At 40.0% G+C, this 288358-nt stretch overlaps 1 protein-coding gene across 1 annotated transcript; it reads left to right on the top strand.

Annotated features, from left to right (window-relative positions):
• Nucleotides 1-104264: 104264 nt before the first annotated feature.
• Man1a1 (mannosidase alpha class 1A member 1) lies at nucleotides 104265-277119 on the top strand. Its single transcript, XM_036168983.1, has 13 exons — nucleotides 104265-104484; nucleotides 105643-106497; nucleotides 149013-149109; nucleotides 153921-154036; nucleotides 167316-167396; nucleotides 207765-207859; nucleotides 248591-248714; nucleotides 249851-249944; nucleotides 257563-257678; nucleotides 262250-262469; nucleotides 263353-263525; nucleotides 273822-273937; nucleotides 274293-277119. The coding sequence occupies exons 1-13, from the start codon at nucleotides 104458-104460 to the stop codon at nucleotides 274417-274419; spliced, it is 2241 nt and encodes a 746-aa protein (XP_036024876.1). The 5' UTR covers nucleotides 104265-104457; the 3' UTR covers nucleotides 274420-277119.
• Nucleotides 277120-288358: the final 11239 nt, after the last annotated feature.

Here is a 288358-nt window from a genome sequence, read left to right as displayed (position 1 = left end):
AGAAAGGACTTTAATTCACACATAACCTACATATTCCTGTGCATAGGGTACAAGATGCTGCATCTCAAGTGATACTCCTCAATCTGGGAAAATGTCTCTAGGAGGTTGCTCCAGGGTGCTAGCATTTTTCAACGCTTGTTCCAAACCACTAAAATTTAGAACTTAGAAGCAAATGATAATGTATTTTTAAAACTTCTCCTTTAAAAAAATATATGACATTTACTTGTTTACAGAATACACTCCCTTTCAGCAGCACAGAAACCAAGGAGCTCAGCACCTCACTGCAAAAATAACTAGTAACAATAGGCAGCGACCAGATGGCGCAGACTGGTAATAGCGCTGTCTGTAAGCCGCAGCATCAGTCACACAGGTGATGAGTGTGTTGTGCTCTGCTTGCTCTGGGTCCTGAAACTGCTCCACTCCGAACTCTTGGGTCATAAGGTTATGTTTTTCCACACAAACCGTGTCAGCAGCGAGACTTCAATTAATAGCGGCAGGACCTCTGAACAGCAACGCTAAGCCTTGGAGCATCCTCATTGCGTACCCACCTCTAACCTTAGTTCAATCAGACTGAAGTGTTCAGTTTAATTGAATGCTGACTTGACTTCTATTCCTGCGTATGCTTCCTGGACTATTATTTCCGCTCCCACACAAACAGGGAACCCAGTTCCTGAATGGGAGAGCAAGCTGTGGCCTCGTTTAGAATTATTTTCATGGATTTTAGTAGGTCATTTTTAGGATGGAGTTAGAAACATTGCTCATAAAGTCACAAGGTCTCACATATGACCGTCTACCAAGGACCCCCCTCTAAGGACACTGTATGGGACAAATTGTTCTATCTCAGAACAGAAGTGTAACATTAAAGTATAAATCTTTCCACAAACTGTAATTTCCTCTGGTTTAGCCACTAAAAAAAAAAATCCAAATTCAATTTGCAACCCAGTTCTAGAAATGTTCCATAAACTTATTACATGACTTATTTTTATCTGTTTCTCTTATATATTTGAGACAGTTTGGTCTCTGCTCCTTCATGAAATCTTGCCTGGAAGAAATAAGGTTATAAAAATTAAATTTAAAAATTCATCAAGCATCTTTTTTTGTTTATTTATATCTATGTCTACTTCCAATGCTCTGTCAGATGTATCTAAAGATAAAATAGAATTCATATTGAATTTACCCATTTCATTCTTGTTTCATGGACATATTACATGTATACCAGACATCTGGATAAATACTTGATGAGATAACTAGAAGAATGAAATTCAGGGAAATCATAAATTAATATACTGGAATAGTTTACAATGTTAATTGGCTCCTTGGGATAACTTATAGTAGAAATAAGGGAGATCTTTTTCATGTCTTTTTGAATGGAAAGACAGCATTTAGGACCAGATAAGCTATATTACATTATCTTAGTATAGTAGAGACCTCCAGTCTCTAGTCATGGCCCTGAAGAGAACATAAGAAACTACAGACTGATAAGAAGAAACTGACACCACTCCAGCAAGCGAAGTGATTGAAATGGAAATCACAACGAGGCTAAGAACATGAGGCAGGATGACATGGGTTGTTTTTTTTTTTTTTTTTCTACATACATGTATACCAGAGTTCCAGGAATGTAAGGAATAATACCAGTGCTTCAATACATGCATGAGTTTTTCTGTGTATAGTCTTTCATTGAACAAATACTACAAGGTAAATGCAAAGAATCTGGTATCTAAAGACCTACATGCTGCAAAGAAAACCTTCTTTTCTTTTTCTGATGAAATGAAAGTTGTCATTCTTTTGTTTTTAATCTAAATGGTAAGTTGGTTTGTTTTGATAATGTAGTATTATAAAATAAGCATTAGGAAAATCAGTTGGAACACTTTAAATAATTCATATAGTATCTTTCCAAATGGAAAAAGGGTTTTGCATAGCTTTGAAACATTTGGAAAAGATGTTTTTCCTCCTAATCAATCTAGGCCTCATGTAAGTCAAGGATAGAAATTTTCATTTTCAGGTGAAAGAATTACAGCCTAAATATTTAAATGACAAATATGTATTGAAGTTGGCACAGTGGGTCTCTGATAATGGGATGAGCAAAATGGTCTTCATAGCATTTGACCTTGGAGATTTACATATATTGATTAATATAAGCCATAATTTTATCACAATGGGCCATTTTTTTCTTTACCCTTCTTATGCTGTCAACCTTTCTTCTATAAATCTGACTCACTTTTGAATCTCATGTATGGAACAGATAAATTCCTTATTGTAGTTCTTAGAGGGAAAGCTTAAAGCACAAGGCTGCTAAAGAATACAAAGTGATGGGCAGGAACTGATGGTCACCTGTGGTTTTTCAAGACCCAGAATCCTAAGAACCAAAACTAGAGCTATAATCTAAAACCATGTTCACATCCCATGGTCAAGTTCCTGGCTTCCTGTGCCTCCTGAGAGTAGGCTTGGACATTGCTCCATCTAAACTTATGGCTTACTGCTTATATGATCTCCTTTCTTGGACAGTAAGCTCAGTGATGGAAGTAACGGAGTCACATGTGTTATCTTTATATGCCCCACAGAACCCAGCATGGGTTTTTGTAAAACTGGCCTTTAAAAATGGTGTGCTGCTTTAAAACAATACAATCACTGATCTAAAGGAAAATTCCATTTACACATGGTTTCATTTATAGTCATTTGTTTAGGAGGATAATGAAGAGTCAAGCCAAGAACTGAGTCCAACCTTAGATGTGTGGAAAACATCATCAGCCTATTCATGTTTCTTCTCTGCTGCCTGATGTGACTGCCGTGCCAAAGCTTGATGGAGTGCCCTTGCCATTAGCTTATGGCCATCTGTCGTACTAGACTGTGAGTGGCAGCAGGTCAGGGGAACCAGGCAAGGAGCCAGAACCAAGAAACTGGAATACAGATCAAACAGGGTCACAACAGCAACAGGGCTAGTCAGAAGTCATTAAACAAAGAAAAAGTTTAAAGGACACTAACAGCAAAGGTCAGAGAATAATGAAAATATCCAACAATAAGCAATAGGAAATCAAGAGGTCAGTGAGCCCAAAGCAGAGGGTTATTATGCCTAAATAAGGCTACATATACATAAACAGAGAGTAAGCCAGGACTGGAAGAAGACACTTACCATACAGCTCTGAATAGTCCCATGTTTGAACCTACTACTGAAAATGCATCTGACACTATCTTTAATCACTCTAAAACATCCTATAAAAAGCAAAATTGTGTTATTGTTCAATAAAAGCATGAATTTACTTCATGTAAATGTCTTAAAAGAAGTATTTACTAGCTGGTTTGGGAGTTTCTTCTGCTTCATAATACACCAGGACCATCACAACAGTTCTCAAAGGGAACCAAGTATATTTACTGCATGGATTATCTTTATCGTGCTGGTAGGCAGATGTGTGTCTATCTATCAGGGGTAGTGGTGGATGCCTGCAATCCCAACACACCAAAGACTACACCAGACCCTGTCTCAAAACAGAAAAATAAGGGCGACAACACAAACAGAACACAAGTCAAACACCTCTTGTCTCCTTGATCCGTTATTAAGGTCTTTAACAGCATGGCTCTAAACCCATAGTTCTAGCCTATAGAACTACTCCTATAGTTCATAAGAGTAAAGTCACTACCCCTCCTACAGGAGCTTGGGATGAGTCTGAGCCTTTCTCACCCACAAATGGCAAGAAGAGAAGGGATCTTGATCACTGCATTATCTTGTCAATGCCCCCTTCATGTCCTCTCCAGGAAACAAGCCATGCAAACCCCAAAGTTGAAACTTTCCCCTTGCAATCATAACACCTCATCATTCTGTCTCACCCCTTTTGGTGAGGTTCCTCTACGATATTTGACATCAGAATGTTATCCTTACTTGTATTTCGCTTATCTACCGTCCTCTACTAGAGCACACTTTCTACGAGAACAGGAATTTTGATCAACAACAGATGGGAATAAAAACCTAGCTGAACAGTGAGCAAGCACTCTATCCTGCATCCAAGCAAATGTCATGCTGCTCCCCACACACTATTCCAGTCACTCCAGAATGCTGTGACATGGGCCCTCCCTCACTCTTGTCTGCCTGTGCAGAGCCTTCCTGTCAAGCCCATCTAGAATCTTTCCCCTTCTCGAAAGATTTCTCAGCCTGTTCCTGCTCCCAGGTATCCGCCCTCCTCTGAAATCCTCTGTTGTTGTTATCCTCCACCATTAGTCAGCATCCTGCGATGAGAGTTCTGCACTGTTGTGAGGAGTCACTGCTCATGTCCTCAATGGTTCTTTAACTTATAACTTTCTTTTGTATCCTAACAGTTCAAATAAGAAGGTTATTTTTATCCTTACTTATGTCCCAGGCAAGGCCTTCCACAGAATGGGCATATTAGCAGATTGTTGTTGAAGGCATGATTGGGGTCATTTAGAACCCTGTCTTGAGAGAGGAATAAGTTCAAGTTGTATTTTATCATTCTAAGGAAAAGATTGGGGTTTCTTTTGCTGTATACTGATTTTGGGGTGAAAATGGCATGTAAATGTGAAAATGTTTAGTAAAGTGGCATCCACACAGAGTAAGCATGTAGCAGGTTTCCTCCATCCCTCCAGGCAACCCCCTACTGTGCTCAGGTGTAGAATGATTCATCCCTAACAGGCCTGAGGACCAGGTGGCCCAAACCAGTAATAAGACACTTTCTAAGAGCCAACCTAGGTCTGCCTAAGGGCCTTAGCAACAGCAGCTGAAACATGAGCTGGAGATGATCCGGATCAATGAGAGGCAGCCATGTCACATCAGCAGATGCATATTCATCAGACCTTCTCCAGAGTTGAGGAGAGGGTATATAAGGCTTGCCTCTTCATGAATAAAGCTGAGCTTATTGTTTCAACATTATCCCAGAGTCTGTGTTGTTGACTCAGTGCCTACTTGGACCCCTCCCACAAAGGGAATAACTGCACAGGACCCTGCCATTCTCAGGTGGCCACCTTTCTCTGAACTATCATGGGCTTTAGGGGAAATTGCACAAGGCTCACCTCAAAAGGGCAGGTTCTGAATGTTTCAACCAGGTTTGCAGCTGTCTTTAAATATCAGCTGCTTCAGTCAGTTGACAAAGTCTAGGCATTGGATTGAATTCTAAGCAGTATGGAGTCAGATAACAAAATCTGTTGGGGAGATTTCTAGGAAAGAGTCCTTGACATTAGGAGGAGAAAAAAGAAGCATGCAGACAAAGTTCTGTATTAGCCAACTTCATTACTGTAACAAAATAATGGAGGTAATCAACCTAGAAAAGGGAAACCCTGGATACCAGCTTGGCTCAAACCATGGTCCATTGACCTCATGATATGAAATTATAGAAAGAGAACATTTCATGGTAGGAGCACATGAAGGAACAACTGCACACCTAACAGACAGATGGAAAGGAAGAGAGAGAGAGAGAAAGACTGCCTTCCAACAATACTTTCAAGGCCAACAGCAGGGAAACTAGCCTCACCCACTAAAGATTCCACCATGTCCACATTATCCCTCAGGCTGGGAACCAAGCCTCCAACACATGAGCCTTTGGAATTATTCCAGTTCCAAACTAGACACAGCCTCATCTTCTCTCTCTGATGTGACATCTGTATGGAATGTGATTTTTCACAGCTGTTTTGTGATCAGAAATGAAACTAGCCTAGGAGAGCAAACAATACAGAGTATTGAAGTCTGAGAGAGAGAGGAAGGGGAGAGGGAGAGAGAGAGAGAGAGAGAGAGAGAGAGAGAATGTCTAGGTCTCTACTGGTTTTTCAGTTGAATAATTACCCCAAGATTCATACCTGAAATAATATATTTCTTTCTGTTAAAACTGTTTTTCTGTTAGTTGAAGCCATAAGGATGTTATATAATACAGTGATTTAAATGTATCCTCAAGACAAATTAATATTATAGCCCCTAGACACATCTGTTTTTAAACATAAATATGAGTACTGAATTGAGATATACTATAAGTATCAAAGACACACCAGATGTTGAAGATGTATAAAAAGATGTAAAATATTTCTACAATTTAGTTGATTACATTATTTCTATATATCCGGTTAAATAATATATATTATTAAAATAAACTTTGCCTCTTTGTTTTTATTTTTCATGTAGATCTTAAAAATTAAAAAGTATATAATGGTTTCTACACCGGGCAGTGGTGGTGCACACCTTTAATCCCAGCACTCGGGAAGCAGAGACAGGCGGATCTCTATGAGTTCAAGGCCAGCCTGGGCTACAGAGTGAGTTCCAGGAAAGGCACAAAACTACACAGAGAAACCTTATCTTGAAAAACTAAAATAAATAAATAAATAGATAGATAGATAGATAGATAGATAGATAAATGGTTTTTATTATATTTCTGTTGAGCCATAATGTTCTGCATCTTTATTTTATTATTTTTTATTTTATTTTTGAGCTTAAGATAAAATTAAGTTATTCCTCCCTTTCTTTTCCTTGCTTCAAACAGTTCCATATACCCTACCTTGCTCTATTTCAAATTCCTGGCCTCTTTTTTGTTTTTTATTATTTGTTGCTACATTTATATATGCTGCATCTTCATTTTTATACTGAACACATGACTTCATAACAACAAACGTCAAGTCTCACCCTAAAAGACTGAATTTTATTTCATGTAAATTAGATCTCAATAAAATTAATTTTAAAGCAATGGACTGGGGCGGGGCGGGGAGTGGGGAGAGAGCATGGCTAGGAATGTAGCCCAGTGGTAAAGTACTTGCCTAGCACATCCAAGCTCTTGGATTTGACCCCCAGAACAAAGAAAATTGAAAGAACTGGAAAGATTAGAAATAAATTTGTTATGCCAAAAGATATTATTGCACTCTTCTTCAGCTCATCTTCCCTGTTGGGTCTTTGCTCATGTACTTCCCAGGGTCTGAAAACTGTACCTTTTTCATCTGGTGAGGGCTGCCCCAGTTGCTCACACAACAGCCCCCTGCCAACCCTTCCGTTTCATGTCTCTAACCTGTCCTCTCTAAATTCTCATTGCATAGATGTCACAGTCTTTGTTACATGGAATTGCAGCTTGCTGGCTCAGTCCCAGGCAGAGACAATGAAGGACTTAGGCATTGTGTTCAAGGGTGATGAGTCGGGAAGCTGAGAGCTGGCTGGACTGGATCTAACAAAAGCTAAAGCTTAGCATCTAAATATTGGGAGATTGTTTTGTATATCCTGGTTTGGGTTCCTCACTGGCATAACTTACCTAAAGCTAGTGACTTCTTATTATCCCAATGTAATGTAGAAAGATGTATATGGTTCCACAGTTTCCAAGGTTCTGTCCATGGTCAGTTGGCCCGAGTGTCTGGAACATGAAGTTCTCATGGGGACATAAAAAGAGGTATTTTCACTGTGTACAGGAACCAGATCAAGAGGAATGAACAAGAACCAGGAATAACTTTCCAAAGCATGAATTCAGTGACCTGCTCTGTCCATGAGGGCCCCACATCCTGAAGTTTTCAGAGCCACCTAAAATAGCATCACCCGCTGAAGAGCAAGAGTTCAAATATGAGCCTATGCAATATATATATGATATTGAAACCGCACTAGCCAAGAACTATGTATGCTTTATCATTTTGGAAACTTTTTCCTCAGGAATAACACCCCATGAGTAAGGCGAAGGTCTGAAATACCTGGGATACTGACCTCCACTTATCCTTGAGATGCATAATTACTGTGATCTGTTAACAACAACATCCACCCCTAAGTGAAACTCAACTGCCCCTGGGACTCATAGACTGCTGGTACTCCCATGGGATACCTTTCATTCTCTGTATTATGTGCATCTCAGAATCCATAGACTGATAATTGGTATCTGTCTTGCTCCATGTTGCTGTCTTGGGAAGCATGCTCTTCATTCTCATGAAGAACAAAAAATGTGTTCTTCTACAAAACACTAGATTCTGCTCTTCCATCCTCTCTCCCTCTGCTCCCTTCTGTACCTAAGAACTACATCGTGCATGCTCATTTGCCAACATCTTTGGAGATTGGTTCATAGCCTCTTCTCCTCTGTGAACCTTACTATCCCAAAAGACATGTCATCCAGCCCAAACACAGACTACTAGGGCTTGAAGTGAGCATCTAAAATTGTAATTTTGATGGAGTTAAGTTTCCTAGACATCTATCCTCTCTCTTCATGATCCTGCAAGATTCTTGAGGCTCCACCTTGGGAAAGAAAAGAATACTGGGAATGCTGCAAAGCCACACTGAACCAGGGTCTAATTTCATTCTTCTGCATGTGGCAAGTGAATTGAACAAACAGTTCTCGAAAGAAGTACAAATGGCCAATAAATATGTGAAAAAAAATATTCAGCATCCTTAGCCAACAGGGAAATGCAAATGAGAAATACATTGAAACTCCATCTCACCCCAGTCAGAACGGCTATTATCAAGAAAAACAACAAGCAAAAAACAAAAACAAAAAAAAACACTGTTGAGGACACAGGAAGAAAGGGAGCCTTTATACACTCTTGGTAGGAATGTAAATTAGTACAGCCACTGCAGAAATCAGTCTAGAGGATTCCCAAAAAGCTGAAAATAAGATTACCATATAATCCAGCTCTAGCCATACCTCTCCTGGGTGTACATCCCCAAAATTTAAATCACCATAAAACACAGATATTTGTACATTCTTGTTTCTTGTAACACAATTCACAAATTAAAAAAAAAAAAACAAGGAGATAATCTAGATGCTCATGAACAGATTAACAGATGAAATGGAGGTATATATTACAGTTTCATTCAGCCATACTTTTAATCAACCATAACAGCAAAATTCTCATTTGAAGGAAAATGGGTGGAACTTGAGTATAGTATACTACACAGAATAAGTCAGACTTAGAAATAAATATAGCACATGCATTTTCTCTCTCTCTCTCTCTCTCTCTCTCTCTCTCTCTCTCTCTCTCTGGAGAAGTGGGAGGAGGGGGGAGAACATGGTAATGAGGGTAAGTATGAGCAAAGTATATGATGTACATATATGAAAATATCACAATGAAAACCCTATTTTACATATTGGCAACAAAATACATACATACACACATGCATTTTATGAAGATTTATAGACGTCTTAAAAGGAGTGTTTTATTTTGAAGATGCTTATTGTTCCTGTTCCAATTTAGAGTTTATTTCATAGTTCAGCATGAAACCACTAAACACAATTACCAGACATTAAGCAAAGATACCAGAAATTCAAATAACACACAATTTCATCAAGCAGAAGAAAATCTCTAATCATTACAGTGTACATCTCTTCCAAGACCTTCCCTTATAAGCATCTTATATTTTTTTCCTTTTTAATAAATTGACAGCTTGGTAAATATTGTACTTAGTAACCTGCTTCTTATATTTGACACCACATAAATATCTTTATACATTAATAAACACACTTTATATCATAGTTCTACCATAATTTAAGTAATCCACAACTGTTAACCACTTTGCTCATGTACAAGTCTTGCTATTATAAACTTAAAATGGTTATCTTTGTGTCCATTCTTAATAACCTTAGAGTTACCCTTTAAAGAGGTTGTTGTGGTTCAACAATTTGAAATGTTGTATCCACATTAATATCTAAACGTATTTTAGTTATAACCTCTTCTTTCTGTGAATGGCTCTTCTTCATGTTCTTAGAAGATGATCTAGCAAGATTCTCTTGCTGAAAGACAGAGAAAGTAATTAAGCTTCTGTGGGTTTTTCTATGAAGTTTCATTTCCTTCCTCATTCTTAAAATTGATGACCTTTCTCATATCCACCTCATCATTTATTGAGAACCTAGTATGTGTCAGGCAAAGTACCATGTGCCTGGGATAGGAAATGAATAAGCCACACCCTGGAGCCCAGGCTTTCACAGTCTCAGATGTGAGCTAAGCAGTCAAGGGATGAAGACAGCATGGTGCTTTTCCTGCCTACATGAAGTTTAAGGACAAGGTGACACAACTGGTTGAATTGGTCAGTAATGGCATCATACTGTCTGACCCATGACACCTGATTTCTTTAAGGCAACCATTAGATAGTTTGGGTGACCTCAGTGGGTTGGAAAAGGAATAACACTCCAAGAAAATACTTGCAATGGAACCAAGGCATAAATGTATGTGTCATTTTCTTTGACTGGGCCATGGGCCAGCAGCCTCATCTGAAACCCAAGAAGTGAGGGAAATACTTGTTAGTAGTGAGAAAAACAGCACATGGAGAAAATATCACCAGACTGCTATCATCACTAACTAATTACCGTTCTGTGTTTATTTTTCATTAATCTTCTATGGTTCTGTTCATCCTGAATAAAACTGACTTCTATTTTTCTGTTTGTAGCAAGGAATTAATGCCTGTCCTAGCTAGGAGGCATTCTGTCCCCTCCAGCTTTATTTGTGTTTTGTAACTGAACTATTGCATGAACACATTTCCGACACAGATGAGTGAAGTCCAGAGCCCACCCCTGGATAATGCATTTTCTGAGACCTTCCCACAGGGGCTGGATTTCATCAAGGGGCTGGATTTCATCAATACGCTGGACTTATTTTCCATTGTTAGACTCTTCTGCCATAAGAGGGCAAAATTCTTTCGATCTCATGTTTAATCAAAAGAAAGAGCCCCTCTTAGATCACTTTCTCTTGCTAAAGAATATTTAAAATGCATCAATATACCAAGGAATACATTTTCCTACATTCTGCAAATTGAGAAGTAAAATTTTCTACCCTTGTATAGCTTTGAACATTCAAGACACTTTTACATACATTTAAGGCTCAAAGCAACTTCGGCGGGTCTTAAGGTTTGAAACAACCTTGCAACGTTCTGCCTGTTTTTGCAGACAAAGCACAATGCAAGTGGCTTGCCTCGCCTTCACAGAGTCACGTGTGTACAACTCATTGTACAGAAGTCAGCATGGCGCTCCTGTCATCTCAGCAGCCTCTTGGATCTGGACTGAATACCTTCCCTTTGAAGGAACTCACAGCCCCGGTGCATCATGGCCTTCACTTTATCCATGCTTCCCAAACTTTACTGTTCGTATCTTCTCAGATTTGCTACAGCTGTCACGATTCCATTGATTTGAGAGTCGGGCCTGAGGTACTGTATCTCTAGCTTGCTCCCAAGTGTAGCTCATCCCGCTCATCTAAAGCCCACACTTTGGAAAATGAGGCATTCCAATCCATTAGCATAGCCTGGTGTTGTTTCATCCTCCTCCCTTCGGCTCTAAGCTCCATAGGGCCATGATCTATGCATTATTAATCACAGCATTTCCAGCATTTAGATCAAGCTATGACAGGGTGTAAAACTCTCAGTAAATATGAAATGAATGAATGAGCAAATGCGCAAAAAGGCAAATAAATGAATAAATGAGGCCCATGCCTTCCAGTCCAGAGTCCTTCTCCTACATCATGCTGTCATTCACACACATGAGCCCCATCTACCTTCTACTTGTAATTGTCAGGTTCATTAAGGTAAACGCCATCCATCTTAAGAAGGCCAAATCTCAGTGGCTTGACATACTAAAAGGCATCTTATCTACCTACTCAGGGGCAGGTTAAAAAAAGTGCTCTGAGTTCCTTAACATCCTAAATCCAACCCATATCCACTCCATATGAGACTTTAAAGGTACATCCAAGGTCAGCTAAGCAATCAATACGGAACTCAAGAAAGAGCTGGAAATGACACCCTCCCCATCCACCTATATTCCCTGGGAAAAATCTCTGATTGAGGCTCAGTCCCCAGTAGCAGCAGCATGCTCACAAGAGAGAAGAGCCATGGATATAAGTGAGGGAAATCCTTCTACTCCTCCATAAGCCCCCAGTGCCTGCCATGACTTCCTGTCACATTGACTCTCTACTGAATTTGTGGTTTTCTTTCTTGCCCCTGGAACTTCTGGGATTTGAGCTAAATTTTTTTCATCTGTTGAGATCCTGTTCATCTTTTAGTTCATATTTCAAAAGGTATATTTCCCCTAGATTTCTTTCAGGTCTCCCCAACACATGTATTTCTCTTTTCTTGGACCTTCCTTATGCTTGTGCTTTTCTGATCATCTCTAACACATTCTTCCAGGGGTTTTCAGGGGTGTCACTTAGAAGATACCATCAACCAGGGGTCACAAGCCCTCTGGACAGTTTACAGGAACCCTCATGTACAATAACTCAGTCAGCTATGGCATGTTTCGGATTGATTTAAAATGCATCCAATCAATCTAAAGGACTTATCTGAAAAACCTTGCTCTATGTTTCTGGACAGAAAGGGTAGCTATAACTCCAAAAGTGAAAGAAAATGGAAGAACTGCCAGTACTCAAAAGCTGCAAACATAACGAGACCCATGGCATAAAATGAAATACTTCTGGTTCATATACTTCCACTGAGTATTTTATACACTTCTTCTTTAGTGGTTCAGACGTATCATTCTTAACATCACATGGAGACTCATAACCTTCAGAATCCAGCATGAATCAGTTGGCTGCACTTCACAGAGAATATAAAACGCTATCAAGAATGTCCTAACTGGAACAGTAAACTTTTAAAGTACAAACAACTCATCTGTTAGCAGCCTGGCATTTTGCTGTCTGGAAAGTAAATAACATTAGAGAGAATCTTTAAAGTGATTCTATTACCTGTGTAGGGCAACAATTTTCCATCTTAAGTCTGAAGCAGATGCAGGTAAGAGGCACCATGACCTGTCCTTTTAGCAGTAGCAGTAAGTATATACAAACCCTTGGCCCTGATATAAAAAGATCCTGTGAACTAGTCCTTGAATTCAAAATAACTGCCTTGTATTGGCCTAGAATTGTCCTCACTTACCCAGGTTCTGAGGCATGGGTTCTTGGCTAGGCTGTCTATAGAAAAACATCAGCAGACATCTAACTCAGAAACAAATCTACCCTTGTGAGCTAAGCTTTCTGGTTTTTCAGAATCTTGCCTAAGGTGACCTGGCCTACTTAGGGGAGGGAGAGCTCTGAAGACCCCTGCGTCTGAAATGCATGCCATCCCTACTTTGTGTTGAAGAGGTGTGCTGCTGTTTGTCTGAAGCCTGGAACCAGCAGCTCTCTGCAGCTGTCATGCTTGCAGAGTGCAGAAGGCTACTGGAGAAGGGAGCATCTGAGAAAGAGGAATCAGGAAATGTAGGCTTGAGAGAGACTTGCCATGAGAAGATCCTCCTCGCTCCTTAAACTCCCCACCATCATGCCACAAGGAAGTAGAAGATAGGTGGGTACAGGCTAAGGAAAATAAAAGCAAACTTGAGAACAGTTCCCTGCTGTTGAAGAGGAAAAGGAAGAATCCTGCCGAAGGGAAGGAGGAAGGATTGTAGGAGCCAGAGGGGTCAAAGACATCAAAGGAAACCCCCAGATTCAACTAACCTGGGCTCTTGGGGGGCTCACAGAGACTGAACCAACAACCAAGGCACCTACATGGAGCTGACCTAGGCCCTCTGCATGTGTGTTACAGTTGTATAGCTTGGTCTTCTTATGGGACTCCGAACAGACACTCCTAAAAGTGTCTCTAACTCTTCTGCCAGACTTTGGGACCTTTGTCCTCATACTGAGTGGCCTTGTCCATAACACATGGGGAGCTGCTCAGTCTTACTGCAACTCGATAGTTTTGTTGAGATCCATGGGAGGCCTCCCCTTTTCTGAATAGAAATGGAGGAGGAGAGCAGGGGGGGGCGGGCAGTGAGGGGAAGGTGGGGAGGGACTGGGAAGAGCAGAAGGAGGAGAAACTGTAGTCAGGATGTAAAATAAATTAATTTAAAGAAAAAGAACCTACCAGCACTCACTACTGAAAACATTACTGTGTGACTCAGTTTCCCTGCCTCTTGTTTGTGTGAACAAGTGGAAATAGTTGCCTTGGCCTCAAGTTCTTAACAGTAACATATCAAATATAAACCTTTTTCTAAAATTTTTGGCAACACGGTTGTACAGTTGTCCTAAAGACATTCCTATAAAGCAGTCCTCTCTAGAAAGTTGTGGACAGTAGGAAGTAGCTAACATCTAATTCCGTGGTAGTACTCTCAGAATTCCTGAGATATAACAGTTAAACCAACAAAGTAGACTTATCAATTAAACTTAATGATTAATCCATCCATTAAATTTATATTCCCAATTAAAAAGACATTAAGGAATTTCCATATAGCCTCACAGCAGATAATGCGAAGATGGGTGAAGGGGCAGTCCGTTCCTTCAGGGGTTGCCTATTTAAGAATTTGGGGGGCTGGCAAAATGGTTCAACAGGTAAAGGTGCCACCAAGCCTGATGACATGAGTTCAACCTTCAGAACTAACGCGGCAGGAAGAGACAACTAACTTCACCATAAATCACCCTCTGTCTTCCACATATGTGTGCTGTTTGTGCATGCAAGTATGTGGGGGAGGGGTGGTCAAAACAGCTTAACCACACTGCTGCCATGACAGGCTTAGAGGCCCAGACACAGCTTCTATGACAGGCTTACTGGCAGGCAACACCCAGATCCAGGAAAAGCCATAAACCGACCCCACCCAGGGAGGGCCTGCATCTAAGGGGAAGTACCTGACATTCCAAACATTTCCAGCACATATACCTGAAGCCGAAGTTTTCCTGTGTCCCACCTGGCCCAGACAGGACAAATATCTCTCACCTGCTAGTCCTGGAGTCGCTCGGACCCAAATAAACACACACAGCCTAATGTTATTTTTAAACTATGGCCATGGCAGGCTTCTCACTAGCTAGCTCTTTTATCTTAAATTAGCCCATAACTATTAATCTATGTATCGCCACATGTTCTGTGGCTTTACCTGCATCCCATTACATGTTACTCCTTGGGGCGGCTCACTGGCATCTCCTCTGCCTCTTCTTTCTCTTCCTGTCTATCTGTTTGGATTTCCCTCCTGCATCTAATCTATCTTGCCATAGGCCAAACGGCTTTATTTATCAACCAATCAGAGCACCATATATTCACAGCATACAGGAACACATTCCCCCAACACATACCTATACCCCTAGACAAACGTCAGCCAATTAGGGTCCTGAATCCTAGAAATCCCACCCCAACCTCTGCTACTATAAAAACCCCACCCTGCCTGGGTTCGGGGCTCTCTGCTCTCACCACTGTAATGGACAAACAGAGAGACCAAGCTCCAAGCTTGAAATAAAGGCTCTTTGCTTTTATGTATGGGATTCAGTCTCCATGATGGTCTTTTGGGGGTCCCCCCTATCTGGGCATCATACATACATACATACATACATACATACATACATACATACATACACAGAAAGAGACACTAAATACATAAATGGTTTTTTAAAACATTTTTATTAAGTTTTTAAACAAAGATGGTTGCAGGAAAAATGTTTTCACTGTAGGTGTATAGGGGTGTCGTTTACAGATGTGAGGGAAGCACATGAGGGTTCATAGGAGAAAGAGAAGGCATCTGGTTGGGTAGAATGAGAGAAGACTGTTGATGGGTTTGAAGAATGGCTGCTTCTTGTCAAATGGAAAAAGATACAGAAAGATTTCATTTAAGAGATTGCACACACCATAACTGGCATTACTAAGATCTTACTTCATGCTAAGCACTAAATTCTCCACATGTATCAACTCCTGTTATCACCACACCCCTACAAGGAGAGCCTGTGTGTCTACATTCTGCAAACAACAAACCTGAAACTGTTGATGGACAGAACCACATAGCTAAAAATAGAGCACTCTATCGGAAACTGGCAAGCTTCCAGTGCCTGCAAGATGCAGAATTTGAGGATTCAGTGCATATCAATAAATAAAAAGGGCTAAGTCTAGAAATGCAGGTCAGGATTTCCCAAGGCTCCTGGAGCTGGCTTCCAGGCCATGTGCTAGTTGGCAGGCAATGGACAGTCACTAACGTGTTTGCAGGGGTTTGCACATTACCCAAGATGACAGCGCTGTGGAGACTTCAGAGAGTGGGGAAATAGGGGGTCCCAAGGAACAAGAAGTCCTTGCCAGCTTTCAGATAAGAAGCAAACTCACAATGAAGCTTTTGAAAATCAAACAGGATAAGAGACGTTAGACACCTAAGAAGTCCAGTCCACAAACGCTGTTAACTAATCAGTTGGAGGCCAGAAATCCTAACAGAAATGAGAAACCAACAATGACTCAGAGAGTTAGGGATCTAAAGCTGAAAACAGGAGTTTAAGAAACAGAAAGCAATGCAAGCACAAGGCCCTGGGTTCGGTCCTCAGCTCTGAAAAAAAAAAAAAGAAAGAAAGAAAGAAAAAAGAAACAGAAATCAATAAATAAAGGACATTAAAGAGGACACAGTGACTATGAAGGCCTCCTCATTCTGAGGCCTCCCTCTCCTCATCATCACAGTAACATTAGTAGTTTGCAAAGAGAGGGCATTTAGGCTGTCCGGGACATCATCCTAGGCCTTTTGTACATATCCCAGTTTCATGAGTAAGGGGAGAATGACACAGTGGACATGTGACCTGCCAGAAGTCAGAAGACAGAAGTAAGCGGTGGACTGAAGTGCAAACCTAGGGTATCTGAGGTTCAGAGACCACCTTTCAATATGTTAAACTGTGTCAGCGACAGCAGGACTGTGATGCTTCACACCTGCAGTCCCAGCTTCTAGAAGAAGGTACAGATAGCAAGATTGAAAGTTCTAGGCAGACCTGAGGTACATGGCAAAACTGTCAGAGAGAGAGAGACAGAGACAGAGAGACAGAGACAGAGAGACAGAGAGAGAAAGAGACAGAGAGGCAGAGAGACGAGAAGAAAACAATAGGGGACACATGTCAAAATGTTTTTGTCATATTTAGTGGTACACAAAGGGGAAGTTGGAACTGAAGAAGCTGCTGTGCTTGCACAGCAGATTTCCAGCCTCACTCCACGATGTCTATACAGAAGCCATCCTCTGTCTCTTCCTCTTTTGCATGAGGCAGGAGCCTTTCTGCTTGCTCTCCAGAGCGTTCCCTTCATTTCCCAGGAGAAGCCCATCAATATCCATCTCATACATGCACAGAAGCCTCACGCTGCCCTTCATCCTCTAGGGAAGAGCTCGGACCATTTTGACCACAGGAATCTGGATGAGGAAGGACTCGGCATAGCTTCCCTCTTCCCTTTAACGAGGCAATCTGAAAATATTTACACACCGAGTTGTTGGCACGCATTAGAAAGACGAGCTCCTGCTGAGGTGCTGGTTGCAGAGAAATTGTTTTCATTTTGTTCAATTAGATCCTCTTCCAGTGAATTGAGGTGATGTATTTGTTTGATTTCCTTGTTTCTCTTCATCTTCTTTCAAGAGAGGAGAGTTGAACTGCTTGGTGCCTTAAGGAGGGAAAGAGGACAAAGACCAAAAGGAGAAGGGAAATGGAGAGGGTACCAAGGGAGAAGACCTCCAACGGCAGCCAGTGGCATCAGTGGCAGCAGCCTGCCTGGGCCTGACTCCTGACTCCAGGGACTGTGCATGAGCCAAGGAGGTCTTCAAGGAGACAGGCAAAGCGATGTTCCAGCCATCCTGGATGGCCCATGTTGTGTGGTGCTCCAGGAAACTAAACACATACTGTAATGCTTTGGAAGTTGCCCCAATTCTCTATACCGCATATTTTTTTTATCCACTCTAAGTCCTGACTGCAATAAGAAGCACAGTAGTTAGCACTGTCTCATATTTGCTGCATCAGTGTTTATACTAAGTAACTACATATTTCTATATGGGCATCTTTGTTTCACTGAGTCACTTCGAGACTATGTTGCCAGCATCATAACAGTTTTCTCATAATCGCTCCAGTCACCCTCTACTAAAAATAAAAGCACTGTCCTTGATGTCAACAAAACCATCCTATCTCAAAGCATGTTAATGTCTAGGTTCAACTCTGTGTTGGGGTTTTATAATTTCACGTTTTATCAAAAATTCACATATGCAGAGAAAAATACTGCCAATTATGTTTCTAGTAGAAATGCCTCATTTGAATGTGTGTGTGTGTGTGTGTGTGTGTGTGTGTGTGTGTGTGTGTGTGTGTGCAACTAACCAATCCAAGAAATGAGTGTTGCTGGAAACTCAGAATCCTGCCCTATGTTTGCTCCTCATCTGGACAACTGCACAAAAGAACCTTTGTTCTGATGTCACTTAGCAATTTCTGTATCTGTTTAGAATGTTTCTGAATGATCTCATGAGTTACCCCTATTCTGTCTGGCTGCTTCTGAGCAACATTGTGTTTATGAAACACATCAGTATTATTGCATGTAGCAATTACTCCTGTATTCTCATGGCTACAAACACTTCATTGTAAAACTCTTCTGTTGATCGGCTGTTTGGATAACCCCTTTTCCCCTTGAAGTGCATGTTCATGTCTATACACATTTCTGAGTGTGTTGTCCATCATTTTCTTATTAATTTGGGAATTGGTTTTCACTGAGGCTGTGAGCCTGGGAAACACAATCACACACTCCCACAGAGGCTTGTCTCTTCACTCTCCTCACTGCATACTGTTCTCATTTTAATGAATTCCAATTTATCAATCTCCCCACTTACAAGCGAATGCCTTGGTATCCTCCTTACAATTTCTGCCTAATCCAAAGTCATGATGTCCACTGCTCTCTCCTGGGAGCCCTGTGGCTTTATTGTTTTACTGTTTACACAGATATTATAATCCACCTGGACTTGATGGTTCTGTGTCTCATAACATAAGAGTCAAATCTACTTTTTCCCATAGACATATCCAGTTGAAACATCCCCTACGATGACTGTTCTTTGTGCACTGTTCAGTTTGTCTTCTATCAGATGGCCACACATTTCTGAACTTACCCAGGTACCACTTACTTACCTGTCCTCAACCACTACAACACACTGGATTATACTCAGAGTGTTTTGGAATATGTGTTAAAGTTTGATGTAGTTAGAGTTTTCCTGCCTGGCCCAGTCAGGACAAATCTCTCTCACCCGCCAGTCCCACAGTCACTCAGACCCAACCAAGAAAGCACACAGAGACTTACATTTGTTTAGAAACTGTATGGCCATGGCAGGCTTCTTGTTATCTACTTCTTCTATCTTAAATTAACCCATTTCTGCTTATCTATACTTTGCCACATGGCTTGTGGCTTACCAGTGTCTTTACATGTTGCTTCTCATGGCGGCGGCTGGCGGTGTCCCTCCCCAGCCTTCTACTTCCCAGAATTCTCTTCTCTCTTGTCCCGCCTATACTTCCTGCCTGGCCACTGGCCAATCAGAATTTTATTTACACAGAGCCATATCCACAGCACTTCCCCTTTTCTTTTTTTTTTTTTTAAGGAAGGTTTTAACTTTTACATAGTACAATTACATATAACAAAACAATTATCTAGCAAGAATTACAGTTACAATATTAAAGAAGATATCCTATCTATCTTATATTTGTGAGTCTAAGGTTTTATATCTAACTTATCTTGTATCATAACTGAGGAAATTATAACTATCTAGTCTTCAACCACATCAAAGACCTCAGAAGGATATAATATTACCTGAGAACCGGGAGAAGGATGCAAGCATTTTTCGGGAGTCTTGTAAGAGTAGACAGAGACAGCTGGCAGCCTGGACAGTCACCTAAGGTTTCTCCACAGTGTTGGGGCATCATCTTCAGCCTACAGGCTTAGCGTGTCTGACAGACTCTTTTGGTGAACTAAGATGTATACAAGGTCAACAGTTTGACCTCACTTTTGGTGAGAGCAGTCCATGTACCAGAAACACCTGAATTCCATTAGTGTCATGTCATGATTCAGGATTTTAAATTCTGGAAATTATTGATGTCTTTTCAATTCAGCTGTCCATTTTTCTTGGCTGTGTATATGTGGCTTCATCTTGGCATCCTGTTCTTCTCCACATCTCTCTATTAAACGCCAGTCTACTATTGAGAGAGGTGAGCTTAGTTATTCTTGAAGAATAACTGTTTCATCTGCTGTACCATTGCATATCAGAAGCCATTGGCCCACTCCCTGTTCAGCTGCCTTCGAAGAAAAGGGCACGGTACCTTTTACAGATTGCAAAGGTCACTCACTTCAGGGATGGTGCCATATTGTCCTGGCTTCAGAAGATGCCTTTTGTTAAAGCCACAACCACACTTGTTTTGGCAAGAATTGGTAGTCCTTGGTTTCATGTCCTGTCTGTCCTGTTTGTCAGCAGTTGATTCGAGGATACTTTGTTGTCCAGTGGCTGACTTTTGTCACAATGAAAGTTAGCTCCATATGCAGTTTCTTCAATGCCCATATTTTCTCTGAAGTAGATTGGTACTGCCAGGAGCCGTCATGTCTCATAGTCATAGCAAAAAAGAAAAAATTCGTAAGTTATTAAAACATTTTAAATGACATATTCTGTAGATCTCTGAAGGGTTTGAAGATTACCCGTGTATCTGAAATATCTCTGTGTATACCTAGAAGACTTAACTAACATGGCTATGAGTATGATTATCATAGATGACCAGTTATTAATCTATTTTTAATTATCCATTACAATTTAAATGAGCTATACAAACGTAATACCTTAAACATGATTAGAAATATACACACAGTATAACAAAATTAACTTTAAGTTTGTATCAATAGACTAAAATCTATACCAATGTAAAACATTTTAAACAAGTTGTTGCTCTTTAGAAGTAAGTTCCTTAATCTATCCTTTCATCCTATTATATCTGTATCATATCCCCTTTCTTCTTTAGAAAGAGATCACATTTATAATCAACCTGCTTTAAAGAAAAATATTGGTTTTTCTCTGTCCCACACCAGAGGGCTCTTCTGATTTGGGACACAAGAATCTCTTAACCCTTTCTTTTAGCAATATGTCTGGGTTTAGAGAAGGAGTGAGCCAATTCCATCTCCAAAGCCAACTTGATAATTTTGGGAATGTGGGCGTAGTTTCTCTTACTACTTCCTGCTGGAGGGGGCGCTGTATCTTATGGGGACATAAAGAAAAATTTTAGGATTATGAAGTAGTCCATGAGGGTAAACCTCTGAGCCAGTTGCCTTGAAACCATTCTGGATGTTGGATCATCTGGGCCATGGTGTCATCTGAGACCTTTCAGGTGGTCTTGGCTGATCAAACCTGATGTATCTTAATCTGGAACAAATCCACAGCCTCTGGCTTTCTGTGGAAACAAAAGCAGAGACTCTTCCAAAGCAACATATCCTTATATCCAAATTTTGAAGTCAAGGTACCATTAAAATTTACATACTTGTTTAACTCAACAGCTTTTACGAACAAATCTTTTTCTGCAGTTAAAAATCCCAAAGACAAGACAAACCAGATTCTCTGTGTAAAATCTATCTTTGTAAGACTGAAACGCTGCTGTGGCTGCTGGCTCCGCCCACCTCAGCTTCCCAACATGGTGGTGGTACAGTTTACCGCCAGCTCTGGGTCTGGAGCCATGTGCACCATCAACTATCAGAAGCAGTTCTATCAAAGCAGTGCATAGCCCAGAACATCCCCCCCCTTTTTTTTTTAAACTAGCAAAGGCGAAATATACCACACAGCAGAGTAAAGTGTCGCTTGTAGACTCCTCATTCCCGCAACACTGCAGGTCAGACGCACAGGCCAGGAACCCGCCATAGTAGCTCAAACCGGCAGGCTGCTGCTAACTTGAGAGAAACAATTAGGAAGCTGTTTTTAGCTCCGCCTTAGAATCTTTTTTCTCAGGTTTTAGGTGGAAACTCTTGCCAACACGTTGGGCGCCATTTGTAGTTGGAGTTTTCCTGCCTGGCCCAGTCAGGACAAATCTCTCTCACCCGCCAGTCCCACAGTCACTCAGACCCAACCAAGAAAGCACACAGAGACTTACATTTGTTTAGAAACTGTATGGCCATGGCAGGCTTCTTGTTATCTACTTCTTCTATCTTAAATTAACCCATTTCTGCTTATCTATACTTTGCCACATGGCTTGTGGCTTACCAGTGTCTTTACATGTTGCTTCTCATGGCGGCGGCTGGCGGTGTCCCTCCCCAGCCTTCTACTTCCCAGAATTCTCTTCTCTCTTGTCCCGCCTATACTTCCTGCCTGGCCACTGGCCAATCAGAATTTTATTTACACAGAGCCATATCCACAGCAGTTTGATAGTAATTAGAAAACTGACATATTTGAACTAGTCTTGGCTCTTTGTTTTTTCATTCATAATTAAGGCTCAACTTGTTGATTTTGAGGGGGAAAACATCTTGAATTTATAGACTGAGTGTGTTGTACTAACATCTTTTAACACGAAGTAGGAATGACTCTCTACTTGTGAAAGTCTGCTTTTGATTTTCTCAAAATAGTTTTGCATACTTCTGGATAAAATCTCTATGCACTTCGTTGGCTTTAATTCTAGGTAGTTGATACTTTCTGGTACCAATAAAAATTATATTTTATTTCAATGTGTTTGTTGGTAATATAAAGAAGTTTAATCTATATATGATCACTTTGAATCTAAATACTCATTTAAAGCTTTTCTATTTATTCAAATAGTTTGATTGTGGATTCTTTTATGTTTTCTATAGGCTTTATATTTCTACACCATCTTTCCAATCTTAGTGCCTTTTTTTTTTGCTTCTTTATTGCCTTTGCTATGCCCTCTTTTACGATGTTGAATGACAGTATTTGCATCATTCCAATCTCACAGAAATATTTGGCACTTCACCAGAGAGTGGGGCAGTTCTGCAGTGTCTTATCATATACCTTTTAGCAAGTTAAAGAAGTTCCTGTCCCATACTCACCTGCTGAGAATTGGTTTTGTTACTAACCATGAAGCAAGAGCTGAATTTGATCTGATACACTTCTAAATCTACTAAGCTAACATGTTTTGACATTATTTTTATTTTTTAAAAAATGCTTCAACTTTTTTGACAAGCCCCTCAGATGAGGAGACTTTTCTTTGGGAAGGTGCTTATTAACAAATAATTGTATGGCCACCTGTCTCTTCTCGTCTCTTTATGTAACTTTAAGGTCATGAATGTCAAATGTATCTATAGTTTCAAATATATTGGCAATGTTGTCCATTTTACATATTTTCTTATATTCTAGTATTTATGATAAAAAGTAGTTATATCTTCTCATGCTGTGTTTTTGTAATTTCTCATCTTTTTTCCTTTATTGGTCTTCTTAATAATTTTTGTTTTTTGAAATTTTCCTGTATTTATACAATGTATTTTGATTGTCTCCATTCACCACTGCATCTCTGCAACTCCCCTGACTCCTTCCTGTCTCCCTCGCCCCTGCTGTCCTTGTTCCCTGCTTGTAGCCTGTCCCACCAAAGTCCTTCTCCTCTTCCATGACATACATGTCCTTCTATGCTCTCCCTGCCCTTCTACATCTCCTCACCTAATACTACTTGCTGTGGATGGTCTTTCTGTATGCTGTGTATATGTGTTGCTGTGACTGCTTAATAAAGAGGTTGCTATGGCCTATGGCAAGTCAAGTTACAACTAGGCATGAAATCCAATAGAGAGACAGGAAGAAGAAAGGCAGAGGCCGGAGAGATGCCAGCCACCACCCAAGGAGCAGCAAGATGCCAGCAGACCATTGACGCCAGGGCCACGTGGCAACATACAGATTAATAGAAATGGGTTAAACTATAAGAGCTAGCTAGCAAGAGGCCTGCCATAGGCCATACAGTTGATAATTAATATTAAGCTTCTGAACTATTATTTTACAAGCAGCTGAGGGACCACAGGGCCAGGAGAGACTGGAGGAACATGGGACTGTAGGGCCAGGTGGGACTGGAGAAAACTTCCAGCCACAACTACTCTCTGTGGTCTGCTTTCTAGAGTTTTATACTTCACACACATGCATACACGTGTGTGTGCATGTGCTCATGCGCACGCACGTGTGCGTGTGTGTGTGTGTGTGTGTGTGTGTGTGTGTGTGTGTGTGTGTGTGTGTGTGTGTGTGTGTGTGTATTAAGGACAGGGTCCACATAGGGAATAACATGCTGCTTTTGCCTTTTTGAGTTTAGGTCACAATGATTAACACTGTACTTCCAGCGTCATTCATTTTAGAATGATACTATTCTTTAGAGTTGAATAATGTTCTCTGTGTGTGTGTGTGTGTGTGTGTGTGTGTGTGTGTGTGATATTTTTCTTATCTATTGATAGACATTTAGGCTGATACCATTTCCTTGTTATCATAAGTAAATAGAAAGAAGCATGTATGTACAAGTGTCTACCTGGGAGAAAATACACTTTTTTGAGTATATGCCCAGGAGTGGTAAAGCTGGGTCACTGGTAGTTCAGTTTGTAATTTTTTGAATAGCCTCTGTATTTACTTCCATTATGGCTGTACTAACTTCAGCAGTCAGCAAGGTCACATCTTATTAGGAGAATATCAAATCTACTAATATTTCAAAGACAATTCTCCCTGATGATTTCTCTCTACATTTTAAAAATCTGTAATCTTTCCTTTATTTTACTTTGTACTTATTGCTTGTTATTTACAATGAGTGCTTATAACTGACTTTCAGTTTTTCTTCTCCTGTAATAAAGCACTTAAGAAATAAAGCTGCCCTCCACACACATTTTTACATCCCATAATTTCATTGTTGGCATATTTCAATTTTATTCAATTTGAAGTAGTTCTAATTGGCACTGTTATCAAGTCTCTGGGTTATTTCTAAGAAATTTCTTAACAGTAGCTTCAATATTGACTTCACATCGAATTGCAGGGTGACTGGTCCTTGTATTCTCAGTGACTGCTATTCTTGGAAATATGTAAAGATTTCCTTTAAAGCACATTATATGCTCAATTTTCATAAGTGTTTAATATGCATTTAAAACTAGTGTGTATGACACCATTGTTGTGAGCATCATTCCATCTATGGTGAGTGGGAGTGTTAGAAAATGAAGCGTGAGAGAAGCAGAGATGGAAATAATGGGATTGCTAATGAGACCATCAACCAAGGAATGTTGGAAGCCTATAAAAGTGCAAAGGCAAGGAAAAAAATTATCTCTAAGAATGCCCAGAAGAAACTCTATGGACTTCTGCTTTAGTCTATAAAATTGCATACATGCATACACACCCACCCACCCAACACACACACACACACACACACACACACACACACACACACACCTACTCACAGTGATAGACAAACCAATCCTGAATGAAAAAAAATACAACAGAAGGCATCATCATACTTGATTTCAAATTACATTACATAGTAATAAAAACAGTGTGGTATTGGCAACAACACCACAAACAACATAAACATGGACATACAGATCAGTGGACTAGAACGAAGGATTCACGGGTTTGGAGAGAGGGCTCAGCAGTTGGAAGCCTTGGCTGCTTTCCAGAGGACACTGGTTCAAGTTCCAGTACCTACATGGTAACTCAAAATTGTCTATAAGTTTCAGGGAATCCAACATAGTTTTCTGGCTTTACAGGCACTGTACACACATAATGCATAGCTATACCTGCAGCCAAAATACCTATCACTTAGAGATAAGTAGTTAAATACACATTTTAAAAAAAAACCCAGATATAATTCCATATAACTAGAAGTACCTGATTTTTTACAAAGACATAAAAATATGCAATGGAGAAAAGACATCATTTTCTGCCAACAGCGCTAGGAAACTAGATTTCCAGAAGCAGAAAAATGAACTAGATCTTTACCTCTCACCCTTCACAAAACTCAATTCCAGATAGATCAAGGACATCAACACAACCTGAAGCTGCTAGAGGGAAAAGCAGGGTGCATACTACAACTTACAGGCACAAGTAAGGCCTTTCTAAATAGGGTTCGGGTGGCCCAGGAAATATGAGCAACAATTGTAAGTGCAATCCACAAAACTAAAAAGCTTCTTACAGCAAACTAAACAGTTAATTAAGTGAAGACTAAAACTACAGAATGGAAGAAAATGTTTACTACCTATACATCTGACCAAGAATTCAGTCTAGACTATATTAAGAACTCAAAAAACTGCACACCAAGAAAACAAAGAACCCAATTTAAAAATGGGCTAAATTACTGAACAGAAAGTTCTCAAAAGAAGAAATATAAATGGCTGGTAAGTACTTTAAAAGTGTTCAATATCCTTAGTCATCAGAGAAACACAGATTAAAACTATATCGATATTCTAGGTCATCCCAGCCCCAATGACCATCATCAAAACCGAATGACAGCAAATGCTGGCAAGAATGTGAGGAAAGGGGAACCCTTATACGTTATTTGGGGGAATGTAAACTAAGGCAGCCACTCTGAAATTCAGTCTAGAGGTCGCTCAAAAAAACTAGAATAGTTTTACCATGTGACCAGCTAGACCACTCCTGGGCATATGCCTAAAGGACTTCTGTCTTACAACAGAGACACTTACACATCCATGCTAATTACTGCTGTGTTCACAATAGTTAGGAAATGGACCCAGCCTAAATGCCCAAGGATTGACAAGTGCATAATAACAGTGTGGCATACATACACAATGGAATATTACATAGTTGAATAGAAAACTGAAATCATAAAATTTTTAGGTAAATGGCAAAACTAGATAGGAAAATGGATAAAATCACCTAGACACCAAAAGACAAAATGCACATGTTCTCATTTATATGTAGATCCTAGCTGCAAGTTTTTTTTTTTTGTTTTGTGTCTTTAATATTAACTGCACGTGGAAGCTGGAAAACTAGGAACAGGTCATTGGTGAGAGGAATAAATTCATGGAGTGGGTAGTAGACTATAGGTGAGATGAAAATAGAAAAAGGGAATACCAGGGGAAAACTGGTTCAAGAGGATAGTAGAATGGTAAGAGAGGGGATGTGAGGGTCCATGGTAATGTTTCTTAACCTATGAGTCATGATTCCTTTGAGAGCCAAATGACCTTTTCACAGGGGTTGCCTAAGACCATCAGAAAACACAATTATCTAGATTATGATTCATAACAGTAGCAAAATTACAGTTGTAAAGTAGCAATGAAAATAGTTTTATGACTGAAGGTCACTACAACATGCAGAACTGTATTAAAGGGTCACAGCATTAGGAAAGTTGAGAACCACTGGTCTATAGTGCAAGGGTTCAGCAAAACAAAGTGTGCATGAAAAAGCTACCTGAGAACCTACGATTAGCAATCAGTAAAATATAAGAATCTACTAGAACTTGAGTGATAGGAAAGAACAAGGGGAGATTACTGGGAGCTAAAACTTAAGTGAGGGTGGAGACAGGAGCATGAACAAGGAATAGGTAGATGGTGGGTTCATCAGCACTAAGGATGCATAAAGAAGACTTATGAATCCTCACAAAGTTTTAAACTAATTAGAAATACGCTTTTAAAGGTTTGAACAGAAGTACCTCACTCTAGTGAACAATGCGGCTCTCAGAAGACAAGGGTTACTAAGTGAAAATTAGTGTGCCAGACATAGGTTACCTCTTTACAAGCCATTGGTCAGGGAGGCTCCAGAGGCACCCAAAACAATGCTAGCTATTTAGATTTATCTTGTTCTTGGCCACACACAATAAACTATGTGGTAAGACCCTGTGTTAGTTAGGGTTTTCTATTACTGTGAAGAGACACTATGACCATGGCAATTCTTACAAGGAAGACATTTAATTAAAGGGGCCTGCTTATAGTTTCAGAGGTTCAGTCCATTATCATCATGGTAGCATGCAGGCAGACATAGTGCTGAAGGAGTAGCTGAGAGTCCTACATCTTAAAGGCAACAGGAAGTTGACTGAGACACTGGACAGTATCCTGAGCATAGGAAACCTCAAAGCCCATACCCACAGTGACACACTTCCTCCAACAAAGCCACACTTCCTAATAGTGTTACTCCCTATGAGATTGTGGAGACCAATTACATTCAAACTATTACAGGTATGAAGACACTATACACTTGGAATTCAGGACTTAGAGAATCAACCTCTTGCACTGACCAGACCAGGTCAGAAAATTCATTCTGTTCACTAGTTTTCACAGTGCTGAAAGGTGCTAGGCAGGATATTGGGGGAAGTAGGGGTTAGATATGTGGACTTTTCCTACTGGGCCCTGCTTATACCACTACTGACCTGCCAGGCAAGATGAAAAGCCAAACTAATTTTCATCTTGTAACATATTGTTACCCTGCTGACTGTAGAGCCTGTAGGGACCCTCCACATAACCCCACCCTCAACCTGCAGATGGCTCAGAGAACCTTAATGAAGAGGAGGCAGAAAGAACGTGGGAGCTATAGGATGGAAATGGGTATTATGAAATACCATCCTCTGGACATCATTTTTTTTTCACCTTTCACCTAGTGGCAAGGCTGTTTATGGTGATAATTAACTGCTGTCTTCATTGGGTTTGAAGCCTGCTTCACAAAAGAAATCCATGCCTTGTACTATCAACATGGTCAAAACACATCTAGAGAAGTCATAGGCTCTGGTGGAGAACCTGTTGGTATTATTTTTCTAATGGTCATGTTGTTAAACTGCCTTTCTAAATATTTATGCATACTTAGTTTTGGGCTACTACCAACCTTGGTCAGAGATGCTTCTTATACCAGTGGGTAGAGTTTAATGCATAAACACATAACTGTTCAAAGTACTGAGAAACGCATCTGTGAGTGCTCAGTTATAGGTGGGACATCTGTATCACCCCTGTAGAGGACAAAAAGTGCTTGTGCACACAAAAAAGCACTGGAGAAGCCAGGAAAGTTAAACTGGTAATCATCCTTCCAAGGAAAGTGATGTTTAACCTCTCTTCCTCCTGGAATGTTGAGAATTGATATAGGTTACAACCTGGTGATCCTTTGCTATCTGATGAGTGAGGTTCTGCCTGTATCTTCCAGAATTTGTGTTTTACTTATCCCAGACCCTTTCACCCTAAATCCTTGAACATTACTTCCAGGCCATAAAACTCATCCTTGTGAGAGAGGCCATTTGTACTTTACATCAGCCTAAGTGACTTCTATGTGATCTTTTTTGTTTTGTTTTGTTTTGTTTTGTTTTGTTTTGTTTTGTTTTTGTTTTCCGAGACAGGGTTTCTCTGTGTAGTTTTGTGCCTTTCCTGGAACTCACTTGGTAGCCCAGGCTGGTCTCGAACTCCTGGCTCTGCCTCCCAAGTGCTGGGATTAAAGGCATGTGCCATCACCGCCCGGCAACTTCTATGTTATCATAGGGCCAGGACAAACCCATGTTTACCTCAGTCATTCTCCCTAAACCCTTGAACATTGTTTAAAAGCCAACAAGAACCTGTCTTCTGGATGAAGCCATGCATACTTTGTAAAGAGCTTCAGTGTAAACATGTCTTAAGATTTGTTCTACTCATGAGGCTGAGTTAACTGTTACCTGAAAGCATTTTTCCCAAAATTGTGCTGTGCTTAAATATGGCAAAAATATATGAGCTGATGTTAGACTCTAGAAGTTCTGGAACAGCACCGGGTACCCAAATCAGGCTGAACCAAGTTTCATCTCATATATTCACGGATTGTTTCCCTGCTGACGATAAAGCCTGCAGGGACCCTCCACAGAACCCTACTATCAACCTACAGATGGCTCAGAGAACATCAATGAAAGGCAGAAGGAAGTGGGAACTGGAGGATGGGGAAAAGTGTTATGAAATGCTGTTCTCTGGATGTGACATGACTATTGTACAGATGAACTCACACAGCTGTGGCTACCTCTGCAAGATCTGCACAAGATCCATCCACTTAAAAACTTTCAGCATGGAGGAAGGAGGAGTTCTCGAGGCCCCACTCCTGGGTGAGGAGCTATTGGCAGTGGATGGCTGCCAGGGGAAGAAGAGGCACCTTCCTTTAGAAATGGATCCCCATGCATACATGCATATGGCTAGCATTGATTGGGCTCAGTGGGTTTAATAAATAAACAACTATAAAAGGAAGGCATGAAGCTGGAGAGATGTGATGGAAGGTCCTGGAGAGAGCTGGAGTTGGGAATGGAGAGGTAGATATGGTCAAGATACACTCCATGTTTGCATGAAGTTTTCAAAGAATACATAAATTTTAATTAATTCTGTGTTTCTTGCATAAAATACTATGAGAGTATATTTGTGTGTGCTGTTTGAAGGCATTTTGATCATCACAGGCAAAACAGCAAACACATATTTATTACTTTGCTGAGTACATTTCATTTTCAGTATCTTTTCATTCTTATTCCTAAGTTTTGTTTCTCATAACATGGAGACTTTTTACAGCACTGTACAGTAATCTCTATCTTTTGGTTGGAGTGTGTTGGTATAGATATGATAGGATGAAAGGGTAGATTATTGAATCTACTTTTAAAGAATAATTTGTTTAAAAATGTTGTACATTGCTATGGATTTTAGTTTATTGATACAAATTTAGAGTTAATTTTCTTATACTGTATATATATATATATATATATATATATATATATATATATATATATATTCCTACTCTCATTTAAGGTATTATGTTTATATAACTCATTTAAATTGTAATGGATAATTAAGAAGTACAGATTAGTAATTAGTCTCCTATGATAATCAAACTTTTAGTCATGTTAGTTTTCTAGATATACATAGATATATTTCAATTAGGTAGGTAATCTTCAAACACTTCAAAGAATATGGCATTTAAAATGTTTTAAGAACTTTGACTTTCTGGACATTGAGACATGTCTACTCCTGGCAGCACCAATCTACTTTAAAGAACATAATGGGCACTGAAGAAACTCATTATGGAGTTTGCTTTCTTTGTGGCAAAAGTTAGCCACAAAGTGCCCTCACATCGACTGCTGACAGTATGTTATCCAAAATGGACAAACAGAACACAAAATAAAGGACTACTGATCCTTGCCAAGACAAGTGTGGTTGCAGCTTTGGCAACAGGTATCCTCTGAGGCCAGTACAATATAGCACCATTGCTGAAAATGGCTTTGCAATCTGGAAAAGGTACAGTGCCCCTTTCTTCGAAGGTAGCTGAGCAGGCAATGGACCGATGGCTTCTGGTGTGCAGTGGAACAGGAGCTGGAACAGTTATTCTTGAAGGAGTAACAAGGCTGATGAAGTCTAACCTCTCAATGGTAGACTGGGCATTTCATAAAGGAGATGAAGCCACCCACAAGTTGAGAAGAATGGGCAGCCAAATTCCAAAATCACCAGCAATTTCCAGAATTTAAAATCCTGAATCATGGCAGGACACTGGCAGAATTCAAGTTTATCTAGTACATTGAATACACGCACTGCATATGAGGTCAAGCTGTAAGCCTTGTGTAATTCCTATTTCAAAATGAGTCTGTCAGATACACTAAGCCTGTAGGCTGAAGGAGATGCCCCATGTGCAGAGAAACCTCAGGTGACTGTCCAGGCAGCTGGATGTTTCTGTCAGAACTCATTTTTTTAGAAGTCACTTATTTACACTTCCTGTTTTACTAGGTAATATTATTTCCTTCTCGTGTCTCTGAGGGAGTTGAAGATTAGATAGTTATAGTTACAGTTTTCCTTATTAAGAAATTCAGAAAAGAAACTCACTAAGAGGTGTTAGGTGTATAAGATGGAAAAACATTATAAGATAGTTTTCTGTTGGTAATGTAAGTTAGGACAGAAAGTGAATTAGGTACATTTTGGGCTCACCAAAATGGGATGAATAATGAAATTTTTTGTCTGAATTTGTCAAATGTTAATGGTCTGGACATTGTTAATTTATATAATGGAGTTTTTGTCTGAATCTGTCAAATGTTAATGAAGTAGACATTGTTAATATAATTATTGTATATACTTTTTCTTATATTAGTTATAACTTCTTTATTTTAAACAAGAAAAGGGGAAATGTGGTTGATATAGTGTACACCCCAATAAATTTATCTGGGGGGTCAGAGAACAGAACAGCCACTATATTAAACATAGAGATTAGGCAGTGGTAGCACACGCCTTTAATCCTCGCATTCTGGAGGCAGAGATCCATCCAGATCTCTGTGAGTTCAAGGCCACACTGGAAACAGCCAGGCATGGTAACACACACCTTTAATCCCAGGAAGTGATGGCAGGAAGCAGAAAGGTATATAAGGCGTGAAAACCAGAAACTAGAGGCTTTTTAAGCTTTTAGGCGTTTAGTAGCAGTTCAGCTGAGATCCATTCAGATGAAGACTCAGAGGATTCCAATTTGAGGAAATAGGATTGGCTGAAAAGTTGGCAAGGTGAGGTTCGCTGTAGCGTGTTCTGTCTCTCTGATCTTTCAGCATTCACCCAAACATCTGGCCCCAGGTTTGTTTTTTATTAATAAGACCATTTAGCAATTTGTCTTACAGTATGCCGAGTTCTTTCTGTAATTACAATTTGTAATATAATTGTTTGTAAGTGTTGCTTTACTATTTGTTTTTAAATTTATTCCACATTTTCGTGCTTTTTGATTCTTGCTTACCTTTGCATTTAAACAGTACTTTCTTTATATCCATCTACTGCTTTCTGTTAACAACTCAAACATCATTTCTTATATTCTAAAGATCCCAGCTGATACCTTGAATTATCAGCTACAATAAACTGCTACTATTTCCACTTCCTAGACCATAATAGGATCACACACACACACACACACACACACACACACACACACACACACACACACACACAAATAGCATTATTTCTGCTTCTGGTCTCTTATGACATAATTGTCACAATTTTTATATATTTTATTATTTTTGTATAGTCTATATTCACTTAGATTTTCTATTTTTTGGAGAGGGAATGTTGAGGCAGGATCTCCGTATAGATCCCTGGGTGTCCTGGAACTCTCTCCATAGACCAGGTTGGCCTTGAACTTACAGAGATCTACCTGCCTCTGCCTACCAAGTGCTGGGATAAAAAGCATGGGTGCCATTACACCTGACCTCATTTAGATTTTCTTATATTCAATTCTTTAATCCTCATTAAAGTGTGGATTTAATACTTAGAAATGAGAATAATATAATAATATAATAATATAAATTTTCATTTCCTATTACTCAATTTTACTTAGAGAAACATAGGCAAATACAAAAGAATCTGTGTTCCCATTAACTAAACATACTAGGAAGATGAATGCACACATGGATTTAGTCCAAACACCTGCCAGTGCACGTGTGTAACCCCAGCCACATGAACAGACATCTAATGTTATAGTTTTCTCTCCAATTTCTGCCTCTACCTTATAATAACATACAGGCTGCAACTATCCTCAGATTGACTTACATTTTTAAAACATCAGACCTTTTGCAAGGTAAAGGGCCACATTTACTGTTGATTTTGTGGAGTTTTAACCACTTCGTGGGCAAACCTGTGCTTAATGCAGTTTTTTACTAGGTTTATGTCTACATATTTTGTGTGCGCAATGACATTTTGCATGCTGTGCACTTACATACATTTTGCTCCAAGGCTTGTTTTCTCTTTGTGGATTTGCAAACTTTGTTCTTAGGAATGTAGACTCAGGAAGCTGTGTTCTGTTCTTCCTTTTCTGGTTTTGTGTTTATTCTGTGTCCGCTGAGATACCTTTCGCCTGAAACATTCTCTGTAGTTATGAAATGCTTAGTTTGGTTTATTTTTATGTTGTGCTTCTCTTTGTCTAGAAAACCTTTATTTCATCTTCACTTAGGAAGGCAATCTCTGTTAATTATAGAATTCTAAATTAGCAGATATTCTCTGCTCCTATCACTTCTGCCAAGAAACCAGGTAATAGTCCTGATTTTACTCCTTTGAAAATGTAAACCTGTTTCCCTCTGTACAGTAGTATTTGGGAGGCAGTTTTTCAATAATGTATCTGTGGTTTCCTTGCATATACCCATCTTTGGGTTGAAAATCTATTTCTGATTGTGTGAGTTGATATCTTTTATTGGTCTCTGAACAATGGTCTTCTATAAAGTTAACATTGGACATCTGTTAGAGTTGATATCATGTCTACTCTACCCTTCTAGGTCTCTAATTATGCAGATTCTACATCACAATTCATAAATCTCTCACATTATTTCCTAAAAATTTATATTGGTTTTACTTTTAATCTTCCAATCTAAATACTTCCTAATACTTCCTTTTTGATCATCTTCCAGCTTATAAGGCCTCTCTTTTGCTTTACCCAATACCCTGTTATATTCAAGTTATTAATTATAGTATTTTGTTATTATATGTCCTTATCTGGGTTTTCCATCTGATCTTTAATAATTTCGATACTCAGATAATTTTTTCTGTTTGCTCACTTATTTTTATTGAATATATTTATCTCAGTTCTTTGAAACTGCATCAATAAGCCTCAAACTTAGCATTGTTTCTCAGGACCTTTGTTACTAACCCCAGAACCCCATTCTTTTATCTCTCCAGCACAAAAAGTCACATGAAACTTCTTCCAGGGATTTTTTTTTCTTTTATTCTTGGTCTCTTGCCTTGCATGTCATAATAAGCTAATGTTTTTAAAGTTTGGCTCACTTCTTTGCACCTCACTGACTTCTGAAGTCCTGAATTTCCAAGCTCTGGATGCCATAGTAACACAAAATCCCAGGATTTTATTTGCCATCTTATTACACAAGTGTCTAAAGTTCTGATAGCTTCATTAGCTGTTAGCTGTCACCTTTCCAGTTCCTAATGTTTATCAAAATCCCCATATCATCTCTTCTCTCTGTGATCTAATCTGCAAACCTTGATTACTAAACAACTACCCAGTGCCTTGCAACTGCACACTTACATATTTTACAGGGCTGTGCCCAGGGCTGCACTCATCAGAAGCATTTGTTTGCTTCACGTTCTCCTGGATACTTAAACTCAGTGTCGGTTCAATTTCCTGCAACTTCTGATCTGTTGGTATTGTCACTGGCCCCATCGCTGTCCAATTAACAAAGCCTAGCCAGCTCCTGTACAAAGATTGTACCTACTCCTCTTGTACAGAGGGAAGAAGAAGGAGCTGAGATGCTGCGCTCAGGGAATTTTAAGGCTTAGATTTACATTTCCGCTTGCTGTGGATAATACTTCTGTGAATTTTGGATATTCTGTCATCTAAATTGTGATAAGCATATTTTAATCACACACAGAAAATAAAGCCATTAAGCACAAGACTCCCCCCAGAGACTTGTGCATCTTATTTTATTCTTTCAAAAGCAGAAGTATGCCATCACACTCTGTGAAATAGGGATGGTCACCCCTGAGACTCCAACAACTAACAACCAGCTCCTGACACTTCAAACATCAGGAATGAGTAAGGTGAAATCTTTTATTATTATTATTATTATTATTATTATTATTATTATTATTACTATTATTACTATTACTAATACTACTATTTTATGTTTTGCTTTTTGAGTGTATGACCATGAGCTACCATCCTTGTATGTGACATCCAATAAAGAAGAATATGGAGTTTAATGACCAGAGCATAAGAGATCATCTGGGACCAGTGTCTGATTTTATGATTTTATGTTCTTGAGCAAGTCAAACTTGAAGCCTAGCAGAAGTTGAAATAATAGTGTTTTCCTCCTTTGTTTGTTGTAGATGTTAAATGAGACAAAAGGGAAAACACTTAGCACAGTGTCTGACATGTTATGCACACTCAATAAATGTCAGCTGTTTCCATTTCAATCCCAGACCAATGACACTCTAGTAGTGACAGGTACAGATGCACCAGCAGATCGGGGAGGGGGGGCGGGGGGGGGGGGGTTGGCCATGCCCAAACACACTTGATTTCCTTTACTCATTAGCCCTCAGAGTGGAAGGAAAAACATAAGATTCACTTACGAAGCTTTCCTACTTCTGCCCCTAAAACACCCATAGTCTAAAAACCCAGATGGTGGGAAAGGAAGAAAGCAGGTCTGTTGCATTCACATTAAATGGAACATTTGTATTAACTCTACGTAAGTCATCTTCTGTGGTGTCTCCGTGGGTGCCTGTTTCTACATCTATCACTGTCGGTAATAATTTACAAATATGATTAAACTCTCTCGCATTCCGATCTGAGAAGGCAGCAGGCATGTGAGTTAAGGCCCATAGCAGGGCTGTTAGTGCCCTTCCTCTGGATGCTTCCATCAGGCACGCTTCACCAGTGCCTCTGGGATTTGTAGTTCTGTCATCACAATTTCATAGATTAGGAAAGGCAGATACAAAGAAATTAAGTAACTTATCGAAGTCACGCAGATAAAAACCAATGACTCATCCTCTGGGTGCTCACAATCTGTGAAATAGACAGTTTTCCTAACAGAGCATTTTAAAAATTCCATTAAGTGTGCCCTTACCCAAAAGCTAGTAAGCATAAGGGACAATTGGAAACTGACTTGTTGTTCAATGTTCATTTAGGCGTTGGGAACTGTGTCTCACAACCTGCATCCTAGTACGTGACGTCTTCCTGGCATCTCATGACTCATCCGCATAATGAACACAGCCAGCTTCCTTGTCTGCAAAATTGTAACAGCCTTTAATAAGGTAAATGGGAATCTCTTAAAATGCTATTAGGAAAACCATTTCTGTGACTCTTTAAAGAAACTTGTAAAGCGTGTGAATGGCAAGTGTGAGTGAGTTAGGGGACAACCTCGCTAGAAACAGTGCCAAGAAAACTGAAATATCTCCTCTTGGGCTAGCAACATTGCCAGCATGATCAAAGCTTGTCTAAGGCAGGGCTGGCAAGATGGCTCAGAGGGTAAGGGCACTTGATGCCAAGCCTGACAACCAGAGTTCGATCCTAGGAACTTACATGGGAGAAAAAGAGAATCCGTTCTCAAAAACTGTTCTCTGATCTCCATGTGTGCAATGTGACATGTGTGCCCCCATACACACTAAGTAAATAACTCAATAAATAAATAAGTAGACAGAGTGTCTATGATATAAAACATTTGAGAATATTTACCACTTTAAAAAACTTAAAATTAAGCACAATTCCTAGGAACATATGACTCAGAACATTGATAATTGGTTTTCAGTCCAGAAGATTATTCCCTAGACATATATATGATACGCTCTCCATGCTTGGATTTATCTCTGTTGATATAATAGATGAGCCTCATAAGAATACATCTGTCTCTGGGTTTCAATATGCCAATGCCACAATTTTTAAAATATAATGTAAATAGTTGTTAAAGAAATCATTCCTAGAAAACCACCATCCATTAAAGAAATGTTATTAGCTGGAACTGTGGGAGACAGCTTCCTAGAACGGAAATGATCTTGCCTTTTCCTTAGAACTCTTGGTGCAGTAGGAAAGCATTTAAACAACGAATATCAACAAACATCTGAGATTTCCTCTAAGTGGTAGCTTTGCCTGAGGGTTAGATGACTTCATCACCCGTGAAAAAACAATTTTATGTGCTTTCTCATAGTCCTCTTGCTGTTCCGTGCATAGACATAAAAATAACTATAAATTTTTTAAAATTTAATAACTTTAGTACCAAGAAGCTTACACAGAGTTTAAGGTCAATGTCTAACTGGTTGGTGAATAAATGAAACAGCACTATGTGAGGCCCTTGCATGGTTCTTGTTGGAAGGCAGGGCAGGGTGCAAAAACCACTACCTGGAAGCACAGGACCTGGGAGTCACCCAGTGGCCAGGACTTGGTCAACTCCCAACAGAGGACCTTCATTTCCTCATATGAAAACCAACGAACATATCTCAAATATCACCTTTTATTTCAAAATCCTTTCATTCTGCACCAGTCTTTAGAGGAGGAAAAAACAATCACTGTCCTGGGGGAGGGAGGGCCAAGACAAAGGAAATGGAAACGGAAGTGCAGGAAGTACACAGGCATTCACTGCAAGCTGTTCTGAGAGGCGGCTCTCTAGACAGATTTGAGCACTGCATTAGTTTCCTGCCCTCTGTAAGAAACACATTCATCTCTCCACAGTGCTGGGGCCACAAGGCTGAGATCAAGACATCATACAGGCCCACAGTCCCTCTAGGGTTCACATGGAGGCCATGCTTCTCACCGCCTGAAATTCAAGGCAGTCCTTGACCTGCACCCCTCTGATGTATGCACCCCCTTCACTGTGTATCTCCCATGTCTGCCCCTCCTGTAGATACCTGTCATTGAGTGTAGGCCCACCTAGACAATCCATAATGATATCCTCACCATAGTCGGGTTAGGATCCTTAACCTAACAACATCTGCAAAAACCCTTACACAAATAAACTAGGGCATGCAGGTTCTAGAATGAAGATATGTTCCCTTAGGCACAAAAGACAGAGTGTGTATCTCCACATTTAATTCCCATGTAGTAACCTAAACACTCGGAGCTGCTTTTGGATCCCTTTGTTTCCCACAACTTTATTTCTATTTTGAACTCCCCATTTTCCTAATCAATGGCTTTCAGATTTCAATGAGAGCAGGGCTTCTCCTCTTAGGAGTCTGTCTTTCCATACGATTATCAGCTGAGTCCCCAGTTTGCTTTCACACAAGTCATCTCTGTCCCTTTCACATATGGAATAAAGACACTGTAAGATTTCAATTGTAAGTGGAGTGGGGATCTGTTTGTATGTGTATGAATGTTTATGGGAGGGTGCACATTTATTACACATGTGGACATATGTGCACATACTTGCATAGGCCAACTTTAATAATAATAAGCTGATGCAGAAAGAGCATTATTTGAAGTTTATTAAAATTATGACTTCAGAGACTGAGAGATAATTTAGGTGTCACTCTTCAGGAAGACATTATTATTTTTAAATGTATCTATCTAACATCTACTTTTCTCCTCCTTTCCCTCTCTCCTCCTCCTCCTCCTCCTCCTCCTCTTCTTCTTTCTTCTTTCTCTCTCTTTCTCTCTCTTTCTCTCTCTCTCTCTCTCTCTCTCTCTCTCTCTCTCTCTCTCTCTCTTAGGATAGGCAGACTCAGCAATGAGCCCCACGGTCCATCTCTCTCTCTCTAGCTCTGGGATTATAAGCACATGCCCTGTGCCTAGATTTTTATGTGAATGCAGAAGAGCAAACTCATCTGCATGCTTTTACAGCAAGCCATTCTACTTACTGAGTTATTGCTCAACGCCTAAAGTTATACCTTAATAAATTTTAAACAATACCCTTTCTGATTATTATTAAAGTTGTCTTATTCTCCCAATCTGTGGTCTTTTCAAGGAATCTTTGTCAGTTCAGGATTAAGACATTGCCTTGGCAGCAACCTTACTCACTGTAAGTAAATAGGATGGTTTTAGTGGCTACTCCAGGGGTTCATAAGTTGGAAGTCTGGTCCCTCATGAATATCTAAGTATTTAAGATGTGGAACCTGGCTGAAACTCCTTAGATCATGAAGGGCTCTGTATTTGGCAGAAATTAAGACGCTTCTTATGGAACAAATTGATGAGTTCTCATGTTATAAGAGCAAGCCTGGCCCTACACTTTACTTCTAGCCTCCTATTTCTGGATGGCATCTCTTCCACCTCTACTAGCTTCTGCCAGTGCATGCCATCCACCACAAGCAGTGGCCAAGACACTGGGACTGCTGTGTCTTAGGCTGTCAGCCTCTAAAACTGTGAACTGATGAACGTCGTCTCTGTAGCATATCCACACAGTATCGTTCTAGTGATGAAAAGACTCCTACACGTGGCAAAGACTCTCCCTAGCTAAATCCACCGGTTTAATACGATTCACTCAAATACGCAAGCCTGAGCAGAGCATGCTGCCTACAGCAGAAACTAAAATTGTGTAAAGCTGATGCAATCCGGCGAGTTCAGGGAACTCGGACTAAGCAGTTATGGATAAAATAGAAGGAGAACACGGCTCTGTGCTAAGAAATCACTTGGCCAGATAAGTATAGTCAATCTTGGAAGGGCACTGAGACACAGACATGGTGTTTAAGCTTTAATGCTACAGGCAAGGAGAAGCCAATAAAAGCCTTTGATCCAAAGTGTAGCAATAATAAAAGTGATATTGAGTCACTTCATAGCGTGATACAGGATGGAGTGAGAGCTGGGGACAAAATGAAGCAGGTGCACCAGCAAACCACTGATACAGAAACTCAAGCATGGTCTAGGATGCATGCACATAAAGATCATAGAAGCAGAAAGGCTGACTCAACACTGGAATGAGCTCCATTTCTGATATATCCTTAAGATAATAATAACCTATTTAACCAGTGATGTGTTTGTTGATGTGTAATAATTTAAAAATCTGATGGGTCACACCTAACAAAATCACTGTCTGTGCAGGGTTTGGACTGGGTTCTACCTACAGCAAGACCTGTACAAGATGGGGCTATCAACTTTCCACCATGGTTGGAAGGGCTCATAAGGTACCACCTCTCCTGAGGAGATACAGAATTCAATATTTTGCTAGGGAGTGGAGAGTCACTTTCTTTTGCAATGTAATCACCAGCATGTCAACATGCTCCCATAAAGAACTCCTACCCACCCATGTTAAGATGAACTCAGTGGGTCACAATTTTAAATTTTAAAACATCAAAATCTGTGGAGGGGGGCCTGTTGGGAAGAAGAAGTGGTTAGCAAGTGGTTGGTGGTGAGAAACGGAAATGGAGGGGGTGAAAATACCAAGAAACATTCATACTTGCAGGAACAGGTCAGGAAAGAATGGAGTTAGCTTTTAAGGGCTGTGCAGCCCTGTAAATCAATGGAACCCTTGTCCACCACATACTCTCATTATGTATCTTTGAGAGAAGCCCATGTGCGAGAGAAAACTTGAGTTCTTGTACAAGAGGGTTAAAAAAACAGGTGTGAGGTATACGGCCAGTATCAGAAGGCCTGAAATTTCATCTCAGTTTTACCAATAACAGCTGTATGGAGTTTTAGGCTTATTATTTCACCACCCTGGACTTCCATTTCCCCACCTGTAAAACAGAAAATTGAAAAGCCTAAGTATAGCATCATGGTCAAATTTAAACAAACAAGAAAAAAAAACATGAAAGTATTCATTATTTCACAAGGCGGTATGAGTGCAAGGTTTGAGTTTTGTGAGCAAGTGTGTAGAAGGTGAAACTGGAGCCCTCGTGTGTCTAAAGTGAAACCTCTGTCAAATGCTCTACAGTGATTCATTCCTGCCACACTGAGTCAGATCCGACAATGGAAAACAAATCAGAGGGGCCTTCCACCTGAATGCTAGCTGCTTAGTTCTCAAGATCAGATGCATTCAGAGTGGTAAAATAAGAGAAAGAACCAAAGGGGATAGAAATCAGAAGGGAAGAAATCTTTTTTGCAGGTGGCATGAGCCTATCCTTGAAAGGCCACATTGACTTCACCAAAAAATTCTTACATCTTCCAAGCATGTTCAGCTAAGTAGTTAAAATACAAAACCAACATGTGAAAGAGCAGATTTGTTTCTATATAAGAAAGATGATATTACTGAGAATGAAATAGAAAGAAAATCTTCACTCATATTATTGTCAAATAAATAATAAAGTGCCTAGGAATAAACCCAACCCAGGAGATGAAAGGGCTCTATAATGAAAACGTTAAAACACTGAAAAGAGAAATTGAAGAAGACATCAGAAGATGGTAAGGCCTCCATGCACCTGGATTGGCAGAATTAATATTGTTAAGATGACTGCATTACCAAGAGAGATTTACAAATTCAATGCAGTCTCATGTATATTCCAATGACATTCCTCATAAGAAATAGAAAATAAACTACAAAATTTGTGTGAAGCACAGAATCTCTGAAACAGCCTAAACAGAAAGAGCGGTACTGGAAGATATCACAATGCCTGATCTCAAGTCATACAACAGAGCCATAGTAAGGGAAGCTATACAAGATTAGTACAAAATCGAACATTGGGGTCAACTAAATAAAATAAAGGACCCAGAAATAAACCTACTAGCCACAAAGGTGCCTAAAACACATTCTGGGAGGAAATTCCTCTTCAGTGAATGGTATCACCAAAGGGAATTTCCTACAGGTATTAGGAAAACTGGCACCCATAGAAGAATGAAATGAGAAACATCACTTTCATCCTGCACAAAAATTAGCTCAAAAAATAGATCAAAGAATATAGTGTAAGATCAGAAATTTCAAAACTACTGGTGGAAAACACTTCTAGATACAGCCATATTCAAGAGCTTTGTGTAAAAGACTCCCATAACCCAGGCAATAATCCCAGGAGTTGACAAATAGGATGACTTTGAAGCATTTCTGTACAGCAAAAAGACAGTCTACAGACTGTGAATAAGTCTTTGCCCACCACATCTCAGACAGAGGACTAATAGCTAAGATATATAAAGAACTACAAAATTAAGCACCAAAGAATTCTAAATCATTCAAATAGTGAATGACCTGATGAACTGAATAGACAGTTCTCACTAGAATAAATATAAGTTGCCGAAAATTTCTAAAATTATGTTCAAACTAATGATTCTTTGAAGTCCCAATTCACCCCAGTCAAAATGGCTAATGTCAAGCATCAAGTAAATAAGGACTACAGAGGGAGAGGGTGAACTCTTACAGAGTGTTGGTGGAAATGTAAACAAATGTAGCCACTAGGGAGATGAGTATAGGGATTATGCAAAAAGTAAAACTAGAACTCTATATAAGCCAGATATCCTACTTCTGGAAATATACCCTAAGGACTCTTCAGCCAGCGTTATCAGGAATATTGTACATTCATGTTCATTGTTGCACTGTTGACAATAGCTAAGAAACAGAAGCAACATTAATGTCCATAAACAGAGGAATAGATAAAGGAAATGTTGCACATCCACACAATGCAATATTAATCGGTTGTGAGGGACAATGATATCATAACATTTACAGAAGAATAGATGTGATGGACCATTATGTTAAGTGAAATAAGCCAGACCCTGAAACACAGATATCTCATTCTTTCAACTATATCTGAAATACAAACATTTGTGTGTGTGTGTGTGTGTGTGTGTGTGTGTGTGAGAGAGAGAGAGAGAGAGAGAGAGAGAGAGAGAGAGAGAGAAAGGAGATCATGAAAACAGACAAAGAGAAAAGAAGAGTTATAGGAAAGTGAAGACAATGTAATGCATGTGACATCAAAGCAGAAGGGGGCTCTATTAGGGGCAAGAAATGAGACCAGCAAAAGAGAGTCTGGGAAAAGGGCAAAGGGCAGCAGGTCTGAGAGATAGATCCATTGGCTTTTATGCATAAGAATTCCATAAGGGAGCATAAAGTCTGTGACCCATTTTGAATTAATTTTTGTGCAGGATGGAAGTGACAGCCATGGCATATCACAGACAGATAAGACATTAAGTCCCAGAGAGGTGTGGTGGGGACCCCTCTGAGGCCAGGTGCTGAGTGTTAGACCATCAAGGCATTCACATGCAAGCCAAGGATGGACTTCACTGAGTATCACCTTGCTTCTAGGTACACAGAGACAAAAACACTAAGTCAAAAGCCAAGGCACAAGACAAGAGACAAAGGCCTGTTACCAGAGGTCAGGTACAAGGAAGCAAGTACTATGATGAATATGGAAAGAGTTTTGACATTGAACAATGATTTAAAGGTACCTCAGGCAACCTTGAGCAAATACTGCTCCAAGCTGCATGCACTACTAGCTTGGAACACTGAACTCTCCTTCTGGTACAGTTGTCTTTCCTAATCTTAGGTACCAGAGGTTATGTTTTTATGTACTCAATATCATCTTGTTTGGGGGAGGACAATCAATCCAGCCTGTCAGTATCTCTTTGAGTCCTGAGTCTCTCATCCAATTAATTAGTCATTGCCCCCAGCTCCATGTCACCCTCAGGTTTGATGAGTGTGCTTTTTAAGCTTTGCTACCGGGTGATTCAAATTTCCTCAGAACCCCCAGGCACATGCCTAAAATGTGCTTCTTGGAGACAACTTGCTTCAAAGCCACTTCATACGTCCTCAGGGTGTCCTTCTTCTACAAGGGCAGCAAGAAAAGTACTGCCATCAAATCAGATGTCTTTGCCAAAAGTAGGAACATACTTAAAGGCACAGTACTGCTCCTTGTTGTTGGGGGATTCTACTCTTTTGAGGGGCCCACCACCCAGCTCCCCAGTAAATCATACACGAAGGCTTGTTCTTAATTATGAATGCCTGGTCTAGCTTAGTTTCTAGCCAGCTTTTCTTAAATTATCCTAACTATCTTTTGCCTCTGGGCTTTTCCTGTTCTCTTACTTTTGTAAATCTTACTTTTACTCTGTGACTTGCTGTGTAGCTGGGTGGCTGGTCCCTGGAGTCCTCCTCCTTCTTTGACTGCTAGATCTCTTCTCTTAGATTTCTCCTTCTATATATTCTCTCTGTCTGCCAGCCCCACCTATCCTTTCTCCTTCCTTGCTATTGGCCAACAGGTGTTTTAGAAAGGCAAAGAAACACGGCTTCACAGAGTTAAACACAACATAAAGAATGGTAACACACCTTAAAATAATATTCTACTACAGCCCCTTTTCCACTGCATTCGCCTTTCTTACATGCTTGCAAATATTTGCCTCCTCCTCTCCCCTCCAAGATGTAAATACAACCTCCTGGGTCCATTTAGTGTCACTCATATGTATATGCTCTTAGGGTTGCCCACTTGGTATTAGACAATCAGTTTAGGAGGTTTATGGCTGGAGAAGACCAATTGCCCCTCTCTTTACAATCATTAGTTGCCTATAACTCTCTGTCTAGAGGAGAGGCCCAGTGAGCCTTCCCCTATCCATGTTAGTATTCTCATTTTGCATATTTCTCAACAATATTCTTGAAAGTTCATGAATGCAACTTCCCCACCATATATAGAAGAAACAATCTCACAGAAGACACCCTGGTCCTCTGGCTCTCACAGTCTTTTTAACACTCCCCCCAACAATGTTTTGTGAGCCTTAGGTATAGGGGTTGTGTTTAGATGTATCAATTAGGGTTAGGCACTCCAAAGTCAGTTGTCTTCTGTATTTTGACCAGTGGTGGCTTTCTCTACTGGCTTGTATCTATTACAAAAGTAAGCTTCTTTGATTAGGTACAAAAGATACATGTATTTGTGAGTATAATCATGAGTATTGAGACTAGAGTTAGAGATTATACTGGTTTGGGAAAGGGGCAATGGTGGGTTCTCCTCTAGATTCCACAGCCTCACCAGCCATGGGGAGTTGGCTAGACTTACAGCTCCAGGCATGAATTCTGTTGAGCTGGCCTTAAGTTGGATTAGATAGCTGTTGATTACCTAAATCCATAGTGGTGCAGATGTCATTTCCCTTTCCAAATCATACCTTCAAATTTATGTCTCTGAAGTATACTTTCTCTCTTGACTACTAATTGGGACATTTACCTGCCCCACGCTTTCTGCATCTCTCTTTATAAATCCTCCAAAGCCCAAAGTAGCTTGCCTATGATACTACGAAGTACTAAGATCCTCTGGAATATGTTTTGACCAACTCTAGGGACAGCTTGGTGTTTTCTCACTGTGATTTCTCTACCTGGGCTCTGGTACCTTCTTAACTGTGTTTGTGTCACACTTGATCATTTGAAGATCATTCTTCCTGATGGAAATACCAAGGTGAATCCAAAGCTGGGTGTTTGCTTTCTGTCATAGAGGATATATGCCACTGCTCCATCAAGTCTTATCCTCACATTGTCCTTTCCACTTATTGCAAGCATTTTGAGGTTTAGAGTTTCTGTTTCCATCTCTCACCACTATAATATCCCCAGCCCTGCTAACAAGCCCCTCGTCAGTCTTGTATCTTGGCCCACAGAGAAGCAGTGAAGGTACAGAAGAATGGAGAAAGCTAGGCTGTCCTGTCCTTGTGCAGTCCAAACAGAAGAAGCAAGACCAGTATCAGAACCCAAAATCTGAGCACAAGGTCTCAGTTGATGGAGCAGGCAAGGCCCAAGGTTGTTGACTGTCCCTTGTTGAACCACAGAGTTGAGTATTTTAACTACTTGCCTGATACAGGAGCACTTGGATTTTATTTTATTTCCATTTTAGAGTTGTGTTATCTTAATTCCCAATTGTTACTTAATCAACAGTGGTTTGGAACACTTCCGCTTCTAGCTACTCAGTAAGTTAAATATTTAATGAACTATAAACAAACACTTGAGAAGATGCTATGGAAAGAAACTCATCCTTCTGTCCTTTATAATGTGAATGAACGCACCCTTGAGTTTTTATTGCAATTTTCAGCTAAGATCTCTGCTAATGTGGAGAAACAGGAGTAAGAGAAGGAGGCATCACTACAGATCACACTGGAGATTTTAACTAGGGCCTCTACTGGAGCACAGGCTCTCTGGCCATTGTAACTGGGATGCACAGTCAGAGAACAGGAAAAAGAAATCGATGAGCTGGCTATGTGGGAGAAAAGAACCAAACCATCTGCAAATGTGGACTGAAATAGGTTGGAATCCAGCCAGAGAAAAGCCAGGGTAGGAGGGAGCCAGACACGTAAGGGAATTTGTAAGAAGAAGATCACAAATAGAGCAAGCACTAAAGGCAAGCGAGAGAAACAGGACAAGACTGAGTTAAACACCTGCACACCCTTGTGGCATTCCAGATTCCACAGCCATGCTTGCTTTCTGAGTGTTGCCATGTTGGAGTGCATCCTTTGAAATGAGGTTTCCCTGGGGAGTTCACTGTTTGATTAGATGACTACCTTTTCTCCCTCATTGGGAAGTCCCTCTCCAGCATGCCAGAACCTCCTTCTTGTCTCTTTAGGTTTTGGTTGGTTGGTTGGTTGGTTTTGATTGCCACCTTTGCTTCTTACATATTTTTTGGAATATTGGCTCTAGGAATTATGTTACTGAGAAATCTACCTCTTCTAGGTGTTAGTGTTCTTTTCCCTGGCCCTGAATATACTGTCAAATGTGACTTCCACTTCAGCAATTCCATGGCCTACATTCATTGGAAATGGTTTCAAAGTGGCAGCTCCCACTGTGACAAAGACAAATCAAATAGTTCTCCAGTGTCCTTCTTTCAATTTGTTATCTTGGATTATTATCTCATCATGTTTGAATAAATCTTAAAATCAAGTTTCACATCCTCTCCCTTGACTATTCTTCCAGGTCATTCTCACCTGGAGATCAGGAAGGTAACCACAGATTCTGTGGTCACCAAAACCATCTCCACATCTGCACAGACAGTACCATGAATTTCCAGGCTTCTCTATACTTGTCAGGGAACCAGAAGGTAGAAACTGGTAGGTGAAGCTGGGGAGATGATTTAGCAGTTAAGAGGACCTGAATTTTGTTCCCAGATCACAATCACTTGCAACTCTAGCCTCCAGGGGAATCCAAAAATGATTTTCTGTTCTCCAAGGGCACCAGCATGGATACACACATACACACGTAAACATACTTTTAAAACATAACAAAACAAATTCTGGGTTTTTTTAATGAAAGAGAGAAACAAGCAGACCTCTTGTGGCTGAGGTCACTGGGAAGCAGTCCAAACCCAAAGTGACGATAGAAGGAGAGACAAATGATGAAAGGTAGAGCAAAGTCAACAGTGCTGATGTGCAAAGATCCAGATGCCTACAGCAGAGACTGGAAAAGCATGAAGTAGGGTGTGGTTCCCAAATGGTGGTAGTGGGGGGGAGCAGGGATGTTTATACAGGGAACTAGCAATTCATGGAGGTAGGATGTACAAAAATATTTGGAGCAAGCCAAAAGAGTTTGCTTTGAGACTCAGCTTTGATCCTTCTCGGTCTGTCATTTTTACATTCATGAGAGCAAGTTTTTCTCTTTGTTCACTGTTCTATCCCTAAGGGCTTTACACAGTCCCTGAATGTAGGAAATTAATTACTAGAAATTAGTATGGAATCACTCATACATTAGTGTGTTCCTGAATCTTTAACAGATCAGCATGGGTGTGGTACACCATAATAAGAAATGGTTTGAAAAAGCTAACACCAGAGCACGAGTTATAATGCAATACTGAGTCAGCCCTTTGTGGAGGAGGCTGTCCTTCATCAATTACATCAATTGATAACTTGCCTTCTCATTCAATATTGCTCACTGACACAAACAAAAGAACTGGGTATAACTATGGCTTTAACATTGAACACCTCCCGTTAGAAGGAAGACACGGTTCAATGGCACAGTGCTTGCCTAGCGTACATGTGGCCCTGTGTTAGGTGCCCAACACCACAAAACAAAACTAAAACTAAAAACTAACATTTACTACAGTGTATGGGAGTAGGAATACTAATCAGATGTGGTCTTACCAAGGTAATAACTTTAGAAGTTAAAATAAGTTTTGAATCAACCAGAAGCTTCCAAAGAATACTTTTCTAAAAGGTTTTTCCAAAGCAAATCAATCTGAAAGCTTAGATGACACAATTAAGCACATTTTTCCTTGGTTAAAACTGTTATTAGTGATAATGTTTAGGAAGGCGATAATGGATTCTTTTTGGTTCCCATTCTGCAAAAATGAATGGATTCCATTTCTATGTACACTATGTGACAACAGTTGCTAGATTTTTTTTTAAGCCCAAACTATCAGGCAATGGTTACATTGTCAGTGTTTGTGTTGAAATTCTCCCAGTGAATACAAAAGATTACAGCTTATTGTAACATTGCCAAAAGCAACAAGTTTTGTTGCTTCATCTTTGAAGAAATAGAATGCTAAAAGTCAAATCCTCAGTGACAATGGCACATGCCGCCTGAATCCCCACTTTCATAGCAACCTGTGGGCATTTTCTGTGCTTCTTTGCCTATCCTGAACTCCACGAATATAGGACTCAAGAGAGCATGGTGGAGGCACTTTGTAAATATCCAGAGGATGTGGCATGCAACCTGACCTATCTGCACATCTCCATTGAACAGCTTATCTAAGCTCTGCTCTTAGCTCTTAACTTCAGAGAGCTTTAGAGTTGATAATCAGGTGACTAAGCCCAGAGGAGGTCAGTGAGGGTCAAGGGCATGATCTTAGATCACCAGTCTTTCACATATTATCTGCAGGGATGCTGAAGCCACAGACACATGGAGGAGTGGGTGAAAGGTCAGTGCACGGATACCATCATGGAGAGTTCTAATTTCATGGGGTGCGAGGCAAAGGCCTTCAAGTGGGTCTTCAGACACTGTCCCCTCTAAATTTTTCTTTTTAAGCCCATACAAACTGCTGGGATTCCATGTGTAGCTCACAGATGCTCATGGCCATGATGAGAACAAAGGCAGGAAGGAAGTATTGATTTCTTCCACAGCCTCCCTTTCTAGATCTCTGAGCTGCCATGGTCTCCTGAAGATGTGGCTGGTTATTGGTGTAGCAGCAGTTAGCTAGCTGTTACATGAGGAGCACCGAGGAGTGAGACTGAAGCCTTGCAAAGGGGAAGACAAGAGTGCGAACCGAAGGGACAGTCACCTTCAACCTGAGCAGGCAGGAAAGTAGGCCGGCTTTGAATGTTCCAAGGCCAACGCTGGGAAGACACATGAGCACTGCAGCTCAGGTCCTAAAGACTGTGAATAGGAAAAACCCAAAAAGAGAGCTGAGGATATCCAGACCAAATTGTCCCTTGACATAAGTCCTCAGGGAAAGACTATGATAATCCATGTCTCCATTTCCATAGGAAGGAGATTAAGTGGGAGCACATAAGGACACCATGATTCCGAGGGAGATTCAAGGACTTCATGTTTGTTCTCTGTGTATAGGACCATCATCAACTACTCTCTGCCTGCGTGCCTACCTGTTTGCCTGCTTGTCTGTCTCTTCTTTCTCTCTCTCTTCTCTCCTTCTGTCTGTCTCTCTGTCTGTGTGTAGATGTTTTGTGCCAGGACCTTTAGGCCTCAGAAATACAATCAACACTTGTAGAGTGGGCAAGTCACTCACTCTACTACCTTAAGCATATGTAGGATCTAGAATTTGGGCGGAATAAATGCTGCACTTTAGTGTCTCTGATCTGTGTTCAAAGAAGTTTTTTTCTAAGCAAGAACAGAGAAGTGAGCTAAATGAAGAATTTTTATATCTCTGTGGAGTTTATGGCATTTGAAGACTTATGTAGGTTATTGCTAATGCGGCAGCACAAGCACTCTGAGAAAAATGCCCCGAAGAGAGCTGCATTTCATGTGCATGAAGACTCCCAACTTCTGCTTTACAGATCTGAGTCATGGGGAAAGGATAATTGTGGAAGCAGAGCAGGAAACAGGAGAAAGCACTTACGACATTGGAGAGTGTCAGAGCTGGAAGGTTTCTGAGCATGGGAAATAGCCAAACAAAGGTAGATTAGTGTCTAAAACTTGCAGTGAATTGTTCAAAAACCACTTCAGCCTTGGAGATGTTCTGTCAAGGTTCCTGTCTCATGGGTTATATGCCAAGTGATTGTCCAGTTGCAAGTTAACAGTGCTAAAGGCTATTGAGAAGATGAGTGAGGATATAAAATATATTCTGTCCTTTTCTCCACTTTGAATATGTCTCTGGAACAAAACGTGTACTTGAAATGAAATGGAGAAATATGATTTTATATGAGTTATAGTTTGGTTTTTTTTCTCCTTCACACCACTCACAGAACAAAAGCATTTAGAGAAAGATAGCTCGATGTCATGTGCATACTTGCATTTGTTTTCACGGTGGTACATAAGAGACATAACTAAGCCCCTCCCTGACTAAAAGCAGAACATTATTTAAGCTCCGCCAACACACTCCAATGCTTTTGAATGGCTAAAAGAATTTTGCATTCCTTCCCACAGGACCTGTAAACTCAAAAGGAAGGATTCTCCCGCAACATGCTCTATCCATAAATTATGTCCACTTTGCTTCTGAAGTACTACCCTTTAAAATATGTATGCTTAGAAAAAGTGAGAGAATGGAAGGAGGGCCCCCATTCATAAACTGTGCTCTTTTTATTCATACGATTTCTGAGACCAGGAAAATTATCATAATCTTCCTGACAGAGATTCACAATTCCACCTAAGAATTGCCATTTCCCCAAACAACTGAAAAGCAAAGTTTCCGTTAGATGTTGAGATGAACCATTTGTATGTGCTCACGTGTGCTCCTAGGCCATTCCTTGTGAATCAAGGTTATAAATCATTCCCAAATTCAAGTTTGTGACGGCATTCTAATACAGATTATTTGTACTCTTTGGCTGGTGTCTGTCCTTTAATTTAATCATTACCCCATATAGGCTGGCATTAGTCCATTCGGAGCATTGGGAGGTCCAAGCCATCATCCCAGCAAAGAATATTAATTATGTTTTGAAAGCAGACAATTTGATTGGTATACAGACCACTGGTGTTTTCATACAGCCTCTCTTATTTACTCTAAACAATGTCATGCCTTTTGATGTAAGGTCTGTCAGGAAATATTTAACCCTTTAAAGCCTTTTCTAGAAACATTAAAGAAGAAAAGAGAAATTTGGCTTCAAAATGTGTTTCTATTAAAAAGAAAACCTCAGCTCCTCTATGAAGATAAACTGAGGCAAAGCTTCAGTATTGTTCTGAAGGAAATAAGTACTGTGCTATGTCAGAATCAGAAATAACTTTCCACCAGCTGAGTGGATGCTTCCCAAGATTTCCTTTGTGCAAGTCTGAAAATGACGTTAGACTAGAATTTTCTTACCTGAGGCCTGTTTGCGAAAATGTACCCCAATGTTAGCTGGGTCCTTGCTCAGTTCTCCTCTTCAACTCACTCCGAACCCTGAAGGGCTAGCTCTGGGCCCATGGGACTCCTTATGCTGCCTGATTTCTGGATGTTCACAGAGGCTTAAACATATCCATCATTAGCTCCACCTCCAAGGACAAAGCAGCCTGCCTTTGTTACCTATTATGTTTAAGCCATTTGATCCTGAACCAAACCATTACAATTTATTTACTCAGACCTCTGAATGCACCCGTGAAACCAACTTTACCCAGAGACCAAGTCTCTGCACACACACAAGGAGAGATTCCTGTCCTAGCCACAGTGATGCTGAGAAGGGCCACCCTTCCTTCCATATGTCCAAATACCATGTGACAAAGACAGCAGCAAGGAAAAATATTCACCCACCTCCCTAAATTAATCCTTATCTCTCCCTCCAGTGAAAATGACGTGTGCTTTTGCCCTGGGGATTTCCACATGTAAACCCAGAGACCCGCTTTCCCCAGATACACACCCATCTGCAAATAATGAGCCAACTGTACAGTGGAGAAGACAGACAGTCAAAGTGCAATAGAAAACAGTGAATGCCATGAGAACTCATCCCCCACAGGGTACCAGGCTCTGCCAGGCTCAGTGGAGCTGAGGGCTGGCTTGCCTGTTGCCAGTTTCCCAAGATCAGTAGTGTCAATAAACACAGAAAATTCCTCATCATATATAACCAAAAGCAGAAACTGATACACCCATGAGAGAAGACAGAAAATGTTCATTCATGTAGCCATCCCTAGGAGTCCCACATGGGGAGATTATACACAGTTTCTTCCTGTCCGCTTAGGGTGGATTTGAATCATTTTCAAATGGTATGAGCCACTTCCCCTCACTTGTACTCTTCAAAGTAAATAACTATCTATCTTTATAAACCTTTCTGCAAAATTGTATAGGCCTGTGCTTCTTTTAAAATTAAGATCGAAATATTTATGCTTTTACAATTTTTTTCACTTGAATATTTTATGATTCTATGAAATACATTTTAGCCAGAATTTCCTTAAATATTTTGACAATTTTTCTCACATTTATTAATTTAAACATTAAACACGATCGTGCAGCCTGGAGACAAAGTTACATCTAGTGTGAATCTGGTCAAGTTTGTATGAGTCTAGTCCCCAACCAGCACCTGGGAGACTCGTCTTTCTCAGTTTTACAAACCATGCTTAATATATGTTTTGTTTTTCTCATTAATGGTTTTCAATTCTTGAAACGTATTAATTGGTATTCATTAAATCTAGGTGTGATTCTAGCAGACTGGGCATGAAGGATTGACCTCATTCTTAAAGAGAATAGACCTTTACTTTTTAAGAATTACAGTCACATTTTTATATAACCTTTATGAGCACTTTGTTCTATGAATGTTACATCAAAAGGCATGAATAGAGCTCGCCTATTTCACTGTTAAACTCTCGCCCTCTTGCAAAACATCCTTCATGACAAAAGGAGAAACATTACCCACAGTCACTCTGTTTTGACTACTTTTCCTTGGCCAGGGGTCATCCATTAAGTGGCACGTCCCCAAGCTGGACATTCTCGTACAACACCATCTCTTTCACATCACCATGAGAATTGAGATAATTATAAAGTTTTCTATAAGACTGAGCCACACACACTTTAAACTTCTCTTATACATATGCAGTGATGAAGTAAAACCATGCTAGGACATCTGAAAGCATACTCTCCTATAAGAGGAAAACTGTTCCTGCCATGTACAGACAGTAGTTTTATCACCATGAACTAATAGCAGAAATAGACAAGGCATTGGTTAGGCCATTTAGGTATTAGGAAGAATGAATTAAAACCAGTCTTTCTAAAGATAAAAAGTCTTTTTTTTTCAGCTTGTATCTAGTTCAATCGGTCTATGTTTAATCATTGTATCTAATAAACCATTTATGTGGGTGCTTAAGACCTTAGGAATTTTACTTGGAAGTTCTGCTGGTCAATTTCACCAAGCCAGGTTTTTCTTAAAATAAATAAATAAATAAATAAATAAAGTACAAATGACTCACTATAACTATGACAAGCAGATAGCAACTTTTCCTTGAAAACAATATAGAGGTCACCGTGTGTGCGTGTGTGCATGTGCGCGTGCGTGTGTGAATGAACCATTCCATAATATAAAGTTGAGATAGTGATAATTCTTCTGTTGTTGTTCATAGCCCAGATATATAGTGATCTACAGAAAATTCTACACCTCACTCACATATCATCTCAGTATAAAGGTTTTTTTAGCAGCCATCCATTGAGTTTTAAGTTTTAGAAGAATCATAAATAAGGCTGGCTGATGATAGGGTAGAAGCATGAGGCAGGGAGACACCAGGAGAGAAGGATTCCTTACATCCTGAAGGTCACGCAAGATGGAGCTTTCTGGGAGAAAGAGACAAACAGTATCCCAGGCAAAGGGGGCAGTGTGTGGAAATGGCACAAGGGTTAATTAATGGAGAGACAACCTTTTGTTGTTGAGAGGAGGGTAATGAGGGAAAGAAGGTAAGGACGGCAGGAAAAGGGCTTGAGACAGTAGAGGAATAAGTCCTAAAGACATCTGATTTGTAATCTCGAGAACAGACAAGCTTATCTAAGGATTGCAAAACAGGGTCATGCCTTCATATGATTCACCTAGTTGAAAGGTTACTCTAGAAAGCATGTGGACAGTGCAGCTGGCTGAACAGGAAGCAGGGAGAAAAGAGTTGAAGCTCTTAAAGCAATACCAACAAGGAAAGACATGAAAGACATGGTAAACTGGGATAATGGGAGAAAGGATGCAATGAGAGTCGAAGGGTGGAATTACCAGAACCAACTGAAGAGAGAGAAACAACAAAATCAGGGGCAAATTCTAGCTTCGGATGATACATGGGTAGTGTTACCAGTATCTAAAATAGGGAATAGGGTTAAAATCAGATTCTTAAATTTATATGAGAAGTCAAACTTGGCCATGATTAATTTGAGATACAAGCAGGATTTATGGATAGAGCTATGCTATAGACTAATGGATTATATTAATACGGTGCCTGTAAGAGAGGGCTAGGGTATAGACATAGACCTAAGAATTGTCCACAAAAAAAAAAAAAAAGACAGATAAAGACATAGGTTGAAATAAGGGATGGAAATTATGATTGATTAGAAAATCCCCAGGGACAATAAAGGCTACATTGGGATACTTAGAATTAGGAGCCCCGTGGTAGTAAGTTGAGAGGTAAATGGCAGATAAGATTACCTGGCTTGGGACATGCGTTGGTACAAACAAGCAATGCAGAAATGGGGCATCTGCATCTTAGCAGGTTCTTAATTATTGATACAGAAACTAGACATCTAGAAAATGACTAAGGAAAATAAGTGCCATTGTAGATTATAGCTTGAAAAGTGGAAATTATCACATTGCCATTATTGAACTCAGTATTGGGTACGGTACCTTAAAGAATAGCTTATGGGCCTTTAAATTTTGAATTCATTTTCCCTCACTGGAATAAAGAACAAAGACTTGAAGACTTAAGATAAACAGGGAATCAAAGAATCAGTTGCATTTTTATAACATGTTTACCATTAACATGTTGGGCTCTCTGAAAACTGAAGAACATGGTTGAATACTTTGCCACCTACAATTTTTGTAATTTTAAATTTTTACTTTTTAAAATTAAAATATTGTTACAGTTACGTCATTTTCTTCCCCTTCTCTTTCCTCCCTTTACCCCTCTCACATTCCCTTCCCCTTGCTCTTTCTCAAATTCATGGCCTTTTTTTCTTTACTTGTTATACACACACACACACACACACACACACACACACACACACACACATCACATTCCTAAACATGTAAATACAACCTGCTCAGCCTGTATAATGTTACTTTTATGTATATAATTTCAGAACTGATCTCTTATGACCTTAGACAAAGAACTACAGGCATCTGAGAACAGGAGAAATAGTCTTCTCTAAGGAAGACGCCCCCAGTTGGTTATCCATTGCCACCACTTTTAATTTAAAACAGGCAGGCTTGCAAGACAAGGCTGATCTGGTCTACTCTTCATGAAACATAGTAATCTGAAACTGAAAATAATCAAAACATGGAACTGTCTCTAGAAGCAGGTCCTTCTAGAACCTAGGCTTTTTCTTGCCTGGGATGTGCTTGCTGCCCTGAAGCAGAAAGAAAGAATGAAGTAACCAAGTCCTTTGTGTATACCCATGAGGCAAAGCTGGCAATGAAAAGGACAGTACATAGCTGTTCATCACCTTTGAAAGCAATGGCCAATGCCACTGTGAGAACTTTTACCCAAAGGTTGTTGGATTCCCAACCATTTGGTCAGCTGTAGCTTTTCATTCCAGTGGAAAGACAGAAAAAGAAATATGGATTGGAAGCAAAGTGCTCAAACTTATCATCCTCTCCATGAGAAAGAAATAGAGAGGCCCATTTCTAGAAATAAGTCAATAGCAATTGGGAGCTCCACCCCTAAACAGTCTGCACTTTTTCAGCAGATTATGTGAACAATAAGCATTCTAAGGCTATGTCATGGAGTAAGAGGAATGTGCCTTAAGTGTGTCAATATGGGTGCCATTTGGAAGACAAAAATAGCATATCTTTGTGTAACCCAAGATGGAGAGCAAAGCCAGAGAACAAAATTGCAATCAGTGATAAACTACACTGACTCGCTCTGGGATCAGATTCGTCCCAGGTTGCAGATTTTTCACAGTTAAAACAGGACAGTCCTGGGCAAAGCAGAGTGGTCACTTGTTATGACAGATTTCAGGGCAATTGAAGAAGGCAGGAGTCAGAAATCTCTGCAGAGACAGGCAACAATTTCACTAACGATGGAGATGCTCAAAAATAGGTGGTCCTCAGTGAAGGTGCCAGGAGGAAGGCCGTGGAGAGCCTTAACTTTCAAAGCCCATCTTGCCTGTGGATGCCAGTCCTTCTTACATGTATGAGCAGTTTTGAAATGATGAGATACGTTTCATGAGCCACCTCAGAAATGAGATTTCTTCCAAGCATCCTCAAACTGTCAGTATTCATAGCTTTTTTTTCTCACAGTTGACTGCTCACAACTTAAAGCCATTACAGAAAGTAATACTGACATTCCTGCCCAGGGCCAGCCTCAGGAATGACTTAAAGGGTCATAAACAGGGTCAACTCACAGAATCTGCCCCAAAGAAGTGAGAGTCACCTGCTGTCCTGCTCTTTAAAAAAAAAAAATCTTATCAGAAATAAGGGAGTGAATATAATGTAAGTTATATAAACATATGAAAATATCACAGTGAAACCCATTATTGTGCACAACTGATATATGTTAACAAAAAAAAAGCAAAAATCTCATATCCAAATAGAAAGATTATCAGATTGATTATGGGTCTGCTTCACCTGCCTCCTATAAATGTATTGGTTCATGTGTTTCTTCCGTTGTGTATCTGCTATAGATGAAAGACAGAGAGACTGATAGACGATCAATGAGATACATAGATGTGAGAACGTATGGTTAGCATGCATGAGATACATATCACAGATGGGAGAATACACTTTTAGCCCTTCTTTCAACCCAATTTCTTTCCCACTCTGTGCACCCCACCATGGGGTGCACAAATTTACATTCTTCTCATAGAAACTACAAATACATTTCAAGCGAGATGCCCTCTGAGGGTGACTTGATTATTACTTGCAAGTGCAGACCGTGGGTTGAATTGAACTGTGGTTGGACTGACTAAAGAGAAGTATGCTCACGCAAGTCTCTCTCAGTTCCTAGTAAGAGTGGTGTAGTCACACACTTGTGAGAAGATGGCTAAAATACATTTTACAGAAATTAGGTAAATCTTACTTGGTGGCTAATAATTTCATCTGTTATTAAGCCTGTGCACCAGAGGTTTGCTGGCTAGTTTTTTACATCAGCTTGACACAGTTAGAGTCACTTGAGAAGAAGGAACCTCACTTGGGAAATTGTTCCCACCAAATTGTCCTGTATGTAGGCCTGTGATGTGTTTTCTTTGTTTCTGATTGATGTGGGCGGGCCCATCCCATTGAGGGTGGTTTCACCCCTTGGCTGGTGACCATGGGTGCTATAGAAAGCAGGCTGAGCAAGCCATAAGGAGCAAGCCGGTAAACAGCACCTATCTATGGCCTGTTCATCAGCTCTGTTCTGCGTGAGTTCCTGACCTGACTTCCCTCAGTGATGGATCATGATGTGGAAGTGAAAGAGGAAGTAATGCCTTTCCTTCCCACATTGCTTATGGCCATGGTGTTTTATCACAGCAACAGAAATCCTAACTAAGACAAAAGGCAGGTCTTTTTTTAATTTTTTTTTCCCCTGAAGAAGGTGATGTGTTCCCACTTATCAGCCACATTCTGGTTAGAATGACCACATGCTTCCCTTTACTCGGAATGGCCTAGCTTACTCACAGTATCCCGGCATAATTACCGATAGTGCCCCAGTTGCAATGATAAATTACTCCATCACCCAGATATGGTGGTGGACATTGGCAGACTAGGGGCTAAAACTGGACATCCAGCAATACTTAATTACCCCTCAGGACCTTTCCTCTCTATTAGATTTCTTGGGTATAGACATGACTAATCCAAGTCTCAAGGAGGCGTGTATGCCTCTGTGTGTACTGGAATATTTTCATTATCACTCAATCACAGTTAAAAGAAATGTATGACTGCTTAAAGGGAGATTCTTAAAATATAATTCAGACTCCTTTATTCCATTATGCCTTTCTGGGCCTTTTTCATTGTTATGTTTGTTTATCAACAGTAAGACTGAACAAAATGCTGCATGGCTGCAGCTAGTGACTTCTGAAATTGAATGTGCCTTTTGGCTCTGATGCTGCCTGGCCCTGCCAGACTGGCCAAACAGACCTCAGAAATTCCTGCAGGTTGGGCTTCTTACAGAGACTCTCCTCATTTTCACTGTCAGTGTGGTTCACAGGGTAATGAGGATAGTTTAGTGGCTAGATAACAGAAGTCAGGAATACAAGTAACTTTGACCCAGATCTCAGAAGACAAGAGACAAGCTCTGGAGCTTGGCCAGTTGGCCCCACAGCAAGGATGTTTGTGCAAACCAGAGAGCAACTGTAAAGCTGCTACTTGAGGTGCTAGTAGAAGTGTGTACCAATCAGCATCAAGCCACCAGCTTGCATTTAGCATTTATGACAGCTTTATAACTCAGACTCTTGAAATGCATGGCCTTAATGGCTTAGGTGTGGGAGCAGGATAACAGGAGAGGAACCTCAAACCAAAATTGTGGTTTGTCCGACATGAGATTGGGCCTAGCCAATCATGAGCATACCTGGATGTCTCCTTTATAAGAAAAGGGGAGAGCTTTGAGAGAGCAAGCTCATCCTGATGTTACAGAGAGGCAAGCAGATGAACATCATCCAGTTAACAAACCTAGTTGTAACAGAGGAGACTATTCTAAATATAGCTTTGTCCCTGACACTCAACAGATCCTTATTGAGAAAGTTAGTAAGTGAGCAAATGCATGAACAAGATAAATTCACACAACAGATCCTATGAACAAAATAGATGTAGATGTAACCATCTTGTTAAATAAGAAACACAGAGCTAATTGCAGAGTTAAAAGCCAAGAGGTCAGAGCAATAGTTAAGAGCTATAAACCTTACCCTTCACTGCCGCTCCTGTCCTTCCCACAGCAAGAGACCTACTTCCTGTGTTTTTCTCTTTTTAAAGACTTTCTGTTCTGCCTTCTCATTGGTTGTAAACCCAACCACATGACCTCCTCATCACTGCCTGTCTATACAGACCTCCAGGTCTTCTATGGTTGGTATTGAGATTAAAGGTGTGTATCTCCATGCTGACTGTATCCTTGAACACACAGAAATCTGCCTAGCTCTGCCTCCCAAGTGCTGGGATTAAAGGCATGCACCACCACTGCCCAGCTTCTGCTATAGTTTGTTCTGACCCCAAGGCAACTTTATTAACATACAAATAAAATCACATTTAAGTACAAATAAAATATCACCATAGCATAGTGCCACTGTCAGGGAAGGGAGGAGCTGCTTAGATTGAGTCAGAAAGATGGTCTCTGCAAAGCAACATGATGCTGAGTGAGAAGGTACGACCATCACACTGGAGACTGGATAGCATCCTTTGAGAGAGGCAGAACAGAGCACATCAGCTACTTTAGCAACAAAAGCAGTTTTGTAGAGTAGTGACAGAGAAACCAAATAAAAATGGGTTGTTGATGTGGAGACAGAGTGGAGGGAAGAAGCAGGGAACAGAAGCAAGCTGGTCCTTTCAGATCCAAGGTCCTTGGAATTGGAATGGGTGGCCTCAGAGGCAGGGGTTGGCCAGTTTGGTGATGGACTACCCAAGAACTCTGCCCAATGCTTACAGAAGGACCCCATTAAAAAGGAGTGTTAGATACGCACCACAAGCCTTGGGGCAGTGAGGACTCACATTTAGATCACAAGCAAAACCTGGCTTTAATGTGAAAAGGGGCACTTCTCTGCAGAGACAGAAAGCAAGGGTCATCTTTGACAAAACAAACGGTTCCTCCCCAAGAGCAGGAATCAGAAGAGGGGCAGGAGCAAAATACAGGGTAGCTCTGTCAGCCTAACAGTGGAGAGATGGAGTTCCCATCTGTTCTTAATGATACAACAAACAAGGTCATCAGCAAGAGTGTACAAGACAAGATCGGAGAGAGGAAATATCAAATAGTTCTCTTGAGAATGGCTAAGTTTAGTAATGGAAACACTGTCAGGCAGTGCCAAGAATCTGTTTAAAAACATTAAATAGGATGATCAATTTATTTGATGGAACAATTAAACAGTCTGGGTTTCAGCTTTTCTCCATCCATCCACCATTGTCCAGTTTCAGGCTAGCTCCAACAGAGCTAATGTTCCAATCAGGGAGGGTAAGAAAATATTGGAGGGCTGAATAAAGGAACCAAGAGTGTTTACAAGGGTGACTTGAATATAAATGCAAACTGCCAAAATGTGAGCTGATGGAGCTGGTAGATTTAAAAAAAATGTTGATGGCATTGATGGAACTGGCGTCTCAGTGAAGATGGTGATTGTGGCAAGGAGTGTTAGGCTGCACTTTGAGAGTGAAATGGGACTCTGAAATTTTAGGGTTAGTGAGTTAACAGCATAAAAGGAAGAAGTTGCCACAAATGGGACGAAGAAAGAGCAAGAGACACTGTGGAATAAAATCATTCAGGAGAACTTAAAAGGAGTTCGCTTCTGGGCTGTGATTCAGAGACCTCTTATCTGATATCAGAGGAATGTCATCTGGCCATGCTTCGTGACTAAAGGTAGGCATTCCATAGCCAGACCTCCAGAGTTTAAATCCAAAGTTCCTACTTTGCACAAGGCCCTCAGGAGCAACAGTAACAGTAAACACTAGGTGTGTTTAGTAAGCACTTCCCATGTACCGATAGCTCACAACAACTCAAGTAGTTACACTCTCTTCTGTTCATGTTACACAGACAAAAACAAGTTTCTTGGCCTCTATAAACCTCATAAGGGTGTGATAATAATAGTTACTGTCTTACAGGGTTATTGAGAATTTTCAAAGAAACAGCCTGTTAAAAATGATTAGCACATTGCCCGGCTCAGCAGAAGTGTTCAATAAATGCGAGCTAAGGTTATTAGATTAGAAGGGAAGGTCAGCCTCCAAGGAACAGGATTTTTTCATGAGTAGGAGTGATGGTGTGCAAGCAACATTTGGAGGCTCAGGGGAGTCTCACTCCACTTAGAAAGAATGGAATGAAAAATAAATAAATGAATGATTAAAAACTATCACGTTTTAAAAATAAAACATTGTGTCTGAAACCCACTGTGGTTTCTAAGAAAGAAACTGGAGAAACCATGGGGTGTTTGCTGATCTAGAGCCAGGAGCAGAGGAACAGGGTGAGGGGAAGGAGGCTGAGGATAGCAGGCTAGGCGGAGAGTCCCCTGGGTCTGCTCACACCCACACGTACCTGACAGGCTGACTGTGCATGCTCACCCTCAAGGAAGTGTGACTCACTGAATGGTCATGACTACAGCAGTTGCTTAGAGAGGAAGAGCAACTCAGAGAAACAGGAAACAGATGGCCCAGTTTCAGAAACAACATAAGTGTTCATCTGACCAGGCAAGATTTGCCTCTACTAAAGAGGCAACGGCTGGAGCATCTACCATTGATGTATGGTGATGCCTAAGCTTGCCATACTCATGGAGCATTACCTCATTAATTCTTATGAGCATAAATCAAACCATATAGGTACTCAGATTGAAAAAAGCTTAATATTAAAACAGTGAAGTAATCAGCAGTCAGACTGAAATACTTCAAGCTGCTTATTACTGGAAACATAATGGTTATGTTGGAGAGAGGACACACACACATACATACGCACCCATTCCTGTCTCTCATTTGTTTCTTTCATAAGTCCACATCCGGGTTTTCCAGAATTGCTGAACAGAGGCATGTCTTCAAAACTATACCCACTATGCTTTATGGATAAATGAGAGAATTTTCTTAAGCAAAGAGTAACCACATTACCAAACACTCGTGTAAGATGTGATTTTTCTACGCAAGAATCTGTGAGCTGTAGCAGTGGCTCAGAAGTTAAGGGTACTTTGTTGCTGTTGCAGAGGACCCAGGTTCAGTCCCCAGGACTCACATGATGGCTCACTACTATCTCTAACTCTCCTTCCATTGGATTTACTGTCTTCCTCTCACCTCTGTGGGCACCAGGTACATACGTGTTGCACATAATAAATGCGGACAAAGCACTCACACACATGAAATAAAGTAAACTTAAAAATTAAGTTATGAATGCATAGGGAAACCTTCCAATATTAAATTGGGACTAAAGGCCAGCAGCATATGTCTTATAAACCATCTTATAATGTTAAATAACATTAAACATTAGTGCACGAATCAGTGGTGCTTTGACAGCTTTTTGACTGTAACACACTAGAGGGTCTATTTCCTCAGACTGGCTCAGATAGCACAAACCTGGCATAAGTTTGAGCTAAGGACGGTGGGGCAGGGGAGGGGCAGGAAGTGGAGGAGGAGCTGAGTTGGCAAATGATGAGACTTGTTTGTGAGTGTAGCTGTGAGGATTTCCAGAAATTCCTGTGGAGAAGGGCTGGAGAAATGGCCCAGTCCCGAAGAGTGCACACTGCTCTTGCAGAGGGAGAGGAACTGGGTTTGTTTCTAACCTCATGTGGTGGCTCATGATCATCTGTAACCCAGTTCGAAGGAATTGGATGGCCTCTTCCCTCCGCCATGGTCCCTGCATGTGTGGGTGCACCTTCATGCTTGCAGGCTAAATACTCATATGGGTAAAATAATAAGAATCAATCTGAATAAAAGTCAAGAGATTCACTACAAAGAGTCAATATTTAGATACATTACTTCCTAAAAACACATTCATAAGCAATATTGCTTCATGAGTAACTATCAGCTTTTGCATCACATCTGTTAATGATGTTGACAGGCTTACATGGTAGGCATTATAAAATCTGAAATGCGTGTGGCGGACAAATACAGCCTTAATTTATAAAGTGTCTTCTGATCCTAAAATTCTGTACTTAGGAAACTCTACTTTCAAAACCTGCCAGGAGGGAAATTACAAATCATTTTCACAATTGATTCTGTCTTCTGGCTAACAAAATTGAATGCTTTACTAACTCACAATATGAGGAGAATGGGATGTCAGAGTTCTTTCTTTGACTCTAACACAACAGCTAATTTTCTCACCGTCTTTATTTATTCTTTTTTCCATTTATTGAGCAGCAACCCCCCTATCAGTTATTGTGTTTCCAGTCACAGGAATCGGAGATAAAGGTCTCTGTGCTCTAGGGGTTGAAGGAAGGAAATCCTTTCAACACAAAATGAAAAAGCACTGCACACTAAGCCCAGGTTTTAAAATATACTCATAAGAACAACAACAAACCAACTCGACTATTTCTCTGAGGAGCTGACGCACAGGCTAGGGTCTGCAGGAGGCACAGATGTACCACCAGGTAGTGAACAGAATGTGCAGAGACACAGAGAGAGGTCAGGACTGACCCTTCCACCAGCTCCATTGTTTTAATGCAGTCTGAGTGAAGTCTTAAGGGAAAAAATTCCAGAATACAGTGAGAATGGACTACAACTCTATGAACTTTTCCTGAATACCAAATGACTAAGAGTAGGTTTGTTCCCTCCTTTTTAGATTCCTTTTTTTTAATTATGTGTATGAATAGTTTATCTACATGTATGTATATGCACTACATGTGTATCTAGTGCCCAAAGAAATAAAGAGGTGTCTGATTCTCTGGAACTGGAAGTATAGATGGTTCTGACCTACAATGTGGGTGCTGGGAACTAAATGCAAGTGCTCCACAAGAGCAACAAGTGCTCTTAACTGCTGCTAAGTCATCTCTCCAGCCCCAGGTTAAGGTTTATCTTAAAAGATAATGGATATATATTGACAGTGTTCACTGGAAACTTAACAGTATTACCAGAAAAGTATCATAGAATTTGTGTGTGTGTGTGTGTGTGTGTGTGTGTGTGTTCAGGGTGTGGAGTGCATGTGTGATGGTTAGCTTTAAATGTCAAGGTTAGCATAATCTAGAGTCATCTGGGAAGAGTGTCTCCATGAGAGAATGTCTACACTGGCTTGGCCTGAAGGGTTGCCTTGATTCCTTTGAGGTGGAAGATAAGCTCATTGTGGGCAGCACCATTCCCTAGCAAGGGTTTCTGAACTATATGAAGCTGGAGCAATCGAGCTGAGCACAAGCAACTAAGTGAGCATCTATACATTAATTTCACTCTGCTCTTAATTGTGGTTGTGGTGTGATTACCTGCAGAAACTCTTGCCTTGGCATCTTCGTGATAATGAGCTACAGCCTGGAATTGTATGCTTATGTAGTAAACTCTTTTGTCCTCTAAGTGGCTTTTTATCATGGTATTTTATCACAGCAACAGGAATGAGATAAGATAGTATAGGGAAGGGGGAGCATATATGTCTTTCTGTGTGTTGGTCCACATAGAGGCCAGGGGTCCATCACAGGTGTCATTTCTCAGGTGCCCTCTGTGTTGAATTTTGAGGCAGGATCTCTCACCAGCCTACAGTTGACCAAATAGGGAGACTGACTGGCCAGCAAGTTTCAAGGATCCATCTGTCTCTGCCTTTCCAGTTCTGGAATTACAAGTGTAGGTCCCCACACCCATCTTCTCTACATAAGTTCTGGGGAGCAAACTCAAGTCCTCACACTTTTAAGGCCAGGACTTAACTTACTAAGCTCTTTCTTTAGCCACAATTATGACCTTTCAAGGTGAAGAATGTGTTAGGAGATCAGGTCTGGTCAAAACAGTAATAGAGTGACTGCTTATAATTGAGCAAATGACAAGAGAAGGGAATGAATTGACAAGTTATTAAAGATATAAGGAGTCATGACCAGGCATTGACTGGACCAAATGTGAAAGGAGAAAGGGAAGTTCAGGACTGACATGTACATTGAACTGGAGAGCACACAGAAGATAGTCAGGATCACTGAAGACTCCAATCTTGGGCAAGGTGGGCCTGACATGCCTGAGATGTAGTCAAGGGCAGCCTGAGAGGCGCAGCTGAGATGTAAATGTACATTTGAGTTGTGCAAGCATGTGGAGCTCACCTGAAGCCATCAAAATAAATTAGGCTGTTCACAGGAAGTTGAACATTGCAAGTAGAGGGTTTAGTACAGACTGCCAATCATTCAGAAGACAGGGGAAGGAGGAATGAGCCAAACACTCTGACATCCACAATGCTTACCCCATGAAATACAGAAAACAATGTTTCCTAGACAAAATGGTCAAGAATGCCACACATGGAGAAAATGCCGGAAGAACAAAAGCCGAAGACTAATCTTGCTTAGCCTAGATGACCTTAATGGTTTGAGAAAAGATTTTACTGTGTTAAAGAACAAAAGTATGATGACTAAGTTTATAGATTTCAGTCCGAAGTGTAGAATGACAGCCTTTCAACTGGGCATAGTAATGCATGGCTGTAATCCCAGCAATGAGAAAACTGAGGAGGCAGAGGGAGCCTATGTTCCAGAACAGCCTGAGCTGTGTAGCCGATCCGAAATCTCAAGGAGATTAGAAAGAGAGATAGACAAAGTGAGAGAATGATAGATAAGGGACAGAGGGAGAGAAAGGAAGAGCTCCAATGATAGTACAGACAAGTGAAGGCTTCCAGAAAGTGGAAACAAACACAAAACACAATTGGTCACTTCAACGTGTGCCAAGCACCTAGTGGCGCACATTTATAGTCTCAGTCACCTGGGAAGCTTGAGGTCAGGAGTTTGAGAAAACCAGAACAACAGTATGTGCAATGTAACCCTGTCATAAAGAGGAGAACAATTATTCTCTCAGGGACATGGGGAAACAGACAAGGTAACAGGGAAGTAACTTAGCAGGCAACAAGGATTTCTGGTTACCTTTTCTGTGTAAGGATTAATGCTTGTAGAGCATCCTTGTCACGTCAATTAAAACAAGTCCGCTGGTTGATACTGGACCTCGGCAGTTGATTTCTCAGGTCAGGTCAATAGGCTGGTGAGCTTTAGCAGAGTTAGCTCTGTTTTGATGCTTAGCCTGGTCATCTGGGATGCAATGGTGGATCTTAGCCCAAAACAATGATTTCTGTCATTTCAACCTATCAAGTTATGTGATGACAGCAGATTTCATTAAGGTTCAGATGGTGAAGTGGTACAGAGAAATGTCTCCTTGGCAGGATTTCCAGTTTAAATGAGTGAGAAAAACAGAGTAGTGGGCAGAAAGGACTGAAGTCCGTGGAGTCTACGGGGTATGTGTCTTTCCTTGACATATTTACATGCATTGGAGGAGTAAACTGAGAAGACAGAGGTCCCAGACGCAGAGGCTGATGTGTGGTACACAATATTCAGACACACACCTCACATATCTCCCTGTTTTACCACACATGGCATTATTTTCCAATGGGATTCTTTTAAAATATTAGAGGTGGAAGACAGATCCAAGACTGTGAACAAGAAAATGATCCATTTGATTTTTATATTGAAGGCAGTACAACATAACCAATCACAGCGCCCAAGGCCTTAGGAAAGACCTGCATTACAACACACTTCCACTTGTCCTTTCTCTCTTAATCTTTTACTTTGTTTAATTCTCCTTTCATTGAATTTTGGTTGCATAAAAAGGAAGAGAAATAAAAGACAATGATTTAGATACGGCAGTAATATAGCCCAGATTCAAGATAGATGATACACAACTGAGGTGACTGTAGTATGCTACATGGTGATATGTTTTTAAAGAGGAAAAAAAACTGCTTTGTACTTCCTGCATGTCTGTTGTTGGGTTCCTAGGGAACCACATTCCTCTGTGAAAACAATGATCTAAATCAGAGAAAAAAAAATTTGGGGTGAAACTTTCCCAAGAATTCATTGACAATATAATGTAATAAACTGCAGATTAATTTTTGCCTACAAAAAAATTGAAACTGGACATCTCACCAAGAGATAAATTTTCTCAATATATTTCTAATGTTTCATTCCATAAATTACATGTGGCTACTTCAACTGGGCAAAAGATTAGTCAGAGTAATACTGGTACAAAATAATAGAAGCATGCCAATAGGACCTGCTGTTAAGTATACCATCTTGAGATTGGTACTTTTTCTTCAAAGCACTTCTACAACTGCACTATTTCAAGCTTGGATCCAAACCATTCTCTTTTTCACAACAGGCAAGAATTAGTCATGGAGAAAAATTTCTAAACATTTAACCTAATACCTCTTTCTAGTGTTTACAAGAACTGCACCAGATTCACGAACAGAAAGCCTACACATATAATCTCCTAATTATAGTGTAGTCCCTGGTAATAGAAAAATAACCAGTAATTGTAAAATGGGCAGTCTATTGATGAACTTTACCCTCTAAAAACTAATGCCCGTTTTAAGCAAAATATTTAGTTACACCTAAAATTCTCTTTTAATTACATTGCATTGGTATTTATAAGTGCAATGCGTTTTTTTAAATGAAAAATTATCTTGAAACTTTGAAAGTAAGCATGAAAGGAGAATGGGGTATTTGTTATCTGATGTTTTCTTAAAATCATTGAATAGTTGTGCTTCTGTGACATGAAGCACTAATTGTGTGCGCTTTGGTAAAAATGAGTTGTCCTTTGTAAGCGCATGCTGGCTACACTCTCAGCACAGTAACAGCGTCATGAAACACTGGACAAGGGGAGAACTGGTCAGCCTAAGGGATGAAGTAACAGACCATGTCACAGAGGAAAACAAAGGGCCTTAAAGAAAAACAATTGATAGTAGCTGTGTTATTAAAATTGAAGTTGGCTCTCTCTCTCTCTCTCCTCTCTCTCTCTCTCTCTCTCTCTCTCTCTCTCTCTCTCTCTCGAACCTCTCTCTGGCCTCCATACATACACATGAGCTATGGCACTCTTGTGGAAGACAAAGGACAATCTTGATTTCCATATTTTTTAAAAGGGGACTCTGTGCTGGCTATATGTACCAGAACAGCAGGGATGCAAGCTTCAAGGACTCTCCTATCACTGTCTCCCATCTTGCCACGGGAATACTGGATTGCGAAGGTGTGCTATAGCATCTGCCTGTACTTGGGTTCTCATGTTTATGCAGCAAGCACTTTCCCTCCTGAGTCACCTCCTCAGTCTGGGACTTCACTTTCATTGGCTTCTCTAAATCAACAAGCTAAATGGCTAAGTAAATACTAATCATATAGTATTTACTTTTTAAGTGTTGAATTATAGCAAAAAGTATAAGCATTACCCCTAGCACCTCAACCATCTTTAGATATATAGTATTGGTGAAATTATTAAGGCCACTCCACGTAGTTAAAAGGGAGGTTTATTTTGTGGGGTAACTTACAAATGAAGGGGTAGGTTGCAGGGTCTGGCAAAGGTATAGGGCAGTCCGGCGGTATTCTCTGGAGAACTCTGCTCTGTCTACCTCCAGCGTCCAGCGTCCCGGAACCAAGAGAGCCCCCTCCTCTTGCTCCTCGGTCTTCTGCTCCCTCCTCTGCCCCGCCTTGTGGGCGTGATCATTACTGAAGCCTCAATGGGGGTTGGAACTTCCAGGCCAATGCTGGGATGGCTATCCACTACATCTCCCCCTTTTGTCTAAATAAGAAAGTTCTAAACTAATACAAGACTATACACAAAGAGATGGTTATCAAATATTGTCCAGGAGTAATGAGGGATAATGACTTAGATAAGTTGGAATTACAATAAGTGCAAACAATATCAAGCAAAAAACACATAGTAAAATCCAGGGAAGTCTAGAGCGTGGGTAGGTGGCATGTTATAAAGATCATTCCAAAAGGTATCCTATCCTAAAGAACCTGAGTCTAATACATAATATAATCTATCTAAAATATTATATATGTATATATACTAAATTGTAACTATAACTGCTAATCTCCAACCTCATCAAAGACCTGAGAAGGAATACAATAATACCTGAGAAATGGGAGAAGGACGCAAGCAACTTTTGGGAGTCTTGCAAGAGTAGACAGAGACAGCTAGCAGCCTGGACAGTCACCTAACGTTTTTCAGTATTGTTGGTGCATTTAAATTGGCTACAGGCCTAGAGTATCTGACAGACCATTTTCAGAAGCAGGAATTCTGAAAGACCATCTTACCCTGTCTTGGCAAAGTATGGTGGTCGCTTTCATTGTGTCCCGCTTGTCCAGAAAGGACAGCATTTGTACTGTCAGCAGTTGAGGCAAGGGCAGTTCTTTGCCCAGTAGGCCATTTCGTGCCAAGAAGACAAACTTCCAAATGGAAATGTCTTAGAAGCCCAACATTCTCTCGGGATCAAATTGGTGCTGCCAGGAGCAATTGTGTCTCACATCAACAGAATTCTAAATTATTTAAATGCCATATTCTCTAGGTCCATGAAGTGTTTGAAGATTACCTGTCCATCTGACCTATGTATTTATAAATCTGGATAACCTAACTAACATAATTATAAAGGTGACAAGCATAGGTGACAATAACTCTGTAAGTCTCATCTACCTAAAGAACCTAAGGACTAAGGCTTCCTATAAATAAGGCAAACAGTCTGTAAGCAATTGTACAGTAAAAGGACAATGACTTCAAATTGTGACAATACACAAAATATCTTTAACAGAGGTAGGAATGTATAGTGCAATATGCAATATGATAATAATCCTAAATATATATCAGTATACAGACTATCTTAAACAGAAGTAGAACATACATACAGTATGACAGACATATATTCACATTTGTATCAATATACAAATATTTTAAATAAGAGTAAAAATATGTGTACAATATAACAAACATAGTTCTGTATTTGTATCAATATACAAATTATCTTAAATAGAGTGCTGTGGATATCGCTCTGTGTAAATAAAGTTCTGATTGGCCAGTGGCCAGGCAGGAAGTATAGGCAGGACAAGAGAGTAGAGAATTCTGGGAAGTAGAAGACTGGAGGGAGACACCGCCAGCTGCCGCCATGAGAAACAACATGTAAAGACACTGGTAAGCCACGAGCCATGTGGCAAAGTATAGACTAACAGAAATGGGTTAATTTAAGATAAAAAAAAAAAAAGTAGATAACAAAAAGCCTGCCACAGCCATACAGTTTGTAAACAATGTAAGTTTCTGTGTGCTTTCTTGGTTGGGTCTGAGCGACTGTGGGACTGGTGGGTAAGAGAGATTTGTCCTGACTGGGCCAGACAGGAAAACTCTAACTACAAATGGTGCCCCACATTGGGCGCCAGATATTGGTGAAATTATTAAGGCGACTCCATGTAGTTAAAAGGGAGGTTTATTTTGTGGGGTAACTTACAAATGAAGGGGTAGGTTGCAGGGTCTGGCAAAGGTATAGGGCAGTCTGGCGGTGTTCTCTGGAGAACTCTGCTCGGTCTACCTCCAGTGTCCAGCGTCCCGGAACCAAGAGAGCCCCCTCCTCTTGCTCCTCAGTCTTCCGCTCCCTCCTCTGCCCCGCCTTGTGGGCGTGATCATTACTGAAGCCTCAATGGGGGTTGGAACTTCCAGGCCAATGCTGGGATGGCTATCCACTACAATACAGTTTAGAAGCATCAACTATACTTTCATTGCTCTACCACAGCCCTGTAGAACCTTCTTCGTCTTGCAAAATTACAACTACGTACCTAGTAAATAACTCTTCCCTTTTCTGAGCCTTCCAGTCCCTGAAAACAGCTATTCTACCTTCTGTTTTACAAGTACATCTCACTTGAGTGGAACTCTACAGCATTTGGTTTTCATATCATTTAATAACATGTCCTAAAGTTCACCCATATTGCACCATGTAGCCTCTTTAAAGCTGAATATTATTCCATTGCATGGAGCCTACTGTGGAGGCGCAAGCCTATATTCCCAAGCATAGGAGGTAACAGCAGAAGAGCCAGGGATTTAAGATCAGCCTTGCTACATAGTGAGTTTAAGGCCAGATTGGACTACATCAGATCACATCTCAAAAACAAACAAATGTGTGAGTTGGTGGGGAGGGTTGACATCATGCTCTTGATCCTTTCAACCATGAATGGATCTGCCACTCCTTCTCACTGCCCTGAACAATGCTCAAGTGCCTATGGTTGGGCAGACACCTCTTCATACCCAACACGCAATGACATTTTTTTCGCCAAATAATTACTAACAACATCAAATCTGTTTACAGGGAATGTCAAATGGACTCTATAATCATCCAACAGATGTTTCATAGAGAATAAGACGTAAACTAAATTAGGAATGAGTATATGTACATACCATTTTATGACTACTGTTCGATGACAACGAAAACAAATGAAAAGCACAACCTAGACATCGGTGAGGTTTTGCTTCATTTGTATCTTTTTCAGCCCTTTCAGTGCTGCTTAACTCAATTTGACAATTAAGGAAATTATTACAGTTTCATTTATTAGCCCAAGGCAGAACATTTGCCTGAAGCCCACTCTGGGAGAGGCTGGGTTAAGTTCAGGCTCAAGCTGATTAGCTACACCAGAACTGAGCAGCTGAATTATGAAGCCTGGAGGCAAAGGAACCAGAAGAAGAACACAGAGGGATGAGAAGCAGCATGCAGGAAGTTAGTTAGGTTGTTTATCTCTTGAGTCAGACTTAGGTGTTTCTCATCACTCTAAAAACTTACTAATTTTATTTAGTTATCAAAGGCAATCGAATTTTCAGATTAAAAAGAGCTTATTTAATAAACCCAAATTTCATCTAAAAATATTTTAATTTTAAACTGAGACTCGTAGAATGAAAGGAAATAGACAGAAGCAAATATTCTGAGCTGCAGTATTGTTAATTAACTTCCAAGAAACTATATTGAATTCAATGAAGACAACTATTCACTCTGAGTCAGAAAAAAAAAAAAAAAAAAAAGGTGTGTATTTGTCCAATCATACAGGCTTCCCTCCACCTACAATTTCAGAAGGAGGAAATTATTTTTAGGTATATATAAAAAAAGCAGAAAACCATATAAAACAGTGTATTAAACAAAGAAATCTGAAAACATTGGTTTAAAAATGGGTAGTGGTCACAGCCCGAATTTGTTGAAAAAAAAAAAAGACTCTTCAAGCCTTGGCATCAAAGAGTGGCCTAACCACACAGGTAGGGGGCTTTCTGGTCCAGACGTGCATCCTTGTTCCAGTGGAGATGGTGAAAACGTGATGTTCACTGTGTGAAAACTGGGTCCTCCTGATGCTCTACCATGACTTGCTCATATTAAACATTTAATGCCACAATCTTAGAGCAGCTAATACTAGTAACTTTATTTTCACAGAAAGACACACACACACACACACACACACACACACACACACACACACACACACACACACCCTGCCCTCAGTCCAGCAAGGAGATCCAGAACAGATACTTGCTTGACTTTATGGCCTTCCAGAGCCAGGCTCATAACTGATGAAGCCACCTAGACATAGGTGTTCTTTCCTGTCTAAGATCTAGTTTGGAATAAAACCAAAACACTGTGTCTGCACGAAGGACCATCAAGGACCTTTCTTAAAGACTCACAGGAATGCACTAATCATCTTTTCTGACTTTCCAGGCTGTGGAACTCTCTTCAGAATGACGTTGTTTGCCTTTTAACGGGACTCAAAGTTAACAGAGAGGTGACACTCACTTGGCCTTATAGTAAACCAAGTAAATATAAATAAAGATGGAGCGAGTAAAGCAAGCTAGAAACAAAAAGTGTGAGAATCCTCAGCTGAACAACTTAAGCTTATTTCTAAATATTTACCTTGGCAATAAGAAAAGTCCTAATGTATTCCACATAAAGCATTCTTAGTGACTCTTCCCACCTTCTCTACACACATACTTGAGACCAAAGCCAAGATTTTTGTTTTAAATCTTTCATCAAAGAAAGATGTCAAAACATTGGATATTGTAGCTCTCCATCCCAGGGTTCTCAAGTTCTACAAACTGTGTGAGAACTAATGGCATAGTTTTTCAAACGCTGCTTCACAGGGCTAGCCCTCAGGATCTAATGCAACAGAAATCCAATACACATTAGTGCACCAAGTCATTCTGAGGCTAACATCTGGGGTACAGGACTGGTGTCACAAGCTGCAGAACATAAGAACGTAGGCCCATTATTTAATAACAACAGGAATTTCACATTGTTGGCAGCAGAACAGGGAATGAGGCCCTATGTGACAACATAGGACACAAGCCTGGAAAGCCTGTTGTCCTGAGTGCTTTAGTGTAGTTGGAATGTTCTTTGGACCACAAACTAGCTCCCAAATAAAGACATGGAGACTTATTATAATTATGAATGCTCACCCTTAGCGTAGGCTTATTTTAACTAACTTTTTTCTTTAACCTAAACTAACTCATTTCTATTAATCTATGTGTTATCCCACATCTCGTTTACCTCTTCTATGTACTGTCCACTCTGCTTTGCGGCTTTCTCCATGTCTGTCTGTCTGTCTATCTGGCCCCTGGTGGGCTGGGCCCAGGCTGGCTGGTTCCCCTTTTCTCTCTGTCAGCCAGACCCACCTATCACTCCTCTGCCTAATTATTAGACCAATCAGGTGCCTTGGGCAGGCAAGGTGAAACAGAAATACATCTTTACATAGTTAAGCAATTATTCTGCAACAAAACAAATGTAACACATCTTTACTTAGTTAAACAAATATTCCACTCCACAACAGTTTAGAAATGCCACTCCAAGTAAGAAGTTAGACAATCCTGTAGGCTTTGGAAGCTGTTGGACAACTTAAGAGGAAACTCCCCAAAGCCCTAGGAGCCTTTATCTATGCAGAGAGAGAAGCCCAGCATGCTGTTTCTCTCTGATGAATCCTTAAAGGCTGGTGTCTTAGGAGCCTCTTCTAGACATGAATGAAAAATTCCCCCTTCATTATCTACTTAGTTAAATTTTTAAAGTTGTGCAAAACAATGGGTTTTATCATGGTATTCTCATACATGTACATAATTTACTATGATCATATCCACATCGTTTCTGCTCCATAACAGCCAAATATTCGCTTTTAAGGATATCTTTTAAAAAACATTAGAGGGCCTGGAGAAATGGATTAATAGGTAATGTTCTTTCTGCACAAACATGAGGATTTAAGTGTGGATTCCCAGCACCCATGTAAAAGCCGATGCTGTGCATGAGAGAAGACATGGGGTTTAAAGGTCAAGAGCCCTTCCTGCTCTTCCAGATGACCTTGGGCTTCCCAGGACTCATATTAGACAATTCATAGCCTGTAATTCCACCCTGAGGGGAATGTGACTGGCCTCTGAGGCCATATAAATGAAAATAAATTATTCTGGTGGTATTGACCTTTTGCCTGTATGAACATGCATTCTACACATACACATATATACATAAACAAACATATATACACAAAAATTATTTGGAAAAATTCATTGAAGAGCAGTATGTCAGTAGCCAAAGTCTAGGCTGTGTCTGTGGCTGCTCATTTTTCTATGTTGCTAGTGATTCTGTAGTTCTGCCTCATAAATGAGACATTATGAAATGTAAAGAGGAGACAGAGGATTGAAGAATTATGTGCTGTGAAGTCTTTCTCTACCCACACACAGCCTTAGCTATAAACTCACACAGAGAAATCCTCCTTGCCATATGTGAAAGGGGGGACAGGCTGGAAATGGCTGACTGGGATGGCCATGTTTCCTCAAGGACAGTTCATCTGGTGGCATTGAAAGACACATTAGGACAGAACTGGACAGTCCATGCTAAGATGTCAGTATTTTTCAACTGAGTCACTCAGTCAAAATTGCAGTGATGATGTGGGTTACCAGAACATCATATGACCAGACAAGTTACCAAAGCCTTAGGCCAAGAGGCCTTAGGCTAGTGTCTTAGCACACAGAAAATGCACGTATTCAGGTTACATTGCTCAACACAGAACAAGTGTGTCAAACTCAGCACAAGTCCCTGGGACCCTGAACAGAGAGTCTAGAAGTTGTCACTGGCAAATGTACTAAACCAGTCATGAAGGCAAAAGCCATGAGACGAACTCAAACTCTATGTCAATGGTGAGGAGTGGATGGAAATCAGAAAGAAACAAAGACGGCAACATGTCAGAACTGGCCTTTAGTCACAGAATGAGAAACTTGGATGACAAAGAAAGGGAAGGACATATAAAAAGATAGACTGTAGAAAGGCAAAGGGGAATTAGGGAGAAGGGGAGGGGGAAGAGAAAAAGCAAGGAGGAAAAAGAGGGAAGGAAGGAAGGAGGAACTGACCACATACATACAGATATACATAAGTGTATACATACATACATCTTGCTTTCTATTGAGATAATAATAAATAGGGCATTGTTCTCATACTACAATTTCTCAAATAATTTCTTTCATTTTCTAATTCCTTGAACATAAAAGAAAAAAAATTCCCAGGAATTACAACTGACTATATTGAATCCGAATTAACCCAATACAATATATTGAAGAATTTTGGTTTGTTTGTTTGTTTTTGTTTTTCTAGACAGGGTTTCTCTGTGTAGTTTTGGTGCTGGTCCTGGATCATACTGTGTAGACCAGGCTGGTCTCGAACTCACAGAGATCTGTCTGGCTCTGACTCTGGTACTGGGATTAAAGGTATGTGCGACCACTACCCCGGGATGAATTCATTTTCTTCTGAGCCCAAAGTACACCTCTGCATACTCCCAACCAACATCAAGTGTGTCGCCCTGACTGACCACCAAGCTGCTTTCTTTTGTAAATGGTGTAAACAAAGAACATCTGAGCCAAGGTTTAGTAAGACAAATCTGTAAAAAGTCGATGAAGTAATCCGGAATCTGAATGCTTTGTCAGTTAATCAGACAAAAGGGAGGGGTGGCCGAGCAGTGGTGGCGCACGCCTTTAATCCCAGCACTCTGGAGGCAGAGGAAGGCAGATCTCTGAGTTCAAGGCCAGCCTGATCTACAAAGTGAGTTTCAGGAAAGGCGCAAAGCTACACAGAGAAACCCTGTCTCGAACCCCCCCCCACAAAAAAAAAAAGAAAAGAAAAGAAAACATTTTCCCAGATGCATGAACTGGCTTTTTGGAGCCCATTCCCTGCGGTGGGATACCTTGCTCAGCCTTGATACAATGGAGACGGGCTAGGCTCTCCTTCAGCTTGGTATGCCAGATTTTGACTACCATGGGAGGCCTTACCCACTCTGAGGAGTGGATGGGGGCAGATTGGGAGCGAGGTAAGGAGGTGGGAGGAAGGGAGGGAGGGGGAACTGGGGTTAGTATGTAAATTGGAAAAAAATTTTAATAAATAAACATATTTAATGATAAAAAGGGAGGGGTGGTAAATATACCGAAGAACAGAAAAATGTTATAGTCATTTTGGAATATGAATGAAAAAATATTTATGATAGAAACAATTCCGTATGATCCTACCTGAATTATGAGCTTCAAAGCACATGCTTATTTCTGCTCATTAGCAGCAACTGTTGGAGGTTTTTGTGAGACTGTGGTGAGGTCAGGTCATTTCTCTGAACTTTGGTCTCATCCTTAATATAATAGGAATAGCTTTGTGGCATTATCAAGATTACATTAGATATTATGATTATTTTTAGGTCTTTTTGGTTGCCAAGGAAAAGGGGATACACCTGATCACTTCTCTCTCAACGGCTACAATGTAAGCCTCTTAGATGAAAAAGCAACCAAACCCTACAAAGACAGCAGCTCCCTGCCTAGCAACCTTGATATTATTAGCCTCAGTGGGTCTCTCAAGCCTCCTTTTGCTCATCCCCTGCTTCCTCCCTTTATACCAATTCCTTCCATTCATTCATGGCTTCTGCTTCCCTCTTTTGTACTTATGTGTTCCAAACCCCTCTGTCCATCTAGGTGGACATTCAATTTCTCCATTCAGTTTCTTGAGAGACTGTCACTGTTTGGGGATCATTAGAACCCACCCAAGGAACATTTCTGTCAGGTCATTGGCTGGTTTATAGATGGTGCCTTCAGATCAGACCTTTGTCCAGTTATTTATTAGATAAATCGTATGCTATAATAATGTTCACTGGAAGAGACAGTTGCTGGGCAGGGACTTGGGCACCATGTTTCCCTAGCCTACAGAATGGGTACGCTCTTAGCTCAGGAGGGAACAGCTAGTGAAAATGTGAGTCCTGAGCTTTGCAATCGTACAGATTAAAGGAGTGATGTTGGGACCTAGACATTTCAGCTCTCCATTTTTAAATGGTGCACACAAAATCCTAAGGAGTATTAGCCTTAGAGGATAATGTAAAGCAAAATGGAAAAAAAAATCACGTGAATGACCTTCAAGGGCTGTAAGAATGTAAGCAATTGGCAAACATGTGAGCAGAACTAGATAAATAAATCCAGAACTAGACCAACGTAAAACTTTCCTCAGGAAGGAAATCTGAAACAGGACCCTAACGTCAAGGAAGAATGCCTCTCCCAGCATCAGGCCAGACTACAAGACATCAGGAGACTTGTTTTCACCTTTGTCCTAGTCAAGTTCAGAGATGAATAAAGTCAAGAGCAGGCAAGGGGCAGCTGTGTCCCATTCCTCAGCCCTCCTTTGTTCTGGCCCCTCAACCTGCCTTATTCTTCTGGTCCGAGTATTTCTCTGACAGAAGAACGACCTCACCTATCAATAGTTAATCAGGCAGAAACATATTAGATTCCCGCTTCTGGTACACATGGGAATGAAGGATATAATAAAGAGGCAGCTTAGAGAGTAAGAAAGGTAGATAAAAAGGCTGAGTCTTTCACCTTTTCTTTCTGCCTCAGCCCACATAACTAGCTCGGGCCCCTCACACTTAAGGGATATTGGTATGGAGAGATGCATTGACCAGCTCCAAGTGGAGGCATTCAATACCACTGGAACAAGACAGTGACTAATTGGAATAAGGCTAGGGCATTTGCCATCTTGCTTTATTTAAGGAAAGTTTTTATACAGTATCCTATTTATATTAGTCAGGGTTCCTCTAGAGAAACAGAGCTGATTATGTGTGTGTGTGTGTGTGTGTGTGTGTGTGTGTGTGTGTGTGTGCACGATTTCTTAGAGTGGCCTACAATGGCTGTCTCCTGGCAGAAAAGCCCATGAGTTTAATAGCTGCCTACCACATCTTTCTCAAAGGCCCTCCAGGTATACAAAGCTCACCTGTTCATCTGGCCCTAAAAGTCCTATAAAAACTTGCTCTGAAATTTAGCCCTTCTTGAATCTCTGCTTCTTCCTCTTTCATCTTTCCTTAGACTTAGCCTTTTTGTTCCTCCTGAAGACCATTTTGCTCTATCCACTCAAATCAATCAAATCTACATAAGCTCTGCCTTAGACACTGTCCTGGCTCTGTACAAATACTCAATGATGATCTAGCCAAGGCTGTAAGGCAAGTCGTGGAGAATTAAGGGTTACATGCACACAACTATCATTTTATACAAGCCATCACTTCTATTCCATTCTACATTGTGACTTAGATTGCAATGGACACGGGAAAATAAAACATCTATTCTGTCCCCAGTGATTCAGGCCCAAGGACCAAAAGTTCCCTAGAACCTTAGAAATTAAGCTTATTGACCCTTTGGGCTCTTGGTTGGTGACCATGAAATTTAGTTTCCCTCCTTACTTCAAGAGGGCACACCCAGCCAGTCTTAACTCAAACTTTGCTTTGTTTGCATGTTTGAGAAACCTTATTATGCAAGGAGTTTATTTGAAGTAATAGCTTCTGCCTTCTTTCTAGACACACACACTCACAAACATGCACACACACACACGTGGATATCCTTTCTACAGGAGTAAAGTAGGAAGACTTGTCTGTCTGGTATCTTGCATGAGAAAAAATAACAGTAAGCAGCCAGTCATGTCTTTGGCAAGCTTATCAACTAGCCAGCTGCCTCAACCACATTTCCTCATTCAGAGGTAGAGGCCTATGAGTCCCTCCCACACCCATGACTAATTGTTGGCAGGGCCTGTTGTGCAGTGACCTCGGCTGCTGGGAGTTCATGCCTGTCATAGTGTCCTGCCTAAAGGATGGCATATGATAGCAGTTCTCCCCACCTCTTATATACTTCCTGCTCCTTCTTCCACAATGTCCCCTACATGTTAGAGTAGTAGAACTATGAAGTGTGTCTGTGTGTGTCTGTGTGTATATGTCTGTGTCTGTGTGTGTGTGTCTGTGTCTGCGTATGCCTGTGTGTACTCACTTGCCACAACACATGCATGGGGGTTAGAGGACAACTTGTGGAGGTGATCCTCCTTACAGTATGTGCATCCTAGGAATCAAAATTGGACTGTACAGCTTTTGATCGAGCATCCTTACTGACTGAGCAATCACATCAGCCCATTGCTTGTAGTTCTATATGTATTTATATTTTGTCTTGCAATACTGAAATTCAAACTCAGGTCCTTGTGTATACTATGAAAGCACTCTACCACTGGCTACATCCTCACCCTATCTTAAATTTTTAAGGAACTTGTAGAGTTTTCCAAAATGGCGCAATCCTGTACATCTTCCCCAATGGTGTGGAAAATTTCTCTCTTCTCTGTCTTTGCTAGGGCTTATCTGTTGCCATTTTGATATTACCATTCATACTGGAATGAAGTGATATACCATTGTGGTTTGGATTTGAAATTTCCTGATGAATAATATGCTGTTTTCCCTAACCTGCAGGCCATTCATATATCTTCCTTGGAAAAAGTATTAACTTAAAGATGGTGGCCAGTTCTTCATTTTGTGGAATTTTGTGCTGTTGGAAAGGGGTTTTTAAACAGTAAAGTGTTCAGTGTGCAAACAAGAGGTCCTAAGTTCAGATATTCAGCACCTAAGTCAAAAGCTGGCTGTGGCAGCACAAGTCTGCAACCCCAATACCAGGAAGTGGGAGACAGAAAGACCCCTGAAGCTTGCTAGCCAGCTAGTGTTGCTGAATCAGTTAGCTCCCAGCTCAGTGAGATACCAAATGACCTTTTGTGTTCAGCTGAGTACATACCTATCCTTGGCTGCCTGTGCATCTGGACTGTGAGTGGGACACACCCGAATCAATTCAAAATTTAAAGTCTTATCTTGTTGTCCTGATAGGATAACTGGTGAGACACTCCTGAGCAGTGTTGGATGTTTGCTGAAAGAGAGGATAGTTATGCATTGTTGAACTCTACAGTGAGATGAGCTCCTGCTACAGCCCACAAGTGCCTGAGGACTTTGCTCTACTAAAGACCTAATTCCATCTCTTGATGGTCTTGCCTTCCACATAGCACTAGAACAGAACTGCTCCAAGTTCTCTGCTGCTGTCATGAGAACCATCTTCTCTCCACCTGAGAACTCGGCCTTGGACATCCATCTTTCCACCAATGTTCTGCTCATAAAACCACATGTGCAACATTTTCTTTCCAAACTCTTAAAACGAACACACAAGTAAATAACACATTCTGACCAGAAACCTAAATCCCACCAGAACCTGACCTTGGGCTTCCCAGCATACAGGACTATCAGAAATCCATGGCATTTTGTTACAGCAAACCCAATGGACCAAAACACTGAAAAAAATGCTTTTTTCTCTTTTCAGGTGATAAGATTGATATAATTATTTATATGTAATATTAAGACATATTTACTAAATATATATTTACCAATAATATATTACATTCTTAGAACATAAATACTATATGGCTATGATACTTTATCATTTTTAAAAGTTGAGTATAAGTTAAAATTTTGCTAAGATTATTCCCATTAATTTTCATGATGGATAATATTGGTCTATAATTTTCTTCTTTTATGGATAATTTTGGCACCAAATGAAAAAGCATCTCAGAGAATAAAACAATAATTCCTTCCTCAGCTACTTTCTAGAAGAGCTAATGAAGAAATTATCTGACTATTTTCTTAAGTGTATAGTAAAATTTATTAATGAAAGCATCCTGGAATGGAATTTTCCTTGAGGAAAGTTGCAAACTACAAATTCTTTTCTAAAATGAATTTCTATAAGCTCAAGCTATCTGTATTTTCCTGGCTAATCTGTCATTGTTGAGATCTTTTAAGGAATTTGAACATCTCAATTAAATGGTCATCCGTATTAACATAAGGTTAGATCTGCAGATACATCTCCTTTAACTCATGTGTGTGTTAGCTCCTTTCTTTTTTCTCAGTTAGTGTGTATTGAAGAGTATCAGTTGTTTTATTTTGATTTATTTCAAAGACGTGCTTTGGATTACAGTGGTTTTCACTGCTCATTTTTATAATGTTTAACTCATGTTTTCTTTGATTTTTTCCCATTAAAGAAAACTTAGTCTTTTATTTATTCTTGAAGTCATTAATTTCAGGCTTTTTTCTTATCTAACATAAAAACTTGTGCTACGCATGTCCCTGTAATCACATTAGTACCTACCATAATCTTTACTCATTTCAGAATACTTTTTCCTCTTTTCCCATTCCTCCTCCCATCTCTCCTTCCCCGCCACTCCTCTGCTTTCTCCTCCTCTTCTCTACCTGTTTAGGGGAGTGTTACTCAGTTTTCAAATATTTAAGAATTTCCCATATATTTTTCTATTATTAATTTAATTAATGCAATTAACATCATAAAATAGACTTGGAGACTAGGGATGTGGCTCAGTTGGTAGAGTACTTGCCCAGCATGTATAGATTCCTATATTCAACTTCCAGCACAAGATAAAGGAGCGTGATGCCACATGCCTGTAATCCCAGAACACTAGAGGTGCAGGCAAGTGATCAGAAGTTCATGATATTGATAACCCAAGGTCCTACAATTTCATTTCAGAAAAGAACTTGTAGTTTGCAACTTTTCACAAGAAAAGATACTCTCACTGATTAATTTTATCATACACATAAGAAAAAAACATCAAGGATAAAAAGAAAAAGAAAAAAACAATTTATTTTATTTACTGGCTCTTCCAGAAAATTGCTCAGGAAGAAATTATTCTTATGCTCTGAGATGATTAGTGTCTGATACAAAATCAGACCATTAGGAGATAAAAATTATATACCAGTATTATCCATCATGAACATAAGTGGAAATATTATTAGCAAAATGTAGCAAAAGTATTCCACAACCTATAAAATGATAATATGTTTCTATATTTATTTTGTGAACATCAGTGTTTTGCCTGTGTGTGTGTGTGTGTGTGTGTGTGTGTGTGTGTGTGTGTGTGTGTGTGTGTGTATGCCAGGTGCATGCCTGGCACCTATGGAGGCCAGAAGAGGCTGTTACATTCATATTACCTGGAACTGGAGTAAGGGACAGTGTGAGCCACCATGTGGGTGCTAGGAACGGAACTTGGGTCTTCTACAAGAGAAGCAAGTGTTCTTACCAATGACCTGTCTCTCTAGCCCTAAATAGTACATTTCATACAACAAACTCAGCTGTGTAGTGAGTTTGAGGCTCTCCCAAGTTTGCACAAGATCCAGTCTCAAAACCATGTGATAACTATGCATCATTATCACCTCTGTGTCTTTTAATGTTCCTTGTCCCAAATCTATTGTATCTGAAGCAATGTAGCCAAACCAACTTCTTTTAATTAGTGCTACTGCATTCTATCTTTTCTCATAACTTTCCTTCAAATCTCTCTGTGCCTTTATATGTGACATTGTTTTATAAGGCAAAGATAATGTTTTTTATTTTTTATTTTTCTTCTATTATGTAGATCTCTGCTTTTTAACTTGGATAGTCAAACCATTACATTTAATGGCTGTTGATGTGGCTAGTTTAAAATTGATCACAGTTATTTGTTTTCAATTTCTCCCCTTGACTATTTGCCTCCTTCTTCTTTCTCTCTCTTCTTTTGTATTTATTAAGTTTTTCTGGTTCCATTTTTCTCTCCTTTGTTGATTTATCAGCCATAAGGTTTTGCTTTATTTTACTAGTGTTTATGTTTTATAACATATATCTATAAATTATCACTTCAAATATTTTAATATCTTGTCACCACATATGTTCTGATAATGTAATATACTTCTTCTTCTTTTCTTCCTGTCTGCATGCCATACTTGATATCCGTTTTATTTCTGTATATGCCATATGCCCTACAATATATAGATATATTTGCTTTCAACAGTCAGACGTCGTTTCAATATATAGAAGAAAATGAAAAAATAGAGGTTTTGTTTGGGGTAGATTATTTTATTTAGTTTTGAAAGACATTTTATTTTGTGTGATCTAATCTAATTTTTTGAGACACAGCCCCCTCATCTAGCTCAGGCTAGACTTAAACTCACAATCCTCTTGCTTCTACTTTTTCAATGTTGGAATTATAGGAGCGTGACATTTAACCAAGGGTTTTTTATTTCGCCACATAGCTAGCATTTCTAGAGTTTCCCTTTTATCATGTAGTGAAAATTTTATACAGTTCTTTTTTCTTCCAATAAGCTTCTTTTACAAATGTGTATGTTATTCTTCTACAATAGTTCTTCAGTAGATATCAATAACACTATGAGGCTAAATTCTAACTCATTACTTGATAGACTGTATATGTGCAGATTCCAAGACCCCTTTGTGACTTAATTCCTCACTTTATTCATAGCCTAGCTCTGTTTTAGTCACACTGGCTTCCCGTCAGGCCAGCTCCTGTCAAAGTTTTGTACTTGATCTATTATTCTTTACAACCCTTCCCCAAAGTATTGCTCATCTTTTCTCTCATTTCATAGAAGTCTCTCCTCTAACATCACCTGATAAGAAGGGGCCCATACACACACACACACACACACACACAAACATGCACACACACAAACACACACACATAAACAAATACACGTGTACACATACATGCATATACTCACACATAAATTTTTATGTTGAATTTTGTTTTCCTTCTATTCAGTGCACTTAAAGGTACTTGAAATCATATTATGCTTTTATTGATTATCTATCATAATTTTTATGCTTTATCTTGCTTTGTTTCCTGACAGAGCACTTAAGGCTCTTCAAAAATTGTATTACGCTTTTATTATATTTAACATTAGAATTGGACTCCAGAAAACATAAGGACTTTTTGTTGTTTTCACTCAGGTATTTCACATGCCCTGAACCATGGCCAGTGTGTAGAACTAGTTTAAAACTAAAGCGTCTATTAAGTTATCTGATTTATTCTGATGGCCCACATTGTCTTAAATTAAACAAATTTTGAAATAAGAAGATAAAATGCAAATTATATTCTGGATATGATTCAAGAATGATTGCAGTTGCACCTATTCTAAAACAGCAGTTCCTTTCCACCAACCTAAATGAGTTGGCTTTGCGTTTCAAAACTATAATTAAGGTTCTGCCTTTGGGACAATAGAGGGCAAAGAACAAAGGCCAGGAGAGGTTCTTTTCCATTGGAGTCTTCCTTCACCCTTCCCCGAGCTCCACGTGTGTCTAGCACACAAAGGCATCAGCAAGGCAGAAGGGAAGACAAGAGGAAGTGCAGAGTTCAGAAGAAGAGCCCCTTTGTCCCTTCTTAGCCCTCATGACCCAAGAGGTCCAAGCTGATTTTAGAGATTTTAGAGAACAAGCATTGCTGTGCCCTGTGGTACCTCTGCTTATCTCCCCTGTAGCTTGCTACCTTGCTAAGACTCATTCCAAATGATGGGTTCCTGGTTTACAGTTAATACGTTTAGCTTACATCACTTTCAGTCATCATTTTCTTTGACTTATGGAGGTTATGCTATGTAAATTCTATCTAATGCAAATGACTTCCTCGTCAATAGTTTTTATCCACAAAAATATTCATTTTCACAACCAAAGGAAAGTCCACTATAAACTGTTACAGCTGTGGGACAAAGTAAACAATAATTATTATCCAAATTCCTTTTACCATGCTGTATTTTCATAATTTATATATTTCAGCAATAATATGCAAGTTAACTATAAGAAAGGAAGATACCGATGCCATAATACTTTATTTTTAAGATGAGGTCTTATTACATTGCCCAGGCTGACTCTAAACTCATGGTCATCATCCCTCAGCCTCCAAAGTGGCTGGGATTACAGAGTGCTCAACACCATGCCCATACATCTTATGACCCAGGTCTATTCATCATAGTAGCAGTGTATATAGTTTTACTATCCTAATTTCTAGTTGCTTATAAATTATCCCAAACAATTCAAACCCAACCCACAGTTTATCCTTAAAATTGCTTTGAAAATGAAAAAAAAAATGATCTAAAGTACTTAACATATAACATATACTTAACATATGACAAACATTTAATAAGTATTAGATATTATTATTGATTAGTTCTAGTATTCAACTTACATAGACTGAAGAACACTATAATGTGAATTCTCAAGATACTCCCTACAGCTTTTACAAACTTAAATTACAGTGAATGGCTTGACCGAAACAATCCACAATGGAAGACGTCAACTGATAGGCCTTTCTTTAGTTGCAACAACCCTTTTAATACTCAAAATACTTTTATTCAACCAACAATTATGAATTGAGCATCTGTTACAAACCAGGTGCAAAGACATAGACAAGGACCCTGGCAGGTTCTCAATCTCTTTTGAGTTTTCTTACCAGGAAAAGATGTAAGTGGCTGCCTTGTCACTGTGGTGAATATTGAGAAATGCAAACAACTAACAGGCCTCTGGACTCAGTGACAATCTGTGTCCAGAAGGGCTTCAATGAGGAAGAAACAGTATGGTTTTGTATTTTATCAAGTTATATAAAATGGCATTCTCTTAAAGAATTTGGAAAATTAACAAAGAAATTTGTAAACATTATAAAGATATAGTAATTATAATACAGACATCTTGAACAGAAGGTAGATTCTGAAGTTCTTGGTTTTTACACATAGTTAAAATTGCCTTGGGGGGAAAATTGTAAATTAGCAAAGCAGAACAGTCCATGCAGTAATATTTATATAATACTGACAAAGTTGAACTTGAGTTGGGACCTGTGCTCCAGGAGAACAGTGGAGGGTAAGAAGCCACCCTCCCTTTTGTGCCCTGGGAAATGAGTGTCCTTTCTCATCTGACTTAGGTTAAGATTTCCATGACATGACAGCGTATCAGAGATGAGCAGTTTTGTGTAGAGACAGACAGAGACTTGCTGGGTTCTCTTTTTTTCACCTCACCAATGATCAGCAAAACTGCTCATGCCTCTGATCAATGGGAACAAAACATTAGCTGACCAGAGTTTGGATATCAAAGGTCCTTGAACTCTGGCTTGCCTTCAACCAGGACCAGCATACAAGCCCATCAAAAAGCCTCACAAGAAGACAGGCTGGTCTCTGGGTGAAAGCATCTCTCATACGCTGTCATGTCCTACTACCTTTTTATCCCCCTTCCCCCCTACCCACAGACACCCAGTTCTTTCTCATTTCCCCTCTTCAAGGACATCACAGTTTATGGCCAAATATTTTCCTCACATCGTGATAATTCTCCCAGTAGACACCCTCTCCACCACACTATAATTTGTTTTCATACCATATTCAAAAACACAGCATCATTCAGTAAGACAACATAACTTGCATGGTATTTTTTATTTGCCTTATGTTGAAGGAAAAGAGAGAATAGAAAAAAAAAGAGAGAATAGAAATTCATATTATTTAGGACTCACTTGAAAGCATGTATCCCCAGTCTGAGAAAGGATACAGGACCTTTTCTATATAGTTTATATACTTTACTTTTGATCTTCTTGTTCCTCCATTTAATGTCCAGGGATTTCTAATCTGAAACCTGTAGTGAGTGGAGTATGTTCTGAGAAAAATATGGTTAGGCAATTTTCTTGTACAAATATCACAGAATGTGTTTACATAAACTTGAATGGCACAGGTCAGCCATTCAACGTGCATTCATAATATAATTTTGACATAAGATGCATGAGGTTAATGGACATGGTGGTGCATACCTGTGCAATGTCTTGATGTGGTAGCACTTCTTTTTTATATAAGAATGTACTTTAAAAATAATCATAACATATATCATATATTATTATATATTAAACAAAAAGATCAATAACATCGCTGTCGTTTATCACTCCCAAATATTATGATTGGAACTTAAATGTAGGTACTGCACTCTGGTGCTTACACAAGACCCATAGGTCTGTTTGTACCAGCATCCTCACAAACACATGAATAATGTGCTATGTGAAGACGTTAGATGGCTACTGTGATGTCACCCAGTAACATAGTTCTTCAAATCCCTTATAATCTATGGGACAATGTTGTTTGTTCTTTCCCTTTTTTTTGGCTTTAACTGTATTTCAAAATGACCGTCTTGGAAGAGTATGATGTAGTAGTAAAGATGAAGGCCAACCTTTAGGAAATTGGAAGGATCAGGCTGACAAGCAATGTAGAAAGATTTGATTAGAAAGATCAGTTCTCTCACATAACACAATTTCCGGATTGCTCTATTTGTAACTAGGTAATGAGATCTGCAAGTGTTTCTTAATGAAAACGACACAAGAGTTTGAAACAAAGTACTTGACTCAAAAGACCTGGAATGTATTAGCTGTGTGACCTTGAATAGGTGATTGATTTGCATATACTAATTTTTGATTTCTCACTATCAAGTGGAAGTAAGAATTCTTCCTCTGCCTACCTAACACTGTTAACATCAAAGAAAATAATATACCTTAGAAGAGGCATATAAACCTTACAAGTTAATAGTGAGCAGACTGCCTCAACACCAGGTCTCTTTTACATGCAGTGTTTGCCTGCCAGCTTTCTAGTTCTAAATAATAATTGTATAGGTTTAGGCATAGAACATGATATTTGACTACACACAGGAGTGAGATGACACACTAGTTAAGCAATTTAACCTGCCCATCTCACACAGTAGCAGTTTATACAGTCTTACAAATTTCCAATATATTACAGTGTTTTAACCATAGTTTTTATGCTACACATCAGGTCTCTATATTTATTCACACCATATCACTATAACTGTTCCTTTTGACTGACATGTTCCCATTTGTCCCAAATCCCAATTCTTGTTCTCTGATCCAGCCTTTAAAGATTTTTTTCATATATAATTGTAGTCACACATCCTTTCCTTGTGTGTGTCATTTCATTTACAATAATGTTTTCCAGGCTCACCCATGATTTTACAAATGGCAAGATCCCCTTTTGAAATACTGAATACTATTACATTTTATCTACATCATAATTCTCCCAGTTTATCTGTGGACAGACCCTTGTTTCTATATGTGGGCTATTAAGAATAATGTCATAATGAACACTTGAGGCCAGATGTCTCCATGAGATACTGACTTAATCTCTTGGAGATATATACATCAAGGCCATAGATTACTGAATCGTATGGAAGTCCCACATTTTTGAGGACCCTTCATAACGACTAGCATAAGGCTGCACCAATATGCATTCCCAACAACAGTGTACTGCTGTTCGCTTTGCTCTACACACTCACCAACACTCACTGTGGTCTCCTTCACAATAGCCATCCAGCGTGCATAAAGTATTGTCTCATTGTGTGATGATTTTTACTTCACTGATGTTCAGTGGCATTGTAGTTTTTTTCATATGCTTCCTGGCCGTTTGCTTGTCTTCCCTAAATAAATGTCTTTTCAAGGAGCATCCTAAACAATTTTCTCCAAGCTGATGGAGAACTTTAGTCACATAGCCAGAAAGACAAAGAGATAGGAAGAGCTGGAGAACAAGAGAAGAAGGAAGAGAAGGAGAAAAGAAGAGGGGCGACTTTTGAGTCCTTCCTCTCATTTTAAGATTCGACCAGTTGCTGTTTTTCTCTTTAGTTGTTAGACTGCTCTCATATTTTGGCTAGTAAACCTTTGTTATGGTTTGAGTGTGAAATGCCCCCAGAGGCTGTGTTTGAATAGTAGTCCACACACGCTGCTTGGAGAGATTTTGTAACCTTTAAGGGCAGCCTGGCTGGAAGAAGTTGATGACTTTGGGGAGATGGGCCTGGAACGTTTAGTCCAGCCCTAACTTAAGTTGAGCTCTCTGCTTCCTGATGAGCTCTGGGTCAGGGTCCTCATTCTGCGGTCCCCACCATGGTGGCTCTTAACAACCTGAACCACGAGCCAAAATAGGTCCCTCCCCACGGAAGTTGCTTCTGTCGGGGATGTAGTCACAAGATGAGGACTGCAAGCAGCATACCACTCATGAGATAAGCAGCAGCATACAGTCTGTCGTCAGTTTTCTCATTTTGTAACCCTGAGTTTTCGGCAACTCAGGTCTATCGCAATCATTCACGGTAGTGCAGCGTCTATAAATTTCAGGATGCAAAACACCTAGCGATGGAGCGTCTCAAGCATTAATCAGCCCAGAATGGTGTGGAAACACTTTGTTAACCATAAATTCTGACTCAGGAGGTCTATGAAGATGCTTCCCCACGGTGCCCAGGCTCTTCAACTGGCAGCCTGGTGCTGCACACAGGGCAGCTTGCTAGAAATGCAAACCAGTGTCTCCCAGAACTCCAGAATCAGAATCTACGTCTTCACTGGGGACCCACATGACTGATCCACATGCATTGGTATAGTTTAAGAAGCACACTCCTAGCCCAGAGCCATGATTCCCTGGGTTAGAAATGCACACTCTGGAAGGCCACAGAGAGACTTGCTGAATTGACTCTGGAGGGGAGAGGGGAACAGCTTTTTTGCATTCCCCTCTCTGTTTTGTGACCCACCCCAACCACATCCCCACCCTCCAAGCACCGCTGCCAGATACTTATTGAGAACCACTGGCCTAGAGATTAATTAAATGTACAGACTTCCATGTCATGTCTCTGGAAATTCTGACTTCACAGATCATGTGACATTAATCATCTGTTCCTTATAAATCTTATGTCCAAGCAAATTTAGGAAATACTGCAATAGCCCTAAGGTCTCACCTTCTGCATACTTTCACACTGCTTTACATTAATTAGCCTTCGTTTGGGGCCCCTGCTGTGAACTACCTGTTCCTCTCCATAATCCTCTGAGACTTCGCTGAGCATCTCCAAGTGGGGCAGAAAGTCAAATACCCATCCCTGAGGCCTCAGTGCCTGCCCTAGGCCTCAACAACCCTCCAGTCACCCAAAGAGAATCCCTTCCCATGGAGACTTTGCAATCGTTCAGGGTCTTTAGTGGTGCTGCATCAAGACATTTGATGCTGTTAGGGAGGCCCCGGATTTATACCCTGGGGACAGCCTATTTGTGAGTGAAAAAGAAAAATTTGCTCTCTTTCAGCTGATTACAGATTAAATTTCCCTTTAATGTCAGAAGAATGAAATCAATCTACTTCCCATCTCAGATTATCCCCTGAGATGGTGAGCATTCACTGATCTCTGTGTCCAGTCACCGTCCTTCACACAGGTGTGGAGCAACTGTTAATGGCCAATTGCTAGGCCTTTAATACTCTTGCCTGAATTAGGTGGAGCTACAAATGTGCAGGTTGCACCCTATGTGTGTTTTGTCCTCTTAAGCAGGAACTACCTCTTCCTGTTTCATGGAGGGTCAACCAACATACTCTCAGAAAGGCCACGCTTAAGAACTAACTAGAACAAGAGCTTACAACATGTTCATGACCATGCACACACCCTCATACATCTCAGGCAGTGGCCTTTGCAAATTAGCATCATGATAGAGAGAATCATTTTCTCTGGCAAAATTAGTTGCTTTTCAATTAGCATAATGGATATTTAAAATGGACATACATTAGTGAAATTTGAAGTGTGTGACTGGAATGGCATGTTCTGGAGCCCTCTCCCGAATCTCTCTCCTGAATCCCACCCCCATGTTTGCATGAACAAAGCACATGGATCTGGCAAACAGCTCATCTTGACCCTTCTCTGTCACCCTTAGGATTGACACTGAAGGCTCCATGTCTAGCTGGGCTTGAAGCTACTCATTGGTTCAGACTATGCCAACATCTGACATCAATCATAAAGCTAAGGGAAACTCAACTCTGAATTGATGCTTCTTCTTTCAGTGAAAATGTCTTTCTGGGATATAATTAGAGCATACAGAAATCTGAGAACAGAGTTCTACGGAGTTTACCAGAATGGGTGATCTACACTGAGTTTTGCCATACATGTTTCATTAATTAAGATGAGCTGTTGTCATCATACAGAGGAGAGATTAGGGGAACTCACAACCATCTCATTCCAGCCAACAATCCCTTCTCTTACAGTCAAACATGAGCTAACCATGATGCTTCTCCAAATGGGTTTAGAGCAGTTCTTTACAGGAATCATTGGTGAGCAAAGCTAAACAAAACTCTGTCCATACGGAATCTACTCTCTGAGAATCAAGACATTAATCACATATCAAGCAAGCAAATGTTAAATGTGGCCTATCACATTTGGCTATCACAGATGGCTCCCTGTTTATAATGGTTTCCCACAGGATTTTTCTACTTTTGGAAAGTGTCAAGAGAGACACATACATTAGGAACTATAACTTGAGATTTGATCTCGGACCATGTAAGGGAAGATCTCTATGTGCTTGTACAATGCTGGGTACCTGTGAGCCACTGCCCTCAGTCACCTGACCATGAGCATAGCCAACTGACATTTAACAACACACTAAGTGGCCAAGCTTGGCCATTTGGTCACTTAGGTATAGCAAGTGAATTCTTTTACATACCACGCAATTTAAGTGAATGCACTGAGAAAGTACCCCTGTGATAAGGTTTTTAAGAAAGAACACGGGATGATGATATTATAAGAACATGTAATGGGAATTCTAATCCTTTCTGAGAGTTTGGTTGATCAATTACTTATGGATTACATTATATCCCCTCTAAAATTCTTAGCTTAAGTCTTAAAGCTTGATGCGACTATATTTGGAGAGCATTGGGGTTAAATAAAGTCCTGTGAATCAGGCTCTAACCCTACAGGATTGATGGCTCTCTTAAAAAAAGGAAAGCCTCTCTCCATTTCTTTCTTCTTTCCCTACATTCTGTCCTCCTTAAGCATCACTAGAGAAAGACACAACTGTACTCCAGGGCAGCTTGAGAAGCTGGCTGCATACAAGCCTGGCATCACCCAAAATGAAATTACAAGCTCCTTTTCAGCATCTGGGACTATGAAAAATACATTTACACTATATCACCATTTTATCTCTGATTTTAAAGTTTTTAATTCATTTTTTCTTTATTTTATGTGTGTTTTGTCTACATATATGTCTTTGAACTATGTACATGTCCGTTGTTCACAGAGCCCAGAAGAGAGCACATATTCCCCTGGAACTGTAGTTATGGACAGTTCTGAGCTGGGTGGGTGCTGAGAATAAAACCTGGGTATTCTGGAAAAGCAGCCAGTCCTCTTAACTATAAGGCCCTGTGATTATAAAATATATTTATTATTATTGTTGTATGTGAGTGTCTGTTTACATGATGTGTGTTTGCAGATCTACATGCCAGTGCACATATTATCTCACTGGTTCCCAAAAGTTATTCTCAACAAGGATGGGATGCGAACCCACCCACTTATGTATCAGTAATCTACATCCTCTACCTCTTGGCCATCTTGTATAATATATATATATATATATTTCAAATCCATAAGCCCAAGCAGGATTAGGGTTAGAGCTAAGGTTAAGGTTAGTGTTAGGGTTAGGGTTAAGGTTAGGGTTAGGGTTAGGATTAGTGTTAGACAAGCATTAAAAAAAGACATGGCTAGAAGGAGAAAGGGTAACCACGTGATGGGAATGGGAGAAATCAATGTACGGAGATGTGTGAATTCACATAAGCCAAGAGTTAGGAAGCAGCAAGTACCTTCCCTGGAAACTTAAAGGAAGTTTCACAGATCACAGATGGGTAATGAAGTCACATTGTATGCAGGTCTTCCATTAAGTAAAGAGCAGATGGGATAAGAGAAAAATGCAGAGTGACCAAACTCGTTTTTCTAGTGCTGGTGGGTTAGCATAGTAGCCTGGGTCAGGTGGCTGTTACTGATGGTAATATAGAAGTAAACAGATTCTAGCAATACTTAAGGAGGAAAGCCAAACAGTTGAAACAATGCAATAGATTTCAGCATCCAGAATTGCTGAAGATCTTGTCTGGACTTCTGAGTAGATGAATTATTTCACTATTGACCTAGAAAGAAGGTTTCCAGTGAGAACCAGAATTAGTGGCTGGTTTTAAGTTGCGTGCTCGTTTGGTTGTAAGTAATATAAATTACCACTAAATATCTCAAAATAAAGAAGTTCACGTTAAAGACAGTCAAGAGCCAATTAATCAGTTCTGGAACATAAGGGCTGGCTGGGCCAGTAAAATACAGAAATCTAGCAAGAAGAAAGCATGTGAAATGCCCAGGCAAAACACCCCTGGCCCTACAAAAACCATACCACCAAAGATTAGGCCCAGTCCAACCTTCATCTTTATGTTCCCTAGTCAAGTGTCCTGTCCCTCACAATAGTTATTGAACAAATGGCATGCTTACTCCTTCACTCCAAGGGACAGGGAGCGAGATGCTCTAACATCTTCAACATCAGCAGTGAGACATGGGACATGGATCACCCACCAGACTAAAATCATTAAAAAATGCCACTAAATAAAAATGAGTTTAAATGCTGGATTGATAAAAACATGAAATGCCAACTGTATGCCACTTTTTTTTTGTAAACCAGCATGCACTCTTTCATAGGCGTCTTCTCAAAATTATACTCCCCCAAAGATGATTTTCCCTAAGAGAATGCATGTGCTGGTCATATTAGGAAACACCACCCTTTGGTGAATGGAATGACCCAAATCCTATCAGTTACTACCTCTGAGCATAAATTTGCCCCAACCCCTCTGTCCACAGCCAGTTCGGTGTTCTAGCCACACTGCTGTCAGTATATAATCACCAAATCATTTGAATTCTTCACTTGTTGCCTCAAAGTTATCTCCCAGACCATGAGTAGAAATTAACTCCTTTGCTGGTGTTAAAAATTACAAAGATTATTAAGTTAAACTACTTAAAATTACAATTCACATTATCAACTAAAACATAAGACTTTAAGATATTTTGCTAACAGAACTTTCTTTGGAAATCAAGGTTAGATTTTCACCGCCCCCCCTCCTATATTCCTGTTGTTGTGATAAGATACTCTTGACACAAACCATTGAAGGGAGAGGGCATTCACTGGCTCCCCATCCGGAAGCACAGCACACCATGACAGGGAAGTCACAATGATGGGAACTTGAGGAAGCTGTTCACAGTGTGTTCACAGTTGAGCAGCAGAGAGAAACAAGTCTGCGCTCAGCTCCACTTCTCCCTTCACACATCCCTACCACCCAGTGCACGGAAATGGTGCCACCCACAGTGGGCAGGTCTCCCCATTCCACAGACCTAACCAAGATAATCTCCCACAGGTAAACCCAGAAGCCACCTCCCAGAGGATTCTAGACTCTGTCAAGTTGACAACAATAGACATCACACCCCATAGTCGTCTATTTGGAGGTTGACACATTTCAATGCCTATCTAAATGGTTTTTGAATGAAAATGAGTTGATTGTGGAAGAATTGTTTCCAAAGAATTTGAATGAGGGATGGGAAGAAACCTCTTCTATGGAAGCACCCCACAGAGAAACCATAAACCTTTCCTAGCTTTGATGCAGCTGAAAACCAGTGCTGCCACTTAAACTTGAAATAAATGCTCAAGAGTTCCCTGCCTCCGGATCAGTTACTCAAGAATCAAAGAAACAATGAAAAAGACCCTTGTTTTGTGCTGTGGCCTGGCTCTGTTGACCATGGGGAAAAGACACAAGGCTCTTGTCAAGTAAGTAGTAACTGACTGAGAACTCCCTCTTACTGGGACTGCAGGATGTTCCCTAACTTGGAAAGGAAATGAAAAGTAGATGGTCAAGCAGATGTCAAGAGACATATCAAGAGACTTTGATGTTTGGACATGCATACAAACACAAAGGTGACTTGATGTCTAGATCTGAAACCAGAACACTGAACCAGAAAAGCTCATATGAAAACGAAAACATTTTGCATATATGTGCTAAAATGGAGCAATGGGCATAAATAGTATTAGTTAGGAAGAGGAAAATTGAGGAGATGTTAAGCTCTAGGACAGGGTCTTAAGGAAATGCACCCATTTAAAGGGTGCAACCAGAGGGAGGCTGACCCCACAGCAAACAGGAACTGGCCAGAGAGTTTTGAAAACCAAGATGCTCTTGGGTCACTGAAATTAAGGGAAGACTGTTGCAGAAATCAGGGAGTGACCCATTATCATTGAAAGCTGAAGTCAAGTGACATTGAAAAATTGTGAGGCATTTCCAACGGTGATTCAATCAGATTACTCTCAATGGGGTGACAAGGCCAAAAGCTGGGCTGGAGTTAAGCTGAGTTTGAGTGAGAAGTGTGGGATTGTGGACAGCTGTCATTAGTAACAACTGTTTTAGAGAAAGATGTGGAAAGAGAGGACAGGGCATTACCTGAAGGGAAAGATACTTGTTTTGTTTTCAGTTGAAAGCTATGTTTAAAATTGAAAGGCAAGACAGAATATAAACGGAAAATGAATAATACATAGTATACCATTACAGAGAAAGGAGGCCGCCATAAAAGCCTCAGCACAGGTGGCAAGCTTGGCCTTGGCTCCAAGTGCACAGCCCTGCTCTCATAAGAGGAAGTGAGAGTGGAGTGCAGAAATATCCAAGTGTTTTGTATTTGAAACAGAAAAGCTGAGGGTGCTATTGCCTTGTCCAGGAAGGCAAGCATATGGTAAGTATGAAGAGTCTGGAGGAGGGGTGTCAGAATCTTGGCATGCTGACATCTTTTACTGGACAATTCTATATTGCATGGGGCTATCCTCACCTTTACCTACTAGATATCAGGTCTCTAGCTGTCTTTTGACATTATCAACTGTCCCCCAGGTGTTGGGACATAATTGTACCCGGCGCACTAGAATACAGAGTAGAGGAGAATGGAGAAGCACCGTTGGTGCTTTGCAGAGTAGAGAAATGGCTGGACCACATAACCACAGGAAGGATGATCGGAGCTGATTTTGTTTCGTTTTTAGTATGTGTGTGCACACAGGTATGTGAGGGGGATACATGGGTGCATTGAGCCAAAGAGCAATCTTAAGTGTCAACCTCAGAAACACCACTCTCCTCCTTTGATAAGGCCTCTCATTGACCTAGAGCTCACCAGTTCAGCTAGACTAGCTGGCCAGCAGTCCTCAGGGACTACCCCCAACTCCCCAGTACTGTGATTTCAAACAGGAACCACCATGCCAGCATTTATACATGAGTTCTGGGGAGGCTTCCAAGGCAAGCGCGTTCCTGACTGTGTCGTCTTCCCAGCCCCCCACTGAAGCTGGCTTGAGGTTGTAGGGGAATCATCCCTTGCCACTAGGGCTGGGCCCCCAGGTTGAAGATAATGAAATAGTAAATGCTTGGGTTCCCTAGGAATGGAGATTTTGCCACATAAATGTGATGAAAAGGCAAAGGATCAACAATGTGTGGCAGTGGAAGTATGCTTATTGAAATTGGAAAGGCAGTTATTGAAATTATGAACTACAGAATCTAAAAAGGTTGGAGGGCAGGGGTAAAAAAAATATCTTTTTTTCAAAATAGGATGCTGAGATAACTTTGAGAACTTGAAATGAAGCTTCTTCCAGACATCTCTGAGACACTCAGACATAAACAGAAAAAAACACTTTTTCCCAGGACATTTTACAACATTCCTTTTTTTCTTTTGCACTGAGTGAGGATGATAAATAGAAAACAATGTGCTCTGTTTATTTTGCAGATTAATTCAGACTCATCGTTTCCATAGTATGCAGCTTCTCATTCAGATCTCCACTTTCCTTCCTGATGGCAGGTGATATACGAACAGTGAGGTATTGACTTTGGTTTTACTAAAACATAGGTCAACTTAAATGTTCTATAAGACTCCTGGAAGGCAGTGTCTAGAAGAAGCCAGCACTGAGTCTTTTTTTTTTCGGTCTTGAGACAGAGTCTCATGTAGTCCAAGCTGCTTTGAAACTTGCCTCATAGTTAAGGATGACCTTGAACTCATAATCTTTCCTATCTCCACCTCCAAACTGGTGGGCTTATAGGCATGCAGCACCATGCCCAAATTATAGGGTGTTGGGGATCAAACCTCATGCTCCTGTGCATGCTGGGTAAACACTCTAGCGAGCTATATCCACAGCCCTAATCACTATCTTTTAGGAAAAGCAGTGACCTAGGGGAGAAATTAACAACAAGAAATCTATCTTTGAGAGATGGAAAGAACTAAGGATCCAGTGTTTCCTATCTGGATATAGTATGTGGAGGGTAAGACAAAACAAAATGAGAAAGCAACCCAACATTCTTAATTGAATTGAAACTGCCAGGCAAAGGGAAGAACAAACCAAAACAAACAAACAAACAAAAAGGAAATTCAGCTACGCCATTTTGGTCACCCAAAGCTTGTAAAATTTAAATCTGCTGAGGAGAGCAGAATAGACCAGGAGAACAAAAGCAGAGCTGGGGGGGGGAGAAGTCCCTACACCAGCTCTGATGATTAGTGTGTCACGGTCCTGTGGTTTGAGAAAGAATTAAAGAATTATACCTGGATATTTAACAACTTTATACTTGCCATGTTTCAGTCTTTTGAATGACAAGGAAAATACAAAAAGAGAGTCTTTATTTCTGTGAGGCAAGAATAAATAAATGGCTTCTTCACCCTATCCTTAATGTTTGTAATTCAGCCCAATTTTTTTTACAACAACTGTAGTAAGTAGAAAAGAGTGACTCCATTTCTATGACCTGGCATTGAGGGGAAGTAAAGAGGTGGTTAAAATAAACAGAAGCATATTTGGTTAGAAAAAGGAGATCTGGGCTAGAAAGTCTCCTTCCCCACTGGTGATCACTTCGTAAAAATGAGAACATTACTTTTAGCAAAAGCATTGCACATCCCATCTGCCTTCAAGGTCAGGGAGGGAAAAGAGCTATTACTCATTACAAATACCTTTTTTTTTTTCTTGAAGAATCGGGGAACCAGGAGGAGGATTCCAGAAAAAAAAAATGCTCCTTTGAACACAATGAAAGCATAACTACACCGCTTTGAAAGGCAATATTCTAAGAATACTAAGCAGTTTCCTTCTTAAAGGCCAATGTATTTTGAATTTTCTGTGATAAATATAGAAAGAAGGTACATCTATGATAAGAATATAAAATAATAAAGAGGCAAAAGGTACACAAACACCAATTTAAGGAAGAAGAAATGATGGTATGAGTACTGTACACCCCCCGCAGAATCAAAACACATGATGCTCTAGTATTGATATTACAGAAGGATCACAAGACAGTGCCTTCTGTTTTGATAGAATCAGTGAACAAAGAAGACCCAGACACAGAGGTTCTGCTACAAATGTGATATTGGGTCCTATGAAATGTTCATATTCCTCTTAGAAATAGACCAGGAAATTTTAAAAATATTTTCACTTTTTGATCTAAGGATGTTGAAGACGCATACACATTATATCCACTTGGCCTATTACTACTGCCCTGGGATTCTGATAGTAGATTTCTCCATATGTTTAATAATAATTATATATATTATTATTATATAATATTAAATGGTTCTTATTGAGATAAAAACAACTATTCATTGTGATGCCTCACTGCTGTACAGTCCTCAAGTATACATAGATATTTATTTTGATTTTCATAATTTTTTTCAGTTGAAAGAAATCCCAAGTAATTCCAGAAAAAAACTATTGTCTTTCTGATTGCAAATGCAACTCCTGTCTCTGCATCATTTTGTTTACAAGCTGCATACCACAATCCAGTTCTACTGGAAACATCTTGCTCACCACAGTGTGGGGAGGTACAGTTAAGAGTAAGTCTTCATGCATCAAAATTGTGAATAGTATTGCTTGTCTATGTTTTATTTAATAAGGAAAAGTGTACAGCATGAAAGTGACCCATACCTCTTAAAGCAGTCCCTTGGTTTGACTAGTCCAAAAAGATATATATTTCTCAAGCTGAAAAACTGATGATTTCTTCTGCTTGGGGAAATGTTTCTTTACTTATTAGGTCTTGGACTGTAATATATAGTGTTGCTATTTAGCATGTCAACTTAATCTCATTGCAAGATACGCCATGATTCTAAAAGGCACTTCTAAAAGAAAAACATTTTGAATATTCACTGAACTATAATTCACATATTTTTTAAAAATGCTAAAACTGAATAGATATTTTAATATATTCACTGTCCATAAGCCCTTCCTTCCTTCAGTGCTCATTCTCCATCTTTCCATCCCCTCGGCCCCAGACCAGCAGTCATCAACTTCCCATGCCCATGTATGTCCTTTCCTACTCTAGACATTTCCTGTGGTCTTTGTAATAGCATCTGAGTGTAGTATGGCCAAAGGACATCCTTGGGACAGCAGTCCTTTCTTTTGCTGAATGCTTTTTCTTGTATGGATTTACATTTGTTTATCCATTCATCAGTTAGTGGACATTAGTGCTCTTTCCCCATTTTGCCTATAATGAATAAGATTGCCATGAGCTTTCATACACAGACTTTTGTGTGCACATATATTTTCAGTTCTTTTGGCTGTATACCTAGGAGTAGGGTTGCCAGATCATATGGTAACTCTATATTTATCCTTTTGAGTTGCTGCAGACTGGTTTCCAAAGCAGCTGGGCCATTTTACATTCCTAAAACATTTTTAAAAGAAACGAAAGTGATGAAACCACATACAGTTAATAAAATCCACTTAATGACACACTATATGTGTGTAGTAACCTTGTAATAACTGAAAACCTTCACAAACAAATTTTCCTTGCTTTTACCACAATTTATTTTACTCTATAATACCTGTGCAATAAATGAAATTAGTGTTAGGTTTAGTAAATTCTTTATAATGCCTACTTTATATCTATTAAATTAATTCCTTGCTAGGCATATACACAGATTTTAATATTAACAATGTGAAATGAATGGCATTTAGGGGCACTTGATTATATTCATTTCTTGTTGATTACTATTGAGGTCATCATAGTATCATAATAATAGAATGTATTATATCTATTTAATATTTGGAGTAAACTTGATTGCCTAATAAATGAGGTAATGAGTTGCATTTATACTCCAGTGATTTTTACTAACTATATGAGACCCTAATATTTCCAGTCCATTAAGTCTATGAGACATATGGGTCAGTGACTTGAACTTACTTCCTTTGGTTTTTCTATGGTAATTTCCATATATATGTGTGTTATATATTATCATTGCCACAGTCCAGAACAATCTTCATTCTACCAAATGAATAGTCTACCAGTCATGAATTCAGTGGGTACAATTTGCTCAGGCTCATCCTGCAACACAGATGTACTATGACTTCATCTCTTAGTGAATCTAATCTATATGTTGCAGAAGACATGAATGAACCAGATGAACTTGAAAAAAAAAAAAGGTAGATAGGCAAAGAACCACAAGTGAATTCTTAGTCGCACAGACCCGGGGTAAAGTCAGCATTCTATCTTCAAGGAAAATAAGAAAGACTGAAGACACTTTACACACAGCATGTTTACTTTGCAAAGAGAGGGGGAAACCATGTGATCTTGGGCCATGCTTGTAAGATAGTTTCTCCAAAATAGGAATGGGCACATGTGATTTCATTTCACTTTATTTCATGAAAAATATTTCAATTGGACAAAATAATATCTCAAAAGTATTTCATTTCTGAGTTTGCTTTCTTTTTTTCTGGAAGAACATGTAAATTTTCTGTAACAGGGAATTAAATAAATGTTATTTTTAAAGGAATAATATTTTAAACTCTATCTGATGTATTAAAAACTAAGAGGAAAGATTGTCTTTCTCTAGACTTGGAGGGTTGTTCTTTGTTTCACTCTGTTGAAATAGAATCTTCTCAAGTCATAAAATGCAAACATTTTATATGTAGAGGCCACAATGGTTGTTGTTAACATCCCCCTATGAAGATGTTCTGCCCTGAACCCCTGGCTTCAGAGTCTTCAAGCACTGTTGTGAATGTCATTCTGCTCATTTTGGACTTCATCATCACTCACATTTTCTCAGGGTTTGGGGAGCTTTAGAATTGCCCCTACAAAGAATGGGAAAATATCATACAATGCTTTCCCAGGCACAGCTCTTCTCTGGTAGAAGTTATTCAGAGGACAGGAGTTGAAAAAAAAAAAAAAAAGACACATCCATAATATCTTTTCTGCCCTTTGCCCTTTTATGATCTTCCTTGTGAGAACCCTACAGACACCATTCCTTGACCACTCCTAATATTTAATTCTTTTATGAGGGAAAGGGAGAAATTTACTTAAACTCCTTGAGTGATTACTGGGCCAGACATTACTTCAAACATTTATCTACCATATTGCTGTAGATAGAATACGAGAGACACAGAACATAGGTAAGTCATGTGCCGTGGTTGCACAACAAAGGGCATACAATGTCTTCAATACGTATGTCCTCATTCAAACTTTACAGGTTTATTTCCTTGAGACCCTTTGTTAATCTCATGAAAACGACATCTGAGAATTTCAATACATCATTCTCACCTTGGAAGTTGATTTAGAACTTCTCTGAGGCTATTATTACATCTCTTCTTTCAAGTAAACTTTAGCTTCAAGCACTCACATTCAAAATCAATGAAAACTTCCAGTTTGATGCTACATTGATCATTGGCAATGCAACAGTATTTTGCTCCAACACTTTAAATTTCTGTAGGACCCTACATTTTCATAGAGGAGACTGGCAAGATGAAGCACCATTTACAACTTTCTTGCCATGGAGTGTTCATGCAAAGTTCCTCAAAACCAATTGGCAAATATTTGTGGTTCACAATGTCTTAAAACTAGGGACTGCTGATATCTATACATAAGTGTTCAAAACAAAATCAGATGTCTCAACATGGCCTGGCATTTTCAAGATGAGCATGAGGATTCAACCCTGCATAGATAGCTACTTGTTCCTTTCTTGTTTCCAATGGGGAAAGGATTTCTGTGAAAGTATTCTACTACTCTAGCCATCTCAAAGTAAATTTAGGGGAGAAAAAAAACCATAGCAAAATAAATAGACTATAGACTCCAATTTAAATACCAATATTACTGATCATTCCTTTTAAGCCTTTAATTAATTCCCTTTTACAATTAATGTAATTTTCAGAGTTGTCCATTGAAGTATTAAAATGCCAAGATTAACATTCTCAATGAAGTATTTTCTTCATATTACATTTTATTTTTAAAATAAAAGCCAAGACCCATTCTGACCTGGATTTGAAGTGAATTAGAAACTTGATTAATCGGGGATTCATATTAACTTGCTAGAAATATTCAGTAATTGTTATCTAGATTAAATTTATTTACTTCATTGAGTTGTATTTTATTTTTTAACCCAAAACAAACATTAGTATCTTTAAAAGAATTATTTCATAGAATTCTAACTTGAAGATTGTAGAAAATGTGCGAGAAAGATTTTTGTGATTTAATTTGTAAGAACCCACTGATTTTTACACAAACTTATCAGTTACTAAAATATTGCCACCTTGGCCTCTGTAGACACTCATAATTAACACACTGTGAATGTTATATCTGCCTTTTGTTAATTTACTTTTGAAAAAAAAATTGAAATTCAAGCAGCCAAATTAATCAGAGTTGCTTTGGGTTTGTCTCTATCTACATCCAAGTTTTTTTAAAAATGATATTATTCTAAAGTGTATTTAAAATCTCAAAACACAAGTATCCACAACTTGTTGAAAAAAGACACTGAAACAAAAGTACTCAAAGGGGGTGGGTGAGCAAAGTGAGAGTTACATTTATATGTAAGGGGCAAACAGTACATGGGAGCTTTGCCTCAAAAGGATTAGTTGATCAAATTTGAGAGAGAGAGAGAGAGAGAGAGAGAGAAAGCAACCAGGCAGGAGGAAGACAATCCAACAAAATATTAAGGTCCCCAAGTTTATGCTAGCCCATTGACAAGGAGGAAACAGCAGTCCTGTCAAAAATACTGCATTTGAAAAGACCAAGGCATTCCTTCAGGTAGGTAAGCCAGAGTCTGCATTGCCAGAGTCTGCATTCACAAAGACCAAGGCATTCCTTCAGGTAGGCAAGCCAGAGTCTGCACTGAAGGGACAGACTCAAGATTCATGGCTTGAGAAACCAGAACTGGTCACATTCATTTTCCATTTGCACACTTTTCTGAAGCAGACTGTAACGAGGTTCAAGCACAGTGATCAAGGCACAGTGCCAGCCTGCTTCCATACCATGCTAGGACCTACCTGCTGTCTGTGCTCTGCTTCCATGTATACATGGGGCCTGGGGTGGCTATTTAAAGAGGTTTGCACGGAAGATTTGATTAGCATGTGTCTTAAAATAACTTCTCTGTGAGTCTGTTTCAGGCTTGCTCTAGCCCCAAGTAGGGGCATTCCAATCACATTCTTAACCTGCCTCACACAGATGGGCACCCTTGAATGTAGACTTATATCCAACCACACAAATTAACTTTTCACTTAGTAAATTACCAAAACCAAGCTTTGATTGCAATAAACCAGTGCCTAATGATAAACCAGAAAAAAAAAAAAAACCTTAAAGTAAGCTTCATAAAAGTGAACCAAAATAAAAAGAGCAGTCACCTTAAAAATTTAGGAAATATATATATATATCTTAAATTTCTAAGAAGGAAATTAACTTTAAGTCTGTGTGCAAAAATATTTAATGTTTCCACTACAGACACTATACTAAATGCCCAAATTGGTTTGGCATCAAGACTAAGGAATTTAGAAACAGCATTAGGTATATGTCATATCCTAGTACATGTACTTCAAGGTGGATTTTATTCTTTTTTGGAATACATACTTATATCAACGTAAAATGAACGTTCACAAGTATTTCTGTGTCTGTAGAAATAATCCCATTCTTAAAACATAGTTGGAAAACTAATGACCCCTCCCCCAAATGACCAGGAAGCAAGCACCTGGGTTCCTCAGGAGTTTGTCCCAGTTCTCGGGGATCTGCTTTCCCTTCTGTGAGGCAGCTCACTTTCAAGGGTCTTGCTGAGAATAAACACTATTATTTCACAGTGATTAAGTTTTCAGCCCACCCACAACCTACAAATATAGTTTGAAACAAATTTACCTTTCCATCATTAAAAGAAAACATTTGCTTTCATTTTTAGAGCTAAATCTATTACCCTGCTTGGATATGCTGCACTCTTCTGGGCATAGAATTTCATAGCAAGTATCAAAATAATCAAGCCACGGAGTCGGATTCATCAAGCCATAATTTCTTATTAACCAGAACTTTCGAATGTGTACCTGGCACATTTTGCACAAAACCAATAAACAACAAATAATGATGGCTAATATTAATAAGTAATACTTAAACGAAAACTGCCGTCTGATTTCTGACTTAGTTTTCTATTACCTCATACAGCCCAACACCTGGAAACAACTGTACTGTGGGCACTCTCCTGGAACCTGCCAGGTATTTTTGCTCTGGTCTAAGACAGCAAGTAAAGGGCAAATCAAAATCACTTTTCCGGAGAAGGCTGATGGTGAACAGCGCTGCCACCAAGCAGCTTTCAGGTGTGGGAAGTCAGTCACATTTTCCTCCCTGGTGACTGTTGTTGGAGCAACAGGGGATTCATAACACAGTTTGGAAAACGTTCTCGTGTCCCTTCACCCGGAGGTTCCCAACCAAGTCAAAACGTAGATCTATGCAATATCAGCAGGGCATTCCAAGCGATGTCATGGGAGGTGGAGCCAGTCTCCATGACATGCCATGAGACTGAATACTGCAAGGCTGTCTTGAAAACAATCTCTATTGGACCAAATCTTTCCTTCGCTGGGAGTTGTCGCATCCAAGACTTAATTTCAACAGGGTTCAATTTATTGCTTGGAGCTCTGGCAGCATAAAACTGTCTTCTTTGAATGGAAAATTTGACCAACAGCGATGAGGTAAATGAATTTCGAAAGTGGGGGAGTGTGGGGGAGGCATATAACTTTTTTTTTTGGAAGGATAAGAGGGTGCATATTTAAAGCCCTAAGCAATCCCCAAATCCCAAATCTCCATGGATTTTTGTGTTAGTGAGGCCGAGCCGAGAGCTCAAAAGCTCTGCGGGTAGCCTAGGGATTTGGGGTTTGAGAGTTACTGGGCGCCTGGTAATCCCTGTCTTGGGTAACAAGAAGTGACTGGAGGAAAGACGCGCTTCAAAACCACCCATTGCTCCGCAATCCCCGGTGTTCTCCTCGGGATCGCCAATTGGCGAGTGCAGGAGCATGCAGGCGCTACCGCGTTAGTGTAACGCGGTCACTCGAGAATCCACCACCTTCGGGGCTCCGGGCCGAGTGGGCTTGGGGCAGGGTAAGCGCGGACCAGATCCGGCTCTGCTTCTCCGGACGGGTCTGATCCGGCTCCGGGGCGCAGCTCCCGCCCTCCAACGCCCTGGGGAGCTGCGACCTCCCCGCCTCTGCCGGGCCCCCGCGAGGCTGCGCTTCCCGTAAACTCCCCGCCCTGCGCGGCCCCCTCCCCGCCTCGGCTCCACCCCCGCGGGACCCTGGGAGGCGTGAGATTGGCCCGGACGCGCTGTCACTCTCCGGACGCGTCACCGCCCTCGTTTCCGACCGCCGGGAGACCGGCAGTGCTATTAGTGCACGGCGGGGCCGCGGCGGAGGGCAGCACAGTGCCTGGTTCTCTCGCACTCGCCGGCAGGTCGGCGCGCTCGCTCACCTGAGCCGTGTCCCGGGGCCGCAGGGCCACCGGGCTGAAGGCGCGCCCCCGCCCGCCCGGACACGCACCGAGATGGGCAGCGGGAGAAGTTGACGAGCTCCCCACGCACGCGGTGCTCTTGCTGCCCAGAGGTGCGCCGCCCCTGGCACCGAGGTGTCCTCGGCACTGCCCCAGATGTGCGCGGGACACCCTTGCCTCCGCGACTGGAAAACTTCAACCCCAAGTCCAAAGTGGGCTCCGAGGGCGGTGTCCGCAGCTGGACCGCGGGGCTGCCTGCTGGGGAACTGTCCTGCGGCTCCCGGGGCGAGGGGAGGGCGGGGACCCGCTGGAAACTTTCTCACCATCTTCCTAACCACTGCGTTTTACTGTCTCCTCTTCCTCCACAGAGGCTGCAGCCAGCGGTCTGTCGCGCGTGCCTGTTTGCCAAAGGAGCCACCCCGGCGAGGAGAGCCGGAGGGGAGCCGCTTCCAGCGGGGAGACCCGCAGCTGAGACACGCGCTCTGGGCGGCCTGGATGCGCAAGAACCGGCCCCGCAGCTGCTGACGGCCGGCGGCAGCGAAGTTTGGCTGCTAAGCGGCTCGGCGCCCGGCCCCTGGACAGACTGCCAACCGGCGGCTGCTACAACCGGAGCGATGCCCGTGGGGGGCTTGTTGCCGCTCTTTAGTAGCCCTGGGGGCGGCGGCTTGGGCGGCGGCTTGGGCGGGGGGCTTAGCGGCAGTAGGAAGGGGTCTGGCCCCGCCGCCTTCCGCCTCACTGAGAAGTTCGTGCTGCTGCTGGTGTTCAGCGCCTTCATCACGCTCTGCTTCGGGGCAATCTTCTTCCTGCCTGACTCCTCCAAGCTGCTGAGCGGGGTCCTGTTCCACTCCAACCCCGCCTTGCAGCCCGCGGCTGAGCACAAGCCCGGGCCCGGGGCGCGCGCCGAGGATGTCGCCGAGGGGCGAGTCCGGCACCGCGAGGAAGGCGTGCCAGGGGACCCCGGGGCTATACTGGAGGACAACTTAGCCAGGATCCGTGAAAACCATGAGCGGGCTCTCAGGGAAGCCAAGGAGACCTTGCAGAAGCTACCCGAGGAGATCCAAAGAGACATTCTGCTGGAGAAGGAGAAGGTGGCCCAGGACCAGCTGCGTGACAAGGAACTGTTTGGGGGCCTGCCCAAGGTGGACTTCATACCTCCCATCGGGATAGAGAACCGGGAACCAGCTGATGCCACCATCCGCGAGAAGAGAGCAAAGATCAAAGAGGTGAGTAAACCCTGCCAGAAATCCTACTCATGCTGCTGTGTTTTTCAGGGAGGTAAGATAAACGGTTGGAACTTAGAGCTTCAACGTTATCACTCAGAGGCAAGGGAGGTCTGCGCTTCCACCGTTTGCCAAAGGCTGCACGTTTTTGTTGTTCGGTTTTTTGTTTGTTTGTTTGTTTGTTTTACTACCTTAGGAGATGTGTGGCCAGTTAGGATGTGAGGCTGAATGCGGTTGAAGTTACATGCTGTGGTGAGCTTAAGCTCTAAGAGGCAGGTGTAAGTGAACACATGTGCAGGTGATACACTGCCTCCTCTCCAGCTGCTCTCAGTCCACCCTGAGATCAGTCACTGTGCTGGTCTTCAACAGCCTCCCTCACGAAGGCTTGCAGGTGGTTTTAAATTGAAGCTGACTATAAACGCAGGGCATCAATCACTCATGATTCAAAGGTTATAACAGTGAGCCAATGTTCAGTGTTCAGTCATGTGGTCGTCGCCTGGCCAGGTGGCATTCTGTGTGTATGTAACAGGCTGTAAACGTGAAACTTGAGACTTCCTGTCATGGGCCACTTACTATCCATTACTGATTTAAAACACGAGAAACACACACACACACACACACACACACACACACACACACACACACACATACATCTACTGCTTCCTGTATTACTAGAACATTTCCAGAAAAGAGGTATTTTCTCTATGATGCAACAGGTCTGCCTCCATCGTCTAGCTCAGTAACAAACCCAATTTAGAGCAAACATGGACTTTGGTAAGTCCTGTGGAATTTCTTTCTATTTTCACTCGTAGCCTGTGATAGGTTTCTGACGAGCTTAAAGGTGAAGGAACCCTAGGAAATTCTCTCAGGCTGTCATTTCAAAGGTGAAGGCTGAGGATTTATAGCTCAGGAAGCTGTTAGTGACCATACCATGTTGAGACCTGAATGAGGAAGCAGAGGCTTCCACTCACCAGGCTCCGGGGACATGTCTTCCTCCAGGCTGTTTCTGTGTTTTCCTGGGAATCCAGACCTGCATGCAGAACTATACTAAAAGCATGGCATCCCAACTTTGACTGTTCCTCTAAAATGCATTATACTAGGATGGAATACTTTTATGAAATGTTTGTGTTGCTATTGGTTCTGTTATCAGAAAAGGGTCATGATAGCATTTTCAGGGAGTGAAAGGAATTTGGAGGCTGTAAAGAAATTTAAAGTGTCTGCAGCCTGGAGATAGGTTGATGGCCATAAGATGTGTCTAAGGCCAGATGGCACTGGGTAAGGTGTCATTGAGCAAGTTCAAGTGGACTGGGGTCCCTTTTAGATTTCTCTGAGGCTAGGCCCATGGCTTTGTTTGATCATCCTTTAGGCTTTCCTCTTTGCTGAGAGCCCTCCTCAGGCATGGTGGGGGAGTGGGCTCTGCTCTCCTGAGCAACTTTTCCCAACAGGTTTCCTCCTCTGGGAAATCCTGACAGAACTCTCCTGTAGAAGGGGACACACTTCTGCCTCTTCCTAAACATCTTCTCACCCTTACCTCTTAGGCTCCTTAACCAATACAGACCATTAGAAAATCTACCCTCAAATGATCAGTGTCTGCTGCTGCTGCTGTTTGAAGAGAATAATTTACGCATGGCAGACTTCTGAATTCATGTGAGCGGCCAGTTAATGTGGGCTGTAGTTGTGGGAACCAGAGATTTCAAACACTAAGGCATTAAGAAGCTGACCACTAATGATTGAAAGTGGGTTTAGAACAGACACAGTACCGAGGAGCAATCCAGGAGGGCAGCATTTTAGCAGTATGTATATCCATTGGCTGTTAGACTCTTCTTTTTTTTTTTTTTTTTTTTTTTAATGTGGAGCTGAGGATCGAACCCAGGGCCTTGTGCTTGCTAGGCAAGCACTCTTCCACTGAGCTAAATCCCCAACCCCTGTTAGACCCTTCTTATCTGTGGCTCTAAATCAAAGGAATTTAATTTACCATGTCAAGGAACGTTATGAGGCCTCTGTCATGCGGTGCCAACATCTTAGAACCTAGTTCAAACTGCCCAGTTTTACATAAAATGTGAGAACCAAACGTGTTCCTTAAAATCCCATGCTGTTTTGAAAACCCCAAGTAGGCAGCATGAACTGTGTCAGTTTTAGATAGTCAAAGGCCAGCAGGATGAGGGGAGAAATGAATTATGATTTTCCATTGGAATAGTCAAGCAAACATAGTCCTTTGTAAACTAAAACTGGTAACTTAGGCTAGTCTCTTTTTGTATTATTATTACTCTTTGATAGTTTCACACATGTATGTAATTAATTTTAGGGTACCACTCACACCCCCTTACCCTCGACTCAAGCTATTCCAAAGGACCTGGTGTTCGATCCTGGAGAGGAAAAGTGATTGTCAGTTAAGGATGATACATTGAACTTCAATTTTATATAATTAGGTTCTGTTGCCTACACTAAAGGCTACTTAGCTCGGCCCAGGAGCTCTTTCTGATCTTGTTTCTATCTGTTCAAGATGTCTTTATACTTAAGGTCCATATTGTACTTGAATGCACTAAAACTTTTATAGTTAAAATTTAGCAGCTACAGGATTGAATTTTAGTCAGGCTCTTACTTGGGAAGTTTGGTTCGAAGGCAATTCACACTATTTTTATATCGCTGACATAATTGTGTTGTTGGTACCACATTGGATTTTTAATAAGTTTGTGTCTTAGGGGAGGTAGGCTGTTAATTTGAAACATGACATTGCCTGGACAAAAAGGTATTGAATGAATTCTACTAATTCCAGTAATGAGGGATTTGACGTAAAGTTTCCTCTTCCCACCCATGTGAAAACCACTTATCCTGGAATTTCTCTCGTTTCTGATATATGCCAAACATATATTTGTTGTCATGAATTCAATCTCCATAAAATTTTACTCAAGTTATCCTGTATTTCAAAACAAAAGTTTTAAAAGTGAAATAGCTTCATGGAATTATTAAGAATGTATTCTATTTTCCTTTCTACTCCACCTTTTTTTAAATTTTAAATTGGCAAGGTTTTTAAAGCTTTTTTTGGTGGGGGTAGGGGCAGGAAAAACAGTGAACCTACCCTGTACCTTAGACTGGAGGCCCTGATCAACTTGGAACAATGAACATTTTGTTTTCAATTTTCCGGAGTAATGGGGCATTCTGAGTGGTAGAAGGACACAAGTAACCCAGACTGGAGTCCCCACAGCATAAAAGGGGCATGGAGTTCTGCAGGCTGGCATTCTTGGGTCTATCCCTTGAGGCTTTGGGACCTGTCAGCTACAGTCACAGCTGTCTTCTCCAATTCTTCAGAGAAGCACTTTTCATTCCAGACCTGTTTGTATACTCAGACATATAAAAAAAGATGCATGTTGGGGGCTAATGATTAAAACACATTTTATTACATCTTACACTAGCACTAGTGGTGTGTGTGTGTGTGTGTGTGTGTCTGTCTGTCTGTCTGTCTGTCTGTCTGTGTGCACATATGCCTGCATGTGCTTGAGCACAGTTTACAGTTCATGTTAAATATTAACTATTGCTCTTTGGCTAAAGATCACATGTGAGACTACATTACCTTGACAAACTGAAACAAAAATACTTTTATTTTGAAACTTAATTTTCCAGGTGACTTTTATGGGTTTTATTGTGGAAAAGAACATTTACAACAGAATGAAGCTGTCCTTTGGAACCCCAGCCCAAGGGGCTAGGACACTTTGGAGTTGTTTGCCTGTCCCCAGCACACACACACCCCTTGACGCTTCTTATTAAATAGATTGAGCCTGTCCCACCCAGGGCTCCCAAAGCAAGGGAACTATTGAGATTTGTAGAGCATTCTGTCATCAACAAGAAGATGAATAAGTCACAAATTCAGCAGGGTAAACACTAGAGTAGGTGCTAACGGTTGAAGTTATATAAGATTGTGAGTAGAAGGGAATTGTCTTCAGTTTAATTTTCCGAGAAAGTCATTCCTTAAGTTCTAAAAAGGGAATGCCTTGACTTCATCTTATCAGGCAGCTAAGATTCACATAAAGGAGCTGTGTGTAGGTCTCAGAACCCGGTAAAAATAGGCACCCTGTGTGGAAACCCTTGCAGAAATCCTCAGGTGAGCTAAAAACAACTTGAAGAATCGATCCTAATGCTTCATGTGAGTAAAAATGCCTTTCTTTCCAAAGATCTTACTTTGTTGAAATTTACTGCAGAAAACACATACTTGAAGTATAATGTTTTTAAAGCCTTGATATATAACTTCTGTACTAACTGGGGCTTTCAGGATCTGTGTCAAGGTCACAAGGGAAGAATATGTACAGATGCCTGTAAAGGATGAAGGCTAAAATGTAGAGGGGATGTGAAGTGCCCAGGACCTAATTTACATCCCCTGGCCATAGGCTTTTAATTTCTTTTATAGCATAAAGGAATCCATGAACATAATATGTTTTGACTAGCCAAAATAAGATCCCAGAGGTAATGGAAATGTTTGGCAAAATGACCTGAATAGATAAAAATGGAAAAGAAGAATACATTTAGTAATTTAAGGAGGATACTATGTTATTTTGGGGGGAAATGTCTTAAGTTTTTCTTCGGTTGATAGCCTGCTGCTTCCCTGCCCCCTCCTCTCTTAAAAAGCCCTTATACAAATGCTAAAAGTTATTTTTTGGTTACCAACACTCTATTAGGAAAATGCTAGCCTTAAGTTATTTTTTTTATTTTAAAAACTAAATGTATGTATTAGATCATAAAATAGACCCAAGTGGCACCTTGGCTCATGTACTCTCTGGCAGAGTATCCAAAACCCCAAGATTTTTCTGGAAATCACCAGTTAGTGGCAGAGTTGAACTGAGAATAGAAGTCCTGATTCTTGGTGAGCGCTGTTCACTGGTCCCCTCAGGCTTAACTTCCGAAATGAAACTAGAAGGCTGGTTCCAAGGCGAGTTTTTGCAGGGATGGTGGTTGTGTTTGTTCTCTGCAGACCCTGATACAGAAGGAGCATAAAACACATGAGACCCAACTCTGCCCTATTGTAAAGGTTACTTGATTGGTTTTCAGTAAACTGTAGTAAGCTTAAAAAAATGTTACTATGGATGTGACTCACAGGACTATTTTTAAAGTTACACAGCTCAGTGTGGTGTGGTGTGTTTTTCTCTGTTCATAAAGTTTGTTTGTTTTTTAACAAGAGTAGAAGCATTTGTAACCATTACACTGTACACATTTTGTGTACATTTGTGTGGAGAACTGGTGAAGAAAAAAGGAAGAAACAAAGAAGGTTACAATACATAACAAGATGCGGGTACCCAGAGATGAGGGCTTCAATGATTGGGGGAGCTCTCCAGACTATAAATGTGTGTGTTCTCCACTCAATGCTTTAAAGGCAGCAGACGAATTGATAGCTAACCTGAGAGGACTCTAGGCTTTTGGAGGTATATAGCCATTAAAAAAATACAACCATCTGTGGGCCTTTCTGTCTCCTTGAGGAGGTCTGGAAAGTCTGCTTGAGTGCATTGTGAACCCCTTCTTCTGCCTGGTCTCCTCCATGCAGCAAGGTGAGAGTTAGAACAATGGATACTGGAGCCCGATTATCTGGATCTGAGTCCTCATCATGCACTGGCTCTGTGACCTTCATCAAGCTGGTTCATCTCTCAGCACATCGTTTCTCTCCTTTGCAATGTGAGGACCATATTAGTAGTACCTACTTGGATGGACCTTGAGGTTTAAAAGTGATCTTGCGCATAAAGCTTAACATGGCACCAGGCATGTGATTGGTATACAGTAAATGCTCCTTGTTCTCATTTCGATGCTGTTACTTCCAAGAGGACTTTATTTCCTATGCTGATTAATAAGCCAGGGATATAGTGATGGAATCTCAAAAGACAGTTATAGTAGTTAAAATTAGGCTTTGATGATTAAGAAGATACATGTACAATTCATCCGAATGATCTTTCCAGCTAGGTGTGGTTCTTAATTGTACTGTGACCCTCTCTAATTCTCTTAGATTGCTAAACTCCAACAAACCTTCAGAATCTTTTAAACTTATATACTCACTGCATATATTTCTGTTTGTGTACTTGAGAGCATGTGTGAAAGATGAACTCATTTCTACAGTCAGACATGCTTGCTCGGAAGTGCTGTCTTCAGGGCTGTCCTGTCACAGTCAAGCTGCCTGCTTAAGTATTGACATCAGTCCTCAAACTAAACCGAGCAAAGTGAGTTTTAACTTTCTTTGTCCCCAGAGGGATGTTGTAAAGAAGTAAGAAGAAAATTATATTTTAGATTTGGCAAAAATTGCATAACTATGATAAACCCTGTAACAAGAGCTAAGCATCTGATTCTCAAGAGTTTGGGCAAATTGGTTCTATTTTGTAGCTCTTGCCTTTTTTGGGGGGGGGGGCAAATTTCATATTGAATTTAGCTGTATCAGGTTTCAGATCCAAAAGGCCCCCAGACATCTTGAGGCTTCATACTCACCTTAGCTATTAGCCACGGGGCTCCACTGAACTCCACGGAATGCCCTTAGTGTCCAAAGGATGGTGGGTAGGCCAGTTTACAGGGTGATACCTGGACTCTAATGGATGGGAACCTGCCCGGGGAGACTGGCTGGTCCTGCTGTGACTCTCTTGCCTCCTCAGTCCTGACTGGCAGGCTAGCAACCAGCAGCCAGCAGCCCTGCTGAGAACATCTTGGAGGGTGATGGAACAATGGTGGCTGATATTTGCTCTTGAGATGACAGAGGCCACCCCATTCCACCTCCACAGGGTCCTGATAAAGATTCCTGTGATCGTTAGGAACCTGAAAGAAAACCAAATGGGATTAGGGCTTAAGAGCATTTAGGAGTCAGTGTTCCTCTCTCAGAAATCCTCCAGCAGGTAAATCAGAGCCCAGCAGTCCTGCATGTAACTCAGATAGATAAAATAAAGGCCAATAGCCTTTGCATTTCTTTGGCATTTGTTAGGAGAATGGCTCAAGCTCTCTCTCTCTCTGTCTTTCTGTCTCTCTGTCTGTCTCTGTCTCTCTGTCTGTCTCTGCCTCTGTCTCTCTCTTCCTCCTTCTCTCCCCCTCTCCCTTTTCAGTCTGTCATCCCAGATCATAATTTAGCAAATCCCCAGTCCTCATGTTGCTGCACGCTTCTTTGATGTCAGGCAATATGATAGTAACTTTTATTGGCATTTTTAATGTATTTCTGTGTGGGTTTTTTTTTTTTTTCATCAGATTGTGTAGTGTCCTGTGAGTGTTTATCAGGAGAGCTTGACAGGCAGGTAGGTTTGAAAATGAGATGGAAACCAAATGAATAACACCCAGTTATGAAAGAATAGAGTTTAATAATACAGTACAACATACTCTAAAACATTTTTTATTGCCACATGCTTGGGGAAGCCTGTTTGCATATGCCAAGAGTTTATGGGAAAGGGTGTGGCAATATTGATACAGGCCTATGAATGACTGTGGTTAAGACACAAACTCATGGCATGCAAGTACCACAGCTGTTGTTGGAGGCTCTGTCTCTGCCAGATCCTTCCTACTTGAATGGTCTTTTTGGTATCTCTCGAGGAACATTATCACCTAAGGGACTAGAGAACTTCAGAGATAAACATCCAGCACGCCTGGCCATTTCTGGGACTGACAGTTGAGATTCCTGAGAATTAGGCTGTGATGGTCTGAACTTAGTTTCCTTTCAGGGGAATATAAATGTACAAGCTGCCAAAAGCCTGTGCTTATTCATCTTATCTTTATCAGGGCGTAAGTGAAGAAGACAGAGTTGTGGATGCCTGAGGTAGCACCTGGATGTGAACCCTGTTTCAGCCTCTTATTTCCAGCTGTGGAAACTTTACCCTTCTTGGATGTGGAGCATACCAAAGGCTGCCACATCATTGAATGTGCTCGGTAGAAACTGTTGTTCTTGGAGATTTGTTTAGCAAGGGGGAAAGTAAGTTGCAGAAGCAGCTAGTGCCTTTCTTGTGCTCTTATTCATTGTGAGTCAAGGCCCGTTTTTGCAGAGACCATTGAAGGGTAGGTGAAGGAGGTAAATAGATTCAGGACCCCATGTCTGTCTGACGTGTTTACTTATTCACAGTTTTGACCATCCTATAGATACATGCTTTTAGTGTTTAAACTTTCTGCTGTTGCTTTCTGAAAGCATATTTGGTTATGAAAAAGCACCATGAGTTACTGTTTCTTTGAACCCGAGCATTAATTTTTTTCCATATAAAAATACTAAGATAAGCCTTTGTCTGGTAACATTACCTCATTTTTCCTGTGAGTAAGTTGGACTGAAAGATCATAATACACTCTAGTTATAGTGCCCTCAATGCATCTCTGTTTTCACCAATGGCAGTCTGTTGAATCTTTATATATTTTGTAGGTGATGAGACAGGGTTTTGAGTTGGATTGTTCCACTTTCCATAAACTGAGCCCCAGTTTACCAGTTGGTCTTCATTTTCAAATTGAAGTTGGTTATTTTCTTCATTAGTTCCCAGGTGATGGTCTTTGTGTCTCTGCCTGTCTGTGGGTGGTGGGAAAGATCTTCCTTGGTTTTGATTCATTTGCCACGTTAATATTTAAAATAATAGGTGAAGGTTAAAAATAGTCCAAACACCCTTCAGAATGACTTTTTTTGATGCTAAAAATGGAAGGCCTTACAGAGTTGAATTCTTAAGAAAACTTTCCCAAAGGACACCATTTACACCTAGTACCTTCTTATCTTTGAAAGAGCAGGATAATCTTTTGTGAGTTAGAGACCTTTGGTGGTGTAATCAAGCATGCTTTTTATCTAAGTTATTTCTAAATACAAGGAAAGCCTGGTGTTAATGGAGTTAGGGATCTGTCTCTTTGTTTTGATTTCCGGCTGATTCCTTCAAATCAAATGTTTGTAGTTGCAGGATGGTTACAAGCTGCATATTTGAGAATGTGTCTGTATTCATTCAGACCTTGAATAGTTCATACAATCCTGCTAGACACCAGAACTACTTAAATTGGCTTTGAGACTGTGTTAACATGAAGAATAATGATTGACATGAATGTAATATATTATTTTCATAAACAGTGACTTGAGATGATGGTAATTTTACAATCTTAAAGATGCTGATCTCGGAAGCATGTTATTTTTGTGGTCATCTGGCAGTGTTGAATGTTGTATCTTGTTAACTATAGATTTTCACTTCATAATTAGAATGCCTGAGTAGTCCATAGTCTCATTTAAGGAGTAATTAGCACAAGTCAGCAACTTTATAAGGGATTCTTAGGAAGAATTGAAGGGGACCCTTATGTAGTATCAAGGATGCTTTCTTTGATGGTTGGCTGAGAATTAATAAACTGTACACATTCACTCATATTAGGCACTTTGGCTAGTCTTCATTATGTAATCCTTCTGGGGTTATTCAACATAGAATGTGTTTGGAAGAACTGAGTAGCTTTAAATGGGAAGCTCAGTGGATTTGAGGAGCATAAGAGATGAAGATGATTTAGTAACTGCTAGTGAAAACTACATTAGCAGATAGAGCGGACACAATTATGATTTATTAGTTATTGTATGAGTAATAAGATTAAAGTCAGTACAGGTTAGAATTCCTTGTCTTTGTCTTACTTTAAGGATACAGAATTTCTGTCGCATAGGCTCTTTATGGTCATTAGTAGAATTCATGCTGGGAGAAGGAGAAAATCTGTTACTTATTCTACCAAATGACAGCCATGTTGCCAACTCTGGGCCTTGCCCTGAATAGCACCCATCAGATATTTATTGAATGAACGGATTTTTAAACAGCTGCAGCAGCAGAGATAACTCCGATTAGTCTGTCTCCTTTTAAATAATCACGAGAGTCCTCCGGGGCTGCCAGCCACTGTGCTTCAAGTTTTGTTTTGGTTTTTCCCCAGTCCAAAGTCATAAGAATCATATCTCGTAGATGAAGAGAATAATGAATATAGAAAATGACCTTTTCCAGCTTTAAAGCTATTTCTCAGAATGATTTATACAATGAAAACTGTATTTGTTTTATTATGTGACTTGTAAACTGGCTATGAAAGTGGTTAAAAAAATTCCCTTGAGCAAATGTAGCATCACTAGAATAAATGATGTAAGTGACTGAGATTCGGTTAAAGGGCAAGGCTGTCTGAGAGTAAAGAAGTTATAGACTCTGAAAAAGTCACGTTGCCTTCTGTTTTACATCCACCATGTTGTTTTCCAGGTGTGTGGGTTTGAAGAGTCCTCAGTCATTTCTTTTCATTATTTTCTTGCGTCGTGACTATATTTAGTAAGAGCTGTCATTTTCCTTATATTTTGATTTTATACATGATACATCTAATTAAATTTTTCTTTTCCATGCCTAAGAAAGTTTTTGAGACAAAGATATTTTAATAAGCAGTGCTTACAGTACCACAGTGGTGCTATAAAAATCTTGGATTTTCTACTCCCACTTTAAAAAGATAAAGTTATAGGTGAGGTTTTTGGTTGTTTTTTTTTGTTGTTGTTGTTGTTGTTGTTGTTTTTTTTTCCCAACAGAGAAATCACAATTTCATCAGTGTGTTCTTCCTGTAAGAAAAGTATGAGAAGGGGTTGGGGATTTAGCTCAGTGGTAGAGTGCTTGCCTATCAGTCGCAAGGCCCTGGGTTCGATCCTCAGCTCTGGCAAAAAAAAAAAGAAAGAAAAGAAAAGAAAAGTATGAGAGACACTTAGTGTTTTCCTTCCCAGATTAATGTTGTACCTCCTTGAAAATGCTGTCTCCTTTTAACAATTGCACAGCAGAGCTCTGTGAAGTGTATGCATTTGCAAATGTCTCTTTCTAATCCATTCTGCAAGTTCATCTTCTTAAGATATCATTTCTCTCCTGTTGCCTCACTAAGGACTCTGAGAGTTCTGTTTCTCTTAAAGAAGTGATTTAAGCTAACATACACCAGAATTCTCTGGAGAATGCATGAAGGCTAGGATGGCTGGCTGGCTTCTGACTCCTGAGTTTCTCATTCAGTGGGACAGGGTAGGTATTTTTAGCATGATCCCAGGTAATGCTGAAGCTTCTGGTGGAGAGACTGGAGTCTGAAGAACAATGTTCTAGAATATTGCTCTCTTTGCCTGGGTATCACAGTGACATTTGCCTCATTTCACCTCTTCAGTCACTGGGAAGGACTCCACTTTCACGGAACCTGTATAGTACTGTTTCTGAAACACATGTCATTTAGGATTTTGCTTTATTTCATTCCTCTTGTGAAAAGAGCATCCTCTTGCTTGCTCAGACTCTGTGTTCTTTGGAAGCTCTTGCTCCATTGTCTTTAATAAGCTGTCTTGTCTCTAAATTGTGACATCATTTATTATTTCTTTCCTTGAACCTGCTCAATGTCAGTATTCTTTCGATCCTATGGACTTCAGAATCCTTACAGGTGGAGACACCTTTTTTTTCCTGGCCCAAAAGTGGATAACAGAAAGTACTTCATCATAAATATAACTACAATGAGGATAAACTTAAGGACAGGGCCAAAAATCTGTCCGACCTAGTGAGGCTGCATGCCGAGTGGACTCCTTACCTTCCTTCCTTCCCACACCTGTGAAATGAGGCCAGTCATTCTCTTTACAGGACGGTTACAAGCATTGAAATAGAAAAGGTATAGAATCTCTCAGTGTGACATAATGTAGTAAACAGCATTTGTTTGTTAGCGAGTAGGAATCGGTGAGAATAGTAGTGTGGACTTTGGTCAAGAAAAACATTTTGAACCCAGGATCATGGCTCACGCCTGTAATCCAAGCATGCCATGAGGGTAAGGTAGGTCAACTGTTGGGAGTTTGAGGGGACTCTGGGATACAAAGTGATACCTTCTCAACACACACACATTCACACACATAAACACACAAACACACACATGAACATAATCACAGATAGACACAGGCGAATACACACACCACATATACACAGTCACATACACATACACGCACATAGACATACTCATACACACCACACACATAGACACACTCAAATACATACACTACACACAGAGGCACATACACATATACACATACATACACACACACACATACACACACACACACACACACACACACACACACACTCATCTATGCAGTAAGTAAATTGAGTATAGGAAGGTATTTACAGGGTATAAATGCAAGTTTTTGCTACAGTGAATTGACCAAAATCTTGAATTTTCTGTCCTCACTTTCATTTTAGTTACCTTTGCCCAAACACTTGCTTCCCATGGCAGGAACAAAAAAGCGTGGTTTGCCCTGATTCCACTGTTATTTTATAGAAACAGTACTCATCCTCAGGAAGACCACACATGGTGCTGGATCAGTTCCCCCCCACCCCCCCACCCCCCCCACCCCCCACCCCGTCACCTCTGGCTCCTTAGCCTGATGTTGACATCTGGATACAGAGGAGAAGGCCAGGAGAAGGCTGAATCTAGATGACACTGAATGGACATTGGAAGAAATATTTTGTGAACTGAAAAGCTGAGGGTATTTTAGCTTTGTGCATAAATTTAGCTCAATAATTAGGTCTGTGTGCTTTCAGTTTAGAGTGTATCTACGGCCTTTGTGATAATACATGTTCATTATTAGGGTTGCTGCAGATCTAACACATTGGCAGCAGTCGGTTCTAGTGCATTTAAAATAGGAATTAAAGAGTGAAATGGCAAACTGCATTCATAAGTTGGTTAGCTTTAATCTGCTCATGATGCACCTTGTAGCTTCTGCCTGAAGACTAGATTTGAAAACAGAGCATCAACACATAGCCTCCAAGTTTACTTCCTCTTAGTGAACGTCACAGTCTTGAAAAACACTTGACTCCTTTTGGTCTTAACAAAAGAAGAGACATATTTGTTCTTCAGATGCACCCTAAAACAGTAGAGAGCTTTTAATCTACAGCAGTACTGTTTGTTTTTTAAATTGTTTGCTATGAAAATTCAAAGCATTTTTTTTTTTTTTAATGAAAAGTGGCACAGAAAAAGTAAATCGTGTTCTTTACTGGTGATGACCGTACTTGGTCTCTTTTTCCTAACTGGAGTTGATCCCTCCACCCTGAGTGTGTATTTTGCAGGCTTAGAATTTTGAATGTTTCTCCGTAGTAAGGGAAAGAATAAAAGCTGAAATGAAAGTCTCCTTCTAGTTCCCTGTCCTTTAGGAGTGCTGAATTTCAAAACTAAGAAAACCGTTTAGACTCTGCTTAGTAAAATGAAGTCAGATAAGGTTGCTTAGAGAGAGCTGTATGGGGGAGGGAGCTGTGCTGTCCCTGTTTTTCTCGAGCCTTCTCTAAAAGCAGTCCACAAGAGGCCTTTCCTCCAGGTCTGGAAATCTGTGAATTCGCTTCTATGGTTGTAGCTCTCCACCCACCTGTGAGCTGCAGAATTACACTCTAGGTTTCCTAAGGAAAACAGTAGAGTCGAGGGTTCACAGAGGATCCCCTTGAAGACTAGCAACAAGCTTTGCACACTGGCATGCTGGATATTGGTTTGAGTTAGCCAGCCACTCTGGATGTATATGCTCCTTAGAAATTTTCACTGAATCCCTTGCTTTCCATAGATGTAAAGGGACTAAAGGTTTTGTAGCCCAGTATGCCACAAGTGATCAGGTACTAGTTTTCATTTCCAAAATGCTGTTTGGTTTCGTACTGGCTGCCTTGTTCTGTCATACGTTACCCATGCTGTTCATCGAATCCCATCCTCTGTACTCTCTTTCCGAGAGAGGAGATGCAGTGGCTTGAAAATGCATGGCAGGAATAGCAGATGTGAGGTGTGCACTTTACCCCTGTCAGATAACTAGTCACCTTAATACTAAAGGCCTGGCTGCAGTTCTCAGCAGGGAATGAGCTGTGCTTCCCGTTCTGGAAGCCAGAGAGGGGAATTCCAGACATGCGATTTTTACAAAGACAGATCACCATTCCCTTGACCTGCAGGGCCTCACTGTGCTTTAGAATTCCGGAGGGAGAAAGCTGTCAAGGTGCATGATTGGTTAGCATATCTGTGGCCTTTTCTTTGCCATCGAGTTGCTTAAAGGCTGTTTCAGGAAGCAGTGCCTTTGATTGATTTGAGATCTTGTGCATCACCGTAGTGTGCTTGGTGTTTCCCAAAACACTCAGGGATTTTGGCAGTTGGAATGTTCAAGGGATGGCAGGAAGGAGGCAATCAAAACTGGGAAGGGTTTTTTCTCTACCCTTAGGAAGCCTATGTCCTATACTCCACTGTGGGGTGTTTCACAAACCCCAGGAGCCACCAAATACATGAATGGCTTGAAAGAGAGTATCTGTATGCTTCCTGCATTCTAAAATTTTCTCATCGTTATATAACAGGAATCCAAGTTAGATTTATTTGTGTTGAGATGAGGTTTCATGTAGTCCAGGCTGGCCTCACAGTTAGTATGTAGCCAAGGATGACCCTAAATTTCTGGTCCTCCTGCTTCCATCTCCCAAGGGTTACCATTCCAGGTGTGTGGTACCATACCTGATTTATTAGATGCTTGGGGTTTTAACTCAAGGTTTTGCTCATGAGAGGCACTCACTCTACCAACTGCGCCTCGTCCCTAGCACTATGTCTCTCTCTCTCTCTCTCTCTCTCTCTCTCTCTCTCTCTTTTTTGGTTTTTCGAGACAGGTTTCTCTGTGTACCTTTGCTCCTTTCCTAGAACTCACTTGGTAGACCAGGCTGGCCTCGAACTCACAGAGATCCTCCTGGCTCTGCCTCCCGAGTGCTGGGCTTAAAGGCGTGCACCACCACCGCCCGGCATGCACTATGTCTCTTTTTAAAAATATGTTTTTTAATTGAAATAGAATTGCATCATTTTCCTTCCTCCCTTTCCTCCCTCCATCCTCTTCCAGTACCTTCTCTTAAACCCCTGCCGTATCCCCCACAAGCTGATAGCCTCTTCTTTGTTATGGCTGTTACATGCATAAAGATGTGTATGTATGTATATGTGCACAAACATAAAATTACAGCTTGCTGGGTTCATTTTCGTTGTTTGTCAGTATCTGGTTTCAAGGCTGACAGTTCTGCACTAGGCGACAAAAAAGAAGGGGCCATATCCCTGGGAGAGGCTAACTCTCCCTCTCTCAGCTGTCATTAGTGGCCCGTGGGCTTCGGTCTAAGGGTGGGACCCTGAGAAATTATCAATTTTGCCTTACCGTTTGAAGAGTATTTCTTAATTGACTCTTAAATGTCAGCTCTTACTTTTCAGGCATATTTGGTTAAGATCACAACAAGGGCATTGCCTGACAATGTCGTCTCTGTGCCTAGATTTAAAAGCCAGGTGGCTGTTAGTGCCACACACCTAATAAAATGGCTTTTCTGTCATGCTCCCCAGCAAGCTCCATTCTTCTAATGGAATGAGTGTGCTGTTGTTTTCTTAACTCGTGTCTTGTGTAATGTGGTCTCTATGAAATTAAAGCAGACAGTGTGTCTGTTTTAAATTGCATTGGATAGATTTGTTTCCTCTGTATCTGTCTGAAGAGGGAGAAAGGGAAGTCAGACATGCAGGGATGTCACTGTCTCTATCCCATGCTTTAATTATCAAAGGAAAACCTATGATCAGTTTGTTCCAAAAAGCCTCTCTTGACAGTAATAGCTTGCTCAACATCAAGTATTTTTTATTAGTGTGAATATATATGTGCATATTATACCTCAATTATATGTGTATATGTATATGCATAGTAAATACATGGAGTATGTATATGCATAGTAAACACATGGGGTATGTATATGCATAGTAAATACATGGGACATGTATGTGTATAGTAAATATATGGAATATGTTTATGCATAGTAAATACATGCAGTTTTAACTCTGGAGTAGTGAAGAATTATCAGCTAACAGCTGTGTCCCATTTGTTGAGGATTTATGGAGGCACTATGCTAACTTTTTACGTTTCTTATTTAATTCTTGGAAAGCCATGTGAGTTTTATATTATGTTCCCCTTTTTACAGTTAGGAAATTAAGGCTAAGAAGAGTCATGCAAATTGCACGGTTACATAATTCCTGTGTGCCTCACTGTACATTGGCCCCACCACCCTTTCTTCTCCCCTAAGCTCTGTGTCTGCTGACTCCCCTCAGCACCAGGGCTTGGCTCTCTCCAGGGTCTCGTTTACCTTGAGTAAAGAATTAGGTCTTGTGTCACAGTCACCCCTCTGCCTGAGAAGGGAAAAGGGGAAATCAGACAGGAGGGATGGCACTGTCTCTGTCTCGTACTTTAATTGTAAAAGGAAAACTTATGTTCAGTTTGTCTGGAAAAGCCTCTCTTGAGAATAATAGCTTGCTCAGCATCAAGCATGTTTATTAGTGTGAATACTTATGTATGTATGCATATATATATACCTTAATGACATGTATATATGTACACCTTAATGATATGCATATTCAATAATGATATGTATACGTAGGGCCCAGAAGCTTGAAGACATCAAATTTTAAGAGATAGTATATGCATGTCTAAAGCATTACTTTAAATAATTATATGCATACATTGTATCTAAATATATTTAAGCAAAATTATTTAAAATAATAAGTAAGTATGCATGCATATAATTATTTAAAGTAATGCTTTAAACATGAAAGTAATTGGGTGCTCTGGATAGTTGTCACATCAAAACAAAGAGAAAGATGATAGACACCTGAAGAAACAAAATGGGACAACTGTGATTCTTGAACATTAAATATATTATCACAAAGTTCAAACTTCAAATTCATGATAAGGTATATTACCTCACCCCACCCCCAAAATAATCTACAAATTCCAGTGATAATGCTCCTGGCTTGGGGTTGCAGTTTTTGATACTGAAGGTGGGCTGGAGCTCAGTGGTAGAGCACTTGTCTGGTGTGTGTGCTGCTTTGGGTCCCTCCCTGGCACTTGCATAGAAGCAACAGCAAAGACTATGTTCTATTCCTCTTAAGAGATGCATCCAGACATTATAGCACTTTTCAAAAATGTGTATAATAAGCAATATAGTAATCATTACACTCAATTCTTTTTTTTTTTTTGAGCTGAGGATTGAACCCAGGGCCTTGTGCTTGCCAGGCAAGCGCTCTACCACTGAGTTAAATCCCCAACCCCAATTCTTTTTGTTTAGTAAATCATATTAGGAATCACTGCCAATACTCATATAAACGTGGAAATTACCACTCAATGGCACTGGAAAGTCTGTAGTAAGCAAGAGAGGTGCAGTACTGCCACCATGGGATGTAAAGGGTAGGAGGCACAGAGACAGTGTAGGAAGTGCTGTGGTAGGGCAGGTAGATTGCCAGGGTCGTTACCAGGTGTTCAGACCCTACCCTGAGATCACTGGGAATCCTGAGGTGGTTTTAAGTTGAGAATATCATGTCAGATTTTCATTTTTCCACAAGACCTAGAGTCAAGAACTTGTCCAAAGACTTGGCAGTGATACCGCTGAATGTATTGATATATAACTGGGTGGTGGAGATTAAGAAAGTAATGTACCCTTCAATATTTTAAAAACAAAATGTGTAGAACTTGGTGAGTGCCAAAATGAGAAAATGAGGAGAGACAGGGGAGTGGAAAATGGTAGTTAGTTTTTTGGGTTTTTTTTTTTGTTGTTGTTGTTGTTTTTGTTTTTGGAGCAAATGATGGTCAAGATCACAGGTGAAGGAAGGGTATATATGGTGTGTGTGTGGAGACATGTGGTCACTGTGGTTTGGGGGATGTTTCAGACATGCGAAAGTTACCAAATGGGGACTCTCTTGAAAGTGGAATGGTCAGTACTGGAAAGGTTCAGCCCAGAGATGTAAATGTTGAAGCCACTAAATCTTGAAAGCCAACAGTATCAGTACATTTTCCTATTAGAAGAGTCCCAGGCCCAGAAGGCTGAATAACATCTCATGTTAAGGGACATGCAGAGAAAGAAAAAGAGATACAGAAAGAAAACTTGTAGAGTGTGGCACCCTGGACCACTTTTCGACATGTAATCTTTTAAAGGAATGAGTGTCAGCTGCATCCAGTGCTTCTGAGAGATAAGGAGCTAGAATTTTCCTTTGGATTTGATCATAGGTAGAATGAACATGACTCCAGCTGGGGCGGATTCAGTGGCATGTTTGGGTAGAGGCCACATTGCAGTAGAGCTAATGACGTTCACAGAACTCTCAGGGTCATTGTGGATGGTGTGGAGAGGTGAGGTAGGTGGTGGCTACAGTATGATGGGCAGCCCAGGAAGGCTGAGGAGAGAACTAGGCAAGGTGGAGATTGTCAAGCACATTGTCGAATTGGCAGGCAGAGGTCTCTTCTCTCACTAAATGGATTATTTTTTTATTAGCATCATTCGGTGACTTTTTAGTCACTTTTCTATTGCCGTGATTAACACCATGACCAAAAGCAACTTGGAGGCGGCATTATTTCATTTCACAGTGCGCAGTCCATCATGAAGGGGTGTCAATGGCAAGAACCCAGGGCAGGAACTTAGAGATGGGAACTGAAGTGGAGGGCATGGAAGAATGACATACTTCCAACATAAAACAGTAGTGTAGATCTGTGCCCTTAGATATTTGGAAGTGTGCAATTTTCTTTTGGATTTTACAAAGGGTTACAGTTAAGAAACTGCCCTGAGTCTCAGAAGAGACTGGACTTTTAAATAGTGCTGAAATTGTAAAAGACTATGGGGACTTTTGAAGTTGGACTAAATGCATTTTCAATTGTTTTATGAGCTTGTGGGGTGCTGTGGGATGTTCTGTATGCTGTGAATGTGTTGCTCTGATTGATTGATAAATAAAACACTGATTTGCCAGTAGCCAGGCAGGAAGTATAAGTGGACAAGGAGAATTCTAGGAAGGGAAGGCTGAGTCAGGAGAGCCACGCCCCCCCCACCCGCCCCGCCATCCAGGGAGCAGCATGTAATGGCACACAGATAAAGCCACAGAACACATGGTGACATAGATTAACAGAAATGGGGTGAGTTTAAGTGTAAGAGCTAGTCAGTGGTAGGCCTGAGCTAATGGCTAAACAGTTTAAATTAATATAAGCCTTTGTGTGTTTACTTGGGGAACACGAGTGGAAAAGATTTGTCAAGACCCTGGACCAGATGGGACACAGAAAAACTTTAGCTACAGTGGGGGTAAGGGGGTGCAATGTTATGGTTTGAATGAGAAAGTCCCATATACATTGGGAATTTGAACACTTAGTCCCCATTTGGTGGCATTGCTTGGGGAAGTTCAGAAGGTACAGCTTTGCTGGAGGAAGTATGTCACTTGGGGTGGACTTTGAGAGTAAAGAGCCTCACCTACTTCCGGTTTGCTCTCCCTGCTTTGTGCTGGTGATTGAGATGTGAGAGCTCAGCCCCCTCCCTGCTCCTCCACCCATGCCTGCTTCTTGCTGCTTGCTTCCCTGTCTTTATTGACTTTTATCCCTGTAGAATTAGAAGTGGAAATACACCCTTACACTCTTCCTTAAGTTAACTTTTGTCTGTGGTGTTTTATTATAGCAATAGCAAATTAACTGATACAGCCACTCTTCTCGCTGTGAAGAGGGCAGGCAAGTAGACCAAGATAGCCTGGGGTTCTCCTAGGTATCTGAAACCAAAGGAAGGCACACGATCCCCAGGGACTTTTAGATAACCTAATGTAAGGGATTGTTTGTAAGAACATACATCCATTCAGCATAGGTAAAGAAGAGGGATGGTGATGTATGATATAAAGAAAAGAATGCAGCCGGGCGGTGGTGGCGCACGACTTTAATCTCAGCACTTGGGAGGCAGAGCCGGGAGGATCTCTGTGAGCTCGAGGCCAGCCTGGGCTACCAAGTGAGTTCCAGGAAAGGCGCAAAGCTACACAGAGAAACCCTGTCTCAAAAAACCAAAAAAAAAAAAAGAAAAAGAAGAGAAAAAGAAGAAGAAAGAAAGAAAGAAAAAGAAAAGAATGCCTGTCTCATGAGTCATGAGTCCAAGTCAAGAAGAGCAGTGAGACCTCATAGGGCATGGCTGAATCACAGATCTGGAATGCATCAGGACCTAAGATCACCTTTTTCTTATCTGGAGGATTTGGTCTTTTGTGACTGGACACAACTGCTTTCGTCCTCTCTATACAAGCAAGCTTGCTATGAACACATCTCGGAGTGTGTAGTGTGTATGACCAATGAGTTCAAACTCTGTGCTTCTCCAATACATATCTCTAAGACTCAATTAAAAATTCCTAGAATGGAGTGTTAGGCTCAGGCTTCCTTAGCTGTCTAATCAGGTATGACTGGGGGTAGAGCAATGATTCATAGTACTGATGGGTAGCCAGTCTCCTGAGTAATGATGAGCAAAGGGCTGTGTGGATGTACAGAGGTTTCCAAACAACCCTGCCGTATCTTGGTACCTGCTTTGTTGCATGTATTGCATTGGGAATGCTTCTGGTATGGACCTACTTGCCAGAGTCACCTAGGCTGGGGTTCTGCAATGTATGTACTACGGAATGTCCTGAAACTGACGATTGATCAGCATCAACATCTTTACATTATCCCATTAATGCCAATACAGAGAAGTCTGGTTAAATACCAGTCCATGAAGCAAAGTTATGTCATACTTTGCTTCTTGTTGCTGTGATAAAGACCATGACCAAAAGCAACTTGGGGAGGAACAGGTTTATTTTAGCCCGTTGTGAAAGGGAATGAGACAGGAACTTGAGGCAAGCATAGAGACCGGGACCATGGAGGGAAGCTGTTTACTGTCTTTGCTCCTAGGCTCATGCTCAGTTTTCTCCCTTATAGAACCCAGGTCCACCTCCCTAGGGATAATACAGGCCACAGTGCCATGGAACCTCCTATGTTAATGAACAATCCAGAAATCCCTCCCACAATACCCACAAGCCATTCTGATTGTGGGGGGACAGTTCCTCATGGGAAGTTCCCTCTTCATAGTGTGTCAAGTTGGCAACTGAGATGCTAGATGTCACACATGGTCACCATTTAACCCCTTATCCTCTTGCTGTCTCAGAATGCGATGGACAGTCTGCCCTTTAATGGTGGCCAGCTGATGAGAACACTCACAGCCCCATTTATTCCAAATACAAAATAATCATGCCTGTTTCGCCTCTTTTGAAATCCCACCTGTCTGTCAGGATTATATTTCAGTCTTATCAATTCCATGTGTTTTCACCTGTGCTTTTCCCAGGCAGCAGGAATCTTTTCTACTTTTGCTTAAAAAAAAAAAAAACTTTCTATTTTTTAATGATTATTTGTTTAAATGTCTCTGTCTCTGTCTCTGTCTCTCTCTCTCTCTGTCTCTCTCTCTCTCTTTATCTCTCTCTCTTTCCCTCTCTCTCTCTCTCTCTCTCTCTCTCTCTCTCTCTCTCTCTCTCTCTCTCTCAGCATTCTTACTGTTCCAGGTAGCACATGCACAGGCCATGAGACCAACCCTGTGCACCTCATGATGCTTTTGAACCCGAGCATCTCATCTGTGATGTCATACTAACAACTATTTCAGGACATGTAGTAAGGGTTTGAAAGACCTAGTATCTAAGCCCCGTCTGCTGTGTTGACCACATACATGACGAGCCTACTAGTCTCTTCCTTGTCTTGAACATGTTGTATGGTGTGACTATTCTGTCACTGTGGTAACCAATGATCAACAACAACAACAACAAAAAAAACCATGCTAGCTTTCAGCGGTGTCAATTACCAGTCAAGGTTCTGTGGAGTGGGTGTGACTTGTTTGATTTCTCTACAATGGTTGTCATAAACCTCCAAGCAAGAGGTCAGCTGACCTGCCTTCTCAGCTGGAGGTTAGAGGAGAGAATCTACTTCAAAGCACATTTGGGCATGTTCTGTTGGTTTTTTGTGTTGGGAGCAATGAAAATGTGTTTTAGAAGTTTGTACGGACATCATACTTATTATCTATACTATGAATCCCTTAAAAAGATGGGGTGCTTCACACATTTCTGTGTCTTCTGTGTGCAGGGCCTTTGCATCTCACCTCCATGCATTATTCCAGTCATGTGTAGGAGGTGCAGTGGTGGGCGTGTCCCTGTTTTCAAACGTCAGCATCCCATGAAGCTCTTGCTCAGCTCACTGTTGACATTCCCTTCTGCAACATCTCTTGCCTCCACCTGATGCCTGCTGTCTATTCTGAAGGGCTCATATGATTAGTTTGGGCTCACCAGCATACTCCAGGATAATCTTTATGTTCAGGTCATCTTAATTAACCACAAAGAACTTTGTTCTACTTGATAATTTCCTCCTGCCATGTAAAGTAAAAGACAAGTCTAAGGATTGCAGTGTCATCAAGGGCCACTCATTGTAGTTCCCTTTTCTAAGTACTTATAGGTGTATGGTATATGAAGTCAGGCATCATCCCCGGCATTCACAGAACTACTCAACAGCCATTGCTGACTGACTGTGTAGCCTATACCTGCGATTTGTACTCACCCAAAAATGCTATTACCCAAGACCTATGTTGTGCCTTTAGTTCAAGGTAAGAGTGACCTGAATCAAAAAAAGCTCACTTTGCAGTACTGCCTTTCTATTGCCAGGAGCCACATATACTGCTGTGTATGCAGCTAAGGAAAGGAAAGGAAAACAAAGATGTTAGATGTTATCCACATATAAAGAAGATGGGAAGACTATACCATGACTTCCTTGGCCTCTTAGTGAAGCTTTCCTAGGTGCCCTTGATAAAGTATCTTGATTTAATCATGTTTTTCACATGTTACAAACAGGTGTTCTGAACTCAGCAGGGCTACTGAAGTTGTCAAAATTGAACCGTAACTCTGCCTAGCAGGCAATGGTAATGTAGAAGTTAGGAGGATAAATTCTGGAGCCGGCCTCCCCGAATCTGGTTACCCCTCTGCCACATGTATATCTGATAACCTGCGTTCTCATCTGTAAAAGAAGAAAATGTGGGCTGTATTTAATGCAGCTTCTGCTAAGGATGAGTTGTGTGTGTGTGCAAACACTGTGCTCAGGAGTGCTGAGAACTGGAGCTAGTTCTATATATTAGGGTTATTATTAGAGTTGAACAGTTTGCTTTGTCTCTCAACAAGTGCCATTTTGACCCCCAGATTACATTTGGCAATGACGGTACATAGCAGTTGTCCACATGATGGGATGGGGTACAGGCATCTATTGTGTAGAGGTCAGGGAAGTTGCTAATCAAATCAACTGCCATTACATAAGCCTTCTGCTCAGCCCCACCACTGAATACACATCCGAACAACACGAAGAATTACTCACTTCAAATCAAATGTCAGTAATGGTGAGATTGAGAAAGCCTGTTTTAAATTAGCAGATTATATTATACTTTCAGTTATTAAAAGTATTTCATTTGCAAATACGATGTTTAGGTGTCCTGAGTGATTTTGAATAGTAAGGATGTTCAAACTTAAAATCACAAGTCACTGAGTCCTATGATTAAAAAAAAAAAGTGGAAAAAACCTTTTTTTGGTGACTAAAAGGATAATTTCCTCCCTGTAGCTAATTTTATATGTAACACAGAAAGCATAGGACAAGAGTTTATTTCATCTCTTGAATACACATGTAGGGGTTAGAATACTCTGCTCCTGATAAATATTGAGTGGGGGGTCTCATTTCTTAATCCAGCAAGCTTGCTTCTGAGGATCGTAAGGGAGGAAATTACTTGGATTTGGAAACTTGCTGTTATTCTGTGTTTTGTGGTATAGTCAAGGTAACTATCGTAGCTAGCCCAGTAGGAACTCAGAGTTACAAGGCCTGAAGCCTTTTGCCAAGTTCACTTTTTTTTTTTAATAAAATATTGCATAAGGCTTGTGTTTACTGTCCTCATGCCCTCTCCAACCACAGGCTTATCTAATGAGTTAGCACCATCCTCAGCTCTGCCTGTCTCCACGCACTACCTCTCACCCCCTTCCTCCCTACCTACCACTCTCATCTATCACCTCTACCTCAGGTTTTGCTATTTGTGTGATTTCACAATCTCCAGACTATTCATCCACAGCTTTGTCCTCCAGATGACTGGTCAGTTAGTCATCAGCACCTGCCATGCCATAGAGTACAGAGAACGGGTCCAGGCCTGCCCTTCCTGCCATCTATGATTGCATACCTTTTGTTGTTGTTGTTGTTAAGTTCTGGAGTGTTCATTTGTAAAGTGTAATCAGTGTGTTGTGTCCCAGTGCCAAAAGAGCAATGTGAGAAAAAAAAAAATCTAGCACATTTCATCATCTTTCGTTCTGCTCTCTACTTGAGGAAACTAAGAGCCACAAGACACATACACAACAGTAACCTGCACTTCAGTATGGGCCCCAAAGAACCCTGATATGCCGGGCATTAATTAGATAGCTGTCCAGGCATGCCCGGTGATTGACTCTGTGATAGCTGTGAACATATAAGTTTGTGGTTATAAAATAATAGAAGGACTTTCATCTGTGGTATTTAGAAAAATTCTTGGCTTACATAAATATCCTCAGAAGGGAAGTGTTGTGATGCTTGAGATCAACATGTGGTGCTTTGTGGAACATTATTCACAATTTTGAATTTAGAGGCATAAGGGGTAATTGTCCATCTGCTTAACTTAAAAAAAGAATAATAAAACACTTTCATTTAAATAATTTTCTACTGTATTTTAACATCGTGGTAAACTGAGGAAAACACTTCTAGCTTCATTTTGTGATGTGATCCTTGTTAAATGACTCTACCTTGGTTTTGTGACACTCTAAAATGGTAATCGATAACTACTTCCTTATAGCCTGTGTGATTAAGAAGGTTCAGGTATAAATGTGTTGAGCATCTTCCAAGGATTTTTGCCAAGTCTCGCTTGTTTTCATGATCTCGGACTCTTAGGAGGGAGAGCTTCTCCTAGCAGCTGCTACCTTGATACCGATTCAGCTACATGCTTGAGCTGTACATCAAAGATCTGGAGATCCCGAAGCTGTAAGCCAGTAGTCTTATTTCAGCACGCCATCATTCAGCACCTTGTGAAAAGACCTGTGCTTCAACAGTGAACTTCCAGGACTATACTTAAGTGCCACCGTGAGGAATTAGTTGACATGGGTGGAGGAGGACCTTACATTGCAGTGAGTCAGTCTGGGCCATTGGCTGGAGTGGCCTACAAAATCAAGACTTGGGGGTCAAAAAAACAGCCCTGTTAGAAGAGGTCACTGGATACCAAGTCGTCATGAGATGAGACTTGAGATATGAGTTTCTGTGATGACGATTCAGATGCAGCATGTGATCATGTCTATGCTGAGCAAAGCCTGAGACCAGATGCTTCAGGCTGGGGGGAGCAGAAGCAAAGCCTGCCCTGTTGCCCTTGCCAGTGCTGAGGGCTCTCAGACACACAGCTGTGCACCACAGGCCCTTAGGACAGGAGCAAATGCCTGGTGCCTCTAGGGGGCTATTTTGAAGACATGGCAGAATGAACAGGGCATCCTGGTAGAGGTGAGATTTGGCCTGGAAAGCCCAATATTAAGGCAGGTTCACTCTGCTACAACTCGGTCTCATTGGGGATTTACTTTTTGCTGGGCTGATGAATGTGTGGTCTGTTTCTCTTTGTAAGAACATGCCCTGCCAGCCTCTGCAGTGGAGGGCAGAGGGCCCTGGAACCAAACAGCATCATGACTCACAGTAATCATCGTGGGTCATGTGTTTAATCCACTGGACTTGAGGACTTAGGTGACTTGTCAGTAAAGTTCACAGGGGAGGAGTTCGTTCCTGGGAGAGTGACCTCAGATAGACCAAGGAAGTAGGTAGGATGTACAGGGCCCTCATAGATTCTGACAGCCTCCTGGGAGAAGGAAAAATACTCAACTGCTTCAAAGGAACATTTTAAACAAAGATATTTTAAGTCCAAGTTGGGTTCCTAAACCAAGGACAATGTTTTGTATTCAGTGCTGGGAAGGGAAAGTCTGTCAGTGGTGGAAGGTCATATTTCTGTTTGGAACAACAGTATTGCTTCCAGAAATGAAGGATATGGAATTCAAATATCATTCAAACAATGAAAACACAAAGTCTAAGAGTGTCGGTTTATATGGAAATCAACAGTGTGAGATCCAAAAATCTACTGACTGGTTTTGAGTAAGATGTGGGGTGTGTGTGTGTGTGTATACATACAAGTTGGGTAGAAAGTTTTCAAGTTTTCTCCTTTCACATATACACGAGGAAGAGAAGTTTTACACCTATGAAAAAGAGAAATTGTAATTCTGCTGTGACATTCCATAAAAGTAGATAAAATTAAATATTTCATCTAGTGCGATCAGGTTTACAAGTCAGAAGCACAATATTTATAAAAGTACTTGGTTTGTTCATGTATATTTGTGTGGTGTGCTTGTATGAACATATGTGTGTTTACGTGTGTGGGTACATGTGTATGTGCAGGTGTACATGTATGTGTGTATGCATGGTGTGGAGGCCTGAGGTTGCCTACAAGTGTCCCCTCAATTGCTCCTTCCTCTTATATATTGAGATGGGGTCTCCCTGACCCTGTGGCTCCCAGTTGTAACTAGTCTGGCTGGTCAGCTTCCTCTGGGGATTCTCCATCTCTACCTCCCCTACTGAAGGCACAAGTAAGTCCCCATGTCCACCCACCTTTCTATGTGAGTTCTGGGGTTTTGAGCTTTCGTCCTGACACATCCACAGCAAGTGCTTTTATCCCCTCAGTTCTAGGAATACTACTTCAAAAATTAACTTGTCTTCATTCCAGGAAGCCAAAGCTGTCTAAGAAAACAGGATGCGAGTGAGGGGTACTTCAGTTGTTACTGACAGTGTTGAGTGGATTATAGTACAGATGATAATTTAGCTGACATTTGAGGTTTTCATGCCCCAAATATAAATACTCTGCATTTTTGATAACAGGATTTTCTTCAGCAATATATTCCATTTTGAATATGTGTTTTCCCTTTATCCAACAAAGTAGAGGAAAATTGCTGAAGTTGTTCCATGATGTCTACTGAGTGAACCCAACTTCATATCCCTTCATTTAATCTTATGCCTTCCCCATGTCCCACACAGAAGTCATTGAAAACTCAATCAGCCACCACAATTTCCTTGGCAAATCAGACGTTTTATTGTTATGCAAGTGAAACCTTAAAAGTAATTTCAGTCAACACATAGCATTTCCAGAAAAAAAAAAAATGGCAGAGAAAAATTTCCTCTCTCCAAATGTGTATGTGGTATAAAGTCCAGTTTTCTAACTGGCCACTCAACTTTTACTGAAATCTGAAGGATTGCTACCTAAACTCAATAGTAACAGACGAGTCTACCTAAACTCAATAGTAACAGACGAGTCCACCTAAACTCAGTAGTAACAGAGGAGTCTACCTAAACTCAATAGTAACAGAGGAGTCTACCTAAACTCAATAGTAACAGAGGAGTCTACCTAAACTCAATAGTAACAGAGGAGTCTTCATTTGACCTTTTGATGTTGCCACCGCCATGCCTCTGGCTTTGTGTGCCCCTTTACAGGAGCTGAGCCCTCAGTGTGATGGCATACCTCATCTACATCAGTTTGGTTCAAGGCCAAAGGGAAATAAAACACCTGCACACCTTGGCAAAGGGCCCATGGCTAGAACCTCAAGCTCTACGGAGGCTGAGAAGGGAAACTTTAGCTTTGACAGCTTCTATTCCATTCAAGGGACAGGCCAAGTGACGGGAGCCTTGGGTGTAGGGTGCCTCCATCCATACTATCTGCAGTGGATACTAACTATCTACTTCCCCCACCTTGTTATTGGCTTACATATTTGCAGAGTCTGCCTGACCAGTAAAACAATTTGGCATCTCCTGACCAACTTGGTGTATTTTCTTCTCCTTAAATTTATGGGATCTTTGTCTGGTTTTAAAGCAGAGCAAATTTGGAAGCCGCCACACTCCGAGCTAATATGAAGCAAGGCAGTCTATTTTAACAGGTCGCTGAATCTGGCATATATTTAATGCTGGGTACATGCCATCAAACAAAAGTGAAATGAAGGATGATTTTTCTCTTAAATAGGCTTTATCAGATTTCAAAGCTCTAACAGAATGTTTAGAGTAATGCATCTTCAGGCTCAGGAACTCTGTACACTCACTCAGAGAATATCTCCCATGAACTTTAATACCAAGAAAATGCCATTTACAAGGTAATACCAACACAAGTGGATTCGTTGTTACTGCTTGCCTTAAAAATGATGTCTTCCGAGGAGCTGAGTGGTGGTGGCGCATGCCTTTAATCCCAGCACTCGGGAGGCAGAGGCAGGCAGATCTCTGTGAGTTCCAGGGCAGGCACAAAGCTACACAGAGAAACCCTGTCTCGAAAAGAAAAAAACAAATAATGTCATCCAAAATAATTTGCCATTTTCAATAATCTGAGGAACAGTACACGCCTTAAAAATAGGTTTTGAAAAGTAACATACATATGTTTGTGTCTGTGTGTGTATTAAACATGAGTTTAATAAGAAATGTGATGTTGCTAATTTGGGATCAATTTTTAGAGTGTTATTAACATGTAGACTAGTCTATCAGGCAATCTCTGTCTCTGTTTCTCTGTCTCTCCCTGGGGGAGGGCAACAAAATGAAAATATTAGGCTGTTATGTTGGAGATAAAATGTCACCTGTAAGAAAAATAAAGATTACAAAATCACAGGCAGGGTTTCCAAATCCAGATGCACAAACACCTTTCAAGGGAGAAAAGTTTTCACTGTTAAAGTCTGCATGATGTCTTTTTCAGTGTATGTGAGAGGACTTACCCTGGCTTTCTTTTCCTTACTCCATCCTTGGCTTTAATGTTTCTGTATCTACAATGCATTTAAAAAAAAACAAAAGATCAAAAGTTGGCTCTCCATGCTGTGCCTCTCAAAGCATCGCTCTTATACGTCCGTGTGTCCCCACATCATGCCATCACATCATTTGGGTGTTTCTTTGGAAGGCACAAGGGTAGTTTCGCTCAGGACAGTGAACAACCTCCAACATATGCTAGAGGTGTGGCCTTGATGGATGACTCCACCTGTTGATTTCCCTGCCATGTAATGTTCAATAAATACTGGTCATGCTTATTGTGACATTATGAGGAAGCCACTTTGGGGTGGGCCAGTTTAGTGTGTCAAGTTTTATAGTGCCGTTCTTTGCTCCCCTAGATCATATTTTGGAATCAGAGTTTCTAGTTATAATACATTAATACTATATTTGATAAGTAATTTTAGAATACTTGCTTTTAATGCATTTTATTTCATATTCAAGACATTTCTAAAATTGTTATCTATAGTATATAAGTTATTGTCAGACTCTTACGTGATATGGGTCCTGGAAAAAGAATTGGTATTTTACTAATAGTAAAGAATTTGGAGAGTAATTATTTCATAAACTAAAATAACCAAGTTTTCTAGAGTATGTGACATTTTATAACCAATCTATTTTAATATATTACAATTCATAATCCGTTGTTTCAGAGAATACCGACTTCTGGTATCAATTTGAAAAGAAACGCTTGTGCCCTGTGACTCTGCTCTTCATAGCAACTTCCTTTTTGTCTAACAAAACCAGGAAGTGACTAGGATATTGTTGAGTAGGTATCTGGGGTAAAATATGATCAATGCATACAGTGAGACGTTAGTCAATACTAAAAAGAGACGAGCCACCCAGGTATTAAGAGCAATGGCAGAATCGAACGTGTATCACCAGTGAAGGAAGCCAATCACTGCTGCTGCTGATTGCAAGGATGTCGTGTTCTGAACAGAGCAACAGTGAAGCAGTAAGGGCAATGATGATTTGAGGGCTCGGGGGGAGGAACAGCTAACAGGCACAGCAGAGAGGATCTCGGGCTCCATGGAAAGACTCATTTATCGTGGTAAACACACGCTGTTGTACATTTGTCAGAAGCTGGAATATTCAGAGAGGGTACCCTAAGGTAAACCACAGACTTTGGGTGCTAATGGTGTCACTGTAGGCTCGTCACTTGGAATGAATGTGTCTCTCTGCATGGGGTTGAGCTAGCAGAGCTTGTATGGCTTGTTGGTAAGGAGGACATATGGGAACTCTGTGCTTTTCTGTTTAGTATTTCTAAGGCCATAAAACTGCTAAAATACTTCCATTTAAATAAAACATAAAACATTGAAAAAAGAAATAAAGAAACGCATGTACCCATTTTTTCTTGATAGCCAAAGAACAGAGTTCTCTGAGGCTGGTTGGGTTGTTTTTTTTTGTTTTTTTTTTTGTTTTTTTAAATCAAGTTAATCATAGACTTTTTTGAAGATAAAATTCAAGTTATATTTTATTCATGACTGTTTTCGTAACTAGCAACTTTACTGTCAGTAACTATTCTCAATGGCTTTATAGTATTTGTGAAGTTTAAAAGAGGAATCTAAAGGAACAAAAGTTTAGTCTCTATGAACTCAACAAACCCATAAACAAATTCCTTTGGAAAAAAATCACACATTTCAGTGTGTGCGTGTGCTCACAGGAATTTGAGAGTGCATGTCTTAGGTATCTCAGGCGCTCAGAACCAAACCAGGACTTGCACATGCCAAACAAGAACTCTACCATTGAGCAACATCCCTGGCCTAAATATTTCAATCTTGCAAATAATCACATGTCATTACTGGAAAAAAAATATATCTTGATGGTTGCATGTTAAAAATGGCTGAGCCTATATTCCTGTGTGTATGTCTCCCTATGGATGCATATGTGAGTGATGGTGTCTTGCACATTCATGGGGAGGACAGGGGTCTACATTGAGTATGTCTCCATAGGGATGCATATGTGAGTGATGGTGGCTATGTACATTCATGGGGAGGACAGGGGTCCACATTGGATGTCTTCCTAGATCACATTCTACCTCATCTTTTCAAACAGGTTTTCTCACTTAAACTTGGTGCTCACAAGTTGGTGGGACCAGTTGGCAAGCAAACCCCTGGGATGCCCCTGTTTCCCCAGAGCCCAGCCTCCAACCACCAAGCTAGGATTACCAACACTCATGATGTGAACCCAGGCCTTCATCTTTATTTGGCCGGCACCTTAATGACAGAACCATCTCCCCAACCCTAGACTTACATCTGTATTACAAATTCAAGAACTCAAAAATAAATTCTCTTTTGCTATGAAAATAGTGCATGCAAAGTAGGTTTTTAGATGTTAGAATTAAAAAGGAGCACCATGGGATGGCAGTGGAAGATACCAATTTCTATGGTTGATAAAAGAAAGATCTTCAGTTGCCAATGCTTTCCACAAGTCATCCTTGGTCTTGGTTTAAGAAACAGATAATGGAAACCAATTGGTATCATGGCCCACAAAAGGCCCCCTTTCTGGCTTTACATTGACTACGGAGGTTCTAGCTTGGCTAATCTAATGAGCACAGTTTTAGTGTTAATTAAAAATCAGCTAGATAAAAGAGGCCCAAAGCCCTGAGGGAGAACCTTTAAACTGAAGTGGCTACCTTTGTATAAAGGGAGCAAGGTCATTAACCAGTAGGCAGGTGTTTTGATAGGAAATAGTGTGAGTGACAGCTTCTCCTCAGCTGATGCAAGATTATCTCATATAAAGAAACTGTTCTCGGCAGCAGGGCTTTACTCAAAAAAAAAAAAAAAATTGACTGGACATACATACACAAACAAGATGGTTACTGATCTCTAACTTTGAAGGAACTAAATTATTACCCTTTGCATATTTTTAAAAATTGTACTTGAATCTTACTCAGGTTCTTCATTTCTGTTCGTGTGTGTGTGTGTGTGTGTGTGTGTGTGTGTGTGTGTGGTTTTGCTATTGCTTTTTTTTTGCTTTGTTTGTTTTGTTTGTTGCCTTGAACTCTTAAACGTTTTGTGAAATAGCATTAGAATTTTATCATAAAGAGAACCCTTAAATGTACATGACTTTTTTTTCTTTTGCTAGAACTACAAATGTTGGTCTTTTCTTAGGAGATGGAAATATTGCTTAGAAGCCACCAGTCAATTTGTCCTTCCTAAGTAGTGATTACTAGAATTCTCTCTCTCTCTCTCTTTTTTTAAACTGGCTTTATCAGGCATTTTCTTCCTAAAGAAATTGCCATTGCTAACTACTCTCATTTCCTAGGGTAATTCATGGCAACCCATTAAGATTCATGCAGTTGCATTAAATAATTACTTCTTTATATAGCTCCTGCTGCCTTTTTTATAAAGTATATTAAAGTTGGCTGGGAATATAGTCAGGATATAGAAATCTGAGGAAAATTCACAGGCACACAAGTCAACTTTTGCAGAGGCAGCCCCAGGATCCAGCAATAAACAAATTGTGCCCATAGCAACAGAAAGAGGAAGTCTAGTTCTGTAGAAAAAGTAAAGAAAAACTAGTGTAGATGTTGCCTGATGGTGGTGATAAACCTCAGGAAATACCATAGCTGAAAGAACTGTCCCACAGTGGGCAGTCAGCAGCTTGGCATGGAGGAGACGGAGTCCTGTTTTTCTTTAAATCCCTTGCCAGGCCTGCTGGTGTAGAATGAAGCCAGTTTGTGGGTCTCAGTGTACAAGGCCAGGCCAAGAGGATTTTTCGTGTGGACCGGAACCAAGAGCTAAAATGGAGGGAAGGGGGCATCCTGAGACTTGAAAGTGTCGAGACAGGTTGGGGAAGGCTGTAGTACGAGGCTCTTTCCTCCAGACAGTTTCCCTACCCAGCAAGGGCCTCCTCCTATGTGGGGAGCAGAGAGAGAGCTCAGCAGCTGCTGAGGCTTTGGAAGAGGGTTCACAGCCTCACTCTTCCTCTGGGCCGCGCTGGGCCTCAGCTTCTGCAGCCGCAAGATGTAAGATCCTGCGGGGTGGGCTGAGACTTCCATGTGCCAAATTCAGTGAAGTGCCTCTCACAGTTCAATGTGGTAGGTGTGTGACAAAGCTTATTCACTTCCTCCTTTGCAGCTCTCCGACTCTAAAACCCACAGTGATGATGGCTCGCACGGTTTTATTTGTAGAACAGACTGTTTAAAACCTTAAATGCTATCTAAACTGTGAAAGTGCTACTCATCCACAGAAAAGAGAATTGCCCAGAACTCTGTACACACAGGCCGGATCTTAAGGACTTTACTAATTTATAGCAAAAGGAGCCCACGGTGGGACTGAGATTCTGGCACTGTGGAGGATAGCCTGGACTAGGAGCAGATGAAAGTTACCTCCTGAGCTGTGGAAATTTGTATACCGAGAGACTCACCAACAGACCCGATGCCTATAAACCCGAGGATGCAGTGTAAACTGCTAATGCTGGTGTGGGTGCCTGTACAGATGTATGGGAAGATACATGTATGTGCAGGTGCACACAGGTGCACGTGCATTATAGGTGCACATGTATGTGTCTGTGTGTGTGTTGGGGTAAGCATGCACTTGTGGAGGCCAGATCTCATCCACCTGTGTTGCCCTCTAGGAACACTTAACCTTGCTTTGTGTTTTGAGATGGAATATCTTGCTGGTCTAGAGCTCACCCATTTGCTTAGTTGGGCCAGTCAGCCAGCTCCAGCGATCCCTCCATCTCTTGAGATTACAAGTGTGCACTGCGTGTCTGACTTTTTATGTGGATGTGGGAATTAAACTTGCACCCTCATGCTTTTTTGACAAGCACTTTACTGAGCCGCCTTTCCAGCCCCAGTATAGTATGTCTAAGTGGCTTGAGCCAGGACCTGTGTTCTCATTTTACCAATCCCCATCATTTCTGGTTGCTCTGCACCAGACCATTGTATTTTACCCAGTCCGTTGATTTTAGCCTCTTTCTCGATCCATAGCCAAGCAAGGATAACAAGCATGGGATCTTGTGGAAGAAACCAAGGTGGGTTTTATCTAGCCTCTCCCCGCAACCTCTGTGAAATTCAGCACTCAGTTAAATGGAATTCTGATAAACAAACATTTCTCCTTTAGTGTGATCTGTGTAGAGTTGCCCTGTGGAGTTCACTCCGTGTCCTCACTCTGGCAAACCTCCTGTCTCCATTTACAAGCCTTGGCTTGGCAGTACTGGCTACTCCATAAGTTGAACTGTCTTTGTAATAGTGGGCAAGAGAACCTTGGAAACAGAAGATTTTAGTAGCCTTAGGGAAAGAGAGAGAGAGAGAGAGAAAGAGAGAGGGAGAGAGAGAGAGAGAGAGAGAGAGAGAGAGCTAATGAATTTCAGAAATTCAAAGAGAAATTGAACACAGCATATGAATAAGTGTTTTAACTTAATACAGGGTAATATTGGGAACTACTGTGTCCAGGAGGGGGTTTCCTCTGTACAGCAGGATGATTGCTAGAAGGTGACAAGGGTGGGGGCCTCCCTCCTGGAGAGCTTTCCCAAGACTCCCAGGTGGCATCTTGGTACCTGTTATATGAGGGTGCTAAATGCTTCTGTATGTAACCATGATGCACCCCAGGCCGGCAGTCACAGAATGCAGAGTCATAGCCCGGTCTGCATTCTGTCACCTCTAAGCGACATTGGCCTCTTTTCTTTTCTGTCCCATTAATTTACTTCTCCTTCAGTTGCCCTGGCGTCCCTGGCTCTGAGATTCCTCAGTGCCTGCTTGCCTTTCCCAGAATGTTCTTTCTTATCTCTGCCCAGTTCCAGAAACCTGGGAGGAGAGTGAGAAGCTGGCCTGAGTGAATCAAGGTGAACATGCCCCGGGGGAATAGGCTACTCGCCCCGCTCCTTCCTACTTCTGACTCCTGACTGTACTGTCAAGGAGATTCCTATCACCCCTACCCCCCGGTATGTAAATATTAGTTTTAGGTTCACAGCTAAACTGAGCAGAAAGTATTGAAAGTGCTCATTTTGACCTCTCCTACAGTCAACGCCTTATACCACAACCCATCATTTGTAGTAACTGATTCTTCATTATTCCTTTCTTTCCAGATAGAGTTTCTGAATGTAGCCAAGCTGGTCCCAACTTGTAATTCTCCTGCCTCAACCTCCCAAGCCTTATCATTTCAAGCGTGTACCACCATCCCAAGCCAGGATTACTCTTTTTGAAGAGTGAGAAAGCTGGAAGGTTAGTCTCTTAGACAGCAGGGAGCATGCTCACTGCTCAGCTGCTCTGGCTTTATCTGTGCCTCTGCACCTGGGCTCCTGCTTCCCAGGGCCCCTTCTGGGTGATAAGTCCCTGCTGGGAGATAGATACAGAGTGAAGGGATAAGCAAAAGGAGGGCTGGCTAGATGGCTGCCCCTTGCTTCCTTCTCTGGAAATTCCCTTTGTGGGATAAGGCATTTGAGAGGAGCTGTGTACTAATGCGCGCCCTCTGGTTACTTTATAAATGGTTCCCTTTGCCTTGTCTCTCGTTTTCACTGAAGATGTTGATAAAATGACTTAAAGATGCTTTCTGTTGATGTTGTATCTGGACATTCTCTAAGTTATTTTTATATGGCAGTCAGGTCATTTCTGACAACGTTTTGGAGGAGGAGCTGCAGCCAGGTTTTATCTTATTCTTTTCTTTTTTTTTTTTCCTTATTGGCACATTTTAAGTTATGTGTTTTTCAGAGAATGCATCCTAAGCATAATTGAAAATAAGGCTTGGAAAATGGCTCAGTCCATAAAGGTTTGCTGCGCCATCGTGAGGACCTGAGTTCTGTCTTCAGAAGGCTCGCTATGAAAGGCATGATGTGATAGTGTACATTTATAACCCCCATATTGGGAGATGGAGACAGAAGGATCCCTGGGGCTCCCTGGCCAGCCAGCCTGACCTACTCAGTGAACTCCAGGTCCCAGAGAGGGACCCTGTCTCATAAACCAAAAAAACAAAACACACACAAAAAAACCATGGTTATCATCTGGTTTCCACCTGCGTGTGTATGCGATTACCCACATATGCTCATACCCACTTCATCCACCAGCACACACTAGCACATAGTTTTAGCTGTGACAACTGGTAAATTAAGTAGATCTCTTACCCTAGATATTCCCTAAGCCACAGTATTATGTATCTTCTAGAACAACAGGAACAGGAAAGTTACCAGACTACAAAACATCTCTTTAGTGCCACACAGCCTTACAGGTCAGCAAGGGTGGCTTTGGGTTTCCCCCCATGCTGCTCTTCATTCACTGTATGCTGATTCCCACTGGTATGAAACTCAAATTTTTACACATCTAATTGTTTTTAAATAGACTAAGCAAATTTAGCCACTGGAGCCTGCTTGCTTTACATAGTCTGTGAAACTTGACCCAACATCTGTGGACTGTTGATAGGTAGCGGCTACAGCCTTTCTAAGTTTTCTAGCTCAGAGTTCCCTGCCCTTCTAATGGGCTCCCTTCATCCCCAGCCCCAGACCTAGCCTTCCCTGAGACCCCTTCTCTTCAAGGAGTTCCTTTACACTCTCCTCCTGTATGATGGCCTCTTGCCCTGAGCCTCTGGGTGACCTTGTGCTGTTAGAATTGTTCTCTCCAGAAACTCTAAGGACCCATAGTCCCTTACCCATCTCATGTTCATATCTTCTTCCTGGATCAGCAGCCAGAAAACCTCTTAGAACACATGCCCTTCACAGGCTGGTTCACAGAAACAAGTAGATGGGACTTCAAAGCTAAAGACCGGCTCATTGCCCGACTCTAGAAAGGACCATTTCCATTCTTTGTCATTCCTTCTGTCTCTCTTTGGACAGCAAATTGTTGTATGCACTTTTAATTTATAGAAAACTCAGGTACAGTACATATTTGCCTGGTTTGTGTATATTTGTCCTTTCTGTTTGTATACTAGGAAAAATTGTGATGACACTTGGAGATTACAAAGATCAATGACATACTTCTCTCTTTTAATACAAATGACTATAATGCTTAAAATGCATTGAGCGCTCACAGTGTGTTGGGCTGTATGTTCTTTACATGCATAATTTTATTTAGTCGTCTCAACCAATGAAGCTATACTTTTATTCTTTCACATCTGCTGGATGCAGAAAGTAGGATCAGAGAGATTAATTGCCTCACTAGGAGTACATCAATGTTGTCCAAGCTGGCATCAGAATCTAGTTTGTAAGGTGCCTATGACCTGCCCTTGTGTATCACTCCTGAAAATAAGAACATGATTTTCTGTAAGGACACACAGAGAAGTAAGCGAACAGCCTCATCAGACAAAGAGCCACACTGCAGAGAAGAGAGGAAGATATTTTGTCGACATTCAGGAATCAACAGCATCCTTTCTAATTCTGCAGTTTCTCTGCTCACAGGCCCACCGCATAGGACTGAGCACTTACTTCATTTCTGCCTTTCAGCCTCCTCTTCCTTTTCTCTCCAGACCCCCTATTTTTCTCGTGGCTTTGACTGCTTTGTGACTCCGTTTTATGACCTTTCTTAACAGTACCCGGCCTCAAGGTTCTCTCAGAATGGCTCCCAACGTATCCCAGGTGGAGATGGTCGGCTTAGCCTGGCTCTACCCATGAGTATTCTTGACTTACAAGAATACCTCACTTCAGAGGCTTATGGCTTCCCCCACCTTTCTCTCTTTAAATCAAGTACCAGGCCCCAGATCCCTTGGTATGTCAGGATCAACCCCCAATTTACAAAGGGTTGCCAGGTGTGATGGCACAGAACAGAGGCAGGTGGATCTCTGTGAGATAGATGTCAGCCTGGTCTATATGCCGAGTTCCAAACCAGCCAAGGCAACATAATTCGATGCTGCCTGACTCAAAACAAACAACAAAAGTCCAAGTACAAACTGGAAGGGACTTGAAATGGGACTGAAGTCACAAGTGCTCTAAAGGAAGAAGAGACACCCCAAAGTCTATATAAACCTGACTGGCAAAAATGGGGATATTTTTTTTTTAAAAAAATGCTTTTAATTTGTCTATCCTGAAAATCTTAAGATGATATAAATAACAGAATTGTTTCCTAAGGTAGTTCCACTAACAAACACGGCTATGTAATCTACCTAGAGCTCAGGGGAAATACAAGCATATTTATTGTCTTTCCACTGTCCTTGGAAAGACATAGCCTTTAAAACAAATTACTGAACACAACTATAGAGCTGGACATAGTATTTTATTCATCTTATTGTTCTATGTTTATAAGCTTTTATTGAGGCCATATATGAGACTGCTAAGCTTCCACACATTATCTGTTAGATTTTAGAAGAGATAGGCTTGTCTGCTTTCTTTTGAATCCTTTAGCATCTTATTATTCATAGAGTAACAGACACTCAATAAATGACATTGCCTAATTACTCAGCCCTGATGTCAACTGTAAAGAATAGTACAAATTGAGAAATCCTTTCCACAAGCCCAGAGTCAAGGAGAAGTAAGTGCTTTTTTGCATATCTTATGCTTCAGTTCCTTCCTTTCTGGGTCAGGACAATGGATTGCTGTTGTGATTTTCTGTGTCCTTCCTTTATTTCTATCTATACATACACTGTGTTAGCTCTGCTCTACACCAATGCAAATTCAAGTCCGGTTTGCCTTCCATTCCTCTTGTGAGAGTTTCAACACTGCATGTGAAGACCTAATCAACCCCCGGTTTAGCCTGATTTTAATCCTTCCTCTTAGAATGGCAAGCTATAGAACCCTAATTAAGTGTATAAAAGGCTACAAAGCAAAATAAGAGGCCTGTGAAGAGGGGGGATCAATCCTATTCATGGACGTCTCTGGTGACAGTTATAGAAGTGACCTTCTTGTCTTCTCAGAGTGCTGTAACACAGAATCTGGAGAGATTGAATGTCTTTGTCCCCATGGTCCTGCAGCTGGTTGTGGCAATACTGTAGAATGACAAGTGTTTCTGTGTTTTCAAATAGCTGTATAAGTCATAAATCTGAAGTAACAAATTGATTTTATGTAGCATGGTTATGCTATGCATGCACACACCCTGTCGTTCATATCCCATATATATACATACATGCCTATGTATGTATGTGTACACACACACACACACACACACACACACACACACACACACACACAATCTTACAGCTTGATATACTATGGTAGATCATTTCAACCTAAGGTGATCAGCAGTGGAGCCCATCAACAACATGGTTGTTTCCCTTTGTTGTCCAGAACATTGAAGAAACAACCGGTGATGTTCCATTCAAGATATTTGGTCATATTAGTATCTTCTTTTCTAACTTTAGCTCATAGAAGAGATGAAAACTCATCAAGAGATGAGAAAACCATGTTGGGAATCTTGCAGCAACTTATGACATATCCACAGCTAAGCAATTAACATCTGATCTTCCCTTAGGAATAAAAGGATAAGAAAAACTAATAGATAGGTTGGTAGGAGGGTGGGTGGGTGCATGAATGGAGGATGGATGGATACATAGATGGAGAGACAGACAGATAACACTTATGAAGATTATGTGATACTATATAATGTGTAAATGATAGCCTTATGTGTGGGAGCCCATTTTCAGATTCCTAGTGGCTTTACCCAGAAGGTCTGCATAGAGGGGATGATTGGACCACAGGCCTGAGCACAGGTGTCTGAGATGGTCTGCACTTGGCTGTGCTAGGGGAGGAGGTCTTTTGCTCCACCCCTTGGCATCTCTATAAATACCCTGGGGCAGAGACAGTCAGGGCCTGTTGGAATAGGTTCCAGGCCCTCTCGAGGCTATCCTGTATTTTCTATCTGTTTATCTCCCCAATAAAAATCCTTCTATCTAATATTTCCTGCTGCTCACACTCAAGAAAACTCTGGGGAGCTGTGGGGTTGGTGGGTAAACGCCCCGCACTTATGTAGCCAACAGTCCTCAAACTTATTATGTATCCAGGCATGGCTTTGAACTTCTAAGCCTCCTACCTGTACCTTTTGAGTGGTGGGATTTCAGGTATGTATCACCATGTCTGGTTTTGATGATTTCTGACAGGGCAACACTTTATCTGTGGTAAAGCTATATGCTGGTCTTTAAGCCATTAATAGTATATGGCACTAGTTTCCATTCCGATTCAAAGCCAAAACAATAACTATAATGTGGTTTTGTTTTATTTGAGGAGTATATTCCAAAGCTCTTGAAATTTTAATGCATATTTGGAAACTGGCAGGAATGAAGAGTTTAGGAGAGTGCTGTGATGATATATTGTGTACCTTAATAAAATTTGCCTGAAGAGCAGAGGATAGAACAAGCCACTAGATTGAACATAGAGGCCAGGCAGTGGTGGCACACCGCTTTAATCCTAGCACTTGGGAGGCAGAGATCTGTCTGGATCTCTGTGAGTTCAAAGCCACCCTGGACTACATGAGATTGACTCAGTCTAGGAGAGAAACAGAGCCAGGCAGTGGTGACACACACCTTTAATCCCAGCACTTGAGATCTCACATCTTTAATTTCAGTATGTGGGAAGTCACACATACTCAATCCCAGCAACAGGAAGTAAGTAATATGGTGGGCAGAGAAAGGTATATAAGACGTGAGAAGACAGGAACTAAAGCCTTTTTGGCTGAGGAAGCTCATTTGGCTAGAGGCCTATCGGCTGAGTTCTTTCAGGCTGAGGAGTTGGTGTGTAAGAGGTGGTGGCTGTGACTTGCTCTGCTTCTTTGATCTTTCAGCCTTAACCCCAATGTCAGGCTCTGGATGTTTTATGAAGAGACCTTTTAACATTTGAGTTACATAGTGCAGTGCATTTTGATGGAGGGTGGGCATCAAAACAAGTAAAACCAGGATACAGTCTCAAGGGGTTTTGTGGATTTCATACAACTCTTCTTTCTGAGATATGAACACAATTGGCTTTCAATATAGACCTAACGTGTATAAACACATAACTACATGTCCTTCATCAGGCACTGTGCTGTGTGCAAAGACACAGGCCATGCTTCTAGCATCCTGCCATGAACTCTGTGAGAAATCGTCATCCTGAATTTTCGGGAAAGTAAAGGTGGTCTCAACAGAAGCCGACTCATTCATGCATGTGTGACCAATCAGTTGGCATCATAGGCAAGAGAAGACCTGACCTCAAGTCTGTTGCACTTTCTAATAAAGCTAAGCTCTGCAAGAAAAACCTTGAAAACATTACCTTATACTCATTTTCCGATCACTGGAAGTACTAGTCTGGTACTTGAAAGGGAGCTATTCTGTTACAGACTCATTAGAGTAAAGTGATGAAATGTGCAGGTTCCTGCCCTCAGGCTTTGGAGCCAGGCCAGTGTGGGCATGCAAGCTGGATCCTTGGCTGTCATGTCATGACTCTGAGTCAAGCTTGATTTTGGTTTTAAGTTCTGAGCATCGGTCTCCTCATCTACCAAACTGCTGTGGTTTGAAGATAAATTTTAAAGGGTTCTGGAAAAATTGGAGCACCATGCAGAAGGGAAACAGTTAGCCAGAATCCCCAGGAGATAGTATAGATTCTTGGTAGGTGTTAGTAGTAATTTGGGTGAGAATGGACAATGAGATAGGAGATAGCTAAATGAAGGCACTCATTATTGTGTTCAGGGACACGTATAGACGCTGTTTTGAGTCAAGCTGATCTTATTGAAGACCTTCTTTGATAACTAGTCCTTGAATAGTATCAACGGTTTTATGCGATATTTTGCAAGAGCATGTTTAGATTTATTTAATTTGTGTGTGTATTGTGCATATGTATGTGCATTGTGTTCATGCCTAGTGCCCAAAAAGGTCAGAAGAGGGCATCAGATCCCCTAGAAGTAGAGTTGTGCATAGTTGTGATTCACTGTGTTGTTGCTGGGAGCCGAGCCTGGGTTCTCTGCAAAAGTAATAAGTGCTTTTAACTGATATGCTTTTCTCTAGCCCTGTATGTGATGTTTTTAATGGTCCAATAAAATACAGAACCAGATGAGAACATTTTCATATCATATCCATATTTTGGTTACTGTTACTATAAAATAGTGGCATGAATAAGCATGAATTTAGCAGTCCTTAACTCTTTAAAACTCTATATAAAAATAATTGTAATCCTGGCCTGGTAGCACAGGACTATAATTCTTGCAGTTTTGGAGGCTGAGTCAAGATGATTGTGAGCTCAGACATGGGCTACATGGTGAGCTCAAGTTCAGTCTGGACAACTTAGAGAGTTCCTGTCTCAAAATAAAATCTAAGAAGCCTAAGGAAATGGATCAGTGAAGGAGTACTTGTCTGTTGTGTAAGAGGCCTTGTGTTCAATTTTCAGTCCTTAAAATAGTAATTATTACACACAGTCTTTGAGTCACAAAACTTTTTTATTCAACTAATTTGTGAATAGATAGAATCTATCTCCAGTTAACATGTGTACACAAATACATATTTTTATTAATGACTGACTATAATATCCAGAAGGTTTTCAGTCTCCTGGCATAACTGTAGGATTTCTTTTTCTTTCCTGTACTTATTTCAAAATACTCTTTCATATTTCTTGGTCAAAAAGCACTAAAGTATTTCAAGTGATAACCTTGAATATTTGTCTATATAAACAAAATAGGAAGGACCTTGCACAAAAATATGAATTCAAAGTTTCCACATCTAATATTTTATGAAGATGAAATAGATAAATTTGGTAATGATTCATCATTTTAGTATAAACTAAATTTCTGTTGTTGGGGACTGACTTTTGAAGATGATCACTATATCAATAATCCTATCAGTAAATAGGATTAAGTAGGTTCCAAGAAGAATTTGTATTTGTAAGCATAAGGAAATAATGCATGTGTTCTGTTCATGTCTGTCCTAATTTACACAGCTATCACTCTCTTAATTACCATCAGCCTTTTAGACTAAGCACTGAATTTTAATTCTGTAACCTTCAAATCCAAAGACTATGATCTATCTTGTGACAAAAACATCCCAGTTCAAATTGTAATCTCATTTTTATTTCTGCTCAGATGATGAACCATGCTTGGAATAATTATAAACGCTATGCCTGGGGCTTAAACGAACTGAAACCTATATCAAAAGAAGGCCATTCAAGCAGCTTATTTGGTGAGTATGATGTGCTTTGATTTGAGGGTTTTTTTGTTTTTGTTTTGTTTTGTTGTTATTGTTGTTGTTTTTGAGACAAGTTCTCACTCTCTTAGCCATGGCTGGCTTAGAGTTGAGCTCATAGCCCTGGCTGTCCTTGAATTCACAGCAATGCTCCTGAGTGAGCCTTCTGTCAGAGTTACTTTTCTGTTGCTGTGAAGAGATACCATGACCAAGCCAATTTATAGAAGAAAGGACTTAATGGGGTTTGCAGCTTCAGAAAGCGATTCGTGACCATCATGGTGGGGATCATTACAGAGGGAGGCAGACATGGCACCAGAGCAGTAGCTGAGAGCTTATATTCTTATATACAAGCAGGAGACAGAGAAAGACTAGCTAGTAATGGCATGGGTTTGGAAACCTCAAAGCCCACCCCCAGGGACAGGCTCACCTCATAATCCCTCCCACACAGTTCTACCAACAAAGGTCCATCCATGTATTCAAATATATAAGTCAGTCGGGGGGAGAGGGGGGTGGTTGTCATTCAAACTACCCCATCTTCCTAGAAGTTATCATTGTGAACCACCATTCCTGGCTTTTTATTGGTAGTCTTTTCTCTGAGTTCCCTGAACTTACTGATGGTCAAAAAGCTTGTGGAGTTCTGTGATTCTCCAGGCCCTCTGTGTTGCTAGGAAACTTGAACCCCTGCTGGAACTGTGGAAAGATTGCACATAATGTATCTTTTAGAAAGAACATCAGCTTTGTGTCAAAGGGAGCTGTGTAACTGTAAAACATATTGATGCCCAGGGCTGACTTCCAGGGATGGCATCCACAGCACAGGGTTTTAAGGTCTGGGGTGATTCCTGTAGAAGAGTATTTAGTTACCTGCATTAAGGGCTTCCTGATGCACGAAACTTCTGTCTTTGTAGATAAGCTTGCTGAGGCTGTGGGCCGTGGTGATCCCTTCTGGAACTTGGTTGTGGCTATAGCTTCCTACTGTTTGCTCTGTGGAAGACATGGCAAGCAGGTTAGGCCAGCTCTTTGAACTCCCACCTGTCTGCTTTTTTCCTGCCTTACACTTGGTCCTCACAGGACATTCTGATTGGTACTGTTTGTGTTAATAATGTTCCTATTGTGGGAAGAAGGAAACCTCTAGAAACGTTTGATGGATTCCTTTGAACAAAGGCCTCCTCAGGGCCTACCTCCTGGGCTTGATTTCTTTCCAGCTCTCAAAACTTTAACTGTAAGTAATGATAAAGGGAAGGAAAGAAAAAAAAAAAAAAAAAAAAGAACTCTGTGACTGCCGAACTCACCAGCATGACTTTCCATATTCTACCAGAATACCTTAAATGGTACCAGTTCCTATAACAAGCAGCAATTTCTGGTGACACTTATGGAGCAATTATTGTATAGTGCCACTCTGCCACATATCATTTGATCTCACTTCTATGTACATTTTTGGTGAGGGAAAAAAAAAAAGAAGCACAGAGAAGAACTTTCCCGGAGATAGCCACCTATGAAGTGTCAAGCGGGACAGGAAGTCCAGGGGGACCAACTCCACGTTCCTAATCCTGGTACCCTGCTTGTCTGTTTCTTAAGGGTTCATAAATTTAGCTCCCCTTCTGCCACTGGTGTTGAAGGAGAGACTCCAAATCATTGCAAGAGTTGATGGTCTCGTGCAGCCAACATGCATGTAAACAGTGAGTTGTCAAAGCATGAGGTGGTTCAGTAGACACAACAGCAAGTTCCAGGAGCCTTTGGGATCTCACGTAGAGGGGAGGGCATCGCAGGGAAGAGTGGACGAAGATGCTGCTCTGTCATGATAATGAATCAGTTCAGAGACAGGGAACTTAAGCTGGCAGTGCCTGCCGCAGAAATGGCTTCAGAAGGAGCTAGTCTCAGGACGATGGCCAGGTCCCATGAAAGAAGAAGAAGAGAGGTTCCAGTTGAAGAGAGAAACTGAAATGTCATGGTCAAGCCAGAGGGCTTTCCCTCTTCAGTATTTGCTGTTACCGCTTTTTGTAGCCTGACTCTGAGCTGGGTAGATGGCTCCGCAGTTGAGTGTACTGGCTGCTCTTGGAAAGGGCCTGAGTTTGATTTCCAGCACCCACAGGGCAGCTCACAATTGTCTCTGAACTCTAGTTCCAGAAGATCTGACGGGCCCCTTCTGGCTGCCACAGCCCCTGCACATATATGGTTCACAAACACACAGGAAGGCAAAAACACTGTACACATAAAATAAAGAATAAATCTTTAAAAGCTAATTACCCTGTTTTTACTTTCCTCTTAGTGAAGCTTGATCAGAGGACTCAGTTATGTGTAACTTGCCATAATCATCATTGAACAGATCACTTGGATTTCTGTTAATAGACCAATGGTCTTCACAATAAACTTTAAAACATTTCAAGTCTTTTTGTTTTTACAATTTTCACTGGATTTATCAGTAAAAACCAGATAAGTACTTATTCTTTACAAAAGGCCTCAAATATTCCTATGGCAAAATGAACTGTTAATCAAATGATATCTGTTTCCATTTTCAAATTAGAATAGGCTGTGGAAGATTTTCTTGTATAATAAAATCGACACCTGGGACTTACTGCAATAATTGAAAGTCCTTATTTTTGAAATGAGGAAAACTTTTAATTGCCTTCATTAGATGCATCTGAGCCAAATTCTTTGTCTGCAAGTCATATTGCAACCTGTGTATTCTTTCAGCAAACCCTTGAAGAAAGGAATATCTCTTTCCCTTTCCCCCTGGTTTTTGGGAATGATTATTCATTTGCAGTGGCTTATTCAGAACGTGGTCCTTCAGAGCAGCCTGTTTTTCCGGAGACATCTGCTCTGTGAACCTCGTTTTTGCCAGTCCCTAGCATCCAGGGAACCCTTCAACACTGATCCTTCTTTCTCATGGCTGTTTCTTTCCAGTTACTTCAAACTCACCTGTTTGCCAGGGAAAGGAAAACTGGATCCTTCCTTGACTTCAAAAGGATGCTATGCTAATGAATGTGAGAAGTGCCCTGGAGGAGTGGCCACCCCTCCCCCCCAGTTCCGCTGTATAAAAGAAAGCAGAGCTAGGGTTTGACCCAATGACTCCTCAACGAGAACCATTTGTGTTTGATCAGTTATATTCTGCATCAAGTACAATAACAACAGACTGCTCTTAACGACTGGGGAATTAGAAATCAGTGATCATATGAATCGGGTATCATGTTTCAGAATGTGGCCTGAGAACATTCCCTTTAATGTTTCCCTTGATTCCATAGTTTTATTTCCCAAAAAACCCTGTATTTTTTTTTTTTTGAAAGGGTGGATTAGAATAAAGTGTAACATGAGAAGTTTTCTGACTTTCATGTCTTCACCATTATGTACGATTCAAATTTAATCTGTTTTAGCTTCCTAGTGATAGTTTCTCAAGTTGTTACTTAAACAGTGTGTGCATTGAAGTGCATTCCGTCTTTATTTACGGATGTACACTGAGTAAATGTAGTCCTCAGTCTTTCACTGGCCATTCATGGCACATCACTACTGCAGTCATAAAGGGCATCATGGAGAATGTGGAATGAACAAAATGTAATCACTACCTTCTAAAAAGGTTTGAGGACGAAAGGATGACAGACAAAACATGGTGTGTGCCTGAGAAGTGTAAAATCTACATACAGTGGAAGCCCAGAGCAAATAAACAGAACCTGAGTTTGGCTGGACAAGAGACAGACATTGGAATCAGTCACGATGTTATCGACAGTGGAGATTACACATTAGAGTACAGAATGTCTCCTACTTACCCATGCTTTTGTTTCCGGGATTTTAATCATTTGTGGCCAACCGCAGTCTGAAAACATTGAGGAAGATTCTAACAATAAAAATCCTTATGCTTTAAATGGTAATATCCTGAAATTGTGACCACCTCCAGCTCTATCCTGGCCTGGATGGGACTCACCCCAGTATCCACACTGTGTGTTACCTGACTGGCCATCATTTGGTTGCCACTTTGTTTCATCTCTTGGCATTTTGTTCTTTGTATCCAAGTCAACCTGTTTCACTAATGCTACAGGAGAACCATGCTTACAATTCGGGTGTGCCAACGAGAAGCCCCCAAGTATTTCCTTAAACAATGAATGTACCTGATAGTCTGATTAATATGGAAAAGGAGTGGGAAAATCATATGCTGAGGTTGCTAAGAGCTATAGTCAAGATGAGTCTTCTGTCCGTGCAACTGGGAAGAAAGAAAACGAAATCTGAGCTAGTTTTATTGTCCCACATCAAACTGCAAAAGTTATGGCCACCGTGCTTAGGTGTTAAAATGGAAAAGGCATTAAATGTATTTATGCTTAGGAAAAATGTGGTATATACGAGGTTTGGCGCTATCTGCTATTGCAGGCATCTCCCAGGGTTCTTGGAACATACCGTCTGCAGATGAAGGGTGACGCCGGCGATGATTTAAAAGAGCTAGCACGATGATAATTCTACATCGAGCAAATTTCGCGCAGGTGCACTCCAGGGCCACTACACAAAAATAATGACAACTGCCCCTTAGCCTCAGGCTCATTCTTTCTTTCCCTGTTAGAGAATGCAGTCACAAAGGAAGTTTCCAGGAGGTTTAGCTTTTACAACTTGGAGCAAATGTTAAAGATTAGTGTTCCTAGCCGATAGACTATGGAAAATTTTGGTTTGATACGCTGCATTTTTTATATTTTATTTTTCTGAAAGAAACTAATGCTCTGTACAGTATGACTGTTTGTTAATGAGCTGAGGATCTCTCTCAGCTTTTTCTAGTGGTGGTCAGTGTGCATCTGTCTCAAAAATGTTGAAAAGGTATTTTTGGTGTTTTTCAGGCAGCATCAAAGGAGCAACAATAGTAGATGCCCTGGATACACTTTTCATCATGGGCATGAAGACTGAATTTCAAGAAGCTAAATCATGGATTAAAAAATATTTAGATTTTAATGTGGTAAGTTCAATTGAAGTTGCTCATCAAGTCCTTAAGTTTTAGCTTACCCTACCCTGTATGGGACTCATTATTTATTATAATCTGGGCCAGTAGAAAAAAATTCAACTTTTTTATGCATGTGTGTGTGTGTGCATGTTGATATGTGTGTGGGTGTATGTGTACATGTGGGAACTAGAGGATAATGCCATTGGCCGTAATTCCTCTGGGGTCATCCACCTTCTTTCTTCCTTTACTTTCTGAGACAGGGTCTCTTACTACCTAGAACTTGCCACCTAGCCTATGCTGGCTAGCCAGAAAACCCGAGGGTCTGCCTCTTCCCGTCTCTGCAGCACTGGGATTACACGCACGTGCCACCACACCTGACTTTTTTTTTTTTTTTTTTTTGAAGATGTATTTATTTATTATGTATACAGAAGAGGGCGCCAGATCTCATTACAGATGGTTGTGAGCCACCATGTGGGTGCTGGGAATTGAACTCAGGACCTCTGGAAGAGCAGTTGGTGCTCTTAACCTCTGAGCCATCTCTCCTGCCCCACACCCAACTTTTTGACATGGGTTCCCGTCTCTGCAGCACTGGGATTACACACACATGCCACCACACCCGACTTTTTGACATGGGTTCTGGGCATCAAACTCAGGTCCTCCTGCTTAAGAGGCATGCACTTTGCTGTGTGATCTCTATAGCTCCAAATGATGCAACTCTAAATAGTAAAGATACTTCCACGCTCTATGCCTCTCAGTTATTGTACGTGCATGTGTCCTTTTTGTCAAATTAAGGGTAAATCAGAAGAAATAGATATTTACAGGAGCCTCCATTATCCAATCGTCCTGTTTAAAATACCACGGCAACCCTATGAGATGGATGCTGAAGCCTCGAAGTCTTACTCCAGAGCCTATGGCTGGCTGCATGTTGGCGCCATGTCTCTGTCACAGGACCTTGTCCCAGTACTTAATCTTCACATTGTACAAGATACATAGCATCAGCAGCCACTGTCACTCAACTAAGGCTTCCAACTTTGTTGCTCTTGTACTCCTGTTCGCAAAGGAAAATAGAAAAAAAAAAATCACCTACCACTAGATCTGTCTACAAAAATAACATAGTCTTCAGCTTTTGGTATATGTGCATGTTTGGCAAATAACCTGAGACCCAGTGTGCTTTGAGGAAACAGTGCAATAGAGCGAGACAGGTCCAGTGTTTGATGACCATGACTGAGGAGGACTGTGTTCCCTTGGATCAAACTGGACAGTCATTGTTTCACTCCATAAAGATGTGGCAAGGAATTTGTCCTAAGAAAAGGAAGCACGTCAGCCCTGACTCTTTAAAAGTCCTTAACGTCTGGTTGCATTATTGGTATTATTTTAAATCAGAGGTTACTTTGCAGAAATCATTGTAAGGCTCTTGTGTAAGCTAGGAAGTGTTCCCTAGTGTCTGGGCATCCTCACAGCCAATGTGGAAGAAGCGTAGTGCATGTTGACAGGGGATGAAGGAAGAGGGTGCTCCTGCCCACCCTGCTGAATTCTCACTCCTCTGTCCCCATCAAGAGTGGACACCAGAGTTAGCCAGAGCACTCAAGATTACTAAAGCAGGTCCTTGCCCATCACTTTGACTTTCAAACACATACAAATGATGCGTTTTAATATTTTGTTGCTCCTTCTTTGATGAGTTGCTAGCTATGGTACATTTAGAAGGTCTTGTAGACAGAGTGAAGTTTATGCTTGGTCGTCCTGCTAACCGACTCTAGAACATGAGAGAGACAATATTCCAACACTACGGAACTTTGCAGATCAGGACTAAGCTCTTATTTTTTTGTTTTTTAATTTTTTAGATTTATTCATTTTCATGTGTGTGAATGTCTTACTTACACGCATATGCTGCCCAAGGATGGTTAAAAAAAAAAAAAAGAGTTGTGTCTCTTGGAACTAGAGTTGCAGATGGTTGTGACCAACCATATGGGTGCGAGGAACTAATATCGGGGCCTCTGCCAAAACAGGTACTCTTGACTGCTGACCAATATCCAGCTCCAGGCCCTTTCATTTTAAATATAGAGAGAAATGGGTATAAAGAGCTGGTGGTTCAAATTTACAGAGCCATTGGAAGGAATGTTATGTGGCAGTTCTGATAATACTAATCAAACTAAACACGAAAAAGTTAGACTAGAAAATTTTCTCTTAGTAAATTTACTCCCTTAGGAATACTTAGTAAAAGTAAGTCTTTGTGTGTTTGCTTGCTGGCTTTTATGATGCTGGAGATCAAATCCAGGGTCTTGGATGTGCTCAGCAAGTGTAGTCCAGTTGTCTTAACAATGCTTATTAGTAGGAATGAATCTGCTACAGGTGATGTCTCTTCCACACCTAGAAACTTTAATAACACTAGACGTATGAGTAGTCCCAGGCCACTCTTTCTGATTTTTGGTTCTATCAATCTGATGCACTGCTGTCTGAAACCTCCCTGAATCCCACAGCAATTCTTTGCTGTCATGATGAGCGGTATTCTGAGCTCTGAACTTGAGGGAGAAGAGACTTGGAGGGTAGCACTGTTTTATTTTTTGAAACTCAGTACAGAGGCCTCTCAAGGTAATAGACAAAATGTCACTGTGATAGAAGTTGATTGGCTAGCCTCAGGCCACTAAGTAGGTGAAAAGAATATTTCTGTGGGTGGAACCTCTATGAAGGCAAAACAAATCTAAGTAGGAAATATAAACCAGAGTAGAAGCCAAGAAAAATGTGTCACTTGGCCTCCTTGCTGACAGGGTAAAGGAGTTAAGCTATCATTAAATGTTTATTAAGATGTTGAGTTTTAGCTTGGCGGTGGTGGCGCACGCCTTTAATCCCAGCACTTGGGAGGCAGAGGCAGGTGGATCTCTGTGAGTTCGATGCCAGCCTGGGCTACAGAGTGAGTTCCAGGAAAGGTGCAAAGCTACACAGAGAAACCCTGTCTCGAAAAACAAAAAACAAAAAGAAGATGTTGACTTTTAAACCTTAAAGTTTTATATAAAACATGCATTTTAGTACTATTGATAATCTGGCTATGCTTTTCAAAATATACGTCTAAAAATTGTAGCCATGTGTCTCAGATTTCTGTTTATTATGTTATCTCCTGTTCTTTCTTCTCTCTCTCTCTCTCTCTCTCTCTCTCTCTCTCTCTCTCTCTCTCTCTTTCTCTCTCTGTGTGTGTGTGTGTGTGTGTGTTATTGTGGTAGGTGTTGAATATGTGTGGAAAGACACACAACATACATGAGAAGCTACAGCAAAATGTTGTGTGTCTTTGTCACTTCTCACCTATTGCCTTGAGACAGGGTCTCTGGTTGAACCGGAAGCTTGCCCTTTTGGCTAGGTCGCCTGACCGCAAACTCCTGTGATCCTGCCCCCACCCTCACCCTCCCACCTCCACACACCAAGTACTCTGGTCACAGGTTTGTGTTTCCATGCTCAGCTTTTTAAGTGAGTGCTTGGGATTTGCACTCAGCTCCTCATTCTTACAGAGCAAGTGCTCTGACCCAGCAATTCATCTCCCTAGCCTTATTATACTAGTCATAGCATGAGAAGACTTGAAATATTTACTGTGCCTCTTTCTATCAACATTACCATATCTCCCCCATGACAAAAATATGTTATCAGGAGGAAAGATAGCTTAGTTGGTAGAGTGCTTGCATAGCATTCACAAAATCCTAGGTTCAATCCCCAGCACCATATACTGGGCACATTCCTGCTAATTCTAGCACTCAGGAGATAGAGGCCTCAGCTATATACAGTGTTCAAGCCAGCTTGAGCTATGAGGCTTTTTGTTTGTTTGTTTGTTTGTTTTTGTTTTTTGAGATAGGGTTTTTCTGTATAGCCTTGCACCTTTTCTGGAACTCGCTTTGGAGACCAGGCTGGCCTCAAACTCACAGAGATCTGCCTGCGTCTGCCTCCTGAGCGCTGAGATTAAAGGTGTGCACTACCACCGCCCAGCTTAGCCTTTTTGTTTTAACGCATGTACCAATAATACAGTTAGAACTTCTCATATTAAAAAGAGTAATGTATAAGTTCAAGAATGGTGTGTGGGGTTTTTTTTCTTCTTCTTCTCACTGCATAGTGCAGGTCCTCAGCTCAGTTTTCTGTAGTTAGTTTTCTAAACCACATGTGCAAATTTATCTTTCATTTTCACACTCAACCCAGAGCTTCAAGTGACTGTTTCAACGACTGCTTGATTCTCCTTGAAAAAAAATACTGAGGATTTATTTTTGCATTTGTGTTAAGGGAGAACAATAAGCCTTACCTAAAATAGGGAAAAAAAAAACGTATTTCATTTTTAGGGATGTCATGTAATAGTGTAGCCTAGAGGACACACCATTGCCTGCTGCATTTCAGTCAACACCTTTTCCTTATAAAGTATTGAAACTGAAAGTCCAAGAGTTTACCATTTTGCTGTTCTTTCTGTTTGGTTTTCAAGGTAATGCATATAAATGTGTCCAATGTTTCTGCAAGGAGAGACAAACTAGAGCTGAGATAGAAACACTGTTCCTAGAGTTGCTAAGTGTCAATTAAGTCCTCAAGTTGAGAGTAAATGTGTGCGCATGCAGAATACTCAGTTTATATCACTTAAAATTTACTTTAGCAAATGCTTTTCAGTGGGTTTATATTGCCATTCACAACTGCCTAAGAAGTTGATTCATTTGGTAACACAAAATCCAAGTGTCTGTTATGACTGATTTTAAATACATCATTCGTTGGGTTAATATGATTTAGGGAGTAAGTGCTAGGGTTCCATTGATGGAGCTTGTGTTCAGCTCAGGCATCCTCAGGCGTACAGGTGAGATGGAAGACGTTTAGTAGACTCTGATGAGCTTCCTGATTTCAATTCAGTATAATCCTAGGATAAAAAAATCTAGGCTTTTATTTATTCATTATCCATTCATTCACATGCTAATTATTTCCCAAGCTCTTCCTAAGGATCAGTGACTTAGACTTCAGGAGCTTCTCTAGCAGGAGAAATGGACACCATAGCTGGAGCTGGGTTATCTGAGGAAGATGAGGAGGAAGGCAAGACAAGCCAGTGAGTTGTAAGAGTTTAGCCCCTGGTGATTGATTGATTGATTGATTGATTGATTGATTGATGTTGATTGGTGTTTTGCATAGGTTATTTCAATTTCTGCAGAAGAGTAGTGCTATTTTCTTTACTATTATAGATGAATGTAATGAATTAATCTTCATAAGGTTATGCAGCAAACCGGAGCCATGGTGAACAAGGTCTTTCAAATTCTTTCACCCTATTTTATAGTAGCCAAAAGATACAAAAAGTTGAGAAATACACACGCATCCTAAGCATCTGAGACTGTGGCATAGGCATGTAATCTTCGTATCACTGTGCTTATTAGATTCTGCCATTTAGTAAGAATTCAACCAATGCCTGTGGAACAAAGGAGCTGTCTCTCTTGTCCAACTTCCTGACTGAATGGGGGAGACTGAGTTGGAAGGCATGTCCATGTAATATGATGGTGGCTGTGCTGTCATTTTTATATAGTTGGAATACAAGTGCAGGTGATCTACACGACATTAAACTACCCACTACATAGGTTTGTGGTGGCCCCTGCTAGAGGAATAAGCTCAAATAAGGAAAATGGCACAGTTCCAGTGTGAGTGCTACTCAGTTCAATTTGGAGCGTCTCATATTGCCACTTTGAAAAAATGCTGTATTAACTAGAGGTACTGAAAATTATCTTTAGAAACAAAACTCATCGAACAGTGTAGAAATGTTCTCCAGATAGCAATCCCTTACACGACGTGTCTGAATACAAAAGCTCGATAGAAGCTGCCCTTACAGTGTCTGTCAGCACTGCAGTCAAGTAGTACTTGGTGTGGGAGCTGGGGCTTTCTTTGGTAAAGACAAGAATAGAGTAGATTAGCTTGGACCAGACACTAACACTGATGCAGGAGACACTCAGCAAAGTGCCAGGGTTCTGCCTGTGATGTAATGATTTTACCCATACATTTTACATGATAGAGGTGTTGGTGGCAAGGTGACTCTTTTTTTTTTTTTTTTTTTTAACTTAAAGGTCTACACTTTAAACATGTTCCTAGGTTTCAATTTAAATATGTATGCCAAACAAGCTGTGTGGGTCCTCTGGGAAAGATGTGGACGTTAGCCTCAATGCTGTGTCTTCTTACATGCTTAGATGGGTATTTGACTACCTTCCTCACAGTTGCATGCCACGAAGCATGAAAGAAGTGACATTTTTCTTAACTTTGCTCCTAGAAAAGGTTTGTTTTTATACAAAATTATATCCTGATTGGAGCAGATCTCTTAAGTTAAATTTCCTGCTGAACGTAATCATGAGGTGTTTACCATTTGATGCTGAAGGATACCTGGCTAGGAGTAATTATTCAGGTCATGGCCCAAAGAGGAACTTGTCTCTCTAGTAGTGATTACCGATAGATTTGTGTCACTACTTGGATCCTTCCTGGACCTTTGTGGTAAAACCAGCCTATTAACATAGACAGCGTGATTATTTGCCCATCTTTGTAGATTTAAGAGTTTAAACACTGTTACCAGTCTTAAGACATGTATTCTGCAATTTATGAAACTAAGAACTGCAAGAACACACAGTGAGGAACAGTAGACACTACTTCACTTTAAGTTTTACACTTACCTTTAATCTGTGAAGTGTGAAGCAATCGACATTCTGAAGTAGCACTCTTTAAGGATGCATAATTACTGCTAAACCCGGGTCAGACATATAGGCAATTCTTTTAACTAGGGGCCTTGCAAGGTTTTCTATACAAGCAGTGTTATCACATGTGTGGGTATAGTAGCATTGTTTGCTCCTGGACATAATTGCTACAGTGGATTGCAGTGGGGAAGTTGTTATTAATCAGAGACCTTGCACTGGTATGCCATGGAGCAGCTATGACTGAATCTTGTGTGTTTGTTGTGTGTTATACAAGCGCCGGAACCCCATGCCTACAGATCTCTGAGTGGAAAGCTGACAGAGTTTGGTGGAATCGTTGGTAAAAAGAAGAGTTTCTGAATTTAGGGATCAAATGTTCTCTTCCAAATAATCTTTTCAACACATTGAAAATGTCGCACTGTGTAGAATCCTAATAGTTAAAATCTGAACAAGCTTTATTATCAATAACTTTTTTATGGCCTGGAGACTCAAAGAAAGAAATTACCTTCTCAACAGAAGCTGATGGTTTTGTAGTTTCTCGGGCAAATGGGAGCTGGGGCTGACTTTGCTCTAGAACCATCATATCTTTTTATTCTCCTGGCCAAGCCTGTAATTTTGCTTACTGGGCTCTATTAAATATCATGCTGTGGATATTTTTGATGGATAAGTTGCTCATAAAAAAGAAACCTAACTGGAATTTCTTGTGCTCTTTAAAATGATGTCTTGCCTAGTGAAAGTCTCTAAGACAGTCATTTTAAAGGCAGTTCTGAAGGGGTCACTTAATTTATCACCAAATTAGTATTAAGAGTCTTCACATCCATGGGTTCGTGATATATTGACTAAGATGAAGCTTTTCCCAGCACAGCTATGGGGCAAGATTTTAATTTAAGGATTAGGAGAGGAGAACATGTATTTCCCCCCATCTTAGCAATCTTTGTCAATTTATCTCGAAATTTTAGATGTCTTAGAAATGGAAGATTAAAAAAAAAAAAATAAGAGAATTTGTGAACTTGAGATTGAACTTAATGGTCTAAGGGACCCAAGTTATAGGTACTTTCCCAGTCAGGTTTACTGTTGCTGTGATGAAACACCATACCAAAAGCAACTTGGGGAGGTAAGGCTTACATATCTTGAGTCACAGTCCCTTAAGGGAAGCCACAGCAGGAACTCAAACAGGGCAGGAACCTGGAGGCAGGAACTGATGCAGAGGCCGTGGAGGGGTGCTGCTCACTGGCTTGCTCCTCCTGGCTTGCTCAACCTGTTTTCTTACAGAACCCAGCACCATGACTTCAGGCTGTGCGGCACAGCCCACAGTGGGATGGATCCTCCCCAGTTAATCACTAATTAAGAAAATTCCTATAGGCTTGTCTACAGCTTGATCTTATGGAGGCATTTATTTTATCAACAGAGGTTCCCTCTTGAATTATTCTATCCTGTGTCAAGTTGACATAAAACTAGATCTTGTCAACGTAACACACAAGCATATCACTGTTAAGCCATTACCTTTCTTTCTTGTTCATCCTCAAGATCACATATTAATATCAACATTACAATATAACATTCAAAGTTTTAAAAGACCTACAGTCTAAAACTTTAAAACCTCAAAAATTAAGTCTTTTAAAAAATATCCAGTATCTTCTAAAATCCAAAATGTAAAACTCCAAAATCTCTTTAAAAATTCAAAGTCTCTCAAATGTGGGCTCTGGTAAAATAAAAAAATGAATTAAATTCCTTCTTACTTCAAGAGGGAAAAACCAGGGCACAGTCACAATCTAAATAAAACAAAACCAAAGTCCAACAATGTAAATAATTCAATGTCCAATGTCCAAGGATCCACTGATGACCTGCTGGTCTCCTCCAAAGGACTGGGATCACTTCTCTGGCTCCAATCTCTACAGCGTACATAGATTGTCACTTAAGATCAGGATGGCTCCACTCCAAGGCTGCTGCTTTTCTTGGTGGCCATCCCATAGTACTGTCATCTCCAAAATGCTGGGGTCTCTTGCTGCAGTTGGGCTGGACTTTCACTCAATAGCCATTCTTGGGCTCTCTTAAGGTACCCCAACCCTGCCACAGAGTGCCATACCTCATCTACTCTCCTTGACCCCTTCATGCATTCAAAACCAGTACCACCTGGTGATCTTTACACTACTGAGTACTGCTGCCAGCACAAGGTACAATCCTGGCTGCCTTTGGAACACAGCATCTTTGTGATAACTCTCCCAGAAGATTTCACCCCTACAGTGCTGGTCTCTTCTTAATCATGGCTAATTTCTCAGCTCCAGCTGACCAGAATCAATTATCTTAGCAGAGCAAAGGTTTCATGTTAATGGTACTGGTATCTTATTAATCATAGCCAGTTCTTCAACCCCAGCTAACCAGAACCACAGATTCTTAATTCAAAATATTGAACAGTCTCAAAATTCCCTCTGGAATTTAACAAGGCAGGCCTCCATCATCTGCATTTCTCTAAACACTTGTCTTCCAAACTTTGAGTACTCAATGGTTTTCTAGCCTCAAAGTTCCAAAGTCCTTTCATAGTCCTCCAAAAACCAAACCAAACAAACAAAAACAAAACAAAACAAAAAAACAGGGTCATATCTGTCACAGTAATACTCCACTATCTTGGTATCAATTTCTTTCTTAGTTAGAGTTACTATTATGTGATGAAACACCATGACTAAAAGCAACTTGGTGAGGAAAAGGTTTATTTGGCTTAATGTGATATATTGTGTACCCTAATAAACTTGCCTGAGGATCAGAGGACAGAGCCAGCCACTAGATTGGACATAGAGGTCAGGTAGTGGTGACACACACCTTTAATCCCAGCACTTGAGATCTCATGCCTTTGCTTGGGAAGCACACACACCTTAAATCCCAGGCGGGTAATATGGCAAGGCAGACAAAGATATATAAGGCGTGAAGAAACATGAAACTAAGGCTTGCTTCCCATGGCTGGCTCAGTTTGCTTTCTTATAGACTCCAGGACTACCATTCCAGGCTGGGTAGGCATTACCCACAAAGGGCTGGACCCTCCTCCATCAATCCAGTGTTTAAGAAAATGTGCTACAGACCTGCTCCTATGGAGGCATTTTCTTAGCTGAGCTTCCCTCCTTTCAAATGACTCTGGCGTGTGTCAAGTTGACATAAAGCTAATCAGCACAGGTACCAAGAGAGGCTCATAACCAAAGCATACTTTCTCAATGACCTACAGTACTCACCTCCTGATAGTTTCATGTAAATTTAACTATACCAGCTATTTTATTAAACTTATGAATGAATCTGTTGGAGTGTGTTCTATGATTGCATGGCCATGCTAGAAGAAAAACGAAAGAATAGTCTCCAATCAAGATTTGTTTAAGAGTATATCATATCTTCAGATATTTTCAACCAATAGTTGCTAATCAGTGTGACATTAACAGGTTCATGCCGTTTAAACAAAGGGCTGAATATACTTCTGAAACTGGAAGTCCTATAAGACTATACATTAGATAGTTTGGAATATATCGGGTAGATTATTACAATGCAATCTTAAATGGAATATTTAAGGGGACAGTTAATTTAATTTTCCATGTAAAGTAGTTGGCAAAATCTTATCCTTTGTATGTTAGGAGATTTTAGTGTTGTAGGTTGCTTCTTGTACAATCTTTCCCATGCCTCGTCCACACTTCTGTCCTTAGGTTAAGTGAGTGGAAAACCTGTGTAGAACATCTTGATGCGTGCATGTTGAGAGGAGAAATGTGAGGTTCAAAAAGACTCATAACAATAAAATCGTATTGGAATAATAGATTTTCCAGTAAGCCCATGGAAGGCAGGCCTCTTTGTTAGGCTACGATGACACAAGGTGCTAATGGCAGCAGCTAACTACTGCATGTGTCAATCTTTCCAGTGGCTGTGTACTGTGGATTGCCTGCTATTCATGGGCTCAGAGCGTCTTGTTGGGAATTCACTCCTATCTTTTACCTGTAGCAAAACTGGTGTCCAGAGAGAGCAAACCAGTTCTCCAGGGTCTCACACTCAAAAAAAAAAAAATCAGCCTTCAACCTAATCTTCCTAGTTCACACCAGAATTTTTAGCTATTTAATTAACTAATTAATTTATCAGTGTATGTGTATACATGGCATGGGGCGTGTGTATACATGGCATGGGGCATGTGTGTGTGTGTGTGTGTGTGTGTGTGTGTGTGTGTGTGTGTGTATGTTGCATGTACAAAAGTTCAGAATTGTGATGCTGTGATATTCTTGAGCAAGAGTTTCAAAGACAAGGACATTCTAATCACTGGGAACCTGCATGGCTTCAACGAACAGTCCAGACTTTGCCTCGGGCTCCCTAGATGATTCAGTCCCTGCAACTCAAATGTCCTAGCCGCTGACCTTGAGCACAGCATTTTGCAAGGTTATCTATCTTTCAGTATCTTATAGCAAAGCAAGATAAATAGAATGCTGGTTCTGAAATACACACAGAGCTGGATCAATAGCTGCTTGAGGAACGGCATCCAATAAGTGATGGATGTCTAGATTGAGATATATTTCTGATTTCAATTGACATAGCTCAGTTTCCAACTTTGCAATAATTTTTATCAGATGTCTATAGAAAGGTCTTGACTATCCAAAGTTTTCATAGGAAGAACAGGGAAAGCATATGTAATGAGCCCAAAGCCAGAATAAGGAAATAAAACCATCTCAATAAGCTTCAGTAAGTGAAAATATGAGGACCTGATTTCTGGTTTAAAAACTAAAATATACGAGTACAAACTGCGGCAAATATGATACTTAAAATCATTAGATTTTATTAGACATTATTTCTCTTAGATATGAGAGATGTTATATGAGCCCAACTAAATTAATAAATTTTCCCTTTTCCTTATCAGAGGTTGTGTGGACTAACAGCAGTGTTTAAATGATCTTCATTCACTGATACACTTCAGTGATAAGTGGCCCAATACAGAGGGTGTTTAACCAAAGTCGATAAGTTGCAAGTCACAAATTACAAACTCAGAGCATGGTTTGATCCAACTTTATCTAACGGTTCTCCCTAACTTCTTTTCATAAGCTTTCTTTCACAGGAAGTTTTCTTAACTTATGTAGGAGTTTCAATGATTAGATCCCTATCCTTTGAGGGAGTGCATGTAGAAATAAAAATATATACCTCAAGCCGGGCGGTGGTGGCACACGCCTTTAATCCCAGCACTTGGGAGGCAGAGGCAGGCAGATCTCTGTGAGTTCAAGGCCAGCCTGGTCTACAAAGTGAGTTCCAGGAAAGGCACAAAGCTACATGGAGAAACCCTGTCTCAAAAAACAAAATATATATATATACCTCTTCTTTGTTTCTGAAAATATTTTCTAAAATGTAGACTCAGTGAGTTTAAAGAGCATGTCAGTTTTCATTGCTGTGCTCATAGAACCTAGGACTGGGCCTGGCATATAGTAGTTGCTTGATAAATGATCCCTAAAGGTGATACCATCTCAAATGATTTTTCTGAGTTCATCTGCCAGATGCTGGCTCCATACATTCTGTATTGCTCCTAGCCCTTGTCTTATCTGTGAGTGGTTTGGTGTTAAACAGAAGTGACAGTTACTTAGTAGGCCCAATAAAGTATGCCTTATATCTACTGGAGGTCAGCTGTGCTAATAACCTAATTACAAACTACAAGACAGATGCACTTAGCTGTCAAATATTATAGAATCATAAAACTATTGGCAGTAATTACTACTTATGCATCACAATTATTCGACCATTAATAATGAGACATGGTACCATAGTCTGTGAGGTATCTGTAGAGGTCAGAATAGACAAGTTTTAAACCATGAATAAACACACTTCCATTCAAATCCTAATTCTACTACTGTTGTGAGAACTTCAAAAGGTCATATTAATCACTGTAAGCCTGGCTTGTTTCTCCATCCATAGCCTGGACATAGGAATAGTAATTAATTCCTAAGATCAGTATGAAGATTAAAAGTCATAAAGAGATGGCCGAAGCCTCTGCCACACTGTAAATAATAAAAGCGAGCTCCTATTGATATAAATAAGAACCACGCCAGCAATGACAGATCACATGATTATCACCTTCATGCCAAGACAGAATGTCATCTCAGAGCTGGGACCATGGGAAGGTAAAGGCAGAAAGCAGTACTGGAACTCAAGCCCCCAGCTTTACGTCCATTAGCATTCCATCTATGCCACTTTAACATAATGGGGAAAGATTGCCCGCCTGGTGTGGAGCTAGCAGCCACACTACAGTCTGATTGGCCTTTCAGGACGAAAAAGCAGGCAAATGAGTGAAGTCACGAGAACACAGAATAGGAAAAAATAATAATAATGAAAGCCCTGATCCCGTTGCATTTGTACAGATACAGAATATGAATTATTCAGTCTGCTGCTGCACATAAGAAAAAAAGAATTCCACTTTATAGTACTTTTATAATTTTACTTTGAGTCAAAATTATTTTCTTGTCTGCTTAACCATATTTTGACACCATTTACAGGGACTTGCTCTCTTGTGTATAGGTGCCCCTGGACAAGCACACAGGTCTGAACAGACTTTAAATTATTGCAGCTTCTCAATACCATGTACTTTGACTGTGTGTGCTATCATTATGTTTAAAGCTCCTTCATTTTGTTTTCCATAGAATGCTGAAGTTTCTGTTTTTGAAGTAAATATACGCTTTGTCGGAGGACTGTTGTCAGCTTACTACTTGTCTGGGGAAGAGGTAAGTTCCAAAATGGCATAGAAAAGTGAATTATGAAATGTCTCCAAATTACGCTTTTTGTTAAATAATGCCATTTGTGGCATGGATTTAGGGAAAATCGACTAAATTTTCATGTTCCGATGCTCAGTCTTATTTCTCAAAATATGCGCTAATTAAATGAACAAGCTGGGAAGTTTGACAGTTCATATTGCCAGGTTAAGGCAAGCCTTTAAAAAAGCATGGCTCCATTACACTGTGTATGGTATGATTAGGAGTACAAATTCCACATGTCTGCAGGCATGTTAAAGGTGTTTAGTGTAATGGCAGGCTAGTGGGTGAATTTTGGTCTTGAAATTTATGTTAATGTCAGTATGTAAACTTAGTAAAAAACAAATAAGAATATGAAAATTATAGTACTTGTAAAATTGAGGGGCCGAGGCTCTGAGCTTGCCAGCACACAGTCCTGTAGGCCAGTGTCCCTGTGAGAAATGCTTTGTTCTCTTCCTGAGTCAAGGCTTAATGAATTATCTGCTGCTTGGGGCAAAGCAGGGACTTTTAATTTCCTTTTTTTTTTTTTTTTGGTAGATTAAAGACTTTTGTATCATGCTCATAAAGGACACTGATGCTATTTTCTTGGATGTATTTGGATAACTTTGTGAATTATGTGAAGTGTCCACTAAGAGTTTTGGGAATGGACTCACCTGTGATACTGACAATGTTAGAAGCTGACATCAAGGAAAAACAGTCCCGTATTTCAACTGCATGCCAATCAGATTTACGTTAGCCCCAGAATTCTGGCTGGGGGAAGAGCAGATCTTAGCCTGTGTAGTATTTCATGTATTTCTGTGCTTCAAACAGATTTAAGCAGGGTAATAAATGTTTAATGAGACAGGCTGCTTGACTTTGCTCGTGTCTCCAAGGTGCTTTTCTAATCACAGCGACCACACTCTTCTGTTGCCTCTCTTTCTCTTTGGGTTTTATTCTACCATATTTTTTTTTTCTCTTTAAGTATATAGATGGCCCCAAATTCCCCTGTGCCATCCTGTCTTAAGTATCTCAACAGCCTGGGAAACAAAGCCCTGTGCTGTGTATTTCTCCTTCCTCACTTTCCCCAGATTTTCCCACTCTGTTATCATCTGTCCAGTATAATTTAGCATCGCCAAGCTATTTTTAAGAAGCAGTGCTCAAATGAATGTTTTCCTAATAAACAGGTCTCTGAGCATCCTAAGCCTAGATCTTCTCATTGTTTTTGACATGGTGTGCTAGGATGACCTTGTTTTTATGTTCCTTCATAATTTACATGTAGATGTCATAATTTGGAACAAACAAGGACTGAACTCTTCTGATTCTGAGTTTGATGGAGTTATGGGGAATACAGAAAGAAATGAATGCATATTTCTTCCAAAGATACATCCTCTTTCATTAGTTTTTTTTTAAATTTTTACTTATTGTTTTAAGATGCTGTATGTATATTTCTATTTCCGTGAATATTTGATATATATGTGTGTGTGTGTACTTATCTAAATTAAATGTTCACAGATAATGCCATTTGTCTATAATTAGAATAGTTAGCTTAAGGCCTTATAAGAAATTTTATTTAATTATTTCTATTTTTTGAGATTATAAAATAATTGCATCATCTCCCTTCCCCTTTCTCACTCTGAACTCTTCCTTATACCCCTGCTTCTTTAAAATTCATGACCTCTGTCTTCAGTAATTGTCATTATATACATATATGTATATATACATGTATTTGTGTGTGTATATATAATTACTGAATTTGCACATATACATAAATACAACCTGTTCAGACTGTACGATGTTACTTGTATATATATATTTTTAGGCCCACCACTTGATAACCATCAGATGGCCAATTGGTGTACTTATTTCCGTGGAAGACCATTCTACTCTCAGCATTTCTTAGCTGCCTGGATAGGGCTGAGGCCTCCTGCGCTTCCCCTTTGTAAACATATTACAGTGTTTCTTAGTGTGGTCCTTGCTCAGCTCATATTTAAGCATTCTGATTGACCAGACATCGTGGGTGCAGCTTTTGTCATTTCTAAGAGATATAATCTCACAGCAAAACCCATTCTTCTGGCTCTGTCACAATCTTTCTGCCCCCAGGTCTGGGATACTTTCTGAGCCTTAGGTCCAGGTGTTGTTTTGTAGATGTATCAGTTGGGACTGGGCTCCACAACTCTGTATTTTGATTGGTTGTGGCTTTCTGGAATGGTCTCCATCTGCTGCGAAGAGAAGTTCCTTTGATGAGGGGTGAGGATTACATTTATCTGTAGGTATAAGAACACATATTTGGAAGTTAGGGATTATTCTACTTTAGTAGAGTGGCAGTTGTAAGTTCTTCTCCAAGATCCATGACTTCACTAGCTCTAGGTAGTTGACTAGGATTGCAGTATTAGGCAGGATTTCCCTCTTGTTTAGCAGGTCATTAAGTCCAATTAGAGAGCTGTGGTTACTGCCAAGATATGTGTACCACTAGTGCACCCTTGGGGTTTTGTGTGCCATGCTGGTCATTGTTATTGGTTCATAGGTGTAGTAGCTGGGTAGGACTCTAGGTTGTTTCCCTCATTTGGAAGCTTGCTTGGAGCCTTCTGGTACCATAAAAACTAATCCTCAGAAGCGTGAGCTTTCAAGTCAAATCCAGCTCTGGGGCCTCTGGGCCCTGTGTCTGGAATGCATGGTATCTAGCAGCAGAGATTTGCCCTCTACTTCTGGGAGACTATTTGTTGTTCATATATAGAAAAGGCATTGATTTGTGTAGGGCGATTCTATATCCTGACAAATTGTTGAATTTGTTTATTGTTTTTTGAACTTTTCTGTTGAGTTTTTTTTTTTTTTGGGGGGGGGGTAATCTCTAATATGTAATATCATGTGACCTGCAAATAGGGATAGCATGACTTCTTTCCCTGTTTCCATCCCTTTAATTTCCCTCTCTTGCCTTATTGATCCAGGTAGTTCTTCAAGGACAGTATTGAAAAGGAATGTCCTAGTGGACATCCCTGCCTCATTCCTGACTTTAGTGTGTTTTGTTTGATGGTTTCCTCCATTTAAGATGATACTGGCTGTTGGTTTCTCCTATATAACTTTTTATTATGGTTGAGGTTTATTCTCGCTACCTCTAATTCTCTAGAATTTTTATCATGAACGCATGATAATGTTGGACATTATCAAAGGATTTTTTCTAAATCTATTGAAGTGATCACATAGTTTTTGTTATAAAGTCCGCTTATGTAGTTTATTACATTTATTACCTTGCTTTTGTTGAACCATACCTGCATTTCAGGGATAAAACCAACTTAGTAGTGGTGTACAGTCCTTTTGATGTGTGTCTGTATTCTGCTTGCAAGTATTTTATTAAGTAGCTATTAATCTATAGTCACCAGGGATATTGACCTATAGTTTTCTTTTTTGTTGTGTCTTTACCTGGTTTTAGTACCAGAATGATACCATACCGGTTTCATAGAAGGAACTTGTAATTGTTCTTTCTTTCTTTTTTGGATGGTTTAAGAATGACTGGCTATTGTTTTGTTTTGCTTTGCTTTGCTTTTTTTAAGTATGGTAGAATTGTGATGTGAATCCAGCTGGCCCTGGGCATTTTTTAGTTAGGAGGAACTCTGTTACTACTCCAGACTCCTCATTTGTTATGGGTTTGTTTAGGTGGTTGATTTCTTGGCTGTTTGGCTGGATCTAGAAATTCATCCATTTCTTTTAAGTTTTCCAATTTAATAAAGTACAGTTTTTTCTTTTTTTCTTCTCTTTTCTTATTTTCGTTTCTTTTCTTTTTTGTTATTCCCTTGTAATATTCTGAATTTCTTAGGTGTCCGTTTCCCTGTTCATTTCTGATTCTGTTCATTTGGGCACTCTCTTTCTTTCTTTTGGTTAGTTGTGTCAAGGGTCTATTCATGTTGTTTATCTTCTCAAAGAACCAGCTCTTTGATTGATTCTTGATATTGTTTTCACATCTCTTTCATTAATTTCTGCTGTGATTTTTATTATGCCTTGCTGTCAGCTGGGCTTGAATTTGGTTTGTTCTTGTTTTTCCAAACTTTTGAGTTACATCAAGTCATTTGTTTGTAATCTTTCTGATTTTTTAAATATATCTACTTAGACCTATAAAATATCCCTTGTAAACCTGCTTTCAGTGTGTCTCAGAGAGGTTGTGTTATGTTTCATTTTTAATTACTTCCAGAAATAATTTTCTTTCTTTTTTTATTTCTTCTTTGACCCATTCAGCATTCAGTAATGAGTTGTTTAATCTCTGTGAGTTTGGGTGTTTACTGGAAATTTATTTGGTGTCAATTTGAAATTTTATTGAGTTATGGCCAGATAGGATACATGAAGTTATTTCTGTCCTTTTCGATTTATCCATATTTGTTTTGTGTCCCAGAATGCAATCTGTTTTATAGGAACTCTCAGTATGCTGCTGAGTAGAATGGGTAGTCTTTGATGTTTGGGTCAAATGTTCTTCAGTAAGATATCTGTTAAGTTTCTTGGATGTATGATGTCAATTAATTCTGATGTTTTATCCAGATGACTTATTGAAATCATCTTTTAATGGATTAATGTTAATCTGTGTCTTTAAATGTAGTAGACATTTTTAAAAATGAAATTGTGCATACCAGAGTTTGGTGCATTTGTGCTGAGGATAGCAGTGTCTTTTTGGATAACAATTCTTTTGACTAGAATGAAGTGTTGCTCTTTATCTTGCTGGTTTAGTTTGAAGTCTGTTTTGTCAGCTGTTAGGATAGGGATGCCTTTTTGTTTCCTGGTCCCAGTTGATGGGAATACTTCTGTCCATTCTTTTACTTTAAGACAGTTCTTACCTTTAAAGCTAAGGTGTGTTTCTTGTAGACAACAAGTAGATGGATTTTTTTTTTTTGGTGATCCCTTCAGCCAGCCTGTGTCCTTTTATTAGAAGAACAAATGCCATTAATATTTAAAGTTATTGTTGAAATGTGTGTATTAATTATTGTCAGCATGTTGTTCATTTTTGCTGTTATTGCTTGTGTTCTTAGTTACTTCATGTTTTAGTAATTGTGGATTTATATTTCTTTCCACAGCCTCTTGACTATGCTCATATGCTCATTTCACTCTGCAGCCTCAAATATTGATTCCTGTATCTATTTTAGATTTGATTTGTTGGATTCTCATTCTCTCTCTCTCTCTCTATCTCTATCTCTATCTATCTATCTCTATCTCTATCTCTCTTTCTCTCTCCATGTCTGTAATGATTTTTCTCTCCCCTTCAACTATGGCAGGTAGTTTTGCTGGGTATATTAGTCTAGGTTGGTTCTCCTGGTTTTAGCACTTGTAATGCATTCCAGGATCCTCTGGCTTTCAGAGTTTCCATTGAGAAATCTACTGTTATGCTGATGGTGTTCCTTTACATGTGACTTGTGTTTGGTTTTCTTGTTTGTGTGGTTGGTTGGTTGGTTCCTTGGTTGGCTTGCAGAAGCTTTTAATACTTTTTGTTCATTCTGTATAGTGTTTTAACTATAATACCCAGTAGGGACATTCTTTTCTGGTCTTGTTATTTGCAGTGCTGTGTGCGTCTTGTATCTATATGTCTTTCCTTAGTTTGAGGAAGTTTTCTTCTATGATAGTGTTGAAGACCTTGTCTGTGCTTGGGGTTATTCCCCCTCATCTAGTCTATAACTTGAAGGTTTGCTCTTTTAATGGTATCCCACATTTCATGTATATTTTTCCTACATTTTTATTTATTTATTTACTTATTTATTATTTTTTTAAAATATTCCTTGCTTATTTGGTCTAGATCCTCTACTTTTTCTTCTGCTTGATCGACCTACTTGTAAGGCTTTCCTTGGAGTTTTCTAGTTGACTTATTGGGTTTCTCAATTCCAACTTCATTTCAGCTTGAGTCCTCTTCAGTGTTTCTCTTTATAGAATTCTGTTTTCAAGTACTGGATTGTCTTTTTTATTTCCATCAACCTTATGTTTATATTTCCTTGGGTATCACTCAGGTAAGCATTCTCCTTAAGTTCTTCCTCCTTCGTTTCACTGAGCTGTTTCATTGTGTCTTCTTTAAACTCCTTGAATTCTTTGATGAAGTTTATAATTCTTCTTTTACATTCTGTGTCCTGGGATCATCTACATGATCCTCCTTTGGGCAAACATTTCTATAGGACTGCTGAATTTCATAGGAGAGATACTGCTTTTATCTTTCATGTTATTTGTAGTTTTGAAATGCAATTTGTGCATGTGAGTTTATTTTATTAGTTCTATGTCTAATATGGACAGAGTAGGTTGAGGCAGAAGAAAAGATGTGCAGTTTGGGTTTGGCCTAGTTGTTGAGTGTGGCTTAAATGGAAAGAAGTCAGGTGGATACAGGGGACTGGACTGGTGTGCAGTATGTACATCCTAGTTCAAGCCTTGAGTGTGGAAGTATATTTGGGGTTTTGGGAGGGTTTGTGGAAAACAGGATCAGGCAGATTCACAGAGTTAGACCCTGGATGAATGTATACAGTTTCTGGGTTGGAGAGGTTTGATATGGTATGGCAGGAGCTTGTGGGTCAGGAGGAGCCATTGTGATCCTGGTGGAAGCCTAGAGGTTGGTTGCAGCAGAGGCAGGGGTGGCCAGACTAGGTTGAGGCACTGGATATGGGACCCAAACTATATATGGATGTGGCATGGGAGGAGCCGGTAGATCAAGGCTGTAAGGGTGGTTTTGATGCTGTGTTTGGCTGCCCTCAACAGAGGGAAGACGATGATGAGCACATTTGTTGTAACTAATTATCATTTCTTCATGTTTGTTTGTCAGTTTCACTGGGTAAAATTAATTTGTTACAGAATTTTTTACATTTCGTTTTTTTTTTAAAGATTTTTTTTCTTATATACTTTTCTGTTTTTAGAGAATTTTTAAATGTTGATTTATTTTCTTACCATAGTTTTTGAGTGTTCTATGAATACTAAGATTTAGGTCCTTTCCAGTCTTTCCTGTTTTGATTAATATGGTAATAATCTGTCAGTACACAATTGCTCCCCAGCGTGTGTTTGCCATCAGAGAAGTAGTCAGTACTAAGTTGGTTGAACAGATTCCCCCACCCCAATTCCTCTTCCTCCTAACTACCTTGTCACCTGACAATTGCTTTTTGTTTCTTCAATGCACTCAAGAGAATTGCCTGCCAAGAATGTGACCAGGAGCCTTCTTCTACCCCAAGCCAGTTACTCGACTTTGTTTCAAAATGAAAACATAGTTGTTTCAAAGAAATATCACCAACATGGCTAAATTATTCATAACTTAGTTTCCTATACCTATAAAGTTCTATACATGCACATGTAGATCAAAGAATTCCCTAGAATTGTCTAGGAAAATTCATCTTTATAAATTAGGTCATTGAGTTTCTGAGCAGCCATAATTTAGGATTCTGATGTCATCCCTGAGGGTTAGAATTATTTTGAAATTTATAGACCATCATCATCAGGTAGATATATGTAGCCCTACATGGACATCAGCTAAAAAATAATTCTGAGATTTATGCTGTGAAAGTAGGGAAGCAGCACCTCTGGTTTGGGCTGCACTCCACGGAAGTGGTATCATGAGAAGCGAGAAACAGGAAGTACGGGTGTAGGGGAGCTCTAGTCTATGCTGTGTGAGTGGGACAGGAAGCACCTGCAAGAAGCTGGTTATAGACGCATTCAGAAATGTGAAGTGTCTTAGCTCAGTCAAGATAGTGAATAGTAACATGAAGTCAGTCCATGTTTGTCATAGTCTCTATAAGGAATTCAAACAACCACAATAATTATACGCAGATAAGTAGTGATAAGATAAATATAAATAGGAGAATGGTCTTTAAAAGCTTCTGTGCATTGCTCTCCAGCACACTCCAGGAAAATGAAATCCTCACCGGTGACAGTAAATATACAACCATTTAGAATGTGGTCATCAGAATCTTCGAGGTGGCAGGATAAATCTGTAATTTTGTGTGTACTAAAAGCTACATTCTACATATTTCTTGAGATCTCAGTATACAGAAATAACTTAATTTTCCCTTGGCCTTGAATTTTATACATTTAATTAACTCTAAACTTTCATTTTTTAATATGTAACTTCTACTAACACTAAGTAGAACTATCTCCAGGAACAATTTTTAGGAACTGAGGCTGTCGAATAAGATTAATCAAAGCAAAAAAAAAAAAAAAAAGGTACTGAAAATTTAAAAATACAGATGAATAAAATAAACTAAAGAAAGGCATATCAAAATAAGTGTCTACATGTAGAAAAGGGAGAATATGAGCATTACATGTTATGGCAGGTGAGATGGCTCAGTGTGTAAAGCTGATGACCTTAGTTCAATCCCTAGATCCCACATAAAGGTAGAAGGAGAAACTGACTCCACAAAGTTGTCCTCTGCTCCTCACCTACCTCATGGCATGATCACATACATAATTACACAATAGTAATGAATTTTTATATGCATGTTTACCTACAAGCATATACGTGTGCCGTATGCATGTCTGGTACCCACAGAGGCCAGAGGAGGGCATCATGTTCTCTGGTACTGGTGTTATAGATGGTTGTGAACCACCATGTGGTTGTTGGGAACCAAACCCAGATACCCTGCTAGAACAGCAAGTGCTCTGAACCTTTGAGCCCTCTCTCCAGCCCCAGGCTTTTTAAATATACCATCTTATATTTGATAGGTAGATAGAAAGACAGTACCAATAACAATATTGAACCAGAAATGAATTTAATAGGACAAGTTGGCACTGGTCCTTTCTCGGAGAGAAAGCTGAAGAGAATCTTAACAAAACGTCTCTGGTTGCCATGGAACAGTGGTTCTCAACTTGTGCGTCGTGTCCTCTTTGGGGTGAAATGACCCTTTCACAGAAGTCACCAAAGACCATCCGAAGACACAGATATTTACATAATTATTTATGACACTAGCAACATTACAGTTATGAAGTAGCAAGGAACATAATTTTATGGTTGGGGGTCACTACAACATGAGAAACTGTGTTCAAAGGCTGCAGCATTAGGAAGTTTGAGAACCACTGCCATAGAGGATTTCTTGATTGCCTTCTGAGACATCACAAATTAGGAAACACACAGTTTCTTCTATTCTTGTCTTACTTTGCTCAACATACATAGTCCCTGGAGGAATAAAAAGCCAGAAAAATGAAAGAATTGAGATGATAAAAGGATTGTGGTAGAGGCCTTCACTGGGTTTGGCAGAACCCTGCCAAGACAGACTGTAACAAAGTGTAGATAATTGCTCAACAGAAATGAGGTGGCTGTTAGAAGAGAAACATATTTAAATAAGATTTAAACCCACTAAGGTGATTAAAACTGAGAAAGTACAGAGCCAGGGAAACTATTAACTTAACGAAACACCTACCTGATTTGAAAGCCTACATTATTCTTTAAGGAATCACATTTAGAGACATTTAATCCTGAAGGAAACAGTCTGGTAGTGAATCTAAACTAGAAAATCATAACAAATCTCCTGAATACTGAACTGACAGAGGACTATCCTTCCATGATAGGAAAGCTTTTCTCCCATGATGGGAAGGAGGACGCTCCTTCCATGAGAAGAGGTAGAGGGTATTTGGTCCAGGACTGAAGAAGCAAAGGGTGATCTTTATTTTGATGGCAACAAAAGTCTCCTACACCTTATCCACCATGCTAAAACACCAGTACAAAAATGTTGCTGAAGACTCATTGAGTAAAAGGAATAACTTGTGTCTCCAAGTCTTAAGGGCACCAAGGAAACTGGCACACATGGAGGAGGGTGAGATTGATAAGCTGAGCAGAAAGAAAGACTGAGATGTGCCCTTTATTGCAGAAGGCCTTCAGGCTTGATGAGATTCAGACATTTGGAATGTTTCGAGGGTTAGTGATTGTTTTTGGAATGTACTTTCGTGGTGGATAATCACACAATTATTTAGAAATCCCTCAGAAAATTAGGATATATTGATGTTGTTTTATTTCACACTCAGCCTGTCGCAATCTGCTTGCAGGAGATGACTCCCAGACCATTCGTCTGTCTCCTGCATCATTCTGCAAAAAATGAAAATGACTTACAGAAAATGTGCATGATCAACCAGAGCTGTGGAAAGTCAGGGCATATGATAGCTGCAGATAAGATTAGCACAGACTCTGCCAACTTGTTAATCATCTAAGCGTTGGACAGAAAATGTATCTGCAGGTTTCCTAGCGACCAGAGCAAAAAAGAAGAGAGATTTAACAGCAATTTGGTTGTTGTGTTTCTGAAACTAAAATTTGATAACATAACATAACCCATGTATAATTTTAAGCAATGTAAATACTAAACTTTCCATAAAGCAAAGAACAATCATATAAGCAAACAAAAATGTAATAATACATTGGGTCCACTTTAGCCACACTCACTCGATATGGCTTGTACTTTTCAGGTTTGGGCTCAAAGTTATCCTTCTCTCCCAAATATATGAAAGTTATTTTAATTATGGTCTCTAAAAATGTAATTTCGATGCAAAAATACCAACAGAGGGGCTGGAGAGATGCTCCGTAGTTAAGAGTACTTATTCTTGCAGAGGCCCAGGATCAGTTCCTGGCACCTACATGGTGGATCCCAGCCATCTGTCATTTCAGTTCCAGGGGATTCCGTGCCCTCTTCTGACTTCCCTGGATACCAGGCACGTGTCTGGTACTCATACATACATTCAAGCCGTCCAAAATCTCATACATAGAAAAATATCAACAAGAGGCATAATAAAAGAACTGCAAAAAAAAAACCACCCCTGATTTATAACATCCTGAGATGAAAATGAAATGCAATGAATAATCAGTTTATGTAATAAAATTAAAAGTAAGGATTGGCACGGTAGTGTGATATATAAAAATATTAGTTTAGCAATTTTTTACAGTATTTATCATATGGTGCAGTAATAATACTTTAGTAATGTAAACATCAATGCTGCCAATCTTAAAATTAGTAATCTGCATAACTTTTAAGATGAGAAAACAATTTGAATTTTTTTAAATCAGCTTTAATAACAACTAGATCAGGGCATGAATCTATAATACAAAAATTAAGTACCACATTAAATTTTGTAGTCAGTTTTATAGAGAGATAGAGCTTTAAATATCTATACTAAGAAAAAGTATATATGTAGTTCTTTAAGCATTTTAGAATTAGAAAAAAAATACACCAGGAAAAAAAGCAACATCATTAAATTAAGAGCATAGATTGTAAAATGAAATGCTGTAAGTTCTCTCTCCATCTATATCTTCCAGGCACATTCTTACTGAGATAATTGTCTGGAAAGAGCTACAGAGAAGTAAGAACCAAATATGCACCTACTAGGAGACTGGAAGTTGGAGGTTTCTATTTGAGTGTTTCCTCCTTCCTTTTTTGAGAAAATACAAGTTTAAAATCCCACACTAGAAAACTTAAACAGACTTATAAATAAACAGATTTGCTTGAGTCTGGGTATAATGCAATAATAAGCCAACATCTAACTGAAGAGGTCCATCTGAACTGAGGGGCCTGAACACTTCCAGCATCTTTTCAGACAGTTTCTCACTTTGACACTAAAACAATGTGATTATGCCTGTATTACATCAATTAGCAAACAAGCAAATATCCTACAGACATGTTCATAGGCCACTCTGATGGACTCAATGCCTCACCTTCTCCCCAGGTCTGTTTAGATTTATGTCCAGCTGACAAAAGCTGACCAACATACTACATTTTCCCAATACCATGAATATAATTCCAAAATAAAGATTAAATTTCTGTTGCTTTGTATTGATTTACTTAGTACCTTGGGCCTGGTACTGGAAAGCATCTAATAAGTGGTCATTTTCTGAACTCCTCACTAGATTTTCTGTGACATTTGCATGTTAAAATGCCAACAGAAATCATTTTCAATGGCTTTTATAGTAGAATTTGTATATTGATAAGATGAACAAGCAGCTGGCCTAGAAGTCTTGGATAGGTAAGAGGGAAACAATATAATAAGGTGATTGGAAATATGCATGACCACTAGTTCCTTTACAACAGTGGTTCTCAACCTTCCTAATGCTGAGACACATTGATACAGTTCCTCATGTTGTGGTAACCCAAACCATAAAATTATTTTGTTACTACTTCATAACTGTGATTTTGCTAATGTTATGAATTATAATGTAAATAGCTGTGTTTTCCCATGGTCTTAGGTGACCCCTGTCATTCAAAACCCCCCAAAGGGGTCATCAACTAGAGGTTCAGAACCACCATCTTAGAAGATTCTGTGGCTCCACCCACCTCCACCTCAGTCAAGCTTCCCCGCTCTTCCCTCCAGCTCCAGCCTACACCTCCTTTTTTTTTTTTTTTTATCTGTTGTATGCATGCTGGCTCTCTGAAAGAGATGAGTTTTGAAAACCAGTGAGCTAGAGAGTCTATCTAAATTAAATCATTATTAAATATACTAGGTCATTTATTGTGGACCTTTTAAATTGAATGACATTGTTGGGGCATTTTCTGAAATTACAAGCCTAAGAGAAAATGATAAATGTGAAAGGGATTCCACACATTGTCTTCAATCTAAGGGAAGTATCTGATCCAGACAAAATTTTCTAAACCATTTAATGCCACATTTATGTTAATTTCTTGGAAAGGAACAATTTTAATCCCATTTATCAAATGAAGCTCTTTCTTTGTTAGTTTGTACTAATGTGTTTAGCCTTACAATTTGGTAGACATTTAGATTGGTCTCTGCACAGACTTTATTAGCTTAGTATTTGTCATTCATTACTGAAATGTTTGTAAAAATAGCTAATATTTTCATATAGAAAGGTTTAGTTTCGCAAATCATATGAGAATCAAAGAGAATAGTCACTTTGCTTATATTTATAATTAAATTTTCATGGCTGATGAGTTATAGCTGTCACACATAGCATATCTCATTATAATTGGTAAGTTTAATTTGTACTTTAAAAGAGATATGCCAGTGTATAGAATTGACTCTGAAATTACATGCATTTTAGTCAAAATGAAATTACTGCCTTTTCCTGCCCTAAATCCCAGAAATCATACCTATTTGTTACTATAGTTTTGTTGTGTTTCGGAGGTTATGATCGTTTTTGAAAAACTTAGAAGTTTTATCAATGTGAGCATTTTGCCTCAGCTATCTGTGAAGCGTTCTGCATCCAGCTCATTAGTAATTCCACCTGTGGAACTTACCGATCCTAATCTGTAAACCAGAGAAGTTGGCCCAGCCTTTGAGCTGGTTGCCAGGTGAGTACTTGACACCTTAAGGAACGGGGGTCAGTGTGTGCCTCTTTCTGCACTTTCAGTCAGCACAGTTCTTGCACATGGTACTTCAGAGTTGGACCAGTACAAGTGGCACCCTCATTATGGTTCAGCATCTGCCTCACAATCAACCTAGGTTGTGACAGTCTGCCCGGGAAAATACCCCATTGGCTTTTAATCCTTCCTTCAGAAAGACAGATTGTCTTAGTGAGGGTTTTTATTGCTGGGAAGAGACACCATGACCATGACAACTCTGAGAAATGAAAACATTTAATTGGGGCGACTCCCTTACAGTTTCAGAGGTTCCATTCATTATCGTCATGATGAGGAGCATGGTGATGTGCAGGCAGATGTGGTGCTGGAGCTGAGAATGCTACATCTTGCAGGCAACAGGAAGTCAACTGACAGTCACACTGAGGGAAACTTGAGCGAACTTGAGATCTCAAAACCTGCCCCCACAATAACACACTTCCTCCAACAAGGCCACACTTCCTAATAGTGCCACTCCCTTTGGGGGCCATTTTCTTTCAAACCATTTATATAGATCTTAAAGCTCATTAGCCAGAGCAAGTAAGTCACATGGTCCAAGTAATGTAGAGGGTGGAAGACATTCAGTTATTCCCAGCAAGTCCTAGGTGAAGCATTGAACAGCATTCACAAGATGATTTAGGTTAGAGAAGGAGGAAGGATTGCTATTGTTTCAGGGAAACAGTGTCAATTACTCCCAAACTGGAGTCAGTGAAGGAGAGGAGGCATTCGTACAGGAGCACCAGACAAGGAAGAGTGGAAAGTCGTGGTTTGGCATGGGATGCTGTGCTCATAAACTGTCAAGTGAAGGGCTGCTCCTGTAGCCTGTGTTTACAAAATTCTGCTTCTTCAAGGAGGACCTTCTGCTCTGTGGCTTCTCCACCAGCCTTTCAGATTTTAAATAGTAAAGCTGTCAATGTTTTTCTCTGATGTACCCTGTAAAAAAGGAATTTCAGTCCCACTGTGGTCAGATTTTTACATTTCAGTTCTGTTTGAATGACTTGATTGTTCATAATGACTATTGAAACCAGTATTTCGAATCACTTGCATTTATATTCTCTTTACCTAAATCATATTGATATGGGTTCCTGGAAGTGGGTTATGGTTCCTATGAGTATATTTTTAACAGAAGTCATTTTCCAGATCTATCTTGTATGTTCTTCATCTTTGACATTGTGTCCATTAGATGGATACTGTGACATGGCAATATAAAAGCATTTAAAATTTAACAGGACTGAGAGAAAATGGCTGAGGATTGCAGTAATTGCTCACTCTTCTGCAGTGACCCCTGTGCCTTGGAAGGAGGGGATTTGATATAGACGACTGGAGGAGAACCCACTACTGTCTTTTGAGGGTCTTTTTGAGGGAGCAGTGGGATAGAATCCAATCTGATTCAAGTGAATAGAAGGTGGAAGGTCATTAGTTCAAGGTCTTTAAGCAGACAGAGAATGTGGGCTCCAGGAGACAGATGGCCTGGGAAAAGGGCCCTTCTTCTTCTGCAGTATAAGAAAGTGGAGGAGAAACAGCTTTAAAGCCAGTGTAGATTTAGTGATAAAATTATTATGAAATTATCTCCTTGAGGACCCTGTTAACTGTTTAAAGAATTGCATGGCAAAGCGACCATCTGAGACTCATGGGGAGAAGAGGGACATTGAGATGAACATATGTGAGGTGACATTGCTGTTCTAGAGAAGGGCTAAATATTTCTGGGTGCTAGCTAGAGTACTAACCATGAATTCTCTCTCATGCACTGTTCAGAACTTCAGACACAAGCATGGAGAAGGCAATTTCAGTTGAGTTTTGGATGGATTTTAAGGTATTAAAAAAGGTTATCACAATTACAGACTATGAGGGACAAGATGAGCAGAGAGTAGTGGGGATACGGCAAACTGAGTAGTTGTGGAAAATGGACTACTTAGCCTGAAGTAGTATAGAGAGATTTGAGTCATTTCAGGTGACTGGAGGTATAGATGGCTAGGTTATAAGGTAGGATGTATGGATTGGAAGAAATTTAAAAATCAGGACAGTTTGAGTAGTTCAAAATCTATGACAGAATCATGAGACCATTGATCAGAGGGAGAATTCTATCAGAATCTGTCTGAGTGACTGATTATGAAATATATTTAGTTGAAAAAATATTATATATAATACACTATTACCAAATATATATAACTGCTATAAATGTAACTACCAAACACCTGTAGATTGAAATTTTCTCAGATATAAATGCTATTTATATAAAATTCATGAATCTGTTGGAAATTTTTATTGGTCGAAGTTTCCACTGAAACAAAAAAGAAAATATTCATGCAGAATGAAACTTAAATGAATGTGTGTTGGACGAGCATTCGAGCATTCGTGACTCTGGACTTGAAAAGGTTGGTACATATGATTAGAGTTGGCAGAAGAAGGTCGACAAAAAGCTCATCTGCTAATGAGCTGGATCTAATACAAGTATGCCAATCTAGGGTTCTTTCTCTCAAATTGTTACTCCTGGAATTTTACCTGCGTGGATGAGTCTATAAAATGTGGTAGTGATGCCAATTTGTTTTGATTATCTTCTACAAATTAAAGCTTACCTAATTTATAAAAGTATCTACAAAATTGTGTTTTGGTTAAAATTCTAATGATTTGGGAATTTGGTTCCTTCTAAAGTAAGTCTTCTAAATGTTTTGTTTGCAAAATGTCTTAAAAAATTATGTCACAAACCTAGTTTATATGTTTCTAATTAGGTTTAAAACATTTTAGAATATGGATCATCGGCAGACCTTAGGGTTAATCATCTTATTTACTGAATCCCTGTCTGCTACATTGTGATATGTTTCTCCGAGAGGTTCTCTGCTATATCAGAGTGAGCCAAACAGTTCCGGTCTTACAGTTTAGCTGAAAATTAATTTGCATTGATACTGAAGAAAACGTAAGTGTGGAGAGGAATGTTTCACTTGAAACATAAGAAGTTGTGTTGATCTTTACTTGAAGTACCCCATCCTTTTGAAAAAGCGCTGTTAGACTAACTCTCGGGCCCCGCCAAGAGCTCTAATGGACAAGCAAGCCTAGGAGAGAGTGTGAGTTTTCTATAGCTCCTCACTCCCAATGCATTTGTTTTTCATTCTTGCTATTCACTGGAAAGGACAAGCAGAAGACACTGTCTCATTGGCTGCCTGAGCATTATTTAGGTTGATAGATTTGCTTGCTTAACCTAGTAGTCTGCCAGGTTGGTGAATGCCCTTGTTAGATCCGTGGCTGAAATTTCCTTCTCGTTTATAATCTGCTGCCCACTTCCAAGTCTTAATATTTGGTTGCTATTTGCATTATAGTTATTAAATGGGGGTCTTATTAGGTACTACTGAAGTGTGGCCCAGGAGTACCGCATGTACTCAGGTATGTGAGGCCCTGGATTCAATCCGTAGGCAGCAAAAATAAAAAATAAACAACTTCATCTCTGGTTTTCTCTCATACACTTCATCCATAAGGTAGAAAGCACACTGCCTTAGTTGGTTCAGGGTTACCTATCACTTCATGTACCACTCTAAGGTTTGTGCTGGGTTTGTTTCTATTTTAGAATCTGACCAGACATTACAAACAAAAAACCTTCAAAGTTGAAGCTTGAAGAATTCACTGTTATTGGCTTTCCCTCTTACCTGATCAGACCCTGTGATTAGCCCGATTATGCCTTTTTCACTCATTATTTAGCAAACATGTGTTGAACATTTATTGTATGCCAGGCTATGTCCTAGACTCTAGAGGATTCAGCAATGAACAAATTAGAGCACTTACTTTCATGACATTTTTATGATTTTATATATAATATTTAATATATAATATTAAATATATTTACATGATAATGTCAGAAGGACTGTAGAATTATGTGGTGAACAGTGATGAGCAGTCAATCAGGGAGCTAAAGAATCTTCAACCTTAGGTGAAATTGGAGTCACAGTTTGAATGGCATGGGTCTGGCCTTGGGAGATTTTAAGGCAATCACTTTCTAAACAGAGGCATACAAAGAGTTCTGAGTTTAGAATTGACTTTTTTAAATGTGGGATGAAGAACTGGAGAAAGGTAGAAAGTCATAATGGTGGAAGACTATGTATTATGAGGTAGCTCTGTGTGTGTGTGTGTGTCTGTCTGTCTGTCTGCTTGCCTGTGTATGTGTATCTGTCTATCTGTATGTATGTCTGCACATACATTTGGTTTACAGTATCATTACTGGAGAATTATATAACCACTCTCTGTTGTAGTTGTACTGAAACCCTTTTCAAATCCGTGTTAACAAGTCAATAACCTGGGACTAGATCTTGATCTAAAGCTCATGGCCCTGAGCACGTATTATGACCAAAACCAGTGTTAGCTGTGGTTGGTGCCACAGGCTTTCTTTTCTTTCCCATTATTCATTGCTCCACATCTAAACCTTATAAAATAAGATAGCAGAAATCTAAAGCCAATAAAAGCCACTCTCTCACCAACAAAGAATAATTTAAGTTATAAAAACTAATTATCATATAGTCAAAGCACTTAAGAGTTAGTAACATACTTTTTATCTAAGTTGCATCTGAAATTATTCATGATACTTAAGCTTGTTTCAAAACACAGACACAGAGGGCTCTTTGAATTTTTCAGCCATCTGTGAACATTGTCATTTTCTTTCAGTGATTTTATCCTTCACCCACTCCTCATCACTAGGGTAAAGTGCTTTTATTGTCCAATAAGTACAAGTAGCAAAAGCTTACAGTTTGTAATTGTGATTTTAGTATGTGAATGTGGTTTCAGTATGCAAATGTGATTTCAATAGGTAAATGCGATTTCAGCTTTGCAGCTGCCTTTCTACTTGGAATTAGGATCAAGTACAATTCAAAATGTCAATAAAATGTATATCTGCACTGTGAAAATTAAAGTATACGTTCAACCTTTTCTTTGTAAGTCGGGCATATTGGGAATGAAGGTAATTGTGAGTATAAATGATATGGACATATACATGTTAGAATTACCTCAATGTTTGGGCTGTATTTTCTGAGAAAAGAATATGAAGGGGGAAAGTAGTACCTTTGCATTTCAAATGAAAATAAAATAGTTTGCCTTTATCAATAGTCATAAATATAATACGGGTGCTATGCTTTTATGTAATTAGAGAATTCCAGAAAGCATTTAGGAATAGCTTATAAATCTACCATATGTTGACAGCACTTCAATAAATATCTCCAGACTGTGAATAGAAATTTGGACTCCAGTCACCTATTTGCTTTTTATAGTATTTTCACTTACAAAAAGTGAGAAAGGAAACTCATATTTATTACCATTTTATAAAAATAACTGCCAAAAAATGACCAAATCTCTACTCATCTTAAAGATTAACAATAAACATTTAATGCTGTGGTTTCTTTGGATGCTGTTATTGTCCTCAAAAGAGAAGATTCAAGCCGGTGTCCCTGTGGTTAAACCAATTAGATGCTGGTATTTGGAACTGCTGAAGTTTTTCACAGAGGTGCATCCAAGACTACATTTCTCAGATGACAGAGCTTAGTTAGCACTGGAATGAGTGGGCAGTCCCACAATTTGAGGCACTTTCCACTTCTCTTGTTATACTTCTAACTGTTTTAATTTATCTGTCCATTGCTGCCCTCCCAGACAGATTGAACATCCGCAATTACCTGCCCACTTTACAGATATCTAAAATAAAACCTCAGTACTTAAGACTGCCATCCCTCCTAGCCTTCATTCTTACCAAATTAACAAAATATAAAACTTTGTACTTTCAAAGCATAAATATTATTTTAAATAAAATTTAAAAAATAAACTATGGTAATCACCATGTTTGGCAAGAGCAAAGAATACTTAGTCTCAGTCATGTCTGGTAGGAAAGGAATTTGCTACGTTATTCTAAACCAGTGGTTCTCAACCTGTGGGTGATGCCCTTTGAGGTCAAATGACCCTTTCACAGAAGTCACCTAAGATCATGGGAAAACACAGATATTTACATTATGATTTACATTATGTATTTTTACATATTTACATTTGATTTACATTATGTAAATTTATATATTTATATTATGATTCATAACAGTAGCAACATTACAGTTATGAAGTATCAATGAACATAAATTTATGGTTGGGTGGGTCACCATAACATGAGGATATTAAAGGATCACAGCATTAGGAAGGTTGAAAACCACTGTTGTAAAACCACATTGATTACATAAGAACATCCTTGGTAAAAGTATATACTTAGGTTTAGTTATTCAACATTGAGGGATGTATCCAAAGGAAATATTCAAGATGTCAAGCAGTTAATGACTGTGTGCTCTCACAAACAGAAAAGCATCCAAAATAGTCCATAGAAAAGGAATGGAAAAGCAAGCAAATCATGGACTACTGAGCATTCCTTAAAATGTATGCTTGTCAATTTACTTAATGTCATAGGCTAGTATCCGTGTAATAAATAAAGCAAGCTACAAAACTCCATGTATAGTATGAGTTCAGCTGCGGAAGACAGAGAAATGCATAAGAAACACTACTAACCCCTGTGCTTCAATGATCTTCCCCTTATTTCTTAATTTTCTGTATCTGAATGTCATAGTATATCTATAATGGACACAAAAATAGTTGAAATCACAACAGGCTTGGAGGGTGGAAACTTGTAAACTTTGATTCCAGTCTTAGCATTCTGTTGTCCTCACCTTTTCTAAGATTTCACTTTTTCAAACTTCTCTTACTAGGGTATAAAGCATAAAGTCTTGAAAGTCACCTTCCATTACCCAGAAACGGGGGGAGGAGGGGCTTTCTGAGAAAATGACTTTACTTAATGATAATTGAATTCCTTTCTTTATGGACAGTTTATAGGTTTCTGTTTCAGAAGTCTATTCATCTATAGCAGTATGGAATGACTGTTGATAGTGTCCTCAGTTCACATGAAAATGGATAAGAAGCTTAAGTAAATAGATTGGTCATGAGTCCTTGACCTATCTCAGACCCAATCATTTAGGCTTCACATTTAACAAAAGCAACTTGAAAAGACAAAGGAGGCTTATAGTCATGTGACTCTCGATACACGCTTACACATATGCACATGTGCCAACACCAGATATGATGTAATATACATGGTACATTTGATAGTCTTAGTATGGCATTGAAGTCTCTTTGCATTTTCCTTTATTTAAGAGTGGAAGGAGTAGAATTATTTTTGAAAGGGATTTAGGCTCCAATAATGGCAAAGTTAGTATTCACTGCTACTGTGGAAGGGTTTGGAGGATACTGAGGCATCTGGCACCATCTGTGACTTTGTCTTTCCCTGCAGGATATAATTGAAAGGGAAGTGTTAGGGAAGACATAATGGTGAGCCTTTTTCCTTTTGCTACAAGCAGGAAGTGTTCCTTTAAGAAACTTCAAAAGGAATGCATGCTTGCTTAAGGAGGAAGGCAATGGAAGAAAAGCTGTTCAGTAATAAGCCAGGGAGAAAAGGAAGCCTGGCCTGAGAGATAAAGGAGGTGCCTGTAACAGGGGAGGACACAGCCTACCAGAAACTGGTGAGGCTTCACACATCAAAACCTGGGCTGGCTTCACAATGGAAACCCGAGGTAATTAGAAAGTGTAGTTTTTGGTCAAGCCTGTAAGATTTTATTTTGTAAATGCAAAGCAAATTTATAACTATAAGACTGCAGTGTGAATTGGTAGAACCTGACTACAGGTATAAAGACTTGGGGATTTTGAGTTATTTTTGAAATATTTGACGTGTTTTAGGGAATCTATCAGTGACTTAAAAAAAAAAAAAAAGTCGGCTCACTGTGCTTCCCCCACCCTGAGTGTTATAGGATGTTAACCACTAGAGAATTTGTAAGTGAAATAGACTTTTAAGTAATGATCTAAAGCTCTTTCAACTTCTAATTGTATTTCCAAAGGAAATTGCCCAAGTTTTGCCTATAGATAAACCATTTGTAATTAGAGGGCTTCTTAAAGTAGTCATTATGAGGGGAAAGTCACCTAATGAGCTGAAGAATATCTCATATGAGTGGGATGGGCATGGCCTCTAGGTCTAGAAGCCTGGTCTTCAGGCCCTGCTTGATCATTGACTTGCTGTGTTACCCAAAATAAACCCTTAATTCATACAAAGATCTTTTTCACTGATTAAAAATAATGGAAATCATTGCTTTTTTAAATACCATCATAAATCTGGTTTTCTGGAATTGTGATACACTGATTTTCAAGTTCTTACAATGTTATAAGGGATATGGTCAAAGAAGTATTCTTCCTATACCTAGAACTTCATAACTTATCTTGTTGCTGTGAAAGTAATGATGCTTTCTGGATAAACTATGCTTCTCATTCTATAATGCCTAGGTAATACAAATATGACTATACTTAGAAATGAAAAAAGACTTTGAAAAGTTGATCGTTCAACAATACAACTTGTGTTCTAAGGACTAGGACCAGAACCTGGCTAGTTAACAGAATGGTGATGCTAAAGAAAATAAGCACCCATAGGAGAAAAATGGTGAACTGTCTTAGCTACAACAGCTACATGTCCGGGACATGTGCTGTTTGTTTACTGGTGAAATGGCCACAGTCTTGACTCTTACCATAATTATCAGTGCAGATTGCATTCCATTACAGATGCATTCCCATTGTAATGACCAACTCAAAGAGAATTCTAGCAGCTGTGAAGAGAATGAGAAAGCATGAATTTTATACCCAGTGAAACTGACTTTCTAGCATAGAGGACACAGGCAAACTATTATAAACATGCAGAAAGTCTTCTTTCTAGGAGGCTTTCAGCTGTCTCTACCAGAGAATATGCTTCAAATAGCCAATGTGTATGTGAGGAGCGTAGGGGTGTGTGTGTGTGTGCATGTGCGTGTTTGTGTGTATGTGTATTTGAATTTCTTTATGAGTCATAGGATTCTAAACTGGGTCCTTTGATAGTGACAGTCTGTAGATTAGTGATTATATAGGCTGGGAGGGCTGAGTGTAAATAAGGAGTGAGTGCTCATAAATGCAGTGATTCTTCTCTTAAATTGATCTTGGTGAATTAATCTAATGTGAATATCCTAAATTTACCAAGATGCACACTTTTAATGGCTGAATTATATGGCAAAGGTATTAATACTTTTAACATAATTCTGAATTTTAGTGACGTTTTTATTATGAATATATATGAAGTAGTCTATCTAAAGTTGTGCAAATATGTATACGTGCATATGTGTGTTTGTTTTTCAAAAAAAGACAGGGGTAAAAAAGGTGAACTGAGGATATAAGAATTTTCTAACATGCAGGTCCTAGCTTGACTTTGCTTGTAATACTAACCAGGACTTTGTAGAGTAATGACTGAAACTGGAAATATAAAAGATTGGTGTAAAATAGCTCAACGAGCCAGGTCACCAAGCAGCCACCAAAGATGAGCTGCAGAGTGTTACAAGACTCAAAAGTCAACTGGAAGAGACCAGAGATAAGGATTTTGAGTTTCCCTAAAATCTAGACATGTAGCAGATAAAACTCATTAAGTCTGTTTAAGTTGAATTGCAATAATATTGAAAAGTGAAGGGAAATGATCACTTTCAAAGGATGACTGAGAAGTAACTTGTTACCTTGAAAACAGCTCAATAAGAGTAATGAGTCTTTTCTTCCCTCTATCAACTCTGCCCCCAGGAACCAACAGGAAACAGCAAACTGTCTCTCAATTATCTCTATTCATTAGTGAAAGTGAACCATGAAAGTAACTTACTCATTTTACCCAAGCTGAATAGCCACTGATGTCTCAAGACAATCAACCACCAAGATCAGCCTTTGGTCTGTCAGATTCCAGTATGTATGTGCAACCAGGGCAACACAGGTTGTGTCTCCTGTAGTTCAAATGACCTTTGCCTAGACAAACTATAAGGAAAAGAAGGGGATAAACAGGGAGCCAATGAGCTAAAAGAGACTGAAGCCAAGTTTTGTTTGTTTGTTTGTTTATTTGTCTGGTGGTTTTTGTTTTTTTTTTTTTTGTTTGTTTGTTTTTTTTTGTGTGTGTGTGTGTGTGTGTGTGTGTGACAACATCTAATAATCTGTATACTAACATAGAATTAGTTGGTCACTCTCTAAAGAAGACAGTAAATGCTATAATGTGAATTTTATGTGGAGAACAAAAAGGAACAGTGATTGGGACAGGTCCGCTTGGCAGCTCCTAGGGCTTATTTTGTATCTATGTCTGTCTGTCGGAGAATGTATAATTAATATATATATATATATATATATATATATAGAGAGAGAGAGAGAGAGAGAGATAAAAAATATAATTAATATATAGAGATATAAAAAACATATGATTTATACATGTTTAACTAATTTGATATATATAAAAATCAGATTATATTTCAGATCTAAATCTTCAAACATGATTTGTAAATACTCTATATGTCATAAAAATACATCTATAAACATTTGTGTGTAGGGATTTTGGTGGGTATAAATTTTCATCTCCTTTAGGTAAATGCCAAAGAGGATGATAGCCAAGACTGTATGCCAAAATTTTGTTCATTTTTATAAGACATTACCAAACCATTTCCCAAAGTAGCTGTACCAATATCAAAGAATACCAGTTGGTAGCAAGACAGCAGTGTGGTCAGTGCTGTAGGTTCAGGAGATTCTAATCAGTATGCTTTGGCATCTCAGGTATTGATTCCATCTTTCTAATAATTTGGAGAGTATCTTTTCATTTCCTTGTTTACTGTTCCTCTTTCTTCTCTACAGACATTGTCAACTAAGGTCTTTGTCCCACTTGTGAAACTGGAATTTGTTGTTCTATAATTATAGAGTAAATTGATCACAAAGAAACATAAAGTAACATGAAGGTCACTAGAGATTACTAATAGGAGACAGAGAGGTGCTCTTGAGAGAGGAGTAGTGGGTACCAAAATACAGTTCAAGGGAGGAGATTTTTTTTTTCTCTAGAATTGTGCAGAACCATAGGGCAATGAGAGATTAGTGAATTATATGTCTCAGAATGACTGAAAGGGAAGACTTGGAAGGTCCCCAGCATGGGACATAATATTTAAGATGTTCATCACCTCGGTTTTGTTAATATACACTGTATATTTGTATCAAAATATATTATCAATGGAAGTTGGTTTTTTTTTTTTTTATGAATGTTTCCTAATTACATTGTTCTGAATCTACAGTATTACCATAGCTCTTGTGGAAATAGTTTTATTTAAAAAATATTTTAAGCTTGTATGACTAGTACTATGCTAAAATAGAATTCTTTTTACCTGTGAACTGTCACAAATAGATAAAATGGCTACTTTACATGCAAATGGCCTTTTAAAACTAGAGACTATTAGATGCTGATTTGCAGCATAGTCTGCGTGAAGTGAGGAGGAAAAAACTAGTAAATGCTGTGTTGCAAACCAATAATTAGATTCTCATTGTGGGACCAAGTACTCACTGGGTTTTCCTTCTTGGCCTCATAAATCTGAACATATCTTTTCATTCTAATGCTATTAAGTGATTTAGAGACATAACTTAACAGTAAAATAAATGCCTGAACCTGAATGGCCAGCACATAAAACCTGAGATTTCAGGGTGATGATGTGCCATTCACTTAGGAAGTGGTTCACTTAGGAAGTGGCTGTGCCATTTGCTCTTAAATGTAACAGCCTGTGGTGGAGCTACAAATTCAGCATTGCGTGGCTCCATCCTCTCATGCTGTTTGCTAAACTTGAAGATTGTTAATACCATTGCTCTGTCACTGCAGAGGCAGCATGGTACAATGTGCTAGACAAACCCTATTCAAGTACGGTTTCTAGCTAGTGTATTTCCCATTCTTAGGTTGTAAACCTAAATCTCCTGTGTTGTGTGGATCACCATCTGTGGTCTGTGTCACAGTCCAAAGGGAGAGGTAGAGGAGATGTTGAGAAAGAAGTAATGAGTTTGAAATACAATTCAATGAAGATTTTTTTTCCTACCATTTTTTTCAGCACCATAGGGCAATGAGAGATATAAGTGAATTATACATCCCAGAATAACTGAAAAGGGAGGATTTGGAAGGTTTGGCATCACATGGCTTTTAAAACAGAGATGTCTTCCTTTTCACAACTTCTAGATCTGTTGATCTGAGTAGAACCTTGAAATGTTCATATCTTCCAAGTTCCCAGGTAATGCCAATGCCAATGCTGCCTTTCTGAGGACCACACCTTGAAAACCACTGACTTGGTATCATAAAATGCCCTGTCCTCAATTACCGTATGCTTTTCTCGAAAAAGAGCTAAGAAAATCGATATCAGAATTTAGCTGGTGCCATTGTGGAGGGAACCATGTACTAATTTGCAAGACCAATAATTAAGAAGAGCATTTCTTGTCTAGGATATTATAATAAAGATCTTATGCTAAAATCTAGTAACAATATATCTATTAATAGGATATTAAACTATCAGAGGTTTTATTTACATTTGAGAAAATGCCAGTTAAGCAAATCAATCAGATAACAGACATCTTCTCAAAAACCCTGAATGGTTTATGACACAAGTTTCTATCATCATTAATGTGTAATGAACAGCTTATTTTTCTCAGGATTTTTAGTCATTTTTTTCTTCAAGAGTGCTGGCTTAGAGTAACTAAATTTAATGCTTGAATGACGGTGCCCTGATTTTATTCTGTTTTACAGTAGATGGAATTTCCAGCATCCATACTGAGTCTTTCTCTAGTACATCCATTGTTGTTTAGTATGGAAATCACTGACCCCATGAATGTATTTGCACTTTATCCAATGGAGTTGATACAATGTTTCTGTATTGCAAATTTTTAAAAATTAATTTTCTTCCTATCTAACTTCCTTTCTCTGCCCCTCCCACCCCTCTATCCCCCTTCCTTCTTGTCTTTAATTTGAGCTGGAGATCACACCCAGGGTCTTCCTGATTTTTGCCCTTTGAGCCAGGAAGGATGATTGTTGGGTGAAGGATAGCCTTCAGGATGCTGACCAGTTCAGCAAAGATGAATGTGTTTTGTGCAGTAGTCAGATTGGTAGGAGTCTGCTTGGTCTAAAAACTGAATTTAAGATCCTTGGATACACCTAAATGATAACTTCCTCTGTAGCTTTTAATAGAGTTGTCATTTTGTAAGTCTGTGATCTATTTGGCAGCTTTCTGTGATAAAACCAAGGGTGAGGATTTGCCTGATTACTGCAGCATGTACTCTGTGTTGGCCTTCATTTGCTTTTGAAGAAGAAATGGGGTTGTTTATTGTCCTTTTCTGTGTATCATGTCCCACTCCTTGGGCTCCTTTCTGGGTTACCATGAGTCACTGGCCACAGCTATCCTGTTTACTTCTACATTCCACATGTCTTATGCAGCCTGCACGGCAGCAGATCAGCACTCAATAAATATTTGCTAAGTAAATGAATTGACATTTTTAAAAGGTCACAGTTGTAAAAGAGGCTCCTCTTTGAAAGTTTACAATTTAGGAAATATAAATTACGTTGAAATGGTGCATGCGATGGTTTTAAAGAGCATTCCAGAAAAACAAAACAAAATTTTCAGCTGGTGCATGAGTGGCTGCGGAAGACCAGGAATTGTGATTTCATTGGTGGTTGTTCACTTTCGTTTGTTGAAGAGGAAAGCTCTTCTTAAATGCTTCAATTTGATATTTTTGAAATTTTCCTAACAAGAAATCCATTGAATTAGAGGTTATTTTGATCCTGGGGATAGGTGCTATTAGTTCAGGGCATTGTGTCACTGAGCCTTGTAGGATATTCTTAAAACATAGTGCCAGTCTGTCAAGCACATATGCAGGGTTGTCATGAAATAAGATATGTGAAAATATCATGTGACCTTTAATCTAAATGAGAAAATTTAAGATGCTTTCAAGTAAGCTAACTTCATTCAGGGACTGACAGAATTCAGACACACTCATTTATTTACTTTTGCCTGTGCACTTTGACCTTGCAAACAGTTAGTAAATGAGTGACTGAAGGTCCTCTAACCAGAAATTTCACAATCAGACGGTCCTGAGGAAGTAGTTACATTGGTAAAGTACATATATATAAGGATCTGTGGAGACTTTCATTCCAGAGTCATTTTCATAATCAAAACAGTCACAACCTAATTATGAATTCATGATGTATATGCTACCTAATTTCTGTTGTAAAAGTTCTTTTACTGGTGTGTCGTACAGGAATTGTGACCAGCCATTCCAGACTTGGAGGTGTAGCTCCATGACACAGCTCTTGCCTGGCACGCACAAGACCTGGGCTTGATCCCTAGCACTTGCAATAGAAGTGGGGTATTACAGAAATGAAACAGCAGGCTCTCAACACAGCCAGCCTCGGACATGTTTTTGAAAGCAGAACTAAGAACGGTTTTTGCATTTTAAAGAGTTATAAAAGAAAACAAACATGGGACAGTGAGACCATGTGGTTGCCAAAGCCCAGAAAAACCTCCCATGTAAGTCTTTACAGAAAATGTTTGAAGACTCTTAATATGGAATGCTATGTAGGGGGTAAATTAAGTTGATGAGAGTAGATTGAAAGCATACAGCATAGTATATGTGGAATGATGCCATTTCAAATTGTATTCAGTACTATCCAGGGTAGATACCCATGGTATTAAAATGTTTGTGTTAGGAAGACAAGATTAATAGCATCCTATATTTGAGGGCCTCCTTAATTTTGTGATTTTTCAATAATGAAAATGTATTCATTTTGTAATGGAAAAATTAACATTTTCATTTGGGGTGGAGGAAAAATGAACTTATCTAAGTTGCATTTCTCCATTTATGAAATGAGGACGTGAGTCTACGAGAGGTAAGTTAAATTGCATGAAAGGACACAAACTAAGACAAAAATTGCATTACTACCAAGTTTTCTTGGTAGTGGCATCACCAACTGATAAATTAAAATATTCATCCATCTTCTGCATGAAATTATGAACTTGATGCCCCAAATCAGTCTAGGCATGGTGTATGATGAATGAAATCAAAACCATAAGACTATTGTGATAACCTGTAAACTAAGGTAGAGTAGAAAATGAGTAGCTTAATACTGTGCATTTAAAAAAGTAATTGTAGCCAGAGAGGTGGTTCATTAGGTAAAACATGGAGGGATTGAGCCCGAGGACATGAGCTGGAGTCCTCAGAACCCATGTCAGAAACTGGGCATGGCAGCACATACCAGTCATCTCAGTGCTGGTGAGGGAGCTTGCTGTCTAACCAGCCTAGCCAAACTGGTGAGCTCCAGGCTCAGTGAGAGACTCTATAACAAAAAATAAGGTAAAAAGCAACTGAAGAAGACACCAACCTTGACCATTGACTTATCTACACACCCGATACATGTGTAACCTCCATTCACATGGGCACATGCAAACATACATGTACACACAAATACAAACCAAGCAAAAAATCTGTGTGTATAGATATTTCACTTATAAATCTTCAAACCGTCACTGCAAATAAGTATAGTAATTCATTACATTTCATACCTGCAGAGTTAATAGTTCAAAGTTTGGCACGAGCTCAGAAGGTCACATGTTCTGAAGCTCGTGCCCTTCAGTATAAAAGGAGACACAAAAGAAACAAGAGACTTATCCCCAGGCCCTCGTGCAGACAACTGTTCACATAAGAAATCTGCAACTCAGAGGAGAGCAAATAAATATGCTACCACATGAGAAGTCTTTATTGTAATGAACTGATAGCTAATAGCAGAAAGAATGAGCAGGGCCATAGAAAACAGGCATAAAAGCTCAGCAGTTTTTGCACCATTTAGTGTGTGTATGCAAAGCCTAATACCGTCTATTATTCCTGAGGGAGCCACTATCGTACAGCAAAGAAAGATGATGGTAACTATTATTGCCCTTTAAAAAGCTCTCGTGCATTTAATCACAGCCATCTTCTGATTTGGGAAAATGATTCCCCATCCACGTACTTAGAAACTGAGGCACCAAGGGGTTTTGATAAGCATTAAGGATCATACAGACTGTTCAGGTGAGGAAACTACATCACCTGGTCCCTATTTAGTATCTAAAGAGGACGGGAATGCTGAGTCACCAAGTCGAGATAGCTGTGTGTCTCATTAAATCAAGAAGAGCAGATAGACTGGCTTTTAAAACTGATATAAATAAAAAGGTGAGGTTCAGTTGACTGGAAAAATTCACTGGCGTGGAATGCCTCATAACTCAAAAGTGTCAGGGACTACAGGAATGAGGCTCTTGGCTTTCTATCTCATTTTATCAAATAAGTATTTACAAGCCCAGATATGTATCTGTATTTCAAATAGCTTGTGATGCTACTGTCAAAAGCTCTGGCAAGTAGACCAGTTGGTATGCCCATGCTAATGCATTGGGTAATAATCTCTATAGGGTGGATTCCATAGAAATCTATTAGAAGTTGTCACTAAATAAGATATGAAGTTTCATAGTTCTCTGTTGCTGTAGCAGACATTATATTTTTTTGAAACAAATATGTTTTCTTTTGATGTAAAATGTATGATTGGAAACTATTTGGCATACTTAATATTAAGTGCATTTCCTTGTATGCCATGAATTTTTTCCAACACTGTGTTGATGATTTGCTCTTCTTGGAAACATCAGTTGTGATGGAATGAGCAATCTGACAGCCCATCTTTAGATGTGGCAATGACATTGCTTCTTACGCCAGTGTTCATTTTTCTTTTTATTGTTTATTACTTATTACTCTAAGAAAGTTTTCTGAAAGTTGAAAGTCTAATATAGAAATAATGCAATATGAAGTCCCATCATAATGCTAAAACCTGCATAGGTCCTTTGCCTTTTCTGTGCATTTATAACTTTCATATTGAATACAGATTTGAAACAAACATCATACCACTTCCTTCCAGGCTCCATTTTGAGTAAATGCTTTAAAGGATCCTAACTGGGGCCAGTGAGATGACTTGGAAGGTAAAGGCATTTGCCACACATCCTTCAAACCTGAAGTACCCGCATAAAGATTGAAGGAGAGAGTCTCAACATGCACACCCATATACATACATATCACACACACACACACACACACACACACACACACACACACACACACACTAAATAAAGAACCTGAATTGCTTGTCAAGATTTCACATCTATCAGATAGCCAGGATTTTCTTGGTATTTCCATCCATGTGTATTTGATTTTTACAATTCAGAAAAGTCCCATAGCCGATGAGAACAGCAAACTTCCTTTCTCCTGGAGCCGTTCTCAACCCTGATGATCCAGACACCTGCTTGCTGTGACTGGGAGGCAGTGAGGTAGAAAATGGACTTCCAAGACATCCAACATCCTCTTTTACCTGCTCACTGACTCCACCCCCCTCCAATTAAGGACATTGACTGGTTTTACCTGATCTGTTCCTTTCTGGACATTTGCTAACCTGTCACTCATATTCACGATGTGCTCCACAGCACAATGAGCTCTGTGGGTCTTCTCTTCCACTTCTGCTTTATCTCATGTCCTCCATATGAAACCTAAAGACGTGTGCAAACAAGTGTATGTCCACCCCGAGTACTGATGCAGCTGCCCATGCATTAAGTTCCATGTCTCCAATCTCAATCAATCTCTCTCTCTCTCTCTCTCTCTCTCTCTCTCTCTCTCTCTCTCTCTCTTTCAACACCAGTCCTCTTTCATTTCCACAATAAAGTTTGTACCATGTAATTTTATTTTTGTCCTGTATTTGGGTTTACTTTATATCTTATGCTCTATATTGATGATTCCCTGGTTTTGTGTACATCATCAGGCTTACCTTCCTGCTATGAGTATCCTTGAATGAAGAATCTTGTTTTGCTTTTATTCTATCTCTAATAGTCTCCACCACACCAATAATCAGGGCTATAATGAATCTTTCCCTGTACCACCAGCTAGCTCCTAAATAATGACACAGAGACTCTTTATTAAATATGAAAGCTCAGCCTATAGCTTAGGCTTGTTCCTAACTAGCTCTTATAACTAACCATTCATATACCTCCTGCATAGCTATTGACCATTCAGCATTTTATTATACCAATCACAGCAATAAACCTTCACATAGTGTACAAGTATCCCTTTCTAAATATAACACCAGTAGCATAGACACTGACAGAAACAATCAATCAGTGGGACCTGTTGAAACTGAGAAGCTTTTGAGGAACAAAGGACATGGTCAACAAGACAAAGCGACAGCCTACAGAATGGGAAAAGGTCTTCACCAACCCCATATCTGACAGAGGGCTGATATCCAGAATATATAAAGAACTCAAGAAATTAGACATCAAAATGCCCAACAGTCCAATTAAGAAATGGGCTATAGAACTAAACAGAATTCTCCACAGAGGAAGTTCAAATGGCTGAAAGACATTTAAGGAATTGCTCAAAATCCCTAATTATCCGGGAAATGAAAATCAAAACAACTCTGAGATACCACCTTACACCTGTCAGAGTGGCTAAGATCAAAAACACAGAAGACAGCTTATGCTGGAGAGGATGTGGAGCAAGTGGAACTCTCCTCCATTGCTGGTGGGAATGCAAGCTTGTACAGCACTTTGGAAATCAATATGGTGATTCCTTAGAAAATTGGGAATCCATCTCCCCACAAGACCCAGCTGTAGCACTTTTGGGCATATAACCAAGGAATGCTCAATCATACCACAAGGGCATTTGCTCAGCTATGTTCATATCAGCATTGTTTGTAATAGCCAGAACCTGGAAACAACCTAGATGCTCTTCAACTGAAGAATTAAGAAAATATGGTACATATACACAATGGAATACTACTCAGCAAAGAAAAACAATGACATCATGAGGTTTGCAGGCAAATGAATGGATCTAGAAAAAATCATCCTGAGTGAGGTAACCCAGACTCAGAAGGACAAACATGGTATGTACTCACTCATAGGAGGATACTAGATGTAAAACAAAGATGACTAGACTGCTACAAAACTCCAGGGAGGCTACCTAGAAAACGGGACCCTAGGAAAGACACAGGGATCACCCAATGACAGAGAAATGGATGAGATCTACATGAACAACTTAGATGACAGTGGAGTAATGAAGGGCAAGATTTGAGGGAAAGAAAGCTTAGGGGAGCAGGAGATCCCAGCTGGATCAAGAACAGAAAGGGAGAACGAGGAATAACAGACCATGATAAATGAAGACCACATGAGACCAGGAATAGGCAGAGTGCTGGAGAGGTCCCCAGAAATCCACAATGATATATCCTCTAGACTGCTGGCAGTGGTTGAGGGAGGGCCTAATTTGATCTGATGATCAGATGGCCAAACACCCTAACAGTTGTCTTGGAACTCTCATCCAATAACTGATGGAAGTGGATGGAGAGATCCTTGGCCATGCCCCAGGTGGAGCTCCAGGTGTCCATCTGTCGAGAAGGAGGAGGGACAGCAAGAGCGTGAATTGTTGAATCCAAGAATGCAAAAAGCACAGGGACAAATAGCCAATTGAATGGAAACACATGAATTATGAACCAATGGCTGTGGGGCCCCCAGCTGGATCAGGCCCTCTGGATAAGTGAGACAATTGAACAGTTTGAACTGTTTGGGAGGCATCCAGGCTGTGGGACTGGGACCTGTCCTTAGTGCATGGGCTGGCTGTTTGGAACCTTGGGCTTACACAGGGACACATGCTCAGCCTGGAAGGAGGGGACTGGAACTGTCTGTACTGAATCCACCAGGTTTAAATGAGTCCCCAGGGATGTCTTGGTCCTGGAGGACATGGGAATGGAGGGGAGGGACTGGGGGGAAGGTGGGGGGGGGGGTGGGAGGGGGGAGGACAGGGGAACCCATGGCTGATGTATAAAATTAAAACACATAATAATAATTAAAAAAAAATATCCCACCACATAGGCGTGTGTGCCTACTATATCTCAAAACCATGTCCTATGCAACAGAAAAATAACTCACAAGTTCCTCTCTACTGTCCTTGTTTAACAAAAAAAGAGAAAGCAACAATCCAACCCCTCTTGTCATATTGAGTTGGTGACTAGCAAATTCTGAACTACAACCCAAAATGTCTGATTCCCAGTTACCAGGCAACCTTGACATGATGCACTCAGGGAACCCACAGGACTTGTTTCAGGAGGAGGAGGCAGCAGGAGCTACTGCCCAGGTGATGTAGTGGGAGCTTGCCTGCCCTTCCTTGAACAGAAGATGGAATTCTCACCAATAATTCTCCCCTTTTCCACCTTGCCCCCTGACTAAATCCTCTCCATTTAAGTGCTAGGCAATGAAATCATCCTCTCTCAAGAAAAAAAAAAAAAAAATCAATATCAGATGCAATTTTATTCATTTATCAACATTTATTCATTTTGACTACAGGAAAGCATAAAAGCAACTTCTTTTTAAAACTTCACTAGCTGTTAAATTTTTTATGAAAAAAAAAGAATATCCTTTCTAGATTAGGTTAAGGAAATAGCTCACTGGTAAAGAGCTTACCTAGCATGTACAATGCCTTGGATTAGACCCCCAGTCCTGAAGAAATCTAAAATGCCTACTCACTAGAGTATCTGCATTTGTATTTTTAACTTAAAATCTGAAATTTCTTATTTCAATTAAAACTTTGTACTTTCATACATGAGAAATATCACATCTAAGGGATTCTAAAGGATTCTCTTTGGCTGTGATACATGCTTATGGACCAAAAAACCATACACATCATTTCTATGAAAAGTTGAAGAGATATTAATGCTTTAAATTTTCAGGAGAATGAACAATACTTTCTTCACCTAATTGTTCAAAGGCTAAAAGTTTTATTATTGCATAGAAAAGTCACAGGAAAACTTAACAGAACACTTGACAAACAGCATCATATGATTTCTAAATGAAATCATAGTACAGTTTAATAAATAAAGTAAAGCTTTTCGTTTAAAAAAAACTCCAGCTTTGGGTTTTGATCAACTAAAGGAAAGATACAGAATGAGGAACACGTAGGTGGGACACACATGGGATAGTCCCTGTGGATCAAAAGAATTGCAAGAGAGCTAGGGAGGTGGCTCAGTAGATAAGCCATTTGCCAGGCAAGTATGCCAGGCAAGTGTAAAGACAAGTGCAGCTCCCCAGCATCCACATAAAAGCTAGGCAGGTGTAGTGGCCTTCCTGTAACCTATCTCAGGGCCCATGAAGCAAATACAGAATTCCCAGGCAAGATGACAAGCTGGACTAACTGAATTGGTCAGACTTAACCATGTAAATAGAGAACAGTGTCAGCTAGATCATCAGGTAAGAGCATTTTCCATAAGGCCTGATCTCAGGAACCTACCTACAAGGTAGGAGATGAGAACTCACTCCCACAAGTTGTCTTCTGATCTCCACACTCATACATGTCATGGCACATGTGTCCAAGCACCTGCACATACACATACACACTTAAAAAATGTTTAAAACAAAGTTAAATGGAGAATGATAGAGGCACCAACGTCATCCTCTGGCCCTACATATGCACACCCCACACACACCCATATGTACACAGACACACAGAACATGCATACACACATGCACACCATATTAAAAATGAATGGCATGAATCGGAGATAGCTGTGCACTGATAGAGTTGTGAGCAAACCATAGAAACATTTAAGCTGAATAGAAGATCTTTACCTATAAGAGAACGGAGACCAATGACTTCGGATGACATTGAGTTTTAAGTTCTGCTGAATTAGCTCGCCTATGTGTCTTTATTGTAATATTTAAATCTTTCAAAGTTTAACCCTAAATAAGAAAAGCCAGAGCATCTTCTGAGTACAAATTGGTTGAACGACTGAACTTGGCTCCTTTTTATGTGTAAAGTAATCACCTCACTTAATGATGTATCAGTTCACTTATTTTCTGCAAGGTGATACTTGTCGTAGGCGTGATGACACCTTTTCACCAAAGGCTATATGTAGTAAAAATGAATAAAAGGTAAACTCTGTTTGTGTTAATGGAGAATTAGTGTTTGATCTTTTGACAGAGAAGTTTTCAGCATGAGCATTTGAGGAAAGGCTTTGATATCATGTGTACCTTCCAAACTGTAGCATGCCGGGGTGAAAGTGTTCCCTTCTGCAGCCATCTGTTCTTATTCATCTCTCCTTCCCCTACTCTTTGCTCTGGAGTGTAGATTACTGTCCTACAGTTCTTCGGGGAGCTGTAGACTAGAAAGACAAGGAAAGCAATACATCTTGTTTATAGCCTTGTCTGATCCTGTCTGTAAGGGGAGCATAAAGAGATTAATGTTTTACTTGATGGAGTTTAACTTTTCAAGTTTTTAAAACATTGAACCAAAACTCGAAGAGACTATGGTGATGTTACTTAAATGTAATGAAAAGATGCGGTTTGCATGTGTTTGTTCTGAAATTCTTAGCTCTGGGCCATTAATGTTCTTATTTAAAGATATTTGTTAGTTACATGCCTGAAAGGTTCCTTGAGAAGCTGTTTCATTGTATTGCTGCCCTTCTGTCATATATTGCTTTTGACTTTTGCTATGAATGCAATCAGAATCTCTGTAACACCAAATGTTTTCGAAAACTCTTTTGGGATCATGAGTTGCCTGCCCGTCTCAAACTGATGGGTACTTATTAAAAAACTGTTCTCTTTTAGTGGTCTTTAGGAAAGGAAGGATGAGGGAATAGAAAGTCCTTGGTTGTAAGCAGGGTTGTATCTTATGAGCTGTCATCTTACCCTCTGCATTTAAATCTTCCCTGACACATTTAGTGCCAACAAACCTTGGAAACCAAGATTGACTCGGAATTTGGTGATCCATTAGCGGAAACTTTTAAAAAGTTGACTTCATTTTGCTTCTTATTTACACATGCAGATACACATATGGTCAGGTATATAGTTCTACTTTGGTGACGGCTAGGCAAGAGTTTCTCCTAATGATAAAGCAAACACCAAAGTTGTCAGGCAACTCTCTTGTTATATTGGGGAAGTCAAGCTAGATGCTGAAGCAGGAGCAGGGTCAACCCTGGACCCAGGGTACTTGGAACCAGCCCTGTTTGTGCCATTATGATGTGCCCCTTGAAGGAACACCAGAGTTCCTTCTGGTGTGCTTTGTAATAATTTCATGTCCAGCACATCATCCAAAATGGGCCACTTACAGCTTAATTGCCCTTTAGAGTGATTTGTGATGTGTCTCCCTCACTCTTTTAGCAGTGTTAATTTTATAAGCTAGTTTTATGATGTGCACATCATGATAGAGAGAAGGATGTTCCTTTTAGAGTCTGTATTCTTCTTTCGAGTGCCTTTTCTCTACATAGCAGGAGGAGAACCAGAGAGGTGAATCAGCAGTTAAGAGCACTATCTGCTCTTCAAGGAGATTTGGGCTTGATTCTCCGCACCCACATTGCAATCCACAATTGTTTGTAACTCTAGTTCCAGGGGACTTGTCACCTTCTTCTAGCTTCCAGCAGCACTGACCACATGTGGTACAAATACAAAATACAAGCAGAGCACTGTACACATGAAAATAAATTTTAAATAAAAAAAATTAAATAGCAGGAGATAACAATGAGAGTTGAAATGGAGTATTATTTATTACCTAAGGCATCAATGGGATAATTAATTTTTTTCTCCAAAATGCCTTATCATTTTCCCCTAATTACACCCAGAGTTGAGACTCCAGAACTCCTGAGATAAATTATTTAGTGACAAGAGCAAACTGACATGTGTTGACCCACATTGCAAACCCACATTGTAAAAAGTCATCGGTGTCTTACCCCTGTGCTGCCTCAGACATGTAAATTAACCTTGGATTCAGTCATTCTCTTATTAAATGGGCAGTTTGAATCCCAGCTCCTGTGCTGTGTTGCTGTGGTGTGGTGTTTTATTTTATTTCAGCCCATGCTCTTCTTATGCTGATATCTAGTTGAGTTGTCCAAACAGCAAACAAGAAAGCAAACAAGCAATTATAATGTGATAAGTAGGTACAGAAGCATACACAGTACTGTGACACACACTGAAGGATTATGGGTAACTTTGAGAGGAGCTGTTTGGAAGAACTCTCTTGAGAGGGATATTTAAATAGATTCCCAAAGATAAAAAGAAGCTGGGCCTTCAGAGAGCAGACCCCATGAAGACCAACATCTGAACTGGAAAGTCACCACTTTCCTATCCATTGACTGAGAACAAAACTGTCTTTCTGCATATGAACACTGTGCTGCTCTTAATAAATTTAAATGCAAAATGATTAAATTTGGGCTTGCTATAAAACAAGGAGTGAAGGCAAAATGAAATCTCTCTACTTTCAGAGAAAAAGAAAGAAAAGTATTAGGTGACATGAAAGTACAAGAAAACATTTAGAGATCTATAGCATGCCTTTGCCAACACCCCATTGTATGATACGAGCTGTCAGAGTTGGCATTCATGTTAGGCAGAGATCTGGGAGGTGAGAATTGACTTGGGCCTTGGAGAATGAATGGGTTTGATGGGCTCAAAGGAGGCAGCAAAATCAGAGATCCTACTACGCCAAGACTGCGCTACTGTAAGACGCTGAACAAAAATTTTGTGACTATGAAGTCTCGCAAGTTACAGCCAGAGCAACTTCTGAGGGAACAAAGATGATTGACGGGCCTGATTCATAGGAGCTGTTACAAAGATTGTAGAATAGCAAAAATCGTTCTGGTTTTTTTAAAACAAAAATGTTAAAATTATACAGCTTAGTGGAAATGAGGAAACCTGATGGCTAGGGTGGAAAAACTTTTTATTTTATCTTTTTTGTTTTGCATGGTAGTGAAAACATAGTTTATACTTATCTTCAGGTAAGCTGTGCACTGGACACTTCAGAATTAACCCTGCTGGCCTGGTGATGAGTAAAGGCTAATAAATCAAACACCAAGTCCAAGAGATTCACTAAACATCATCAGTGATGGAACTAGGCAAGTTTATCTGGGATATTCAATTACTAACTCAGTGTGGGGCAGATTAAGTTTCAGAAAACAGCAAGATACCCAAATTGTGATGTGTTCTAAGGAGTAGAAGGGAAGAGCCAAAGAAAAGAGTGGGAAGAGTATGGGAATGTGATTAGGGGATGAGAACATGGGGCTTAGCTCTTGAGCTCATAATTAAGCCTTGGAGGTGGGGAAGTATAATTGTGACCCAAACAGGATTATATAAAGAAACAGCCTCAGACAGTAACTATGGAAAGCCCTTGGAGATGTTTGTTATTATGATCATCAAAACTACACCCAACTTACAGAGTGAGCACTATTTGTTCTAAGGTCCATAAATATAATAACTTGTTTATGTCTCTCCACAACATTTCAAAAGCAAATGCTGCTGTTATCTGCATTTTCTAGGCAAGAAATCTTGGGCATAGAGAGATTAAGCAATTGGGCCAAGATGAATCAACTTGAAACAGTATAGAAGAGATTCAAACACAGGCATTGTGCCTTCAAAGCCTGAGCCTTTAGCTCACACGCCATATGCTTATATCCAAGATGGTGTTTTAATTGCATAGTTTGACTTCTATCTTATGTAACTGTCTTGAAAAGGAGTTAATTAACAGTTTTAAAAGTTGGGTGGAAACCAGAAAGTCCACAGATGGCCAGGCAGTGGTAGCATAAATTCTTACCATGGAAGACAGCCTGGAATTCTCGGGGAATGGGAAGGAAGAAGGAAACCATGGATCTATTTTATAATAATTATTATTATTCTTTTCCATGTCTCTTTTGATGACAGTTGGTAATTTGTGGGGCAAATGGCTTCTGTTTGTTCTTTCTATATACTAGAAATATATGTGCTTTCATTTGTATACAGTGTATGTCAGTTTACCTCAGCTGATTGCCAGAGTTTTCATTTGCAGCTCATTTCTTTCTAGCTTTCATTAAATGAAACTTAGACTCTGAAAGAGTAGAGTTTGTGTGGCGGTCTCCATGTTAGAGTGACTAGGTCACCCTCCTTTCCGGAGCCCACATCCTTGGTTCTCTCTTTAGAGAGGCTCAGGTCTTGGAATAGGAATTGTGAGGAGCTATTCTCTCTGGGGAAGACACAGGGGACTTCCATGACAAGTCCTGTGGCCAGTGTCCTTACGTTGGTGGAGGAAGGAGCTTGCTATCATCCTCCATACTACTGGTTCAGTCTTTTCCATGTTGAGGAGAAAGTAGGAGTGAACAGTGCACTAGACGAAGTCATACAGTTTGAAGGTGAGGGGACGAGGTACCAGTTTGGGGCCATAGCTGCTACAAGGAAGGTGGTAGCTGGCCTTCCTTCAGTGAATCTGCCAGTACTTTGAACAACTGGCTGAGCAGATGTCCTTTTGATCAATCTTCCTAAAGCACAATTTAGCTGAATTTGCTTCCAAACACTTCATTATTTTAATTTTTAAAAAAAGTCTTACTTTTGAATTTATGATTCTCCATGATTTTGACCTAGACTGTGGATCCCACCCTATCTGCCAGTGTACCCATTTGGTCAGACAAGCTACACTATGTATCCTGCAAGTTCATCATGCATCCATCTGTGTTAGACCATGGCCACTCCTAATACCTCTCTCGTTCTCTTATTAGCCCCAGGTCAGTGTTGTAACCACTCAGCTAAAGGCCATCTCCACAGGAGAGCCTTGCTGACTGATCTGAACACCTGGAAGATTTGGCCATCCCCAGCTCTTACTTATCTGTGTTCTGAGGATTCATGGGAATCAACTTCCTACCACACTTTGGGAAGACTCTATGCCCGATTTAACTTTTACCTATTCCATTTACTATCCTAGAAAGTGAAAACAGCAAGGGCTTAGATAACATACAGATTATGTCTTCCTCAAACGTCTTTATTCCTTATGCCCCAGTAAGAAACTATGTCTAGGGCAGATCATCCAGTTCTCAATCTAAGTAGCGTTATCCAAAACCAGGGAGTTCGCCTCCTGGCACACACATGGAAATTACTGGGATTATTATTATTATCTATGATGCTTCCAAAAGGCCTGAAACAGCAGACGCAAACTAGATATTAAGATTGAGGAAGCGAAATGCACATGTCTGGACTGTGCTACATTCACTCCCTCATACTAAAGATAACTAAGGTTGGGCATAAGAACCCCACAGTGCATTGGCCCCAGGACCAGTTCATACTCTAGTAGCTGTTGTTACAGATGAGTTGCAAAGTAAAGTGCTAAATATGGCTAATAGTGAAGAACATGATGTTTTACTTGCAATAGTAGCTCACTTAATTGTTTAACTTTTCAGATATTTCGAAAGAAAGCAGTGGAACTTGGGGTAAAATTGCTACCTGCATTTCATACTCCTTCTGGAATACCTTGGGCATTGCTGAATATGAAAAGGTAAAAGTCTTCATTTTCAACAACATACTTTAAGGTGGAATATCTGAGACTGTGGCCTCGTGAGATGGTTAATTACTTGCACTTTGCTGACAATGGACCCCAACTGAGTGTCTTAGAACTGTGTTGGAAGCTCTTAGCCCTTCAGGGTTCTATGGCCTTGGGTGGGCTCCTGTCGTGAGCTAACATAGTCCTAACAGAGTCATGTAAAGCAGACTTGAGCTGGAGTTGTCTCTGTTTTATAGTGCCCTTGTAGTAGTGAAACGGTCCCACTCCATAAATACAGCAGTCAGCAAAGCATTTCACTTAAGCAAATCCCTAGGGTTGTTTACTGTTGGAGAAAGAGATGTTGCAGAGAAATAACACTTAGACTAATCAGACCTTTAAAAGGCTGGTGAATCTGAGTACATGAGGCGGGGAGCAGCTAAGACTGCCAGGCCCACAGTTGTAAAGAAGGAAACGGGACTTGTTCATTGACAGATCAGCCAGCCCCTTTGCGTAAAGAAAACTGGCATGCTGTCTCAATTAATTAAAAACAAACAAACAAGCTAAGCAGATGCTTTCTAGTGTTCTCCCAGGGAGTGAGTTGATTTTTCATTGTAGTTTTAGTATTTCATCAATTAAATAATTTCGTTTGAAGCTGTAATGACCAACATAAAGTGTAGTAGGTTCTTACAGATGTTGCACATATAACCCTCAGAAGAGCCCAACCAATATAATCACTCCAATTGTTTCTCCATTTTATTCATAGGGAACTAGAGTCACAGAGAGGTTTGAAATCTATCAGACCTGACAGGAAGTAAATGTCAGTGCTAGAGTGTGGGCTGAGATGTTTGTGTCTACACACAGGCGTGTCCAGAGAAATGCTTTGTTTACCTTAGAAACACTACTAAGGATCAACAAAGTAGTTTCATAGAACTAGAACACATAAATACTTATTGTAGTGACACTTCATCCCCAAGTTAATCATGAAAAAATCATGGAAATTAGTCATTGTGTGATTGTAAAAAAAAAAAAATCAAGATTCTGTGTTTGTTTTTATTTATAAATTACTAACTAAATTTTGAAATTGCGTCTGGTTTGTTAAGTGAATCTGTGTGTCTATGTATGAAGCAGGTTGGGCATGTTGAAGCAGAAAGACGGGGAAGTCACACTATAGGGCGATTGAATTATTAAGTATTATTAAGAATTATTAAGTATTATTAAATAATAAATGGAACTAGTTTCTTTACCAGCTAGGATGCTAGCTCAGGATCTGTTCTCTCCACCAGGGCTTCTGAGGCTCGATGTGGGAACTTGCATTATCTTGCTGTGTTCTGCAGGATCTCGAGGCGGGACTGCAGCTGAGCTTGGCTTGCAGTAGCTTGATATTTGGATACCTTTTGTATTTAGCTCATGTAGACCATCTCTGTGACCTCCTGTGTCTTCTGACTTGATATTTTTAGGTAACATTCTGACCGAGATACTATTTCCTTATAGCCAGTCAGATCCGGTCACAAAAACCCTGTACAATTAGCTTGTTTTCCCTCCCTCTGCCCTGTGTGGAAGCTGATATGAGCATAGCCGTGTAATAATTGCCTAGCAACAGACCTGCTTCTAGGTTTTCTCGAGCCTCTTCCAGGTTTTGTTTCGAACCATCTCTTTAAATCCTGCAGGCCCCTGTATAAACTGAAAGGTAAACTAGTTGAATAGTTCTTTGATGACCATTTTCAAGTTCACAAACTAAGATCTGATTGACCAACGGGAACCTCTTCTGATAAAATGTGTATTCCTTAGAAAATCAAATGATACTAATTTCCAAAACCCTAACATACCACGGGAGTCCACCTAGGACGTGAGGCTTGTGTTTAAGAACCTAGAGTAGATGACGGCTCTAACTTGTACTAAGATTCATTGGAGCCAGTCCTGTGCCTTTCTGCAGTTGAACAAAGACTTCCTAAAACCAGCAAGTAGGGTTTGGGCCTACTTTACATATGCTGAACTGGGTATTATAACACTTAATTGGTTATGCTGTGCCTTGAAATAATTGTAAACATTATTAACTTTACTCTATTTCATGTTTATTTCTAATAACAAAGTGGATTTTTTTCTTAATAAAATCTATTTTTAGTGTACTACAGAAATATTTTTCAGTACACAATGAAATACTCATTAAATTGTGAATGTGTGTGTGTGTGTGTGTGTGTGTGTGTGTTTATGCTGATAAAGAATTCATTAGCTGGGACATTCCAAGTTTTCATAATACCACCCCTATTTTGAACAATATTTTGCATTAGGACATTGCTTCGAAGATTATAAAACTATTGTGTATGTTTTTTAAAGCGATCATTTTCACTTTTATATTCCCAAATGTTTTCATTTAAACTAAAGGGAATTGTGTAATCATCTGGCAGCTGACAGGAACATTTTTTCATTGTTTTGGTTTTTGTTAGTTTGCTTGTTTTGTTTGGTTGTTTTGTTTTGTTGCCAGCTTAGATGAGCATTGTTGTTGTTATTTTCACCTTTAAATAGTTTATTCCCTCTCATTCCTGTGTACCCAACAGCAATGACATAACCCAAATTCACAAAATAAGCATTGGCAAAATTCGAGTAGGATTCTTCATATTCATTTGTCTAATTAAAATACATTAATTGAACCTGGTCTCTTTCCTGCTGAAAAGCTTGAGTTAGCACTGAAAAACTTTCGGATAAGGGGAAAATGGCACTTTGCATGTACCTGCAGCGTGCTTTCACAGTGTGATTGCTGGTATTTATCAGTGTGCTATTTCCTTTGAGTCTGTGTGTTCACGGTGAGGCTCAAGGTAAGGGGCAGCTAGGAAGGGGCTTTTCTCACTTTTGAAGGCTGTCACTAGTAAGTGTTTTAAAGGAAAAAATGGGGAATCAGGTCCAACAAACTCATATTTTTTTTTTAATTATCTTCTCAAAACAAGAGAAGGTTTGGAGAATGCCCAAGGTATGTAGATGGAGAAAGGGCTGGAGGAGGTTGGGGGACACCTTGTAGAATAGAAGAGAAGGGGTAGTCGTTGTTGACTGGCTTTGAAAGGCAGCACGAGCTATGTTGAAGGAAGCCTTGAGTGATGGCAGTGCACTTCTGATGCAGCGCTTCTCAATTTTGAAAATAGGAATGCTGTTCTTCTTTGCCTGCACTCACAAAAATGCGAACTTGCTGCTATTACTTGTGCACACAGTCTTCTAATATCCAGGTTGTCGCCTACAGATAATTGGTTTCGTTACTTCTCCTTTGTCAAAAATAAGCATTTCTTTGTGTCTCTGCTGTGATGATATTCCGTTCTAAATCTTGAGACGATTTTCTACTTCTGTTCACTTGGTTTTATTGAAGAGGATGACAGGCCCACTCCCTCAGGACTCACAGCCTGATTGTTAGAGCAGAATATATATTTTGTATGTGGTGTTGTAGGCTCACATTTGTAATTTACAAATATAGGATAGTTTTTGCCAAGCAAAGATAACTGCTTACTGGGTTGAATTTAAAACAAGAAGTATTTTGAATTGGGAAGGTTTATATATTTGGAGGCAAAATACCAATAGACCAAATTGGATTTCGTTATTTATGTAAACTGGAAACTGTGTAGAGAACCTAATTTACTTATATGCTGTCTGGGGAAATCTATCCCAAACACTACTGTGGTGGTGAGGCGGGCAGGGGGAGGGGCGGCAGACTTTTCTTGCACCTGTAACAAATTCTTAATTCAAGAGCTTCATTTTAACTGTGAATTGGTTGGAATTGTGATTTTGTAGTGAGTAGTCATTGGATAGACAGCCTAGCTGTTACAAGAGCTAACTAGACTAGCATGCCTGCCTCCCCAGTACAGTTATAGATGGAGATGTAAGTCACACAGTGTTTCTGCCAAACGAAAACTAATGCCATGCTAGCAGATTAGATTTTTGTATAACCCAGTTTCTTTAATGACAAAATGTCAAAGTTTGATGTCTGATCTCTATACTACTATTAGCAAGGGGACCTGTGTATTTTTTTTTTCCAGTTTGCCACAGAAAACTCACCTATGTGGTTTGCAAAACCAAGCATTTTGCCATTTCTTTATTTCTAGGCATAATTCAAGCTTAGATGTAGTGAAGACCTCTATTAGATTTTTGGTTTTCTAAAGTGTGTTCTTAATTTAAAATAATGTAGTTAATGTGCCCATTATTCATTTCTATCACCAGACATACAGTCTGGGCATTCCTAATAATTATTCTGTCTCTCTTGATAAATGAGTTAGTTTTAGCCATATTGTTTTATCACTTCTTTCTCGTTTGTGGATTTTCTGAACCGACACTTGTGGGGTGGGTATATTAAGTTAGTGGGACTGTCTGCAGTGTGTGTTTTTATTGCTCACCATCAAGGGATGTGCTGGGACCTGACTGCTCTCTCTTTAGAGTCTCATTAGTCTGCAAGGTGATAAATGAGGCACAGCTCCCTCACCTGTTTTTTTCCCCCTGCTTGATAAAGCTTTATGTATCCACTATTTTAATTATCTGACAAAGCATATACTGTTATGAGTTGCATTGTAGTTTATATTCTTATAATTAAATTATAAATTTCTTTGCCTGAAACACGGTCTTAATTAGAAATAATACATAGCTTAATGTTTTCTAACAAAGAAAGATTATCCTCTATGAATGGTGATAAGCCCCCTACTGAGTTACTGAAGTGATACTTGAATGCTGTAAAAATACATATATATTATACTTGGGAGTTTTAATAGACAAACTATTGAAGACTTAGTGGCCTAAATAATTTTAAAATGATTTTTTTAATGTCTTACCATGACTTTACTTGGCAGTTGTCATATATATTTCAACATTATTGTATTTGAATCCCATTTTTTAAAGTTTCTGGTTTCAGCTTTAAAGGAAGTGCATTGTGTTTTCCCAATGAAGCTGAATACAGTTCCATACTTTAACTTCATAGGAGTGATATTAAGAATATCAATCAACATTTTCTGAGCAGAAGGAGAGCAAGCTGACTTAATGACTTACCAGACCGCATATTGCTTAATTATCCCGTGGTGGTTTATGCCAGTGATCTAAACATGCGTATAAACTCAGAGCTTTACCTGACACTTCATGCTTTATTTATGTATGTTCCATGGATCCTTTCGGAACTCAGAAACAAGTTCTACCAACTGCAGAAGAAGGAGTTTTCTCAGTATCTTAGGCAGACCTCCTTTTGTGAGTTTGGCTTTCTCCAGATTGTCTATTTTGTTATGCTAGGTTTCTGTATCAATTTACTTAGCCATTGCTACTCCCCAGGAAGTACAAATCAACCTTACTTGAGGATGTTTAAAGTGGTATGCCTGGTGATGATGTCACGAATTAGACTGTTACAACTCTTACTGCCAGTGTTGGGCTCTGCATAACACACAACTTCCTGTACATAGGAGAGGAGGGTGGGTGGCAGGAAATCCCTGAAGCTAGTGGTCGGGAACACGTCCAGTTCCATCCTAACCTTGTCACAGAACTCAGATGTATACACAGGCTTCTATGGAGAGGAATAAAAGCTGTAAGTGAAGTGATGGGCAGGAAGGCTGCATGTGAGTCGGGCATCTCACAGACTGTTTTTCTTTCGCAGTGAGACTTTGTTGGGATTATACACAGCCTCAGCTCTTGGGCCATCCTGTAATTCTTCTGAATACTTCGTTCCCATTCAAGTCAGACATCCTTCTTTTTATTTGAGAATGGGATTGGCAAGTCCTTGGCCCATGGTTGGTATTATTTGAAGAGTCCCAAGTAGTCCAGACCCTGAAAAAACTAAAGGTCTCTGATTAGCAAGCCTGGAACAGTTAGTATTTACTCATCAGCCATTTGAAGGGATTCTTTTCTTCTTGTAATTGAGACAAAGTTTCATATATGAAGCTGACCTTGAACTGCCCTTGTGCCCAAGGATAACCTTGAATTTCTGATCCTCCTAGTTCCACCTCTGCAGAAAGGGGATTATAGCCCAGCACCACCACACCTGGTTTATTGAGTGTTGAGAACATACTAGGCTAGCATTCTCCCAGCCAAGCTGCATTCACAACGCAAGAATTTTTTTCTCTTTTAGAAATCACAACTCTAAGCAGAAAATTGTCAGAGACAGTTTTGTAAAATAAAAGTAATCTCTAAAATGGGTGGCGGGGAGGATCAAATGGCAACCTCTTCTAGCTGCTACTTTACCATAGTTAAAATTAGGATTTATTGACATTTACACTATGGCTTTAAAACTTTGGCCGTTTTCTTAACTCTATTGAGTTTGTATTCTCATAACTAAATCTAAAATAATAGCAATAATGATGAACTCAAAAGATTTTGTGGATCTCTACATCTGCCTCCATCAGTCATTGGAGAAAAGCTCTGTGATGACAGAGTATTCACCAGTCTGATCTCTGGGGCAAACCAGTTCAGTTCAGGCACCTTCTCCACTATTGCTAGTAGCCCAGGCTGGGGTCTTCCATGGGGATTCCTGGCAACTTTCCTATCACCAGGTTTCTCTCTATCCCCACGATATTTCCATCCATCATAGTATCTCTCTCATTGCATTCCCACGCCATCCCTGTTCCAGTTCAACCATCCCATTCCCTTATATTTTCATCCCCTATCCCCTACCCTCCATTTCCCACCCCTCATCCCCAGTTTACCCATGAAGATCTCATCTATTTCCCCTTCCCAGGGCAGACCATGCATCCCTCTTTGGGTCTTCCCTGTTATTTAGCTTCTCTGGAGTTGTGGGTTCTTGCCTGATTACCCTTTGCTTTATATCCAGTATCTGCTTATGAGTGGGTACATACCATGTTTGAAGGAGATACAGAGATCCACAGTCAATCACTAGACAGTCAAAGAGAGAGAAGAGGGATACTATGAACAAGTACATCAGAATCATGATGGGGAAACATGCAGGGACAACAAAACCAAACTAGAGGGAAATCATGAAAGTTGAATCAATGGCTGTGGAGCCTACATGGGACTGAACTAGACCCTCTGCATGGTGAGACAGTTGTGTAGCTTGATCTACTTGGGAGGCCCCCTGGTGGTAGGATCAGAATCCATCCCTGGTGCATGAGCAGACTTTGTGGAGCCCACTACCTATGATGGGACACCTTGTGCAGCCTTGGGGCAGGGGGAAGGGCTTGGATTTGCCTCCACTGAATATGCCTCCCCATGGGAGGCCTTACCTTCTTGTGGGTGGGAGTGGGATGTGAGTTGGGAGGGAGAGGCTGGGGGGGCAGGAGGAGGGAAGAGGGGGATCTGTGATTGGTATGTAAAATGAATGAAAAAATTTTCTTAACAAAAAAAAGGAAAAAAGATTTTTGTGGAAATTCAATTAATACATGAAAAAAATATTGCAGAGTAATATGAAAGAAATGCACATTGGATTCATTCCTAATGTATGGCCTTACTCTCAGTATTGAGGATAAAGTTATACATAAAAATGGCATATAAAGTGAAGTCATCAAGGACATATCATTTCAAAAACTACTGACTTGGCATATTAATTATTTCAAGTCAGCTTCCCAAGGAATAGGAGGGCCAGCTAGCCTGTCTTTTCCTACATGCAACAACCTGCAATAATTCTTTAGAAAGAACTACCCTCCACATACAAGGGGGGGAAATAGTATTCGTCACCAAAGAATGTTATTTTGTGCTGAAAGGAGCCTAAATCCATGGGAATAACCTGTATCCCCAATTAGTATTTCCTATCCAGATGATTCAGTGAACCCCTGAAATTGAGTCCCCTAGTCAAGAGATCCATTTGTCCTGCCATTTCTTTAATTTTTACTGTTTTCTCTAGAAGGTATAAAGCATCTTGTTTTAGTCCTTATGGTGGACTTATCCTTATGCAAAAGAGTTCAATAAAGACTTGAATGCTTTTTTTTTTCCTGTTCATTACCCTTGTATTAATGGGTTTCCTAAATCTAGTCAAAAAGCCCACATAAGAACTAAGGTGAAGGATAGAGGGACTATTTTTCCTCTACAGTAAGTAGCATAATATACAGTCAGAAATAAGTTGGTGGTGATGATCCTTTATGACAATCTTCGTCTTCCAAGCACCCAATGCCCCTTTCTGAAGCACATTCTCCTTCCCTTACCCAGGAAAGGGGCTGGTAGATCTAACAAGAAATGCAGAAAGAGTATCTCTGTGTGGTCCATGGGGCTCCATGCCCAAGCTCTTAATAGTTGTTGTTGTTGTTGTTGTTATTTTTAGGTCTAATATATGAGATCAAGACTGAAGTTATTACCTAAATTCTTATTTGTTTTTTAATTTTCTGTCTCTATTAATTAGCACTGCTAATTTAAAGTGATTTTGAGGCAATAAGTGTTACGCTCTTTTCCTATCCAGCAACACCACCTCTTGCTTAATTACTGTGGTACAGACTAAATTGCTGAGAAGGTATGTGTTGCAGCCGTAAATACACAGACCTATTTCCTAGTTATTAGGTTATGCTAATTCTGCTGTCTCACTACAGTCATTTTATGCCACTGATTCTCAACTTTCCCAGTGTTTCAGAATCACTTGGATTTTTTTTCTTAGTTTTTCGAGACAGGGTTTCTCTGTATAACAGTCCTGGCTGTCCTGGAACTCACTTTGTAGACCAGGCTGGCCTTGAACTCACTGAGATCCGCCTGCCTCTGCCTCTGCCTCTGCCTCTGCCTCTGCCTCTGCCTCTGCCTCTGCCTCTGCCTCTGCCTCTGCCTCTGCCTCTGCCTCTGCCTCTGCCTCTGCCTCTGCCTCTGCCTCTGCCTCTCAAATGCTGGGATTAAAGGGTGAGGCACCACCACCCTGCCTAACTTGGAAAATATTTAAGCTCTGTCCCATCCTCTCTCCCATCTGTTGAAGATTCAGGGTAAGGTCCCTGTGCTTAAGGGCATCCTAATGTTCAGCTAAGGATGAGGATAGCTTTGTTTCCTATCTCAGCTGCCTTTGAAGTTTTTTCTCTATTCATTGGCAGTCAATTTAATTATGGAAATATACAAATACCAGAAAATGAGAGTGTAAAAACCCTACTTTAGTAGAACCGAACTTTTCAAGCTTTACAGTGTGTGTGTGCCTTGGAGAGCCTGTTCAAGTACTGAGTCCCCTACGCCCACTTTAGGAGCTTTTTAGTAAGGCTTGATAACCTGCTTTTCTAACCGTGTCCAGTCTGATTCAGAAGCTGTTGATCCAGGATGAGATTCTGAAAACAAATCATTATAATGGAAAACACGTAAGCCTCAGTGGCTCTTAGGCTTTAACTTCCCAGAGCTGCCCAGCAAGGTGGCATCTCCATGTTTGAGGAGAGGCAGCATATTCTGTATCTATGATTAGCATTGCTTCTGTTAGTATTTCCATTTACCTCTAATCAGTGTGTTGCTTTTTCTTTAAAAAAAAAAAAAAAAAAAAAGTCAATTCCAAGTATTGATTTGTTTCCAAATATTTTACTTGTCACAGGACATATTTTTTTTTTAAGTTCTATGTGAAGACAAAATGAAATTTGACCCATACTGGCATAGGAAAAAAAAAGTTATTTTTAATTAAATTTAATTAAGAACTTCAGGGTAAGTGTTTAAAAGCAAAGCTGCTTCCAGAAAAAAAAAAGTGTTGCTGAGGCTTCAGGCAATGGGACTTCATTATAAGCATTGAGGAACCTGGAAGAAAGGACCAAAAGAGAGAAGAGCCCCCCACTCCCCACTACCCTTAAAGAGAAGGGGGCCAAGAGCTCTGTGAGAACAGCTAATCCTCTCACTGATCTTTGGATTGGTACATCTCTGCCAGGCATTCCGAAGCTTCACCAAAATGAAGGCATTGATTTATTACAAGTGGCCAGCAAGGGTAGTGGCTTGTGATTTCAAGGTACTTTGTGTACAGCCTCCTTTGTGGAAAGTAAAGAACACACAGTTGGAACACAGACTGCTCTGATGCTGCTCTGATGCTGCTGGTCACCCAGTGTGAAGCAGTAGGGACCCGAAGAGCCTCCGGATTCCTAAACTGTTTCCTTTCTCCCCACCTCTGTCATCACTGAAGTTAAAACACAGGCAAATGGATTTTAAAGTGTTTGTTTATTCTCCAGAGGAGACAGCAGATGCTGTCGGCTTGGAGAGGCTCAGTTCTTCTGCACCCCAGCCTCCCTCCTAACTGCACTCCCATCCTCACAGACACCTGCTGTTCTTCTAGGGCCACAGGAGCCGACATTGGCATCTGAATGCAGTGGCTCGTTGGTGGTGCACTCAATCAAGAATTAGACGTTTTTAAGTATTTTATGAACTTCCGAAAGGAAGTGCATAGTTTAAGGATAAGTATGAGTACTTGAGTGTAGAAATTTATCACAGATGGTATGTAGAGAGTTTACACACTTCAAGCTTACTTAAACCCCTTCAAAAACTACTTGTGTATCAACTGCAGGACAGAAAGCCAACTACAGAGAACCTTGTTTCAAAACACAGGGGAGCGTATTGTTCAGTGTGGCTAGTTCTTTTTCCATGGTAGTTAAATAGTTAAATTGCCCTATATGCTACCTAATGACAGTCATGTATGCTCGGGTACCAAGAACTCAACAGCATTCAAATGTATGGATCGAGTATTTCACAGCTTTGGCTTGGTTCACTCTGTTCACACATTCATACAACTGCTAGCAAATCAGCCCTGGCACTTTTCAATTTGTGCTGTGTGTAGAACTTAGATCATGCTCAAGTCACAACACATAAATTCATCCAGTGCCTTTGCAGATCAGCAATGGAACCCACTTTTCAAGGAATTGACTTCCCTGGGTTTTTAATGAGCTAACCGTCAATTTTCCTGTGATTGATCTCAAGACTAGATTATTAGTGTGGGGCAAACCTTTCAAATATCCAATTAATAAAATGCAAAAGTTTATGAAGGAGTTTAAAAAGATATTTGAAAATCACGCCTGGCATAAAGGTGCTTTATCAGCCCTTATGATTGTTAATCATTGTAAATAATCAACTGACCGCATTGAGTCTTTGAGTAGAAATTGAAAGTGAGATATAGAATACTTAAGACTCCAGCCAATAATTTTTAGAGGCCTCTGTGTCTCCCTGGTGCATTATCTGCACAGTGTCTCCTGCTTGTGCAGAGAAAGCTTCAGCTGATCTGTTCTGGAAAATGGGATGAACGATAATTGATTGCAGTGTCTTATTAACTAGAGAAGGAAAGGGATGCGGCCGCCTTAAGAATTAATTGTCATTTACAAATCTGGAAATCAGTGTGCAGCTGGGCATGGGTACAGGAGCAGCCATTTGGTGATTTTGCAATCATGACAAATGATCTTCATCTGTGAGCTAGAGCATTGCTCCCGTTCCTTTCGGCGGGTTTGAGGAGCGGACCCCATTCAGGAGGACTCTGGGAACGCTCCTGTTGCCCTTCTGTCCTGAAAATGTCAGTGGGCATGTAACATTATTAATTAAACTGCACTTTCCCTCTTTGTCATACCGTGCCATAGATTTTATGGAACATTTGTACAAAACAGTGATTACTGGTAATTGACCTGCATGTGTTGAATAATTTTAAGATGCAACTGTGAGTTTAATGTACCTTGTAAATTGAGAGGCTTCCAATTAAGTCGAGTTCTTAAGATAATCACTTTCAAAACTAATCAAGTAATAGGACATTAGTAAGGCTCGTATTGACTTAATTGTGACAAATTAATAAACAGATCCAGTGCAATTACTGTAATGGCTTTATCAGTGAACAGTTGTCCAAAATTTAGGAATAAATCTGTTCTGCCCCCCAACACACACACACACACACACACACACACACACACACACACACACACACACCTGGAAGTTCACTAAAAATTACATAAGCCAATTTAAGATGCATGCCATTTCTGATAGCTGTGTGTGAGAAGTTGCACAAGTAGCTTGGATGTGTTTGTTTATTTCTCTTAAGCTATGATTACCTGTGTTTATTCAGAGGTCATGGAATCTGCTTGCTCAGCTCTTTGGAAGAGATCCTCCTCGATTTTTGGCTGAATTGTTACAGGTTCTTGGGATGCTCTTACCTCTGCTCCTCTGTGTCCTGTGTGTCTTCCCCGACTCTGTCCCCTATATATGCCAATTCTGTACCTATTTGTACCTGGCAGGCACTCTGCAAGTGGACATTGGAAAATTAATCAATTGTCTATTGCAGATTTTCCATAATTTTAAAATATTTGACAGTGCCAATTCCTATAATGGTGCTGATTGTATTTAAGAAAGATCAGCAGAAAGAAAGGGCAGCAGAAAGGGCAGCGTTATAAATCAAAACACACTAAGCCATATGGAAGATGCTGCTTTATTAAATATTTTAAACGTCATCTCAGGCCTTTCTCTAAGCTGTGGTTTCTTCTTTGTGGATGTAGGATTGATATGTCATATCAGTATGACAGAAAGGATACTTCTAACAGGACCTTGAAATTTAACCATGAGGATTGCCAGCAGGATATGGGAAGGGTGTTCTTGGAGACCCAAAAGAATAGTTCACAAAGGAACATATCAGGTCCCCAGGTGGTTGTGGCCAACTTAGCATCCTTTCCAGTTTCCCAGAAGCATGGTGGAGTCATCCTTGCCTTTGGTCCCTCATGTAAAGAAGTGTGTATGATGTCTGCACACATTTGTAATTCTAGCAGTTCTCTGTGTGCCCGGCCTATAGCACACAGTCCTCCACAAACCAGGCAACATTGTAACAGCCCGGGAGTAATTGTTGTCATCTGGGACAACAAAGGAACCTGAATAATGAAACCACCCAGCTGAAGAAGGATTATTTTAAATTATTGAAACTTTGAAATGAGACTGGAATAAGGAATAATGTGACAATTTCCTTTATTAGGAAGTATTGAGTTGTGTTTTTTAAATTTAGTAGGAAAAAAAAAAAAGAATGTTAGCACTGTATTAAGGAGAACACATTTCGCTATTTATTTATGTGTGAATTGTAGCTAGCTGCTACAACAGGTTGGTATAGCAGGTTGCTACTCCACAAATACACCAAGCAGTAGACTTTAAATTCTCCCTGTTGCTCTCTTAGCAGTAAAATATTTTGTGTACTCACCCAAAAATACAAACAGGTCTTTGTATTTATGAGTTATGTATATATACTTGTGTTACACTGTGCCATGATTATCTTTAAACCTTTCAAAGTAAAACTGTAAAATATTAAGCCGTAGCTGAAGACATAGATACTTATCAACTATATTAAGAATAATTTTAGGGAGGGCCTTTTAAGTAGAGAATGAGTTTAGAGAGGACATTCTTAAAGTTTTTGGTTGTGGTTATGAGTGATTTAAAGCTTTTGTTTTCTGCTGCGTATTTCACCACATGGCTTTAACCTCTGTCCCAAGCAGAATGGATATTAGGGTATGTCGACAGAATGAGCTATTTTGCCTTTACACGTGGTGAAAAACCAAAAGGAATCTGAAGATAAGATGGGATGTCGGCTTCACATCTAATCTGCTCAGTCCCACCTCCTCTTTCCTGCTTTGTCTGGGACAGACAGACTGACCTGCTTTCCTCTTCTTTTTTTAAAAGGGGTGAGAGTAAAGAGTTGAGGGATAGTTTCATTGATAAAATGCTTGCCACCCAACCATGACTATTTCAATATGAGAACCCAGCACCCACAAACCAAGGCAGGGGCAATGGCACACACCTGTAACCCCAGCGCTGGGGAGGCAGAGGCAGCCAGTCTGCCCACGTCACTGAGACTTGACTTTAGTCAAGTTCAGGTTCAGTGAGCGACTCTGTCTCCAAAAGTCAGGTGGAAGACACACCTGCTGCGGACCTCTGGCCTTTGCATGCACCTACATGCGTGTGCATGCTCACCCACACTTGTAAATAGAAAATGCACAAATGCACAAGAAAAGTGGGGTGCTGCCAGACTTTCCTAAAGCACATATATTTTCAAGTGATTCTTTTTTTCTAGTTACACAAAGAAGTTTCTTGAAAATTTTTCTAGGAAGTTTCATTCCTCATACTGCTCATTCTGTAAATTAATGGGTAAATGGTTTGTGTATATAATTATAATAAATACCTATATATAAATGCACATACACAGTTTTCAGAAATGAAATCAGAAAGCCCTGAACTACTGCCTCTGACAACACAAGGCAGAAATTTCTATTTTTGAGAATACATTTTAAAAAAAAAGATGAACTTCCTCACAAAACATTTCTATAAGCACCTGATTTCAAAGTATTCTTTTCTTAGACTGATTTCCTCAATGGCCATTTATTTTATTCATATAAAATTACAGCTTTTATTTGAAAGGGCAGATGTATTTTCCTTTTCTTCATTTCAAACTAAGCTGCTTACCAGCAGCCACACAAAAAAATAATAAAAGAGCAAACTTGAGAACACTTTTTTTTTTTAGGTGGGGGAGGGCATGTTTTGAGACAGGGTTTCTCTGTGTATCCTTGGCTGTCCTGGAACTCACTCTGTAGACCAGGCTGGCCTCAAATTCAGCGATCTGCCAGTTTCTGCCTCCCGAGTGCTGGGATTAAAGGTGTGCACCACTACCGCCTGGTGAGGAGACCTTTATTGTGATGTGGCCATTCTGGATTCAGTAGTCCTCCTTATGATGACCATAAACTCCCACTTGATGCAGAGCATCATCGCTGGTCATCATCCTGTTCTTTGGGAAGCATGGGGTCCTGTGGTTGTTCTGCACATCAGAGGTCACTGAATGCTGCAGCATTTTGCCCGTTTCCCATCATGTCATCTCTTTATGTTGTCTCTCCCAGACTCACCCAGGGACAAGATAAGTGCATGTCTGAATATTTCCTTTAACGAAGCTATGTTTTTTCTGACTTTTAGATAAAAAATTCAGAAATAGCGGCTTTGATAGTTTCTCCTTGTACTCTAATTAAAAGTCTTGCACTTGGCTTCAAAGGCTTCTGCCATAAACAGTAAATATCCAAGTGTCATTTACCTTTAAGCTCAGACCAATTTCTCATCACTTGGCAGTCTATAATGGCCACATTGTCTCATTATGTTAAGTGGCCTTTGATCTTGTTTAGATTACTCTTGAGAACTTTTTTTTTTTTAATTGGCTTAGAGGAAAGTCCTAAATTACTTTTAACTTGATGTAAATATTCCAAGACTAAATAATCTGGTGCCACATTTTCTTCGACTTGTCTTCATTTTATCCACTTTGAAGTGGGCCATCTGTGGTGGTGTGCTCGTAAAGGTTGTTGGTCAGACAAGGAGTCTTTCTTGGGTTGTTGTCATTTGAAATCATCCAGAAAGGGCTTAAACACATCACCATGTAGTATTGTTGCACTAAATGGTCAAGGATGCATATGCTGAGTGATGGTTTAAAATGAATGGCAAAATTGGTACGAGTGTCCATGGGTTTTGCTAAGGTTATAGTATCAAACTCCTAATCTGAGTTGTAAGCACTAACTTCATGTTTATGTTAGAATAGGAGCTCAAGAAATAGAATCGATAAAATGAGCATAACCCTTTGTAGAATAATCTTTAAGAATTATCCATTTACTCTGTGAGTTTTCCTAAAAGACAGTGATCGTGCCTAGGTTCCTTTCTAATATAAAGGTTCAATAAATACATTTATTATTATCAGGTTTACAGTTGACTGATGTAAAAGCATTGAATATGGGAGTGTGATGGGGACAGAGGTAATATTACACACACTTAACACATGTAAAATAGTGTGTGTATACTTATTCTCTCCTCTTTTGTTCTCTAAATGAGGTCTGCAGTTTATAAGACCTTAAAGCCATCTTCAGTGATGAGTAGATATATCATTTGCATCTAATTCCATCTCCATTGATGAATATGTACACCACTGGTATCTATGTAAAGAGTTTAATATGCCATTCTCTATTGGTTTTATAAAGTTGCTTAGAGTCTCAGTTTATAATAACTTCATGACTAAGAAAGCAAGGGGTTCTTTTTCTTTTTCACAATAGTTTCTTTTGTTTTTCCACTTCCTTGGCCAGATTTACTCCATGATTTTTTAATTTCACATGTGTGTACTGTATTTACATAATTCCCTCTCCCTTCAGCTCTCCATGTCCCCCCTCAAATGGTCTCTTTTTGGTTCATTATTGTTATTCTATGTCTGTATGAATAAATATAACATGCTAAGTCCACTTAATGTTATTTGTGTGTATATGTGTGCATATGCATACACACAGACACACGCACACGCACACGTTCCTAGCCTTGACCATTTGGTACTTGATAACCAATTAGGGGAAGACATATTTTCCTTAGCCCTTCATTGAGGAGTGGGACCTTTTGAGACACCCCATCCCTATCCTCATTGGGATGCCAATTGGCACTGTCATTATTCAGGTTTTATTTAAGCAACCATATTGCTGAGAGTCCATGGCTGTGTTCCCTTTCATAAATATTTGTCATAATTTCATAGCAAATGTCCTAGCCCTCTGGCTCTTACAGTCTGTCTGCCCCCTCTCCCACTATTTTCCCTAAGCTTTAGGTGTAAGAATCGTGTTGTAGATGTTTCCGTTGGGACTGAGCACCCCCATGGTCAGCCATCCTTTACATTTTGACTAGTTGTGACTTTCTGTAATGAATGATGCGTGTCTGCTGCAAAAAGAAACTTCTCTGATAAAGAGTGAGAGTTACACTTGTATTGTAGGTTTAAGGGACAAAATATCAAGAATGCAGTTTTAGAGGGTGCCACTTGTTTAAGGAAGGGCCAGTAATAAATGCTCCTCTGGGTTCAATGGCCTAGCCAGTCACAGGTTGTTAGCTACATTTGGAGTACCAGTCATGAATTCCCTCCTTATTGATAAGACCTGAAGTCCAATTATAGCTGTTGGTTACTGCCAAGTTATAATTGCCACTATTGCGCCTCTGGGGACACTTTGCCATTTTGGTCCTTTGTGATTTGTGTCAGAGCTAGGTAGGGTTATTTAATTACTTTTCTTCCTTGGCAGCTGGCATTCTACCTTTCAGTTACTATGAAAGCTAGTCCTCAGAGAGACTTCTAGATCAGCTCCAGCTCAAGTCTTCCAACCCTGTGTCTGACATGTGTGGTGTCTTCAGCAATAGGGATTTAGCCTTAAATTGTGAGAGGCAACCGAAGACACAGGCAGTCAACTATATTATTTTGTGGTCTCTTGGACTCTCCTAACTAACAACCAGAAGGGAAATTTCTCATGCCTGATACTAGAGTTTTTTCAAGTGGAAGATTATCCCCTGTAGTATCTTTTACTTAATACACATGCATGCACATACATATCATGTAATTTTAGTTAAATGTAATACTGTGATTCCTGCAGCTCCTTAGTGTTTCTTTAACAATCTAACCTGTGAGACAAATGTGAGGTGTTTATTATTCATAGATCTCTCTTTTCCCGAATAACAAGAGTCTTATGTATTCTAATAAAGTATTTCATGATTCACACTTAAATGATAAATTTAGATGGCTAAATTTCCCAGGGGGAAAAAATAGCAAAAGAAAAAAAGGTTAATAAAATGATGTTTAAGAATGATCAATATATATTACTAAAAAAAAAAAAAAAAACCTCTTGGGTCAATACCACAATGTCGTGGTATTTTCGGTATGATCATTCATATTGACTGAAGCTTTACTTCCTTGTAAACATGTGAAACACCAGTAGGTTAGGATGGAGCTTTATCAGATTCTTTCTCTTGAGCCAAAGGTAAAATTTTCTTCAATTAAGTTAACAAGGAATAAATATGCTGGTGAGCAATCGATAAGTAATTACCAAGGAGCTGTATCACAGCAGCGCTGCTGAACCGCACCTTTCACAGGTTTATACATCAACATTGTTTAACTTTTAGTTACATTCATTAAACTAAATGCTAAGGAATTGAACCTTTCCATAGCTTTTTTCAGTTATAATTTACATACAAAAATGTGCGCATCTGAAATATAAGCCTCAATGAATTTTGCCAAGCTCATAATCAAGATACACAACTTTTCGTCATCCACAGAACTTGCCAGAGGACATGTTGCCTTCTGTTTATCCCACTGTGGGAACCACCTTTATGTAAAAGGAGCTGTTTACTCTACTTTCTATCTGGTTTCTATTTACAGAATAGCTTTTAAGAGTCATGCATGTTACTATGTATTTAATAGTTCTTTTTTGTTGGTGAATAGTATTTCATTGTATACATGTACCATCATTTCTTTAGCCATTTGCCATTTTGTGCACCTTTGTGCTATTTCCAGTTTTGGGTGATCATAATAGTGGTTCTTAGGAAAGTTCCTTTTCATATCTCTATGTGAACATTTCATGTGTTCATTTCTCCTAGGCAAATGCATAGGAGTAGAATTCTTGAGTCGTGTATTTTTTTTTTTTTAATTCTCAGTCTTTTTCAGTGTTGGTTACAAGGTAAACAACTTTAGAAGATGAAATGTCTAAATTGCTTTATGGTAGTGATCTGGGTTCTTGTTGACAGTGTTTTCTTCTAGACAGAGATGGGCTGGTCTGCTAGTAAGCACTTAAAAGGCTTTAGCACAGACCACCTCCAGCAGCCATGCTCACCCTGTGTGATGTAGGAGACAAGGAGAGCTGAGGTGAACAAAACATCATACCACCTGCAATTCCCCAGTTTCTTCTTTCCCGTATTTATCTGTTATCAAGTATTTTTACTATTTTGTTTTTAATTGATTTATCTTTGGATGTGTTAATTGTCTTGGGTGTGTGTGTGTGTGTGTGTGTGTGTGTGTGTGTGTGTGTGTGTACACTTTTGCTTAAATGCATTAAACTAAGGGCTAAGGGATTAGATCTGCTTTTACTGTAGGTGTTACAGCCTTCTTAGAGTCAAAATTGAATTTTAGATAAATTAGAAGACCTTTGGAATAGGATGTTATCTTTAGAAAGGAAAAATTCAGAAACATTAGGAAGGTAGGCAGGTATGTTTATGCAAGGAAGGAAAAAAGAGAAAGGAAAAAGAAAATAGGTAGGTAGGTAGGTAGGTAGATAGATAGGTAGGTAAATGATGGATGATGGATGAATAATAGATGGATGACAGATAGGTGATAGATAGATGATACATACATAGATGATAGATTGATAGATGATAGATAGATGATACATACATAGATGATAGATAGATGATTGATAGATGATAGATATATGATACATACAAAGATGATAGATAGATAGATAGATAGATAGATAGATGAATGATAGATGGATACATGGATGGATGATAGAGATGATAGGCTTCATGTTCACTCACATGATTTACTATTTCCACCATCCATAATGCCTTCCTCTAGCTATGTTACCACCTGCAGCTGGCTCTGTCTAGTATTCCTCTAGTATTTATTTTACTGCATATTTGCTGGTGATCTATGGTCGTGGAGCTTTGCTTATCCTAAAACACTCTGCCCTCTCACTTTTGGATGAAAGTATCTTTATAATTTGAGGTACTTATTTTTCAGATTTTTAAATTAGTTTTTTAAGTGTGTGTGTCTGTCTGTCTGTCTGCTTGTCTGTATATAGTCTATGTGTGTGCAGTTCCCACAAAGGCTAGGAGAGCCCGCAGGTCAATGGAATTGGAGTTACATGTGGTTGTTAGCCAGCTAACAATAGGTGGTGGAAACTGAGCCTCAGTCCTCTGTGAGAGCAGCAAACGCTCGTAACCCCTGAGCCATCCCTCCAACCCCTCATGTTTGTTTTAAATCGCTCTCTGAAGCTGCCATTGCCATCTTGAGACCTCTAGCATTTTCTACTAAGAATAAGTTCATCTTGTCAGTTCCTGGTGGACAGCATGTTATTCATTTTCTGGCTTCTTCCAGAATTTTCTTTGGCTATCAGAAGTTTGACTTTGATGCCCCCCATATTAGCTATGTAGGGGCCTCTTTGTTTTCACTCTGCTGGAGTTTGCTGGGGTTCTAGGTAGCAAATTCTAAGGACTCGATAGTTCTCACCGTTATGTGTTCAGATGGTTTTGGGTTTTGTTGTTGCTGAGGTTTAATGTCTCCTTTTCTCCTCTCCCAGGACTACAGTCATACTTTCACAGGCCTCTTAAGTGTTGTTCATTTATATTTAGTCTCTTCTATGTTATTCATGATCATTCTTGTTGATTTCTTTTAACATACTGTTGCCTCTGCCCATTCCTTTAGTATATTTCCTTTATTTCTTCAAAGGTATTTAAATAATTGCTTTGAAGTCACTCCTAAATCTGACACGTAGACCCAGTGATGTCCGTTCTGTTAAATATCCATCTGCCCAAGCACAGATCACACTCTCCTACTTCCTTGCATATCTGTCGTCTGGGTGATGATTCCATTCAGCAGCAATTCACGTGTTCCTCCAAGGGTGGCTGGATAGCTGTTCAGCAGGCAGCTTACTCTCAGTGCCAACCATCAGCTCCGCTCTGTGTCCTGTAACAGCAGACACATCCATCCACTTAGTCCTTATTGTTTACAGCTGCCATTGTTTCCGAGCCCAGAATCCTGGGGATCCCCACTGGACTGTATGGCTGAGCATTCAGTCAAGGGTCTGAGCAGGGTTTGTCCTCTGACGTTTCAAATCACCCAGGATTTAGCTCTTTGCCTCCTCTGCTAGGTTGACTTCAGCAGGGCCAGCAGCCAGAAAGGCACAAGACTCATACTCTTTCTCTGGTGCGGTTTGGTCAAATGTCCCTCTGGTTTCTGTGAGCTGTTTCCCAGAAAACAGAGGGTGTCACCTCTGTGTTGTACACATCTTACTCAGTGCTTATGTGAAGATTATACTCAGGTTGTTGGCCTACTTATTTCTGAGATCCTACCCTATACTCCTTTGCTATAAAAATTAATGAGTTAGTTAAAACCCTCTAAATTTGAATTTGTTGCAGTTGCTGCATCTTAGTGGTTGATGCCCTGAGCTCATGCCTGCTTCAGGTCATGTTCCAATGCCTTTAAATGGCAGCAGGTAGCCAGGTAGGCATCCGGGTTTTCCCTTCCATGGGAGCAGAAGTCTTTCCAGTTTTCTTTGATGTTATACAAGAAACTGCCTTACAAGATTATCTGCAGTGCATATGTATTATCAGATCCTCTATACGGGCTGTCACTTTTAACCTGTTTCTCATGTTAACTCCTGTTCCTGTTGCTGTGACAAAGGCCACTGCCGGCAGGGAGGAGAGGCTTTGCTCTGACTCCAGTTTGAAGGTCCAGTCTGTCCTGGCAGGGAAGGCGTGGCAACAGGAGCGGAGAAAACTGGTCACGTGATCTCCACATCCGGAAACAGTACCCCTCCCCTTTTAATTCAGCCGGGGACCCAAGCCCGTGGGAGGGCACGCCCACATTTAGAATTGGTCTCTGACCCCAACCCAATCTAGGGCCTCTCTTACTAAGGAGGAATTGTCAGTCTTCCAGATAATTCTAGATTCTGTGAAGCTGACAATCTTAACCATCACCACATCTGAGCTCTTGAATCTAGCAGACTTAGAAATAGCAGAAATAGTACTGTAACGTACAAGCCAAGTATTCGTACTTGAGATTATAAGTATTTTTAACTGAGGAGTAAAAATCACAATTTAGGGTCAATTACTGAGAATGGAACTATTAATTCAGTGACTAAGAATATGATGAATACTTTTGGTAATTATACTAAATGGTCCTACAAAATGGCTGTCTGGGTTTTGAAGCAAGATGACTGTACATTTATTGTAGGGCTGGATAACGTTTGGTGGTTTGGCTAATAGAACTGATTAGTTCTATAAAGCCCAATAACGATTCCAGAATCATCTCTTCCAGGAAACTCTTTGCCCCTGCTGCTCACTCAGGCAGGTCACACTTGAAAAGTGATTATGTAGCCAGGATAATGGAGGGGCGGGGGGGGGGGGGGGGGGGGGGGGCTTGGCTTTCTTAATCCTTGGTCTTCTCTATCAGTAAATACAAACTGTAACACTTTTTAAAAATTCTACTCTAAGGAACCAGTTCTCTTTACAAGATATTTTAGAGTGAGTTTATTATTAACAGTTTCCATTCTCTTGCCACTTAAGCCAGTCTATTGCTATACAGTGTATGTACTATACGGTTAATTCAGAGACACAGGTCAGTGGTTCTTAGTATGGTCACAGAGTTGTATAGCCACCTCAGCTCCCTGTCCCTCTGTATAATAATGGAATAATTTGAGAAGGCATGCTGGAAAGGTGAGGGAGGGGAGAAAGAAGTTCCTGCAAAAAATGAGAGCTAGGGTTTTTCCTGCCTTCTCTCTAGCTCAGCCCCACGAGTTTATCTGTAATACATAAGTAGCATTTTAAGGAAAATTTGTGTACGCTAAACTATAGGAAGCTAATCATGGCAAATAGTTCCTGTGTTAGTATGAAAGTGGAGTTGAGAAAATATGTTTGTTTGTTTTAAGTGAACTGGTAATGAACACCCAAAAAAAAAAAACATTGCAAGGCAAACATCTGATGTTGTTAAAGATACATTATTTAATCACACACGCCCAGAGCCACAAGAAAATGAGCTCTGTAATGAATATTGCTCACATTTGGAGGTCTGTGAGGAAGACAGGAACCTGAAGTAAGCATGGTATAATATGAGGACATTGTGAATGCTCCTGTTTGCCGTATATCATGATGAAAGAAAACATGCCTTCTTTTGGAAGATGCATGTTAAAATATTTAGTGACTTAATGTCTGTAACTTCCTCACAATCATTTCCTAAAACAACATTAATAGGTTTACATGTACATAGTCAAAGGAATTAAAACAAAAATAAATATTATTATTTGTCAAATCTTGGTGGTGATTGTGGATCCAGTAAAGTGTTTATTCTCTTCACTGGATCTTAACTTGGCCTTGTCTGTGTATCTGAATTTTTAAACAGTTTCAGAAAATAGATTTGAATAGTCTAGACAAGAAATTAGAATATTATCTCGATATCATATTTAGTCTATTAGCATTTATGTAAAGGAAGGTATTTACTCACTTATTATTATAGACATACAAATATCTTTCAAATGGTTTTTAAGAAATAAGTTACAATGATTGTGTGGAGAAATGCTGGCCTTGTGGATATATATAGTAACCATTTTTAACCTGATGACAGTCCATTTAGAATTTACACCAAGAATGTTTTAAAAATGAATTTATTTAACTTTATTACTGCATGTCAACATTTTTGCCTGTTACTATCTCTTTATAGTATTTCTCATTGGATGATTTTATTTCAAAGGAAGCTATATTATGAGCCCATTTTGTGTGTGTTATTTTCTTTTCAAAATGGCATCCTCTCTCAAACAAACAAATGCAGATTCATGATATCTCAATTTTCAGGGCTAATGAAGTCCCTCCCTTAGAACCATGAATTTAACTGCTAATTTTCTGATGTAACTGCCAGTGCAGATTGGAGCAGGAAAAATGATGCCGTATAGTATCTGAAAAGAGTACAGGTCGTAGTACTCAAGTATCAGCCCACCCTGTCCTTACCACATACTAACTGGAGCAAGTCACTTGACCCTGCTGAGTCCCAAGCTTCCTGTGGGTTAATTAAGACTGCCTACCTGGGTATTGTGAAGAGGAGCTGAATTATATGAAGGAAGTCTCATTTATGGTGACCTCATGTCAATGCACTGGCTAGTGGCCATTTATGGTTTCTGGTGGTGATGATGGTGATGGTCATGCTTATTGTTAAAATGTGGATTACCGATCAATCTAAAAAGGAGCTAGCATTTGTTAACATTGTTATATATTTACTTATCTACTTGTAGGCAATTCACACTTTGATTTGTGTTTTCCTTCTTTTCATACAATCCTAGGGAGGGAGCCCAAGAGCCTCCCACATTCTAGGCCAGTGTTCTTCTGTAATATGTCACTATCCCTATTTATAGGCAAATCTAGTGAGAAGGAAACTTAATTCATTTTACATGCAAATAGGATATTTTGTGAAAGTGATTTTAATTAACTTAAAATTTAATCAGTTCATCTTCAAGCTTGCCAAATAAAAAAATTTCCTGATCTATTAAACTTACACTTCAAAATTAAGCTTTGAACTTCTCTATTGTATTCAGTTCATTGATTCACAGGCGATTGGCTCAGTAGCTCTGAAAATCCTAAGGTTCTTTAGAAGCATGATGTATAGGAGAATGGGGGTCATAATGAATATGTTTGGGCCTACAGAGAATTAATGTGGTACAATTTTGGATGCCACTCTAAAAATGAGTATTTTTGTAAAAGTCTTATTCTAGTGGGGGATAATTTAAGAAAATATTTAGTTTCCTATTTATATAGCTATTCAACAGAATATAGATTTTTAACAATATTATTAGTTCTTTGAGAACTCTATATAGTGTATTTTGAACATCTCCTTTCCCTAGTTCCTCCCATAACCACTGCCTTCACCTTCCCATCCTCTCCCACCCAATAGGCTTCCTTCTTGTTGTTATTTCTTTGCTTACGGTGTCGGTTTGTGTTTCCGGACTAGTCTTGGGAGTAAGGCCTGCCCTAGCATTTGGTCAACCTACCTGGGGTTGCATCAGTGAAGAAAACCAACTCTCCCTCTCCCAGCAGCAATTAAGTATCAAAGTTCCTCGTGTACAACCTGCCCTGTTATGTCTGGAAAACAGTTCCTTTGCTGTCACCACACTGGCCACCTCTGTCTCTTACAATCTTCCCACCCTCTCTTCTATGAAGATCCTTGAGTCTTGGCGGGAGGGGTGTGGTGCGCATGTCCACTGTGGGCTGAGCATTCCACGGTCTCCAATCCTGGAATTTCGGATCATAGCATCTCTGAGCACTCATCAGAGAATCTTCCCCTTGCAATAGATGTCAGTTAACACAGGGATACAGCCCCCCCCCAAAAAAAGAAAAAACGGTCAATGAACAGGAAATAGAGTTTTAAACAATGCTTCTAAAAGTAGTTATCCTTGGTTATTTAGCCATCTTTCACAAAGGATATATACCTGCCCCAGACAGGATAAGATTTGTTTTAATCTTTGTGGAGAAAAATCTCTGAACAAGATTTCCCTGGCACTTTCTATAAATCATTTAATGTGTCAGAAGTATCTATAGGTATCTGTCACAATTTGAAGTATTTTAATTACCTCTTTGTACAGATTTAAAAGGCATTTGAACTTTCTTAAAAGCTTACATACTGGTGGTTGTATACCAATTAAATTGCTTTAAGAAAATTGGCTGTTAACAGTAAAAATTTGTTAGATTTCTGAATCTTGGGAATGCCTGACATTATTTCATTACTACTTGTCTGTAATTTCGGTCTCCAAGTGAACATTTGGTGAATTTATTTTTATTGAGTAGACATCTCTAAAATTGAAAAGAAAAACCAAATTTTTTTTTTAAAAAGGACTTTTTTTGGTTTAGCTAAATGTCAGTTGCTTAATCTAAAAAGATAAAAATATTTTTTCCTGAGCCAAAACATGTGCGATTCAAGACATTCTCTGTGTATGTCCTATCATTAATCACTATAAGGGATCCTGAGACCATACAAGGTAAGGTAGGCCAATATAACAGTGGTTTATAGACTTGCCCAAGGTCACTCCTGAGATGTTCTACATGCATAAGTAACATTAAATGGTGATCTGCCTGTTCCCTGATTGACCATCAGCTTCCTCTGTGCCCTTCTGGATATAATGTTCTCCACTGCTCAGTGCAGCTTGTTTTGGTCTCTACTATTGGGAAATGTTGATGAAACTACTACATCTAAAGAAAATGAAATCAATCAGTGAACTTCTTTAATACCCAAAATAAATTAAAGTACATAAACAGTTCAGCATTAATAATTAGCAAGACTATTGAACAGGTAAGCATAATGCATTTAAATACATTATATATGGAAAACAAAATACATATAGCTATAAATATCAATTTATACATGTTCCTGTCATACTACTAGAATTTTTGATTTTGTACCTGACTGAAAAGAGAAACTGTTTCCCAGACTTTCAGGATTTTGAAATATAGTTTTGGCTATAGGAAAGATGCTTTCCAACTAAAGCATAGAAGTCAGAACATATACAGTGCAGGGGGAAGATGTCAAGAAAATTACTATCTAAAAGTTAGTTACAGTCAAAAGACAACACATTTATAAAACACCTGCAAAACATAGGATAGATAAAAGATGAGTTTCGTCTATAAAATGCTCTTTATGAGAGGATTACAATAAATATTCATGGCTTATGTGGCATGATTATAGCATTTTTTTTTTTTAATGAGAAAAGGTCTACCTTCCTGTCAGTCCTGGATGGGTTTAATAAAATGTGATTATGCACTTTATAGAATGTTATTACATAGCTATTAAAAATGATTATCTCAGAAAGATGTCTATGAAGAGCATTAAGGGAAACAGGCATGTTACTGAGTATTGTACATAATATAATCCTGACAAGCCCTGTGTGTGAGAAGGATAGGGTTTCATTGCTATGACAAAATCATGAGGAAAAGATCATACAAGAGTAAAGACTTATTTTTGGCTCACTGTCTAGTCCAGGGTCGGCTGTCTTTCTTACTGTGGGCTTGTGACAAAGCCTATCAGGTGTCCAGAGTACAGTCACAGGCAACTGAGAAACAGATATAAATAGCACAGGTAATATGTACTGTCCAGAGACATTTTCCCAGTGACATGCTTCCCCCATCAAGTCCTAAACCCCTAGTTTCCATCAGAAACCCTCCCCCCCCAGTGCAGTGGCATAAAATTGTGAATCCAGGTTAATTTTTAATAGGATCAAAGCACTCATTATCAAATCCAATGTTTATCCAAACAAGTACATCGGAACATTGCATTGGGGACCAAGCCTTCACCACATGTGTCGTCATGTCTAAACCATAACATTCTGTACTAACCCTGGCCTTTATGATCATCTCAGAATGAAAAGTGCATTTAGTCCTCCTCCAGAGTTCAAGGCTCACCAGTCCCAGCATTACTATGAAGGTCAAGCTCAAAGTCTCCTCTGAGACTCAAGGCAAACTCTGCTTCAAACCCAAAGTAGAAAACCAAGTTAAGTATGTCCAGCATACAATGTCATGAAGCAGATATTTCCATATTGTAAAGGAGAGAAATGGGACATAGAAAGGAGTAAGGGGTGCAAAGCAAGACTGAAACCCATCAGGACAAACATTTAAATCCAGCAGCTCCATGTTTAGTACCCCAGGCATCCACATGGACCTACTAGCTTCAGCCCACATGGCTACTCTCCTGCACTTGGTTTTACCAGTTCCTTTGTCTCTTTCTCCTGGAAACATTTCACATTGCTGACATGTAACTTCTGGGAGTCTCCATTGCTGGCTGATTTTCATCCCCATCACTTCGTGCATCACCCTCAAAGGAGATGCCTACCAGCTTTCCAACTTAGCCACAAGATGCTGATCTTCACAGGCTTTCCTTTGAAATCTGGTGGAAGCCTCCCTGGACCCACACCTTTTGTGTTGTGTATGCCTACCAACCCATAATCATGTAGTCAATCCTAAGATCTGAAGATAGAGACAAGCGCCCTCCCCTTGACCCATTGCTATAGTGGCCTGTGAGTAAGCTGGGTACTATGAACTAAATCCTGGAAAACGAAATCCTAAGCATCCCAGTGACATGTTCTTCTTACAAGAAAGTCTTTTAAGTTATTTATATTTCAGACATTTCATGAGGTGGGATCTGCAGAGAATTCCTCAAATACTCTCTAAATATCCTTCATATCAGCCTGTTGAAAAGGATAAGGCTTTTTAGTGGCATGAGTGTCTTCAGCTGAGACACTTCCTTGGCCCTTGATTTATTCACTTATTTTGCAGCCAAACTGTATTTAAAATATTTCTGCTCTGCTGTTTGTTTATGATTCTCACTGTAAATCTGGGTAAAAGCAGCCAATAATACCCATGTTGTAGCCTTGAATACTGGGGTGTGTTGAACATTTATACATTATTAGATTTATGAGTCTACCTCCTTTAAATGTAAGCAAAGTATTGGGGTATAGGCCAAGTATACATAAGTTTTGTTTTGTTTTGTTTTTCCAGAACTTGAATGCTCTGTACCTGCTTCCCAGTAAATCTTGCTCTCCCATGTAAAACATCATGAATATAGTCTTTATGTTTTTGTCTTAGAGTTTTTGTTTTGAAACGGGACCTCATGTAACCCAGGCCGACCTCATACTTACTCATTAGCTATGGATGGCCCCCAAACTCCTGATACTCCATTGATTAGGCTAGAGCCCTCATGATCCAGTCATTTCCTCAAAAATGGACATAACGTTGGAGGCCAAACATACTTGAGCCTCTTTTAGTGGAAACAGTATATCCAAACCATGACAGTACATGTTAATCTACTTGTCTGAAAGGTCAGTAGGTAGCCTTGTTACGTAGAATTGGCTGGTGGAGGTGCAGGGCTAATTATAGATAATGAAGAATACAATACTGATATCTTACAAAATCACTTGTTCATTGTCTCACTCACTAAAATTAGTCTTCTGTAATTTTTGAAAATTGATAAAGAATTTATTAAAAGAGGTAATAGTGCCCTATAGGTGAGAAAAGTTTATAAACATAATTCTCAAAAAAGGATGTGTATTGTCCATTAAACAGTGGAAGATTATAATAAAGAAATACAAGTCAGGAAAACACTAAAGTGTTACTTTTTAACCTACAAGACTGAGCAAGTTTTGAAAATTAGTTAAATATGAAATTAATGAACAGCTGGAACATTTGGGGGTACACTTTAGATAGAAGCTGTTGAGTAGGGAATCACTAAATTTTAAATCATACTCTGTGTCCATAATTTCATTTATGGAACTTTATTCTGGGGACCTACTTAGTAACAACATTATCTATGGTAGCAAAACTTGAAATGAAAAATGTCCACGTTGGGGAGCTGAGTCAATAAAATGCTTGCCACACAAGCATGAGGATCTGAGTTGGACCCCCAGAACCCATAATTAAAAAGTTGAGCATAGCGACACGCACTTGAAATCCCAGCACTGGAGAGGCAGAAATAGGAGGTTACTGGGGCTTGCTGGCCAGCCAGCCTAGCCTAATTGGCAGACTCCAGGCCAGTGAAAGATCCAGTCTCATAAAACAAGATACATAACACATGAGGAATGACATCAGAGGTTGACTAATAGCTTCTTCATGCAAGCAGACACATGTACAACAGGTTGGTGCATCCTCAAACACACACACACACACACACACACACACACACACACACACACACACACAAAGAAAAGTGTCAGATTTGCTATATGTGCACACTAGAATATCATGTGACTATAATGAGGTAGACTGGGAAAATCTTTCCCCTTTCCCTGAAATGTGGTCCACTGTTGACAGTATGCATACATTTGCATTTTAATTTGTCTGTGCTGTTACATGACCATGCACTAGGAAACTGACAGGGAGGGAATTTGTTCAACTGTTGGCATGTACTCAGAAGTGACAATGGGATCTACTAAGTGGTAGATGGGGCAGATTCAGTTGTGTTATGTAATCAGTTTTTTGCCATATTTTCCTCATCCGTAGATGATTTCTGAAAAGCGGTTGCCAAACTAGGGTCCCTCCAACTGAATAAATTGATCTTTGTAAGAAAACTAAAAAGGGAAATTTTTCAGTGATCAAAGTTGGATTTATACTTATAATTACAAATTAGCTTTTTGTAGAAAATCTAAGCCACAAAATTGTCTTTGTACTACTTATAACTGCCTCACTCTTTCTTTTTCCAAGTTTTATTTTATTTTATTTTATTTTTAGTATTGGGTATTGAACCTGGGATCTTACAAATGCCTTGCAAGCAATCTGCCTCATTTTACTTTGTATTTTTTTAAATAGAGGTCTTGATGAATTGTCCAGCCTGGCCTTGAACTTGTGGTTCACTTGTCTCGGTTTGCCAGGTAGCCAGGATGACCAACTTGGACCGTCAATCCAGATTTCCCCACTTTTTTAAACGGGGTCATTTTACCCATCAGCTAAAGCCAGAATAGAGGAAAGCACTCTTGATTCTTCTCTTCCCTGGACCCTGGATCTAATTCTTCCTGGAAACTCACAGCTAGATTGTTAACTCCAGTCTTCTTCTTTGTCTATCTCTGGCATTAGTTACTAGTCCAGGCCCCATCTGCCTGCTGTCTGAACAATTTTCATATTCACTTCCTGTCATGCTTTCATCCAGCCCCTTCTTCTTGTAGTCCGTAAGACAGATTTTAAAATGCAGATCTGGTTTTAAAATGGCTTCCCATGGCACTTAGAATCAATGCCAGATCTAGCCCTGGACTCAGGGCTCTGCATTATGTGTCCCTTTATCAGCCTCTGTGGACCCCAAGTACTGGATGGATGCTACCACTGCCCATCTTCCTTCCATGCAGCCAGTTGAACATTGTTCTATTTTGCAGTTGTGCCCTCCTGAGACCATGGGGGAAAGCCATGCCTAGGTCTGCACCAGCAGGCCCATCTGATGACCAGCATGGAAGTCTCCTCCTCCAGGGGCTCTTTCCAGCAAGCCAGCCCACAGAAGTTGCCTGTCAGGCTCCATCACATCATCGTGCTTTATTTTCTTCTTAGCATTTCACATTACAAGATAATTGTGCTATTTTTCACATTGGCATTCTGCTATTAACTGAAGTAGGTAATCTGAAATTCTAAGAATGTACATTTTCCTCATGGGATCTAAGAAAGCATTCTCATTTTGAATGAAGGAAAAAATAGCCCATAAACACCATTATTGTTCTTAAATTGACATTCAAGGAACAACCAGGCACTTACCACAATCATAAGATATGTTGTACCAGGAGCAGACCCAACCTGTTGAAGCCCAGGGTGCCTCCCGTTCACTTTATTTCACAGTAGTCCTTCTCAAGCTAGATCGATATGCCGAAGTCATGTTGGCTTGTTAGAATTTGTGCAGACTTCACCCTTGCCTTTCTACATGCCTTAGAATTCTGCCCATGACAGGTTCACATCCCCAGAGGTTAAGTGCCACAGTATTAACATTCCCACAGCCTTTGCCTTTACCTTGTGCTGTTACCCAGTGTCACGTGAAGACAGAACTCCATTCACAGGAAATACAGGTCAAAAACTTTGTTTTCTTCCTTCTGTTTTCTTTCTTATCACAAGTTAAGCATAAAAAATATGTTGATGGTTCTTTCTTTGTAGAAGTTTCTGAAGCTCAGTTACATTTTATTATTATTATTTATTGTTTTTGTTTTTGTTTTCTTGAGACAGGGTTTTTCTGTGTAGTTTTGGTGCCTGCCCTGGGTCTTGCTCTGTAACCCAGGCTGGCCTCGAACTCACAGAGATCCGCCTGGCTCTGCCTCCTGAGTGCTGGGATTAAAGGTGTGCGCCACCACCACCCAGCTGTCAGTTACATTTTTAATATTTTTCCAATAATATGAAGGATCTTTAATCACTGAAAAGATGTAAACTTATAAATTAAATGTGTAAGTCATGCATACATAGACAATATGTTAGCTGTGAGTAATAAATCTTGCTTGAAATACTTCTTAAATTTGATAAAAGCATTAAAGATTATTATGTTGGAAGTGAATTGATGGCTGCCATAAATGCAACAATTGTTCAATTTTGGCACCTGTTCTAAGAATGTCTATGCAGAGGAGAAATGGGGGGTAAAGAAAACGGATGGGTCCTCCTGTCTTTGATCTTATTCTCCAGTTAGTAGATAATGTAAGCATGAAAAATTAAACCCACAAGCTATCCCCAAAGCTATGTGTGTTATGATGCATGGCAGACTGTTACCCGGTACTGACTATAAGTTATGTATGGAGGTTCCTACGGGCAAAGCAGAACCCATTGACTGAATGCTGGTACTTCATGCTCCATTGAGAAGAATATGTGTGCTTACGATTGTGCTCTGTAGTCTTCACTGGCCTCTTTACTCTTTGTTGTAATTTTTGTCTAAAACTTTGGTGGCCAAACTGTTTCATAACATCCCAATGACCTCCAAAGTATAAGTTGTAGGCTGCTCTCAATATCTATCTATCTTCCCCATCGTGTGTGTGTGTGTGTGTGTGTGTGTGTGTGTGTGTGTGTGAGAGAGAGAGAGAGAGAGAGAGAGAGAGAGAGAGAGAGAGAGAGAGAAGACAGCCTCAGATGTCACTCTTGTGAGTTCCAGCCTTTCTTTGAGATGAGTCTCTCATTGGCTGGGAACTGCAGGTCGACTAACCTGCAGTGGACTGGACAACACAATTCCAGGAATCCACCTGTCTCTGCCTCCCATCTGGTCATGGCTAGGATTAAGGCATTCTTTTGTGGGGCATACACCGGCTGCAAAGAGGGTACCAAGAGAAAGTTAGACAAATAGAGCTTAAGCTTTAAGCTGTTTTCGCCAAGAGTAGATACAAATGGTGCCAGAGGAAGTGAGCTTAAGCTGTTTACACAGAGAATAGATACAAAGGATGGCTGAGAGGAAGTTAGCTTGGGTTGTTTGTATGGAGATTAGATACAAATGGTGAGGAAGGAAGTTAGCTCAAATAAAATACTAAGATCAGCGATGATGTCAGGGCATAAACAGTTTGTAAACAGGGTGACCTTTAAAATGATTGGTTGGTTCCTTCACCCCCTCCTAGGGCTCTGGGGTTTTCTGGTATAAAAGACACTTACTGCCTATCAATAAAGGAGTTCTTGCTTGACTTGACTCCCTGCTGCATCTGATTGTCTCTGGGTAAGAGGGAGGCTGGGGAATGGGCCAGCGGCATGCACTTACCTTTCCTCGGTTCCAGGCCACCTCTTCACAGGTGACCTAAGTTCCTGTGGGGCAGGTCCCTGCATTCTTTACCACAGCCAGCTTTTTATGTAGTTCCTAGGGATGCAAACCTGGGTCCTCATGCTCAGAAGACATGCACTATACCAACCAAGCCCTTCTCTGGATCTTTTTATTCCTACCACAAACAATGCACATATGGTGTCTTACTTCTACATAAAAATTCTAATCTAGGGAAAGCCACCATTTGAATTGATAAGATAGTTTGATTAATGGTTCTGTTTCCCTTTTTTTTTTTTTTTTTTTTTTTGGTTATTTACATTACATGTTAACAGAAATGTCTAAGCTTGTGTAACACAGCTTAAAAAGAACACCCTAATTACTGGTTCTGATTATCTAAACATCATCTGTTTTCTTGAACCATTTTTGCAATTCATCATTTGTCAATCTAAACAGCAACTGCGGTATTTACATAGACTCACTATAGATTCTTTGATATTCACTTTCCTGACCTTGCCTTTAAAACAACTTATCACCCATCTCATTTTGTCATCAAAGAAGGAATCCTCCTATATTACTCCTCAAAGTCTAATATCTAGAAAAGACCAACAGTGAGGATCGACTGAGTTCAGTAGTAAGGGATCAGAGTGATTTGTAGAACATTGAGAAAAGCTCACTTTTATAAAAAGTTAGAACCCACTTGATTTCACAAATAAACATCTCAAGAAATGCTTATAGAAAAGACAGAAGTGATTCCCCCAAAACTGTATTCAGCTTATCTGATTGGACAAAAACTGAATTGAATTGTGGTTGAGACTTCAACCCTCAACGTTTTCAGCAAAGGCCAGATTGGCTTTAAAAATGCCCAGGAGTGTCTTCCATGGCATTTGATGATGGACCACATGCTAGCTGATACAGGGTAAGCTAACTCAGTAAGTTAGCGTTGACTGACTGGCTGAGCCTCACTCCCGAAGTTTGGCAAGGACCATCAGCAAGTGCTTGCTTTTGAGCCTATTGAACAAAGTCATTTAATAGCATCCTGACAGGTTTATCTGCAAAAGACCAACATTAGTTTTGGCAAAACTGTTAACAAACATTATTTCCAACAGTAACTGCTCCATTGCTACAGATATCCCAAGGTTAATAATGCCAGATGTTCAACTCTTATGAAACAAGTAAAATGCCCCTAATCATTAAAAGGTATGGGAGACATGATCAAAGCATATCATAGGCATTTATGGAATCAGCACAGTGAAGCTCATACATTTTTACAACTGATGCAATTCATAATTATGGGGAGTACACGCTCCAATAAAAAGTTGTCCACTGTAGCAGCTAGAGACAGTGCTACAGAATTTGGAGAATTGTTAGAAGCCAGGAGTCTCTGCTAATTTCACAGTTTATCCCACAGCTGACCCTTGGGAGAGCAAGCATAACCAAATTTCATGGCCATTTCACTGTCTTGAAATGTGGTGTGTGTAAAACAGAGCAGTGGGACAGTTCTGAAAGTCCAAGTATGAGCAAATTCTAAGGGGCCGAGTGGATAACCACTTGAGTAGGAGACTATTTTCAAAGGATGGGCTGGAGCTTGCTTCTGCTCCATGCTGAGGTGTGCAAATGAACAGAGTGGATCACCTGCTCCAGTTTAAAGACTTAGTGCCCATAGTTTACAACAGATGACGTGAAGACATCCCACAAATTCTGCCTTTCCCTCCATGTGACAAGAGGTCAGAATAGCCGTTTGCACCTCGGCTACCTCCCCAAATCGGTCCTCTTTATCAGCTTAGACAATTAAACTAACATCTTCCAGGTGGAGGCTGCGTAGTCATTTCTGTCTGAAAATGGCTCCATTTAAAAAGGTACAGCTAGCCCTATCATTGAATTGGTGACAGTGGCAAGAAATAAATGTGCTTTGGTGTTCATTGGTAGTATGTGTGTTAAGTCAGTCATATAAACCAAAAGTTGTGACATAAGACTTTCATCTCAGGACTTACTTGAGAGGTACATGCAGGTAGACCTGAGTTCAAGTCCAGCCTGATCTACTTATTGAGTTCCAGGCCAGCCAAACCTACACAATGGACCCTGTCTCAAAATAAATAATAAAGAAATAAGTAAGAACATATCCACTCAGTAAGAAACCTCACTCAACAAAACAAGAATGTATGTGCCTCATTTGGCATACAAAACAAAAGGAATACAATGGGGGGGGGGTACTTAAAGCACGGTATAGAATATGATCCAATTTTTCTTTTTTTGTTATTTAGAGGGTTTTTTGTTATTTAAAATAAAAGTTTTTTGTTTTCATTTTACATACCAATCCCAGTTCCCCCTCCCTCTCCTACCCCTCCCCAATCTCCCATCCACTCCTCAAGGGCAAGGCCTCCTTTGGGGAGTCAACAAAGTCTGGCATACTAAATTGAAGCAGGACCAAGCCCCTTCCCCTTGTGTCTAGGCTGAGCAAGGTACCTCACCCTAGAGAATGTATTCCAAAAAGCTATTTCATGGCCCCAGGATAAGTCCTGGTCCCACCACCAGGGGCTCCCCAATCAGATCTAGTTTTTCTTAAAATAGAGAAGCTTACCTGCACACCTAATACATCCTACATGCACCAGAATGTCTTCTCAAGAGTTCTACTAGCCCTTATGGTAGTGTTTCATGAACCCAATGCTAGGATGTACCAGTTCACCTAAGAATCCAGAGAAAGCCGAATTCACCTAATCTGCTGTCACCTGACCACAGTTACCAATGAGATCCTACCCAGGGGATAAACAGAGGGGAAATAAAAAGGCTGACGGTACCTTGGGATCACAGAAGAAGGTTATTTGAGAAGTGTTTCTGAGCTCCTCTGTCTTTGTGATTTTCCATCTCCAGCCCCAAATTTAGATAACGAGACCCAAAGAAGACTAATAGGAATCAGGATAGATTAAAACCATCTCAAATAACTGTATCGGCTGACACTGAGCAGAAAATAACAAATTTCGAGTGTTAAACATCGTGAAAAGTCTTCTGTGAAAATTCTTGAGAGTTGTAAGTACCCTCATGCTGCTACGTAGAGGAAGCAGCTGGGATTTTGAGGAATTTGGACAAATGGCTGCCTTGAATCAGCTACCCTTCCCCGAGGGGATGGTCCTCTCTACTGAATTGTCTATGATGGACTTCAGGACAGTCTTGACCTGTGTTGCCATGGCAGCCCCCTAGGATGCAGCTCTTACTAAGCTCTCAGCAGTCTTCAGACCTTCACAGGAAGGAGACATCAGTTCATGCAGATGAAATTGCCATGTCTCTAAATCGATTAGCTCAGGGGGTAAAGCTAAATGAAACAATCATTGACGAAATTTCTAATTATTCCTTCCTAATTTGGGCTAAAAGTCCAAAAGGAATAATATCAGATTAATTTTCTCTTTGGAATTCAATATCCCTGTGGGCCATTCCATTTGCATGCATGAATAAGGCTTTAGTGAGAAATATAAGATATAGGGAGCTTTTCTTCCAAAGACTGATGATTCCATATCCCTAAGGAGTAAACTGTATTATAGACTGTTAACTTAAAGGAAGTTTATTCACTGATCAGCTAATCAGAAATCATTCAAGCAAGAATACTTGCGAAAATTATGGGTTTTATTCCTTGTTTTTTAATGAAAATTGCATCATTTTCCATTTTGCGTAGAATAGGAAGCCGCAAGGAAGGGCAAGTTGAAAGTCATAGCTAATGGACACTGTATAACTGTTTAATGCTTTGTTTGTATATTCATCTGGCAGTCTTAGAGAATCATTTCAGCTCTATAAATTCTGCATTTGTTGTATTTGATCATGCTACATTGCCAACTCTATGTGTTCCTGATCCAAATGCTATCTGGGTAGTGACTATAACATATACGCCCCTGGGTTACCTCCATTTAAGATTATTTTGAAAGGCTGGACCATCAATCCAGAACGATCCTCCAGCTACTTACATCGTTACAGGCTTTAGGAAGACTTAGCATATCTCCCATGGGATTCAGACACGAGTAGAATGGGGCTCCTTCCTCTGGCCTTGTTACCCATTATTCCCAGGGGATGGAAAAGGCACGTGAAACCCATTGTACATCAGAGCTATGAGGCCAGTAATAACACCCTTTAATGCTTTGAGTCCGATAGAGTCAGGGTATATATTTTGCCACTGCTAATAAACTGTATAAACTCTATAAAGAAAATAGCATTCCACATTTTCCAAAGGACCCAGTGGGTGCATTCTTTTTTAAAGAGCATTTCCCATTTTCACTTGCTGAAGTCAACTATTTCTGCATGACTAAGTTTTATTTTCAAGTAATAATGACCTTAGTAGAATATTGGAAATTGAGGCTAAGTAAAAGTTAAAGCATACATATTGAATAATATTCTTGTTTATTGTGGAAGAACTAGACACTGGAGGGAACAGAAGTCTGTGAAACTAGAGTGCCAGAGCAGTTTGAAGTTCTTTCCCAGCATTCTTTGGACCAAACCTTTGGCAGCTGCCCAGATCACGTTAATTGTCTTTTTGTGTATACATTTCTATACACCAACTCATATTTTGGCTTAAAATGTAGACATTATAACAAGGTTGGAAATATTTAAATGGCCCTCTCTTTCAGTGATTGTCTTGTGGAGCTCAGAATTTTTTTAATTATTTTGTCTTTAACATATTTTTCTAGAATAGTATTCATGTTTGTAGAACAAGCCAGATAAAGAACATCACAATAGCCTTTAAAATACCCTGGTAATGTAATAACATTAAAAGCATTTTAAATCCCCCACTCTATAAATAAGAGTAATTTTGAACCAAAGATCTAGAATACTTGGCTTATGTTAGCAGGATACCCAAGGTACCCTGTCTTCTAAATCAAGAGAGCAAACCTCTCCATGGACTCATTCCCCTGTCACAGCCCCCATATTTCAGTGACAAATGTCCATGATCCATACAGAAAGTTTAGTTTTGTGAGTACGTAGATTCATGACTAGACTCAAAATTTAGAGCAAAAGGGATCTTATAACTAGGCATGGTGGTAAGTGTCTGTAATCCAGACGTTTGGGGAACCAGGATCACAAATTCAAGGCCAGCTTCATCTTCAAAGTGAGTTCCATATCAGTCAAGGCTAGGCCCTGTCTTTAAAAAATGCTAAGAAAAGCCGGGCGGTGGTGGAGCATGCCTTTAATCCCAGCACTTGGGAGGCAGAGGCAGGTGGATCTTTGTGAGTTCAAGGCCAACCTGGTCTACAGAGCGAGATCCAGGAAAGGCACAAAACTATACAGAGAAACCCTGTCTCGAGAAAAAAAAAAAAAAAAAAAGCTAAGAGAAGCAATGTTAGAAAGTTTTCTGTTTATGGGACCAAAATTTGGATTTGGCTTAGTATATGGTATGCCAGAGTGGAGGCAAGTGTCTGCAGAGGTCACATGGGTCACTGTCACATGGTGTGATCTCTATCCTCTCTCCAGACCAATCTGCTAATCTTTGCAGATTTCTCTGTGAGATCTGGGTTGAGCTGTGCTGTGCCCTGTCTGACTTCTTAAACTACTTCTCAGTTGTATACTTAAGAACCAGCACAGCTATTCATCTTGTATGTAATTATTACTGAAATACATGAATTCTGTGTGCTGAAAGATAATCACATCAATTCTTTCATATTCATATTTATCCTAAACCCAGCTGCCTTTCTCTTAACATGATGTGTGCTTTTCATGTTCTTGCTCCTTATGTAATTCAGCAGAGACAGAAAAGAATGTCATTTTCTTTATCATGTGAACACCAGAAAAAGGATCAGTATGTTGCCGGTTTTCTCTTGACTCGTCCCATAAATTGCTAGGAATAAATGTATGGATACTAAATAAACTTGAGTTATATTTAAGTGCACTTAGATGGTTTCATTGGCAGTTCTGAGTATGCACATGTTCTAATCTCCTGAGTTGAAAAGAAGCAGTCCCTTAGATTCCGGGAAGTAGGCTGGATCCTGCATCCTGTTTGCTTCCTTCTCCAGGGTGAAGCTGTCAGTCTGTCTTCTCCTGATATGGCCTTAGGATGCAAATTAGTCTTTAATGTTTCTCCACAACGGGGGAGGATTTTTGTAGTTTTGCTTAATAGCTTTGACTTTGTCTAGTGATGAAATGTTTAGAATAAAAATGTTGGTATATCATGACAACAAATGACCAATGGCTACATGCACTGGCTCTCTGGCTATGAGTTAAAATTTGAAGGTTGCTTTTCCTTGGGTAACTCAACATTCCTTTTATTAAACTAAATATAAAATAAGACTAAGTCATAGTCCAAGAACTGAAAACTTAGGACATGGTCTGAAACAAATGAATGGAAGATTTTTCCCTTTTCTCTGTTCCCTTTGATTAGGTATATCAACCATACTTGTGAGCTTTAAAACAAAACCTGAATTTGGCTGAGAAGGGAAAGAGAGTAAGAGGGAGGCTAGCCCAGAGTTTCCTCACACCCAGGTTCCTCATCCTTTAGTTCCCTCATTCTTCAGCAGCCTGGCATTAGAGGCCATGACAGGGCTGAAATGTTTACCCATATAAAGGGGGGTAGTTTGGAAGGCTAGGGGTCACCAAGCACTTGAAAAGAGTCTGTCTTAAAAAGAGGAAAGTCAGATTTCCAGCAGACCTCTGCTCCTAGGCTTAGGTGGGATAGCCGAGGTGCCTGCCACCTCTCTGCCCCATAAGCAATGTCCCTGGCTCCTTATGCTGTGGGGACATGCTCAGCTTCACCTTCTCATTGCTTTTTCCTCCCTACGTCTTATTCTTTAAGACTCAACACTGGGCTTTCCTCCAAGAGGAAGTATCCTATGATGCCTATGATGCCACAATGGAGATCCTTGTGCAAGATACTCCGGGATTTCTTCTTGCGTTGGCATTTACATACAATACTGGAATTTATTTCTGCTCAAACAATTGCCTCCTAATTTTGCTCTGTAGAGTCTTTGAGGAAAGTGAATTGTTGTCACAGCATGCTTGTAACCCTGTGCCATTCAGTGGCCATTGCATATCACATAATGTACAATAATTATAAGTCTGCAAGATGTGCATTTGCAGACATAGGAATGTGAATTAGCAGTCAGGAGTCTATTGGACTTTATTCCTTATTTGAATTATCATATATGTTTTTAAGTTTTATGGTTTGTTTTTGGAGAAAGCAAACTATACTCAAGAGTCTGATCATATCTCACGATTCACTTCATGTGTGGGGCTTGGATGATGACTCAGTGGTAAGGCCGCTCACTGCACAAGCATGAAGACTTGAGTTCAAATCCCAACCGTCCATGGAAAAAGATGGCTGTGGCTCCATAGTCCCATGACCCCAGTGCTGTGGGGAAGCAGAGACAAGAGGATCTCTGAGCATTCTGACCTCTAGCCTAGCTCCAGGTTCAGTGGAAAATCCTGTCTCAAAGGCTGTAGGCAGTGAGCGTGATGGGTAGCAGCACCTGATATCGCCCCCTGACTCCTGTGTTTTTACACTTAGGGGTACATGTACCAGTGGCACATACAGAAATCATACCCAACACACATTTTTTTAAATCTCTTTTTAAAAGGTATTTTCCAAGATAAAACCGTCCAACAATACATATGCAGCTCCTGCCTTTGAGGTTTATATAACATAATTTTATATTCTTAAGCATAGATTAAGTAAGACAGGCAATGAGTCAGTACCTTAAAAAATAAGATATAGTGTGAAGATATGTGTAAGGAAAGTCTAGGAATTGGAGGGAGGATTTGGAAAAGGATGGGACGGAAGTGCTTAAGTAAAGAATCTTTGAAATGTTTCTCCTATCCAAATAGATTTGAGTATAATGTAAATATCTAAAGCTCCATGAAATCTCCATTGGAATGTTTAAGAGTTGTGAAGCGGTGACAGAGCACAGGCAGAGGTTCGGGATCCTGATTACGTGGAAGAGTATGTGTACATCATTGCATAGCACCTGGACCTTCCAAAATATGTCACATGGAACTCAAAGGACTTTCTGACTTAAGTCGACACAATGTTCAGGTTGAAGATAAAAGTTAAAGCTGAAAACCAGTTTCCTGAAAAGAAACAATAGGTGATACATCTAGAGTTGATCCCCTTGGAGATTCCATTGAAGATATGTGAGCTTTCCACTTCTGCTGAGTGGAATTCACCTGACCTGTGTCTTCCTGCATCTTCTCTTCCTTAGTGGGATTGGTCGGAACTGGCCCTGGGCCTCCGGAGGCAGCAGTATTCTGGCAGAATTCGGAACTTTGCATTTGGAGTTCATGCACTTGAGCCACCTATCAGGAAACCCCATCTTTGCCGAAAAGGTAAGTCTTGAGAACTCTTGGGCAAAGTGCGTGGAAAGTTACAAGGCTTGTGTAACTGTAGGGAACTTTGTGACATGCCTTATTTCACTTGATCAGACTGTTGACCTAGTTTTTCCGTGATACTGTGTAACTCATGGTGAGAGGCTCTGCCTTCCCCCATGGGGCTTGCTATACATTAAGTTACTTACCTGTCTGGATTTTTTTTTTTTTTGCATCTAAAAATATGTAATACTGTATATGTGAAAGGTTAAAGTGTTATGCAGATATGGAATGGCAGTGGAGTAGATCTGTTTGCAAGAAGCCAATCCATCCATACTACGTTACCTCACCACTTGGCTTTTAGCTTTTACCTCCTTTAAGCAAAATTCCTTGAAAGACTTGTCTTTCACTTTGTTGAAATTCTCCTCAAACACAGCAGTCTTCCCAGACCACCTGGCCACCATAGTACAGCTTTGCACCTCCCATCCACCCCTGTGCTATTAGCCTCAGTGACCTCACGTGTCCATAGCCAAAAATCTCGCTAGAGGAGCGGCTCATAACAGAATCTAAGTTCTCACCGGCAGGCCTACAGTTAGGATTTGCATCAGGAAGATTTCATTCCTTGGTCTCTTGGCTTGAAGGGCTCCCATAACTTCTTGTGTGTGCCTCTGCACAAGGGGCGGGAAGCAAGCGGGGAGAAAGAGGACCCTGCCCTCCTGAGTATCCCTCAGAGCCCCAACTCCCAATGCACTTGCACTGAGGGGTGGAGCTCAGTGCAGGAATTTGCATAATTCCTTCTCCTTTTTTTTCATAGCATTTTCTTCTCTTACCCCACTATTTACATTTGTTTATTTTCCTTATCATCCTAGTCAAATGCACAATTCCGAACAAGTAGTTAATACTTTTATACATTGAGATATATATATATATCTCCTTAATATATAGATTGAGGTCTCAATTTGTGATCTGGGTTCTAGATACGTATATATACTTACTATTTTTGTCAAAACAATAAGATGATTACAACTCTTCTAATTCTGAAACGTTTTACCAACTTTTTTTTCTATCCTGGCCAAAAAAAAAAAAAAAAAGAAAGAATAAATAGCATGTGAACATTTTCTTAGATTTTTCACCTTAACATTCCTTTCCTTTTATAGGTAATGAATATTCGGACAGTGCTGAACAAACTGGAAAAACCAGAAGGCCTTTATCCTAACTATCTGAACCCCAGTAGTGGACAGTGGGGTCAACGTAAGTCCAAAGCTAAGCAGCCCTTCTCTCTTCAGGGAAGTGAGTCCTAAGCAGCCTTAGACAGAATGCTGCCAGGAAACCAGACAGCTTGCTTTCGCAGATAGCCATAAGTCTGATGACATTATTATAAGTATATTTGAAACCACTAGTCAGAAAAGGAAGAGCCATTGTGTGTGTATGTGTGTGGCAGAGAGGGGGGGTGTTGGATTCTCTGTGCTGATGGCAATGATGCTGCTGTCCATAGTAATAACTTAGACCACTTTGCTTCTGGCAGTTTCTACTTTGAGTTGAGAAATGAGAAGCACAGACCGAGATTTTTCTCTTGGTAAAGTTAAGCTACCAGATAAAAATTTCTTGTGAGTGACTTACCTTCAGCATAGAAGTAAGCGTCAGCTGAGATCTTCTGATGCCAGAAGCCCTCACTTCAGATAATTTTCAACAGAGGTAGAAGAGCTTGGAATTTGTAAAAAGAAATGTTCTCCAGCTAATTTGGAAAGAATGTGAAAGGTTAAGTAGCAATTAAAAGCAAGTGAGATATCTAGCTATGTTGAAGGTATTAACACTGCCTCAAATTTTGACTCTTATTTTGGCTTTTTCTTTATGTTAAATAACATATCCTTAGATAATTAGGCCTCACTATTCTTTTAGAAGTACTTCTTTTAAAGAACAACTTAATAAGAAGGAAAAAAAATGCTAAATCCCATGTCTCCTGTTGGTAACAGCTAGGAAGAACCTGGATCTAGTCACCTTAGAGCTACTATAATGAATTCCTCCACTCAGTGTGGTCTACAGGTCACTGGAAGTCCCGGACACCTTCCCTGGGTCCACAAAGTCAAAAGTTTATGACTACTGGGGCATTTTGCCTTTTTCCTGTGCATGTTTGCACTTACATTGAGTGAGCAGCGGTGGGTACAGCTCAGCAAGAAAATCAAGACAGACACCCAGAAGTACTAATGCTCACTGTAATTTCTACCACAACAAAAATATACCAGTTTCACTGATACATGTTTAATGAAGCAGAGGAATCACTTTTGATTCTAATAAACAACAACATGCAGGTCTATGGCAATGTAATCACGAGGGTGACTTCTTGTTGTGACAAAATACCTGACCACAGCAGCTTAATGAAGGGAGGGTATGTTTGGGTTCACAATTCACAATTGTGGTCTATCATGGTGGCAAGAGCCTGTGACAGCTTTCCAGAGACACTCCGCTTTCTTTGTTCTATTTATTCAGTATGGAACCCCAGCCCACAGGATGGCACCACTCACACTTAGTTTTTCCCACTTCAATGAACCCCATCTAGAAACTAGCTCACAGGCATGCTCTGAGACCTTCGTTTCCCAAGTCTAGATCTTGCTGAGTTCCCCATTGACAGTAGCCATCCAGTAATGTGCTGTGTGAGGAAGTGAAAGTACACAGAAGCGTTTCTGATACATATGGAAAATAACAGTTGGGGGGGGCGGGGATCTTGTGTTTCAAGATTACATTATTATTCCATTATTACAGCTGTTATTGCTTGCTATGAGGTGGTTGTGATTATTCTTTCATGAGTCATCATTTTTACTTAAATGTTCAACTAAAAACAGCTAGTAATTCAGATCTAAGTAGTTTGTTCTTTTTTCCCCCTCTTTTTTTTGGGGGGGGGATGGAAACAGGGTTTCTCTGTGTAGTTTTTGGTGTCTGTCCTGGATCTCGCTATGTAGACCAGGCTGGCCTTGAACTCACACTTGAACTCACAGAGATCTGCCTGGCTCTGCCCCCTCAGTGCTGGAGTTAAAGGTGTACACCACCACCACCCGGCAGTAGTTGATTCTTAAAGTTGGAAAAAAAAATTGGTGTTGGTACCAGTCATGGCAAATTTTTGGTTTCTAAATAAAAATTAGAATTTTAGAAAGCGTGTATATATCATGACAAGCATGACTCCATTAGTTCCCTGGTAATATTGAAGGTAACATTAACAAAGGTGTTTTTGTGTTTTTATTGTGTAATGAAATATGTCAACATGGCATATCTACATAACTCAGAAAAAAAAATCAATATTTTCCAAATGACCAGTTTATGCTATTATGAAATCATGCATAACAAAAAGATCACTAAAAGTACAGGATAGTCAATAGATTTTAATGTAACCGCATATAAAAGTTTATTGAGGGGCTAGAGAGATGGCGTCATGGTTAAAAGACCTTGCTTCTGTTACAGAGGACCCAGGTTCAGAGGACCCACCTGATGACTCACACTGCCTATAATTCCCATTCCAAGAGGTCTAACATTCTCTTCTGGCTAATGAGGACACTGGGCATGCACATGATACATACACGTACCTGCAGGCACTCACACAAACACATAAAATAATTAATAATTTTAAGATCCTTGGTATAATTTGTAATCCTACATTGTAGCTAGTAGTCTTTAAAAAATACTTTAACCTTTTAAACACCATATAAGTTTTGTTGCTATATCAAAAAAAAATATTAAAATAACTGCATGTATATGGAAGTCTCTACCCCTGTGCATGCATCCAGCTGTGTGTGTGTGTGTGTGTGCGCGTGTGCATGCACGCGCAAAGGTCAGAGATTCACCTGAAGGTTCCTTGGATTCTATCCACCTTGGTTTTTGAGATAAGGTTTCTCACTGGCCTGGGGCTCCATGGACTAGGCTAGCTGGCCAGGAATATGCTTGTCTCTGCCTTCCCGGTGCTGGCATGATTAAGATATGGTCTCTTTTCCCCGCTGTATAGCTGTCTGAGATGAGACTGACTTAGCATACTCTAGCCAAAGCAGTGTATACTGATGGATCAAAGTTGGATCAGACAGGAGCATCCAGCCAGAAAAGCAAACACTAAGGAGATTGGCAAGGAAAAAAAAAAAGTAAAATAGTGTCAGTCTTCCCACTGATTTGTTTAATTTATAAAATGATATTTTTCATAAAAAACATCAGTTGTTGTTATAACTGTTACTTTTAATGAATCAACAAAAATCTTACTGAATTCTGTTTCAGTTTTTCAATGCGATTAATACTGATAGATACTATTCAAATGAGTACCTTCTTCAGAGGTCTTTAAGATCTTTAAGAGTGTGAGGGGTATTAAGACTGACATGAAATCTCTGAGACCCACTAAAATACTGGGATACAAGACAATTAGATATAATTTTCTAAAAAGGTGACCATTGTTAGAGTTCATCTCATATTTCAAAAGGTTAAGAAAAGTCTCTTTGGTTTCTGGCTTCCTTTCTTAAATTTGGGATTTAGAAGTCAATATGAAGAGGGACATTAAGAGGCAGTTACACCAGAACGTTCACCTGGCTTCACCTTCTTGGTCATCCATATGCTATGTATTTGGCTCTGTTTCCTGGTACAAAGAGTCTTTTATATTTGGATTGCTTATCAGCCAATTTTCTGATGGGAAAACAAACAGGATTGATGAGTCTCTTGTTTGCTGTCTCCCATTCTCTAACCTGTGTTCCAGCCATAAGGAAGAAATACTTCTATTTTTATTTCTTAACCTCGGCCTACTTGGCCATACCTAGGTCTTGGGGTTTCATTTGTTTGTTTGTTTGGGGTTGTTTGTTTAGCTTGTTCTGTTTTTGTTTTTCATACTTTCCTCAGCTCTTTTATCTAACTCTTGCACTAAGATCCAGATCACATGCCTTTCTTTCCCAGAAGCCTCTTTCTAGGCTCTGGTGAGAATTTAGCATCCACTACACCTCTACTTCTTCCTCTCCAGCACAACACCCTGGGTTATTTCTACCCACAGTCCCCTTCCTGATGCTCACGCACAACCAGCTTCCTGGGGAAAGTTTAAAGGTTGGTGAGCATGCCGTGGGTTTGTTTGCTAACCTAGAACACTGTACTTTGTCCTTACACAGTAATCATTTACTGAAATGTTTTGTGTGTAATCTCTGACCTTTTATTCTTTCAACAATAGTTCTGTTTACCCTTCTGAAAAGAATTGTCCCTGCTTCTTAGCTATGACTAAAGAGTATCCCAGACTACCCACAGGCAAGAAAGAGGCTTTGTGACCATTGCTCTATATGTGAGGTGTCGTGTGTGTGTGTGTGTGTGTGTGTGTGTGTGTGTGTGTGTGTGTGTGTCACTAGCACTACTAAAACAATGCTTTGGACAGATAAATTCAGATTCATATGAAGCTTATTAAAAATTGAGGAAAATTATTAATATTTTTGATCCTCTGATAGCTTGATTCTTTTACTATTTTTGTTGTTATTTTGGGTTTTTTTTTTCTTTTTTTAGATATTAGGCATCTTTTTATGGGAACTTTCCTAGCAGAAAGCATAATTTATCCCTTTAGAGAAGAACATAAGATTTCAGTAACTACTCATTTCTGTTAGAACTATAAGCCATGAAAATCCCACATTTTCGTTTTTCTGGAGTTGGTGGTCCTGTCCTTCTGTAAAATCTGGCCTCCTTCTCTCCTGTACCCACAAAGAATTTACAGAGAACTCTGTTACCACACAAACTATCATCCTGACCCTTGGAAAGCTCAATAAATAGATATGAAATTATCAAAAACATGATGTACCTTTTATTTTGATAGCCAGAAAATGTTTTCATTAGCTAACACCAAGAAATAAATGTTATTATATAACCCTTCTTTCTCTAAAATAACCGTCCCCCGATTATTTTATTAGTTCTTTAAAAGAATAGCCAAGCTTGTTCTTCCATCATTAGGGAATTGGAACCCAGCGGGGCCATGCCAAGCTGCTCCTGGCTGTTAGTTTTCCACTCTTGTTGCTCTGACTCTGAAGGGCATGTCTGGATTGCAGCCATCATTCCCTATAACTTCATTTGGCCCTTGTTATTTTGACAGTAACCGGACAGGGATTTGCTTCACCATGCATCACTTGCTCTTGTCTCCTACAGTCATGCTTACAACAGCAGGGCTTATTATTGATGAGATCCTACTTAGTCTATTTAGTTTGTGAATGTCAGAGGTTTCTGTGGTAATTTATTTAGGAAACCGTAAAGGTCATGTGCTGCTATTTTAAGAAATCAGACTTACAACTTTAAAAACATATTTTCCCTAAAATTTAATTCAAATGATTCTGGACTATTCGCAATAAGGAAATTGCATATTTAAACACTTAAAATCAAGCCCTACAAGTTGGAGTAGGTGCAGTCCTTATTAACATTGACGTAAAAGACATTGGTATCACTTAGTACTGAAGGGCATGAGGCTTTCCAGGGCCCACTGTGGACTGGAAACATGAGGACCTATCTCTGCTGTCATTGATTGTGATTTGGTGAAGAGGCAAGGTACTTTGACCACATTCTGGAAGAAAAGGTGTGGCAAAAGGTTATGAAGGAGGGGACCTTGTGAGGTTGTCAGGAAAGAAAGGTCTCTTCAAAGTATCATGTGATCCTGGGTATGGAGTCTGTCTATTTACTCAGAGAAAACAGGACCCACAGAATCCCTGAGGGAGACAGATGGAAGCTGATCCTTTTGAGGACCCAGAGTGCAAATGGCACATGGTATGGAGGAGACTGGGGTCATAAAGACCTCCCTGGTCTCCAGAAAGCCAGTGTTGAAGGGCTTTGAGTTAGTGGTGGCCAGACTGGCCTGTGAGGAGGCTGCGTGGTGGGCGTGTGGAGAGAGGCTGTCATGCTTTTTGGAATGAAGGACATGCTGACTTCCTGTCCAGCACAGTGACAGTGCTAAGCACTTTGACAGTGGAGGAACTGACCTTGCTATTCAGTTTTACTAAAATTAAGTAGAGACAGCACACCCTATGAGAGTGAAAGCAGGAAATGAGAAAACTGGCCACTGCAGCAACAAGCATAAACTGTTCTTATGTCCTTCCTGTTGCTGGGATGGAACACTCTGACGCAAAGTAAGTTAGGAGGAAAAGCTTTGTTTGGCTCACTCTTCTAGGTCACGGTCCATCATTGAGAGAATCAGGGCAGGAACTTGAAACAGAAAACCACGGAGGAACTAACTATGCTTGTTGGCTAGAACCCAGGCTTGAGCTAAACTCTCTTATACAGCCTAACACCACCTGCCTAGGGTGCTAGAGCCCATGGTGGTCACTCCCACACCAACTAACTAATAATGAAAAGAGTCTTTTGTAGATAAGCCCACAGGTCAATTTGACCTGGCCAATCTCTCGGTCTCTCATCAGGGAGTCCTTTCTCAGGTGACTATAGGCTGTGTCAAGCTGTCAGGCAAAGCTGACCAGGGCATTGGGTAGTGGTAGCTTGAGCCAGGGTCACAGTGGTGAGAACAGAGGGGAAAAGGGGAATTCAGAAGGTACACGTGGAAGGGATAGAGTGTAGAAGTCAGAACCCACTGCCTGTGGGAAGACAGAGTGAGAGAAAATGGTTTGTTAAATGACTATCTAATGGCTCTTGCTCGTTGGGGTTTACATTGCTAGGAAACTGAACCCAGAGCCTTAGCTTATGCTAGGCAAGTGGTCTGCTGAGCTACACCCCAACCACATTGACCCCCCACCTGCATTCCAGTGAGTATGGGTGGTAGGATGGAAACCTGAGCAGGAGGTCAAGTTGAAGACAAGGAAGGGAGGGAGGGAGGGAGGGAGGGAGGGAGGGAGGGAGGGAGGGAGGGAGAGAGAGAGAGAGAGAGAGAGAGAGAGATTTCTCATGCATTCAAATTTCAGCACCCATGCAGATTCCAAGTGGAGTTGTTAGCTAGGCAGCAGAACAGTTCAATTGTTTATATCTAGAGACATACTAATGTACTCCTGAACAACCAAGTCAAGAAACAGACTTTTAATCTTAGATTTAGCTTTGTGTTACGACACTCCTTTAAAGGGCCAGTTTGTTAATGTTCAAGTTCTCTCAATTCTGGGTGTGGTGTTTCCAATCGATTGCGTTTGTGGATTTTGGAAGTAGGTGTGCCTTAAAAATGAAGAGTGGTTTATACTTGATGTTTTATGATGAAAAACATGAAGGCGGGGTCCCATGTGTCCTGTGGAGTAAGATGGCTCACACTGTGCTCGCACCTGGCCTAGATGTCCAGCTTTCTTGTGGTGAATTTGAGGACACCTAGACGCACTAGGTGATCTTTGCAGTAGACCGAGCATAGTCAATGGCAGTGGAGGTGGACTGTGGGATGGAAGTGTCAGAAGACAAGCAGATCTGTTTTCGTCCTTCTTAGGACACCTGGCCTGTCCTTTCTCCCCTCAGAACACTAGAAAAATGATCATAGAGTCTTAAAAATGACATGGCCCTGAGGAGCCTGTTGTTTACTAACAACTTTAATTTTTCATGCCTAAAGCAGAGTTTTATACTTATATTTGCTCAGCTCTAACCTAGATTTTAAATATTTCAACATAGACTCTGAAACATTTTAATTTGGTTGGTGTTAACTAGAGAACCAGGTTTCTTCATTAAAAGTGACTCCACGTAATCTCTCATCATATGTGCTAAAGTCCCCTGGGGACTAGTAAGGGTGCGTCACATGAATCCCCAGCCCATCTGCTCATTTCAGAAGGCCTTTCGGAAGCAGGGAATTGGTTGGAATTTACGTGTTCCATTGAGCTGCAGCTGACAGGTTTCGAATCCTAGTTGCTAATATGATTTTGCTGCATTATCTGAATTAAAGACTGAGTCACTCCAAAATCCATCTCCCTCTCTTTTTCAGATCATGTATCTGTTGGAGGACTTGGAGACAGCTTTTATGAATATCTGCTCAAGGCCTGGTTAATGTCTGACAGGACTGACGTAGAAGCCAAGAAGATGTATTTTGATGCTGTTCAGGTAACCCAACATTTAAATCGTCTTTGCTAGTCAGCTTGAACTTACAACGTGCATATTAATCAGGCTTTAATGAAAAACTAGAGTACCTCGTGAGTGGCATGTAAAGTATTTCCAGTTAGGGAGAGCTCAATGTCTGCAGTGTATTTATAACAATAGTAACCATATTTAGGATGTTAGTCCTTAACAGATCAGTGAAAGTTATTATGTGGTTCAGTTCTCAACCTGAGAGTCGTATATCTAGTCAGGCATAGTGGTAACCCCTGGACTTCCAGCCCACTGTGGGGTTGAGGGCAGGAGGACTGCTTTGAGTTTAAACTCAGACTGGGCTACAGAGCAAATTCCAAGCCAACCTGAGCTGCAGCCACCTGTCTAAAGAATGGTAGTCATGGACCAGTTACCATTCTGGCCAACAACAGATCGCATGGAAGAGAGTGGCCCCTGAAGATGGTACTGTCTACTAACATCATAGTGTCCCTGTTATGTCCACACAGTGACGTTGATGAAGGACACATTGCTTGGAGTCTACCCCTTTCCCTAAGCAATGTGACCATGTTCTTGTCTTATAGCGACATTTTACATGATGAGGAAGGAACTCTGGATTTATACTCTGACAACTGACAGTTAAAATTCCTGAAGGTCACTGACAGTCCAGTGCTTCTGGGGTTTGACCTCATCTCCAGAGATCTAATAAAATCACAGCTAAATCCAAAAAAAACCTTAACTGTTTTCTTAAATGCACAGAGTATTTTTTATTATTGATACTGTTGATTTATAGGAAAAAATTACTTTTGTTGGGGAGAGAGAGTTGAAATACACTCTCATCTATTCCATGATGGCCTGGAACTACACAGGCAAGGATGACCTTGAACTCCTTGATCATCCTGCTTCTACCTCCCAAGTGCAGGGATTTCAGGCACTGGCCTTAAAAATGTCCCACATCATTTATTTAAAGTCTTTATCCTAAAGGTGTCATCGTCTCTAGTAGGTCTGGGTGAACGTTTTTGTTTCTGACGTAATGTAGCTAGCTTGCTTTGACCTTGCTAGCTGGATTGAGTAGTCCATTGTTTCCCTCCCTAGATCAATTGAGGGCTTCAGAGAGCAAAATAGAAGCCTCCACTTTCAGACACAGGCATCAAAACTCCTTAGGCCCCAGAAGAGCACCAGAAGAAAGCTGGGCTGTGGTCCCCACAGTCCTGTCCTCATCTGGTGGCACCAGAGAGCTCATATCTCCCAGGGTTACTTCCCTCCCTCCCATGAGGTTTCGGGGTCTCGAGTATTAATCTTAAGAATTCTTTTCAATACAATTTGGTTTGCATTGTGCCATCTAATTACCATCCTAGCAGACATTTTAACTGTGTTAATTTTAAAGTGGCCCTCTAAGGTCTTGATATTCCAAGAAAAGCCATTTTGAAATATTGTTTGAAGTATCTCCCCCACCCACCCACCCACCCCCGCCACCGCCCAGTTTCTATAACTGTACCCTACCTGACTGTTAGTGTATTCTGTTTAGACAAATAGTTGACAGGAAAATCCATTAAGAACAAATGAGGCAAAGTGTTTCCCATGACTCTTAATTATAAAAAACATTTACAATCCACTGTATATTTTCAAGTTGCAGAGCAAAGTTAGAAAAAACAAAGTTGAGTTTGAAAGCAGTGTTCTCTTCCAGAGCAAAGTTTCTCTTACCAAAGTTGCACTTCCGGGCACATGATCAATATTCCCGGATGGATTGGGAGGGACACACAGCGCCCCCCCCCCTGCCACGCCCCCTGCTGAGGAGCTACTGACAGTTGGTGGCTAGGGGAGAAAGAGTCAGTTTTCTTCAGGGTTGTGGCCACTCCTACGTTGCCCATACTCCAGGGAATGACTTCACACCTATGTACACAAGGGCAGCACTAATTAGACTCAGTGGGGTTTGGGGGTTGTTTGTTTGTTTGTTTTCTTAGAGGACATGAGGTAGGGAAGGGAGGGAGAGAGCATCTGGAAAGAGTTGGGGGAGGGCTTGGATAGTAATTGTGATCAAAATACATTGCATACATGTATGAAACTTCAAAGTATAAGCAAAACGCATTTTTTAAAGATTATGATGAGTCAGGGCAGAAATACACCTGAAGCCTAAGGCTCAGTTGACTTGGGGAGTTCAAGACCAGCCTGAAGAACATAATGAAAACAAAAAAAATCTGCCTGTATCAAGGGAAGGATACTGTGTGTTATTGTTCTGAACTGTTGAATCACTGGGGATATGGTCACTCAGTTTTAGCTTTAGATGGACTCAGATAGGATGTCTCCCAGTGTGCTTTAACTATACAATACTTTGATCCCTCAGCTGCTTATTATGGCCTCCCTGGACACTAAGAACCCATAGTGGGGCAAGATACGTGGGCAGGTGAAGTATCATTTAGGAGTTCAAAGGCCTCATCAAATTAATACAAATATGGAAGAATTAAATCACAGAGTTTAACATGCTCTTTTCCCCAGCCAATTCACTATAGATTTGACACAAAAAATATTCATTAGAGCCATAGTAGGGTATATTTACATTTTTCAATTTCGACACAAAACCATAGGTTTGGGCACAGAACTTCATCATCGTTTGTTTTAGGAGGCAGCAAGTTGGTCAGAATCATGCAAAAATAATATAGTACTTTATTCACTCTCCATAACAGGGTAATAATGTTTCTTTAATCTGTGCTCAAAAGCTATTACTCTTGCCATGTAGAAAGAATAATTTCTTGGGTGATGAACAAGTATCTGCTTGAAGGACTTTATCGCAATTTGTGTTATGAGAAGTGTAAATAGCTAAGATGTTCGGTGGCATTAAATGAGAATGAAATATTAATGTAATAACTAAACCATCAATAAAATTAGCCTAACCACAGCTAATGAGCACACCAGTTGTCATTTATTTCCTACTGGCTTACTCTCATTTGTTTATTTCTAATAAAGGTAGAGAAGGTCTCCTCTGCCCGCAGATCCATTTCCAGTCATTTTTCTCTAGCTCCCCAAATGTACTTCCTGAAACCCCTCCTTTTCTGACAGCAGTGATTGCTACAGACCCTATCCGAGCCCTTTCCTTCCTGGGTCTTGATGTGCAAATCATTCTCTATCAAAACCAAAAACTGGAAATTAGTAATTACAAACACACTTCATACTTTTTGATTTTTTTTAAATACAGAGTTTACTTCATTCTAACCTAGTTTTTGATAATATCAATAGTTCCTGGGCATAAATAAAACATGCCATATAAATCATCTTTGTAAATATTAATTTTTATCCTAGCTTTAAATATCTTTTGTTTTAAATTTTTAACTGTACAGTAATATGTTCTTTAATAGAATAAACAAGGAAAGAGCGTGACTTAATTTTTCACGTATGTGTGGATGCACATGTGAGCACATGGAAGACAGAGGTCGTCAGCTCAGGGGTCATTCCTCGGGAGTCATTCACCTCAGTTTTCTGTGTGTGACATGGTCTCTCATTGGCCTGGAGCTCACTGATGAGGCTCCCCTGACTGGCCAGCAAAGTAAGGCCCAGGCTTCCGCCTTTCTCCTCCCCAACACTGAGATTACAGCCAGGGCCACCACTCCCAGCATGTTTCCAGGCTTTACTGATGGCGCCATCTCTCCAGGCCCTCCAATCAGCTTCTTATTACCACAGAAGAGATGTAAATAAGTGACTTACCAGGGCTACTTCCAATATGGACTTCTTTAAACAAAATGCTTCAGAGTCTTTGCAATAGATAGCATTGTTCCCATGTTATGGATGAGAGTGTATACTGAGACAGACTAAATAAATTGGGTGTGGCATTCCTTGACAATGTCAGAGCTATAATTTGAAACCATATAATCTGACTCTAGAACAGCCCATCTTTGCCACTCTATTTTCCTGTTCAAGCCTGTGTGGGAGAAAACAATAATGCCACCATGCTGGATCTAAGACCCGAACACATTCTGTTCTTTTCTACAGTGGGGCTTTACAGTGGGGTCAGAGCTTTGGAGTGACTCAACCCAGACATGGCCTCAGTGTCCTGTCTGTGAGAAGGGAATGGCGTTTAGTGAATGAGAACTGTGTTTGGTCACGGAGCCAAACAAAGCCAGTGGGGCTGGAACAATAGAGAAAATTCTAACCATTAATTATGAATTAATTATGAATTAATAATGAATTAATGAAGCAGGGAGTCAAGGAAAGAATACAGAAAGCAGTAACATTTCAGATCCAATTAGATTTGTAATAACAAACTCAAATTGCAAGTAGTATTTTCTATATGTGTATATCTATACATATATATGTTTTTAATTATAGTATAAAACTGAGAGTATTGTTGGCACATACCTATATCTCAGCACTCAAGAAGCTGAGGCAGGAGAATTGCTGTGAAAGGCCAGCCTACCCTACATAGTGAGTTCAAGGCAACCAGTGATCTGTGGCGAGCGAGAGAGAGAGAGAGAGAGAGAGAGAGAGAGAGAGAGAGAGAGAGAGATATGAAAGGAAGCAATTGATTATGCAGTAATATAGAATTTATTATAAATTTGAGAAAAATCACAGACTATCAAAAATGTCTTTTTTTTCAGGCCATTGAGACTCACCTGATCCGCAAGTCCAGCGGGGGACTAACGTACATTGCAGAGTGGAAAGGGGGCCTCCTGGAACACAAAATGGGCCACTTGACATGCTTCGCAGGGGGCATGTTTGCACTTGGGGCAGATGGGGCTCCCGAAGCCCTAGCCCAACACTACCTTGAACTTGGAGCTGAAATCGCCCGCACCTGTCATGAATCTTACAACCGCACCTGTAAGTACTTGTTATTCTTCATTCCCAGGCCATTGTCCCATGCTTTGATTTCATTCAATAAAGAGCTTTGGCATAGCTATCATCAAGGAAGAGGGGGAGGGAGGGAGGAAGGAAGGAAGGAAGGAAGGAAGGAAGGAAGGAAGGAAGGAAGGAAGGAGGAAGGAGGAAGGGAGGGAGGCAGCAAGGAGGAAAGGTGGCACGGAGGCAGGGAGGTAGAAAAGAAAACCACTGTGAAATTTGATGATACTAATATCTTAAAGGAATTTAGATCTTTACTTAAAAGTCACTGCTTTTATACAAAAATACACATCTTAGTGTGTCGAGTAACAAAACAAAACAAAACAAAACAAAACAAAAAAAAAAAAAAAACGTAGGCCATACAAGTTAGGCCAGTCTCATTTACTGACCTTTGATTTACCTTGATAACACAGAGTAAGTGTCTCTGATCTGATACAAAAAGAAACTTCCCCAAAGTCCCATAGGAGATTATATGTCTGGCTTCCTATTTATAAAATAAGCATTTAAACACAAAGATTAAGTAGCTGGCCTTTTGTGACATACTAGGAGAATTCTCAACCATGAAGCTTCCAGCCACCTAGCAAAGGTCTGTGATAACTTTATAAACACCCAGTGAATGTTCAATAAATTAGTTAAGTGAGGGAAAGAAAAAATAATAATTGTTGCCATTTTCTAAAATAGATTCTAGTAGATGACTCAAATTTAGAACTATGTTGAGTATTGTGTATTATTTGTTGTATATAACTAGCCCTTAAAAGGGTCACTCATGCATCTGTCTTGAGGATGGTCAATCACTTTACAGTTTTGTCCAGATTGTAGCCTTATTCAGGAGGTAACCCTTGTTAACTGATCGCATGTGTTTTAGACATGAAGCTGGGACCAGAAGCTTTCCGATTTGATGGCGGTGTGGAAGCCATTGCCACGAGGCAAAATGAAAAGTACTACATCTTACGGCCGGAAGTTATAGAGACTTACATGTACATGTGGCGACTGACTCATGATCCCAAGTACAGAACCTGGGCCTGGGAAGCCGTAGAGGTGATGTTTTCATTTGCATATTTCTTACAGATCAGTTTCTTAGGGCAGTATATATTCAACAGTGTCTGTAAATCTGTCATGGCAACTTTTATGGGATTTCCGTAGCTCTATCAAATTTGTTCCATTCAGGACAGGCTGTTTCCAGTTAAGTCACTCCGCACTGTGGGCTTTAGCTTTGCTTCAGGGAACAATGATATAACTGTATGGCAGGTAGACTTGAATACTGGACAATATAGGTCTAGACAGAAAGATCTGGAAAGACATGTGACGGGATGAAGTTACCCTAACTGTAGAAAGAGTGGTTTCTTTATTCTACCAGGACACTGGGTAGCTTCTGGATGCTCAGTGCTGGCGCTGTCTCCTTGAAGTCCACCGCTTCTGAATCCATGCCTTTCCTATTGGTCTTTGGGCTTTGACAACACCCTGTGTTTTCACCCAGGGTGAGCCATCTGCTTAAATCTAGGAAGAACTCAGAGAAGAGTATCCCTTGGGCAAGGTTCTTCACCAATGGTTCTTCACCAGTTGGATCTCTATAATCTGTCTCAGTGTGATGCTTTAGTGGTTTTTCTTGGGTCCCTTCCTACCACACATGGAGCATCATCTCCCTAATCTGTTGCGTTAGGTGCCAGAGGAGCCCTGGGCTACATACATCCAACCATGTCTAGTGTTAAAGGCTCTTGCTCTAAAAGGGGGGTGAGGAAACATGGAGAAGAAGAACAAGCAAATGCTTTAGTTGGGTTCTGTTCTCTCCATCTCCTGTTAGAAGCTAGCTGCTATCAACAGTGATCTTGAAAGGACCTCTCTCAGCAGATCTCGGGAAGTCCATGCAAGCTTAGCTAATAAATACCTTAGGAAGCCACTGATGAACCTTCCTTACTACACTCTTCACTTCGTGTGTCTGGTATCACTAATCATCAGTCATTTTAAGTAAAATATTCAGTTTTCTAATTATATTCAATCAGTAGTGATTCCACTGGTTTAAATTTACATTTTCCCCCTCTGGAAGCAAATGTGTTAAAAGTGAATTTCGAATAAGCTTCAGTGATAAGAGGCTGGCTGTGACATGGCCTACAAAGGCCTTATGAGCTTGAATTGAAAATACTGGTTTAAATTGGAAACATGGAGAATAACTTATTTCATCAGCTCTGACACCGGGGCTGGGGGTGTGGTTCAGTTGCTAGAATGCTTGCACTGTATCACGTAGGGCCTGGGTTCTGACTCCGGTACCAATGCACTGGGCATGGCAGTGCACACTAGCATCCCAGCACTCCAGAAACAACAGAAGCTCAATGTCATTCTCAGCTATGTGCTTAGTTTGAAACCACCTCTAGCTACATGAGCTCCTATCTCAAAAAAGAGTTCGCTTACTGTGCAAGCATGAGAACCTAAGGTCAGATCTCAAACCCCCATGTAAAAGCCAGGGAGGAAGGGTTGATCCTGTTACTCATGCTCACAGTTCAGAGGTACGGTCCATGGTGGGGAGGTCAACCAGGCTGCAATTTGAAGCAACTGATCACACTGCTGAGAAGTGCTATTGCTCACTGACCTCTCTCTACTTATATAGTCCAGGATCCCATCCAGGGAATGGTGCCGCCCACAGTGGGTGGGTCTTCCTACCAAGTACAAGATAATAAAGATAACCCCCACAGACGTGTCCATCTCACAGATGGTTAGAAAGTATATTGAGGTAACAACACTATCACACACACACACACACACACACACACACACACACACACACACACATACATGCACACACATAGATTTTTTTTTTTGAAAGACAGTATCCATCTCCTTATTTCTGCTATGTAGATATTCCTCATCAATTCAAAGACTTTGTATTAAAGGAGACAGAATGTATTAACTATCAAGTTGTTCATTCCATATTTGAATGAATGGAGGTTGTTTTGAAGCCAGAATCCATAATGTTTGGTGGATTGGAGCTCTCTCTTCTGCACTTCAGTTTTTTAATTCTCTGAAGATAGCGAGTTCTACCAGCTTAGACCGACATGGTTTCCAGCTGTGGGTCTTTCACAGATTGGCTGAGTAACTCAAGAGCCCCTCTGCAAAGTGATTTCCCCTGCCAAGGGCCAGTTGTTCTCTTAGTGGAGTCATGACACCTTTGGCCTACACTGAAATCATGGTCAAACAATGTTAGTCCCCTGTGCTGAGTGCAGGCTCCTTCACACCACACTTTTTTCACTTCTCTCTGTAAAGTATTTATAACCCATCATCTTGCTCCACAAAAAAGAAAGAAAAACACCTTTTCCCAGCACTCTTTCACTGATAGACTCAGTAAAATTGATTTCCATGTCTTCATCAAATAGCATAATTATTTCAAATAAGTTAGGGCAGTGTATATACTCCTGAAGCCCACCTTCCTGGGTAAATAGCAGCCCACCAATCATACTCATTCGAGCACTTGTGAACCCACCTAACAGAAGTAACCTGTAGCCGGTACTTAATTTGCTATCTCTCGGTAATGGCGAGAACTGTATTGCATTTGTCCCAACTGAATATGTGGCAGCTGGCGGAAGATTTATCTGAATAATAGTTGTGCCTGTTTATTCATACCAATTAGGTAATACCTCGTCTAACCCACAGAAGACAAGAGCTCATGAGCTTTGGCTTTCCTCACAGTTTTCCTCCATGTCTCGGACCCCACCCTTTCCTCACCAACATTCTGAGTCTGAGAGCAGTGTTTCTCTCCCATTCCTGTTTCTAATCCCCCCAGGCTTGATCCTGCTTTCCAAACACTTGTCATATGTTTGTGATGCCTGGGTCTTTGTTTTTTGTCCTCGAGACCAGAGCAATCTCAAGCAGACAGCCTTGGTGGCATTATTGCTTGGGGTTGACTCTTGCAAATCTCCGTGGATTGACTATCCAATTCCTATCTTCACAGCAATGCTTCCTAAGGGTCTGCCTCGTTTTGCTGTTTATTGACTTACTCGGCCCAACCCCAAGTTATAGTCAGTTAGGGTCAAGATTATCTTCCATCCACGGGTTCAAGCTCCAGTCACTAGAGACGGTCTCCATGTCCTGCCCTCTACTATTTGCACATTGCAGCACCTTGGGCCCCTAATAAGATAAACCCTTACCCAGAATCCCTAGAGGCTGAGCCTTACCAGAGCAGACTAAGGAAATGAGCTGTCCAAGATGTGAGTGCTTCCACTGCTAAGAAACTGCCAGAATCAGAATCCGTCCTGTAGGCCCAGGAAGCCTGTTGTTCCCAGTTTCACAGTCCTGATGTCTTAACATTTCGACTTTTGTTTGAAGATTTTGCTATTCGCACATATTAACTGTACAAAATAAGAGGACTTCGATAGCAGTTCCAGCCCGTGCATACGAGTGCGTTGCTCCTGCATTTAGACTTTGACATGGGGTACTTGGTTTTATGAAAAGTATCAAGTGTCCTCCACATTATCCTCACTTGTAAATTATTTTTAATTTATACGAGGCCTCAAAAACGTAAAAATACCTGGGGTGCTGAAAAGCCGTTGTACTGTGGCAAGCATTTATTTACTGCCTTTTCTTCTCACTGAAACCCTGTGTTGAGAGCACTACCCATATTAAGCAATTTCTGGCTCCACAATTAGAAAAATCTAGACTTGAGGTCAGTGTCCCACTCTCCCCAACTTGCGTTCTTGACTGTTGTCTTAGTTAGGGTTTACCATTGCTGTGATGAAACACCATGACCAAAAGCAAGTAGGGTAGGAAAGATTTGTTTTGCTTACACCTCCACATCACTGTTCATCATTGGAGAAAGAGCAGGAACTCAAGCAGGGAAAGAACCTGGAGGCAGGAGCTGATGCAGGGGCCATGGAGGAGTGGTGTTTACTGGCTTGCCCCTCATGGCTTGCTCAGCCTGCTTTCTTATAGAACCCGGGACCACCAGACCAGAGGGGTGCCATCCACAATGATCTGGGCCCACCCCCATCAAGATGCTCTACTAGTTTTGCCTACAACCTGATCTTATGGGGGTAGTTTCTCAGTTCTCTCCTCTCAGATGACTGTAACATATCGAGTTGACATAAACTAGCGAGCACAAATATTGTGCCTGTTGCCCAAAGAGACCTTACGGAAGGAAAAAGAATGGGTATGCACTATATCCAAAGGCAACCCTTTATGTCTTTTCTTTTTCTGATTTTTTTTTTGGGGGGGGGGGGTTGGTTGCTTGAACAGGTATATGGCTGGATGAGCAGATAGTTGGGTTTTTGTTGTTTGCTTCACACAGAGTATCACTTGGTAGCCCAGACTGGCCTCAAACACAGTCTTCCTTCCTGAATCTCCTACATGCTGAGATTAGAGGCATGTGCCCCTGTGTCCATCTGCCAATTCTTTACCAAATGAGAGAACTCATGGAAACTTCCATAGACAGAAAGAAGAGGTAATCACTGTGCCTGGCTGGCTCAGATGACCATCACCCAAGAGCTTCAAGGGAATAACCAAGAACAGGTTTTGTGATTAGGACAGTTTTAAGGGAATACCTGGAAAGTGGGTCCCATTATATACCAGAATAACCTCACAGGTTTCTTTTTTAAATGCTGACCTTTTTCCCCCTTTACAGATAAATTTTGGCTCAGTCCATGTATCGAATACTTGGCTGCTTTTGATAGCCCTTTCTATCAAAAAGGGAGAGAAAAATAATAGGAATTGGAAGTTGCCTTGAGGGTTCTCTCCCAATTTTGTCTTCTTGTATAATACTTAGAATTTAATTGAAGCATCTTTTTAATCTTATCATTTTCATTTCCTAAAAATAAATTTTAAGTACTAAACCATGGGGAATTTTTCTTTTCTTTGTTCATATAGCATGCTGGCTAGATTTCCTTTCACCTAGCAATTAAGTCCTTCTCTTCATGAATCACTGCTCTCTTTTCTTCTACCTCTGTCCCTGATATGAAATCCAATGGCCTCGTTATCAGTATCAGCTGATTGAGGCTGAGCACTAGGTACAATATCCCTGCTTGCTCATGAACCATCGTGGCTGCTACATGCTTTCTCTTTCTTCTTTTCTGAGCTCCATTTTTAAAGCATATTTTTTTTCAAACCCCTTTTCTAGCTAATGAAAGTTTTTCATAACTAACTTGAAAAGACATGTAATGTTGGGAGGTATGGAATATGATTATAAGTGTAAGAAAAAAGCATAGCCAGGGAACAGTTTAGTTAGTATAATACTTGCTTTGCAAGCATGAGGACCTGAGTTCAATCTCCAACACTCCCACAAAAAGCCAGGCTCAACAGCATGCACCTATAATACCAACATTGGGGAGATAGAGACAAGAGGATCCCTGGGGATGGATAGCCAGTCAATCTAGCCTAATTGATTAGCTTCAGACAAATGAGAGACTTTGTCTCAAAGGAGGTGATTGTCTTCATAAGATTGACATTTAAGGGAGGCTGTTCCCCAGCCTCCATACACACATATCTACCCATACATGAACACACATGTATACACATATGTAAAAGAGACAAGATTGTGATTCATAATGTAAATAGAAATTAGAATGGGAAATTAAGAGTAACTTTACCTTGCTTATATACCTTTCACTATTACTCTTATGGTATTATGATTTTAATCTCAATCCATGCTTTTTTGTGTGTATACAGTTTTATTAGTTGTCTCACTGCTTTGCAAAATAGCCAACAAAAGCAACTTAATACAGAAAGGATTTTTTAAGGTCATTGTTTGCAGATGTAGTCATCATGGTGGGGACAGCATAGTGGAGGGAACTTGGAATGGCTGTTTATGTCCACAGACATGATTCAGAGAGAAATGAATGCTTTCTCCTGTTTGTTGGACCTGCATCCATAGTACCACACACAATGAGAGTGAGACTTCCCTCCTCAATGAAGTCCTCTGAAAATGCCCTCACAGACGTACTCAGAGGTATCTCTCATAGGTGATGCCCAATCCATTCAGTAGACAGTGAAACATCACAAGTCCAACCTTTGACAACTCAACCTGATACTCAGACGTACTTTAATCTATATAGTATTTTACCCCTGAAAAAGCTCATGGCCATCTCACAATGCAAAATGTGTCATTTACCTCCTAGAATCTATCCACTAAGTTGTAACAACTCTAGCTTTGTTCAAAAGCAGAAGTTCAAAATCTTGAGACTACAGACAATCTTTTAACCATCTCCCTCTCTAAAATCAAAATTCCATGTTGTGTACCTTCAATATACAGTGACAAAGAGGAAATGTTCCCATTCCAAAAAGGAGGAATGGGAGGGTAGCAAGGAAAGACCTTGCTAACAAGACCAAAACCCAAGGGAGAGAAAAACAAAACACCTCCAGCTCCATGCTTGACGTCTAGGGATTTCAGTAGCATAATCTGGGATCCAAAAGCTTTAATTAAGCCTGCTTCTCGAGTTTTGCAAACTGCAGCACATGTACCCTCACCTTGGATTTTTTAACTTAAAGCCTACTGTTATCCTCAAAAGATGGCCAACAGTCTTGGCAACTCCAACATCTTGGTATCTCCATTGTAATTCAGGCTTCACAGCTCTAAGCAATGGATTCTCAGAGCCACCTGGTAAGACTCCAACTCTGCCAAACACTGTTAGCCCCAGTCACTTTCTGGAACCTTGATGTAAGACTTAGTTACCCAGGAATTCTTGCATTTTGCATGCCTGAAAAGCCACCAATAGTAGACAATGCAGCTAAGTTCTGCTGCCAGCTCAGGAATTATCTGGCTCCCCTCTGCCTTAACTGTAGTGACCTCTGTGTATGTTGGTGGCTGAGCATGGGGGAGCATTCTCCAAGGCAGTTATTTTTCAGTGGGTGATCTCTTTAGCAACATTCTCAATTCAAGCTTTCTCCTTCTAAATTAGTTCTACAAATTCCAACTTTGTATGATGAGTCTTGCCCTCAGGGAACCTTTCCCGTAGGCTCAGGGCAAAGTGTGAAATTTCTTAGATATGGTGATCTGGCTAACATTTTTAAGGTCTTTCTGCTGTACTCTCTGCTCTTCCTCACTGTAAGTCTGGATACACGCACTACATGCTGTGCTGTCTTCAGATTTCCTCCACAAAACAATTTAGTCCACTGTGCTCGAATTCCAGGCTTACTCTAACTTTTCTGGACATCAGAACAGTGCAGCCAGATTATTTGCAGAATATAACACCAATAACTTCTAGAATAAAACTCGTTCCTAGTTTTATTTATTCTTGTTCCTTTCTACGTCATCATGAGTTGGACCTCCTCTGTCTATGTTTTTCCCAGGAGGGCCCATTAAGCTTTGCTTATGGCACTGTAGGGCTTACCTATCCAACCTCTCCATGTTCCTCATAGCCCCACCACCAGCCATTTCTGAGAACCTACATGTCACATGACTAGATTTATCACAGCACTGGCCCATTCCTCAATACCAATTTCTCTGTTAGTCCTTGAACTTGTTGCTGTGAGAGAAATACCCAACAAGGATAACTTAAAGCAGGAGGTGGAACATGGCAGCAGAAATGGAAGGTCGCTGGTCACACTGCATCCAGAGCCAAGAATCAGAGAGCAATGAATGTTGGTGCTCATCCTTTCTCCTGTTTTCCTTTTTATTCACTCTGAGACCCCAACCAATAGATTGGTCCCACCCATATTTGTCAATGAACTCCCCTCCTCAGTTTCTTTCTCTGGAAACACCCTCAGAGGCATGGCCAGGGCTGAGTTTCCTAAGTGATTGATTCTACATCTAGCCATGTGAACAGTGAGGATGAACCATCTCAGCTTTCCGTGAATCAGGACAAGGTTTCAGGTGCAGTTTTCTGCAGAGTGGGAATTTTTAAAGAATTAAATATAAGATCTAAAATAAATAAAACTCCTGGAAGAAAATGTTGAGGAAAAAAATCTTCTTGCTATTAGATTGTCGATGGCTTTATTGGATTCGACACTCACGGCACAGTAACAAAAGTCAAATAACTCACACAGGACCATATCAGTCTATAACATTTCTGCACAGCAGAGGAAACAACCCACCTAACTAAAGGAATAGGACATGGACATTATTTTCAGCCATTTGCTATCACATAACCTACATGCTGACTTTTTTTTTCTGACCGTATTCCCATAAGATGTTATTGCCTCATAGTGTTATGGCTGACTTTTTATAAGTACACTCTGTGACTATATCTTATAAGAAGTTAATATTCAAAACGGTGAATTCATAGATCTCAGTGATGAGAGATAACCCCTTTTGAAAATGGGCAAAGAATCTCAGTAGGCCAAAGAATCTCAAAAGAAGACATACAAGTAGCCAAAAACCATATGAAAAAGGTCCCAGCATCTCTCATCATAGGAAATGCAAGCAAAGCCATGGTGAGACCACCTCACTTCTCTGAAAATGGCTATTATCAAAAAAAAAAAAAAAAAAATCAAGAGATTACCAGGTGTGTCCCCATTTTTTCACATCAGTGGCAATATAAACTGGTATGACCATCATGAGAAATAGTGTGGAGGTTTCTTTAAAAATTAAAAACAGACCTGTCATAAGGGGAAGCAGTCCCATTTGGGGGCATATATCAAAGAAAATACAATAAGATCTAAGGGTTTTCTGCAATCTCACTTTTGTCACAGCATGATTCAGAGGAACCAACATATAGAAGCAACCAAATGCACCACAGTGGATGGAGAAATAAAGATGTGAGACACACATCCAATGGTGTTGAAAGATAGTACCTCCGTGTAGTGCTTAGGATAATTAACTTAACAGGAGTAGAGAACAGAGGGACCATTACCAGGAACTCGGGAGGAAGAAGAAAAGGACATTTACTGGTAAAAGGGTTTGAAAATTTCAGCTAAAAGATGAAAGCATTTCAGAAGCTTACTATACAGCTTGGTGATGATAGTGAATAGCAGTGTGTGGGTAGCTCTCAAGGACTCTCACCACAAAAAAAACCCACTCGTGATGCTATGGATATGTTGATTAGCTTGATGGTGATAGCTGTTTCACAATCTGTACATTAAGCAGCACATTTATACATCCAAAATGTATGACATTTTTATTTGTCACCAATATATCAGTAAAGCTAAGAAGTATGAAACACAGAAAAATAAAGAGGGCTTCTAGGGAAAACATCTACAAACAGTAGACAGTTCATTGACAGATAACAAAATGGAAGGCAGGCTTTTTAAGTTTTTACATTTTCATCCCTCCGCTGCCAACCCATCTCCTTTCCAAATACTCTGTACCTCCACACAGTTACAGACCATGTCTCTCTAAACTTCTAGAGTCATCAGTGAATTCATCCCGTTTCTTCTCTATCATGTTAAAGAAAAAAAAACAAAAAAAACAAAAACAAAAACAAAAAACGTTTCGCACTGCTTTCTAACTTTTCAGTTCTATTACTTATATCGTTAGTAGTTCACTCTACTCCACTAGTTTTGATCCCAGAGGACTTAACCGGAAAGACATAGTTAATATATTCTGATCAAAGTAGAAGCGTTTGGGGTCCAGCACACTTTCTTGACCAGTGTTTCATAGCCCCAGTTGACATTGAGAGCACGCATAGACAGAGACCAGCACACTTGCTCTATAAAGGGCATGCAGAGTTACATCATTTCTACCACCATTACTCACCGCTATCACTGTGGTGCAGAAACAGCCACAGACACTGTGTAAGCAAGTGAAGATAGTCTAGCCATAGTTCAGTAAAACTTTGCTTACAGAAATAGACAGTGGGCTGGACATAGCAGCTGGGCTTTGATTTGCCTTGGCTTTAATCTAGAGCATTCTTTCTCATCCTGAGGGTTGCAACCCTTTTCGGGAAGGTCAAACGATCCTTCAACACAGGGGTCACAGAAGACCATCAGAAAACACAGATATTTACATTATGATTCATAACAGTGGCAAAGTTACAGTTATAAAGTACCAATACAAAGAATTTTATGATGGGGGAGGTGTCACTACATGTCTTAAAGGGTCGAAGCATTAGGAAGCTTGAGAACCACTTTGGGTCTGCTACTGTTAGGAACTGCAATGTAAATATCTGTGTTTTCCAATGGTCTTGGGCAACCCCTGGGAAAGGGTCATTCAATCCCCAGAGGGGTTGCATCCCACAGCTTGAGAGCTACTGCTCTGGACCAAAAGTCAAAATGAGTACAAATTTTTCCAAAACCAAATGTGGAAGTGTTCTTTTGAGGCAAGATATATAACACATAGGTCATAATTTTTTTTAATTTTTCTATCAAAAACTCTTACAAGCTGTCATTCCCTTTGAAGTCTTTTTTTATCTGAGTCTACAATCTAATAAAAAATTGCTAATAATAACTTTACTGATTTCTCCCCTCTTCTTGGCATTTCAGGCTCTGGAAAGTCACTGCCGAGTGAATGGTGGCTACTCAGGCCTACGGGATGTTTACTTTGCTAATGAAAGTTATGACGATGTCCAGCAAAGTTTCTTCCTGGCAGAGACACTAAAGTAAGTACAATTGTCCTCAAACTGTGCTGAGGCCCCTAAGGAGATCTTCATGATGAACACATTCATCATATACCAAATGTGACTGATGAGTGATCTCCATTCCAGTTCAGGTGTGTTGACATCACAGTCTGTGTCTGTGCAGGGATCTCAGGTCATTACTGAGTTGGATGACCTGGAATTACTCCACATGGTTCTCATACACTAGCACTCAAAGCATGAATAATGCCATGTTAAGGGCTGTGGGTGTTAGAATCGACTGACATCTGTGGTTCTCTACAAGCAATAAGAGACACAGTTGTGTTTTGTGACATACTTTCTTGTGGCCTTATAGTCTCTTTTCTTTTTTCCTCTCCAGGTATTTGTACTTGATATTTTCTGATGACGATCTTCTTCCACTAGAACACTGGATCTTCAATACCGAGGCCCACCCTTTCCCTGTTCTCCGAGAAGAGAAAAAGGAAATTGAGGTCAAAGAGAAATGAGAGACATTCTCTATTTTACTCTGCTTCGTTCCCTCACTGCATACCTTAATAATTCCTTTCCTGGTCATCAGACACATGATGAACTCTTATTGATCGATAAAAGTCTATGATTATCCTAAGTTCTAAAATTGTTTTGCAGTCTTTTACGTTCATTATCATAAGCCTCGGTGGACCTCAATTGCTTATTACTTTGTTATTCAGCTAATGGATCCACTGATTTTTTTTTTTTTTAAGGAATCTATTGTTTCTGGAGTTCATGAAGTTGTGACATCATTTTCATGAAACAGAATAGAACAGTCTACCAGTGACCTCTTAATTACGATTTGATTTGACTGCAAAACTTTTTCCTCCTCTATGAGGAGATGGTGTCTGCTTTAAGCTGTAATGTTTTGCCATGTTGCAAAAAGCCATAATAATAAATTAAGTATTAAAAAAAAGCTTTTTTGTTCCTTTTCAAGTTCATATTAATCTGGTTTGTCTATCCACCAGAGACAGATCTTATAACTGTGACAGCCTCCTGGCAGGTCTATCGTTATTTGATAGAATGTCTTCTAAAGTACTCTGTTCACATTACAATTCAAATGAGAAAGTCATCCCAGAAGAGTCAGCCACACTGACCTCATTTCATTGCAAGCACAGTGTGTTTTAGGTTTGGATTATGTTAGGGTTTCTGCACTTTGGAATTTCTTCCCTATTTTGACTCTCAATGCTCTGTGCCGTCTCTGTATCACGTACCGCTTAATTTCTTCCATTCCCCACGACACAGCAAGGAGAGCACTTGAGTTCTGCAGAGCACCCCTGCTTCTGAATTCCAGTTTTGGAAGGGAAACGATGAGACCCTTAACCTGCCAGGCTTTGCTCTGAACTGACTCCGTCCTGGAATCTGGTCTCTAAAAGGAGACTGAGAATTTCATATGACTAGTTCATGTATTTGTACTTTATCTCTGGCTTTTCTTTAAGGAAAGGAAACATTGCCCTTGGTTCAGATTTGAAAAGGGCTCTTCCCAGATGTAGGTAATTACTTCACTTCAAGCTTTCACCCAGTGAAAGAAACTTTGCCAATTTATCTATTCGTGTTCAACTAAGGAAAATCTAATTAGCTCTTAAGAACACAGTGTGCTTAGTGTGGTTACATTCAGCATAAATATCTTAACTTAGAAATAATTTATAGGAATGGACACACTCCCTCATAATTTGATCTGTAGCAGATCAAAATGATTATATGATTCTTCCACACCTCTTTTTGAAATATGAAAGATTTCCCCAAGAACAGATTTAGTGATAGATTGCATTATCACACCTGCTCTTTATATGAAAAATAGAATGTTATTATGTGTGTACCAAGGAACAAAGATTCTAACCACCTCGATTTCAACCTATTATGGTCAACAATGATAACAAACAAATTGTACAACCCCATGGATTAGACTAAAGTATACATTCCTGTGCATTTATAGTCTTCCAACTTTCTAATTTTATCAGGTTTCATGTTGTTTGACCTACTTATTTAAGACAGTTATTTTGTTAAATCTCAGTAGACAATAGTTTTACCCATTTCAGCTTTGGGGAGGGTTTCAAAAAGTGTCATTTAGGATTACCACCTGTGTGGCCTGATTGCTTCCAGTATTGTACATTAGAATACACCAAAATACATAAACTAGTTAAATTAGTCAATGAAAAAGATCCCTCAGTATACCCTGTGGCTGTGTTAACCTCTGAGAACCATAGGAACCTGTGCCCATAATCTATTTCATCTGTGGAGTTCATGAACTTATGATGTCACTTTCATGAACCTAAGTAGAAGAGGCTCCCTTGACCCCTTAATTACAACTTGATTGGATTATAAAACTTTTCCCTCCACTAGGAAGAATGAGTGAATAAGAAATCTTTCTTTCCCCCAGAGCTCTGAGGTAAAATATTGAAATTTGCTGCCTAAAATGTGGCCATGTGTATTTTGATTATAATTTTCACTGTCCTTGGAGTAGTTATTTAATTCATTTTCTTTGCATTGCAATTTGAAGGAGCACACGAAGCTGGTGAGTATTGCTGCATCAGGTGGGATTTTAAAGTCGGGTCCTGTGTACCCACTACGTTGTGATGTATCTTGGTTTCCTAGTATAAGCAGGCAAGAAGCTGAATCACAATGTTGCTCTCCAATGGCAAGAATTGCCTTTCAGTTTGAAAACATGGATTTTTTTTTTCTTAAATGCTAGATTCCAGAACACCAAAAATGTAAACAAGATAAGAGATTAATATTATAGTAATATCATTGAATTAAGCTTATATTTTGTGTTAATTTTAATCAATTGAAGTCACCAAATAGATACCAACTCATTCTTTTTCAACAAAACTGTGTGGTTTAATTTACATGTATAATCCACATCCTTAAAGGTAAACAGTTAAAATAGCACCCACTTTTGTGTTTATGAAATATGTTTTGATATAGTTTATGCAGTTAATATTATAAACATAAGTTGTATGCCAATTTATAGAACTCAATGACTACTCTATCAGGATTTTTTTCATGTGTATTATCCATTTTTACATTGATTGTTTTTGATTTGTTCATGATTGCACTCTGTCATTTCCAACTTTATATAAATCTCTGATGTTATGGGAAACAATAGATTGACACATAATTTTTAAAGATTATATTTGTAAAATTTCTCTATTGTGAATAAAGTCTTTTAATATATCTTCTCCTATGTTATATTTTTCTGACTTTAAGGATACTTCTGTATGTGTACATAGGTGAGTATATATGGTTGCAAATGGAAATAACCAATCCTACTAACAATTACATACCTTAACAAGGAAACATTTCCCATTAAAAACTTTATATTGAGAATGATTTGGTACACACAGCCTTTGGCTAATTGGGTTAGCGTACTAGGAATCTAACCTAAGTTCAGCACCAGGGCATGCAAGGGAAAGGTAGCAAACTGGTGTCAGAAAAGGGACAGAAAGTGTGATACGTGTTCTTAAGTTTGTGACCTGGTCAAAAAGATCAGACTAGCTTTATTCCATTCACCCTAAAGCAAAATGGCATTTAATTGTGGTCATCACAGATTAAATTCTTAATCATCTTTAAATTAAGGGGGTGAGAGATGGGCAGGACCTCAGAAAGGCTAAGTAGAAAAGAAAATTAGTCGTGGAAAAAGCTAGGTTTGGAACCTTATGTTGTACTATTCTCGAATAATGTGGCCACCCCTCCGTTGGAACACAGACAAAAGAATGACCCATGGTGAACAACGCCTTGGGGAACTGTGACAGAGGCTCCAGGGAAAAGGAAGAGGGCCTTTTACCTCAAGTGCATTTTGTTTCCTGGGTTGTTCTTGGACGGGATTTCGTGTCTCCTGTGACAAATATTTACATTCAGTTCATAAGATGTGTTTACTCTTGTTGGATGTCAGAACACAGCTATAGGACCTGACTCTGGATATGGCCTCTGCCTTGCTTTCTTGCTTCCCACATATAACCTATGGTATGTGCCAGATAATTGTATTTAAATTGGTCTGTCCTAAGAAAGTTCTGGGAAAGGGCTGCTCTGTGAATATTTAGTGCGTTATTCCTGGTGTTTATTTGCATGTTTTTCTGCTCATGTTTGGTTTTTGTTTTGTTTTGTTTTTTAACTCAAGTTTTGTTTCATTTGTGTATAAAAAGTCTACTGAAGCCAGGCGGTGGTGGCGCATGCCTTTAATCCCTGCAGAGGCAGAGGCAGGCGGATCTCTGTGAGTTCAAGGCCAGTCTGGGCTACAGAGTGAGTTCCAGGAAAGGTGCAAAACTACACAGAGAAACCCTGGCTCGAAAGACCAAAAAAAAAAAAAAAAAAAAAAAAAAAAAAAAAGTTCACTGAAATTGAAGTATTGTCTACAGCATTGGACTGTAGTCTGCCCCAATTTTTCAGGTCCTCAGAACCCAGGTCCAGCAGACAAGATCTGCACAGGTCGATGAAAGTCAACACCCCTTTTGTTACATGGAACTCATCACTGTTACTGTAATGTGTTCCTCACCTTCTTCACATTTCTACTCACCTCTCGCCTTATCAGACAAACTACAATAGCATTCCCATTAGCCTTTGTTCCTTACTCTATGTATTCTTTAAAACCTATTATATATTCATGTGAGTGGATCTCATGGTCCTCGCCTCATACAGAAAAAAAAATTAATATAATAATTTTCATAGCATCAAACAGTTTTAGATCTGACATAGTCAAATGGGAGCCTTTTGAGTTCATTTATTAGTAACACACAGCATCAGTTATGTTTACTGTGATGGTGGCAGATTTATTAAAATTTGATCTAAGCATGATTTTTACTTATTCTGCTGTCCACACAGAATGGCATCTTGGCAGAACATCTACTTTCTGATAATGATATGTATGCAGCAGCTTACAAATTTTAATGAAAGCAAACAAGATAAATCTTTTCATTTGGACTTAGAGTTTAGGTGTCTAATTGTCATTCTAGCTTCCTAGCTGATACCTGAAATTAGGGGTCACATAGGGAAACTTATTGGAACTCCTTAACTGATTTAATAGTCCTAAGGTCAATATCCATTTTTTCCAAGCTCATTCCATCCATACTATCCAATATGTAAGTCATAATTCTCAGGAAATACTTGCCAGACATCAGATGTGAGTTTAAAGTATTAGAACATGAGAGTCTAGACAGAGTTTCATCCAACTTTGTTACTTCAAAGATGAGCATTTGCGGAGGGTTTTTCATCATCAGGAACCATTTTCTCTCCTACCCTGCTACCAGACATAAGGGAATGGTAAGGTAGTATGCTAAAGAGAAAAACAACAGATGAACATCCAATCAGCCACTCCAAAATAAAGGTGTTGAGTCAGGGTTCACACTAGATGTATCTATCAAGATGTGGGCTATAGTTCACCTATAGCTAAATTACATGGAAAATGCAGACTCCATGGTCTTCATCCAGTTTCAACAAAATTGTGATGTCCTGGAATATCTGCCTTCAACTGGCTCTTCCTCTTACCCCTTTGTATACAACCCCTCGAGGATGGAAAGCCAAAAAGTGACAGAAAAGCTAAGGAATTTGTGATTTGTGACAAGCACATAGTTCTGTTGCTTGACACTTCAGTACATTTTGACAATTCCGATCAATTTGGAAACATTCATTCTTTTTACAAAAGCATTTCTGAGCAGTGAGTGATGAATTTAAACCTTTTAAACAGATTCACACTCGATTTTTAAACGTCATTCTTCTTAGGGGAAATCTGTATAAAGTATTAACTTCAGTTACCCCTGGTATTATTAAGTGATCATTTTGTTAGCTTTCTTCTCCAATGGCTGCTTTTAAAGTCATTTCTCAAATTATTACTCTGTTCTTGATTTTAACATGGCTCACTCTCACAGGGTCCATGGGACTCCTGAGTTAGCTATGCATAATGTCCTGGATGAAGTGTTTGTGGGTGTGAACACTAAAGCACCTTCATTTCCTGCCCCCTCCACCTTGCCGAGTCCTTTTAAATTCATTTCCAGCCTGATCATCAAAAGATTTGTTGGCGTGCCATTATTTTGATCACTTTGAATCCCCTTAAAACATGTCATTACTTACTGAATAAATTAACTTAAATTTGTGTCACAGATCCATTTAATTCCCCAGTGAATGCAAATTACCATGAAACATTTGAAAACAGTGATAGATGTATAACTTTTTAAAAGACTTTTCCACATACTGGGATATTTTGTCCTTAGGCTATGAGAACATATTAATTCACAATTCTAGAAACAGGACCATAAAATGGACTGTGTTGCAAATAGCATTTTCCAAAATGACTGGCACCTGTGAGTTTTGTTTTGTTTTTAAACTCCTAGGAGAAACAAATGCACTCATCAGTAGATTCTGTAGGCTTTTTGTTCTTGATCTTGCAACCCTTGGAAGTCTCTATGGGAAACAGAAAAGGCATGAGTTGGAGTCACCTTTTGGAACCAGCTCCTTGAGGCCAGCAGGTTCCATTTCAGGGATGACGTGGCTCTGGTTGGTTGTAATTCAGGGGCACATTTAGTAAGTGGCCAAAAGAGAAAGAAGCTGACACTTTCTTCCTTAGAAGCAGTTCTTAAAGTGCTTCTAAGTAGCACCTTAGCATCCTTGTTAAATGAACCCTAAGAGCATTTCACTTTTTGTCATTTTCCTTTCCCATCTTGCATTTGCCTACTTGATAACTTTGTGATTCACATAGTCTTTGCCAGGAGCTTCAAAAATATACACCTTAAAGACCCCATTAAGAAATATATTAGGTCCCTCTAGTCTCCTTTCCTATATGTAATATAGTATAAAAGGGAGAGGAAGTAGAAACATTTGGGCCAATGGGAAATCAATTTGACAAGTAATCAAGATGACTGGGTCCCAAACTGAGACAGACTGTGTGATTGGGAATGAGCATTTCAAGTTCATGTCTTAGTCTCTTCGTCTGTAAAACAAAGATGTAGGAAGCCAGGTGTAACTGCTAGGCTGGGTACTCATAGAAGAAAGAGCATCTATGCTTCATATCTACCCATGTTCTAGAGATGGCTATCCCAAAAATACAAGCTATCATAAAATAAGACTTGGAGAAAAGACAGCATCTTCAACAATGTGGATAGCTACATGTACCAGAATGAATCAAAATCTTTATATCTCACCCTTCATAAAACTGGACTCCAAGTGGATCAAGAAAGACCTCAGCATAAGACCTGATGACCCTCTGAATCTGACAGGAAAAAGTAGGGAGTGCACTTGAACTTGTTGGCAGAGGAAAGGACTTTCTCAATGGAAACCAAGAAAATGAGCATTAAAACCAACAACTGACAAATGGGACCTCATGAAAATACAAGGTTTCTTTACAACAAAGGGCATCCTCATCTGGCTGAAGGGGTAGCCTAAATAATGGGGAGAAACTTTACCAGTTACATGTCTAACAATGAGTTAGTATCTAGAATATATAAATAACTAAAAACCTAAACAGCAAGAAAACTATAAGAAAACTATTACTCTAACTAAAAACTGAGGCATGGAACTAAACAGATCTAAAAAAAAGAAAAAAAGAAAGAAAGGAAGAAAGAAAGAAAGAAAGAAAGAAAGAAAGAAAGAAAGAAAGACAAATGACTGAGAAATACTGTTTAAAATGATCAACATCCTTAGTTATCAGGGAAATGGAAATTAAAAGTACTTTGAGGTTTCATCTTACCCCAATCAAAATAGCTAAGACCAATTAACAAATAAAACACATGACAACAAATGTTGGCATGAATATGAACAAAGAGAAACCACTACTCACTCTTGGTAGGGGTGCCAAACCTTCCATCCATGTGGAAGTCTTCAGGAAACTGGGAATAAAGCTACCATATGATCCAGTTATGGGCATATACCCAAAGGACACTATATCCTAATACAGAGATAATTGCTCATTCATACTCATTGCTACTTTGTTCATAATAGCTAGAAAACTCTCAGTCTTTAATCCAAAACACTAGATGTCCATCAACAGATGCATGGATAATGAAAATGCGATACATTTACACAATCAAATATTATTCATGTGTTAAGAAAAACAAAACTATAACACACAGGTAAATGGGTGGTACTGAACACAGTCATTCTAGGTGAGGTAACCATTATCTAGAAAGATAAATGCCACGTGTTCTTTGTCATTTGCAGATGCTAGATTTGAATTTTCCAATATGTGTGTTTAAATTGAGATACTTACAGAAGTCAAGAAACGAGTAATGGATGAACTCTAATTGGTTAGCCAACACAAAGGGGTCAGTACTGAAATCACACAACAAAAATGGGCTCAGAGGGTTATTTATCTGTGTATGCATACATATACAGAAACGTAACAATAATAAGGAAAAATGCTGTCCATTTGAGAGTCGGGGAGACATGAGTTGGAAAGAGGGAACTTAGGGAGGAAAAGGAAGGGAGAAAGTGATGTAATTATATTTTAATTCACATATATATATATATATATATATATATATATGTTTAAAATAAACTAGCCATTAGGATAGAAGATAAGATTTCAAGGCAAGAAGCAAGGACACAGATGTTATGAAGGGGAAAGGGGGAATAATGGGGCAGGAAAAATTAAATGGAGTGCAGAATTTGAGCAGGCTAGAGGAGGGATTATGAGATTTATTAGCACTGAAGATCTTTCAAAATGCTATATAGAAACCTACTACTGCAGAAGCTTCCTGAAAAATGTACACATATAAAAGGAATTTCAATGAAGTTGCCATTTACAGAGGATGCCTTTCCTAGACACAGGCAGTATCAGATGTGAGTTACCTCTTTTCAAATTGTTGGTCAGTGTGGTCCCATAGCAGCCCCAAGTGTTACAGACTACTGTCAATGCTCTTGCTTGCCCTCCAAAACTTGGTGGTAAGACCCTATTGCTGAAGACACCAGTCTGCTTTGAGTCACTGGACTTGGAGAAATCAAGCTTGTACCAATCTGGAAGCTTCATTCCTACTGGGTAGTTTTCACAGTGCTAGAAGATTCAATGCACTATGATCTGTGCACCCCAAGGCTTTGAGGAGTGCACACCAAATTGAGGGGGCTGGAAAGAGGAGCTCAGGCAGCCTACCTGTGTCTCACATTACAGGACATGGGAAAGCTGAATGGTCAATGGTGGGGAACAAACTACAATCTTGTGAGTTCTGGGGAGAGAGAGAGAGCCAGAAGGAGGCAGTCCATGGCAAGCAGCCACAGGGGTTTGGGGCAACCTGAATGGAGGTAGAATGGAAAAAAAGGATCTCAGGTAGCCAACTGTATCTTCTTTATAAGTCTTAAATCATGTACCATTCTGAGTTGTATAATATAAGTTTTCATGGTCCAGCTCCATATGTATTTAGGACTTGGTAAACGACTCATCTGTCCTTTCAGGTAGGCATTTGGTATCACAATGTCACAATGATAGTTTGAATGTAATTGGCCCCCATAAGCTCATGGGGAGTAGCACTATTAAGAGGTATAGCTTTGTTGGAATAGGTATGGCCTTGTTGGAGGAAGTATGTCAATGTGAGGGTGGGCTTTGTGGTCTTATATATGCTCAAGCCATGCCCAGTGTCTCAGTTCACTTCCTGTTGCCTGTGGATCAAGATATAGGACTCTCAATTCCTTCTCCAGCACCATGTTTGCCTGCATGCCGCCATGCCCCACCATAACAATTGACTAAATCTCTGAAACTGTAAGCCACCCAATTAAATGTTTTCTTTATAAAGTTGAAGTGGTCACAGTGTCTCTTTGCACAATAGAAACCCTAAGACAATCACCCTCACAGATATGGAAAACTACTGCATTTATATCTGATTCAGTAGCACCCTTTTGTCCTCCACACAGGAAGCCCTATGATGATCTGAAGAGTGAACAAATTATTAAGAAATAAAAAGAAACCCCCAATGTTTTTGTCCAAACACAAACATAATATTCATAAAACTGTACCTATTATAAGACTTAGGGTCTGCTAACTCAGTGTGATATTTCAGGCAGCAACATTGAATACAGACTATTTTTAGTGAATAATCTTATGTTTACCTTAACTATGAGATACCTAATTATATGCTGTCATTTGGGGAAAATATTACTATTCTTGCAAAAGCAAACTTAAGCAAAAGTAGGAAAGTTTCCCCACTTTTTGAGTGTTTCACACATATCAGCTATCTAGGGAAAGACCTTTTGAATGCCAAGTTCTGTTCCCCTGTCGCAACTGACTATGGCTTCACATTGTGACAAACACTTGTCCATTGGAGTCTAGCTTGCTTATGGGGTGGGAGTGGGTATTATGCTTGACCACTATAATAATGACTGCAACCCACCTTGCCTGATGGAGTACTTGAAGGACACTATCAGTGATGTAAATAACAAATGACTTCTGTAGAGTGACTGCAACCTTCTGTAATCCTCTCTGGAAATGGGACAAAGGATTCTAGGACTGAAGGAAAGCCATTAATAACTGTGTTGTTAGATTTTTTTTCAAGTAAGTTCTGCTTCCTTTTCCCGAGCTAGCCTTTCTTCAGCCATTCTAACCAGTGACACAAATGACTGATTGGAATTTCACTCTCAGCCACCTTATCTTCCTGTAGCCAACCTCTAGAGCAGGTGCTAATATAAATGACTGGAGAACAAAGAGGGAGAGAGAAAAAAACGAAGGATTTTGGAAGTATTAATCAGTCCCTACAGAAATCTGAAAGTGACTTTTGTCACTATTATAAATCAGTATACAGAATTTCTTTAAACACCCGATAAAAACCATATAATATGTCAAAATCATGATTAAAACATAGATAAACATAATGAATTTTAACAAGGTCATCAGCTTCTTTGGATGCTTTAAGAAAGTGGGATAGATTGTTTTCTTCTTTATGGTCTCCTTCACACAATGATGATCACATTAAGAGATGTCTCTAACTTTCCACAGTGTATATTTGGGCTTTTAACCTCTCCCAAAGATCAGATAAAAACCACAAAACCAAAAAGCATTTTTGGCTCATGTACTCAATTCATTCTTTAAAGGAGAGCTTCGGTGTGTCCAGGCAGGAGCAGAGATGTCTTCAACATTTTTATCTATTGATTAACTGTAGACGGCATTCTGTTTGAAATGCAGCTTGAATACCTGTTAAAGTAAATGTTCTTTTCCACTTTCAGGTAAAGGGTGTGAAGGGAAAATAAAACACACCCATCCCTCCTTCACCCTGGAAATATAATTCAGTTACATTTTCACCCATGATGTGGAAACAAGAGGAGAAAAAAAATCCACTTAGCCATAGCTGTACGCTTTTCTCCTCCGAGGAGAAACCAAAACGTACTGCCAAATCCCAATGCCCTGGGCAGAAGTCACTGGATGGCTCCCTAGTGACACTTTTGTGAAACACACAAGGGCTTCGTAACTGAAAAGAAGTCAGAGAAACCTTTCTTTCTCTGTGACTCTCCTGCTGACAAACGCACTAAAAATTCCTAGACAGAAGTTGGAGGCGCGCGCTTCACCGTGAAAAGGTTGGCTTGAAGTGGGGATTCCTCTACTGTTATGTTCATTATCTTCATAATTTCTACAAGAAAGCCTGAGATTACTCAATCTCAAAAACAAAAGACCTAACTCAGGGAAGTATCCGCAGGTGATGAAGGCACAGAAAGGCTACATCAGGCAGAAGCATGAGGTGACAATTCAAAAGTCACTCCGTCGAGTCCACACTGGCAGCCACAGGTGGAAGCCTGTTTTACATGAGTTAGACCTCTAGTTGCCCGGTTCCCAGTGGGGCTGACACCGCACAGGAAAGAAATGGCCCAACAGGGCTGTGTCTTTGAAAAAGATAAAGCAGATGGAGACTTGGGTGGCTTCTCCCTATCCCCTTCCCTGACCTCTTCTACCAGTGCCACCCATTGGTCAAGACTACCGGGCGGCACAACAAAGGATTCTGGGAAATGTAGTTCCTGCCTTGTATAATTTCAAGTAGAAATGACAGGAAATGGGTAATGTCCGGCAAACTGTACAAAACTAGGCACTGTTTACCATTTGAGCCCTACACTTAGCTTGTGAGGCCTTGAGCAAGCTAAACAAGGATCAAGTTCACAGCTGCTGGAACCTGATAGATAAAGCAACTTCATTGCGATGGTCTACGTGAGTCCTTTCTCCGCTACATCACAAATACGAGACACATTGTTGAGCCAGTATCTTTTACATCTCAACACTCAGCTTAACAGGGAGAAGGTGCATTCACACACCTAGGAAAGACCACAAAAGGATGTTTAACAACTCCTTTCAAAGAACAGGCTTCAGAGAAGGAAATTTACAAGCCCATAAAGTACTTGTTCTCAAGTTAGAAGGACAGATGGAGGTAAAATAAAGCCTACAGACGGCATGGCCATCAGTATTACCATCTTCCATGGCTGTAATAAAACTTTGACCACTCTGCTTTGAATCCCAACTGATTCTAACTCCTAATTTTCTCATGAGTGATGGGAGAGCTTTGTTAAGCCTTCCTCTACCAGACCAAGGTTTATATTTTTCTTCATTGAGTATAAAAATGATGAAAGTTAGATGATTATGCCAGGAAGAGACTGTGTATTGCTTAAGGATGCTGGCCTTAATAGTTTGGTACTATTCAGCAGCTATTCCTGCATTTTTATTTTTATTTAATTACTTCTTTAGAAGACATTTTTGGAATATTGGTTTTTATATTTCTAAATGGGTTTTAATGGCATGGCCTATTCTTTCGAGATCAGTCCAGTTGTTATCTTGCGAGCTTTTTCTGTGTTCCTCCCTTCTGTTCTGTTAGCGTCTAAGATAAAAGCATTTGTAGGTGTGCTTAGGGCATGTATTAGGGTTCTCTAGAGTCACAAAACTTATGGAATGAGTATATATAGGGAATTTATTGAAATAACTTACAGGCTGCAGCCCAACTAATCCAACGATGGATAGCTGTGAATGGAAAATCCAAGAATCTTGTAGTTGTTCAGTCCCACAGGGCTGCGTGTCTCGTCTTCTGTATAAGCTGGAATCCCAAAGAAGTAGACTCTAATGCCAGTGAAGGAATGGATTAGCTGGCAAAGTAAGGGTGAGCAGAAGGAAACGTTCCTCCTTCCAGTAACCTTATATAGGCTTCCAGCAGAAGGTGTGGCCCGGATTAAAGGTGTGCCTTCCAGCCTCAAGATCTGGATCAAAGGCTTGTAGTCTTCCTGCCTCAAGATGTGGAGCACAGGTGTGTCCTCCATTTCTGGATGGTAGTTCATTCCAGACACGGTCAAGTTGACAACCGAGAATAGCCATTGCAGTGTATTACAGTTACTCATTGCTAGTCTATTTCTCTCCCCTACTTAAGAGAGAAGTCATCAAAAGCAATTTAACTTTCAAATTGGACCACTATATGTTAGTCAGCACCACAAATTGGTGAAATGTGGATAGCCCTAGACACGGTTGCTAAGCTTGATAATTTGGATGCAGAATGGGGTTATTTAATGACACTTTCAGAATACAAAATTTAAGTACTTTTTGTTCTTTTTTAACAATAAAATAAAATTGGGGCATTTCCTTTTTTTTATTACTTTGTTTTTAGATATAGGTAAGTAACAGCTGAAATAGCCAACTTAGGACATGCTGAGGCAACAGTTCAGGAAAGAAATTCGAACAACTTGAAGTACAAAAATGATTATATGGAAAACAATATGTAAGTATGTTTTCCTTTCATAGAAAAACAATTATGCCTATTTTTCTTCAACCTTATTTTGATCATAACACACACTAATCATCTAATAAACTAGTAAGGATGTCACTTTTTATTGTTTTTCCTTCTCATTGTGTATCAATAGATAGCTCCAGGTAGTTTAAGCAGTCTATAGATGTGTCTCTATTGGCTTGCCCAGGTTCTTTATCAACACCTTTAGGTTCTAGATCAGTGGTTCTCAACCTTCCTAAAGTAACAAAATTATTTTTGTTACTACTTCCTAACTATAATTTTGCTACTGTTATCAATTATAATGTAAATATCTGATATGCAGAATGGTCTTAGGTGGCCCCTGTGAAAGTATCATTTCACAAAGAGGTCATGACCCACAGGTTGAGAACTACTGTTCTAGATGACCGCACTAGTTCAAACTTGACTCTACTAAAGTAACATGCTATTTTTCAATATAGGAGATAGATGTTGTCCTTTGGCTACTGTTCTCCAAGACTCCTACCTGCTTCTTCCATTTCCAGTTTTTCTCATCCCTTTCCTCTTCCTCTCCAAACATTCCACATAAATTTCATTGGACATAAACCTAATGTCAAGACAGTTATCACTTCATAATTATTTACTGACCAACTCTAAGAATTTCATTTGGACAACACTTTTGAGGGCTCTTCACATCTGAGTTGAATATCATTGCAAAAGGCTCTTGAGTAGTTAAGTGATTCCAAAGTTTTGTGACAGGCATCCTTTATAGCCACTCCTAGAA

This window comes from Onychomys torridus, chromosome 19, assembly GCF_903995425.1.
Source record: "Onychomys torridus chromosome 19, mOncTor1.1, whole genome shotgun sequence".
Classification (NCBI taxonomy): Eukaryota; Metazoa; Chordata; class Mammalia; order Rodentia; family Cricetidae; genus Onychomys; species Onychomys torridus.
This window is presented reverse-complemented; position numbering and strand designations above follow the sequence as displayed.

Excerpts from the sequence above, each read along its gene's own strand:
- Man1a1 (XM_036168983.1), top strand. The coding sequence starts at position 104,458 with ATGGAAAATTTGACCAACAGCGATGAG. Across the intron at positions 248,715-249,850 it reads ACCCCATCTTTGCCGAAAAG|GTAATGAATATTCGGACAGT; the intron begins GTAAGTCTTGAG and ends TTCCTTTTATAG. Across the intron at positions 249,945-257,562 it reads TAGTGGACAGTGGGGTCAAC|ATCATGTATCTGTTGGAGGA; the intron begins GTAAGTCCAAAG and ends TCTCTTTTTCAG.